Source organism: Siniperca chuatsi, linkage group LG4, assembly GCF_020085105.1.
Source record: "Siniperca chuatsi isolate FFG_IHB_CAS linkage group LG4, ASM2008510v1, whole genome shotgun sequence".
Classification (NCBI taxonomy): Eukaryota; Metazoa; Chordata; class Actinopteri; order Centrarchiformes; family Sinipercidae; genus Siniperca; species Siniperca chuatsi.
In genome coordinates this window covers 7805894-8056136 of record NC_058045.1, presented here as the reverse complement: position 1 = coordinate 8056136, position 250243 = coordinate 7805894, and the positions used below count along the sequence as shown (strand labels likewise).

The 250243-nt window shown below is 39.9% G+C and overlaps 17 protein-coding genes and 1 long non-coding RNA gene across 60 annotated transcripts; 12 read left to right on the top strand and 6 right to left on the bottom strand.

Moving 5' to 3' along the window:
* The first annotated feature begins 289 nt into the window (after nt 1-289).
* On the top strand, nt 290-2909 carry LOC122874971 (galanin receptor 2b). Its single transcript, XM_044193581.1, has 2 exons — nt 290-420; nt 1036-2909. Exon 2 carries the CDS (start codon nt 1058-1060, stop codon nt 1979-1981), a length of 924 nt encoding a protein of 307 aa, XP_044049516.1. The 5' UTR covers nt 290-420; nt 1036-1057; the 3' UTR covers nt 1982-2909.
* A 15744-nt stretch (nt 2910-18653) lies between these two features.
* Nucleotides 18654-24344, top strand: kcna6a (potassium voltage-gated channel, shaker-related, subfamily, member 6 a). The gene is made up of 2 exons (XM_044194180.1): nt 18654-20662; nt 22123-24344. Exon 1 carries the CDS (start codon nt 19195-19197, stop codon nt 20629-20631), a length of 1437 nt encoding a protein of 478 aa, XP_044050115.1. The 5' UTR covers nt 18654-19194; the 3' UTR covers nt 20632-20662; nt 22123-24344.
* Nucleotides 24345-24358: 14 nt separating this feature from the next.
* Nucleotides 24359-31846, top strand: kcna1a (potassium voltage-gated channel, shaker-related subfamily, member 1a). Its single transcript, XM_044194179.1, has 2 exons — nt 24359-24468; nt 25122-31846. The coding sequence occupies exon 2, from the start codon at nt 25359-25361 to the stop codon at nt 26832-26834; it is 1476 nt and encodes a 491-aa protein (XP_044050114.1). The 5' UTR covers nt 24359-24468; nt 25122-25358; the 3' UTR covers nt 26835-31846.
* Nucleotides 31847-43027: 11181 nt separating this feature from the next.
* On the bottom strand, nt 43028-53326 carry cnot4a (CCR4-NOT transcription complex, subunit 4a). The gene is given in 14 exon segments (XM_044193700.1): nt 43028-44999; nt 46231-46464; nt 46733-47233; nt 48109-48177; nt 48180-48363; nt 48468-48525; nt 48671-48877; nt 48983-49107; nt 49261-49386; nt 49588-49689; nt 50099-50185; nt 50427-50624; nt 50983-51165; nt 53075-53326. Coding segments are annotated over 13 exon segments (2394 nt in total). The 5' UTR covers nt 51157-51165; nt 53075-53326; the 3' UTR covers nt 43028-44670.
* A 524-nt stretch (nt 53327-53850) lies between these two features.
* On the bottom strand, nt 53851-61988 carry zgc:136858 (uncharacterized protein LOC678543 homolog). Of its 4 annotated transcripts, XM_044193341.1 has the most exons (19): nt 60847-61981; nt 59832-59935; nt 59625-59739; nt 59346-59520; nt 59077-59188; nt 58548-58654; nt 57968-58094; nt 57745-57865; nt 57565-57650; nt 57247-57380; nt 57109-57168; nt 56953-57016; nt 56764-56858; nt 56532-56660; nt 55263-55377; nt 55031-55168; nt 54690-54859; nt 54524-54606; nt 53851-54353 (listed from the first exon to the last, which is right to left on the bottom strand). In XM_044193341.1, exons 2-19 carry the CDS (start codon nt 59908-59910, stop codon nt 54158-54160), a joined length of 2106 nt encoding a protein of 701 aa, XP_044049276.1. In that variant the 5' UTR covers nt 59911-59935; nt 60847-61981; the 3' UTR covers nt 53851-54157. The 4 variants fall into 4 exon arrangements, with proteins under 4 accessions (XP_044049276.1, XP_044049274.1, XP_044049277.1 ...); XM_044193339.1 differs by having other exon boundaries at nt 57109-57380; nt 60847-61982; XM_044193342.1 differs by lacking the exon at nt 54690-54859 and having other exon boundaries at nt 54212-54353; nt 57109-57380; nt 60847-61987.
* Nucleotides 60326-66627, bottom strand: LOC122874867 (interleukin-17 receptor A). The gene is given in 12 exon segments (XM_044193344.1): nt 60326-62187; nt 62189-62930; nt 63016-63111; nt 63509-63578; nt 63690-63764; nt 63881-64038; nt 64130-64177; nt 64663-64783; nt 64894-65012; nt 65185-65322; nt 65590-65611; nt 65748-66627. Coding segments are annotated over 12 exon segments (1941 nt in total). The 5' UTR covers nt 65922-66627; the 3' UTR covers nt 60326-62009.
* A 1942-nt stretch (nt 66628-68569) lies between these two features.
* On the top strand, nt 68570-72140 carry LOC122874872 (troponin I, cardiac muscle-like). The gene is made up of 9 exons (XM_044193352.1): nt 68570-68718; nt 70112-70140; nt 70243-70246; nt 70380-70421; nt 70527-70658; nt 70739-70828; nt 70936-71106; nt 71192-71282; nt 71794-72140. The coding sequence occupies exons 2-8, from the start codon at nt 70130-70132 to the stop codon at nt 71276-71278; spliced, it is 537 nt and encodes a 178-aa protein (XP_044049287.1). The 5' UTR covers nt 68570-68718; nt 70112-70129; the 3' UTR covers nt 71279-71282; nt 71794-72140.
* Nucleotides 72141-72268: 128 nt separating this feature from the next.
* Nucleotides 72269-76229, top strand: tnni4b.2 (troponin I4b, tandem duplicate 2). Its single transcript, XM_044193351.1, has 8 exons — nt 72269-72494; nt 73311-73334; nt 73461-73464; nt 73579-73620; nt 73747-73878; nt 74338-74427; nt 74721-74894; nt 75086-76229. The coding sequence occupies exons 2-8, from the start codon at nt 73324-73326 to the stop codon at nt 75170-75172; spliced, it is 540 nt and encodes a 179-aa protein (XP_044049286.1). The 5' UTR covers nt 72269-72494; nt 73311-73323; the 3' UTR covers nt 75173-76229.
* Nucleotides 76230-78127: 1898 nt separating this feature from the next.
* Nucleotides 78128-82097, top strand: LOC122874870 (troponin I, slow skeletal muscle-like). 2 transcript variants are annotated; one of them, XM_044193348.1, is made up of 8 exons: nt 78128-78276; nt 79175-79205; nt 79338-79341; nt 79487-79528; nt 79964-80095; nt 80223-80312; nt 81324-81497; nt 81613-82097. In XM_044193348.1, the coding sequence occupies exons 2-8, from the start codon at nt 79195-79197 to the stop codon at nt 81697-81699; spliced, it is 540 nt and encodes a 179-aa protein (XP_044049283.1). In that variant the 5' UTR covers nt 78128-78276; nt 79175-79194; the 3' UTR covers nt 81700-82097. The 2 variants fall into 2 exon arrangements, with proteins under 2 accessions (XP_044049283.1, XP_044049285.1); XM_044193350.1 differs by having other exon boundaries at nt 78135-78297.
* Nucleotides 82098-82546: 449 nt separating this feature from the next.
* On the top strand, nt 82547-86639 carry LOC122874869 (troponin I, slow skeletal muscle-like). The gene is made up of 8 exons (XM_044193347.1): nt 82547-82688; nt 83468-83502; nt 83636-83642; nt 83825-83869; nt 84008-84139; nt 84994-85083; nt 85214-85387; nt 85886-86639. The coding sequence occupies exons 1-8, from the start codon at nt 82599-82601 to the stop codon at nt 85970-85972; spliced, it is 660 nt and encodes a 219-aa protein (XP_044049282.1). The 5' UTR covers nt 82547-82598; the 3' UTR covers nt 85973-86639.
* Nucleotides 85302-87683, bottom strand: LOC122874873. The gene is made up of 2 exons (XR_006377702.1): nt 87546-87683; nt 85302-85364 (listed from the first exon to the last, which is right to left on the bottom strand). It is a non-coding gene; the product is annotated as an uncharacterized LOC122874873 (long non-coding RNA).
* Nucleotides 87664-90998, top strand: bpgm (2,3-bisphosphoglycerate mutase). 2 transcript variants are annotated; one of them, XM_044193345.1, is made up of 3 exons: nt 87664-87799; nt 88323-88945; nt 89369-90998. In XM_044193345.1, exons 2-3 carry the CDS (start codon nt 88345-88347, stop codon nt 89542-89544), a joined length of 777 nt encoding a protein of 258 aa, XP_044049280.1. In that variant the 5' UTR covers nt 87664-87799; nt 88323-88344; the 3' UTR covers nt 89545-90998. The 2 variants fall into 2 exon arrangements, with proteins under 2 accessions (XP_044049280.1, XP_044049281.1); XM_044193346.1 differs by lacking the exon at nt 87664-87799 and adding an exon at nt 87823-88202.
* Nucleotides 90999-91878: 880 nt separating this feature from the next.
* Nucleotides 91879-121041, top strand: LOC122874777 (caldesmon-like). Of its 13 annotated transcripts, none has more exons than XR_006377674.1 (18): nt 91880-92024; nt 103236-103339; nt 106975-107100; nt 108092-108422; nt 108591-109295; nt 109758-109793; nt 109904-109971; nt 111059-111305; nt 111474-111599; nt 112261-112304; nt 112421-112499; nt 113347-113478; nt 113559-113684; nt 114755-114803; nt 115648-115719; nt 115812-115836; nt 117441-117477; nt 119398-121041. XR_006377674.1 is itself a non-coding variant. In XM_044193113.1 (16 exons), the coding sequence occupies exons 2-16, from the start codon at nt 103266-103268 to the stop codon at nt 119412-119414; spliced, it is 2199 nt and encodes a 732-aa protein (XP_044049048.1). In that variant the 5' UTR covers nt 91879-92024; nt 103236-103265; the 3' UTR covers nt 119415-121041. The 13 variants fall into 13 exon arrangements, 4 of the variants coding, with proteins under 4 accessions (XP_044049048.1, XP_044049047.1, XP_044049045.1 ...); XR_006377672.1 differs by having other exon boundaries at nt 114755-114809; nt 119401-121041; XR_006377670.1 differs by having other exon boundaries at nt 114755-114809.
* A 219-nt stretch (nt 121042-121260) lies between these two features.
* tnnt2d (troponin T2d, cardiac) lies at nt 121261-126268 on the top strand. Of its 2 annotated transcripts, XM_044193119.1 has the most exons (13): nt 121261-121407; nt 122472-122526; nt 122696-122706; nt 122782-122799; nt 122908-122929; nt 123015-123072; nt 123190-123306; nt 123386-123463; nt 123574-123684; nt 124624-124736; nt 124861-124951; nt 125170-125207; nt 126080-126268. In XM_044193119.1, exons 2-13 carry the CDS (start codon nt 122489-122491, stop codon nt 126123-126125), a joined length of 741 nt encoding a protein of 246 aa, XP_044049054.1. In that variant the 5' UTR covers nt 121261-121407; nt 122472-122488; the 3' UTR covers nt 126126-126268. The 2 variants fall into 2 exon arrangements, with proteins under 2 accessions (XP_044049054.1, XP_044049055.1); XM_044193120.1 differs by lacking the exon at nt 122782-122799.
* A 106-nt stretch (nt 126269-126374) lies between these two features.
* On the bottom strand, nt 126375-137534 carry dnm1l (dynamin 1-like). 4 transcript variants are annotated; one of them, XM_044193115.1, is made up of 20 exons: nt 137300-137534; nt 135764-135908; nt 135096-135125; nt 134355-134401; nt 133772-133843; nt 133510-133596; nt 133258-133420; nt 132977-133097; nt 132293-132424; nt 131838-132044; nt 131586-131706; nt 131345-131500; nt 131135-131224; nt 130946-131038; nt 130613-130666; nt 129491-129562; nt 128409-128585; nt 127829-127938; nt 127550-127709; nt 126375-127084 (listed from the first exon to the last, which is right to left on the bottom strand). In XM_044193115.1, the coding sequence occupies exons 1-20, from the start codon at nt 137399-137401 to the stop codon at nt 127028-127030; spliced, it is 2196 nt and encodes a 731-aa protein (XP_044049050.1). In that variant the 5' UTR covers nt 137402-137534; the 3' UTR covers nt 126375-127027. The 4 variants fall into 4 exon arrangements, with proteins under 4 accessions (XP_044049050.1, XP_044049051.1, XP_044049052.1 ...); XM_044193116.1 differs by lacking the exon at nt 135096-135125 and having other exon boundaries at nt 137300-137533; XM_044193117.1 differs by lacking the exon at nt 129491-129562 and having other exon boundaries at nt 137300-137532.
* A 615-nt stretch (nt 137535-138149) lies between these two features.
* Nucleotides 138150-141389, bottom strand: dnajb9a (DnaJ heat shock protein family (Hsp40) member B9a). Its single transcript, XM_044193379.1, has 3 exons — nt 141200-141389; nt 140454-140684; nt 138150-140146 (listed from the first exon to the last, which is right to left on the bottom strand). The coding sequence occupies exons 2-3, from the start codon at nt 140668-140670 to the stop codon at nt 139734-139736; spliced, it is 630 nt and encodes a 209-aa protein (XP_044049314.1). The 5' UTR covers nt 140671-140684; nt 141200-141389; the 3' UTR covers nt 138150-139733.
* Nucleotides 141390-141416: 27 nt separating this feature from the next.
* On the top strand, nt 141417-164921 carry LOC122874882 (calcium-independent phospholipase A2-gamma-like). The gene is made up of 10 exons (XM_044193378.1): nt 141417-141496; nt 142388-143701; nt 145049-145198; nt 146367-146518; nt 146846-146940; nt 147951-148122; nt 148865-148922; nt 149287-149481; nt 160033-160228; nt 162781-164921. Exons 2-10 carry the CDS (start codon nt 142451-142453, stop codon nt 163056-163058), a joined length of 2547 nt encoding a protein of 848 aa, XP_044049313.1. The 5' UTR covers nt 141417-141496; nt 142388-142450; the 3' UTR covers nt 163059-164921.
* A 6262-nt stretch (nt 164922-171183) lies between these two features.
* On the top strand, nt 171184-249963 carry LOC122874981 (neuronal cell adhesion molecule-like). 22 transcript variants are annotated; one of them, XM_044193599.1, is made up of 34 exons: nt 171185-171462; nt 178811-178924; nt 206324-206405; nt 223292-223467; nt 225215-225226; nt 225769-225874; nt 226927-227120; nt 227503-227625; nt 228548-228718; nt 229292-229348; nt 230614-230725; nt 230826-231010; nt 231200-231334; nt 231660-231803; nt 231895-232006; nt 232088-232254; nt 233035-233182; nt 233427-233551; nt 233864-233893; nt 234658-234759; nt 235747-235944; nt 236260-236330; nt 236592-236817; nt 236936-237051; nt 237150-237354; nt 238402-238524; nt 238935-239111; nt 240526-240561; nt 241042-241101; nt 241334-241453; nt 242903-243064; nt 243744-243875; nt 244792-244870; nt 247833-249963. In XM_044193599.1, exons 4-34 carry the CDS (start codon nt 223383-223385, stop codon nt 248077-248079), a joined length of 3960 nt encoding a protein of 1319 aa, XP_044049534.1. In that variant the 5' UTR covers nt 171185-171462; nt 178811-178924; nt 206324-206405; nt 223292-223382; the 3' UTR covers nt 248080-249963. The 22 variants fall into 22 exon arrangements, with proteins under 22 accessions (XP_044049548.1, XP_044049534.1, XP_044049537.1 ...); XM_044193602.1 differs by lacking the exon at nt 178811-178924; XM_044193603.1 differs by lacking the exon at nt 225215-225226.
* The last annotated feature ends 280 nt before the right edge of the window (nt 249964-250243 follow it).

The following is a 250243-nucleotide window of genomic DNA, read 5'->3' as shown; positions in this document are numbered from 1 at the left end:
TTCTGTGCTTCACAGAGTCCCAAAAAGACTGATATAGACACACAGACGAGATCAAGCTGTTACTAAAAATGAAAGTAGCAACAAAAAAAAAAAAATAAATATACACAGACATCCTCTCATAATAATAACAAAACAGACATGTATAGTACATCAGTTCTCTCAGCAGCTGGTGTGAGGCTTCTCTTCTCTTTCTCTTTAAACCTAGTCAACCAGAATCAATTCGACCCAAGTGATGTTTGCCTTTCTTCCCTCCACATTCAGCAATCACACTTTGTAATGAGTCCTGAGAGGCTGCCACCTCTCCCTTCTTCAGTCCGGTTTAACAGAATGGACAACACTGAAAGAGAATTCTCAAGTTTACATTATGAGGATAGCTCACTCACAAACATGAGCCTGAAGATACTGCTTTGAGGAACAATGGTGAGTATGTCAAAATGATGGATAATTGTTAAATCTGACACCATTAAAATGCAGTGAATTCTGATAAGATTAACACCTGTTTCAGTTCCGTTGAAATACACAGCAGAATCCTTCAGCCTTATTTTGGTGATATTACATCATATAGGCCTGTGTGGGGAAGTTATATGATATACACAGTATATTTTCTATCACTTTCAGATGCTATTTGACTAACTCAAAACTGCATTTTGACCGAGCTAGAAAAAATTATTTTTTTGTCTTGATGTGAAATTCAACTTCCTCTTTCACAATAACATAAATAGGGCTGCAACTGACAATTATTCTCATTGTCTAATCGATTAATAGATATTTTCTCAGTTAAGCTGTTTGTTTTGTTTACAAAATGTCAGAAAATAGTTAAAAAAATGCCCATTATGTTTTTTCAGAGCCAAACGTGAAGTATTTAAATTTAAATGAACTTGTTTTGTTTAACCAGTGGTCAAAAACAAAAAGATATAAAATTTACTATCATATATGACAGAAAAGCAATTAAAAGATTACAAAAATAGTTGTTGATTAATTTTGTCAATCAACTAATCCTAAACATAAATGATGAAGAAAATTTTTTTTTGTAAGGTGATGTCAAGTCGGTGATAATATGGCTGTTCCCAATACCTATGGGCTGATCTTTGCCTGTACCTGTGGCGTGATCCTGGGCATTGGGCTCTGTGCCAACCTGCTGGTCTTCTCTCTGTTTGCCAAGTACAACACGTTGCGTAGGAACCGCCTCGACATCCTCCTACTCAGCATGACTCTGGCTGACTTCCTCACCCTCCTGCTCATCCCCTTCACCTTGCACTCCGCCATCAGCCACTCCTGGCCTCTGGGCAACACCTCCTGCAAGGTCTACCAGTTCCTGCTGGCCTTCAGCCTGGCGGCCAGCACGTACTCGCTGTGTGCCGTGTCCATGACCCGAGCCATGATCATCACCAACCCGTACCAGCCGCCCACCATGGACCTGGTCATCCTCATGTTTATCCTGGTCTGGGCCCTCAGCTTCTTCATCAGCCTGCCCTTGCGTATGTTTGCCACCAAAGAGAGCATAGGCCCAAACCTTGCAAACTTCACCTTCTGCCTTCCAACCATTCATGAGCACCACTACCAAGTGGTCCTAAGCCAATTTGTACTTTACTACTTTGTTCCAATGCTAGTCATCGCCTTCAACTATGTCCGGCTGGCTGTCTTTCTCCACAAGAGCCCTGTAATGTCGGTGTCCAGTGCCAGGAACACCCGCCGTGCGTCTGTCATGGTGTTCCTGGCTGCTGCTACCTTCTCAGTGTGCTGGCTGCCTGGTTATGTACTGGAGCTGTGTGTGTACCTGGAGCTGTATCACCATGGACAGGCTTGGGAGATGTTTTACTTTATCTGTACTGTGCTGCAGTACCTGCACCCCTGTATCAACCCTGTGCTCTATGTGCTGCTGTCAAAGCGCTACCGCCACAGGAGGGCAGCCTGGCTCTTCAGCTGTAACAGGAACAGAGTGCAGCCACAGGTCATCAGTGTCACCACAGACAGCTTTTAAATCCGCCTCATTTGTTCAAGCATCAAGTAATGAGTTGGTGGCATTCAGGGATTCTTTTTTATGTTTAATGTTTATCAACTACTTTTGTGAACAATAAGATGGATGTTTTTGTGATTACTTTCTATATTTGAGGTATAAATGTACAAATTATTACTTTTTTCTTTTCAGGATTGAGTATAATCGAATTTTCAAAGACATTCACTATTCACAACAAAGCGCATAAGTAATTTTAGTATCTGTATTTAATTATTTTTTAGGGAAACTATGTAAGCCCATTGTATTTATCCCATTACTACCACCTTAATAATGCAGACTATATGAAAAAATATGATGATACGGTGTAGTTTTGTCTTTTTAAAAGTGATTAACAATGAGCTTGTTTCAATTTCAGGGCAGCACACTGATGAAATTAACACTAAAGTCTTATTGCTTTGTTTCTTTTCATTGTTCCAGATGTTTCTGTCCCTTACATTTTCTCTTTTGGCCCACTTTTCTTTTGTCTTACATCCTAGTAAAATGACAATAAGCCTAATGAAGCATTTTGTGTAGCATTTGTATGCATCCTGTATACCAGTTTTGTCACAGGATCATTTCTTCTTCATTACAAACTTTTTTCTTAAGAAATGTTTTTAGTCTTCTGAGACAATTGTAGCTTGATAACTTAATATTTGTTTAATGAGAAAAAAATCATTGTTGTAATGAAATAATTTATGTTGTAATCATTTGTCTTGAATGACAAAAATCACTAATGCAAGAGAATGTTCTTGTTATAGCGAGAAACTGACACCTTTCATTTTTATTTATTTTTTTCACAATAGCAGGAACACAACGTCGTACTTTCCAAATATTTGCATTTATAGTGAGCATAAAAGATAGCGATGCAGGATTAGTTTTAGTGCTGTGTGCAATAAAGGTACATCTTTTCTTTTCCATTTGTACTGTGTTTATATTTACAAAGTATGTGAGGTTCTGGGGTCTTTGTTTCTCGTAGGTACGGTGAGCAGTCAGTTTGTCGCTTCACCAGTGCCACCAAGACAAAATCCTGAACATTTACTCTACAGGACAGGATAGCAGGTCTATCTGACATTGTGCTAATTTACTGTAATAAAGACGTGGGTCTACTGACATGTTCCTACTCCAGAAGAAAGTTGGTTTCCATTTATTTCACTTCTATTTCATGCCAACAATACATTTAAAAACATAGATGTACTATTTAGACACTCCATAGAGTTACAGTGTTACATCATATTTGAAAATCTGAGCACAGTAAGCTCTAAAAAAAACAGACAAATACTCATACGACAAATAAACTTTCACAGGGTGGCTATTATCCAAGCAGCAACAAATCATTCAGTAAGTTTTGCTACCTTGGCAGAGGATGGCCATTAAATATGAGCTATACGATCCACTAGTATTCCACTACATAACTAGTAATGAAAACCCGCGGGGCAAGCTGCAGCGTTTCATCTTCATACAATTTAATTGAGCTATCAAAAGTGACGTTTCAACAACTTATGAGGCCAAAAATCTGACGATGGACAGAATGGCATGATTCTGATCTTTAACCTTGTGACTACAATTCATTCAGTGCAAGTTTTCAGTGCATTATTGCATGTTTATATATTCATATTGTGATTATAATTCTGCCTGGACTGGACGCCATCCGAGAGCAAGATGAATGCATGCAAAGCACAGAGATGGTGAGGGACCAAAATGAATGCAGTAAATGTAATTCAGGAATTGTAGGTGTGGATTTTGTTCAGATATACTTCTCCTAAATACAGTTCTACTGTCTCTGGGCTGTGCTCTTGTAAATACAGGTGTTAGAAAAAAATATAAGTAAAAGAAAGCCCTGACTGCAGTTACAATTTAAACATTTAGTTCAATACCTTTTCTGCTATCACAGGATATTGTGGCTGCACTGGATGTATCCTTGTGACACATAACACCAACCAGTCAGATATTGACGGGGGAGGGGGATAATCACATGCTTATTACACAATCCAACATTAGAAGAAAACTCACAAATGGAAGGCACATTACCAACACTAAGTGTTTTAGGGATGACTACTTCTTTAAAAATTAGCTTAATCCCCCAAGGAGCTGTTGGCTTTCTGCTGGGGGGATCAACAGTAACACCACCAGCTTCTTTCAGTGTGCCATTCTTTGGCACACTTTGATGTGCTCAACAGCAGCACATCAGACAAAAGCACACACCTGCGCTCCCACTTTTTTCTCAGGCAGCTACAGGCCTAAAGTTTGGTGTGGGAGAGGAGTAAGCAGAGGGCCGTGCAGCAGGTGTTGTAGTTACAGAGAAAGCAAAGGGATTGGGGAAGGGAATGACAAGTCTGGCTGAGCTCTGGCGGCCGCTGCAGTAATAAGAGACAACCTGCCCCTCCCTCTGTCAGCTCGCCCCCTGACTTTTGGCCTTCTCTTTAGTGTACAACAAGGGCAGCTGGCCTACAGACCGTCATATGTAGACCATCAGCATGTCGGATATGGTGAAGCAATAGAGAACACGTGCTCAGGCGCTTCAAGTAAAACTACTGAACATACTTCAGAGTGTAGAGAAGAGTACTCTGCAACCTCTGAACAAACCAAGATTACCAATAAACAATAAAAGCAAATATTAGACTGATAACTGCTGTAAATTGCTCGGTGAAATGCACCCTCGCTATATGCTAGGCCAGGCTTTTAACCGGGACCAAGAAGTATGACCACATAACACCTGTTTTAGCCTCTTTACATTGGCTCCCTGTTGGTTTTAGGATTGATTTTAAGATCTTGTTGATTACTTTTAAGGCTCTTCATGGCCTGGCTCCAGACTATATTTTAGACCTTATAATCCCTTATGAACCTTCACGCAGTTTGAGATCTTCGGGCAGGGGTCTCCTGTCACAGAGCGGGACAGAGCTTTTGCTATCAGGGCCCCGAACCTCTGGAACAACTTGCCCGAAGAAATTAGGTTCTCTGAGTCAGAGTCTTCGTTTAAGTCTCGTCTCAAAACACATTTTTATCTGAAAGCATATCCTGATTTTACCTGAACTGGCTGTTTATTTTATTGTTTATTTTATTGCTTTTGAGTATTTTATGTATTTTATTTCTTAATATTTCGTCATTCACTGTGGTATTTTATTTCTCTTGTTGTGAAGCCCTTTTTACTTTGTTTTGATAAATGCTCTATAAAGTTTTATTATTATTATTATTATTATTATTATTATTATTATTATTATTATTATTATTTATATATGTTTCTTTCTTTGTCCAGAAATGACTTCTCATTGTCACTAACCATATTGTTTTTCAGTCACCTCATTTGGACTGCACAATGAATTTAACAAAGGGCAACGGTAGAAATGTGTAGAGATTTGGCCATACCTTCTCCACCGCGGGAGCTATCCCTTAGTATCTCTGCTAAATATTCGGGGCAGGCTATAGAGCAAATCAGGGCTGGATTCTCGCATGATCTTGTGATATCGCGATTCTCATGTGATCTAGCTAATCCAGCAGGACTGCTTACCACGTTCTCAAGTGACGTCAGAGCAATAGTTGGTGGTGGTAATGCACCTCTAAGCCAGTTAGACAACCGCCGCTGAAAAAGAGAGTAACAAGAAAACATGGAGGAGGAGTGAAATTATAAATACAGAGCAGGAGGAGTTGTTTTTGTATGTATGGAAGTTCCAGATAAAAGAAGAAAATAATCAAATGTGATGAAGTACAGTACAGTATGGTTATTTAAAACCATTTCTTAATTGAATTTACAGAACAATTACTGTATTGTGATATATACCGTTACTGTGGTATAAAATGATATATACCGTGATAGAAGATTTTCATATCGCCCAGCCCTACATGTCAATATTTTGCTCAGCTTTAACATGTTCGCTGTTAATGCTCAACATCCTCTGACAATCACTAGCTACCATTAGCACCTGTGCTTATTTTCATTATCTATTAATCTGCCAATTATTTTCTCAATTAGCCAATGAACCGTTTAGTCTATAAAATGTCAGAAAATAATGAAAAATGTTCATCACAATTTCCCAGAGCCCAAGGTAATGTCTTCAAATTGCTTGTGTGTTTGGCTAACTGTCCAAAACCAAAAGACATTCATTTTTACTATCACATACAGTAAGACAAAGAACAGCAGCGAATACTCACAAATGAGAAGCTGTAACCAAGTAATGTTCAGCAGTTGTGCCAGAAAAATTGATAATCAAAATAGTTGACGAGAAATTTTCTGTCTTTCAACTAACCGATTAATTGTTTCAGCTAGAGACCCAATGTGATGAGGCCACCAGGGGTAACAACACCTTCCAGAAACAGCCGCTTGTGGGCAGATCCATGTTGGTCAATCCAAATGAAGTTTTGTGTTTGCTTCAATTGTTGTTGCAGATTTAATGCACATGTAATTTAGATCAATGCAGGAGCTGCTTTTAAATAATATTCTGTGTCAGAAATAAGATAATGCACTTCAATTTTCATTTGTTTTAGAGCTTAAATGATTAGTCATTTAGTCGATTGACAGAACATTGATGGACAACCATTTTTATAATCAATAAATCCTTTGAGTAATTTTTTAAAGCAAAAATCACAAAAAACATACTAGTTGCAGCTTCTCAAGTGGTTTTCTTGGTCTTCTATGACAGTAAATGGAATATCTTTTTAGATTGTTGGTTGGACACAATATGACATTTTATATGTCAGCTTGGAAACTAATTAGTTGCAGCCCTAATTTATTCATAGTAAATCTATGACAGATGACAGGTGTGATTGGTTACAGTGCTGTGATTTTCCACCCCTATCAGATCACAGTTAATTTATTTTGAACTTTGCTCTCTCCACTACCTGTCTTTCCTTCATTGCCTGTGATCCTGTCGTGCTCATCATTTCAAGCATTTCCTGCTTCTCATAGAAAATCAATCAGAGGCAGTGGCTCCGCCAGCTTGATCTGGCCCTACCCTAAGGCTTAAAAAGAGGTTTGTTTTGCCTTAACATTTCTTGAAACTCAACTGATATAACATGGATGTATTAGCTTTGGACAAGCTGATATTTTGGTAATATTTATTCTGTCTAACGCAACTGATAATCAGGTGATATTAAAGCAACTCATTACATCTGAACGCTCTTGCTGCTATTTCCTTTTTGACAGATTCACTGGTAATGAATTTATGTGTAATTTCTGTTTCATTGCATCTTTTATGACAATGAAAATAAAGCAATGCACTTTGCAGAAACTCTGACTTCTGGATCGTCATTCTATCAAATCTTATCTATCTTCTGACTTTCAATTCTGCATTACACTTGCTCTTATTCATGTGGAGGGAATTTCAAGGTGGTGGCAGAGTAATTTTCTATTATCTCTGATGTCCTCTGGTGACAAAGCATCCTCACGTTTGCCTCAAACTATCAGTACAAAATATTCTGTTCTTTGGGCCTGCACATCCTCCGTTTCTCGAGTCAGCATGTTCAGTTTTAATAAGTTGATACTACGTCAGTGTTTGCCAGCAATACCTTTGAGTCAGGAAAACCCAGCAAAGCCCACAATTAAACAATTTCTATAATGGTTAGAGGGCCTATTTCCAGAACATCTACGCTGGAGCTGCTGCCAGAATGTAATTCAATTACCCTGTCACTTAAAACTCCCTGCCCTGGACACTATGCATCTAATACATGAAGCAGCCTTTCCAGACGCATCTAAATGTATTAAGAAGAAAGCCACCACACTTTCTTGTTCATCATTATCACATAAGCAAGAGTGCACAGTTGGTACAGCTTAATCAAGCATTTGCTCCATGTAAAGGGTACATTTTTGAGTTTTAAATACACCTAATGTTGGCTCTAACTTAAAGGTACCACCATGTGTATGTTTGCTGAAAGCTCAACGTTATGCATTTAGGGAAACTACTATATTAATATTGTTCCTCTCCTTCTAATAAATGCATTAAATGCAAAAACTGGGCTTTGGAGCTTTAAATGTGTGCACCTGACTGTTCAAATAGGTACAACTACAACTACGTGTCTGCAAGGTCCTGGTGTACAGCAAGGGGAACAACATTGCAACAACATTGACGCCACACAATATGTTTTTATAGTTTCCTATTCCTATGGTCAGTGAAAACTGTGGAAATTCACTGTAATGCAGTAAAGTTAGCTAAATGTAAAGCTCAATTTAGCAAGCGTCCCATCCAGATGCACATACAGGACACTAAAATGGAAAAGAGCACATTTCTGGAAGAGTCTTGGCCCCTCTGCCATATCGGTTCTGAACACCATGCCCTGCTGACTTCAGAGACACACTTATCTATTTGTCGATTGACTTATATATGAGTGTGTATATTTATGGATGAACATGGATGTGGGTTTGTGGATGTATGTACTGTATGGATGTATCTATGTTCTTGTGTTATGAGCAATGTCTGTCTATGACTCTTAACATAAGGCATAACCATATATACAAAATGAAGCTAATGGAGGTGTATAGGGTGTAAGAAGATTTACTGTACTAATTATTATTTAGACCACTGATTAGCAGCGATGTGACATGGAAATGTTTCATGTTTCTTCATTTTCAGATTTCAAGGGCAACACTTTACTTTAAGTCTCCCCCTTAGTTCATAAGCAGTATATAAAGATTGAATAAATGTTTATTACATACTATAATATAGTTATATGCAGATATAAGTGTTTATTCATGTATTTTGTAACAACTATAACTCAACCTCTGGGCACTAATATGTGGCTGCTGTATAAACAGATAATGAATGATAATATAGTAAAGCAGAGTCATAATAATATAAAATATGACTTAATAGGAGAAGTTATAATTGTTGACAAATACTGGACATTAGATAGATAGATAATTTATTGTCCTCCGTCAGAGGAAATTTGTTTCCACAGCCTGTCCACACATAAGAACAATTAAGGAACATCAATCAATCAAACTAACACAACAACATAGCTGCAAGGAACACAAACAGTCACAAGAACATGAGTCTATTGCAGAGTGAAGCATGAGTTCAGGGGGTGGCTGGAGTCAATGAGGGCTGGGAGGTTGGGAGCAGGGAGACCAATGATTTTAGAGGCATTGTGTGTGATTTTGAGGGGTTTATTCCTGTTGGTGACAGTGAGCATGGTGAAGTAGCATGTGGAACAGTAGAGGAGGATGGGTTCTATGATGCTCCTGTACAGGAGGAGCAGAAGGTGGGGTGTGACTGAGAGTGCCCTGAGTTTCCGGATGGCGGACAGCCTCTGTTGGCAGCGTTTATGGATGTCCGTAGTGTGATGATTAAAGCTGAGTTTGTTGTCAAGGGTGATTCCGAGGTACTTGAAGCTCTCTACCATCTCAACTGGCTCACTGTTGATGGAGATGTTGCAGTGGGGGGTACTGGGTTTATTGCGGGTTTTAATGAGGAGTTCCTTAGTCTTGGTGACATTCAGGAGTAGGTGATTCTCTGTGTACCACTGAGTGAAGTGGGAGATGGAGTGCTGATAGGCCATGCCTGAGTTATTGTCCTTGAGAAGTGCAAATATGGCTGTGTCATCTGAATATTTGAAACAGTGTGTAATGGGGGAGAGGCTGAGACAGTCATTAGTGTAGAGGGTATACAGGAAGGGGCTCAGAACACAGCCTTTGGGGGGCCTCCGGTGTTGGTGATGATTAAAATATACTTGAAAATGTCCTTATATCTGCTTACAACTACATTATAGTGTGTTATGAATAATTTATTAAATATTTATAGTGCTTATAAATGCTAAATAGGGGGACTTAAAAGGTTCAGTGTGTAGGATTTAGTGGCATCTAGAGGTGAAATTGCAGTTTGCAACCATTTGAATACCGCTCGCACCCTTCCCCTTCCAAGTGTGTAGGAAAAACTATGGTGGTCGCGAAAAACGCGAACGGCCCTATCTAGTGTTTGGTTTGTCCGTTCATGGCAGTGCAACATGGCGACCTCTGTGGAAGGGACCCGCTCCTGGGGTCGCCAACCGTCCCATAAAATACAGAAGCGTCCCGTAATTGGAAACTAAAAGACATGTTCCATATTGAACTGTTACGGGACGCACTTTTGTTCCGTATTTTTGAGAATGAATTCAGTGCAAGTTAATAGGAGAGAAATTTTACAGGTTGGACTATTAAGAGCCATTTATATGTGATAGGAAACCCCCTGCTCTCCTGTCTGTCTTGTTATGTTCCACTATCCAAATAGAGAAGCCAGGGGAGGCGCGTACAAACAGGTGTTTGAAGCTCTTTCTCTCTCCCTCGTTGTCCCTTCAGTTCGTCGACGTTAAGCGTTGTTTTGTTGGCAATCATCCATGCCGAATTTACTTTAAGACCCTCTTGATTTCTAAAACCATTAAAATAATCGAGTTCACTACGTGAGTGCCTTTGTACATCAACAGGAAACGAAACTGTAGGATTTATGAATGAAGTTTGGTGAGTACGCCGAAAACACTGCTCTTACCGTTTACAATCATGGCCAATTAATGTCCTCTCTCAACCCACATTGTATCATCATTAGGTCGCCCCCGAAACCCCCCCACCAAAACAAAGCCAAGGATGAAAACATTCCAACAAGTGACTGCCAGACCTCTGCACGGGTTATAAACAATAACAAACCACACATGACAAAATAGGTGACAACTAATAATGTGAAATGAGTGAATTCCAAAATTGTCCAGCACCTTGGCAAGCCCTGTCCATGGTGCTGAGTGTGTATCCCTGAACAGCACTCAATAACAAACTATTATTTAACACAAACAGCTCCATTCAGGCAAACAAGGTATCTTACATTTGACCTAGGCTACTACAGCAACATAACCACATCAGCAATTGCACAGCAGTGGAGGACTGTAACTAAGTACATTTACTCAATAACTGTACTTGTTGTTGTACTTTATTTGAGTATTTCCATTTTATGCTACTTTATACTTCCACTCCACTACATTTCAGAGGGAAATATTGTACTTTTAATTTTACAGATATAGTTACTAGTTGCTTTTTACAGATTCAGATCAATACAAAATTGCACTAATATTCAACAACAATCAACTAATTCATTATGATGTTGACAGAATGTTCAAATTATTGTTATTAAGCTAACTTACACCTCTCTTTTAGTATGTGTCAGCCACTTTTAGCTCGTTGTTTAGGTTCTTCGGTCTGCCAATAAACTCTATAGGTAGCCATTTAAGTTCAGGCAAGCTAAGTGTATGCTACATCCCCAGTACAAATAGACTATAGACTGTTTAAAATAGAAACAAGTGGCTGACTGTTTAATAAAGTCGCCAATCTTGCACGCCAAAGACCCAGATATTCTTCTTATGAGTCGTTGGAAACAAATCCATAACTAAAAAGGTGAGTTAATATTGGACAATATTCATCAGATGGCTAGAAACACAAATCCAGTGGGAAACTCATGTTGCTCTGTATCTGCTGAAGGTTCAAACTAAGTAGGCATTTGTTTGCTAACAGGTTAGCCATAACAAATATAAGCCAGTGCTAATATATCAGAGCTGTGTGTCAAATGTCTGCCTCCTAGTGGTCGCTGAATGAAACCTAAAACTTTGTTCCTTTCTAAAGTAAATAGGTCTTAGGGCTTTATTCCATAGAAATTGCATGGCAATCCTGTAGTATTTTAACAAAACCTAAGACTACAGTAAAAATCAAAATGAGTTAAGCTGCATGAATGAAGTACAATTTATCCAGCATGAAATGCTGAGTAGAGTAAATACATTTTATTTAGTTTGATTAGATTTTTTTTCTTTCTTTTAGGCCTGGAATACACCACCACCACCACTGGTTGAGCTGAACTCTCATTTTATGGTAATATACAGTAATCTGTGCAACTTAACTGATAATACTATTGCATCCATATTGACCTACTTACATATTCCCTTTACATACGGGTGTTTTTCTTTACAAATTACCTTGTTACAACAACATTATACTGTTACTTTCATGTATGTAAGGTCAATGTACAGTGTAGGCTAACAAAATTTTGTGAATTCCTAAGAGACCACATTCTTGACACGCTCCACGAGTTAAGCAATGCGCATAGCTGACAGAAAATAGTTGTGGCTACACACTGTAAGATCAGAGGGCTCTTGCCATGAGCTAATCATTCCATGTGCCATATAGGCAAGTGTTGAAGGAGTGTTGCCTGTTTATTTATAGGAGTCTCTAAAGTTCCACAGCAGAGGGTTGCTTTTTGAGCTGGATTCAATTACAGCTCTGGTGAAAGCTGAACATACTGCATCTATACAGACACAAACATGAGTATAAATTCTTAATATGAATCTATAGGCCTAGTTTATTGTTCTGTATTTACAGTAGTTGAAGCACATGGTGAAGTTCTCTCTATTACAAATGTAACAAACACATTAAGGCTGCATTTCGAATATTCATATAGGCTTCTTATTTATTTTCTTTGAATGCTGACTGAAATGTAGGGAATTTATGGAAGATGACGGTTGCATCAAAATTATGGCTGTAGAAAAGTAATTTATATAACAACTCCGATGGCAACAGCACCTACAATCAGTTCAACTCAGCATGTGCTGAATGAACAGAAATTCATTCAACAGGGAGGGAAATCAGCCCCCATGCTTTGAATTGTCCTTGTTTGTGAGTACGAGGAAGTAGTGAAAGATTTATAAATGAGCAGGCACAAATTAGAGGATTTCAAGGAAGCTATGGATTGAGAAATGTTATCAGACACATGGCAACAACTTGCAGTCCAGATGGTCCGGCCTCGGCCTGACCTAATATCACGGTTCAGCAGTCTGTTTACGTTGTAGAGCTCACTGTAACATGTAAGGACATGGCAGGTGAGGTGCAAAAGAGGAAAATGTTTGAGTTAACGCTGAATAAACCTCAGAGCTTCTGAACAAGTGAGGCCTTGTAAGTGCCAGTGTAAATATGGTTCTTCCTATAAAGAAAATAATCAGAAAAAGGGAAACCTGCACTCACTTCAAATGATTCTTGAAATTATTTGTACAGGCAGAATGTTTTTTGATGATTTGGCTTCAGTCTTCAGCAGCTTGCCAAGAAAAGAAACCAGACAGGTTGTACAGAAGAGCATGGAAATCTATTTCATCTATCTGTAGAGGAGGAGTTACTGTATGTGACAGGAATTGCATAGAAATGTCAGAAGCAATGTTGATACCAGTCAACCCTTCTTAGCTGGTACATGTGTAAAAGTCACCAACATCACCATATTATTTTGGTCTTGATAGGTTTTAGGTTGAGATGGGTTTCTGAAACTGGACAGCTTTCATCCAGCTGGGCCAACCCATTGTTACTGTGACCACTAGTGGAGTTGCATGCAAGGTTTAGCATCATGTTATTAACTGGTGGTTTAAGTGGAAAAATGTACATATTATTGCAGATTGGAGAACTATTTTTGTTTATCTTTTTGACTATAGCTCTGATCAGTGTCAGACCCAAAGCAGCATAAGAGTGGAGGGATTAGGGCAGCAACTAATGATTATTTTATATCATCAATTAACTTTGTCTATATTCATTGTTTAGTCTATAATATTATAAAATGTGAGAAAGTAGTGAAAAATGTCCATCACAATTTCCCAGAGCCCCAAGGTGATGTCTTCAAATGTCTTGTTTTGTCAAATCTATTTCCCAAAAGATATTCAATTTACAATGATATAAAACAGAGAAAAGCAGCAAATCCTCATATTTGAGAAGGTGGAACCAGAGAATGTTTGACATTTTTGCATGATACATGGCGTTAACGACAGAAAATTGTTGCAGATTTAGAGTACCTAATCAACTAATCGAGTAATTGTTTAAGCTCTAGTCTGGATACTGTAGATATATATCGACCCCCATGTATTGTTAAATGTTAAATTGTTAGGATACTCTGGTTGAAGCTCAGCACACTGAGAATGAAGATGGTTTACACACATAAACAGATAGAAGTCAACAGGAACTCAGTCAGCCTGGAGGTGGATGTGCAACCAAATGCCATGGGAGTAGAGAGAGAGAGAGAATAGAATCATAAACATAAAGTTACCAGTAAAAATGCGACCTTTGAAGTCATCCTTGATTAATAACCCATGTGCGGTTCTCCTGTGAACTGATCCCCCTGCAGTTACCCCCGCCTGGATTTTTGACGACACTGTGTACTAAAAAAGGGAAAGGCTCGATCAAGGAGTGAAATGATAATCTGAGGTAGGCGTGGTACGGGACATGCAGAGGTAATTCCAAGGAACCCTGCCCTCCAGATCTGAGGTATCCAATTTCATCTCTCGCTGCATGCCAGGTTACCTATCAGCAAAAACATGAACATCAACTTCAGATGACAGCAGGCTAAAATTGGTGGCTATCAAAACCCAGGAACTGGCAAGGAGCTTGGCTGGGGTGTCCGCTTTCTAGAGTGGAAGCCCTGGGTTCAAACACCTCAGGGTGCGGGGACTGTGTGCTCCACTCACTTGTAGATCGGGTAATGGGGATGGTATAAACACATCTTAGACTTGATTAGGCCAAAACTTTCACACTATTAATTAAATGTAACTGCACACACTCAGCCATATACACTGGCTGATGAGTGAAAACTAAAATGTATGCTGTAATTGATGCAAAGTTCACCTACTGTATAAGGTTAAGATTTATGATAAGATGCATTTATTGTCACTGTATTATTGACTCAGCATGGCCATTGTCACATTCCCATACAGGGACAGCAAAACATAAATATTTAAAAAGAGCAATGCTAACCCAGCGAGTACAGTGTTGGTAATTTGCAAAGCCATGTCAAAAGACATCTAGATGTCTAGTAGAATTAGATATATCGTATCAGTGAATATGTCAGCCGATAAGTAATAGTAGCACGGTACAGAAATTCCACAAAAAATGTTTGAGGTATTTCAGAAAGCGTCACCACCACCACTGTAAGCAGATATCATTATTGGATTTTTTAAACTGTCAAATACAGATATCGGTATCTGTAAATTCAGTACTGCCTGGGCTAAAGTGTCTAGGTTAAAACTGGGCTAAATTTGGTTGAAAAGTTTTTAGATGTCTGGGTTACTTATAACCATTGTTTCGACAGCATTTCAATTACTATATTTCAACATGCATTTAGGACCTGCTTCACATTAAAACCACAGTTAAGGTCTTTTCAGATGGTAAGCGACACTCCGGCTGCTACCCGCTTGGATCTGCGGGGTCTCACTGCGCTCCTCATGTGAGTAGGCAGGCAGACAAGCACTCCACGAGTAAATGTCAGGCGCTCTATGCTTGGTAACCATGGAAATGGCTTCTGTGCACTACTGTATCCCTGCCTGTACAACTGTATTTTCCCGATTGCCCGCCTCCCTACCTGCCCGCTCGCCTCTCATTGAAAATGAATTAACCATGTCAATTGCTCCCTGTCTGAAAAGACCTTTATTCGTAACCAATGTCTAAAAACTTTCATTTATCAACCAAATTTATCCCAGGTTTAACTAGGGGTAAGGAATATTGATAAAAAAAACCTCTATCACAGTATGTGTAAGTGAATATCACAACACTGATGGACTCAGAGGCATGTTTGGAAAAAATGGAGCAAAAGTGCCCTCTTGGATTCCCCAATGTGCAAGAAAACGTGATGAAGTGCCCTCTAGGGTGCTCTTCCAGTGGAGAAAACCCAATGCAGTGCATGCAGCCGGTGCCCTAGTTATCTTTTTCGCCCCTGCCCCTCTGACAGCCTGAGACCGCCACTGTATTACAATATCCATATACAGTTTATATCACGATATACTAGATTTTCCGAAAAGTCATTTGAGAAATTGTTAATGGATAAATTAACCAGACAGGAATGTCTGTTTTTGGCTAATCCAGCAATTAGAATTCCTGACGACTCAAAGCACATTGATGCAAAAATCATGTAACATTCAATATTGTCATAGAGCAGTCTTGCTGAGTGATTTGCAACATATGCACATGCCCACAGAGGAGTTCTAATACACCCAGAGATATTTGTGTGATAGTTACCACAGTATAACAGTATGGAAAAAATCTCTGGGGGTAGACGGATTTATATCGTCTCATGGTACATAGCGTCATATTGTGCAACCCTATTTTTAACCTACAGTAGCTGTATAGAAGCCATTTGACCTGAAAATCTCTAAATCACTGCTTACTGTGAATTTTTCCATCCCAGTCCCAAGTTTTGCTTTTGTAATTTGTTATTTGGAATAATTACTAGTGACCCTTTATTTAAAAAAGTCTGTAGACTTAAAGTAAAGCAGCTTGAATCAGAGGCTTCCCAGAAATAGCTCTACCTTTATAGACCCATTCCAGTGTCTGAGACGCTGTCATCACCAGCCCTACAGAGCATACGTCAGACTGGGTCAAATGCCCCCTATTTCATTTCGAGCAGAGTAGTTGGAACTAGAACGATGTATCCGAAGGAGCTGTTGACTAGCACGGCTGACCTTCTAAAAACTCCTCTTTCAATTTATAACACACTCTCACACACACAAACATGATATGCACATGCATTCATTCACCAATCGCTCTAATAGCGACGCCGGATACACACTTACAGAAATACACACACACTTTGTAAATACTTGGCCTGGGGTTCAGGGGGAGGAAAGCCAAGGGGAGTCACTGACACAAGTTGTTACTGTGATTACCTCACGTGTGTAATGCGTTAGGAAGGAACCTTATTCTGTCTATATTTAGACAAAGACAAGCTTCAGAGGATGAAGCTATTAATCAAAATGCTAATTAACATTGTCTCCTTTTAAAGAAATAGTTATTATGTTTCAGAATATCTGGGCATTTCTAAAACGGTGAATTATTAGAACAATGTTCAAATTATAATTAATTCTAATATTGACTTCATAATTATTAGTTGTGAAGTCAACTCATTTTTCAGTCACAATGAATGTTTTTCATCATGCTATTTTGATAATTAGATTGTTTAATGTATTTATCATACTATCACAAATATTAAATCCTGATGACATAAATGTCAGTCGAGATCAGTGATTTTCTCAATGATTCAAATAAAATTATTATTTTGAAGAATGATGAGAAAGCAGATGTTTTCTTGGTGTGACTGAATCCACAGTATCTTGTTACCATGGGGGTCTCCTGCATTCATAGGTCGAGCCATTAATAACGATGGGAGGTTCCTCGCTGTCAGCATTCATGCACCCTGCAGGCTTTATGGCATGTGTCTCCCAGACTACGTCTCATTACATACAGTCAGTGTTAAGTATGCACATACATGCATATCTATATACATATCAAAATGTATGGATTTTTATAGAAGGCACATCTGCAAGACCCACCACAAACACAACAAGCATGGCAGCAGAGTATACAGTATATCTTATTATACTGTTTTTAAATAATCAAGAGATAATATGAATCATGCGCTCAAATAAGATTTTTGATACCACAAAGATGAGACGAAAATACCACTAATAAATTTTGAAAGATGATCAATAAAGATAACACAGGGAGTTTGTTGTAGATGATAGATCAATGAAGCTTAAATTCTTTGAGGGTTTTTTTTTTGTCTGACCAATGTATAAGAGCCACATGTTCATGCCTCAGCTTGTTTGTTATTGTTTGTTTCCTTGGATATGCTCAAGGCCTGACACCTTGGCTTGACCCAGACAGTCATTTGGTAAATGCTATATGCTAACACATTAGTGTCAGGCAGCTCTGTGTCCTGACATTTGACTCTGACATCCAACCCTTTGTTCAGTAATGGAAAGGCCGAAAAAAAAGGTGCTGCTCTGGGAACCTGTGCTTGTTAAACTGACTGCAAAAAAAAAAAAAACCCTCACTGACTTAAAAATTTGTGATGGCATGTTATACTCGCCAAAGATTGCCCGCATCTACGTAATAATGCAACCCCTTCCAGGTCGGTTTTAGTAACACTGATTAGCACCCCTGTGCTATTATTGTTGAGCTGCTGTGTCTACAACTGCAGTGATTGACATAATACAGCTTTATGAAGGCAATGAAAGTGGGAAAAAAACTGAGCTATAAATAGATCACAATGCTGCAGTGCACATATAACTTCACTCTGTACACCCGGGCCACATCTTTGAAACTTATAGAGTAATATAATTATTAAACTCTACTGTGAAAGAAAGTAGAACTTGAACTTGTGTTTATCCTGACTGCAGAGGATTTGCAGGGTCTGATAAGGAACTAATAAGAGTGGAAGTACTTGCAGCTGTTTTTTTTTACACCTCAGTATCTCAGTGACCCCGAGGCTAGGTCACTTGTCTTCTGGGGGTCCTGGTGTTCCAAGTTGTACAATTGAGCCCTTTAAATGCTATGAACGGTGAATGTTATTTTGGCTGTGGCTTCCTGAAGACGCTATCCTCTCTGGCTACTCAAGTGTCAGTCAAGCCAGCAGTTTCCACTGGCTGGGCCCAGGAGGACCCCTGGTTATACAAGGCTCTGTGCTTCTAAGCATTCAGGTTATTTCGTCTTATTTATTTCAAGGCACATTTAATATGTAGTTGCAGGAAAAGAAAACTCACTATGCTTAACATGCTTGATCTATTTGTCATCTTCGTCTGTACTCCTGGTTTCTAAAACTGTGGGCTGTGACCCAAACAGGCCGGGTCCTGGAGGTTCCCCTTGTGACAAGAATAGCCCCATGATTTCATGAATGAGGGACCTGCAGGGTGAGAGACAACATTTCTCAGTCGACTCTGGATCTGGAAAACTTATTGGACCTTGCTCTGAACAAAACAGGACTAAGGACTTTGTTGAATTTAAAAAACGTCAATTTGAGATTAAAAATGATTACATTTGTAAGGCCACACATTTACTTGGAAATCACTGCACTGCCACAGTGAGTGTGAGAGGGACAGCAGCAGCAGCAGCAGCAACAGCAAGTGTCATCTGGTCTTCCAACTTGGGGGGGGCTTTGGAGTTTAAAATGGTGTGAATATGATAGCCATCGGTATAGCTTATGCAAGTGGAGATCTGTCTGCACCATTGAAAGTTGACAGTTCGGAGGCACTAATCTGACAAAAGGACGGTGTAAATCAACAACAGCACAACGATTTTGGATATCCACAAATAAAACTGTTGGGACTTGGGGAGCAGAAAGGGGACTTTGCCTGAATCTCGGGCGGCTGCATGAGAAAGAGAGTTGGGAGGACGCACAGGCAAAAGGGCAAGAGGAAGGCACCAAGGAGGTGAGTGACGGATTTACCCTCGGAGGGGTAAAAAGATGACCGTGGTGTCCCAGGAGAACCACGACGACACTGTGGTCGTAACTCCTTTGTTGCAAGATGCTGCTGACTTAGAACCAGCGGACCAGGAGTGCAGCGAGAGGGTGGTCATCAACATCTCAGGTCTGCGCTTTGAGACGCAGTTAAAGACCCTCTCTCGCTTCCCGGCTACGCTTTTGGGAGATCCGCGTAAAAGGATGCGTTTCTTTGACCCGCTGAGAAATGAATACTTCTTTGACAGGAACAGACCGAGCTTTGATGCCATCCTCTATTATTACCAATCAGGAGGGCGGCTACGGAGGCCCGTAAGTGTACCTGTGGATATTTTCCTGGAAGAAATAAAGTTTTATGAAATTGAGGAAGAGGCCGTAGACATTTACCGAGACGATGAGGGCTTGGCGAGGGAAGAGGACCGCCCGCTGCCTACTAACGAGTTTCAACGCCAGTTTTGGCTCCTGTTTGAGTATCCAGAGAGTTCAGGACCTGCACGGATAATTGCCATTGTGTCAGTTATGGTTATTTTAATATCCATTATTATATTCTGCTTGGAGACTTTACCCGAGTTTAGAGAAGTCCCCGCAGTGCACGACAATCCCGCCAATGGAAGTGCTCACGGCAAAGCGCCCAGTCCGTTCACAGACCCGTTTTTCATGGTGGAGACACTTTGCATTGTGTGGTTCTCTTTTGAATTCACCATGAGATTTCTGTCCTGTCCCAGTAAAGCAGCTTTCTTTAAAAACATCATGAACCTGATCGATGTTGTGGCCATAGCTCCTTATTTTATCACCCTGGGCCTTGATCTTGCAGAGCATCAGGGCAGCAGTCAGCAGGCTGCGTCTTTGGCCATACTGAGGGTCATCCGTCTGGTCCGTGTTTTCAGGATTTTTAAACTTTCCAGGCACTCCAAGGGTCTCCAGATCCTGGGCCAAACGCTTCACGCAAGCCTCAGGGAGCTGGGACTGCTCATATTCTTCCTGATTATTGGAGTTGTTTTATTCTCCAGTTCTGTTTACTTTGCAGAAGCAGAAGACCCCGATTCTGGATTTTCAAGTATACCTGATGCGTTTTGGTGGGCTGTGGTGACAATGACCACAGTTGGATATGGAGACATGTGTCCCTCCACCATCGGGGGGAAATTCGTTGGATCTTTGTGCGCCATCGCAGGAGTGCTAACCATAGCTTTACCTGTCCCTGTTATAGTGTCAAATTTCAATTATTTCTACCACAGAGAGAACGAGGATGAGGAAAATGTTCAGTACATACACGTGACTTGCGGACAGCAGCAGCAGCCCTCCTTTGGTGAATGTGATTCAAACAAAAGTACCCAGTCGCTCTCCAAAACCGAGTCCTATCAGGGAAGCGACGAGTTGGAAACTTTGACACATCCAAACGTAAACCCACCGGAGACATACACAGGGAAACTGACAGATGTATAAAACGCACCGTTGGAAATCGCTTTTATTTCTGGTGAGTTGTCTTCCAGTTGACATACAATTTAGGCTCCTTCATCTCGGATGCTGCAGTTGTCAAACTGTCAACAGTGGTTCCCAAAATTCATGCTAGAACCCCCACCAAAATAATGATTGGCTTAATTTCGCAGCAACTGAATTCACTACATGACGAGAGAAAATCATTTTCCCACTGCTGCAACCTCTTTTACTTTCTCATATGGGGGCTAAACAAAAATCAACAAATGGGGAACTGTGCACTAAAGATTAAAGCTTCGCATGAAAACATTTGGGAAGCCCTGGGGTACGTAATAAAACGCATGCAATATTTACCCTCAGCAGTAATTCAGCTATTCGATAATAAACTTCTCAATCTATGAAGGGAAATTGCAATAACCAAAGAAAAATACATTTGGAGATGTTTTCTAGTATTTAATTTCTCAGTTAAGGCAAATAAAAAAGAAGCCCTCCTGTGGTGTTTACGCACAGGGAAGTGAGTAGCACGAACCAAACTGGCTTTCTACTGTTGAGAAAAACACGCAGCCTATTTTCAAAGTACCAGCGCTTTGAATAAAGTAGAAGAGGAGCGCTCAGCCGTGCGTCACAGCGCCCATGACGCACCAGGTGACCAGCTCTGCACGGAGGAACGCATGGCAAAAGATCGACATAGACACGTAAACTAAGACATGAATCTCTCAGTCACACTAGAGTTAGTCAGACTGTGGGTTTGTAGAGGCCGCGTGTGTGTGTGTGTGTGTGTGTGTGTGTGTGTGTGTGTGTGTGTGTGTGTGTCTGGCGTACGCCATGCGCTTCAATGTGGAGACTGGTTGTTGTCATGAGTGTCTTGGCGCCCGCTTAGCCCGACGCACGGTGAAACACTATTTTAGATAGATGTAGCCTTCGACGCTGCTCTTATTTCTAATAGTAGCCTAATAGTATCTTGTGTACTGGAAGATTGGCTTAACCGAGGCTCTATCCCTCAGCGTACAAGAGTTTGCACGTTTTTCATAATAACGAGAACAGTATTCCATAATTAAAAGATAAATATCTCGTAATCACAGAATAGTTTTTCATACTTATGAAAATACAAATCTCACGTTTCTGAAAATGCCTAACTATGAGAGATAGGCGAAAACATTTCCGACTTCATTTTTCTTTGGCGCTTGTAAAATGCTTCCACATGAATCTGATCAGAAAGGTCAGAACAAGCGAGCTCTGAGCGCCACTCGGTGGATGATAAACACTCCTGCAGACAACACTTCTGCTCAGGCTCTGCTGTGTGCAAAATGAATACTTTAGCTTGAGTATCTCTGCACTGTTGCAGCTGGCCTTGACTGGTTTAGGCATAAGCCCCTGAGATCTGTGACTCAGTATGCATCCGGATGCTTGTGATGGTTAACTAAACTCACCAGAAGCCTTACTGCTTTCTCTTTCCTCCTCATGTTTACATAGTGAGTTTTGTTTTCTGCTTACTTGCAGGAGGCAGACGATTAAGGGACGCTTGCTTCTCCCTCAGAGTCGCAACAAAATACAAGTGTGGGATTCTCCTCTTCTCCAAAATATTGGATCATTTTCTCACGGATATTCGTGCATTGCCAGTGTTGTAGCCTACAGAGACCTCACGGTGGAAACGCTTGGAAAAGGTTCAGTCTGACTTAATGAACATTGTGTGTATCATCAGTAGAAAAAACAACAACAACATTCTTTTGTGTCGGCTTTATGAATGACCACGCTTTATTTATATAAAAAAGCCTTGTGTATACTGCGTTTTTGTAATTTCCCTTTTCTTATGCAGCTTATTATGCAAAGTTGGAATCGCAACTTACCTCTGTGTTGTTACAAACATTCAGATTGCATTGCAGCTGTAGACAACAACATAGCCCAGCACATTACGATGCAACGTCTGCATGACATGGATTCATTGTGAATTTTAAATGTAATAAAATATTTTATTTTTCTAATTTAAACATGTATGTGAACTTAACTTAATCCTTTTTTTTTAATAAATTAATTATGAATCAGAAAAATATACCCCTCGTTATTTTTCACTCAGTACAATACAGATCGGACTCACAAAAGGCAAAGAGTACGTCATTTGTGTAAACAATATAAAATCCATGCCCATTAATTAGTTCAATACACTTTATCACTTTTGGTGCTGAATGATGGAAAACAAGGCGCAGGACCAGACATTGGGTTGTCTCGCCACAAAACCAATTAACTTAATAAAATGTCATAGTGATGAATGTAGGGGGATTTTTTTGGCTGGAGGCACATTTTAACAAATTAGACAGACGTCTGATGACCTGATTTTGTGTTGAATGTGAGTTTTTAGAAAGTCAGAAGGCACGTTGTTCTGAGTCAGTTCAGCTCTGCTCCTCACCGCGTTTTTAGGCCCCTCACACACATCCACCTACATACAGGCCCCCGTAGTCAGCAATGGACAAATATAGGTTATTATTTGCGTATTTGTTACTTTATTTGATACTTTATCGCAATGACTTGAGTAAGTTCTGGTGTTTGTTTTTGGGATTAGTTCTATGAGGTGAATCGATCATCTGCGCTGTCCGTGGTGCTGAAATGGATCCTCCGTCCTCTGCAGAGCGTTTTGCCAAATTTCCTGCATTTTGTCTCAGATCTGCTTGGCTTGTGGAGTCATATGTAGCGATGAGTGGAGACTGAGAAGACAGTATAACTTAGTCAGTGTCATAAAGTATCAGATATTGGGTGTGAGACGTGCACATCCTGGATGCAAGCTCCCCTTGATGTGATGTCTCATAGCTGCGAGGGCTGCAAACACATTGTGGACGCTTTTATCTTTCTCATTGCTCACTAGTAAAATGATGAAAATTACAACATCAAATTTTGACATGGAGCGTAGGAAACCAACCAACTAACGCCCGTGTAATCGTTAAATCCTGGAGTGACAGTCACAATGAAAAGGTGATTTAATCTCTCACCAATTGATGATAGGCTAGTTTTGTAAATTATAGATTATCACAGGTGTTACACAGTGTGAATTCAGAGGTTTTGTTACCAGCTGCCCTTGTTTGCAGTCTGATTGCGCCAGTGCTGACACACAAGCGCTCTTGTTTTTGTGGTGTATGGAGAACTTCTGGCGGCGTGCTTGAGTAGAGCCGGTCTGCATTGCGTCGAAACCCTCCAACTCCTCCTCCTTCTCCTGCTGCCCTCCCTTCTCCTCTCTTTTCCCTCACCTCCCCGGCACTTGCACGTAAAATGCACAACAAAACTTGCTTGACAATGTGGAGAAAACATTTGGACCTCGCTGCTGCACTTGACTGTCTCTCAACTATCCATTTTGATTTTTTTTTTTATTATTCTGCTCTCCGAGCCGCGCTGAAAGCAGCAGATTCCTGCTGATGCAGTGATGTCTGGAAATGTCAAGGGCTCGCTTATTGCCCCTTACTGTATCTCCCCCCCTGAATTGCAGTGCAAGATGTTCTCCTGCGGTACACTGTAAGCTGTTCACACCACGGTGCAGCCGCGCAAGCAGCTACCGACGCTGCAGCTTTGCCATTCAGTCTTTCTGCTCCTTTTCCATCTCAGGCTTTTCTCATTAGACTCACCTGACTTGTTTTTATCTCTTCTTGCTTCACCGTCTAAAGACATTTGCGCCTATTTGAGGGCGCTTTGTGGCGGACACAGTTGGGATGGCGATGAGCACAGTAAGGCTCTAGCTTTTTTTTTTTTTTTTGGGGGTTAGGTGCAATGTAAAGTTGCCACATGACACCCACTGGTGCCCTGCCGTTGGATGATTTTACTCGAGGAAAAGACGCATTCAAGACCTTTCAGGATCAACCCACGGTAAGCTTCGAAACTGCTGACTTATTCAAAAGATATCGGTTAGATTTTTTGATCGACAGCTACTGTTGATGTAAAGATAATAAACAACTACTGTGTTGTTTTTCTATTTCGCAGATGTGTTTTCACCCCCTCCATAGGCCTGTAGGCTGTATGCATGTAGAGACATAATTTGGTATAATATCAGTATCAATTGTTATGCGTCACATAATAATTCAGGCTGGTTAGAGTAGCATAGGATAGATCACTGCCATGCACCCTTAAAACGCAGAACCACGGTATTTCTATGTTAAACCAAAGTAAACATCTGTACAGAAATAGCATATGAGTGTAACAGAGAAACACCTATAGGAATTTTAAGAGAATGTAGAAAGTACAATGTAGTATAAGAAGATCATAATATACTCACTACTGAGTACAGAGATATTGTAAATGCCTATATTATATAAATGTCAAAGAAATTGCTCCTTGGAGCAATATTTTTTACCTTTACTGCTGGATAACTGCACTAATTGCAGGCTGAGAGTAAAGTAAATAAATAAATAAACTGCAGGAAATGCTGAGCCAGCAAATATCTCGGCTGTTTGATCCCATTATTTCCTCCTCTCCCTCACTCACTCTGTCTCTCTCTCCCCCTCTCTCTCTGTGTGTGACAGAGGCAGCAGTAACAACAGCAGCAGATGCACCGGAGAGCAGCAATGGTCAAGTCAGCGAGAACCGCAGTGGAGCCGCACTGAGGCAAAGCAGCCAACCAGCCCCCGCCGTATCTGGGGATGTCTCCAACAATTTAAGGGGTGTGGGAAGCTGAGGAGTGGAAAATTTCCCCCGAACCTGAATGCCCGCTCAGTCAGACTAGCCGACATCCCAACACAACTCCTCCTCCTCCTCCCAAAATGACCGTGGTAGCAGGAGATAACATGGACGAGACCTCAGCTGTCCCTGGCCACCCTCAGGACACCTACCCGCCAGACCACAATGACCACGAATGCTGCGAGAGGGTGGTCATCAACATAGCCGGTCTCCGGTTTGAGACACAGCTGAAAACTCTCTCCCAGTTTCCAGAAACGTTGCTGGGCAACCCTAAAAAGCGGATGCAGTACTTTGACCCTCTGAGAAACGAGTACTTCTTCGACAGAAACCGCCCCAGCTTCGATGCCATCCTCTACTACTACCAGTCTGGGGGTCGGCTGAGAAGACCAGTGAATGTCCCGTTGGATATGTTCTCAGAAGAAATCAAATTTTATGAGCTGGGAGTGGAGGCGATGGAGAAGTTTCGTGAGGATGAGGGTTTCATCAGGGAGGAAGAGCGTCCTTTACCTGAGAAGGAGTTCCAGCGTCAGATTTGGCTCCTCTTCGAGCACCCAGAAAGCTCAGGCCCTGCGAGAGGGATTGCCATAGTGTCTGTGATGGTAATCCTAATTTCAATAGTCATATTTTGTTTAGAGACTTTACCACAGCTGAAAGAGGACCCAATGGGTCGAAAAGTGAGAGTTGGGAACACTACTATGTATTACAAGCCAAATATCCTCACTGACCCCTTCTTTGTCATTGAGACACTCTGTATAATCTGGTTCTCCTTTGAGTTGATAGTACGTTTTCTGGCGTGCCCAAGCAAACCAGCCTTCTTCAAGAACATGATGAACATGATCGACATAGTGGCTATCATTCCCTACTTTATTACACTTGGCACCGAGCTGGCTGAAGACCCAGAAAAAGAGGGGGTGGGGGAGCAGGCAACATCTCTGGCCATACTCAGGGTGATCCGTCTGGTCAGGGTGTTCAGGATCTTCAAGCTGTCACGACACTCCAAAGGACTGCAGATTTTGGGGCAGACCCTCAAAGCCAGCATGCGAGAGCTCGGATTGCTGATCTTCTTTCTGTTCATTGGAGTCATCTTGTTCTCCAGCGCTGTCTATTTTGCTGAGGCAGATGAGCAAGGATCCTACTTTGGCAGCATCCCGGATGCATTTTGGTGGGCTGTTGTGTCTATGACAACTGTGGGCTATGGGGACATGGTCCCGGTCACTATAGGAGGCAAGATTGTAGGATCTCTGTGCGCCATCGCCGGAGTGTTGACAATTGCGCTCCCAGTGCCTGTCATTGTGTCCAACTTCAACTACTTCTACCACAGGGAGACCGAGGGAGAAGAGCAGGCCCAGCTGCTCAACGTCAGCAATCCCAACATCCCATCTGAAACCAACTCCAGCCGCCGTAGTTCATCCACCGTCAGCAAGTCAGAGTACATGGAGATTGATGGAGACATAAACAATAGCATTGACAACTTTAGGGAGGCTAACCTCAGAACTGGCAATTGCACTATAGCCAACCAAAACTGTGTAAATAAAAGCAAGCTGCTTACAGATGTTTAGACACTAGTTAAGAACTTTGGGATCTCTATGGGACTGTCATATGTGGAGTAGACCATCAGTTAGGAATGCTTGATTTACCTCCCCAAAGCACTCTATGTCAATAGGCCTACAACTATGCTCAGCTATATGGAAAGGAAACAGATAAAACAAAGTTCTTAGAGTATATGACAGGTAGATAGAATAATTAATTCTTCTGATCCTACAAATATATAGGTACATCAAAAAGAAAACATCAATTATTACGCATATACACGGCTCCCTGGAGGACGCAGAGCACACACTGTCTTATCAGATGACGACGTGATAATTAAAATCTTATGCATGGAGTACAGATGACATTTCAGCAAGTTGCACAATGCACCAGAAAAGTCTGCAGAGACATGCAAGCATCTGCAGCCAAGTGGTAAGCGCCAAGAAGTTAGGTGACCCCCGCTGCCCCCTCCTCCTCTCTCCTCTCTCCCTACAAAGGATCTACTATTCAGCAAAGCACCTTATAGGAGGAAGACTGATCTCTCTTGTTTGGATGTAAAGTGATGGTGATCTACATGCTTCACGGACATCCGCAATGCTGCTGTTTTCCAGCAGATGCTGTAATTGTGATATCACCAAGTGATTCAATGCCATGCCCTTTAGATGCAACACAGCACAATGATAAAGTGAGCTTCACACGAGCATGATTAGAGACTTTCCATTTTGATATCGGCATGCATGAGACATATCTCACATAATGGAAAGGATGTTCTTTTGGATACCTGCCTCCATCACCCCGTTCTCATCTGTTTTCATACTGAGTGCACTGGATGAGTTTTTGATTTGAAATGCTAATCATTTAGAAGTATAGAAATTGAATGTTAAATCTTAAGGGAACAGTACATAAATGAGATCATAGCATGAAAAAAGTAACCTGCATTATGGTCTATTGACTAAGGTACTTTTGTATCCTGGTATATTTAATGCATGACATGAGTATACAGCTTGTTGCAGTTCAGGCACTCTGCAGTGCCCTATTGTCAGGGAAACTAAGGAAATCAAATTCTGGATGTTTCTGAATTGCGATCAAATATATCCAAACCCACCTTGAGGATGCAGAGTTTCTAATTAAAAGTAGTCAAAGAAACTGAATAAATATTATCAAAAATGCATATAATCATAATAAGCACCAATTACAGTATTACGTCAATAGTGCAGTGCATGGACCTTCTTTGAACAAGAAAAGTTTCATTAGTCATGCTTCCATTTACACGTCAAATTTGAGTACATATTGGTTTGGAATCCACTAAAAAAAGGATCAATACCAAATTTCACTTCATATTACAGAGAATTATTCTGACATTAGTTGCTAGTGCCTTTATCCCTTTCACCAACAGGACCAGTGAAAGTGCCTCTGTGTACAAGGGGATTTGTGAGGTTGAGCAGAGCGGGTTTACCTACTGTTCTAGTGTTGATACACTGTTGGTTTTGATGTTAATGATGCCAGATGAGCAAGGTTGAAACAGCAGGTGATTGTGGTCAAAAAGAAAAAAGATGATCCATGGCTGTTATGCACAACACAGTTTTCATGCTGTCACGCACTTAATTATGCCCTTAAGCAGCGATGTATTGTACTCTGCATGTTTACCAAGCCAATTCAAAAGGGAATATCCATAGGTTTTAAACAGATTTTATTTATGTCTGTTGTTTTTGTTCGTGCACCATGCATCCTTTCAGGGTCTCTACCTCAGTGAGGTCATTGCAAACTTGCTGCAGAGCTGCAAGCTTCAATGCAGGGCTTCCTATACCATAATGCAAAATGGAACCTTAAGTGTAAACTGCAGTCATGCAACATTGAATGTGATAGTCCCAAAGCATAGCCTTTACACAAACACTTAGGGCAAATAGTGTACCACAATCCTGCTCCTTTTTTTTTCACTTAAAGCTGCGCACAATCAGAACATTCATTTGGAGAGAGTTTTTAAGAGATTGCTTTACTCTCTTACCGGGATGAGATCGACTGTTTTATATGTTAGTTTCTTTGAAACAATGGTATCTAAAGTTACTGTTGTGTCACAGAAACACACCTGAATGTGTTTCAACACACACACACACACGTATAAGACGGTGGAGACGTTTGTTATAGCATTTAACATCCTGCAATCCGTGGGCATTATGATGCACAGCAAGGTGCAGCCCGTCATCATTTTGTTCTGTTGCTTGAACCATTATTTTGCTTGTGAGATTTTTTTTTCTTTTTCACCGGGCTTGCTCATAAGTAGTGCATTGCTTCTCAGCATATTGTTCCAGACTGCCTAACTGCAGATAGATTTGGACAAACTGTAATGACTACTTGAAAATCTCCAGCTACTGTACATCAGTCTACCCTCAGTATTGAGATGATTTCACCCAAATGATAGTAAGATGTTGTACTGTACTGTACGTTCTTTTTTTATTTAGCACTCTCCGGACAAGGTCCTGTAAAAAACAAGCTCCACTGCAGTACTACTTGAATGTCATAGTTATTTCTGTTGGTGCAATGGCTATCCTTTGTGGTGCTAGTACAAGACTACCATTGTTGGCTTGTTCCATCACACGTTATCTGAAGCATCAGCTGAAGCAAGCCTTTGTTAATTGTTCTGGACAAGACCTTTTCTTTCTATAATCCTTACTCCTGTTTTGTTGTTGTTGGCTGGTTGGTTAGTTTAGGGCACTGTTTGTCATTTTATTTGGAACTGATCTTTGTACTGTACTGCTGAAGAGTGTCTGCCTCAGCCGAGGTAAAAATTCAAGAGCCTTGCTAGTGTCAGTAGCTTATCATGAGAGCAAAAAAGATACACATTTGTGTCAGGGATCTTTAATTTGTATAGGGTCTCTCGTGCAGAAGGACACCAATAATACCTAATACCATATTTATTATATTACTATATAGAGAGTGATACAAGGTAATTATAGTGGTCTCATAAATGCAGCTATCGGGAAATTGTCTGAGATTCTCGTACGACTGATGCTTGATGTGTGTAACATGTCCTGCAGGAAACAGCTGACAGTGGGCTGAAGAAAATACAAATGATACCCCTCACTTTAGCAGTGCTGCTGCTACTCTTGCTGTGAGGGCATGTATGGATGGTGCTATGCATTCAGTTACCCAAAAGAAACATGCATTCTTAACAGCAATAGAATAACAGATCGCCTGTTTCTTAGATGCTTTTTGTAAAAATAGAAAAACAAATCTATTTTGAATGTCAGAATAACTGCACAGAGCTGTTTATGTACCAACCTCTCACCCTCTGTTCTGTGATTTTGTAAGGTCAGTGGGGTCAAATGTAGAGGCTGATATTTTATTGCGAGAAACATGTGAAAAATCCAAATATAGGCCTTGTAATGGTGGCAGTCCCCATTAACCACGCAGGTCGGACTGGAGTTGTTTTGCAGTCAGGAACAAAGGCTGCTGAAGGGTTCCCTTGAACCTATAACACAGTCCCAAAGGAACAGCCCATAATGCACTTAGAGAGGATCTATCATCAGTTCACTGGACAGATCAGCGGTGTGAGAGAAAGTCAGAGAAGGTGCCTAAAATGTTTTACATATTCATTTGTTTAGCTTACTGTTAGATGTTATGCTTCTGCAAACAAACACGAGAGACGAGCTCTAAAAATTGACATTAACCTAATTAAACTGTAAGAAAAAACATGAAATATCATGAGAACAAAAAGCAATTTAGCTACAATAAGAAAGTAACCACTATATACTGCAATTACGTATGAAAAACAATTTTAATGTGTGTTTTTAGTTTCCTTTTTTTTGTTGTTGGTGGCACTGTAACATGACTGATTTAGGAAGAACATGCCATATACTGGAATATCAAAGACAATATGTTCCTCTGGCAAGCCATGATAATGAAATTACTGTATTATGATCAATTGCTATACACTAAATGATATGGACAAGAAGTGTACTATTATAAGAAAAACATGGTTTATCTTTTTTGGTTTCAAAAAAAAAAAACAGGATTCATTCAAACACCATGTTCACATTTTTACAATCTCCACTGCTGAACCTACTGCTGTAATGTATCTCTACAGAAACCTACTAATCGCAAAAAACTGCATGGTCGATGGAAGACTGCATGAGTTTTGCCTTTCAAACTGTGGATCAACTATAATACAGTTGCATCATTTAAAAAAAAAAAAAAGAAACCCTTGCTCTCATCTGCACCAAGGCTTCCTGTAAGGCCCTGTTCAGAAGGTGTCGTGAAGCGTGTCCTCTGCTGGATTTCTTAAAAGCACCTTAGCGCTGACCTCATCACTAAGACGACGTTGGGTATCCGAGCCGCACTCATCGTCTGTGTGTGATTTTCAGGTTGTGCTTGCTAGGCTCTGAATGTGAGCAAGGACATTAAGGGCTAGTTTCTCAAACTTTATCTCTGTTCTAGGACTGAAACGCTCTTTCAAGTGACATTTTGCCCATTGTTATCTCAGTCTAGACTGTAGTGATACTGTGTTGTGGGAAACATGCCCATCATGTCTAAGCAGGGCCTGTGCCACACACCCTCCTCTGTACTACATTGGTTTTAAGACATTCTTGTTTGCTAAAGGTCTTGATATTGAACTGCTTTCTGCCTGCTCAGGAGGTACTGAAGGGATCAAATGTTGGGATGTTGTGTACCTCACTCGTCAAAGGTGATTATTGATGAAAAGATCTTGTTTGTGTTAGAAGTGTGATGCTATGAGTTTGTCTTTTTCTGTCAAGAATGCACATTTAATTGCTAGTAGGGAAGTTTTGGAGCAAAGCGCAAAAAGGACTGTTGAACTCTTCCGCTCTTCTTTTCATCCACAAGCAAACCAAACTCTGATTGTGTTATCCAATCCAGCCGTCATTGTCATGTTGTGTTTACCAAGGATTATGCTACAATGTGTTCAGTTTGTCAGATGATGACAAAGGCATGGTCTGTGATCTATGCAAGGGTTATTTGTTTTGTTTTTTTCCTTATATCACTTATGATTTCATCTTACATTAACTTCAATAAATTTTTAAGGATCTGCTGGTGTATGCTCATTTCGGCTCGGGATGGGGGTGCATATCTGCACTATGGACCTGCACAAAAAGCTGTACACTAAGTTGTCACAGCCCTTTCTGCACTGCGCTAACAGGAGAAATATGTTGCAGTGTGTATTGTTTAAGAACTTGAGGTCTCAATCTAAACGTGTCCTACCTCTGTAGTACAGTACCCTCTCACTGAAGCCATTAGCAGTGATTCACAGGGCTAAGGTAATGGTTCCACACTAATCCTCCTGTCCCAGGAGAGGCCCGCTTACTTCTGTCATTCTGTTACACACCTCAGGGGCCTGAAGAGCTCCCCTCCTCTCTCTGCTTCCTCCTGGACACATGCTTAAAACCATCTGAGTGTGACTCTGAGGTGTTATGCATTTGCTTAGTGTGGAATATTAAGGTTATTAGGGCCGCAATTAACGATTTTCATTAATGATCTATAAAATGTCAGAAAATAGTGAAAAATGGCCATCACAATTTCCTAAAGCCCAAGGTGATTTCTTCGAACTGCTTGTTTTGTCCGACCAACAGTGTAAAACCTAGAGATATTCGGTGTACTATCACATAAGACAAAAAAAAGCTGCATATCCTCACATTTGAGGGGCTGGTACAAGGGAATTTTTGGTATATATGCTTGAAAAGTTACTTAAAATATGAATCGATCATCAAAATAGTTGCCAAATAATTTTCTGTCGCTTGACAAATCAATTAATCGACTAATAGTTTCAGCTGTAGAAGTTATCTCTTCAGAGTAGATTTGAACTACTGCGTTAAAGTTGGGCTATGCGATTCTAATCCAATACACGTCTTTTTGTCAAATTCAGCGAATATCTCCTCACTGTCCACTAGCTGTCCGTTCTGCGTGTGTGCTGAAAAAAAAAAACCCGGCCTCAGACCGAGCCACACAGCACTATTCCAGCCATGATTTGTGTGTCAGGTAAGGTTAAATGACTTGCCCACAAACATTCAGCTTACTTTCTAGTTTGCCAACATATGCTGTTGTTGTGACGTTAGCTGTAGCAGCAGGAGAGTTGTGAGTATCGCTGTCTGGAGCTGCTGTGCTGGCTCTGGGAAACGTCTCGTCCTCTCTGGCTGTTAGCTTCGCAGCAGCAACTGTAGCGACAGTTTGCTAACCAACAACCAAGCTAAGCTAACCCACAACCTAGCTAGCTATTACTTGCTGTGTCGTTGTTCGCTCTATATCATGGTATTTGTCATGGTATTTCTCCAGAATCGCATACCCCACCTTTAAGTTTAGGTTTTGCCATCCGTTTACTTAGAACATAACCTTTTTAAGCATACTCTAAAACATCTTGTTGAACATCAGTGTGATTTTGACAACATAAAACCTCATAAAGAAGAGGTCTTTTTTATTAAATATGTCCAGCTGTCGAGGTCAGTAACCCTAAAACAGCAAACAATCAAACACATCCAATCATAGAACAGTCAAAGGACAAATCTAGAGATGAAATTCAAATACGTGGGTGCAATTTTTGAGGTGTGAAGATGATTCATTCCCACTTCTGTCCTCTGATGGCGTGAAGCTGAATATTTGTGGAGAACATTGTACATCACGCTGAATGCTGCAGCTCATCTGTCTCTCTCTCTATCTGTCCATCTGTCTCTCTCTCGGCGTCTCTGTCCCTCTCAGTTTCTCTGTCCGCCGCAGGCTCTCTGTGTCTGCAGCCCTGCTCTATGTTTTTCTGTATGGTGACCTTAACAGAAGTGAGCTTCTTCTTCCTTGTCCTCTGCACTGCCCTCAGGAAATGCAGCACTCCTCACTCTGCAGGCAGCAGCAGTAAGGGTGGGGTGAGCTGGCGCCGGTCCCACTCTTCTTGCACACACATACTCTCTCTCTCTCTCTGTCTGTCTTTATCTCTCTCTCTCCCTCTTTCTCCCTCTCCTGAGTGCTGTGAAGCTCCACTGGAATGTAATAGCACAGAGCATCATACGGAAGAGGAGCTCAGTCACAGTGGAGGATATCACACCTGCTTTTGTTAGTTTTCTCTCTCTGTTGTTGTTACTTATCTTTCACGTACCTATGTGCACACACAAAGGGATTCAAAGATCCAACCAGATAACAGCTTACGTGCTCATGTTTACTTTTTTCCATGTCCTCCACGACCATTTGTAGTGAGCGCCTTTTAAAGCTGGCACTAATCAATATTTTCATATTAGCAATGCAATAAATGATTATGTGTAATGTGAAAGATGTTGCTTGCAGTAACAAACCCACAGAGAATTAACACCTGACTCTGCAGTTCCCCTCATCTCTAAGAAGCATTTTATCATCTTTCAGCTCATTGTTTTGGTTTAAATTTTTACTGTTTTGGTTCAGACCCACTGCTCTCATCAACCCCATGCCCAGCAGTTTTCAGGAAAAGAAAGCTCTGATATAAAACTACTGTACGCTACCTGCCCAGCATCAAACAACAGACACAGTTAGCGACTAGCTGGTGAACACAGTGGATCATTTAGCAGCTAAAGAGCCAGGTATTTCCCTCAGGAGTTGATGGAGACCAAAACAGAGGTAAAAGAGAGTGAATACTGGACTGAAACACGACTATAACTGAATGCTAATGTTGCTCCACAACTGCTGTGAACAGGCAACTGTTTGCTAACACGTTTTCCACAACAACTTAGAAGGTGATAGTATTTCAGTGTTTTGTTTACAGCTTGTTCTGCTGCCCCCAAAAGGCCAAAAAACCCCACAAAAAACTGCTTCGACTTCCAGCGTTATTATATTATATTATATTGCAGTTACATATAAAAAGCTGTGATTTTGTTTCCCTTCAAGAAGCTTTAAGGTTGGAAAAATCATCTTCTCTCACTCTCTCTCATACTATCATAGATACTGTATATTCTGTATATTTACACCTAGTGAAATATTAAAACCTAAGACACACCATACCATGAAAAGGAAATATTCTAAATGTCTTGTGCATCATTTTAGACCCATTTTCCCAAAAGTCAACCTGGCATATTTGGTATCTCTGGAAACTTTAGGATAATTAGAATTTAAAATAACGTTTAACGGTTTGAACAATGTTTGCTTGCAGAGCGTGAGTTTGTACTGACCCACCAGCGGGTCAATGGGGCTTAAAGGCTAAGGTTGCTGATAATCTACATTTTTCTTATTGTCAACAAATTACACGAAAAGACAAAAAAACAAAAATGTGTTAGCCCGTCTCTCAATACTTTATGACTTTTCCATTACGTCTGTGGCACCAAGCCTATTGGTTCCTACCGAAGACGTAAATCTGTAAATGAGTCACAAATATATAGTTTCATTTTTATAAAAGGCTGTATAATGTCCTAAAACAGCTGGACACTGTAGTTTTTAGCAAACTTTACTCAAACAGGAGTTAATTGTGCATTTGTTGCGGACTATTTTCAGGGAAGGATTTGGTGCTCTACAGAGTATTTACAGCAGCAGGATGGTGTATGCAAGACTTAACCACGGTGCCCATGTTTATGGTAATAAAACAACATGTCATCCAGTGCTCACAGATTTGTTTTTTGGACAATAATGGAGGTCTATGGTACAGAGGAATAGGATATATATGCCATTGGCTACACAGGAAATGCTTGTTAGAGGATCACCTCATTGTTGGTTTTAGTCTTTTCATGGCTTTGCTGACAATAAGAAAAATATAGAATATCGCCAGACTCATCCTTTAGAAAGGTGACTTTGCTTGCTTACTGGTGGATGTTTATTAGATGTTTCAGGTCAACACATGCACCCAGGTGTCAGCCTCCACATGCAAATGAGAAACATGTAATTGAAACTGTGGTTTAAGCCACTGTCTTGGTAATCCCTGATCAGCTTGTTGGACTAATTGAGGTGCTGTCGGTCAGTGGTGCAGTAGGCCTCCATCGAGCTTAACCCCCCCCCCTTACGCTCCATCATACAACTGCCTGAACACATCTCTTTGAATGAAAAGTCATCCGTCAGCTTTTAGGAAAATGTGTTCTTATCGAGGAATGAGTGCTTACAGCCATGCCTGCATGCAAATGTACTGTGACTGCATGTGCTCATCCCCTCACTGCCTCTGTCTGTTTCTCTCTGTCTCTCTCTCTCACACACACACACACACACACACACACACACACACAAAGGATGGCTGATTTGCCTGAGTCAGGCCTCTGGCTCACTTGATCTTCCCCAATCGATTTCTTTGAAGACAGACACTCATCCCTAGACAAAAATGCCATGCCATTCCTGTTGATGTCATTCAGAAAGTTTCTCAAGGGCCTTTTCATTGTGGCCCAATCAGCTGTGCCTGCACAGTATCATATGATTACTCTATATCAAATCACAAGTCTGGTGTTGGCTTTATCACTGTGTAAAACCAAGTCACTGAGATGCCTGTGCAGAGTAGTCCACTTCTAACAGCCTGATCTGCAGTAGGTTCTGAATGTTAACAATGTGCAAAATAGCTTTGACAGCATTATTGGATCTCCCATGCTTGAGCTAAAGCCCTTGGGCCTAACACCACCCCACCCCCAGGTCCAAGCCCACCAGCCTCTCTTATCCCCTCCGATCCCCTAGGCCCTCTCTCTCTGGCCCACTTCCTCTTTGCATTACCTCCATCAGGCCGGGCTGCTGACACACTTGTTTAATAATTAAGGGCACGTCCATAATTTCCTCGTCTTTGTGGAAGTCCACAAATGGTCTCTGTGAAACTCAGGCCAGTTAAATGCACCTCTTTACCTCGGGCCACTGACAGCCCTACATCACTGTGGTGATACGGGATGAGATGATACAATCCAGTGATAGCAGGATCAGAAGCAATGAGTTCATCATGAATTGTTCTAGGAATGTTCTAGGAATAATGCATGAGTACATGGACTATAAACAAGCATCAATATGACTGTTTGTCCACTGTCCCTCCATGTGCCCATACAGCTATGCTAGCAGCTCTGTAAGGCTGTACTGTGGCACAGCGGTGCTACATATTAAATCCTAACATCCGTATGCTAACATGCCGATGTTTAGCAGGTATAATGATTACCATGTTCACCATCATAGTTTAGTGTGTTAGCATGCTAACATTTGCGAATTAGCACTAAACACAAAGTAGCTGAGGCTGATGGGAATGTTATTAATCTTGCGAGTATTTGATCATAAAGTATTGGACAATTGAAATTTTGACCTGGTGATGGTGCTAGATTAAAGGTTTAGTAATCACTAAAGTTGTTACAATTCATCCTGAGGGAAACATGATAACTCCACCAAATTTCATGGTAATCCATCCAGTAGTTGTTCAGACACTTCACTCACAAAAATTCAAATGTCAACCAAAATGTCACAGCCATCTATCTAATATATGCTAAAAAAAAGCAAAAATATCTCACCCTAATGGTAGATTTGTTCAGTTAGTTTAAGATGTAAGTACTGACAGTTAATTACTTGTTAATATGGACATTTTCTTTCCAATCCAATCTATCCAGCCGTGGTAGAATATGTTATCATTGCTCCCAGTCTGGATATGTCCTTGTGGTATCAGGCGATGTGGATCTCAGTTTACATGCGCCTCCTGCCAAGTGTGCAGTGTCAGCGTGCTTGTCTGGGGCAGAAAATTCAAAAGTTAACATCAACGAAAACCGGCGCTGTGACCTTCCCGCTTCAATTACATCACCGCACAGCGCTCAAGGAGGCTGGAAAAAACAAACAACCTGAGCATCGTTTGTGCGCGCTAGGACACTGTAATGCTGGGGGGGGGGGTGTTTAGGAGTTGATACCTTCAGAGTTACTGGTGGGGAAAGTAGTTCAAGGAATAGTTTCCTTGCCAAGAGTTATATGAGAGGATTGATACCACTCTCTTGTCTGTGCATTAAATATGAAGCTAGAGTCAGCAACCGTTAGCATAGCTTAACACAAAGACTGGCCTGGCTCTTTCCAAAGAGCTAATTAACAATTGGGCCCATAAAACCACAACTTGCAACTGTTGCACTTTCGGTTTTTGTATGGATTAAAGAAACGATAGACAACCTGTTAATTAGTGAGCCTTAGAGAGGCTGGTAGGCTGATTTTGTTACCTTTGGTCTAAGCCAGGCTAGATGTTTCCCCCTGTTTCCGGTCTTTAAGATAAGCTAAGCTAAGTGGCTGCTGGCTGAAGCTTCATATTTGCCGTACAGATATGAGTGGTATGAATCTTCTTATCTAACTCTCAGCAGGAAAACATATTTCCTAAAATGTCAAACTATTCCTTTAAATATAATAGATTCAGTGACTGGGCCAAGACGCCTCCACTACCATCCCTACACTCATAGCCCAGTCTCATTTATTTAACTCACCTACAGCCTGAACGTCACTCATGTAAGGTCTCTCCTCCAACACAATACTGCACTCTATTGATTTGGCATCACTTGCTAAACTTCGGCATCGCAGTGCTTTTGAAAGATCTTAACCTTATATGACAGATTGTGGCATTTTGATGTTCAGGTTAAATACTGATGACTCTTAAATAACTGTCATGTCTTCTGGAGAAAAAGCCAAACAAGGAAAATAAAACATGCATGGGATGCATGTCTTTTCCCTGAGGTTTACAGGAGGGGACACAGAGACATTGTTGGACATAAACCACTGTCCGTGTTGCACTACATACAGACCCCATGCAGCAGAGCCATTACATGTTGTACAATGATGGAGGAGGATGTCAGTTTTCCTGCCCAGGACACATTAACTGGACTGCTGGTGGAATTTACAGTAAAGGCTTGTGTGGGTTGGTTGAGAGTTGTGCACACTGCAAAAAATATCATTCAGTCTTGTACTGAGTCTCTCTAAATATTATTTTTTGGAAAGCAAGAAAAATGTGCCAATGTGAAATAATTTTATGCATTTCATAATGTTGCCACTTGTCTCAAGAAAATGTAAATGCAAAGCCCTGCAGAGAGGTGGAATTATATTATATATAGTCCTACTGGCTACAACTGACAAAACAAATGCATTACATTATTTTATTATTGATTATTTTCTTGATTAATAGTTTGGTTTATAAAACATTAGAAAACTGAAAAATGTCCATCACACTGTCCCAGAGCTCAAGGGGATGTCTCCAAATGTCTTCAACAGTCCAAAACCCAAAGATATTCAATTTACAAGGATATACAACAGAGAAACCCGACAAATTCTCACACTGTAGAAGCTGAAACCAGAGAATAATTGCAGCTTTTGCTTGAAAAATGACTTAAACAATGACCAAAATAGTTGCAGATTAATTGCAGATTAATTTTCTGTTGACCAATCAATCAATTAATTGACTAATCATAACAGCGCTAGCTTTAATAATGTAATATGGGACTAAGTAACTTGTCAAAATGGTAGTTTTTTTGCAGTGCAGGCAGTTCTACTGGTAAGAGAGCCTGTCAAAGGCTGACAAATGGAGAGAGTGCTTTCTGCTGAGAGCCGTCCCTACAGGTTTCCCATGCAGGCAGCCAGACCAGGGCCAGGAAATTTTATATATATCATCAACCATCATAATGTTGTCATATGAAAACCACATAACCTCAAAATGTAAGTTCAGATTGTCCTCCTCAGTGACACACATGAAGGTTTGAAGTTAAACCACTGGATTGCTGATATGCCTAAAAAACTTTTGGGTAAGATAAAGAAAAACGGCGGTTCAGATTATCAACCCTCTCAGCATGGATGAGTTACTGAACGGCTCTACTGGGCACAGTCGCAGGGGCCCAAGAGGTCAGGGGGCCCCTGGGCCTGAGTGACTGTTAACGTTTCTCGTTGTAAAGTCACAGAGCTCAGTTCGACATTGCATCCCTAATGTCGGTCTGTTAGTAAGTCAGTCGGTCGGTCCAGTCTTTGGAGTCTCTGTAGATTAGATTTAGATTTATATATAGTCCCAGTGGGACGTTTGTTTTCACAGCAACATACAGATCTAGACAGTACATGAGATCTTCATGCATGCATTCATACATCCCAGCTCACAGCAGTGTCAGCGAGGCAAAAGGGACAAAAGTCATGCTGAAGCGAGCTCTTCTCCATTTTAAAGTCCTGAATCTCCGACCAGATGGTAGTATGACAGGCTGCGACATCGCAGCAGAGCATGCGCCGATTGAGCCGGAAAAGCCAGTATTTCTGCAGCTCAGCAATACTGGAGATCAGGTGCAACAGCAGCACCTGAGAGTTCTGGTTCACCTGCAAAATGCCACTGAAAGAGACGCATCGTTTGTAGTTGTTTTGCAACTATTTCAGACAAGGGGTCTTGCTCCTATGTTATTGTACATTGTCTCATAATCCATCCACGGCTCTCAGTACAGACAGCGTACTCTTGACGGCAGCCACTGCAGCTACTGTGCCCTCTCCACATGCCCTCATAGCTGCAGTCCTCAAGGAAAGCTAGATTTCAGCAGTTTAACAGACTGAACCCCCCGCAGAGGACAGCTCTGTGGAAAAGAGAGTGAAAAATCAGGGCTTTTTCTGCTTGTCCTGAACACCTGACCATAGTTAAATTCTGTTTGCAGACATTTATTTGCAGACACTCAGCATACTTAAGTTAGACATTATATATCCCACTGCTGTACAAATCCCAGTTCTGGTGCTTTAAAATTCAAGAATATTTTACTGCTACTATTTGAACCCAGGCAACTAAAAGGTGATTCATCTCTATGAATTACCTCTAACCTCTTTTGCTTCATCATTCATCTTCACTCCCCAGTCCTCCCCTTCCCCTTATGATAATGAGCATGAATATGCAGTTTCAGCAAAGCAAGCAAATCAATAAACTAATCATTCGCTGTAGGCAACACTGTCTGTCACAGAGCACTTAATAATTAAGTCCGGCAAGCTTTTAGACAGATTCTGTGAGTTTTTTTCCCCCACTAGAGCAGAAAAAATGAGTTATTTTCTGTAGCTGTAGATAATAAAGAGATGCTATTTTTGACCGTGTCAGGTATGCATCATCACAAAGATACCTCCATTATGTTTCAGTGCACCATCTGCATGAGCGTGTGTTGGTCCGGGAACACTCTCAGCACAGCTTCCCCCCCCTCTGTGTAGCTGCTGACTCATTGTCACAGCCCCTGAATCTGCTGCCTGCCTGCGTTACTCACACACTCACCTTCCTCTGCTAGTGCCTCCTCAGCACCTGGAGCCTGAAACCAAAAGGGGGCAGCTCTGCTTCATCCACATGTCCAGTTACACCAGGACTAGAGCTGATATTATTAACAATTAACCGATTAGTCCATCGACTAGAAAAATGATCGTCAACCATTTGGAGTCTGTCTATTCATCTGTGAACATGTTTTATTTATTGTAACATTGAACTTTATTTATATATCATCAAGTGCCGCTGTGGCGCTTTCACACCGTCTCATTTATGTCTGTACTCCATAAAAAAATGTTTTTGAAAGAAATTCCTAAAACTGTGAAATATTAATATTTTCACAAATTTACAGGCATTCATAGACTTTCAAAGTAAAAGGCTCAAAAAATGAGTTGGTATAAAATCACTTAACATGTAAATAGACTGATTTATAGTTTTATTTCTTAGTTTTCTGTTGTATTAGTGTGTATAAATACTGAACAAATAATTTTTTTATAATCAAGAACTGTTCTATAATAATATTTTGAGTGACCATCACGAAAGGATTTGTAAATTTTTTTTGGCGCATGTGTCGTTTTTCTTGTATTTTGGGCTCAAATGACAAAATGAGAAGTCAGACTTATGACTGAGTTTGTGCTGGAAAAGGACACCATGCATGTGGAGTAAGGACTGAACCAAAGCTGAACAAAAATGAACGGGGTGTGTAGCTTGGTTGTAGCTTCTCCAATGAGGATTTGCTTCTTTTCTCTTTTTTATTTCATTTGATTATATATCATTGATTTTTGGTTAACACTATTTTAAGCCCCCCTATTAAGCATTTATAATCAGTATATAAACAGTTAATACATGTTTATAACACAGTATAATGTAGTTGTAAGGCCCACAGTTCGTCTTTATTAATGTATTTGTCATCAGTTGTAATTCCTTCTGTGAGCACCTATAAGTGGAGGTTGGTGTATGAACAGATATTAAATTGTCATACACCAACCTCAATAAAGTAAAAACACAGTTTTAATAACATAAAATGGGCCTAATATGTCTTCGTCTGATAAGTTATAATTGTTGGCAAACACTGTACATTGATCAACACTTGTATGTATCTGTTTCTGCTGCTCTCTCCGTGAATAAATGTCCATAAATCTGCTTAGAAATCATAGAAAAACTACGCTCCTTATAACTCCAGAACTTGCCTGAGAATCATCACGTTTTTAAGTTTTCTTCAGTATCAATGTAATCCAGTGATAACTGTCTGTACATCCATGGATACACTGCAAACAGGAACTGCTGATAGATTATTCTGCATACTTTTATTGGTGCCAATTTGGCAAAATGCAAACATATATGGGCTAAAACAACTGTTTACATCCCCCAAAGCCCTTTGATTTGGAAAACCCCTGGACTAAATGATTAATAGAAAAAATAACCTGATCTTATTAAACAATGAAAATAATCTTATATTGCAGCCCTAACTGTGGATTGGTTACTTGGTTTACTCATTTGTCTGTTGTCAGTCCCACACAAACTATATTAACAGAGCAAAACAGTTGCGCCTGATTCAGACATTTAACTGTAGAAATAATGAAGCCCCTGTATGAGTATCGACTGTGCTCCTCCCCGTGTCTGTCTGAAGTCCTACGGGACAAAAAAAAAAGTCTCTGCTGCAGGTATCTACTGCTGCATTGGCCGGGTAGAGTGCAGAGCTGAAGGGCTGCAATATGCTCCCAGCAGTGCAACTACACAGAAAAGACATATGGCACTGAAAAATGTGATAACACCTCAGTCTTATCTGTATCATAGCTGCATTTAAGCAAATAAGCCTAACAAATACTTGTGAACTGTTGAAATTGTTATTCAGTGGGAAAAAAACATGGTGTATCTGAAAACTGTGGTAACATGTGTAACCTTGTGTGTGTGTGTGCTCGACTGAAGTTTAACTGCAGAGCTTCACTGACAGAAAATGATCTGCCCCCTAGTGGAAGCCATTGGAATGACATACCATAAGTGATTTATAGTGGCCTTCCTGAAGAGTACAGTATGGTGGTGAGTACTTTAAAGTTTAAATATTTATAAGTGCACATGTTTGAATCAGCAGACAAACACCAGCTCTGAGTTTTCAGTTTTATTTAAGGTTCATTTTTCCAGACCTGCAAAGGACAGTTCTCTTCCTTTAAGCGCCTTAATTTTGTTTTGTTTTTTTCTCACAACATCATGTTAAAACCCATTGTATGACTCAGTGTTGGTTGCTCCTGGATGAGTTTGTTCATTTTTGTGAATACTGTTAAATAGGGAACAGCAGGAGGAGGAAGGGTGGTGCGGGGGTGTGTGGGGGGGTTGGTAAGAGAGGGGGGAAAGAGAGAGCGAACACGGATCAGAATTAAGACTTCAAAAAGAAAAAAGGCGGTGGTCGGAGAGGTCGATCTCAAATCCTAAAGGCTGAGAGCTCCTTAAATCACTACTACAGTACTTGGTTTTGTCTTACAGCGCCTTCCTTTGTGACACACACTCACATACAGTTGCCGAAGTCACATACAATATTGCATATTTTTCAGCAATCATCGACGCTATACTCCCCTTCCAATCATTTGAGCTCCTTTCTCTCATCTGTCCGTTTTAAGGCCTCGTTTAAGCCCTCGTGGGTTGAAAGGGACCTGTTAACCCTCATTAGTATTTTTGACATTTCCTCATCCATCTAGTCATTGTCCTATCTACTTGGTGGCTGTCCATGTTAGGGCTAGCTACTGTAGGTACCACACAGTGGCACTGTGAGTAAGAGTCTAACCCTAGTGCTCAGGATGTGTGCCACGATCTCCCAAAGCCCTGGCTTCCCGCGGTTAGGCAGTGCTCTATCCTCTGATACAGAGGTTCAGCAAAATTTTCCCTCCAGCAGGACGGGGCCAGTGGGAGCCCTCCACTAAAGGGAATGTGGGCCAAGTGGCCCCTCAAGCAGGCCATCTGTGTCCCTACCTAACAGGGAGCCCATGCATAGCCTGTGCCCTCAACTCCCCGGTGTCATCTGCATTCACTCTCCACAAACCCAATCTCAGCTTCTTCTTTTTTTTTTTTTAAACATTTTTTAAAAAAACACTCAAAAAAAAAAAAAAAGCGAAGTACCAACCCCTTTTTCTCTCTCTCACCTCGCTTTATTCACAACTTAGCTGTAAGGGTTAACCGTTTCACAGTCTCCTGTTAAATTGGGGAGGAAGAGGGTCTTTGGGGCAAAGCTTCAAGAGCAGATTCACAGCTTGCTTCATTCCTCAAAAACTAATCGTGACTTCAACTTTCAAAAACACAAATGTTGTTCATGCTTAATCATTAGTTACTTTAAAAAAAAAAGACCTCACTTCAGCTAATTTGTTTCTTTGCCAGTTTGTGGAGTTAAAACTCGTGTCACCACTGGGCGCTCGATGCTATACCGTTTCTTGTGCTCTCCGTTAACAGTGAGCTACACAATGAATCCCATGTTACGCCCAGAATTAGATGTAAGGAGTGGTGATGGTAGCAGACAGAGGGTACCGATAACTTGTGTACCACAAAAAACAAAAACAAATAGGCCTTCGGAATAGACAAAAAGGAAGGAGGAAGAGAAAAAGAAGAAAGCATGTCTGTTACTTTGTTAATAATTTTTCATACTCTGCAGATTGGTGTGTATTGCATTGGGGGGGAGGGTGGGAGGTGGGGGGAGGGGGTACAGGATGAGTGGGTATAAAGTGGTAGTGGGGGAATGGATGGGTGTCTGCTGCAGTCTGTGTTCAGTGGCGGTCCACAGCAGCACTCTGTAGCAGCTCTGTGGCGGGCTGTCCCGGGGGTCTGAAGGCGGTCTGGAAGCCGGGGGGAGGGGAGTGGAACTGGCTGGCGGGGTTGGCTGTGGGAGGGGGCAGGTAAGGAGCCCAGCCGCCGGCGGCTCTGTGGTGGAGGGGGAGGTGGGCGTCGAGGAGGCCGGTGTGGAGGGGCTGGGGAGTGGGCACCGCTGAGCCGGCCGGGCCGTCCATCTCTGTGAGCGCCTGCAGGGACTTGAGCCAGTGTGGTGGGTTGTCATCCTGGAGACAGTCTAAACTGTTTCCTGCTGAGGCCGGGATGCCTAAAGGGGGGGGGGGGATGACGAAAAATAAGACTCTGTAGTAAATACAAATATTGTGAAAATAATTTTGTTTAGTTTTATTTTGTTTAGACAATCTGGCGTTCTCGAAGTTACTTTGTTTCGACTTGTTCAAAATAATCGTGATTGCCAGAACTCTTTTAAAGCTCATAAATAATGTTAATCAAGCTGAAACGATTAATTGATTAGAAAATTTAACCGGCACCTATTTTTAAATATTCACTGGCTCCAGCTTTTTGTCTCATATCACAGTTAATTTAATATCTTTAGTCTTCCGGACTTTTGGTGGGACAAGACCAGCATACCAATATTTTCTGACATTTTATAGACAAAGCGATTAATCCATTAATTGGCAGATTAATCAATGATGAAACTAATAGTTAGCTGCAGCCCTGGCGGACCTTTAGATTGTGATTAACATTAACTGTTGCTTGAAATGCAGGTGCATTATTTGCAGAAACTGCAAAATGATGTAATGCAGCAGGGAGAAGACAATCACAAATTCTTATTATTCCAAAGGCCTTTTGTATTGTAAGATGTTTCTGGTATTTTGTCCACAAATGGTAAAACACTTCCTCTATCAGCTTCCTAATATCCTCATGAATGAATAACTCAGCAGTTTTGTCATGTAAATGAGGCTAGTATAGTAATAAGAATTATTTTTAATTACTGGGAGTTTTTTATTCTTCTGCCGATAATTGTCCAGAGGGCAAAGTGACATTTTTTGATTATTTGTTTTGTCTGATGAAGTCCAAAACACAAAATTAAATTTAGAGCTGAAAGGATTGATCGATTATTTTAAATAATTGACTAATTATTTAAGTAATTTTTCATAAATGTCAAACATTTTGATGGTTTCAACTTCTCAAATGTGCTGTTCTTCTTGTCTTACATTATAGTGTATTGAATGTCCAACCAATGGACTGGGCTTTGAAGGGTTTTAGGAAATTGTGATGGGAATTTTTCACTATTTTCTTACATTTTTATAGACCAAGTGATTAATCGAGAAAATAAGCAGTAGATTAATCAAAAAAGAAAGTTAGTTAATTAATAACTAGTTCAATAAACGACGGTCTAAAACAGAAGCTGGAACCAGCAAACGTTTGGCATTTTTTTCTTGATAAACGACTTAAACAATTAATCGAATATGAAAATGATTGTTGATTGATTTTTGATCTACACTAATTGCGTTGTCATTTCAGTTACTTTGTACCTGTGATGATAGCAGGGTCCATCCAACTGGCTGTGCCGTCCCAGCTCAAGCTGTGAGAGATGCCTGCTGGCCCTGCCGGCCCACCGATGTGGTTAACACTGTTGGAGGATGAGGAGGATGAAGAGGAAGAGGAGTTTGGAAGGCCCCCGAAGTTGATATTGATGTTGGGCAGGAGAGCTCTCAGGCCGTCCTGCCATTCTTTCACATTTAAACCCTCTATAGAGCCACTGTTTTCTGCAGGAGAGGAGAGGAAAACAGAGGTGTCAGTTTCTCAGGTGTTTTGATCACAGACTAGTGGTCAGCTGCAGAACTGCATCGACCAGTGACTCTTTCCTCTGCATGGTCAATAAAGCTAATCAAAACAAGTATCACAATGCTATGTGGCAGTATACACATGTTGTGATATTAAATAACATCATAATGTAACACATCTGATCTGTTTTAATATGCACTGCTTCCACAGGACACCGAGAGGTGCCACAGTGACCCAGGTGTCTGGTACCTGAGATGGGGATCCCTCCCAGCCCTGTGTTGTGCTGAGGGGGCAGATTCAGGTCCAGGAAATTACTGTGTGAGGCAGCACTGGCTGAGTGGTTCAAGTGTGTGAGGTTATTTCGTGTGGGGACGCCCATCCAGGGGTGTCTGGCGGCTGGCTGCTGCTGACTGGCCTGGCTGTTCTGACTGCCGGGGAAACTGAAGGAGCTGTAGATTGCTCTGTGGTGGTGCTGGGGGAGGCGGGGAAGGCCGCTGGGGAAGTGGTGAGAGGAGTTAGGGTTAGGGTTGGGGGGCAGCAGGCTGGGACCATGGTTGCTCCCCTGGGGGAAGGGCCCCGGGGATAAGGGGCTCTGATCCTGCACTGACAGCTCCTTCTCTATCAGGTCGGCCAAGGCCTTGCGGGTGACGTCGAAAGGGTCGAAGCCCAGATCATCGTCCTGCTGTTTGCTGGACGAGCCGAAGCCAAAGGCCGCCTGCCAGTCTGTGGAAGAGGACACTGGTATTGTGTCTGTGAGGAAAGAAGAGAGACAAGTTACTGACATGCTGTCCTGCCTGTGAGAAATTCTTAGTCAATTAGCCACTTAATCTGACTAACTGATTAGTTGATTGGCTGGTGAAAAAGGGCCCATTGAGATCAGAGAGGCTTAAAACATTATTTTATATAAAAGCATTTGTACATACTTAATATTTTTCTTATGGTTTTACATTTCCATTCTCGCGATTTTAAATTTTCATCTCCTACTCTGAACTTCTTCTGTGTTCGATGATCTCATTGTGGGTTTTTATTTGTATTTACTTAGCTGCTTTTATTGTTTGTCCCCCCCCCGCCCGCCCGTAAAAGACTTTGTAATTTTGTTAAGAAAAGTGCCATACAAATAAAGTGTATTATTATTAGATTACTGATTTAAATGAACACACAAACTGTCTCCAATATTATTATTCTTTATCCCATGAATGCACACGGATCTTTTAAAACCTAGAGCTTAAGAACACGTATTTGCCAACACTACAGACATGACAGAGATGCGTCATTCAGTAATGACTCATTACTTATTGCTCATTTCCCATGAAAAAAGATTTATTGACTAAATTTGACTCGGCCCCTGACAAACAGTTGACTAATCTATTAAGAGGGGGCAGCCCCTTTAAAGCATTTTGCTAGTTTTATTATCCAGGGTGATTTACAATGCCTGTAACAGCAGAAAATGACATGAATGAATGCTGAATGACATCAATATCATGATGTACAATTCTAATGGCCACAGTATTATGAAAACAAATAGTCAGAATAAAGCAGCTGCAGGTCAACACATTGTTTGAAAATTAGACAAAAAGCACAACCAATCAGACACTTAAGACGTCCAAAATGTTTTAATTTTGTACCTGATGTGAAGAGGCTCTGTGGTTCGGGGGTCATGGGCCAGTCAGAACTGCCGCGGGGGGAGCTGGGGAAGGGGGCAGGCCAGCGGGGAGAGGGTTAGGATGTCTGAAGTTACTGTTGTCTGAAAAGAGCGACTGGGACTCAGCTGCCGCACCCTCGAAGGGTGAACGGGCTGTGAGGTCTGACACACTGATGGGCACCACCAGGCTGGGCTTGGTTAAACCAGGGGGGGGAGAGGGGGAGTCACTGGTGGGCCTCTGGAAAAAGGGAGAGGAGAGAAACACTTGTGAGATTGTCATTCTCAGACCTGATTCACCTCGATTTATATGTAACTGAAATAAAAGAGTTGAGGTCTTTCTACCTGTTGTAAAGTCTCGCCATTCGCCATTCCGATTGACTCTGGAGGTTTGTCACTGGGACTGCAGAAAGACACGTGACAAATTTAAATCCATATTGACAAAAAAATGCTTATTGAAAAATTTTAAAACTTTTTTTTTTTTTTTTTTTTTTTTTTTTTTTTAAATAGAGGATACGTTGGTGCTTTTGTTGAGGAGTCTATATTACCTGTTACTGTCACAGTTAGAGGAGAAGGGGGACAGGGCAGTACGCTGACCAGGACCCAGCTCTGTTTCTAGCCCATCTGAAGTAATAACTTCTTGGTCTAGATAGTCTAGCAATGGAGGAGACTTGCGGTCCTCTGAAAGCCCGTTGGCCAGTTTGTTATGACCTGACAGCGTCGGCCACCCTTCTTTACCATTGCTACTGTTGGTTCTGTTACAAAGCAGGAGAAAAATTTAAGCTTAGCACAATGATCAAGTTACGCTGTGGAAGTAATAAGATGAAGAACATAGTAGAAAATAAATAAAAAAAACCAACCTCTGTGCAGAGTTGGATTTACTCTTTGACTTCTCTGTTCCACATGCTGGAGGTTGTAGAAAGCTAGGGTTAATTTTATAGAGGTCTTGGAGGAGTTTCTGCTCATACTCTTGATGTTTCCCCGCCTAAAAACAATTGACACAACAGGAGTCAACACTAATCATTTTATTAATGCATAAAGCATAAACCACGATCAACACACACAGCAAAGAGCAAAAATTTAATTCACATTTCAGAAAGAGAAATAAGTCTCAGTCTCAATCAAACAACTACTTTACCTGCATCTCCTCTTTAGTAAAGCTAGCTGCTTCATCCCCCAGCTCATGTAGATACATACAATCAGGTTTGGGACACTGCATACTTTTAAGGAAGTAACTGCAGTACTTTGTTGTGCCTAAAGAAGCCTGTAACAGAGAAACAGAAAGAAAGCTATTGAACATTGCAGGTTGCAGGTTGCACAAAGATGTTTATGTTTTACAGACAGGAAGAGATATAGAATAAAGTTATCGCATGGCTTTTATGCAATTCAAACTTCTTAAACTTCTAGCCATATATAAGATAAGGATGAATGAGGATGAGCTAAATCATTGTGGTTAACTTCTCACCTTGAGTGTTCTGCCATCAACAACCACATTGTTCACACACTGTATTGCTCTTAAAGCATCTTCAGAACGGATGTAAGTGACATAAGCGCTGGCACTAGGCCCCTGAAAAAACAGAAAATTAAACATACAAAGTAAACATACAAGTCAGACAGATCTGGTGTAGCTGTGTCTTTCTAGGGCTGCAATGAACAATTATTTCTATTATTGACTGCTTACTTATGTTTAATCAGTTCACATTTTCATCCCTCAATAATTATAATTCTATCTATAAAATATTAAATAGATTATTTTTTAAATCTACAACACACACACACACAAATAGTAATACTAACTAAAATAACCAAGCAAATCTGTTTGTATTTGTAAAATTGTAAACACAAGATTTCACATTTTTGCCTGGTAAAAGATAAATAATTCTTCTATTAGAAACATGTATATTGATTAAGTTCCGTTTATGTTTATAAACTTATCAGGTATGAGTACATCCTGTCAGTTTGATCCAACCTCTCACCTGTGAACCGGCGTAAGATGTGCTATTGTTGATGACCACTTTATGGATTTTCCCAAACCTCCCAAAATACTCTGGTCGTTTTAGGACCTGTGGGCACAATGCAAAAAATGTATATATCACTTGAGGCTTCAGAGAGCTTTAAATCTGCATTAAAATAATTTTCACTATATCTGTGTATGCCAGAAAAATCCAAGATAAATCTAGCAGCTAATGCATTTAGTTTGTTACAGCTTTATTCACATCAAGCTAAAATACCAACAGTTCCTGACACTCCAAAGTCACAGGTAGCATAAGTCACTGAGCTTTTTGGTGGTGACGCAATACTCGCCTCTGGGTCGGCGAGTCGCTGCGAGAGTCCCACCACAAACACCAGGTTTCTCTGGACCACTCTGACACTGGCCAGATGCTTGCGGTTTTCTGTCACCTTCTGCTTCTTCTCGTTCTGTTTCTGCTTCTTTTCGTTCTTTATCCTTTGGATCTCCTCCTGTGACAGAGGCTTGTATACAGCAGGGTCCTCTGGGTACGGCTACACAAAAACACACACAATTTAGTTACAAACTGAGGTATCCACCACCAAACACACTTCTTGTTTAATTTATGTAGCTTTGTAAAGGATAGTGGGTAACTGAGGACTTTAGTTGTCAATGTGGTCGTTCAACAGGCATCACTAGCCAAAGTGCTGAGGCTGTAAATTGTAAATGACAATGAACTGATGTTTTAAGTAACAAGGTACTTCAGAAGGGGGATCAAAAGTTTATCTCCCCCCTGTATTAGCATTTGGACACTCAACATCATCATCCGTTTTCCTAAACACATGACAGACGAATCACCCTTCAGGTGTGATGAGTTTCTCTGTTATCGCGTTCATCTCATCACCTCCTCACCTTTCTGCAGGCGGGGCAGAGGCCGTTTTCGTCTGTGCGGATGCGGTGCCAACAGAAGCGGCAGATCTGATAGCCGCAGGTGCAGGGGAAGAAGTTGACGTCATCAATCTCCAGCGGCTCCATGCACAGAGGGCACTCCATGGGGTCGTCCTTCATTTCAGGGCTGTGGGACATCCTATGGCGCTGCAAGGGTGAGTGTTGAAGCTGGTCACAGAGCACAGGGCTAAGAAAACATACAGAGGCTAAGTATAAGCACTCCATCATGACTGATTGAAAATAATATCATCAGAACAACTTCTTTCACCATCTGAACTTGTTGTCCCCACATATACTTAATAGCGGGATGGTGTAGCCTCTCAAACTGACTTTATGACCACCAAGATCACAATATCAGTCTGAGCACACCAAAATGTATTTACATAAATCTCTTTCATGCAGAGTTTTACCCATTCAGCAGCAGAGGAAACATTACTCTAGGTTGCCGGTTTATTAGGTTGACCTAGCTAAACTACTGCAGTCTAATGCAATACATCTTACTTTAACGTCAGATATAATGTTGAGTTTTTGATTAAACTTTTCAGAGAGGTGTTGATTCAACTTTATGGCCCTTCAAGAGGCTGTAGTTTGTGGTGCCGCTGGATTGCATTGTGCTGTACACAGAGACGTTTCCAATGTTTCGTCTACTCCATTTTTACTATTGAGGGTAGTTAAAACATTTCAGAGCTGAAACGATTAGGCGACTGACAGAAATTAATTGTCAAGGAATCGCTTCAGTCATTTTAAAACAAAAGTTTCAAGAATTCACTTTGCCATATTCTTAAATGTGAATATTTGGTGGTTTTCTTAGTCTTCTATGATAGTAAATTGAACGTCGGAGTTATTGGCTGTTGGTCGTATAAAACAAGCAATTTGAAGCCGTCCTCACCTTGGGCTCTGGGAAACTGTGATGGGACCCAAACTACAGCCTCCAAAAATCATCATCAAGTTGAATCAACGCCTCCAGTTTCAACAAAACCGTAACATTATAACCGCCATGATGGTTTGAGTTATTGCAGGACTTTGTATTGGACTGCATTAGATTTAGCTACGTGTACCTAATAAAAAGACAAACGACTGTACATCTTAAAAAACAAGCCAGAAACAGCAGTCATCATGTTAAAGTGCTAATGCGGATGTTTATCTTTCAGGGCTTGACAGTACTAGAAACAACGTCACGATTGACGTTAAAGAGAAATGCAACAAACTGCGTTTATTTACAAATGAAACGTCTGTTGTTAGCAGTTAAACACCAGCCCGGTTTCTACGTGACAACACTGCTGCCAGCAGGCGAACTCAATGACAAACCCAGATTGGGAAAACCCGACAGTGTAAAGTTGAATTAGACGAGAACAGAGAAATGCCAACATTTAGCTAATAAATGTACATGTACAGGAGAATCACAGTTTCGCTGCTTCACTTGCAGACATCAGCTGATCGGTGAAGTCGCGTATGAAACCAGAATACCTAGCTAGTTAGCCAGGCTGGTAACTTTAGCTGCTCTTGTCTTCTGGATCGTACATTATGACAGATGTTATTTGACTAACGTTAGGCTAAGCTAACATTAGCCGCGATTTGGTAAAAGAAGCCGGTCTAACTAATAGCAAGTATCCAGGAGCACTTGCAAGTGTAATCATAAAAACAAAACATACAGAGATGAACATTAACTTGATATTGACCTTAAACGTTTAAAAAGCCGTATTCCATAATGTTACGTTTTCGCCTACATATTAATTGACAGCTTGCTGTATGATAACCGCTAGCATCGGCGTAGCTAACACGCTACATTATCATCGAAATATACGGGGTTTTGGGGCCAAGCTTACGACGCGGCCTACACAAACTAACGCTGAACTGGAGGCAAGTTGTTGGCACTATAAACAACTGACATTGCTCTCACGACAATACGATTACCTGGTCAGTGATCCAATAAGCTTGAGAATACTCTATTGTCAGTCTGTAAAATCTTAACAGACACAACTATCCTATATTTATTAAAGGAGGATGGAAGCTGGCTAGCCTAGCTAGCAACTTGGCTAACGTTAGCGTTACTTACCCTGTCCGTATTTAGCTTAGGATTCCACTACAAGGGAGTCACACCAAATTGGGCGGGGACTGCGAGCCAATATATCTGAAATGTCTAAATTTCCACACACGGTCACATACAATAACCGTAGGTGTGTTGTTCTGTTGTAATTTAAAGGCTATAAAGATGTTTTGCCCCTTTCTTTTCTTGGTATTGTAGAGACAATTTACGCTCTAACCACCATCTTAGCTAGCATTAAAGTAGGGAGGAGGGAATGGGGCAAGTGTTCAATGCCACTGAGTCTGCGCAGATGGACAGATACTTCGTGGGAAATTGAGTTTTTGGCGAGTTTAAACTAGGACAAGAGACACGTTTCCCACAAATATGTAGAATGTGGCATTTAAAACAAAATACCAAAATGTACTGTAATTTCGTACATTTTTTAGGTACCTGTACTTTATGTATTTACATTTTATATTACTTTATATTTCTGCACTGCATTTCAGAGGGAAATACTGTAATTTTTTTACTCCCAATATATTTATTGAGAACTTCGGTTATTAGTTACTTTGTAGATTAGGATTTTACATACAAAACATAGCATCAGTTTATAAGATATGTTGGATTGTTACCAGTTAAACTACACAACAGTATATAAAGTATTTAAAATTAGCTCCACTTTGACCAGCAGTTACAATGCATCAAAAATAATAGTAACAAACACTTATGCTGAGTACTTCCTCCATCACTGCTGTTAAATATGTACCTTTCTTTATTATGAGAAATCAAAACACCAGAGTCCCTTGTTTTAATGTTTCATAATTTATTTACAAGGATTTGCGTGTCTCAAGCAAAGTTTAGGAAAAAGTGGTTCATTTATTGATTTTTTAAAAGATATTAATAATTATAGAACTATATAAAATGTTGTGTTTTTTGTAAAACATGTCATCTTGTGTACATGTACATTCATTTACTCAATCACAATGTTGAATGCTGTTTTCACAAGAATCCAATCACAAATGTTAAGGCCAAAAATGATAAAATACTGAGAAATATATTAGACAAACCATTGCATAATTGACACAATTTAATGTTTCAAAATTGAAAATATTTTTAATCTATCCACATGAAGCTGGGTTTGGGCCAGTACTGACTCTGGACTTTGTTGGGATCCACAGAGTCTAAGGTGAGCGTGGGGGAGATGGGGTGCGGTGACGCCAGGGACAGCCGTGCAGCCAGGAGCCCCATCCGAACACAGCTGTCCGTGTCTCGCCGCTGGAGAATCCCAGCCATTAAGGCACCTGCAAGACTGCAGACAGAGCGGGGATGAGTGTCTTTTGTTTGAATGTTTAGGCATGATTTTGTGAGAGAGGGAGAGGAAGAGGTCATGGGAAATGAAACTGAAACAGAGGAAGTTTTGAAAAGAAATTTTAAAAAAAGAATAGGGAAGAGAAAGTAGGTCTAGTAAATATTTAGCACCTATCTCCTGCTCCTGACACATTCATTGTCTCCTCTGCTGTCACAGTCAGTGCCGGGTAATGGAGACCACAAAGCTGCCTCCTCTGTGAACACAGGTACAGTAAACATCTTCACTTTCACTGTCATAGTATTCATCATCATCATTTTAAACAAAGGTTGCCCTCACCCTCTTCTGCTGCCCTCTTGGCTGCAGGTTGACCGAGCCTGCATCATGCTCTCCGCACACCAACACCCCATCAGCCCCCAGAGTCACCACCAGACAGTGAAGATGCTCCAGAAGGGGGTGTGAGAGAGCCACAGCAACACTCAGCACCTCGTCAAGAGAGCTCGGCAACACTGCCACCCCACAAGACAAAACCACATCCTCAGCTACTGTCACTCAATTTGCATTTTTCTCAAGAACCCTATAACAGCTGTGAGTGGGATGTTAGAGAGCATGAGGGAGTAAAAAGATAGGAATAAGTCCACAGTTGAAGCATTAAATACTCATTAATGAACACAGTTTACCTTCAGGTGTTGGGATACCCAGTGTTTTGTTCATGGTGCACAACTCTGCCAGGTTTGGGGATGAATAGGACAGAGACTTCCAGGCGTCTGAAAGGAAAGGCTTACAAGCCTTTTCTGAATCTGTTGGCTCATACCAAACTGTGACAGACATTGATCGCACTGTATTAAAATCAATGAAAGCTTCTGTTCACGATCATTCATTATCATTTATTGACCATCTCCCCATGCTTACCATTGATGTTGTGTTTAGTGGCAATGGAACAAACGTAGTTGATGGTGGAGACGGGAATGTTTCCATCAAGACACACAAGAGTAGTTGATGAAAGCTGCTTCTCAAACTGTGACACCTTTAAAAAGATATAATAAAGAAAAAACAATTAAGTAAGTAAACTTTATTTCTATAGCACCTTTCAAAACAAGAGGTGCTTCACAGGTGCACATGAAATACAATACCATGAAACACAACAAGAATTTCAGTGAATATATATGTCAAAAATAGAAAAATAAAACTAAATAAAAAACAAACTAACAATTATTCTTACTATTGATTAAATTCTCAATTAATCGTTTCTGGTCTATAAAATGTCAGAAAATTCCCATCTGACTTTCCCAAAGCACAAATTGACATCTTCAAATGTCTTGTTTTGTCAGATCAACAATACACAAACCAAATATATTCAGTTTACTGCCTTTGGAAGACAAAGAGAAGGTGCTACCGGAAAATCTTTGGCACTTTTACTTTTTGTTGGACAGTGTTTGAGCTAAAACACTAAATGATCCCCCTTTGTCTTGAGCCTGGAGCGTGGTTGCCAGACCGTAATCAAGGGAATCTTAAATAATATTTTTAAACGAATAGGGAGCCAATGTAATCCAGTCAGGACTGGAGAGATATGTTACTGGATGTGGAGATAATAGATTTAAAAAGGTTCAGTGTGTGCGCTTTTCTCGGCCTCCATAGTTTCTCCTTAACGCTTGAAAGGGGAGGGTGAGGCATTCAAATGGTCGCAAACTGCAATTTCACCGCTAGATGGCACTAAATCCTACACACTGGGCCTTTAAAGGTTTCAGTTCTGGTTGACTTGTCAACACCTGTGTTTACTGGTGGTAACACGAAGAATGTCTTACAAATACAACATCCCAGAGTTCAATTCAAAGTGACACGATGAACGCATTGCATGACATACAGTATAAACAACACAAATTATTTGCAATGTCCGCATGCACCAGCATGTGGACATTGTCTAATGAATTTCGTCCAGTACCTGCAAGTGTTGTTTCCTGTCCATTCCAGCACGGGAATATTACTATATACAGAGGTAACTTATGAGTGTTACATTTAATGGCTATAGCAAAATAAATGCCAACCATAAATGGTATCAACATTTGGGTTTGTTATGATGAACATTTTGTGGATTATAACTTTAAATAGTGAATATGGTATTGGAACACAAATCCTGGGCTAGCCTTGTTAAAAATGAATAACTTTGTCAGTTTAACTTACATGCTGCTCTGTGATTTGCTGATGAATGTCCATGTCTCCCAATCCAAGACTCAGTTCTCCACTCTCAGTGATAACAGCACAGTAAGTAGCTGTGCTTTGCTCTTCTAGCCTGGCCACACCACTTGTGTTCTTACAGAAATAAGAAAAAAAGTCAAGAACTTCACATTTATATATTTAAGTAAAAGGTATTATAATCATGCGTACTAATAAACAACAGTTGATGTTCACATACCATATGTTTACAATAGTTTAACACTGCATCACTGTGTGAATCAGCTCCAGTAGCTGAGATGAACAGGGGTCTACGGCCTAATCGACTCAGAGAGTCTTGAAGGAAAGCACCAAAGAAGGGAGTGTGAGACATCCAAATTTAAACTGCTGATGAAAACATGCGCATGAACATGATCAGATAAAAACCCACCAGCAATGTTCCGGCCAACACCACCAAATGATTGACAGACACTTCCTGGGTTGGTCTGTCCAAACTGAAGGAGACAAGTTTCCTCAGAAGTCATTATAACCTACCCAATATGGTCTTGAGTATTGTGGATAAATACATGTTATAAATTAAACTTACATGAAGTGTTTTCGTTTTTCCTTTCGCAATAAAATCAACATTTATTCCCCCTATGACAACCTGTAAAAGAACAGCACTGTGGGTACTGTAATGTGCCAATATTATAACATCAAGTCCATCATATATGTTTATACTCACAATATCTGATTCTGAGTCTGATGAGTGTTTTCCATGATGAGTCTTGCCCTTTAACTTTCTCTCATGCATTTGTTTTGACAGTGCACAGGCTATCTGACTGCCAACTTTAGCATTGTTATGAATGAGAGCAATGTCTAAGAACATAAGTTAGGGACATTTTAGTTGTAATATGCTCAAAGATAATCAACAGCTATGAGGCCACTGCACTGTAACATTGTCTGGCCTAAGAGACAACACATTTATCAATATTCTTAGTGCTTTTTTGTTTTTCAAAGAATTTGAATTGATGGAAATTGATAAAAATTTTCAGAAGGATACTGGCCTCAAGGGACTTTCCTTTAGTCAGCTCATTGACCTTTTGAAGAATGAATGGCGTTACATCTCTTCCTGTTATACCTTTAGCACTGAGTAAATCAAAAAGAGAACAGAAAGTGATCATTTTTGTCAGCTGACATCAAAAGTTCACAACAGATTACAAGCCATAGAGACTCTCTGTACCTTGCCTCTGTTACTGCAGCCTGTATGGCTTCCTCTATCTGCTCACCGGCTGCTGCATGCTCCTCTGGGACGGGCACCGCTAACAGGACACCACTTTGGAGACCCAGTGACAGAGTGCTCGCTGAACAACGCAAAAAAACAAAACAGATCCACATTCATAACCTCTGTGTGTGCTGAGGGGCAAGGAAACTATTAATGTTGAGGACATAAAATGCTGATATACCAATGAGTTTTGCAGCCTCCTCAGGGTTGCAGACTTGGTAAGGAGAAGTGAATCCGCTTTGTGGAGAGAAGAAGGCTGGGAAGTTCTTAAACGCTCCATAAGTGGCTACACAGACTCCCTGCGTCTCCTAATAAGATACAAAACAGAAATACTTACCAGTCCTCACCTAGACCCCACAGCTCTGCCCAACATCTGTCTGCTTCTATTTATTATATTGATTGTTTATCATTTTTTGTGCATACATGCTTTTTTTAATAAAAGGAAATCTACATAAGTCTCATACAAACACAAAACAAGAATTTCTGCACCACATCTATCCCACTTTGCACTTATGTCCGATCATCTGTTTTATTGTATGCATGTTCTAACACCTCTATCTATGTTAAATCACATGTTTTGGCTTCACCAATTAAAAATGAAAAAAAAACAAAAACAAAACAGGAAATAACATTTGGTAAACAAACTACAAGCTAATATGATACACAAAAGACTGCTAATACATATTTGGCTGACTAAAGTACACACTCAAATGGGATACACAGTATCAGATACAGTGACAACATTATGTCAATATTCTTACAAGGAACTCGAGGGTGCGACCGATGTCCAGAATAGACTTGACACCAGCAGAGACGACTGCAATGGGAGTCCTGCCGAGCTCAGTCAGATCTGCGCTGATGTCCAGACCTGGAGGAATAACCACTGACTTAATGGTGACTAATGGTAAACATTCACATAACTATTACAGTCTACAAATAAATAAGGAGTTAACATGATACTAACTTATCCTTCTTAACATGCCACCAAGACAAACTTGCTGTGCTGACAGCTTTGGTGTCCTTACAGTACACATGGAGGCTTTCCACCAGGTGGGCTTGCCTTTATACGGCCTCCTCTGGATCATATTTGTGACTCCATAAGCGCCCTCATCTCTGTTCACGGTCTTTGTTATCAAATCCAGACTGACATAAAATAGCTGAAGGACTCCATGTGAAAGGAGGCCAAAACCATCCAGTCAGTGAGTCTGTTTTCACGGTTTGTTAAGAATAATAAGTTAGTATGTGTAAAAGTCAGGTGAGTATTTCCAATCAAGGTGCTAGTCTACTTACTATTCTCTCCGTCTCTGTGAACTCCTCCAATGCCTCCTGTGACAAACACAGGAACGCCAGCTCGATGTGCTGCTATCATGGTGGCTGACACAGTCGTTCCCCCGGAGAGCCGCTGAGAAAATAACATACAAATACGTGACAGCATTCAAAACACCAACATAAATACTGTAACTGACTCAGGTAATCAAAGTGGATGAAACCCTGCCACCAGGTCGGCCTTCATGTGCTTTACACAGAGATTATTTTGAGATTTGTACTTGTGGTCTCACTTTGCTGATGACGTAAGGCAGATCACGGCGGGACACCTTCAGGGAGCTCTTGCTGCGGGCAAGGTGGTCAAGCTCCTCTGCTGACAGACCAATATGGACTTCACCCTCAATCACTCCAACCGTGGCTGGAGTGGCTCCTTCAGCTCTCACAATGGCCTCCACCTCCTTCGCTGTGCTGGATTAACACATTAACGGCACTCATTATCAGTGATTAAAACAACTATTAGCTGCTGGTTTCAGAGTTTATTGACACTGTTTAGCGAAGGTTAAACAATGTACCTCAGGTTGTGTGGATAGGGCATGCCATGTGTGACAATAGTGCTCTCGAGTGCGACTACTGGTTTGTTTTCTGCCAGCGCCTGTGATACAGATGGATGAACTCTGAAGAGGCTGTCTATGAGAAGAGGTCATTGTTCGTAATTATCAGTTTGTTATGAACTGTGTGTACTTTTAAATGTCTGAGATATAGTGAGAGGATGCATTTACCATTTTTGCACAATCTGCTCTGATAGATTGTAATTCCTCTTTTCAGGATGAGTGCAGAGGCTCTCTTCAGCATCCTCATTCTGTTCAGATTTTGAGGGGAAACCCTGAAAACATGAAGAGTTTTTAAATTTTAGAGCGAAAAACTGTGTCAGCTGATGCTTTTCTATCCAATCAACTTGTGCCATTCAAGTTTCTGTCACTGTTGCAGCCTGGTGATCCAGTGTCCAGAGAATCACTGGGTAGCAACTTGTGAGTGACTTTGATAGCCTAAAGAGATTAAGAGAATATGAGAGAGACTGGGCTTTGAGAGAAATGAAAATGTACTTTATAACTAGTTGATTATGGTTAAATGCTTAACCCCTCCTAGACATCTCCTTTCCAACATACATTCAAAAATTATAGTCCAACATTAAATTACAAAAAGAACATCACAATGTCTCAATCAAAGCTTAATTTTCACTGTTCTTCAGAATGAATCACAAACAAGAACGCACTAAAGGGACTATAGGATTGATTTTATTTCTAAATTTACTTCCTCAGACAACATTTCATGATATAACATATTATTCATACATATATTACATTTTATAGTATAGACCAATCTTTAAGAACTGTATAGGTCACACACGATGTGCTTGTCAAAACATTACATTACCTCAGCTTCAGGAGAAATCAAATAGGCTCCCCAGTTGCATCACAACCTGCATGTCATGGTTTTGGGGTTTGTGTTCTGTTATGTCCTGTTTTATTTTGAAATAGTCTCCTTCCCTCAAATGTCTTTTACTGTTGTTTCCTGTCACTGATTGTTTTCACCTGTGTCTTGATCAGTTTCACGTGTCTCGTTGTCGCCCTCACCTAAGCGTATTTAAGTCTGTGTCCGTCCTTTTTCAATTAGTTTTTGCACCTCTGTCAAGTGCCTTGGTTTGTTGTTTCCCTGTACTTTTCCTATTTGTGGAATTTTGGGATATTGCCTGTCCACTGTTGGATTTTCTTTCTTCTGTTTGAGACTGCTTACCTGCTGTGAGCTACTGTTGCCTCCCTTCTCCAGTGTAAGCCTTTCTGTTAATAGTGATCTGCACCAGCTCTGCCTGCGTTTGGGTCTTGTTCCCTGGTATTCCCTGTTTCCCAGCTTGACTAATTATAACACTGCAGTGTTTTCTGTCACTGCAAGGAACAAGTTCAATTCAGCCATTGAGAGGATTTTCTTTGCTCCAGTTAGTTGGGACAAACTCCCACCGCCCCTCCCCACTTTTTGGGGGCCACTTTCAGAAACTGACACCCACATTCCAGAGCTGGGGTCTGTATTATCTTCCCCCTACTTTTATACACTAAAGATTGTCTGAAACGTATTACATTTTCCATAACTTATCTGAGACAAGCATTTTAAGTTTAACACTGTCTTTAATCTCATCAGTGAAACTGAGTGGATCAGAAACACATGAACAAATGAAAAGTACAATTCAAACCATCTGAAAAGCTGACTCAATCTAAAGGAGTTATAAAAACATGCTCTATGCAGTAGGAGGGAGACCATTTACCTGTGGTAGAAATATTGACTATTTATCAAAACGTCCATGCTTTCACATGTTAAAAAGAACATAGCACATTACATCAGCTCATGAAAGAGTGTCCCACAAACAAGGTTTAGTACTTACCTTCTCCCGTGCAACAAAAATGCTAGAAACTTTGCCCAGAGGGCTGAACTTTGACCCAAACACTGTTTACACAGCCCACAAGCATCAACCACAGATCTCTGTGGTCTGAACTACTCTGGAGTAGTAAAAGCAAGTGATATTTAACATTAATGCAACATGCAAAAATACTGCAGAACAGATATGAAGACAAGCAGATACATGGCAAAATACAAAAACTAAACCATTAATGATACCATGAATGTGTATAAAGTGTCCACATATTTCCTTTCTTTTAAATTCACACTGAAATTTGGTAACTGGTTGGCAAGAAGTTACAAATTCATCCAAGTCTTCTACATCCATTGCCCACACACCAGCTAACTGCTCGTGTTTTACGCCATGCTCCAATTTCTGTTTGTATCCTCTGAGTTCACTCAGCAGATTTCTGTTGCTCCTATGATGTCATAACTGATGGACTGCTACGATTTCATCGAACAGTGGATTAGATCTTTCTTTGATGTCTCAAAACACTAACGCGATTATATCAAACTGGCTGCATATTCTCAAAAATAGTGAACTCAACTGAGGTGCACATTTGAAACTCTTCAGTAATGTAAAATCCTGTTCTGTTTTCAGTTAAATCACATTCTTGTGTATTTACATGACTGATGGCTCCGGTTGAGTTGGGTACACAATATGCAATGAGGTTTGTTTTTGCATCAGATCTCAGCTGATGTCTCCTTAACCTCCAACTCTGAGCTTTCCAGTAATTCATCTTCAAACCACAGTGGATGCTCCAGCTGGTACGCATGAAAAGCCTCTATGGCATCCCACAGGGCTCTACCTGAGGGACAGTGGTAGTACTCGTCCTCTGAAAGCCCTTCAATGTGATTCACTCTGCCCGGTTCGTGACGCTCAGTGTTCAGGATTCTGAAAAAGAGCTCTTCAAACTGTTTCATCAGCTTGTATCGTACTGTAATCTTGAAAGGCAAAGGAACATCTTCTTCAGAACAAACATCGTCAAAGTAAGCCACTATATACTTTTCAAATGACGCAGATCGAATGAAATGGGGGACCATGAGGCTGAGGGCTGGACTGAGCATGTCACCTACAGGCGAGCGGGTGTCCTCTCTCAGAAAAACCTGTTTGTCACCACACATGGCTCTCCATTTGGCTTGTACTCCTCGTGAGCACAGGATTAGTATCTTATCTGAAGAGTTTTCTATTTGTTCTCTGTGCCAGTCCAACCACTGGATGCTTCCCAACACTCCCAATCTTGTAGAGTCCAGCAGATCCAGGACCACTTCAGTGCCACATTTGGTCGCCAGGAAGGCACAAAGCTTGAGAACAATGTTTTTGTATAAAGGGTGGTCAAGGGAGTAGATGACGAGGACTTTTTTTCTTTCTTGCACTTGAAAACCTTCTGGTTGCTCTCTGGTGCCAGATGAGGATGTGTTTACAGGATCTGAGAAAAGGGTGACATCCATTGATTGATTATCAATTCAAGCTGCGCTTTCTATTCAATACAGTGTATTTATAAGAAGGCAAACCTTTATGAGATACTCTCCAGAGTAAATAAGCAAGACAACTGCCAATAAGAAACAGCCCCACAGTTGCCTTTATCATCAAAGTCCGTGGTGGATAATCTAAAAAAATAAAAAACAACATGATTAGCTAAATACCTCTACAAATACAAAAAGTGAATTCGAATATTATTATGCCAGTGATTCCCAACCTGGGGGTCAATCTTGATCAATCTGAGGGGATTGTGAGATGATTAATGGGATAGGAAAGAAGAAAATAACCTTCTGCTACATAAATTTGCATTAATTTTTTTGGTATTTTCTCTAATCTTTGCTTTTTTTAACCTCTTTGGGTCTCAAACATTTGTTCAAATCAGACACCTGCAACAAGGGGTCACAAGTGAACACTGCTTTATTTAAAGGGGTCATGAGCCAAAAAGTTTGGGGACCACTGATTTATGCTTTGCACCTTATGGCCATATTGAAAATCTACTGTATGTACAACGAAAATCGTACTTACACGGGCAGTAATCGATTTCTATCTCGGGGCGCAAACAGTCATTCTTGCATCGAATAAAAAATGGCTGAATCTTTAAAACAAGCAGAGTAAGGTGAGCTTTTGATGTTATATCTCTACAAGTAAGATTTATTTATCAACTGTCAGGGATGAAACATTAAATAAACATTTAAATTGAACTTACCATTAATGATATATTACACTGTGAGAGCTGCCACAAACCGAACTCAAATGTCACATTCAGCAGTGTTCTGTTTTCCTATTTGTTCATGAAAATGACAAAGTGAGAAAAGGTATTTTGATGTCATATGTGTACTCGACAGTATTTCACGCTAAACAAGCAGTAAACCATATTATGTCAGTCTCACAAATTACCTTTGAGACATTCTTTGAGTAATGGAAACCATGACTCCAGATGGAGACTTTGTATCTCTCTGAATACTGTGCTGCCTCAAAACCCACAACAATGGATAACTTTCTATGTTCCTTATCCACAGACATATCAGCGGTCATGTGAGGATTCCATAGACTACCTGTAATAACAAAAGTACAATGCCTAGATGGTCCTGGATCTCTTACACTAGTCGATTAAAACTCGTGAGATGTAAAGAATGTAAAATGTACCATTTTCCAGACACATTTGGGCCTGTTGTATTCTCCTGTCATCACATCCTGGTTGTGGCAGTAAATATTACAAGATGATTAGAAATGTTTTAAAGTTTATTTTGTGTTGAATTTACAAGATGAATCAAATCACTCAGTGAATTGTGGTTATGCAACAAATTATCTATTTATTTACATATCCAAAAGGTGACAAAGTGTGATAAATGTGAAAGAATCTTTTTTTGTAAAAGAGCCATTGTCACAATATATATTAAACTGATCCTTTTTTGGGACTGTTTATCGTGGCTATACACACGTTACTACTTCCTGAACAGGCTATACTCAAGATCACAAATCTTTTCATATTGCTTATTTTAATTGTGGTACTGATACCAGACACATGTAGGTATACCTGAACACGACAACATAGAATCATTATAACTTGTAACCTTGTTTGTACAGAAAATTATAACGTGTAATACATGTCTAGCATAGAAAATATCTCCCAGCTTTTTCATGTAGATTTCAGGGATCTGGATCTGGAGGTAACTCACCTGGGATGGTAATTTGCTTTCTAATCCTGTAGTCTCTCCTCTCAGGTTCTGGCAAATTAAAAACTGACACCATATATGTATGCCCAGGCTCTACCACAACTCCATCCAAGGAAAATGTCCACTAATAAAGAAAAGAAAATCGTCAGTGTCTAATCTGCAATGTCTACTGCACGTATATTGTTGGCCACTGTTATAGCAATAGTTAAATAAACAAGTATGTTACAATCTTACCCTGCTATGGTTTGGATTTTGCGTTTGGTTGAGTTTGTAAGAAAACTGCACACACATACTTTGATTTGTACCTTCATCCAGAATATTTATCACGGATCCACGAAGTTTTAATACACCTCCTGTGAATAGAAGAGTGTATATTTTATATGAATGCTTTCTCTCTAATGTCTGATTTCCTATTTACCTTTGATGAAAGACTGGTCGGTTTACAACTTGTATTTGATGCATGTTAAAATGTGAGCTACAATAAACAATATTGTAGTTTTAAAAGCAGATTGTAGCATTACTTACCATCTGCCTTTATGTTCCACGTCACATTCATAACAGAAACAGGCCCATGTTCGTCCATCCAGACTCCCACATCCTCAGCCTCCCACTCTGGGCTGGTAGGAGCAAGTTGTACGACCATGCTTTTCTCTGAGCAGTTATCTGACATTTAGGGAACGGTGTATATATTATAATGTTGTGAGTATATTCAACATATGTGTACTCATGTGTGTGGGCAGATGAATCACCTAAACGTCCAATTAAAATTATATTTTCCTGCATAAATCATTCCACCGCGCTAAGAATAACACCAAATCTCTGCAACATTTGGAATGAAAACAATCAAATGCAAAGATATTGACAAAATATTGCCACCTGCAACATATTGGTTGAACTTTATTCTACTGATTTGATAAATAAGATACTTACTAATTTTACAGTTGTCAAGACCCTGAAAAAACAAAACAAGATAACAGATAAGACAAAGGATAAGAGTGACTTCATGGATCTAGGACTTCAAATTTCCCTCACTTTACTTTTATAAGATTGCTTGTATATTTATTTATTACAATTGATTTAATCCTCACCAGCTGATTGCAGTCCCCACGTTTGTCCACAATCCTAAGAGAAGACGATGCTGCGAGTCCAGCAGCCAAACAAAAACAGAAAAAAGGAACATGGATCATTCCGGTGTAGCTCAATAATACATGTGGAAAAGCTTTAAAAAACATTGAGTAAACAAGAACAATGAACAACTCCATTTGGTTCACTGGTTTGCTTGAACAAGTGAGAAGAATCACTGTGATCTGATCTCAACCAGTGTGCTTTGACTCATGTTTATCAGGCGCTGACATCTGAATACACAGGAAGGATGTTCTCATCAAATGTGGTTTATAGTTTCCATTCTCATATAGAACATTGCATGGGCTGAAATTATTGCTGTCTCAATCTGCAATTTTCTTCAGAATTATGTGAGAAATAGAAGTTAGTTTTTTTCTTATTGCGGTATTAATGTAGACAGTTGATGCCAACAGAAAACCAACATGCCCAAACATCAAACAGTCACTAGGGGGAATCTGTGACCAAATTTACAAATTTCCTGTTTAAACAGTTTAAATTGCATTTTGGTGGCTGGAAACAGGTTAACAGTTAAATATTGTTGAAGAAATTTGTCACATTATAAAAAGAGTTAAGTTATTGAACAAAAAACACAATTTATTTATATGCTTAAACTACTTTTTGGGGGGGCCATTTTGGCTTTATTAGACAGCAAACAGTACAAAGTCGACAGGACTTGAACCTGGGATGTTGTGATTACAAAATCAGTGTCTTAAACCCAGTGATGGAAACTAAGTACATTTATTCAAGTACTTCTGAGGGAAATATTGTACATTTATTTGACAGTTGTAGTTACTAGTTAGTTTGCAGATTTAGATTAGAAATACAAAATATAATTAACACATTTATTATGGTGTATTATTATAGCTTAAGCAACCCGGTATATACATTTGTTAGAATTAGCACCACCTTTACCAGCTGCAACATTAAAGTGACGCTTACACATAATAATCATTATACTACTAATAATAATATTCTGAAAGGGGTCATTCTGCATAATGACTACTTTTACTTTTGGTACCTGAAGTATATTTTGATGCGAATACTTATGTACTTACTTATAACAGAGTATTTCCATACTGTTGTATTGCTACTTTTACTTAAGTAAAAGATCTGAATACTTCTTCCACCACTGCTTAAACCTCTAGAGGCCACCAGGACACCTCTTAAACCACGTTTTAACATCTAGAGGATAAACACATGAAGGCCAGGATTTTGACCACTAAACCTTCGGCTATTCACTGCTTGGTTACCAGGGATTATATTCTATAGGACATAACTGTGGCCGTGGGTATGTGTTAATTCCTGTCGCATTGTCTCAGTGTTACCGTGTCTCCTACTGGACATTGAGCTCAACTGTATCACTTTGCATAACACTAAGACAGACCATCATATGCCACTGAAATCTGACCAGAATAGACTGTAGAGGCTGTATTTGATCCCTCCTCTGTGTGAAAGTGGTGTAATGGCATATTGTGATTCAGAAGCCATGGTGCCACCCCTTGATCCAAATATAAAAATACACTTTTATTTAGTACAGCTACCGTCAGTTGTGATGAGACGTGTTGTGTTCAGGTTCTGGCAAGCAGGATTTAGAATTTATAAGCAGTAGATAAACAACTAATAAATGGTTTATAACACATTGTAACACACTATTATGTAGCTGTAATCAGATGTAAGAACATTTTTTGTGTTTATCTGTGTATTTGTCAACAATTATAACTCCTCCTTTAAAACTCCTCTTATGAAGCATCCATAACTGGTATATAAATGTGTCCATCTGTAATGTTTTTTTTACTAGTTTTCCTTTAATTTATGCTGTATGCTCTTATTTGTACTTTGATGTTGTTTTGTCTGGTTTTTTTCTGTGTTCTTTGTGTTTTTTAAAGTATAACATCAATCTGCCTGTATTAAAGGTAGTCTGGTTTTATTCCAGAGGCCATTAGACTTGTGAACAGCCACAGTAGAAGAAATGGTGAGTTTATCTTGTGTATAGACTGATAAATGCACTTGCACTTTTGACACTTTTTGACATAATGCTCTAATCACACTTTTAGCCATGCTAGTTGTGTGGCTCTAGGGATGAAAATGTTGGTGTGTCTGTCCAGACTGAAATATCTCAACAACTACTGGATGAATTGCCATCTAATTTTGTCCAGACATTCAGTGTCCTCTCAGGATGAATCCTACTGACTTTGGTGATCCTCTGACTTTTCATCTAGCACCATCATCTTGGTAAACTTTTAACTTATCCAATACTTTGGTTTTTGACCAAAAGGACGTTCCCATCAGCCTCAGCTTTACTTTATGTTTAGTGCTAATTAGCAAATGTTAGCATGCTAACACGCTAAACTAAGATAGTGAACTTGGTAAACATTATACCTGCTTAACATCAGCATGTTAGCATGCTGATTTTAGCATTTAGCTCAAAGCACCACCGTGACCAAGTACAGCCTCACATGATAAACATAGCTGTTGACTTCTAGTCATAGAAAATAAAACAACTGTTTTAACAAAAATCTTCAAGTTCAAATTAATAAACTTCAACCTTAAACTGACTTTAAAAGACACCTTTAAAACAACTGGTCTTTGATGTTAGCCTTTGCCAGTACACCCCATGACACACATTTTAAAAGCAAACACACTCAGGGCACCTGTTATCTGCAGAGAGGATAACTCAGCTGTCAGTTAGACGAGTGACGTGTGAAGTGTGCTCTTATGCAATGCAATCACATGAAATAAATGGGTCACGGGTTGAGGGCAAATCAAAAAGGGCTGCATTGTGATGCAGCAATTGTCAGGTGGACAGGGGGTCTATTTTAGCGAGCCATTCACATGAGACTTTGAATCCATAAATCTTTCACTAATAACCATAAAGTGCTTTTTCTTTTCCTGACTCACCACTGTGACTGCCCTCGCTGATTTCTTCTCACCTTCAAGGTAAGACTCATTTCAAATAATCAACCTATGCTATTTATCACAAGAAAATAAAAGTCAATCAGATTTATTATAGACATTAAAGGGGGCTCTTTAACTTGACATTGCAAGATTAAGAGACCTCTTCTCCTGCTGTGACAGCAGCCCGGGTATTTAAGCACAGTACCCGTCTCTACAGCCGTTTGTCTGGGTAAAGTCGAGTCCAACTTTAATGTAGGAAATAGTGAAGACTGCATATCACCATGCCCCTGACACAGCTACTGCGTTTGGTATTTATGTGAGGGAATCCTTGCTATGTCACTACTTTTGTCAAGGTCTTAAAGCAACTTTTTGACGTGGCTCTCAGGGTTTGACTTCTACGACACCTCAAGCTTCTTGATGATCTCTTGATGCTCTAAGTGAAGAAATGTAACCTGAAGCTTAAACTGCCTGCCAAAGTATTTACAGCTGGTAACAGCATGCTTGACCCATCGTTGTGGCTGAAAAGCTGGTGTGATAAGTGATGATGACTTGCTCGTATGAACTGGCAACCTCCTGGGAGGAGGCTGCAGGTTTCCTAAGATTATCTGCTGCTTTGCTTGTTTACCTTGACTTTCACACCCTGTCAGGTTGGCTTAATTTAAATTGGATATATTACTGTGTTGTGTCAGAAGCATTGACATGCTTTCATTCTTCTCTAACACCTACATCTATTTATTAATATATAATACCATGGTTAAATTCATTACAAATAGGAGGTAATGTAGTTGTGAAGCCAAAATTTACAAAGCGGTCAAAGAAAGTGAGACAGACTGGGGAGGAGACGTGATAAAAGAGACAGTGTTGGTTTACAGCTCATTTTCACTTGAGCCATAATCTGGAACTTTATGCTTGGACGATAGATACATGCAATTAACAACCTAGTAAAATAGAAAATGAGCAGTGTTGTGGATCCGAAAGCATTGGGATTTAGCTTTTTTTTTTATTTCTCTCAAAGTCTCCACAGGTTTGCTGTTGTTCTTCTTTTGGCTGCCAAACGTTTCTGCTGCTTGGCTTTTATTGGCACAGCCTACAGCAGCTGCTTGGACACAGCAAAGCATGGTGGCAATGTTGCCAAATATAGCCATGCAACTGGCTCCTCATAAGCCCTTTATAACAATAGGAAGGATTTTCTGGTCCTGGAAGAATACTGAAATGTATCTGAAAGCCCCTGAGGACAATTAGACTAAATAAATCTGAATAAATCTATTTAACTGTTAACTAGTGGGATTAATCAAACATATTAACTGTACTGTAAGACTCATTACAATTATTCATACAAGGTCTAGTCTGTCAAACTATGTGGAGTACATAATGTGTTAAAAATATGTGCAATGCAGTTAAAATGAGTAAAAGAAAACCTGCTTCTGTTCCAAAGGTTCTGTAAGCTGCAGATATGTCTGAGGGGTGAGTATTAGCCTCTAAAGTAACCACAATTCTGCACACTGTGTATTAAATAATAACGATTATATATCTTTTGTCTACTTTTCTTGTCATGTGTTGATGAAGCCCGGTGAGTCAAAATTATTTCTTTTACAATCATTTATGAATGATCAATATTGATTAATTTTATGCTTAAAAGGACATTCAAAAACCTATACTAATGACTCTATTTGATGTATAAAGTATTCTTATCTTTCTCACAGAGAAAGCCAAAATATTCAGCAACACGCAGACTGCATTTGAAGGTAGGTCTTGTATGGCCATATGTGAACAGTATCTAACGGTATGCCACATGATCTAAGACCGCTTTAGTTTTTATTCAGGCTTATTAACGCCTTACTATCTTACAGTCCAAACTTCTGAAGAAGGCAGCTTCTATGCTGGTGGCTGAAAGTGAAGAGAAGAAACACGAGAAGGAAAGAGCTGTGAATGCGTGCTTCCCTCCGCTGAAGCTGTCAGGTTTGTCAGTCCAGGAACTCCAGGTACTGACGCAGCAAATCGTGCCGATTCAGTCATTATTATTCTACATCATGTTGACAGTTTTCTTTTTCTTTCTTTACAGGATCTTTGCAAAGAACTACATCGTAAGATTGATGTTGTAGATGAAGCACGTTATGATATGGAGGTTAAGGTAGACAAAAATGCAAAAGAGGTACTGCAAAACTGAATCAAATAACAATTAATACATTTACTGACCTATCACAATGTTGTAGTTGTGTGGTTTTTGGTTTTTCTTTAACCGTGATGTTTGTTGCACAGATCCAGTCACTGAATCAGAAGATCACTGAGCTCAAGGGGGTAAAGAGGCCAAACTTGAAGAGGGTAAAGAAAACTACAGACGACATGTTGGGTGCATGCACCGACACCACCAAACTCATGAAGGCTGATTTCAAAGTCAACCTTAAGACAGTGAAGAAGGAGGATGAAAAGGTAAAGTTGGTTGCTGAGACAATCGTCCACAAAATAAAAAACTGCATTAAAAAGTAGATTACAATCTATATCTCTATCTTTACAGAGGGAAGAAGTGACTGACTGGCGTAAGAACGTGGAGGCCATGTCTGGTATGGAGGGCAGGAAGAAGTTGTTTAATGCCGGACAATAAGAAGGTGCTTGTTTGAAACAAAGCTATGTTAGCAACACATCTTTATCTTAAAGATCCACTGTGTAGGATTTAGTGGCATTAAGCTGTGAAATTGCAGTTTGTAACCCCTTGAATACTGCTCGCATCACCCTCCCCTTCCAAGCATGTAGGAGAAACTACGGTGGCAGCGAAATGTGTGTAAAACAGCCCTATCTAGAGCCAGTGTTTGGTTTGTCCATTCTGGGCTACTGTAGAAACATGGCGGTTCAACATGGCGGTCTCAGTGGAAGGGGACCCACTCCCTATGTAGATAAAAACGGCTTAATCTAAGGTAATGAAAACACAACGATTGTTATTTGCAGGCGATTATACACTAATGAAAACATACTTAAAAACATTATATTCCATTTCTGCCAATAGCTCCTCCTAAATGTTACACACTGGACCTTTAAACCTTAAGTTTACAATGTTCAAATCCAAATTTTTTTTTTTTTTTTTTTTTTAAAATGACATTTATTTGTTCATCTTTATTTCAGAATCATTGGCCAAATTCTAGAGGGTTTCCATTACAGGATGAAATAAAACTGTTTTTTTAAAGAATGATGTCAACTACAGGCACTTGTGAAAGATATAGAATAAATGCACTTTTTACATTATACTGTATTAAAATAGTTTTAATCTTGCTTTAATGTAAACTTGTATGTAAAAAATAGCATTGTATGCCATGTATGTAATAATATAAACTGTATAGTGTACAATTCCCTTTGCATATTGAAATTGTGCTTAAGAAAAGGCTGTGCAGTATTTATATTATACAGTTGATGGTGCTGTCCCCACTATCTGTAATACATGTGATGCTGATTAAACAACCGTGATGACCTTTTTGCTTGGTTTCTTTGTTTTGATCAGATTTTAATCTATTCAATAATAATCACGATGATGTATTCAATTCACAAACAAAATGGATATTAATCACTGAGGTCAAGGCAGACCTAATGTCCTGTACTCCTACTGTTGAGTGATGGGAGTATAATGTTAAACCGGGTGTTGGAGGATGCCATGTAGAAGTGTAGTGATATACCCTATACTGGCTGTCAGGACAGAGGAGGCTATTTTAGTTGGCCACTCACAGAAGGCAGTAGGAGTCATTAAATTTGACTTGAGTTTTCTTCCTGTCATTTAAAGAAGAGCTGCTGCTGTTTGCCTCAACAGGTTTTCTGCAGTGATTAAAAAAAAGGTATGTTGATTTTTCTGATGACGACAGTGTGGCTTAAGAATATATAAAGACAATTAGACATTTTCAGCTTTTGCATTTATCTGGAATAATTTAAAGAACAGCAGGAGCCTCATTATTAGGCAGATGGAAAAACATAACCATGCAAATTTAATGTAAATGTAAGATTTAATACAGTTTGATCTTTAAGAGACCAACTATTAGATATGACAAGACAAATGTATCTACTTACTTTGTTATAAAATCTATGCATTGAATGTAAAAGGCACATTCACTCAAGTAACTCAAATGGTAATGTGCACTTTATTACAGTAGCAGCAAAGTTACATTTTTAATACATTTTTACAAATGCTACTGGGAAATAGTTTTTATTACAAAGATGATCCACTTACATTTTGTTACATATATTTGTCTTATTTGGCAAAAACTAATTCTGATTTTGATTCTGAACTGGCTGCCTTAAAAATTGATCAAGTCCAATTGAGATTAAAAAAAAAGAATATTATCCAAACAATCTGCAGCGCTCAAGCGTGCAGTGTTGCTAATTTCAAGGCTTAATGTTGGTATGTTACCAGACCGAGGTCAGGATGACTCTAACTTGGCTCAGTCAACAGTAGGTGAATAAACAGTAGTGTACAGTAGTAGAAAAAGATACTGGTTCATGAATCACAAAATAAATAAATATTAGTTCATTTATAAAAGCTGAGTAGCTAGTAAAATACTATGGTACTGCATGTATGTACTGATGCTACTGCAACTAATTCTGTTTCTGAATAATGCATTTTTCTGACTTTGGTGTGAATTATTTCATTTTTACAGACAAAAGCCAACCATGTCTGAGGCGTAAGTTATTATCTTTTTTAAAATTATGTAAATCAGTCTTTGTAAAATCACAGTAATTCTTTATCGTGTTGATTCTAACTCTTGTCTTATTTATTTTCCTTTCCCACATCATAATGTCCACTATAGACAGGTAAGTTATTTTCATAATTAGTGTAGCTAATTAAAAAATATCTTCATTTACATACCATATTGATTTTTGTATAACTGCTACTACATAACATTTCTATCTACTGGTTTATTGTAGAAAAAATCAAAGATCTCTGCTTCTCGCAGACTAGCGCTCAAGGTATTGTCTTCTTTGTTTATACTACAACTGATTCTCCACAAATAAAATTTATTGACATCATAAACAAGCTCACTAAATAAGAGTGATCTGTGCTGCAAAGTTAATCATTCTCACTTTTCAATTTAGACCAAGCTGCTGAAAATGGCAACTGTAATGTTGGAGAAGGAGAAGGAGGATAAGAAGCTGGAGAGAGACGCTACTTTGAGTGAGAAAGTCCCTCCACTTCAGCTGTCTGGTTTGTCCACGCAGGACCTTCAGGTATATGCAGGTCACTGCATGAGCCGCCCATCATACTATAATAAAACAACATCGTTGAAATGCTCCATACGAAAGCATCCCTGTGATGTATATAAATGCCATGCATACAATATGTTAATACGCAGTAGGTGCATTAGAGGACAGATGCCTCGTCCTCTACATTTCATATTTTGGGCATTTAGCTGACACTATTATTTAAAGCAACCTTCAAATCATTAATAATAACTAATTGTACAAGTTATTTCACGTATTAAATATATAAAACAAGTAACCACTAATAGTGAGTGTAACAATCAACACAGTAGTAATAAAAGACACCAGGCTCCCTTGTATAATGTTTCATAAATAAGTGAGAGAAAATTATAACCTTTGAGTTTGAGAAGTGCAACAAGCCAGAGGATTGCAGGGCTCTCGTTACTTTGTTCAATAAATATGATATGATTCTCTTGTTGTCTGCAGGCTCTGTGCAAAGAACTACACCATAAGATCGATGTGGTAGATGAGGAGCGCTATGACATTGAAGCCAAAGTGGCCAAAAACAACAAGGAGGTAAATGTTTATTCATATTCTTTTGATTTACATGTGGATTTAATTGTACCTTTACTTTATGGATGTGTTTATATATTTTTTTTAATGATCATAAATTAATCTTACTGGATGCTTTGCAAAAAGCAGCAGCAGCATTAAAAGAAATTGTACTGTTTAATTGTATCTTATTTATTTTCATTTACCACAAACATTTAAGATTAAAACCTTACTTACTGAAGTTTTAATTCATTTTTGAATTGATTTTCATTGTGATCTGCATACTTTTTACTTACATTTATAATTATTTCCTGCAGATTGAAAATCTGTCTCAGAAGATCTTTGAGCTGAAGGGTAAGATGAAGCGACCTGCTCTCAAGAGGGTGAAGATCTCGGCTGACGCCATGTTGGGAGCTCTGCTGGGCTCTAAGGTCAAAGAGTCTGTGGACTTCAAGGCCAACCTCAAGACTGTGAAGAAAGAGGAGGAGAAGGTAAGTGTGGCAACTACGACAGCAGATTGATTTATTTTTAATTACGCCGGTTTTTAAAGTTTTCAAGATTATGTCAACCTGAGTTGATTAGGATTTAATTATGGCACGATGCTGTGGTATTGCTCATGTTATTTTGGGGTTATTTTGTCAAAGTACAGTATCACTAAGAGTTATTTTCTTTTTATGAACAGAAGGAGGAGGTGACTGACTGGCGTAAGAACGTGGAGGCCATGTCTGGTATGGAGGGCAGGAAGAAGCTGTTTAATGCTGGACAGTAGATTTTATATTTATGGACATTTTAAATATGAATGCTGTTTTACAGTGGACAAGAATAGAGAGGAGAATAAAGTTGTCACTGCTCACAGTGTCACAGTTGTCACACTGGTCGACAGTGTATGTGTGACTGTGTGTCTAGACTTCACATTTGTAATATGCAAAAATATTAAGATTAAAAGGAAGGGAATTATGTATATTTTACATATAAATTAGTTGCACTCTGTCGTCATTTTGTGGTATTTGCACATTTTTAATTTGTCTATACTTTCATAACAGATATAGTTAAATTTGCTGTGTGTCTTGACCTTGAAATGCCTTGAAAAGACTGGTTCATGTTATGATAATAAATACTTCTGATTAACACAGAAAACTGATCCTACACTTTTCTCTTTAAATATCTACTTTATCATCCGAGTTGCTTCTTGATACTAGATTGGGACACAACTTCAGCCAGATGGTAGTAATAGTTCCGTTGTCAACAGCAGCCGCTGAGAACAAAGTTGCTGAATCATCTTTGTAAATCAAAGCAGATGTAACAATCACTGTGAACATCCAAAAATAAGAGAGGTTGCAGGTTATCCTACTGCTGCCCTTTCAGTCTCGACCCAAAAGTATTCTCTCGACAAGACTTCTGATGTGGAAAATCATACAGGACAGCGGTGATAAACACAAAGCATACTGTATTATGGGGGGAGCTCCACTGATTTACACATAAAGCTCAGTTAACTAGTCAAAGTGAGTACTACTTAGCCTCATGAACAGTTACATAATGTCTTCTGAAGCCAAAAGTCTGTGTTACAAACTGGAGGTGTGAAGTTTGAATGATGTAGGAGATTAACAGACAAGGATCTAATGCCGTGTTCACGTCGTATTGTTTGTCAGAGTCAGAGTTGTAATTGTGAGTCGGAGATTTCGGGAATTTCTCCCACTTGGGGAAAAGAACTACAGATGTGTATAAAAAAGTTTTTGGGCAAAATGGCTGCATCACTGGCAGTTACATCTAAATAAAATCCAATATTAACACTAATATTACGGAAGCCCCCTAAAGGTCATGGCAAGAATTTTTTTGAAGACTACTTTTGCATTCCCTTGCAATAAATTTTGCGTTCTCTCGCAATACTTTTCTTCTTCCATTCCTTCTGAGCCGTATGTCTATTTGTAATGGAAGGTAGTGTGGAGATTCTCAAGTTAATGCATTAAGCATTGTTTATGTAAACCTCACCTTATATGGTGTCCATTGCAAATAAGTTGTCAGATAGAACATCAAACTTCAAAACTGAAACTGACAGCATCCTGCAGATTACCGTACTGCTTTCTTCTGGAGAGACCTCTTGATCTGAGAATTTGTTTAATTTTACTTTCACTAATTACATATCCATGCATGCCTATTGAGCAGTAGTACTCTCTTGCGATGTAACACAAGTATTGTGAGGGAACGCAACACATATTGCGAGGGAATGCAAAAGTAGTCTTCAAAAACATTCTCTCTCTTTAGGGGGCTGTGTACTAATACAATCGATTCAGCAAAATAAAAAGAGGCTATACACAGTTTTGTATCCGTTTTCACTTGTTAACGATCTGCTCCAAATACGTAAGACCACAAAAGTGGCTGATTTGGCTGCAGCATAACAAATAGATGGATGCATTATGGGAAATCTAGGATCCAGTGCGCTTGGAGCTTGACCCATATGAGGGACTAACAGTCAGGATATCGCTGCCTCTTCTGGGCCAGTTTTGACCATTCTTTTTTCTAATCCGTCTCTTGTGAGTAACTCAACTTTATGGAAGTGCAATACTAAATTGCTTGAATACTCCTTTAAAGCAAGTACTAGAAGTGATCTAAAAATAGTATTTGACCCAAGGTTTGTACTCTACTATTCTTGTTTCATCGTTCGCTGCCTACCTGTCCTTACGTGAGGGCATGAGTTGCAGCACTTTGAGGAACTGAAAATTTGACTCCATGTTACAACAATGACACAGATAGAACTGTGGCTGGCTCAGTTTACAAACCATCAAGCCCTAACCTGCACCTGTCCTTGTTCCTCTGGTCCCCTAAATAAAGCCTGACTAACTTTTGGCTTTGTTCTTACCTTCAAAGTGGTCCTGTAATGTGTTATCAGGCTACAAAAGTCTGTCATCACACACAAGCAAAGGAATGGTGATGTATATACAGTAAGGTGGATAGAAGATGTGCACTGAACATTATACTACTTCTTCTTCAACTTCCTAAAATGATGTGGTGAAAGTTAGAAAATAGCTCATAGCTCAATAGTTCGAATTGATGCAAGGAGATAAAGCAAATCAGTTTTAAAGCTGCAGCAATGGGTCAGCGCAGACCTTTGAATGTGGCGCAACAATCATTACATCACTGCCATTTTTTTTATTAAATGGAAAAAGTGTTTACATTCTCAAAAACATTAAGATTGTTTCATTAATTTTCAGTTTTTTAATCTCTATTTTCTTCAAATCTGAGGATGAATCTGCAAATTGCCATGAACAAAGCAATGAGAATATTTTCTTAAGACATACAGTTGATGTGGCCACTAGAAATGCAGATATGGGAATGGGTATTAAAAACCTCTTCGGTCTCAGTTGTTGACACTATTGGATGCCTTTGAATGGACATCTTGAGATGGTCCAGATTCACACTTGGATTGTGCTGTTTGTTCTATAAATAAAAGCGCAGAACAAGTGAATGCTGACACTCCAGGTTTGTTTTCTTCCTTCTATTTGTCTCCTTGACAACTTGATCCAAACTCCAACAAGCTGGCCCTGATCAAATGTGAATCTGTGCACTGACCCAGCATAAATGTGGTCACCTCTTTAAATGGTCACTGTCGCTTCCACCAACAGGTGTTGTCAAAACCACACAAGATACCCACATGTTTGAGCCCATAAATGAAGTTTTATTACCCTCTTTCCTGTCTGAATATTGTGGCGATGCTATGTGCAACAGTAAATGTCACTGCTGGTGGACAGACAGGAGTCTATTTTTGTGAGCCATTCACATTTGGCACAGCCACTATAAATCTGATTGATTTTTCTCCATTGACTCTCAGAAAGTCATTTGCTGCCTCCTTCACACACACTTTTCTTCAGTTTTGAGGTAGGACTGTTCAGCTTCAAGGTACAGTGTTGCTAATACTCTGGTACTTCTGGTAACTTCTCAGCATGCTATGAGTTTAAAACAATTACTAACTTAGAATCTGTAAAATCTCTCTAATTTGAGTAGTGTCTTGTTTTTACTTTGATGTTTTATTTGGATATCGTTGTGATTAAGATTAAAGTGAACAATGTAATTTTACATGCCTGTGGATTATCTGGCCATTCACCTTTTTTGTCACCTATGCAGAGACTCTTGTCAGTTATGTTAACACATCCACTGACTCAGCACTTGGAAACTTTGCATATGACACAAGTGCTTTTAAAGTTATTGTGTTTATAGTAATTTTGAAAGATTTATCCTGCATGCATTTGAAACAGCAAACCAAAGCCTGACTATTATTTAATCTAGTTTTAATATGTATTTAAATTTGTAATAACATTTTATTTAATTCTGGTGAATTTTCATTTGAATTCCACATGAATGAGGGGGGAAAATAAAAGTCTATCTATATCTATATAAATCTATATTATTCTTTGATTACACATACTGTAGCTGACAAAGGATGATCACAATAAAGTAAGCAAAATGTGAATTGCGACAGAACTACTTTGCCTTAAATTGCACAAGGGGAACAACAGAGTGAACAATAAATAACTTTGTGCAGCTTTAATGGTCCAATGAATATTTGGAGTGGGTGAAATAATTTGACCAGGGAGGTTAAAGAGATCGTCAATCTTTAGCATACAGTTCAATTGAACAGGCGTTAAAGGTGAAGGAAATTCATGGTGAAGGAAATTCATATTTGCAATTAAATGCATGTTGATTAAAATTTCACAAGATCACAGTTTTCATTTTCTGCAAAGAGACTTTTCATTTTCTTTTACTTTTCCAATTCTAGTGCGGGAATTTAAGACAATCATGGCTGATACGTAAGTATAATCTCTTTTGGTTTATTTTAATGTGTTCATTGACAGCTTCAAAGTATACTGTAAACTAATGTATTGATCTCTTATATAAATATGCTGACATGTATTTTCTCCCTCTTGTTAATGTGCCAACAGACCTGTGAGTATTTATCACACGACATCTTTAATAAGTCCTTTTTTCCAATCCTTCACTTGTCTATTAAGGGCATAAAAATTAGATGCAAATGTCATATAAAGTATATAGAGTATAAACTATAATGAATATTTTTATGTGTAAATTCTAGAAAAAATCACAGATCTCATCCTCTCGAAGACTTGGGTTGAAGGTTAGTTTTTCTTTATTTAAGACATATTTTTTTTGTTTATTTATTATGATGAATTGGATTTTCATATAAGATGCTAGAATGCATTTCACTGTGCTTCTCAAAACAAAAAACAAAAACAAGGATTGTAACCATTAGCTAACAAAGATCAGATCATTAGCTAGCATACAGTACAGCATGAAGTGGTGTGTACAGTATCCTGCAACGTCAGAAATGGTTGTTATGTGTGTTAAGAATTGCATTACACATACAGTTTACATACGTGCTTGGTATTCATATGTATAAATATTTTTAAAGGATGTGTCATACTCATGGTCAAGTTGTATCATATGAAATATTCTGGTATTTATGTGAACATTTGATCTAATTGGTCAAGGGATCCTAATTATATTGGGGGAAAAGGCTTTTTTCATCTGTTTATTTTGATTTTTTCCTTAGATTAGACTGCTGGCAGTCGCTGCTCAGATGCTGCAGGAGGAGACGGAACAGAAGATGAAGGAAAGAGAAGCTACTCTGGCAGAAAGACTTCCTCCTCTAAATATGTCTGGTCTGTCTTTGCAAGAGCTGCAGGTATTTAATTTTGCTATAATCTTTTAAAAATGTTTTTCTCTAACTATTCACAATTCTTTCTATTTGAGTTCTTACTATATTATATTACCACTAGAGGGTGTCTTTTACTTGGTGTTTTATTTTACAGGATCTTTGCAAAGACTTGCACCACAAGATTGATGTTGTAGATGAGGAGTGGTATGATATTGGCCTAAAGGTGTCCAAAAACAAAATGGAGGTGAGCTGTTCAAGAATATACAGGAAGACGAAATGATGCATGTGGAAATGTTTTTAGAGTTACTGCATTCAGTGCTTTTACTATGAAGAGGGTCACAACATCACAGAGCTAAAAATTACCAACACTGCCGCCCAGTGGCAGCACGGAGAATAACAAGACATAACAGACTCGCATAAAGCCTGTTGTTGTTCTATATATACACTCTGTGACTTTGCTATAGCACCAAACAGTGCCCCCAAATATTTTAGAACTCAACACAGTTCATAGTTGTGTTTTACAACAACAACAGTAAACTGGGAGAAAATTGGAAATTTTCGATTTGGTTGTGAACACACAACCTGCTTTATTGAAATACACGGTAGATACGATACAGCAGTAAATTATGTTCTGCTAATCAGTTTGGAGCCAATGAATTATTATTAGGGTTACAACAATAATAAATTGGGCCAAGACTGGCTATAAATCAAATATGGTGTATTGAGCAATCATGAGATTCACTGCCAATAAAACAGATAATACTTCCTAACCACAGATGATTAAACATCTGTAAAAGTAGCAATTGAATTATTTTTTTAAATGTATCTCCACTAATTGTTAAAATATGCTTTTTTTATATAAAGGAGTAGTGTATTTCAGAGTACTGGTTGGCCCAGCCTTAACGAGCTGCTAACTTTAGAGGAATTTGATTACTTTAACACATGTGTACAGTTGTTCCCTCCACAAGTACAGTATACTGTATACAGTTATCCACTACAAAATCTAAACAATTTAGGATTAGTTTGACAAAAAATGTTTTAACTCAAGGTCCACTTACTTGCTTTTTCTGGAGCTTTTAATCACATCTCACTTAATCTGAGTAAACTCCATCTGCTGAGGAAGACTGCAAGATTTGGTTAAAAGCAAAAAAAAAAAAAAAGGACTTAAAGTTAAGATTTTTTTAAATTAAATGACTGTTTCTAAGGTTAAGAGTGAACTTCCACAATCTTTTCTATCACACAATCCCCCGGCCAGATTGACAACATGAATCTGAAGATCACTGAGATTCAGAGTAAGTTCAAGAAACCGACCCTGAAGAGAGTGAAGATCTCAGCTGAAGCCATGCTGAGCGTTCTGCTGGGCTCCAAACATAAGGAGTCCATCGACTTCAAGGCCAACCTCAAAACGGTCAAGAAGGAAGAGGAGAAGGTAAGCCTGGCTTTTGCTTTAGGGTCTCAGAAACCTCCAGGTAACGAGCTATTTTTGGTCAAATGATCAGTTTTATCTTGGCTGTATGTCCCATGTTATGTTATGTTTCCCACAGAAGGAGGAGGTGACTGACTGGCGTAAGAACGTGGAGGCCATGTCTGGTATGGAGGGCAGGAAGAAGCTGTTTAATGCCGGACAATAGATTTTATATTTATGGACATTTTGATGCCTCCAGCAACTAAGGAAACTTTTTACTTTTGTTTAAGAGATCTTCTTCTTCTTAACATTACTTACTTAAAGTGATTTATGAATTGCAGGTAGAACAAACACCCTCAAAACCAGCATAGTCTTGCTCTAATTTTATAAAAATAAAAAGGAAAAGGAACAGGTGTTGTTTATTCAAAGAAGGACTGTGGGCTTCAATTGGCCTTAAAATCATACTGATAATCAATATACATCAGTATTTTTAGAAACAGTTTTGTGTCATTAGCTGCTTTGTGATGCAGTGACTGTTAGCAGCCTTGTGATGGCAGCATAACTCTTTCAAACCATCAGAGGACACTCAGACACTTGTGGACCTACAGAATAGTATGTTGACTGTGGAGAAATATTGTTTGTCCCTGGTAAATTAACAATTGCCAGTGTGTTTATCTGCTGTGATTAATTGCCATCTATTTTGTCAGGCTTTCAGAATGTATTGGCTATTAAAGATATAATGCTAAAAATTAAATAGTATGATGGCAGTGATTGTTAAAGTTATTGCAGTGGGAGTATGTTATCTTCATATTTGGTTTATGTACTTGATACAAACATGAAACCAGCAATGTTCTCTCAATAAAAAGATAACAATCCTGCCATTGTTTTCCTCCACTGTGTGATCTAATGATCAACTTGGATTGTATGTGGGATCAACTTTAATTTCACACACACAATATTGAATTAAAGCTCCTTCAAACATCACCGTCTCCTCGTCTTACACTAAGAAAGCATCACAGGTGGACAGTCCCAATAAGAACTTTCACACCTCATAATTATGCGATGTGAGACGCAGTACAAGAATGGTGAGGACGGACAGAGGGGCTATTTTAGTGAGCCACTCACATGAGCGCTGGAATCTATATATCTACCCTCTTTCTGCCCTTCTCATCTCAGAAAAAGACGCCTGTGAGTATTTGTCACCTTCTGTATAAGGTAAGGAGTTTTATTTTAAAATATTACAGAACATGAAGAGATAAAACACCAGATGGAGGCTTTTTATTACAATACTTTTGCTAAAAATTGAGAAAACTGATGCTACTCCAAATTCATCTGTATTAAAAAACTATGGGTGAATTGTTTCCGCTAAAACAGCATCTATGTTAATGAAAGGTATAATTTCTTACAACTGAATGTTATTTGCTGTTATCAACTGAAAGCCAGCTCATTTTAAAAAGGAATCTCCTTACATGTGAGTCAGGGAGTTTTTTTTGTTCATGTTTGACATCAGCTGGCTTCCCCTGATCTTGTACAGAAGTCCAAGTAGAAGTTATAAATAACACATCACAGTGTGGATTTGATTTATGTGTTCTTCTTCTTTGCAACATATTCCCATTGCTTATATTTTGTAGAGTCATTTCAATGTAATGATCTGAAATTGACAAATCTTTGCTAAAAAATGTATATAAAAAAACAACATGAATCCTGCCCTCTCTGGTCTTGATTGATTACTTGTCAGGTAATTATAACAATTTCTGGCTTGGTTTTAGGGAGTATTTTTTAAGTCATATAGGTTTGACCTTTAGACAATGTCATACATTGATTGTGTCCCCTGCTATGGAACTGCAACCTATGGTAGGATTTCTAAATCATATGTAATGAAAACTGATGGCCAGTTTTGCTTAATTTTGCTTTTTTTTGTTCGCAGTATGTGTATTCTTCTGTAAAAAACTGATCATTTTCTTCTTCCTTTCTTTTTTACTTTGATTTAACAGGGGGAGAAACACAGAACTGTAACCATGTCTGAAGTGTAAGTACCCATGTCTCATTTACTTTCTTCAAACCAAAACTCAAATTTTAGTATATGAAATTCCAAAAATGTAACAAATTGCACCTTTTCTTTCTCTTCTTGAATTATGGACACCGCCTTCCTCACCGGACAGGTCTTTGGTGAGCTGATTCTACTGTTACAGATTCTACTCAGGCTGTAGTCAGCATTGTATATGTTGTCATTTTTTGTGTTTGTTGAATTATAACATGACTAATGTGCAAAACTTGCGGAGAACTGAACACTGTTGTATATTTGAAATGTTTTGCCAGAAATCGGACATGTATACCGTCTTTTTTTCCAGAAACCAAAGCCAAAGATCTCCGCATCTCGCAGACTGTTCTTGAAGGTATATTATGTGTAACTTTTGTGTTAGTCTTGGATAGTAATGCTGTAAAAAAAATCTTGTTCAAGAATTTACATTCTTTAAGTGCTGTAAACCATATTTTGTCTGGTTGACTGAGGTGTCATTTTGTATGTGCACCAGACCAAACTGCTAAAGAAGGCCATGACTATGTTGGAGTATGAAAAGCAAGTCAGAAAAGATGAACGAGAGAGAACCCTCGCTGAGAGAGTCCCAGAGCTCCTACTGTCAGGCCTGTCTTTGCAGGATCTACAGGTACATTTATCATTGAAGCATTTTAATCCACATAAGGAGTTTTGTTTTTGTGGTTTTTGGCTCTAAAGAAAGTCAACATTAAATCACATAACTGCCTAAACACTTTAAAAGTGTCACTTCACCCAAATCACTTTCCCCCACCTCCTAGTGATATCCAGCTGCAAGCAATTCGTTTTGTTTTTATTTGAACAAGTTTTGAGATATCTGTCACTGAGACTTCTGCTTGCCACCCAAATACAATCAAGGTGAATGTAATTTAGTTTGTGGCGCTTTTGCTTTTGTTCTTTGGTCTGTCAAATTGTTAAATCAGAGTTTGGGTTCTCAGTAGGCCACAGTGTTCCTGTGCAGATTAAGCACTAAAAGAGAGCATTTAAATTGATTGCACGTATTCGCAATGTCTGATGTTATATACGTTTGTAGTATTTGTTTTGTTATTTTGGTTAAATGTTAAATGTGAAACAGTGTACATCTTGGGACGCAAGACAAATTTCAGAAAATATTCTGATAATAAAGTGAAATCAAATCAAAGCATTGAAAAATTACATTTGAAAACGTCAACAGTAAAGCCGCTTGCCAAGAACAATGTCTCAGTTAGTCAGAATAATCCACAGACCTCAATGTCATTTTAATAGGGACCATTAGAAAATACTTCCAATGAAAATGATCAAAAGCAAAGTCCTTGGATTAATCTGCAGATGAAACTAATTCTACAGCAAATGTTGCATGTATTTATATTAATATTATGGTATATTTTATAATCAAATCACTGCTCATACAGAAGTTGTCCAGACCAGTTACATTCAAACAAATTTTAAAACTCTAAAGACTAATACACTAAAGGTTTCTGCCCACAGAATCTTTGCAAAGAGCTACACCAGAAAATTGATGTGGTTGATGAAGAGCGGTATGACATTAATTCTAAAGTGATGAAAAATGATAAGGAGGTAAGTAGTATTTGTGAATAACCGTTTGAGTTTTATCCATTTTCACATCCAATTAAGCATCTTACAAAGTTAAGGGATGCATAGTTTTAAGGTAATTTTGAGGGTGGGTTTGTCATTTGTGTTGAAAAAGATACAGGACCTGTCTCAGAAGATCTTTGAGTTGAAGGGCAAGATGAAGAGACCAAACCTGAGGAGGGTGAGGGTGTCTGCTGACGCCATGTTGGGAGCTCTGCTGGGCTCTAAGGTCAAAGAGTCTGTGGACTTCAAGGCCAACCTCAAGACTGTGAAGAAAGAGGAGGAGAAGGTAAGGGCTGCTGGCTTTAACTTCAATGTATTGCAAAATATTATGTGGTGTCCCTTCAATTCATTCATTCAATCACTGAGGATAGTCCACTCTTTATCAGTGCTGCTTTCCTGGGAGTCCTGGGTACATGTATTAAACACAGCAAATGAATGATAAAACAATTAAAAACATATTAAAAAAAACAGTCTGTACTGTTTTGGTAAGGAAGCTTAGAGTTAGCAGTAGCATGAATCCAGGATATTAACACTAATGCTAAAGCTACAAATTTCTTACATATATGGATGTGAAAGATGGCAGGTTAATTAAAGCAGCTTCACATGATGCCTAAAATGAAACCCTGATGTGAAACCTGAACTGCTAAAATGCTTTTAAAGGAACTAGACTGACCTGAGAAGGGTTTCAAGAATGCAGTTGTACAGTATCTGTGAGTCAGTGATGTTTAGTGCAGATGTACAAAATGGCTACAAATACTTGCATTTTAATCTTTTCACCCCACAGAAAGAGGAAGTGACTGACTGGCGTAAGAACGTGGATGCCATGTCTGGTATGGAGGGCAGAAAGAAGCTGTTTAATGCGGGGCAGTAGATTTTGTGGTGAATTTCTTTGTGAAGGTGTTTGCTGCTCTAAAACTGGTGGAACCAGTGGATCATGTGACTGTTAATCACTTTATAACAGTGAAAATGAAGACCAGGTTAACAAGTACGTTCTGGCACAGTTCATGTTTCAAGTGTATGTGTAAATGGCAATTTAACTGTATGATAATTCATATAATACATACAGTTTTTGACATTATATATGAGGTATTACGAAAAACATATGTATTTAATTTATTAGAGCACTGTATTGCTTTTGTAGTTTTTATCATCTATATGAATTAATGAACACGGCACCACTATTGGCTGTTCAGGTCACCTGTAGTAATGTTACTGGCTTACTTTTTGACAATAAACAGGCAAGAATCAGAGAAAATGCAGATGGGCATATTTGTCTGCAATTATGAATCTGAATTTGTCCAATTTATACTTTGCCCATATTGCCTACAAAAGCGTCTTTTGAATTATTGCCTTTGGATGACAACATAAAACATGGAGAACAACATTTCCGTGTATTCTTGTATTTTCAGAGAATAAATGTTCATGGAGTCTCATAAGGATCCTTGAAAATTAAAGTGGCATTAGACATTATGATGAGAAGAGGCAGTGTTATGAATTGTATATCAAACAATAAAATGTAAATGATATTGCTCAGAGAAGAATGGTCCTCTGTGTCATCACTGCTGAATGCTGTTGCTCTCCTTACAGCACTATTTAAGTATTTGTATACTTGTATGAATCACGGTATACATGGTCTGATGGTATATATCGTCATAAATGTGTCTACTGTCAGAGATTTTGCCATACCATTTGTGCCGTGGTAGCTCTCCTTTTAACATCTCATGGTGTATCAGATAATTGTGGGCAAATGTTAGAAATCAAATATAAGGACTGTTTTATAATAATATTGGATATTTTACGATTTTAGCAGCATACATCTGCTCACCCCTATGCTATATGAAATAAAAAATGGTTTAGAGTACAGGAACTCACCTGCCGTTGAGGTCAAAAAGCTATTGCCCACAAGGTAAACTGTTGAACTTTTGGGTTGAGACTTGATTTTTGGTCAAGGGTTGGAGGTGGATTAAATCTCAAGGGAATGAATGTAAATCAATGTCTCACTTTACGTGACAAAGGGAAGTGTGTGTATGTGAAATGATGTAGCAGTTAAATGTGTTGAAGCCAGGTTTAAACAATGAAACCTGACTTAAATGAAACATTCAAAAACTGTTAACTTCCTTAAGTAGCTTTACTGTACATTATGTTGGAGGGAACAACAATGTGGCAGTACCCAAGCTAGTGGTAAAAAGATTAGTTTTGTTCATTAAAACACTAATAGGTTTGATTTAACGTTAGCTTAGTCATATTTACATTCTCCCCAATATTTTTTATTAACACCTGCATCATTTTAGGCGGGAATACGTTACAGGCTTACATAAACTGTCCCTTCCCTCTGCCTCTAAATCTGCTGTCCTTCTCTTACAAACAGCATGCATCCTTTCCAAACTGTAAAACCACAAAGCCGTTTCAACACAACATCAACAGTCAGCTAGCCATAACGTTACCTCTCCAATAGATTCCCAACGGTTACTCCCCTTCTTCTTCCTCCACGGCGAACGTGCCTGGCCGTTACTACAACTCCTAATGTGGGCATAACATTTGACAAAGGCACCGCCCACATGTGATACCCGCCATTCCGATTGGAGGAACGCAATGTCAATCATCAACGTTCACGGGAACACTGCTGTACATGTACATGGCCTGCCAACACTTTCGACTGTACTAGCTACATTTAAGCCGGATTTAAAACCCACACAGGGTAAGACGACATTTTCTCAATATTCTGATCATTTTGGGATGAGGTTGCCACATCCCTGTAGTTCTGTTTTTTATACGTTGGTCCTTTACCTCGGTCTGGGCGGCCATAATATACGCTGTACTAACGGTCATTTACATAGCAACACGTCCATCCATCCTTCCAGGCTTGCTAATAAGCTTTGCAGAAGCATCCAGTGAAATATTTGCATAATAGCAGTTAGCTAACGTTATCAATCATTATTTTTTGTCCAGCCTCTGAATAACGCTAGTTAATAAGGGTGACTGCTGCAGCTGTCTGCCTCTAGCCTGTCTCTTTTTTAAGACAACCTCTACCCTTTTGCTGGCACTGCCTCCAAGAAGTACCTGCGCCTGAACTCAGATCAGATACACAGACTTGTGACCAAGTGAGGCTTTACATTGCAAGCTGGATATGAGTGGTATTCTGTTTGAATGTGTGTAGTATTTTCACTTCTGTATGCACTAACTGCATAACTTATTTGTTAATTTCTGCTGAATGTGTGCAGGTTTCTGCTGCTGGTGCTTCGGATGTCCAAGTACAAACTCTTTCTGCTGAGGCATGGGGAGGGGGCCTGGAACAAAGAGAACCGTTTCTGCAGCTGGGTCGACCAGAAGCTGAGCGAGGATGGGGTGAAGGAGGCTCAGGACTGTGGTAGGCTGCTGAAGGAGCAGGGCTACAAGTTTGACTTAGTATTCACCTCCATACTCAGCCGCTCCATCCAGACAGCATGGCTGGTGCTGGAGGCTATGGGTCAGGAGTGGGTCCCCGTGGTCAAGTCGTGGAGACTGAACGAGCGCCACTATGGTTCCCTGATTGGCCTGAACCGGGCAGAGATGGCTCTACAACATGGAGAGGAAAAGGTGAAGTTGTGGAGAAGGAGCTATGACATCACTCCACCTCCGATTGATGAATCCCACCCTTACTTCCTGGAAATCTACAATGATCGCAGATACACCACTTGTGACGTGCCAAAGGAGAACCTTCCCCGAGCAGAGAGCCTGAAGGAGGTGTTGGACAGGCTGCTGCCATACTGGGACAGCACTGTGGTGCCAGAGATAAGGAAAGGCAGGACTGTGCTCATCTCTGCTCATGGAAACAGCTGCAGGGCTCTGCTGAAACACCTGGAAGGTATGCTACTGAACTGACCCAAGCTATTATAAACAGTGTTCCCTCAACTTTTGTCTTTGTGCGGTGAATGCATTCAGTTGAATTCAGCAACAGTTTCTGGACTACAGGCTGCTGTTTCTAGTCGTTAGAGTCACTGAATTGAGAAAGACATTTCAGTTCCAGAAATGGAAGGTTGAACTTGTGCAAAAAGGCCAGTGAGTTTATGTTACATTTGGCTGTGCCTATGAAGTCCACGCTGACCTTTCATCACACTCATAAGCTTTAGAGGCTCCATGTGCCATGGGGCACTCAGTAACTTAACACATATCGACTGTTACTTAATATTATGCAGCACAAAATATATACATACAGTAGGGAGTTGTGTTATTGTCATCAAGCCTGTCATCAAGTGTGATCTTAATATTACTGTCCTTATTTCGACAGGTATATCGGATGAGGATATTGCCAGCGTGACTTTACCTACAGGAATACCAGTGCTGCTTGAGCTGGATGAAAACCTCAAGCCTGTGAAACCTCGACAGCTCTTGGGAGACCAGGTGAAGATTCAGGCAGCAATTAAAAAGGTGGAGGACCAGGGAAAAGCCAAACCATCAACTTGAATGCACTAAACTGCCTGTAAGACCCTGTAAGACTTAACATAGCTCTGTTCTGGTTGCTTGTGCGCTGCACTTTTATTAGATACAGTTAAAACTCTTGAAAAGAGTCAAATAACTCATTATATAACATCAAAACGATTTAAAGGATAGGTGTGAAGTTGCTGTATGTGTAATAGTAGCCTGACCTGGATACATGTGTGTGTCACAGGTCAGACTGGTACGACTGGTCCGACAGGGGCAGGAGAAAGTACTGTAAATGTTTCAGCACTGTGTTGAGTTGTATTATGTGTAAGCACTTTGGAAGTGTTTGGTTTGTATGTGATGTTTAAGCTAATTGTCCCTACTTATGCCTGTATGGTGACCCTAAAGTGGTTAATTATTTTTACTCATTGACTCTACCTTACAAATCTTGAAATATCCAGAGAGAAGAAATCTCCTTTCTAGAAGATGCTTTTCTGTTACATTGATAAGCTTTAGGAATATTCCCTTGTATTTAAACATGTGCCTTCAGTATTAACACAGTGCTCAGCTACTTTTTAAAAGCTTATTTTAAGTAGAGCATCAAACAGGTCTTGTGGTGATTTTATTTAAGAATTATAGCAAATCTTACCTCATAGAAATTGATAGCCAGGCTGTTCATTCCAAGAACGGGGTAATTGTGAGCCACAGAAATGCTGTAAATATGCAAAACCACTGAAAACCTCTACTGTCCCACGCATATGAGTTACTCATACTTTTAAATAAGTAAGACTGCTGAAGTTGTTTTTCTATGAGGTTTATGCAGTGCATTAACTCTGACACAAAATAGGCTGAGTTTAAAAAGCTGTGGCTAACAAACATGCCTGTTTGGTGTGATAACTGGTTTATACTTTGCACTTCTTAGGGGATATTATGAGGATATTTCTTTGTTAAATGCAACAACTGTGAATGGTAAATATTCATTATTTTGGATAAATATGGGGGAAAAAATAGCGTTGAATTGTAAAATACAAGCACTATTTTGGTTTTCATTTTAAAATCTAAATTATTATCACACATGTGCAATTTCATGTTGCTTATATAATGTTAATAACATGTGAAAAGCCACTCTTGAGTCTGCACATTATGTCTTATAGCAGCACTACCTTAATTGTCATCTTGTGTTTCTACTTCGGTTGCTACTTCATTGTATGTTGTATTGTGTCTCTTATTTGTCGATGTACAGCACTGAGCATCATTTGTGTCTCCTGTTTTCTTAGTTTGTTGTTTCTCTGCCACTGTTATTTTTTACACTGGTTTGTTAGGTCAACAGGGGGAAAGAGATAAGTTAAGAACATGCACTTGTAGATACTAAAGAGTAGAACACAATGATATATTTGTAATTTCATGTCAGATGATTTAATGTCTTCCCTGCTGTTCTCACCCTACCATATGAGAGTGCATGGTGAAATAAAAGGGAATTAAAATGTTCTAAAAGATTTTTTTTTCTGTGTTCTGTGTACATTTAAAGCTTAATTTTTATCAGATAGTTCATTCAGATCATTTTGCAACAGGAAGGCTTGTCAGATGTCACACTGACAAAGTTGTAAATTTTGTGATGGAGCAATAGAAACAAATCAGAAAACAAAACAACAATGCTGTTTGGGAAGTACAGATATGCCTGCAATTTGGATTCTGGTCGCCTTGAGCCCACTGAAAACAATAAGCAACTGAGTCTGTTTGGCTACCACAGATGGATCCAGAGGAGTGGCTCCTCATTTCTCAACCATTTCTGTAATTTGGCCAAACCAGTGGGGCTGAGCCGGGGAGAACCACCCTAACTGGGTGGAAATGCTTTTAAATGGATACGATGATCAACATGATTCTTATTCCCATCTATGTGGCAACAATGATACCATGTATCTTGATAGACATTATACTGTATGGACCACAGTGTTTGCATGTAGCCATCAAGGCAACACATTTTGTATTGCAGAGGTGCATCATACAGGCATATAATTTCAGTCATTTCTTACCAAACCTGCATTCACACCAGCAAGGGAATGAGTGTAGAAGGACCTAAGCTGCGTCATGAATTACTTTGAAAATGATACAAAAAATATATTTTTAGGACATTTTTTTAATCATTCAGAAAACTCTTTATACAGCGATTTTGTGGTGCGAAATCATGTAGAAAAGAAACCAACCTGACACACAAAGTTTATAATTATCTCAGAAAGAGTTTATCCTAATAGAACCGACATTAGATTGATATTACCAAGAGTTAATTAATCTCAGAAATAATTAACAGTGTATAAACTAAAGGAATCAATGGCATTACAATTTAGATACATCCCTAAAGTTAAACTTTGTACATGCACACACACACATCAGCCCTGTGTGAACATCACTGAGCTGCAGCTTGAGCAGGCGGGGCTGTACACTGCATGCTGTAATTATAAAACTCTGGTTGCTCTCCCTCTGCTGATTTCCAGCAAGAACAGTCACTTTGGTGTGTCAGCCTGGTAAGTTGGACGATGATAATGTGTGATGCTATCTTATAATTTAGTTAATGCAGATGAAGAAGGATGTTATTTTTCTGTATTTAGAGTGACTCGTGGAAGAATTTGAGATTTGTAATCAGAGCTGAGCAGATAATTACTGGCACTAATGACTGCTAACGTTGTGCTGGTTTCCATACATCATTTGATGTCATGACAAGGTGTGTGGCTCATTAACAATGACTTAAACTTAACCAGCTGGTTTAGATCAGGAATTGACAGAAATTAGGTTTGTCTGTTATATAGATACCTCACTCCTCTACTCCCATAGGAAAAATATTTTACATCTGATTTAATCTGGATACGCCTGTCTCAAAGTAGACGTATGCTTTTGAAAAGTTGCAAGTTAATTATTCCTATCATGAATCTTACTTTTAGAAATTAATTGGAGAAAAAAAACTAAAGCAGAGAATAAGCAAAACTTATAAATGTTAAAAGGACTGGAGAGGATGTTGAAACGTCTCCCCTCTTTACATATCTACACATCGTCAGGCAGAGTAACAGCCAACAAGATGGCATGAAATTGTTTATTCTCTGAACAAAAGCTATAAATACCAACAACTAAGCAATAATTTCTTTACTGTAGATGTCCCTTAAGGGACATAAAACGTTACTGAGCTTGATTCAATGCAATAAAAGTCAATTAAACGACTATAGTACTATATACTAATTTCAGTGGAGGGTCATCCAGTTAACTCCTCAAGAGAGAAGTTGAAAATATAAAGCTTGTATCCTTTAGTATATTTCTGCAGCGGGATGGAAATTGGAAGGCACTGCATCCAAGTTGCATACATGAAATGGTATGCAATATTAGGAAGACAGGACCTGCGTTGCTCTAACAGGGGAAGACAGAGAAGTGGCAAATTTCTCATTCCCCTTTCATGAAGTAATTGTACGTGTAAGCTGAAACGTGCATTTTGTGTATGCTTCTGCAAATCGATGGCTTCAAACTCCCAAATTCCTCTTTCTTCCCTTTCCTTGAGGCTTTGCACTTGCATCTGCTCTGTCCAACGCAGCAGTGAATACTATAATTTGACTTTAGTTTCTGTTACTCATATATTGAGCAGACGTCTGGCTGTGGAAAAGCTGTTTGCCGTGGTTGACATACCAAGTCGGAATTCTATTCCTTAGATGGTATTGAAGATAAAGGCTACAACCACATGGGGTTGGAGTGTGTGAGTTTATGACCACGGACTCTTCTCTCTGGGGACTGGAAATGTGTTTGGGTTTCGAGAGCATCCTCTCCCCTTCTTGAAATCAGGATCATTTTACGTCATGAGAGTGAAAACAGCTGCGTGTCTACAGTATAGTACAGTATACATGTGAACAAACAGCCTCACAACAACAATACAAAGAAGAGCTCGGAGCTTGGAAGAGCTTGTATTTAATGACATGTTTAGCTGTGGATGACTTATGTTCCCCATAAAAGCTGCATCAAATTAGCTTGATCCAAACACCAATGCCTATACGGTGCCTGTGACAAGAGAGCGTGGGATATCAGCAAAGACTTTTTAAACAGTTTGAGTTCAAAAGTTGTCGTTAAGAGTTTGTGACTCTTGTGGGAGATTCAACTGCTGATGTTTTAGCCTGAGCACAAATGCGTCTTTGTTGCTTAAAAGTGTTCGACAAGGAGGGAGGCTGTCTGCTCTCTAGTAGTACAGGTGGGACGCTAAATAGCAGAGGAAATGGTTTTCCACATGAACAAATGACAGGAGGGGTAGAGGTGAGTGTTAGTGGCTCTGACATTAATGGAGTCATTCATCAGCAATCAGTCTGCCATCAAGTCTACTTAGATGTAAGAAGAAATAAATTTCCTTATGGCAATACCAGAATGATTTAGAAGTAGCATTAATTTGTCCAGCTGTTCCTATGCCGCAGTTTAAAACTTCTAATATTATAAAATCAGCTTCTAACAGCCATAGTCAGGTTCCTTTTATTGACAGCAATGATGCCAGTAAGCTTTCCAGTACTTTCTGCCTCCCAGCAGCATTATGGAAAGATGATTAATAGCAATCACAATGGAAATATGTTATTCTTGGATTGCCACTTTGTATAGCAGCGGGTATTTCCTAGAGTAAACCATGCTCACTGTCCATGGCCTTGCACCTTGCCAAGCTGGGACACTACAACTAACACTGCCTGTGTACTTCCTTAAAAGGAGGCTGAATACACCATCTCAGCTGATGGGATGCAGAACAGGGAGTGCACATAGCTGCATCTATTTCCATTGAGTACTCGGTCGAGGACCCTCATGTGTCACCAGTCATATTTTTATTCCGGTTTCAACGATCACACAGACTCTAAGTTGTTATCATGGACAAAATACAGCAAGCAACAAACAATTTCCACTTTTTAAAGGTACACCTGTCAGCTGATGATGGACTCCTTGTGTCCTTTTGCTTATTAAAACAAAGCTGAGCTGCAGAGCACTGAGTAGAGAGCTGAAAGCCTGAGTGAGTGTCCTGTTGAACCTACAGAGAGATGATAAGATGCTTGCAAATCCCCACTTTACCAGCTGATGGTCATCAGCCACAAAACAACACACACTCCTTTTCAACCAAACTGTACACAAACATTTTAATAAGCAGCAGAAAAGGTCACCACTACAGTATGTTGTGGCTTGTGAACTGTGGAATTTGTATCCTGGTCAGGGACTATTTCATACGAGACCATGTTTGGTCATGTGGAGTAAGCAGCTGCGGCTTCTTGATTGATTGCAAACGCTTCTCTGGCAACTGTTTATTCTATAAGTGTGTTGAAGCACTTTCTTTATCTTTTAACAAGAACCTTGTCTGATTTTAGGCCGTAGAGTAATCTGATGATGTATTTTTTGTATATTAAGCTGATGCTGTTATTCAGTGCAAATTACAATGAGAGCAACAAATGGATCTCTTTTAATTCCTCAATTAGCCTACCATCCTAACAACTAACATGTATAATAATAAGTCAAAGGTTGGAAAGTATTAGATGAAACAAATATTAATGTTACACTCACTATGTTTGTGTAAGTGCACAGCTATGCAGCGAGCTAACCACTTCCAATAAAGGTCAAAGACAGCGGTTGGCCTTTACAGCTTTACTGGAACTTTACTGGAAGCAATTGTAAATTGTATTGTATTGGATAAATTAAATGATAATGATTTTAAATCAGAAAAAGACAAGATACCATAAACAACTGTAAGAACAAAGGTATTGTAAAAATTTATTAGTACAGTAACACTGGATTCACTGGCTAACTGTCAAATTAGTGTCCCTCAAAACAAAAACCAAGTGTAAAAACGACAAAACGGCAATTTTTTGTTTTTAAACATTGGTTTTCTACTGATTAAATAAACGAGATGTGTTTATCAGTGAGTTTTAAAGGTGCTGGTAGGTGGATTTTGTTATCTTTGGACAGAGCCAGGCTAGCTGTTTGCCTTTGTTTCTAGTCTTTGTGCTAAGCTAAGTCGGCTGCTGGCGGAAGCTTAATTTGTGTGCAGAGTAGTGTCAATCTTCTCGTAACAAAGTGAATAAGCTTCTTTCCTAAAATGTTTGTGTGTAAAAGAGGAAAATACATAACAGTTAGCCCAACAGTAAATTGACTAGCTAGCTTAGAAGGTTGTATTAGCAACACAATAGTCTCAGGCAGCTAGTAAAATGGCTAGCTTGGTTAGCAGTAAATTGATTGCAGAAAATATAGTTATGGTTAGTTATGGTAAAAGAGTACCTACAGATAATTCTCCAACAAGGGTATTTAGGAAGTAGATAAACTATGCCTGTCAATATTTGCTTGGTCATAGATCTGACAAAATGGTGGATGTAACATTGTCAGTTAAACTGCAACTGCTATAGAACTGTGTCAGTACAGTTTATTATTTTATTTTCTGGTTTCCTTTTTGTTACACCCACAAATTGTATTGGGATGATTACAAGAGAGGGAAAGAGAGCTGTTTCCTGATTGAAGATGTGAGGTCTACTGTAACTTGCTAAACCAAATGTAAATCATACATCAGAAACAGTCTTTATTAGAACATAATGCTTTCCTCTGCCTCTTTTTGATGTCTGGAGGAGGATAATGCAATTGATGCAATGATGGGGCTTTTAGTGGAAGGCTTTTAACTTTTGTTTTTCATACCAAGCACTAATGTCTTATAAGACTTATTATAACCTTCAGTGAACCACTTGAGGTATTCTCAGGCTAAATCCTAGTTGGCTTCAGAAACAAAGGGCTCAAATGTGGGCTTACTGTGATTTAACTCCTTTTGATGGGCAACACTGACATGTTATACTTCCAAAAGCAAACAGTTTTTTCCTCAGAGCTGGATCCATTAATCACACTTAATAGGTCACCTAGTTAACTTCAATCATTATATTAAACGTACAAGTCATAAATCCATACCAATATTACTCACTGCCTAAGTATGTACTTTACTCACTCTCAAGTTATACAGATCACATCACCCTATTAACACGTCATATATTCACTAGTTTTTCCCTAAATATGCCAGAAACCCGCATGCTTTTAATAGACTCCCTTAAACCTGCTCGAACCATGGGAAGCCTTTTTTTCTCCTTCTAGGTTATAGCTCCTGAACGTTTTCCCAGTCTAATCTCAAAGGTAAAATGACTGCAGATTTAAATAAGAAAAGTTTTGTAGTTAAAATACACACAGACCAAGTAGAATGTCAGGTTTAGAAAATACGTTTCTTTACCAGATGCAGCTGTTGTTGGAATGTAAAAAAATGGTGTTGTCTGTTGTAGTTATCAGTTTTAATATGTGCTATATCTTGCTTCTGCGTGTGAACATTTGAACTATTAAGATAGCAGCATGCCAGCAATTGTGTCCATTGAAGGAACAGTTCAACATTTTGGGAAATAAGTATATTTCATGGTTCGAGCTCCATAGCTAACTCACAGACAGGAGTGTAGTATCTTCTAATCTGACTCTTTGCATAAAAGCGAATAAGTGCATTTCCCAATGACCACTCTATTCCTTTAAAAGCCATATTGTGTCATAGTGTCCTTGTGTATCTGAACCTCCAATTAAAGCTTGCTTTACAGTTAGCTAGCTGTGAAGTGCTGTGAAATAAATGTTGTATTTAGACATTTGACAGAATGCACACAGAAGTATGTTTTGCCTTTTTAGTTGTTGTCCGTGCCTGGCAATGTGATGCAGCCAGAAGAAAGCCAGAATTGTTTCCTTGTCACTGCCCTTCTTCTCTTGTGACAGTTGATTTGTCGTAAACATCTTTATGAATATTCATGAGCAGTATCTGGTGAGTGTTAGAGGCAGCACTCAGCCATTGGTAAACCAGTGACGAGTTGCCAGCTGCATGCGAGCAGAGTGACCATGGAGAGAGAAAGATGTACTGCACCAATTTTTGTTCCATCAGAGTCAGAGCAGGCCACAGAATGGAGAGCTTACCCAGATGATGCAAATCAGTTACAGATGTATGAATTAGAGACTGTCCTGGGCACCCATCATGTAGGAATGATTTGTGAACTTGATTCCACCTCAAGACAGAAAGACTATAACAGCCTATAACAAGCTGTCCACATTTACATGAGGAGATTACATGAATCTCTTGCAGTTTCAGAGTTTGGAGAGTCTGAAAGCACTGATCATATTGACATTTCTGCCTTTCAAATGTCAATATGATCATTGCTTTCATCTAAAGGGTGACTATGTTTTTACATTTATTTCAGCGTTAGAGCAGGAATAATTCACCGCCAACAATACCTCTAATCCATATAAATCATCTGCCTGGTGACTGATGGGACAACTGTTATAGAGGGGGTAGAAATGTATTTGCCTCTAGCTGCCAGAGTGGCGAGTTTTTAAACTTTTAGAAATGCAGAACTTCGCCGGTCCTGTTAGACCCGGGCCAATCTAAACAGGCCTGGATCACGACTCCGACATGTCTGTGAGCTGTTAGCCTGCAAGTCACCTGCAGTCTTTGTCTGCTGCTGTCCCATAGAGTCCATAATGCTCCAGCTCCTGGCTGAGAAACAGACCAGCCTTTGTCATCTCCAGACCTTAACTGGTCTCATAGAAGAACAGCTGTGAGGGAGTGATGGATAACAGTTAGTCTCATGTGTGACTGCGAGAGAGTTTGAGATGTAATGGTTTTATGAGAAACATGGGTGGTGATGAAAATGACAGCTATGACAGCAATGAAATTGTTCATAATGGTCATGATGACAATGCCACAGACAGTGACAAAATGAACTGTTGTGGTCATTATGATTGCATATGCATACGTCTTTATGTGAACATTGGGAGGACACAAGGTGCCCTTAACATGATGGTTGACTGATGTTGGCTCAGTGTTGTACATACTGTACAGAGATCACATAGCTGGAATACCTCCTATAACATCACTGTGAGGGACACTTTGTGTAATGATGAGGGGTGTTGGGGAGGAGGGGTGAGTGCTGTTGTGGACACCTGCATCTGGTGCTAATCCTGCAAATATTGAAACAGAGCGATAACACAAACTGTATGATTTTATGTCTTAATGCTCCGATGGGTGTTTTTGTATTTTGACAAAAACCTATTAGTGTTTAGCGATTCTCAATTCATCCCAAAAAACTGCCCATCCTTTCTGATTTAAACAAGAATAACAGTCCACAGCCATGCTAGCAGCTACTGTATGTAAGGCATAGCAGTGCTTTGAGCTGAATGCTAACTTCAGCATGCATACATGATCACAATGACAACGCTAACATGCTGATGTTAGGCAGGTATATTTACCATGTTGACAATCATAGTTTAATGTGTTAGCATGCTAAAATTTGCTAATCAGCACTTAACACATAGTACAGCTGAGGCTTGATTGAAATATGATTAGTTTGCAGGTATTTGGCCATAAACCAAAGTATTGGACAAATTAACATTTTGACCTGATGGCACTGGATGAAAAGTTACACTGCATCCTGAGGGGGACATGATTGTGTATACCAAATTTTATAGCAATCCATCCAATAGTTGTCCTGACATTTTACTAAAACCAAAAATATTAACCTTATGGTGGCTCTAGAGGAAAAATCTATTAGGATAATATTAGGATTCATGAACCATGAATATCTATACAAAATTTTGTCCCAGTCAATCTAGTAGGATTTGTTGGGTCTCTGTAATTAATATTATAAAGAGTACGGTCTAGACCTGCTCTATAGGAAAAGCGCAATGAGATAACTTCTGTTATGAATTGGCGCTATATAAAAAAAATTGAATTGAATTGAATGGATGTTGAGATATTTCACTGGATAAGTGAAAACTTTGACCTGATGGTGGCGCTTGATATAAAGTCGGGAATGACCAGCATTATAAGGATTTATCCTCTGGGCAACATGAATGTCTGTACCAAATTACAGAGCAATCCATCCAGTAGTTGTTGAGGTAAATCAGTCTGGACCGAAGCAGTGGACCGACCGTCCGACAAGCTCTTACTTCCTGGACTCTACAGATCATTATGTTTTATACATTAGCAACAACCACTTCTCCAAGCCTCTCCAAACTTCTACAAAGTGGGGAAGTGATGTGTAGAAGAGTGTTGTCCTTTTCCAGGAAAGCTCTGAATTGTTTTGTTACCCATGTAGTGGGTGTTTTAGAAAAAGGCCTCTTTTGGCCCATTCTGTAAGCCTTTGTGACTGTATATGGTGTCGGCATTGTAAAAATGAAACTGCTATATCATTCTGTTCCATTATGACCGACTGCTCACTGTTGGTGGGCTCCTCTTCAGATCTGAAGATACAGATACCTAAATAAAGAGATGATACTGAAGTGGGCCTCTTTATGACACTGCATAGTTTTACATAACCTCATATGATCAAGATGGATCACGCTAACTGTGCTAAACTGCTTAGGACATAAATATATTACATGTATGCCAGATCAGAAACTGTGAGATTAGCGAAGCTTAGTTCACCACTACATGGATGTAGCAGCTCCGATGTAAATCAGTTTCTTCATTGCTGAGAGTTATAATGAACCTCATACTTATCAGCGTAGCATTAAAAAAAAGTTTTTGACAATATTTACAGTAGAACATTAGAATTTGTGGCTCCTAATCTTAAATCAAAACTGCATGCAGAGATATAATAGAAGAACAAAAACTGTTTTGTACTCACTAACACTGCTAGAAGAGTGATGGACTGTATTGCAGCAGGCATTGCATCAATCACATGCTGCATCTTTTGTTTTTCACAATCCAAAATTGATATTCTCTCCTAAACTGTAATCTGTAATTTGGGATGATTACACAGGAAATGTAAAAAAAGGAATACTTGAGATTTATTTGCATCAGATTTACTGAGCCAAAATGTCTGGAAACTCTTTGTTGGTTCATTTTCCTTCCTTGAGTGAGACAGAATTGCAAACCTCTCTGAAATCACACTTCAGAGTTCCTCTGTACTTGTAATGCACTGTATCTGTTGGCTGGAGTTACTGGCAGACTTTCGAGCAGACTTAAACAAAGTGATCAAAGGATGGTTGATGGCAGCTGCTTATTGTGCAGCTTGTAAGTGTTCCATGTAAGAAAAAATGTCATTTGATAAATATTTTTATTGGCAGTGGTTTGGAATTGGCACTCAAAGACTAAAGGTGTTAACACGGTGTTACTCAAGAAGATCTGATTAATTCTTCAGCCCAAGAAGTTGATATTGCATTTAAGTCTATACACTCAATTTATTCAAAGATTGTATCTATGAACACTCAAGATTATGCATCTAAGTTTTACAGACGTGGCACAGGATTTTATGGTCTTACGGAATTATTAGCTTTAGGAAAGTATCTCCTACCAGTGCGGGCAAAAATACAGATTTATTATAACCTTAATAGAGGCCTTTGGTTGCAGATTGATTGGTGTAGATGCACATTGAGCTGTAGTTTATATATTTTGGCAGCCTTATACTAGAATTATCTATAATGCAGAATCTTCAATGAATTTTACATGTACACTTCATCATGTCTGATGTCAGAGGGATGTCATGGAGTTTCAGTAGACCTGCACTAAACAAGAGTAAAAGCAGTTAAGGGTTAATGATTATTATGATGAATGAGGGGTGCTTTGCTCAGGGCTGTCATGTCTGTCCTGCCTCTACAAGTGTAGATTGGGCTGCCCGGTGGATATATGCGCCTCCATCTCCATTTAGGAAAGGAGGTTAGATAGTTGTTTATAATTTGTTTGAACAGGTAGTACCTATTGATCAAGGAAACATACATAAAAAGCAAAGAAACACAATTCGAAAACACACTTATACTCACAACCAACAATTAAGTTCAAAATTAAACAGAGAACGTTAAAAATCTTGATTATCAGTTTCCTCTCGTGGCAGATTTTTCAAGGGGGAAAAGGCAGTGAGATAATTTCCCAAGGACTTAATGACTTTCCAAAATGCCAGAGTCATAAGTGTTTGCAAGAGAGAACAAATAATAATCAGTTTAGTTTTTACTCATAAGACATAAGACTTGTGCACAAATTCCTCTGTTGTCTTAAATTCTGCCAGTCAACCAGACTATTTGTAGATTATTATGGACTATTTTGAGTGTCTTTCAGGCTGCATATTGTGCATCATCTCTGCATCTGGCCAATGGTTTTGCTCCCATGCTCCGTATAAAGCATGGTCCCGCTTGGTCCCCGTTAGGGGGTCGCGGGTGACTGGAGCCTATCCCAGTGACTTTGGGCCTTAGGCAGGGTACACCCTGGACAGTGGCCAACTCGTCGCAGGGCTAACACAGACACAGACAAGGACAGACAACCATTCACTCTCACATTCATTCAATACGGGCAATTTAGAGTTATCAATTAACCTACACATGCATGTCTTTGGACGGTGGGAGGAAGCCGGAGAACCCGGAGAGAACCCACGGTAACACGGGGAGGACATGCAGACTCCACCCAGAGAGATTGTGTGATGTTGGTCTGGTCCGGGAATCGATCCTACGAACCCACGATCTCTTTATTGGGAGGCAGGAGCTTTAGCCGCTCTGCCACCGTGCACCCCCCCGTATAAACATTTTAGAATAAAAAACTGATTTCATCTATGTTTCTCACTTTGACGCTCAATGCTAGAGATGCAGCCTAAAAGACACCCAAATCTACAAATAGTCTAGAATTTGAGACAACAGAGGAATCTGTGCATGTGTCTTATTAGAAAAGCCACATCTGATTTTTACTCGTTCTCTCTTACATAATACATCTGTGTTTGGAAAGTTATCTCACTGAATCCGCCATGGATAATGACTGATATAAACTGATGTACAGTATGTGCATGGTAATCTGGACAGTGGTTTTAAGCAAAGACGGTATTGACATTTGGTGGCAAACAAAGTGGCCTATAAGGGAACAGGTTGAAGAGGACCGAGAAAGTTGGAGGAGGAGGTAAGGGTAGTAGGTATCCCTTTAGAGGAGTGAATTAATTTTGAAGAAAGGAATCCTGAATAAATAAATAAAAAACAGACACAAGAGCTAAAGCACATCAGACAGAAAGAGAGAAAGCAGGATGTAACAAGACGAACCAAGGGAAACACTTTGAGAGAGTCTGAAGTCAAAGATCAGGGAGGGGAAAGTGAGACAGAGGGAAAAGAGCAGGAGTCAGGTTGAGGAGGAGGAGGGAGGCTGAGAGAGAAAGAGAGGGGAGCAGAGAGGCAGGCTTTGCCTTTTCTGGTAGTTAAAGTCGCTGAAAGAACAAGCAGGAATTCTTTGTGCTGCAGAAGGGCTGAGATATAAACCAGACAGTAGAAGTTGATATATGAAGAGAGGCGAGCCACTGCTGTTCATGGACTAAACTTCAGCTACTGCTAAGGTATTGTAAACCAAAAGGGTCTGAAGTTTTTCATTTTTTTATCCATGAAGCTGTCTTGGGTGGTCCCCTGTACTTTGATGTGTTACTGAATTGGAGCTCATTTATAAATTGCTTTTTAATTGAATTCAGCATGTTTTCTTTTTCACAGTGAGGGTTTGTCACTTTGTATTAAACCTCACAAAGCTGTGAAATTGATGATGATGAAATGAAATTCATCCTATGAAAAATCTGCCATGTACTGCAGCAATCAGAGGATTTTCCAAGCATGTGTTTCTCCCGTTGATCACGTATGCAATCCAAGATAAACCAACTGATGCGTGACTGACTGACCGACTGACTGTACTGAATTTAACACAGATGATCTCATATCACAATTGCGTCTTTCAGTGAGAAAGTGAGGAGAATCTTTTGGGCATCATGGACGATGACTTTGACCGCCGCATGGAGCTGAGGAGGCAGAGGAGAGAGCAGATGCGCCTCGAGGCTGACAAGTGAGTGAACCCTCTAAGAACATATTAACAAAAGACAAAACAAAACACATACACACACACACACACACAAGCACATATTTATGGACTTGCACACTCAAGCACCAGTTAAATTTAGTAGAAAAAAGTGAATGCATGGTGAAAATTGTACAAATACTATAAAAGGACTTCCCACATCACAACATCTTAAATTGAAGCCTCATTAGTTTCATCAGTCACTGTCTGACTCACAAAACAAACCTGGTACAGTTTCAGCTTCAGTACACCATATTTGATCATCATTGGTTAACATTCCCTCACTTTTACAAACCACATGTGCAGTTGTTGCCAAAGTTATTAGACACCAGCTGCTCACAGGGAAGTCCCATCTATACTGTGCAGTGTGGTTTAATCTAGTTTAAAAGAAAAAGAGTTTTCTGTTTTTAACCCTGTACGGCTATAAGACAAACTTTACCATGGTGCAATGAATCATTTCAGAGCGCATGCAGATGTTTCTCATTCTTCTCTCCTAATGATCCATTAGTCATGCAAAGTCTTGAAGACAGATGCTCAGTGATCAAGGCTTACTGTGAGTATTTGTGAATGTGTCTGTCTTTAGGTTTATGCATTTTTGCATGAGGGAGTTGAGAGTGCCTGTGTGTCTCCACATGGAGCAGCAGCGTAGAACACACAGGACTTTGGATGGTGCTCAGACGATGACGGCTTAATGATCTCCACTGCCTTTTTCGCTCATTTGGGAGTCAGTCGGCTGTGCTGCTGTTTGGATTTGTCTCTCGCTCTCTGTTGTCTCCCTCCCTCTCTCCTTGTGCTCAGATAAATATTACAATACCGTTAAAAGAGTTATTGCTGACATCCACTCTAGTAGTAAAATGTTCACTCATGACTTGCAGGTTTGGCTCTTTAGACTATATCTTACAGTATAACACAATAAGGTGAAAATGATATACAGTGATATAAACTGTAAGGGAATGCAGAACATGGGCAAAAACTCTAACAATATACACAGTAAAACAGTATAAACCAAACAAACTACTACTGATTCAAAACCATGGAGACCTCATGTGATGTCATGACCCCAGGTAAGTGGAAACAATTAGCAAAATTGTTAACACCTGTAGCTGTCAGCTGCTGCTTCATGCTGAGCTACTTAAAATAGGGATCAAACAGTGGGATGATTTTTCATTAAGACTATCAAGACCAACTAAAGAAAAACATTAAATGTGTCTGTTTTTAGACTTCAGAAAAGAGAAAATATACAGTTGAAACCTGTTGATACTGTATGAAAGTCATTTTTGTACCAGCCCTCATTCATGAACTTTTTCTTGTAATTTCTTTTAGTAGAAATAAAATAGATTCTGTGCAGATTTTATCACCTGGACATTTGATACAGCACTATTGGCATTGCATATTATATCTAATATCCTTTATTCACACATTTAATTTAATTTAACTTCACTATACAGTGATGCTGGGTTAAAAGGTTAAGTTCTTATTGTCAACAAATCAACAACAAATTGATCCTTTTAATAAGTATTCTCTGTGTATCCAAATATACCTCTTCCTTTGTACTATAGACTTCCATTGTTGTCCAAAAACTATTAAATCCACATCAATGAGCCACACAGTTGCACCGAGTGACAGAGCGATGTCATGTTCCTTCATTACAATGAACACAGCCACTGTAGTTTGTTTTCATTCAATCCCACATACACCGCCCTGCTGCCGTAAATACTCACTAGAGCACCATATGTGTATCAATCCGCAGCTGAAAATAGTCCCCAACACACAAACTTTTTACTCCTGTTTGAGTAACGTTTGCTAAAATTTTCAGTGCCCAGCTGTTTTAGGAAATCATTTAGACTTTTAGACTTTTAATGAAACTACATATTAATGTAGTTATTTTAAGATTTACATCTTCAGTGGGAATGATTGGGCTTTGGGGCTGACACAGACAGGCTGGGGATGTTGGAAAGTACTGAGAGACGGACTAACACATTGTTGGTTTTGGTGTTTTCATTGGATTTGGTAAAAATATAGAATATCGCCAGTTTTGTCTTTTAAGGGATGAAGGACAAATTTCGCTGTGACCAGATATGGTGAAGATGACAATCAGTCGCAGCTCAACAGATTATTTTCTTCCAGTTCAGAAGTCAGTTGCTGTCATATCAGATGTCCTATCAGAGCTCCAGTGAAAAACAAGGCGTTCCTAACAATTTTCTCACAGTCCTGCAGCCAGCCCTGCCAGCAATGCCAACCCAGCCTCTCAGCTCCTCTCTGCAGCCCGAGGAAATGCTGCAGACGCTGGAATGTTTTGAGTGCCATTTTTATTTCAGCACAAGATAGCCTGCTCTGAATGCTTCAGACCCTGACAGTCTGAGTTAGTCTCTTTCCCTTCATCTCACTCAGTTCTCCATTTAGCCAAGAAGCTCTCATCATATTTCCCTCCATTTGTTATGTTTCATGTCCCTCGGGTTGGTCGTCTAGAAATGTAACTGTAACATTTTAACAGCACTCACACATCAGGCCCCTAGCTTTAAATGGAGTAATATCAAATTGAATTACTTCCTCAATGATTTCTCGGGGCGACCCATGCCATTTAGAGGAACATTTTCCTGAGGATTTGTTGGATGTCCGCCTTGTTTAAGTCTTTGTTTCTGTTTTAAAGACAGAAAGGATTCTTGTGGTTCCCATCACCTCTTCCTCTCACAACATCTGTATATCATTGTGTTTGCGGATTCAGGAAGAGCAGAGGGAAATAATACCCGTACCTTGGAAAGATAAAGCCGGGCATGTGGCTTTACTCAGAGTTGAATGAAGGTCAATGGCAGGATGTGAGTAAGATGGGGAGGATGGAAGGGAAGGACAGGAGGGTAAAGACTTTTTTGTCTAGTATTGGTGATTGTGTCCTCTTCTTTATCTCTTCATCTTCCCTTTTTCTTGCCAGCACTTTCTCTGTCTCTGATTAAATAAGTTGCCATGAGGGTCATTCCTTAGAAAAATGCTCAGTTTCTTCGATGTGACATTTAGATCTCAGATGCATGTAGAATGTGTGTTTCTTATTATTTAAGTCTGTTTTCCCTCTGTTGTGGCATCTCCCATCTCCATCATTGTCTCATGAGGTCAGCTTGAGAAAGTGTGGCTTATATCAGTGGTTCCCCACCTAAGGGGTCATCAGATACTTCCGTTACACAAAATAAAGTATATTTTTGATATTTTCATTTTGTGAAACACAAGATACTTTCAGCTCCTCAGGCCTCTAAAAGTCCTTCAAATTAATTACCTAATCACAACTGTCCACACTAAGGTCATAACCTGAAATGAGGGTCTTATTTACAATAGATATTTACAATATCTTTTAATAGCTTATGTTTACATGCTCAGATACAAACGTGGCTGTAATCATGAATGCAAATACTGGAGAGTTACATTTGCTATTTCATCTTTTATCCATTTTGGTAATTTTTTGCTACTTGAAATGCATTAGTCAATATTAACTACCATTGATTATTATACCCTCAAAAACACAACTAGAAATATGTAACTATAATAAAACTGTTTTGTTTTTTTACAATAGCTGTCTCATTTTGGAGTAAAAATACAAACACATGTACTATCTCTTTTAATGTGTGATATTTCAGTGTGGGTTACACCAACGATGACGATGAGGAGGAAGCTCGGGAGAGGAGGAGACGTGCAAGGGAGGAGAGGAAAAAGACGAAGGACTTAGAGGAGTCTGGAACCACTGATGTGATCGACACTAACAGGTACAATGTAGATGAAGTCTATGGATAGAATGCAGATGAGGAACAAAAAGTGTATCACACTGTGCAGTGCGACAAACCGGGAAAACAAGAGGCAAGAAGGCAAGATTCACAAGATATTTAACAGAGAAACTGAAACCTTCCACCAGTGATTTTGTTCTTTCAGTCAAGAGAGTAGAGCTGCCCTATAAACAGCTGTAGACCAAAGCAGAAAACAGACTTGATGTCATGTGCTGGACAATAGAGAGGTGTTTTTCTGCCAGTGAGCTGGGTGGATTTACAGTATGCTGCTCTCAGTACTTGATTATCCCCAGGTATGTTTCAGGACCGAGAGCCTGTTGACTTTAGGACTTACAGGACTGAAAAATATCCAATATGTTTAAGCATTAAAAGTAAACCATGCCATTTTACAGTAAAACACACCATTGATATTTTAATGGTTAATCTATTGACCATGAAATTGCAGCTTAAGCAGATCTGCTATCAGTTATCTTTGGCTAAATCTCAGACCCCGCCGAAATAAAATAGTCATTAGGTATTGAAACATATACAATACATTAACAGAACATGTAAGAAATATTATTCTATACTCAACAGTAAAGACAGTTAAACAGCTGGGGAAATAAAAACTTTAGTTTTTTAATTAAATGCATTTTGTTCTCGCTCAACTTAGTTAAGAAGTTCTTTCAGAGTGAGACACCTTGGAAAAACATTCTCCACAACAGCACAAGTATGAATTTAAAATGTTGGGTATTGTTAATCACCTACAGCCTCAGATTTTGGAACTGCCTCCAGTGGTTGTGCGGTTCTTTGATCAATCTTTCCTCTGGTTAGCCACAGCAGAAAGATCCATTCAGAAACATTGATGTGGGTTGATCACACTTGATCGGATGAAACATTTAATTGCAATGGGGATTTGGAGATTTGGCTTTGATTAGATTTGAATTTCAGGCTCCGCTGTTCTCATGAAAAAGTGGATTTCATGTGCTTACAGTGTGACGGAGACAGAATCCTCCACCACAACCAGTGTTGGAGGTGCAGATGATGACCAGGTTTTGCTGGAACGCCTGGCCAAGAGGGAGGAGCGCAGGCAGAAGAGAATGAAGGAGGCCATGGAGAGACAGAAGGAGTTTGATCCCACCATGAGCACCACCAACGGCACAGACAGCACACTGGAAGAGGAGTCCTCCATCAGCAGCAGCAGACAGCGACACACAGAGGAAGCGGAGGAGGAGAAGCAGGTGAAACCACCTCAAGAGGAGGTGGCAGACACTGATACGAATTCCTGGAGGAAAGAGGAAGAAGACAAGAAGGAAGATGAGAAGGTAAAGTGAAAGATGTCGTAAGATTTTATATGTAGAGTAAGACTGTTTGGAGTGAGATTATAAAAAGAGAGCACAAGAAATGGGGTATGGTCTCTTATTTTAGATTTCTGCTAACTTTTTTTGTTGGCATACATACATAAATTGACAAAAATGTAACTTATTTTATAGGAGGAGATTGAGGAGATGGCTGCAGCAACAGAAGTAGAGGTTGAGCAGGCCGATTTAGGAAAGAAAGATGCTGAAGAGGAAGCTGTTCCTGATGTTGACAGGGAGGAAGAAGAGAGGAAGAGGAAAGAAGACGAGGAAAGACAGCAAAAAGAAATGGAAGAAAAGCTGAGGATAGAAGAGGAAGAAAGGCAAAAAAGGGAAATGGAGGAAAAGCTCAAGAAAGAGGAAGAAGAAAGGCAGCTAAAGGAGGAGGAGGAGGAAAGGAAGAAGAAGGCAGAGGAGGAAAAACAACAAAAGGAAATGGAGGCGAGGCTGAGAAAAGAGGAAGAAGAAAAACAGAAAAGGGAGATGGAAGAGAGACAGAAGATAGAGGAGGAGGCAAAACGAAAAAAGGAGATGGAGGAAAAGAAGAAGAAAGAAGAGGAGGAAAAACGCCAGAAAGAAATGGAAGAGAAGAAGAAAAAGGAGGAAGAAAAGCAGAAGAAAGAGATGGAAGAGAAGAAGAAGAAAGAAGAGGAGAGACGGAAAAAGGAGATGGAAGAAAAGAAGAAAGAAGAGGAGGCAAAGCAGAAAAAGGAGGCTGAAGAGAAGAAGAAGAAAGAAGAGGAGGAAAAGCGGAAAAAGGAGGCTGAAGAGAAGAAGAAAAAAGAGGAAGAGGACAAGTGCCAAAAGAGAGAGGTGGAAGACAAGAAGAAGAAAGAGGAGGTATTGATGTGATTTATTTGTCTTTTCACCAACAGCCACTTCAAAAACCTGGAAAGCGCAAATGAAAACGCTAGTATTAACTTCCCCATTTGTAAAGTAACAGAATACAGACATTTTAATGTAACACAAACCCTTAGTCCTGTGACACTGGTGGACCACATTTGATTTATCCAGGCTTTGTTCTCACTTTGCAGATATTTGCTGTATGATATGGTTTTGCAGTGTGGTCACAGATTACTGAGCAGTCAGAGTGCCAAATGGATTAAAGAGGTGGTTGTATTGGGGATGTCACATTGTGATGTGTCTTCAGTTTACATCTGCGTTGCATTCACTGCCCAGCCTTTGATTGCAGCAAAGATTGATGGCTTTTTTGTGGGCTTCGACAACATTATGTGTTTCCACTGAGCCTGCTGTTTTTTATTATTTTAATAATTTTCTTCCATTTCTGTCTTCTGTGTAAAGGAGGAGAAGCCGAAGAGATTTGGTTTCAAGGAAAAGGTAAAACAAAATTGATTTCCATTCAGCATACCTAATGCGTTCTTCTCTAATATGGAAGATATGAATTGGAACAGTGTTGTGGTGTCTAACTTTTTTCTTCTTTTTGTAAGAATGAACCATCCAAACAGAACGGAGCTCTCATTGAGAATAGATTTAAGAAAACAGAGAAGACATCGAGGTAAAGTTGGCCAGACCTCTCATGGCAGTATGTTAAAGTTTTGAACATACATCTTTCAAACACTACTCTCTTTTTCATTTTTGTATACATACTTGCCACTATGTAAAGGCATTAGATAATTCAAATGTATTTTTTTTGCCACTCTAGCGGCGTGACTCTGTGGACTGTAATGTTGGTCGGTCCACCACTTTGGTCGAGACTGAAATACATAACAATAAATTATTGGATGGATTGCCATGAAATTGTGTCCAGACATTCATGATCCCCAGAGGATCCCCTGACTTTTCATCTGACGCCATCATTGGGTCAAGATTTTAGTTTGTCCAATATATATTTATTACCAAATACCTATAAAACTAGTGACATTCCCATCAGCCTCAGCTGTACTTTCTGTTTAGTGCTAATTAGCAAATGTTAGCATGCTAACATGCTAAACTAAGATGATGAACATGGTCAACATTATACCTGGCAAGTATTGTGAGCATGTTACAAGGAGGACTCCTTTGTGCCTTTTCTTTTCAGAAGATAGCCTATTTTTTTCCCTTTGAACAGATTTTTAGGGGCATTTCCTAAAGTCTGAAATAATGTATAATTATTAAGTTAATATTATCAAATAAACACTATTTGCAGCACAAAGATTTGGTTTGACTGAAAAAATAAGTGAGAACAGCTAACAGCGGTACTGGTTTAGCGGCCGTGAGTCAAGTTAGTGAGTGAGGTACACACACACAGGGAGAGACGAGACAAGTCTGACAAGCAATTTCACATGGCGTGCTCTTAAATGAGAGAAGTAGAAAGCAAAAACAGAGCGTTTAATCAAGAATGGAAAGACTCTTACATATTTAATCTTCCCATAGGCAGTTCAAAACCAGTATGTCTCATATGTTCCGAGATCTTGCCGATTGTTAAAAGCAGCAATGTGAAGCGCCACTATGAGACAAAGCACAGAGCATCTTTTGAGCAGGTTAACAAAGGGGACGGATTTTGGCCATTTTGCTAACAAGGGGGATGGCATCCCCTCTCGGCCCCCCTCAAATCGCATACTGTGTGTATTGATCATTAGATAATTGTGTGTGTTTGTGAGCAGGGACAATGTTCCCTCCACCAGGGCAGATGACGTGGAGCGGAAGGAGGCCGAGCGTAAGCTGCAGGAGCTGAAGCGCAGACGAAACAATGCAGAAAGCGAGGAGTTTGAGAAGATGAAGCAGAAGCAGCAGGACGCAGAGGCCGAGCTGGAGGAGCTGAAGAGGAAGAGAGAGGAGAGGAGGAAGATCATGGAGGAGGAGGAGAGGCAGAAAAAACAGGAGCTGGAGGACAAGAAAGCCAAAGAACAGGTGAGGGTGGATTTTACATTCAGAAATTAGGTGTAAAGCATAATTTTACTTTGGTTTGATTTGGTTATGTGCCATTTATCATGGATCAGAGAGAAATACTCATCCTAAGAGGAATTAGTTTGTAACCCATGACAAAAGTGTGATAGCAAATTGTGGTGTTTGTAACAGGAGGAGAGGAAGAGGATGAGGGAGGAGATAGAGAAAAGGAGGGCGGAGGCAGCAGAAAAGAAGAAACAGAAGGAGGAAGATTCTACAAAACCTGCCTTTACTATCAGTCCCAAAGGCTCCTCAAAGGTGAGTTTAGGAGCAGAGGTTCAGACATCGTAGACGACAGTAACGACAGATCTGTTTGTATTTGTTGTTTACAGTTGTGAGACATCGCAAAAGAGGCATAGTTATTCTCCTTTTCCCTCTATGGTCAAAATGTTTTGTGGCCTAATGTGGTTGTTTGTTTTGCTGTACCCATTTCAACTTCTGTTGTTAATTCCTCTCATATTACCCATATATTGTGAGTTGACAAGAATAAAAAAAGAAAAAAGAAGCGAGCTGACTTCTGTGCTGTACTCAAATATGGTTGTTGTCGAACAGGACCATGACTGGGTAATTTTCTTGCTGGAGTATTTTTGGAGGAATGTTGAGAAATGTGTGTGTAACTCTGTGCGTACACGGGAGGTATAATTCATTTTGTGTGTGTGTGAGCTGTGTGTATGTGTTTATGTGTGTATGTGTGTATCCTGGCTCCCTGACAGCCAAATTCTCCAGTTCAATCACTCAAGCACCAACCAATATAGTGCTCAAGTACAGAGAGACCTTCCCAGGGATGGACTGGTCTGCCTCTCAGTGAGGTCGTCTTGGAGACAAGAAGGAAGTCAGGACAGCTTGACTGTGTCCGAATTTATCTGTGCTTGTCAATGACAGACTGGTTTATTACCTTAAACTATGCTGCTTTGTACAGATCGGGGAGAAGGCAGGATTCTTGAGCAAATCAGCCCAGAAAAGGTGAGCAATAAAAGGTATTTTACAGTAAAATAAAAACAAAATTAATAAACCAGACACACTTTTTTCACACTATTTGTGAGCCATACCAAAATCCTGTGTGTTGTTCATCCACACAGCACCGCCGCTAGAGTGTCTCACACTCCAATTGTCTCCAAGATCGGCAACAGACTGGACCAGTACACTTCTGCCATCCAGGTGAAACCCGACAACTTTATTCACAATCCTCAGCAGTGGTGGAAGATTGGTACCTTTACTTAAGTAAAAGTACCAATACAACAATGTAAAAATACACGTAAAAGTCCTTCATTCAAAATCCTACTTAAGTAAAAGAACAGAAGCATAATCAGCAAAGAAATGCCCCTGTAACTGACATATTTTGACATATTACATTATTAGACTGCTGATGCATCAGTGTTAGTAGCATTTTACTGTTGTAGCTGGTCAAGTTAGTTTTAACTACTAGTTTTAAGATCAATCTGAGGGGGGATGTGAGATGAGTAACGAGTTTGGAAAGAGGAAAAACTGTTTTGTTACAAACCATTTTTGGACATTGGACTGAATCTTTTCTGTTTTTGTTAGATATTGAATAATTTTACCTCTGTGCCTTGAACACTTATTTAAATGACATCATCTGAGAAGTTTAGAGGGGAAATCTGTTTTTGGTGGAACAGATAACTCATAGACATCTTAAACACGACAAGACGTTGAGTTTCTGTAAGGGGTTGTAAGCCAAAAAGGTTGGAAACGGCTGGTTTAATCTTTAACAGTGCATTTGTATTTTATGAGCTTATTATGTTTTTAATGTAAAATCTTGATCTGTAAAGTAATTAGTAACTATAGCTGTCAAATAAATGTTGTGGAGAAAACATTTCAATATTTGCCTCTGAAATGTAGTGGAATAGAAGTATAAAATAACATGGAAAATGGAAATACCTCAAAATTGTTTGATTACAAGTACTTAGTTACTTTCCAGCACTGATCCTCAGTGGAGCTCTGTTTTTGCCCATGTAAAAGTAATTAAATCCATCCTCTTTTTCCACAGGGAAACAAGGACGTCAAATCCCCCAAGTCTCCACTGGCAGATATTCCTACAGGAGGCACACGCAGCATCAAGAGCATGTGGGAGAAAGGCAACGTTGGCAGCTCCTCTGACAGTCCAGCCCCTGCCAACAAGGTGAGAGAAAGAGAGAAAGAGGGAAGGATAGAGAGATTTACTGATACCTGATTGAGTATTTGAGATGTCTCTTTTCCCAGGACGTGGCTGGTATCAAAGGAGGCGTGGCTGGACGTGTCAACAGTTGGATGGCAAAGCCTGCAGAGGCGGAGAAGACAGCAGCACCTGAACCAGCAGCAGCATCACCAGCTGCAGCAAAGCCAGCAGTAAGGCCTGATAAATCCCTGTCTTGATCTCACACACACACACATACTATTGTAAATTAGACACCAGTGTTACTTCAATAGAGTAATCCCTTGATATTCTGTACACGCTAATGTGCTCATTTGCACATCAACATGCCAGTCTTTTGTTGGCTGCAGCCGTTATATCTGAGCTCCCAGTCTGGACAAAGTTGCTGTCTGGAGTCTAGTGACACCACATGGACAGTTTACTTCACAACATCTGCTACCAAAGGCCAAATAACCCTCCTTTAATATAGGTGTTTAAGCCTAAACCTGTGGGAAATCATTGGATGGAAGAAGAATATTATTATAACCACAAAGCACTGAGCAGCAGTTATGTGCCAGGTGGCTGAATGCCAACGTGCTTCCTTGCACATCCATTTCGACACTCTATACATGTATTTCAAGATTATATTACAGCCCACAAACCAAACAGTACTTTCAAACAGTGATCTCAGTTTTAGTTTTTTGTATTTGACTCACTTTAAGCCAAAACAGTAACAGTATATTTCAATCTCACTGTGAGTCCATATTTCAAATCTCCTTCAGTCAAGGGTAAAAGGTCATCTCCCTTCACATTTGTCACATACAGAGACATTATTATCCTATTTCACAACACCGACAACAACAGCCAACAAGTAAGTGGATCTTGAATGATGAATTTGGTTTGTTTATTATGGCGCCGATAAGTGTGTGTGTGGGGGGGGTCACTTGTAACCGGGTACTTGGTAGACACTGTGTCCTTTTCTTAAAGTAGGACACCAGCTGCTAATCTTACCAGGTCTTCTGGAGACATTACACTATGTCCATATGGAGTAGCCTTGCTGGATGACGTGTGACATTGTTCTAATGGAAATTTATGGGCGAGATATCTTTGGTGTCAAACTTCTTGGCCAGAGGAGCGGTTATAACCTTGCCCTTACTTATACGCCAACATCTCCCCCTGACGGGACGAAGCTGTACAGCAGTTAAATGCATGTCTGTATTCGTATACTGTTGTTTAATTATCTTCTGCCTTTCTTTCCCATTTGCAATTGCACTCCTTTTCTCAGCTTTCCTTACTCAAATTTTCCTGCTGTTCTTTGTCAACTCTTCAAACTGGTAAAGGTACAATTTTAAACCCATTTCACCATAACTACCACTAATAGTCAGAAACATAAAAAATACTAAATAATTGCATAAGGCTAGAGGTGGAAAGTAATGAAGTACATATACTCCAGTACTGTACGATGCATAAAAAACACATGTTAGGCTTATAAAATACAATACTTTGCTTAAGACCTTTTTGGCTTATGACTTCTTACAAAAAAGCAGTGTCTACTTGGGGCTCCTTGTCACGTTTCAGATGTCTATGAGTTGTTGGCCCTTCCACCAAAGAGTGATTTTCTCTGATAATACTTCTGCAGTGGTGGAATGTAACTAAGTACATTTACTTAAGTACTGTATTTAATACAATGTTGAGGTACTTGTACTATACTTATGTATTTTCCATTTTATGCTACTTCAAACTTCTACTTCACTACATTTCAGAGGGAAATATTGTACATTTTACTCCACTGCATTTATTTGAGAGCTTTAGTTACTAGTGACTTTGCAGATTCATATTATTAAAACAAAATATAATCAAAGAATAAGTTCTGATGTATTATTATTATTGATTAAGCTACCCAGTAGTATATAAAGTAGTTAAAATTAGCTCTACTTTTACCTTCTGCAATATTAAAGTGATGCTTACACATTAATGTGTATATATATAATTCTGAAATGGGCCATTCTGCATAATGAGTACTTTTACTTTTGACACTTTAAGTATATTTTGCTGGTGATTTTTGAATGCAGGAGTATTTATACACTGTTGTGTACTTTTGCTTAAGTAAAAGATCAGAGTACTTCTTCCACCACTGCATAAGACTAATAGGGTCATGCTTGGTTTTATTTGTCACAGGATGTGAAACCAGGTGACATCGGTAACAAGCGTGGCATGTGGGAAACAAAGAAGGGCTCTGCGCCTGCCAAGGTAACACACACACCTCTACAGCAAAAGAGGGGGAGATGTTAATGCTTTAAAAGATTTAAAATGACATTGTCCTGTTTGTTTGTTTCATTCAGTCTACCTAATAGACAGGTGGAAGAGGTAATTTGCAGATTAATCACACTCAATGCACGTTCCACAGGCACAGAGTGATTGATCTTTGTGATGTTTATGCTGTTTTTGTGCTGTCTCAACACACATGATTGGGGTCAGTGTTGCCAGATTGGCCAGTTTCCGCCCATTTGGGCTACTTTTTCTTTAATTGGGCAGGTAAAAATTGGTTTGGGTGGGCTGTGATCATTTGGGAAACTTTTTGTACAATTTGGGCGATTTTCTATATTCCAATAAATCTGTTTCTCCATCTCATCTTGTATGATTGAGATTGACAGGGCACTCAGTTCAGTCAGTGCATCTCGACACGCAATGACCAATAACGATGACCAAATGTAGTTTATTACAACCAACGCTCTGATTGTGCTCCTTTTGTCAGTCCAATCTGGCAACGCTGGGGTTGTTTCTTTCTCAGTTCAGTCAATTCAATTCAAATTAACTTACAATCTGTATACATAATTTTTTAATAAGGGACTGTTTGAAAATTGTTAGGGGTGGGGGTGAGAAAAGGGGGAGTTTATGTATTATTGTCTTTTCATTCTTCCCATGTGAGATTTCTTGTAAAAATTTACAGTTACATCAAAAACTTTTTTGTGCGCAACAGGTCATAAAATGCATGTTCGGCCATATGTAGATGATTTTTGTAAATACTGGGGGAGGGGCCAAAGAAAAAATGAACACTGGGGAGGCCCTTGCTTTTTTGTAAAGTGAAACATAAAGTAAACCTCCCTCCCCCACTAATAATTTTCATACAGTCCCTAACTCATTAGTCTGTGTATGATAATTATCTCTTGTTAAAAGTATTTTGAATTAAAAATCTCTCTTTGAGTTGCCTAAACTGAAATGGAATTACTGTTTTTGATGTGATGAAGGAGATGGCTGCCATTGGTGTGGATTTCTGTTTTATCCTTCCTCGTGCCTCTCACACACGTAGTGTAATACACACTATATTATGCATATGCTACCATTAGTTCCCACTCTGGCTTTGAGGACATAAATAGTATTCCTTGGCTCTGATGTGGTTGTTTATTGGGAACATGGATTACTTTCACACATGAATGTGAGCTATATGTTGTTACAGGATGTTTCATTACTTTGAGGATATCATGTTTGAATGCTGTGTATGATCTATTTTCTACAGTTCTTTAAAAAACCCATTTTTTTTCATGTGAGAGTTTCTAATAGATTAAATTCCATATCTGATCTGTGGGAATGTTGTAGAATACTGTACATCCATCTTTAGGGGTATGAGCACATTTCTGTGGCATGTTTTATATAGTATGTTATATATTAATCACATCACTCCACCACTCTCACTCCCACCTCTCTTAGTCTAAGATATGTCCACAGATACAAACAAAGCTTTTTATATGATTTCCTTTATTAGGATCTCCATTAGCTTCAATGAAGCAAAAGCTGTTCATCCTGTGTTCCACATACCCAAACTCAAAATTAATCCCAGAATAAATTGAGGAATTGTTTCAACACTATCAGTTTAGGCAATACTAAATATGTGGTTTACTGTTTTTTTGTTGAATTATTCTTCCCCCTTTCCTTTATTTCTTCGTTTTTCCTTCCTTCCTTTTTGTTTACAGGTGGCAGTTGGAGGCAAGAGCAAGTTTGTCACTAATAGTAAGTTTCTTAAGTGACTGTAAATAGTGGTTAAATGTACAGCAGCTTCATTCAAGTACATTAACTCAAGGGCTGTACTTAAGAACAATTCTGAGGTTCTGTATTTGAGTATTTTCCATTTTATTCTACTTTATACTTCTACTTCATTACATATCAGCAGAAAATATTCAACATTAAAATGCTGCGAACATACATCAATGCACAGTGATAATAATCAAATAATATAGTATATAATGATATAACACTGAAAGGAGCCATTCTGCTGCATAATGAGTACATTTACTTTTGATATTTCAAAAGGAATAGTTTGAAATTTTTGGAAACAGTTATTCACTTTCTTGCCAAAAGTTAGATGAGAAGAACAATACCACTCCCATCTCTGAAGCTAAATATGAAGCTTCCCTCAGCAGCTGATTAGCTTAGCTTAGCATAAAGACTGGAAACGGGGGTAAACAGCTAGCCTGGCTCTGTCCACCTCTAAAGCTCACTAACTGAAACATTCTATTTGCTTGTTTAATTCGTATAAAAAACGAAGTGTAAAAACAACAATTTGGGGTTTTACAAGGAGTTGTGTGCTGGACTAATACTTGGCTGGGGGCAATGACTTCCTGGAGTCTCCAGGTCTAAGCTAACCGATGCAAAGCTAGGCTAACGGGCTACTGGCTCCATCTCTTTGGACAGACATGAGATCGATCTTCTCATTTAACTCTTGGCAAGCGTATTCCCAAAATGTCAAACTATATTACTTTAAGTACATTTTGTTGATGATACTTGTGTACTTTTTTACTGATGTAAATGCAGGACTTTTACTTCTTCTGAAGTATCTTTATGTTGGGGTATTTCTACTTTTCCTTAATTAAAGGACCTGAATACTTCCTCCACCACTGACTGTAAATGTGCACAAACTACACGTTAAATCAGGGTTTATCTTGATCAGTCCTGGTGGAAGCAGAATTTAGATGACATGTGTCTCCTTCCAAAACATTTTCTGGACGAGGGGGGCAGGCCAAGACTGATGTATAGTCCCCTGTGGACTCATAACCACTACAGAATAGCTGCTCACTGTAAATCAAATCTACTGCTGGAGATTTTTGGGCACGGGCTCAGCTCTGTGGCACTGTGGTCTATATTTAAAAAAAACCCTCACCCTGACCTTGTTTCCCAGTATAAAGAACCTTGCAGACTCCTGGGATGGCTGTCGTGTCTTTGCAGTGCACTGTTCACCCGCTGCCACCTGGGCTGTCCAATGCCACGCAGGGTGTCAGCGAGCTGTTAGGCATGCCAGAGTGCAGCTGTTTGATTTTCCCATTACAACTGACTGCTGGGGAGGATTACTAACAGTTTAAGCAGCAAATCGGGCTCTATCACTGGGCTTATTCACTCAGTGCTGATGATAAAAACCTAACATGTATCCCTACAGTCTGTAGGGACAGTCCAAACGCGCATTAATCATGAAAAAAGACTTTTAACATTCGCTGGTGTTAGCATAATGAGGCTGTCTTTCTTCTTCCTGTTCAAAAGTCACATTGCTTGAGCAAAGCATGAACAATGGGAATGGAAAAGTGTTTGTCGAGTGTCAGCTTCGACCCTAAATAGCTATCCTCGTTTGTAACCATCCCCACTTCTTCATCCGAAATAGACCGCTGAGGAATGAAGTAAAGGGCAAACGACAAAGTTATAGCTTTCAATTACACAAACAAGTGTTCTGGCTTTGACTGCAGGGTAAATGTCAGCAATAGTAGAACTGGCTCTGATGTGCAAACACACATGCACATACAGCATATACATAGAGAAGTATGGCTGTAAAAGCACTGATTAACAGCCCTGAGACTAATCTCGTTTAACACCTAATAAACTTTGATAAGTTATGCAGTTTAAATGATGGATGCATTGACTAATGTCTGTCTCTCTCTCTATTAGCAGGTGTGAGACCCTAACCATTGACATCCCCATTTAAATCAAGCCTTACCTGACCAAACACAAGGCTTTGCTACTGTATGTGCATCAATTTCCCTTCAGCGTAACCTGTATTTCATATGAAGTTCACACCAGAGGGAGGAAAAGACGAGGGGCCAGGATGAGTGACATTAAAGGATTCCAGCATCAAAGTCTTCCAGCTGTATCTTTATGAGTAACTTTGGCACTATCTCCAAATCCCCAAATATGTCATACCTAGTAAGGATTTTCAGGACAAAGTACCACATGTTAAATGCTTAATAGATAATGTATTGTGTAGTATCCATCTGTTTAATCAAATCCTTACAAATTTCAGATGGCTGTCTGGATGCTTAAATGTTATATTGCTTTCAAGCCACTCTGACATGTCTGCTCTTCGTGTGATTGTCATATAGCTTGTACCCAATAATAAGCATTTGTGTTTTATTGACATACACACTCACTGCTTTTTGGGATGATAGTCACTATTTTGACTCCATGTGATAAACAAGGCTGTTCAATGTCCATCTCACAGCTCGCATTTTAATTGTTAGAGTATACTGCCACTGAGCTGGATGCTGGCAACTAATGACTTCATTAATGGTAAATAATGAGAGCCAGTTTTGGGTTACTAGCGTTGTGGCTCTAAGGATAACAATATCGGTCTGCTGATCCACCTCTTTGGTCTAGACTGAACTATCTCAACAGCTACTGGATGCATTGCCATGAAATTTGGTACAGGCATTCATGGTCTCCAGATAATGAATCCTAATGACTTTGGTAATCCCCTGACTTTTCATCTAGCTCTACCAGCAGGTGAAATTTTTCACTTATCCAGTGAAACATCTCAAAATCTACAGGATAGATTAACACAAAACTTTGTACACACATTCATGTCCCCCTCAGGATGAATTCAGTGTCCAATACTTTAGTTTATGACCAAATACCTGCAAAAATAACATTCCCATCAGCCTCAGCTGCACTTTGTGTTTAGTGCTAATTAGCAAATGTTAGCTTGCTAACAAACTGAAGATGGTAAACATGGTAAACAGTATACCATTTAAACATCAACATGTTAACATTGTCAGTGTGAGTATGTTAGCATGCCGACGTTAGCATTTAGCTTTGCAGGGCATCCAAGAAATATCAATGACTTATTAGCATTTATAACTGCAGACTTAGAAAATGAGAACCATTAGTTACAGTCTATAAACCCCTTATAAGTTTAAAAATCACATTACTATGTAATATAAGCATCAACAAAGTCTATGAATATATGTAAGCGAGTATCCACTGTAACAACTTTTCTGTGACCAAATCCAAAACTATTTAACAAACAGGTAGCAGTCTTGCTTATCTATCATCAGTTTACATGCCACTAATTTTGCAGTTTATTTGTATTGCAGCAGCGATAAAGGTTTAAAATATAATGGCAACATGCACTCTGTTTTAACAATGCCTGTAATTAACTTTAAATTGTACCCTGGTGTTCCTGTCAGTCAGCAGTGCACATGAGTTGAATCCTGCCCAAATGTGAGTCTTTCAGTATTGTTGTAGTAGATTGCTTTGTTTGAATGTTTGAAATTATTGTTTGTACTTGCTTCAGCAATAAAAACAAAATGTGTTATAGATCTGTTGTCTTGATTTTAGCTATTGGGAGGAAACATTGCTTCATGTCCTTCCTAAATTCTCCTGAAATTATGTAGTGTTGAAACCTGAGTGGCTGGTTAAAGCTTGAATGGATATATGACATTTTGCCAGGGCAGGAATGTACCTGCAGAATGTGCGTTAGCATGTTTGTGTGTGTGTGTGTGTGTGTGTGTGTCTGAGACAGAGCTGTCCAGCTGTCTAACAATAGACTGACCAGCCATAGGGTGCTGCAGTCACATGTGTAAGAAGGGCTGGACTATGTATCCTTGATGCTCAACTTGTTTGTGAACTTCAAGGAGCTGAAGTCTGTCGCTCGTCTCTGAGCTCCGTCTGTCTGGGTCACAGGTAAGGACTCTCTTATGTCAGTACTGCTACTTTAAATTAAAGCCTTGGTTAGTCATAAATCTTGAAATTAATTGTTGTCTAAAAAATATTTCCTGATTCCTGAGTTGGAGATAACTGAGTCATTTTTTAACTGTGTTCACTGCCTGCTAAGATCTTAAAGCCACATTCAACATGTAACATCTTCACATCCCTGTTTCAGTCTTTTCTCACTCCCACTGTTCTCACCAAATGTGACTAACCTGCATCCATAGCTACTCACACAAAGGTTGAGATTACTTGCTTCACACCAGTGGTACTGCTGTTAATGCATAGGTTGGTATTTACAATTACCTACAGTAAACATACCCTGCTCAGATAAAAAAAATAAATATTTGGAGAGTAATAACCTTAGATGGAAAGTAACTAAGTCCAGTTTTTAACTTTTGTGCTACTTTAAGGGGCACATTTCCTTTTTATTTCACCAAAATTACCTGAAAGCTGAAGTGACTTAATTTTCAGACTAACACTAAACGCACCTCCCTCTGATACAAAATAGATTAAATATTTGTTGAGTAATAACCTGAGGTGAAATAAACCAGGTGCGTTTACTTAAACACTGTACTTAAATACAAATTTGAGGCTCTTTACTTGATATTATACTTTTTTATTTCACTTAAATTGCCTTCCAGCTGTAATAACTACCAGTAGCTACCTTTCAGATTATGAGTAATTCAACACTCAAGTACTTTTTACAGCTTGCAACATTAATTAAAGGAGACCTTTCATCATGAGAACTTTTGTTTTTGAATTTAAGCACATTTTGCCACTAACAGGTACTGTAAGATCTTTTTATTCTAAATTAATTGTTTTGAATGCAGGACTTTTACTTATAGCAGAGTATTTTATTGTGATATTGCTGCTATTGCTCAGAAAACTTTTTCCACTAGTGCCACAGTGACCACAGATATTTGGGTCAGTGCATTGTAAACAGCTTGAACTGCTGCCATCTCTTGCTCTGCTATGTTGTTTAATGATCAGATATATTTGCCAGTCTTAAAATAGGCTAATAGGGATCCATTTTGCAGAGCTCATCCATAACAAAATGTCTGACACAGAAGAAGTCGTGGAGGAGGAAGTTCAGTATGTACTCATTTTTATACTTTTTATTTCAATTATTTCAATATCTCCATATTGTGATGAAAAAAATGAATTCATGTCAATATTGTTTTGGATTTTCCAAATTATTATTTTATTTATTTATTTTTGTATTATTTTTATTCTTTTTTTCAACACTGCTGTTCTTCTGAAGGGAGGAAGAAGGTAAGAAAGTTTCTTTTTATATACCCCATTTAATTTCCAAACATTTTACTAATCATTTACGTTCCTGATCATCAGTGCAAGAGGAGGCAACAGGTGAGGAAACGGTCATTTAATGTTTTTCCTTTTTTCTTTTAAATATATACTTCCTACTCGCATGTGAATTTATTCATAGTGGCTTCTATTTTCTTTTCCTTATCCTAGATGAGTCAAAGCCCAAGCCTAAGTAAGTGTCTTAGCTCTCTTTAGTTAACCAGTTAAAAACACCACTTATGGCAGATTAAGCAATAATAAACTGTTCACCTCCACAGGTTTATGACAAATATTACCGCCCCAAAGATCCCTGATGGCGAAAAAGTGGATTTTGATGTGAGTCGACCTTATTAAAAGCCTCCTTCTTGATAGAAACATCAATTTGGTTCAGATTTCACAAACAACAGATACATTCTAATAATGTCTGACCCTGATTTGTTTTTCTGATGGCAGGACATCCACAGGAAGCGTCAGGAGAAGGATCTGTCTGAGCTGCAGTCTCTGATCGAGGCTCACTTCATCCAGAGGAAGAAAGAGGAGGAGGAGCTCATCGCCCTTGTTAACAGAATTGTGAGTGTGTCAGTCAAAGAGGAATCGTGGTGTTTCTGTTTGGTCAAAATCACCATGACCGTCTTTGTCTGTTTTATAGGAGAAACGTCGTGCTGAGAGAGCAGAGCAGCAAAGGGTCCGCACAGAGAGAGAGAAGGAGAGGCAGGCCAGACTTGCGGTACGGTCTCAGTGTACATTTACTCATATCCTCAACACTATGGCACATCATACCAGACAACATGAAGACATCAGTTTCTTCTCTAAATGATCGACCTGTGCTGGATACAGGAGGAAAAAGAGCGGAAGGAGCAGGAGGAGCACCGCAAGAAGCAGGATGAGGACTTCAAGAAGAAGAAGGCCCTCTCAAACATGACACAGCAGTACAGTGCTGGACAAAAGGTCATTCAACTTCTCATGGCTCATAGTATTTCAATGGGAAACATAATGAACAGGGATGGAAAAAGTACTCCAAAATCCATCTTAAGTAGACATGCTGTTGCTTGACTTGATGTAGAAGTACAAAAATAGCTCTTTCTATTAACTTACTTTGTTACGCAGGGTCACCAAACTGTAACCACTGAAGTATGAATGCACGCTGTAAACCAACCCCTCTCCAATTCAGGGATGTCCCTAAAAGTGGTGACTATCTTTCAGATTGGCTTTAAAAAGGAAAACAGGGTCAAACGTAAATGTAATAGTCTCCCTGAATGTCCCATATCAGCATCACTGTAAGCTACTTTGACAATCTTGCCTTTCCGAAAGTATTTGAATACAAAACATCATTTGAAATGTGCACAGGTGAAAATACAATTACTGATGTTAGAATATACTTGAACAAGACTAAGAGTCTACAGCTACACTAGCTGCTCTGTGAGGCTGTGCTTAAACACAGTGGTGTTTTCTAAAGCACTTAACACAAAGTAAAGCTGAGGCGGGTAATACATGTCATTAGTTGTACAGGTCATAAACCAAAGTATTGGAACTGATGATGGTGCTAGATGAAAGGTCAGGGAAGTTTTTACAGATCTCCAAAGTCAGTAGGATTTATCCTCTTGCGGCCATGAATGTCTGTACCAAGATTCATCTAAATCCATCCAGTAGTTCTCAAGATATTTCAGTCTGGACCAGACTGAAGTGGTGCCGCCAGCGTGGCAAGAAAAAGGCTAAATGTGTAAGCAAAAGTTACTCTGTTGTGCTAACTAGAGTAGTCATAATATTTTCCATTTCTTTTAGTCAGTTTATCAGTCAGTTGTAGACAAGGATGAATTCAAAGAACAGTATGTACCTGATTGTTTCAGTCACACTGATTTATGTATCTTGTTTATTTGACCAACACAGGGTGAGAGCAGAAGAGGAGGCAAGAAACAAACTGAGAGGGAGAAAAAGAAGAAGATCCTGGCTGATCGCAGGAAGGCTCTCAATGTTGATCATCTGAATGAGGAGAAACTTAAGTATGACAAAGCTGTGCAGGGTTTCATGTCTATTTGAACATTGTCTCAAAGATTGCACTCTGAATATATACTTTTGGCATTGGTAGATATGCTCTTATTATGACCTCTGATTGTCTGTGTTTAGGGAGAAGGCCAATGAGCTGTGGCAGTGGCTGATGGGGCTGGAGGCTGAGAAGTTTGATCTCAGTGAGAAACTCAAAAGACAGAAGTATGATGTAAGTCATCCAACACACAGCTGCAAGTTCTACAATGATGTAATTTGTCTCAAGTAAAATCTTGAGACAAACGACATCAGTTTATACTGAAAGGCCAAGGGTAAAGGATATGTTGGGTACACAGAGCATCCGCACAGCAACACAGTAACCTCTGCTGGACATGTCAGGTATCCTGTCTGTGTTCTTTAAAATGCTTAGCAAGGTTTGTGTCCTTTCAGATTAACCAGCTTCTCGCCCGAGTCCAGGACCACCAGAGGTAAGTACACAAACCCCTGAGTCGATTTACAATGGATTATGATTAAGACTAGCTGCTGGTCTTGTCTCTGTTTTGATTACCTAAATACCCTTTCACACTTTCCTATCGTTATAGACATGGATGGATCAGAGATCACAGAGTACTATAACTTGAGTACATTCTTTGAATGTTAAAACACAGATGCTCAAACTGCAGATTAGCTACAACCCTCTGTGCCTCTCTGAGGCCAATCATTCTCCACCAATCTCAATCATTGCATTATGAATGTCCTCTGTCATTGTTCAAATGTCCTTACAAGTTTGCATTTACGTTGCTTCTGGCATGCTAATTTAAAGGAGGGCTCTGTAACATGGCTGCAGCACAAATTGTGACACAGAATAAACTGCCCCGCAGAAGTTGTGTAATTATTGAGGACTGCATACTTAAATATCTGAGCATGAACACAACTCTTTCAAAACTTTAAAGGAACGTTTTTTTTCAGTGTCATTAGGGATACAGATCCTGTACTGTATTCTTACAAAAAAGGAAAATGTATTTTGTCAGAAAAGCGGTTGGAAGTCTGAGACTATGAGAATATGCTGCAATCTCCAGAAAATTATGTTGGGTACCATCATAATGCCAAAACAAGCCTCACGTTTGCAGTAAAGATCTTCACACGTGGGAACAATCCAGATTTGATTATTTCTGCATGATCTTGTCTTGAGGGTTTAAAACATGCCCTGTGGTTTGGGGTGGGGTTTCTGTTTTTACCATCAATTATGTGTGAACCAAAATACACTGTTCACTGTTTTGTTGATTGATTTGCTGAGTGCTGCAATCGAATGGCCTCCACTTATGCTAAAGTCTGCTGTTCTTTTCCTGCACCCTTTCAGCGCCAAAGGTCGTGGCAAGGGCAAGATGGGTGGCCGGCTGAGGTAAAGGAGCAGCCAGACAGGGAAGAGGCAGACCGTGACACCAGTGATTGGCCCACGTTTCTATTATATGTGTTTTCATTGATCTGTTGTGTTGGGTTACAAGTCAGTTATCATGATATCAAAACAATAAATAACTCATTACATCCATCCTGCTGACTCTCTGCAAACCATACAGATTGTCTGTTTCTGTGTAATGAAGTCCAACATACAGTACTATAACACATTTATACAAAAACTCAAGCAGCCAGAATGATTCAATAACAGCTGATTGAATGTATTGAAACCCCTAAACTTCTGTAAGAGATCTTGTTGAATAAGGACATGTAAAGAAAAAGACAAATATGGGTCTGACAGTTCCATGTCTACATAAAAATAATGCTGTTATAAACAGGAAACAGAAGAGTGTGTAAAAATGGTGGGGTATTTTCCCACTAAAACATCTAAATGTAATGCATTTCTTTGGAACAATTAGCAGTAGACACATTATTTTGTCAACATCTAATAAAATAATTGACATGATAAAGAGAGCATCTACATGTTGTAGCTTAGGTTTGTTATTTCTTTAATTCAAATCTACATTAAGAGCAGACATTCCTCAGCAAGGCTCCACATAGTGGTGATGAATAACTTTATCTATATATTGTTTTAATTACAATATATTAAGAACAATATAATAATCTAGGTACAGGAGCGTGTGTGATGCTGAAGGTATGTGCTGCCTTTCATTAATTCCAAGTCCTTACTGTACATTAAAACTATGTTTCTATATACGCATATCCACAGCAGTGCATTTTCAAGTTGATAGTCTCTGCAGTTTGAGGTGCTGGGAGACTCAGCAGGGGTTTGATGGTCCATGAGGAATGAGGGTCCATGTGGGATGAAGAGCCTGCTGAAGAGAGGCCACCCTCACCACAGGTGGGTTTCTCTGATCTCTGCAATCACCTGGCTGGCTTTCTGCAACGCCTGGACACAGAAATGGAAAATGGAGGAAACTAAATTCTGTTAAAACCCTGTCATGTTCATACCCTAGGCACACTCTTTTTGGGTACATATTGGGGTACATTGTTTCTATATAAACTAGTACTTATACAATGAATGTACAGTATTTGACATCTTCCTGTTACTGAGTTGCAGCTCCTCTAAACTGTCTTTAAACCTTAAAATCCATCTACATCTCAATTTCTTGTAACTTTAATAAGGGAAATCAATAAGGGAAGATGGCTCTTCTGGATCCGGATTTACTTCTTCTGTAAAATTTATTTTTAAAAAAAGAAAAGAAGTAAATATTGGTTTTAAAATGCCCGATGAAGGTCCATGACCAAAACGGTGCATATCTAATAAAGTAAAGTACGTGTTTTATTGAGCAGTGTATGATTGACAGTGGATCTTATTTTTACAGTCCATAGTGACACTTGATGAATTTGTTACCTTGAGCATGTCAGCCGCCTCGTTGCGTCTCTGAGCCATGTCCTCGGACTCTGTCAGCAGGTCGTTCAGCAGGGCAGTTTTGTATAACTGACCCACCAGCTCACTCTGCAGGCAGTCCTTCACATGGTTCACCAGGAAGTGCATCACTGCCTTCGGTACACTGAGGCCAAACAACAACAGAGGGGAAGACGGAGGAAAGAGGAAAGAAGAGGACAGTAAAGGGACATAAGTGACCGATCATGTCAAAACCTCAAAAAGAGTAGAGTAGAGTAAGTGTACCTGTCCTGGATGTTTTTCCGAACGATAAGAAAGTATGACTTGATGAGTCTCTCGATGACCTCACAGTCCCTCTGCTCCCGAGCAGACAACTTCCTGGATACTGGAACAGGCTGGCAATGAAAAGGCATCAAATGTGCTTGTTAATGAACATCTTCATGATCTAAGGTGCAACCTGGAAAATGCATACACAAACAACGCTAAAAGCAAGAATAAAACTGTTCTGTGTAATGGCACACTCACAGTATGTTTACAGCGTAAGTGAGAAGGCTGTTTTTACACTTTGGGGTGTTAGCCTACTAGAAGATGTGAGGGGTACCCCAGCAACTTTCCCTGAAGACTCTCATGTGTTCTCCATATAATATGACCTAATATTGCTGTAGTGAAATAATTACACAGTTATTATTATTATAATTAATTATTACAGTTATGAGGCAACCAAATGAGACTGTTCACTGCAATACAGAAAGCGCACATGCTTGAAATTTTTGTTTTGCAGCTGTTACAAAATCACCTGACTAACATAATGGGCCAGGGACAATCTCCCAAACCTATTCATTGTGTCTATAAATGCAGTACCCACCACATCTAGTAGGTTGACAGCGTGGCCCTTGTGTGGGCTTGAAAGCAGGGGGGGTTGGGGCACGGCCCTGTCTCCAGCTGCACCATCCTCTCCCCTCTTCAACATGCCCCTCCAGGTCCCCGTCCCGCTGTCTGTCTGGTCGCTGACAGAGCCGCTCTGAGAGCCACCGGCTGCTGCCTGCAGGGAGGAGAGAGACCGGGAGTGAGGATGTGTTTGGTATCCTGCTCAAGAATAAATGCTCAGGCAGGAAATGCTCAGAAGTCAGGAAAAGAGGTTAATAAAACTTTACAAAAAACATTGTAAAGAGATTTAAAAAAATATATATTAATTTCCAAAATGCATTAAAAAAGCATGCCACAGGCCTTCTTTGACTTCACTCCAAAGTTCATCAAGAACATGCAAGGAGTCTGGAGGAAAATACTGACAAGCAGTATGCACAAGTTATACCACCAAAGTTTAGGGTTGGGGGACATGATAAAGAAAGAGATTTCTAAACCGGAGAGTTTCAATGAAGGTGGCCACTCTTTTAATATTTCTGGTTGTATTAGGCCATTGTGGGCAATGTAAAAAAAACTAAAACACCGTGCACCGCCTTATGGTTATTTTGGACTTATAGGATTTGATAGAATCCTGAATGTGATTGGTATTGATATTTTATTCACAGGATTCGCCAAAAACAGACATTCCCATCTGGTTATTTTTTTATACAAGGTGTTTCATCACAATGTACTGTATATAGCGGTTATAAAATCACATTTACCATGATAGAAGATCTTGTCCTTATCACCCACCCCTGGCTAATAGTTTTTCTTCCTTTTTAAATAAAATGGTACATGCCATTTAAGTCTGGAGTTAGAGCAACCAGCATGCAGAAAAAAATGGTTAGATGTACAATACAGAGTGAAAGCCAAAGGTCAAATCAGTTACGTTATGAGGGGTAAAAACTGCGCCTTCAACCCACTGCATTTGCAGGACACTGAAGGCAAAACCACTAGCTGCAACAGGGGTTTTAGAGTAATACAGTAAGGGCTTGGGGTGGGCAGAGGTCAGATGTGGGCAGGCAGTGACTGAACGAGACACACCTTGGCGACCTCGCCCTCAGGGGCAGGAGGCTCAGTGGGGGAGAGAGACTGCCCACCGAGGCCTTTAAGGGACTAGAGAAAGACAACATCAGGAAGAAAAGAGTGGACAGAAAACTGACAGGAGGTACAGGCAGAAGTAGGGTTGGGCAACATGGCGGTATAAACGTTTCCACCTGTAGGGATTTGGCAATACCTTTCCACCGCGGGAGCTATCCATGATGGAGCTAGCCCTAAGCAGTGTTTCCCCTACCATTGCCTTGGGGGGGCGGCCCACCCCCCCTGAAAGAAAGAAACAAAATATTGTATTTATGTTATTTACCTAATTTATGTGCACTTGTTTCATTTCAGCTCAGTGTGAGTGTCTTTACTGTGTTTTGCCGTCATTTACAGTCACACCAGTTTCTCTCCTCTTCTCTGCTTTCACCGAGGGCAAGGCTAGCACACACACAGAGCACAGCAGAGGAGAGACAGGTGAAGTGGACGTTAAGTTACTGGAGTTGACGACAACTCATTACGTTACGCTGAAATTCAACCGTGGTGTTCTGTAGGGAGATGCGGTGACTTAAACCAACAGTGAGTAAGAAAAAGTATAAATAATATGTAATTTGTTAAGCTATGAGTCTGCTAGCCGCTAGGCTAATTTATGCAGTGTAAAATGCCATAGGCTTAAGCTAATAATGGTGAATAGCCAAAAATAATTGTTTTGTCTATGAACCTTGACAGTTATATCCCACCCCCACGGCCCATCCGGCCCCACAACGCAGTCAACCTAGCGGAAACACTACTACTAGTGTCTCTACTATATATTCGGGGCAGGCTATGTAGCAAATCAGGGCTGGATTCTCGCGTGATCTATTACTGTATCGTGATATATACCGTTACCGTGATATAAAATTACATATATCATGATAGAAGATTTTGGCCATATCGCCCACCCCTAGGCAGAAATGTGCATGAGCTTTACATAACATGGAGAATAACGGTGTTAGATTTAATAAAAAATAATTTTGAAGTTAGTTCTTCAGTGAAAGTGGACCGACTTCATATGTGCAAGAGTGGTTGAGAATATGTTAAACCCTGTTAGAAGAAAAGAGTAGTGAATCTAAGGGATACTGACTGTACCTTGTCTCTGGGGACAGCAGAGGGGAGGTCTCTCATTCTGTTGCGTCTCTGCTCCTATAAAACGAAGTTTGACAAATGCAACTCCGTCAAATTGAGGAAGAGGAAATGAACAAACTGTTTTCCATGTTTTAAATAATACTGTTTCATTAGTTGTTTTGTTTCTTGACTCGTTTGTGCTTTGCTAGCGCTGAATTGTACAATGATATGATCGATGCTCAGAAAGTACATATTCGCACAGTTAACATTAACATTATCAGCCTGGGATTCTGGTTAACGATCACAAAATGCTGCATTTAATGAATGCATTCTGTAAAGTCAGCTTTCATCTCTTACTTCTATGTTATTGTTCATGAGGCCACAGGCATCAGCAAAGTCGGGGTGCTTGGTGTTGATATAGGCCAGCTCTATAGCAACCAGGTTGTGAACCTGAAAAGAAATTCAGAAAGTTTATTAATCAGACTAGGGTACGAATAAGCTTCCCATAAAAATGCTTAGTGGTATTTAGGATGAGCAGGTCCTGACCATTTCATTGGTGACGGGGAGTCTTTTTCTGAGTAATGAGGTGACCACTTCCACTATGGCATCATGGAGCTTTGGAAACCTCAGCAACTCCTGCAGAGGTAAACAATAATCATTATTAGTATTAGGCACTGCACTTTTGTGTATTTGCTGCATACTGTACCTCTGTGTGGTTTTTAATGGTATATGTGTATGTGTAAGTGTGTTTCTCACCTGTGTGCTGTAGTTGCTGCAGTGCTGGATAATCCTCTGCATCTCCTCATGAACCAGCTCCACGCAGCGCAGACTGGGCTCCTCCAGACGCTTGACTTGCCGCTTTACCAGCAACTCAAACGAAACTTCAGGCACAAATAAAGCAGGCCTTGGGCCCTGTGAATTATAATCAAACTGTAAGTCTACAAAATGTGTCATTTAAAAACAGAGATTACAACTTGAAGAGGTAGCAGAAACCCACTGTTGCATTTCTGATTGCTGTGAGCACATCGATGGTTGTCAGACCACCAAGAGGATCAACTGACTCCAATGTCCGACCAAACGTCTCATGAAATATATAACAGATTCTTGCTCCACCACATCTGAATATAAGAGGAAACCAAACTACATTAAACATACAGGCAGAATTTGGTTTAAGATGAGAACAAGTTGATGCTAGCACCCCTTAGTGGTGTAAGAAGGTACATGCAGTTCAGAGAGTTGTGTAACTCACAGTTCAGTTGTCTCAATGTACTTGGCTGTGCCCTCTATGGTGTGGCAGTACTCTGCAGCAAACTTGGTGATGAGCTGCAGCAACGTGGAGCTCTTGTCATCAACGGGTTCACCATAACTGTTGAGTAAAGACTGGTACTGCGCTGCCAGCACGTTGATCCTTGTCTTCAGCTCAGGAAGACAGTCTCTGATGTGGTGCATGAGTAACCTATGATAAGATTAAAGAAAACAGTTTACACTTTGATTGGAAAACAAAGAGGGAGACTTGTTATAGACTACAACAGTACGTTAACATAGAAGATTAAGAGGACACTGTAATTTGTTCCACTTTGTCAGAGAGGGAGTAAAAACTCAAATGTACCAGGTCAATAAGTGACTCAAACATTTCATTTGTTAAATTAAAAAACAGTAAATACTAAATATTTTAAAATTGAAAGTAATACATGAATTCCATACCTGTTCAATGTTCTGGCCAGATATTTGGTTCCATTTCTGTTTGCAAGGGAGGGGTACTTCTTCTGTAGGAAGGCATATTCATCACGGATGGCATCTGCCACCAACTTCTTCTGATTGATATCCAACTGACTCCTAAGAAAATGCACAAAGAAATACTGAGTTGGTCTCAAACATGGCTCTTAGGGTCCCTTGTATGACCACCACCACCCACCTTGTGACCATTTTTCAACATGTGCATGTGGTGTAGAATTTTTAATGTTAAGAATAAATTGAAATTCCAGAGAACAGAAAATATAGCTAGCAAAATAGTCTCAGATGCAACCAAGTGAGAAATATGAATTAAATATAAAGAGTGAAGCTTTTCCAGATTAAAAGCACCCTCTGCACTTTGAGCTTTTACCTTCAGGGAGGTGCTATAGACACACAGTAAGTGACAAATATGTGTACAGCGAATCTTTCTTACCAAATGCAATTAGCATAGTGAATGCTTTGCCTACTTTGATCTAGCCCTGCTCCCATTTTTTTTCATTTTACTTTACTTTTTATTTCTACTGTATTTATGTATTTCAAATCATGTTGTTTGTTGATACTGTGTCCCTGCCATTTGTCCTTGTTTGTTTGGTCCTTCCTTCCTTCCTAGCTAACAAACTAACTAACTAATCTGGCACAAAACTGTAGCGTTACCTGTTAACTACTCCAATAATGCCCAGTTTGACAGGAATGACCCTGCCCATCAATACATCCATGGCATCTGTACCAGCATCCATCAGATCCAGCTTGGTCACCACTGCTAGCGTCCTCCTGCCTGAAGACAAAGACATACACACCTGGCTGAAAAAAAATAACAACTAACGTAGGAAATGCAAAGAGTGCGTGACTAAGAAAATCAAAGTAAGGGCATATATTGATGACACATTAAAAGTAAAAAACAGAAGTGAAGAAAAATAAACAAAAAAGCCATTTACCATCAGGGTCAACCTCACGGGCCACTTTAAGGGCCTCTGAGGTTGCCATGTCTGTATTGGCAGCAGTCACAGCCAGGATGATGGAGTTGGGATTGGAGATGTACTTGTAGATCAATTCTCTGATCTGGATCTCTATGTCTTTGGGCTGGTCTCCCACCGGTAACTGTTTTAACAAAGACACACGTTGACTTCAAACCATGAATTCATCACACAGGTTTGGACACAGGGAAGCAAAAGGGAAACATATCTCACCTTTGTAATGCCAGGAAGGTCAACCAGTGTGAGGTTCACAACATGTGGTGAGAAGACTTTCAGGTGAATGGGTTCATCACTAATACCCTAGAAAAAAAATTTAAAAATTCTTTGATTACTCTTACAGGCTGATGTAGCTTCAGAGGTCGACTCAAAATCCCAGGCTGATGCTGACAATTAAAGATGATCCAGCTTCTCCATGGATATCATTTCTTGTTTGGCAAGTTTTGACGTTCCCTCTTAATGTCCGTAATTAGCATACCTTATTATTGCCAGAAATTCTTTCAGTTTCTGCTTCAATTTCTTGCCTGATCTCCTCGAAGTCTGTGTAGATCTGAAAGAACAATTTAACCATGAAAGGTAAGGCCTCCAATAACATAGTCAACGTGATTTCTACGGTGCATTTTTGATAATCAAACAACACAGATGACAAAATAAAATAGCACATGACAGGGAGATATTTACAAAAACATTTCCTGAGAAGTGCCTGTAATGAGGCTATAAGCAGGGGCTTCTTTGTTCAAACATGAACTATGTGGAGCTCAAGAAACACAATTCAACCTTGGAGGACATTTACCCTACAAAGATATGAATATTTTTAGGCACTGAGAGGGTGTGTGCCTGATCTCATTACAGATTACAAATGATGTTGTTGAGAACATGCATATAACACAAAATGTCCTCCTGTAGCTAATCCATAAATGTAAATTAATCAATACAGGCAGGATACAGAACAAGGCTATTTCATGATCAGATCAAATGTTTCTATATACAGTACAGCAGTGGTAGGAGAGTATTATTTTCTGACAGACAAGACTGTGAGGACAAGAGTGTGACAACTCCACCTTGTTTTTGGTGTGTAGGAATTTGCCCCATTCCTCTCCGTCAATGCCTGCAGAAATACAAAGTTGAGGAAAGATGTTTCAGTTACTGATTTGACAGATGTGGCCTTAAGATCAGTGTTACTATTATTACTATCGTTATCTTAAATGTCTCATGGGAGGTTTTCTCTGTTGGCAAAGATGGGATGGAAAAACTCCTCAGAGCAAAGATCCACAGCTGAAGAGTTTAAAAAAAAAAACAAGAAAAAAACAAAGTGGAACAACTGTTTTTTTCACACAACAGTCATGGAAGCAAATAAAGGCCTAAAGCAAAAAAAGCATGTGCATTATGGGAAGCAGAGACTTCATTAAAAAAACAAAGTAATCATTTCATCTGCAATAATCAACATTGCGACAAAAACAAGTAAAAAACATTACAAAGGTGGAGTCTGTTAGTCAACTTAGAGGAAGCTGGTATTTGATAGATGTCCTTTGAGGAAGTTGGAACTAATGACTTTTAAAATGTAATACTAAGCATAGAATGATTAAACAAGAACCTGCTTATTTTCTTTGTCTAACTTCAACTGACAGAGACCAGCCTAAATAGAGGGGAGGGCTTGAGCTGAAGAAAGTGAAGCTACATGGTTTGGCAGCTTTGGAAAAGCTACACAAATACAAGGCAGGATGGGGAAGAATGGGCAAAAGGGAAGGGGGATGTTATGTAATATACAAATACAATAAGGCAAAGAACAAGGAAAAGGAGACCTCTGTAAAGGCGTCCATTTTTCTTGGATTCTGTGGTTAAGGAGAGATGACAGGAGACAAAAGGGTTAGCCTGGCTATCGGCAGCTCCTGCATGACACTCTGCAGCAATGCAGAGTCACTCTGAGGCCATTGCTAGAGGACAGCAATTTATCATCGCAGGATCTTGGCACATTTTAGTCGCCTGTTCTTTTCACTGAGAAGTGGATAGTATCAGTGCTGATTCTGAGTCAAACTGCTATTCCTTTCACAATATAAAAACATTTCATAGTTGAATGCCAAACTAGGTCATTTAGAAACTGTGTCACATTTATAAAGTTTGTCTACCAGAGAGAACTGACAAGTTATTGTTCAACTGTAAAATGTTCCGCTGAGTTTGTATCTCAGTATTTATTTATCACAATTTAAAAAATAAAATAAATAAATATAAGGGATCGATATCAAGATTGTTCGTTTATGTTTTAAAACATTACAATCTGCCGAAATATCATTTTCAGATTGTTTTAAACTCCCAAATATCAAAATCAGTACCTGCCTCAAAAATCCAGTACCAGTCAGGCTATAACACATTCCCAGTATATTGTGTATGTAAAAATAATGAATATCAAATAATTTAGTTTGTAGGAGAAGATTAATTTGTAACAACTCCACAGAGGTGACAGTGATGTTACCATTCTCTTCACTGGTTTTCCTGCGGTCCTCTGGATCGATGTGTACTAGCTGTAGGATAAGGGGCCGCCGTGTGACGATGCCAGTCCCACGTGGCAGGATGTCCCTGCCAACCAGGTTCTCTAAAACAGAACTCTTCCCACTGCTCTGTAGACAATAACAACAACAACAACAACAACATCATCATCATTAACAAAACCATAAGTTGTGAGACTGAAGTACAAATGACTCATTGACCAGAGAAAACAGTCCTGCAGATCGTTCTGGGCCCCCAAAAAGTACTTTCAGATGGCCCAGGAACTATTGAGGCGAAGTTGGCAGTGCTGAACGTCACTCACTGGTCAAACACAAACCTTGTGGCTGCTTCCACTGACATGTGTGGTAGAGTAACCCCTAATGAGATCTGGTGAACTGAAATACCTCACTTAGCTCACTTGGCTAGCAGATTCCTCTTTAATGGACTGGTACTGATTTCCCCAGTAGGCGATGAGGGCTAAAAATGTAATCAGTTACTTCCTCTGTAGCAGTAAACCTGATGTTGTTTTGGCTGGATAGAGGTAGACCTATTTATAGACCTGTCAGGGATAACCAGTTAATAATACTTGGCATCAGATCTCAGATACAGCTGTCCTTAACTGATGGACTTTGCAGATCTGGGCCTTTGTGGAGCTCTGGCATGGACAAACATAACAAATCAGACATTTAAAACATCCTCTGGCTTGCTTCGTCTCACTGTAACACTCTCGCCTGCCAAAAGGGCTGAGACAACTGCATCCTATTAGCTGACCAGTGAAAGTAAATGTGTTACACAAAACCTGCCACATTAAACCAATTAGGCGTTAGGTGGACAGGGTGAAACTGTATGAGAAGAGAGGTGTTGATTCAACTTTATGGTCAGTAGTAGTTTGTGGTGCTGCTGAATTGTACTGTTATACTGAGAGGTGTTTGTTATATTTTGTTCACCCCATTTACATTAACGAGGATAGACTACATATCACTAAAAATATAATAAAACCTCTCTAAAACAGTTGCAACAAAAATGGTAACCTTTTAATAAACTGGCAACTGAGTGTAGGTTCTACTGTGTGTGTGAATGGAGAATATTTTTAAGACACAACATAGCAAATCATATTTTCCATATAGACCGATGCTTGGCAGTGGGAATGGTATGAGGAGTGTATATGTTTAGCGTTTTAAATCTAATCATGTTAAAGAAAAACAGAAATTGTTTATTTATTATTTTCAGGATAGTGATCTGAAGGCTATGTGTATAAGTGCTTGTTCCCTAACTGTCAGCCAAAACACTGAGTTTATAAGTGAGATCACATGTAGCTAATGCGAACTAACTAAATTAGTTAGCTTACATTTGCGTAAAAATGAGAAGCTTCCGTAAAGCCAGTCAGCAGAGCTTTGTCTATTATTTACACCTGTATGAAACTGAAAGAAAAATTAAGGCTCAGATATCAGAAGTAGCCAAAACAATAAATTGGCGCAGGCTAACTAGCTTGCTAGCCTTTAAGCAAAGTGACGTTTCTCACCTGAGTTCCCACAACAACTATCTGCGGCAGCTGAATTATGTCTGCGCCGACCGTGTTGAATGCATCTTGCAGTTTGTTTATGACAGGTATGAGGGCCTCCATGAGCTGCGATACTAATCCCGACCTGTCAAATAGGCAACTTTCTTTACACTGCCTCACACGGTTACAAAGTCATTCAATGTCCCTCAGCTAAAGCTACTGGCGTATCTTTGGATCTGCCAACAACTGCGCACACACTTGCTCAGAGCTGAATCATGGGAGTTTGAGTTCAGTAGAGAACCGTTCAACAGCGCTGTGGTCAGGGTTTGACTTTTGCTGAACTACATTTCCTACAGTTGACATCGCACTCGTGTTGTACCAATGAAAAGAAAGATAATTATTTTCCTCTAAGCAACAGTAACTAAGATGCGTACCAAAATATTTATGTGTAATAGCCATGAATACATTTATGATGAAACCAGTAAGAACCTGACCTGTTATTTTATAGGCAGGGACTTAGCTTCTGGAAAGTTACCTAGCTAACTGACACATTTCTGGTAGACAAATGTTTGTTTCAACAAATTTATTGGAACTTTACAGTATATAGTTACAGTACAGAACAGTTAGCCATAAGTTTAACAAACATCTTTGGGAAACTTCTAGTAAGCTGTGGTCTTTCTATGATTTTCACTCACAAGTAACTCTGGCATCACCAAGCAGTTTTGTTACAAGCAAAACAATATACAACAATGCTGCAAAATGTTCATTAAAGATGGAATATGTCAGATTTTGCTTCTCTTATTCAAAATGTGAATGGACACAACATTCTCACTCTTACACAACATAAAAAAATAAGTAAACATAAGGAAGCTCTGTTTGGTCTCTGCGTTTTATTTCTTCAAACACATTTTTTAATTATACAAAATTGAAAGTGCCATTGAATATTTACAACACTACCAATATAGGAAATAAATATTGCTCACTACAGTGTAAAAGGAGCATGTCACTGTAACTAGTTTAAAGGTATGAGGTAACAGATGATATGTTAGGAAAACAGTTTGTACTGGGGGTTTCAACAACTAGTCAACACTGTTGTGAGTAGCCATCACCAGATTCAGAGAATGTGCTGAACATTGATGCTTGTATGTACTTATACATACAGTATTTCTTCAGCATTGTAGTACTGTAGTGCAGTATTCTTACACTTAATGTTGATTTTTTTTTAAAAGCAGTATATTACACTTCTCTCCATTAAAAAAAAAAAAATACAACTCTTGTGACTAGTAAAATTACTAGTCATGAAACCTTGAGTACATACTGTAGTCAGCTTGCAGTTCAGTTGGTCCTCTGCAAGATAGTTTACACATAGAACATCCTTTGTAGTTTGTCTTACATGCCAGTCATAAGTTTTTAAATACCTATATTTGAGGATTTTTGGTTAAATTTCAAGCATTATAATTGTCAATTCAGATTTAATACTCTACATCTAAAAATATGAGTAAATTTGGGTTTCAGAAATTTGAAATGGTTGTGACTTTTTCGTATTAAAGATGGTCTCAGTCCAGATATCTAAATAGCAAAATACCACAAACAGTCCAAGAAAAACAGAACATTACAGGCTTCACACTTAACTGTATTAATTGAAAAGCTATGACATCTGTGTTCAGCCCAGCCCTGTAGATCTAGGCTACTTTCACTAAAATCTGAGTCACAATCATTTCTCTATTTACTTATACCTCTTTCCTACTTTACAGATATATACAATTACTTTATAATTGCACAGATGGAGATTTAACCACAAATGTTAAAATATATGATGTTCAAAAAATGTGACTGGCAGTGTAGAATACACAAATATTTCAACAAGATGTAGTACAAACACCAGCTACATGTGGAGGGTCACTGATTTTTGTTGACAATGCTCCCCATTTGACAGCCATAAGCAAAACTCCACTGACTGCTATTGTTTCTACTTGTTTTGAGCGTGTTTTGAGACCCACAATGGCAAGACCTATACAAAAGAAACTAAAAACTGTACAAAAGAACAAGGTGGACGTAGTGAACTAGTGATGAACTGACACATGGATATTCCTGTGCCAGTTTCGGTATGATTGTTTTATTTTTCCAAACAGTAAAGTTAGCAAATTCCACTATCAAACAAGGTGCTTAAAAATACTGACAAAATACTCCCTGTCATCTTACTTCAACAATAGGTGAAAAACTACTACAATCATGTACAAGTCCATGAGCACACACAGGAACATAGCTTATTTGAATTTAGACCTAAGTAGCTAAGTAAACTGAGTGTTCACGTTGTCATTCTGTGCCTGAATGTCAGATCTTCGTGTCACTGTTCACAGCATTTGAACCAAGTGGCTTTCTGTTACCTAATCAATACAACAATATTGTATCCCCTTAAGGCAGTTTTAAGTCAGAGGTCATTTTACATTGCATCTTAAGATGCAGTACAGTCTGTGTATGTGGTTACCATGTTTCCTCTGCGCTGTGTCACTGTCCTACAGTGTTGTTTTGATGCACCATGAAACCTGTTTTCAGTCTGTTTGGTGTGTCTGTCAAAGGTAAACCTTCTCTCTATGTCATCAAACATGTCATCAAAGATACCTGCTCCAAAACCTCCTTGAAAGTGTCTCTTATGTCTGGAGTGTTCATCAAAGTGTCTTCGGTGACGGGCATGCCTGTTCTGGCTGTAGATGTCAAAATCCTTGAAAATGTCATCAAAGTTGAAGCTGAAAGGTTGGCGGGCACTCTGTCTATGTCTGCCTTGCGTTTCCCCAGTGAAGTATGCAGAGGTGTCACCAAACTGGTCATATTCTCTTCTTCTGAGTTCATCTGATAAAGTTTCATAAGCTGCATAAAGAAAGACAAGATTCAGGAGAAGGCTCGAGAAGATTAGTACATATCTCATCAACATTTTTAAATAGGCATGGTTATAGTGACAAAGGCCTACCTAAGGTGATGACAAGTGATATATATGGTAAAGTGCAAGCTTAAACATGTACATTCAACTTTGGCCACATCCTCCAGAGTCCCTATATTGAAACAGACAGTGCTGGACAAAATGTTACATTAGAAATAAGAATATTACTCCAGTATGTCAGGAAACAATGCGTTTTTACACACCAAAACAATCCCAAAAAGAAAGAATCAACTGTACCTTCAGCAATTTCCCTGAATCTCACTTCAGCGTCCGGGCTCTTGTTCTTATCTGGGTGATATTTCATTGCAAGCTTGTGGAAAGCCTTTTTTATCTGTCGCTCAGTAGCATCTTTAGGCACTCCCAGTATATCGTAGTAGTCCTTCCTGGCAAGTATCAGCTCTGTTACAACGAGGACGCACACTGCAAACGTTACAGCAGACTGTGCAGTCGCCATGGCTCTGATGTCCCCTGCATTTAAGAGAGAAAATGATCGTTTGGTAAAGAGTAAAAGTGTGTTGCATGCAATAAAGCAAAGGAGTGTTAATTTGTGTTAACACATCTGGAAAACAAGGCACCTTAATTAATAGCTATCTTATAATACAGTATTATAGAAAATATCTTAGCTAGATGGCATTGCCATATTAACTACAGTTAACTGACTAACATTACAGTTCAGAGATTGTGGCCGACTTGCTTTCATTTGTGTTCTTCCTCTACGTTAGCTTGAACTGATGAATTAACACCGAACAACACAATAACATTTACCTTATATTTTAATAATTTCGGCAACAGAAATTCTACTCCCCAGAAAGATAGATTAACGCTGGATTAGATCTTATGTAGGTTAAGTTATTTCTAACGTTAAACGTTATATTTGACCGTTATGCCATCATAGACATCAACCGTCACTCCTAACGTTAGCTGACGCTGGCTAACAGAAGGCAGTGCCCATGTATTCCCCTTTCTTTTAAACCCACACTTACCTTTTTGGGGGACACGACTGCTGCCTCGTTGGTGTATTGCAGTTCTGCCTATTAACTATTTACCCAACGCTAAACATGTCAGTGTTAACTTTTTACTTTAGGTTGTGAGTGTTATCGAGAAGCAACATCATTTCTATGTCTTCTTCGATCCTTTTACTGCATCAGGTTCACTTAGACATTATAAGTTAGCGCATTTCTGCCCTCTGTCGGTGAATGCAGTTAATATTCCCTCCTCAACCGTCCGAGAGTGACCCTGATGTTGTTGTGAGTGTTAGCAGCTACAGCATTTACAACTATGTAAGTTAGCTGTGTTTTTGGTAAATATAAAGTGTTACTATTAATATTACACTATACATACTGTGATCTTAGTTTCGAGGCGTATTTTAAACTGTTTTTAGTTTTGTGATTATGACATTTGGGTAAGGAGTAATCGTCACATTTCAAAGAGTCTGCGTAGCGCTCCATTATATTATGCCTATATCCCGTGTAGAACGTAGAAGGGTGGAGAACCGGTTTTTAATATTGGGCGCTGACGCCGCCTACCCAGGAGATATTCGGCGTACACCGGTTATTATTAAAAGTTTGTCCTCTGCTAGTTAACGGTGAGAGAACTTCTTCAACCAATCAACATATTCCATTTAAGGGACACGTGATAAACAGCCAATTGCAGAGCACATAGAGCGTCACGTGACAATTGTTTTTCTTTTGACAGACGTATACACGTCATTCTGGAAATCAAGCGTCAGGTCGAATGACCGTATGTATTGCTATAGGTTGTTGTACTTGTTTTGACGATAACGAAGTATGGCGACTTAATGAGAATATTAAAGGATTCATGGCTTTCGTGATACGACGACATACAAAGACTGGTATGGTTTATTATGTTTTGTGTGGCATTACTGTGTCGCGAGTTAGCTAGCTACGGTACTGTGTTAGCGGTCCTAACAGCTAACAGTTAGTTGTTGATGTTGAAATATGTTATTGTGTGTTAACAGTTAGAAGTTAGATATTTTGTTGTCCTCTCAGTTAGGATAATTTACCAAAGAGGTTATACTTGTGAAGAAAACTGAACAATGCTCAGAAGTCAGATTTAGTAGCAGTGTTGGTATTTTTATTTACATGTCATCTTCATCATTTTTTGTTTTCTTTCTTTCATGTATACATCACTTTTTTGTCTTTCATCACCAGGTTGATGAAAAAGGAGAGAACTAATATTGCTTTGGATGGTACAAACTCTTGTGACCTGAAAGAATGAGTCATAGATGGGCTTCAAATACCTGGGTGAAAGTAAGCAGAGCATTTCATTTGTGGCAAGCACATGCTCGCAAGTCAGCAGCATCACTTCCCTCGTCTGGTACCTCTCACTGCAGGGTTCATGTACAACAACCTTATTGCTACAAGGTTGGCTATCTCAGCTGGAGGCACATCCACCACCTGAGGATCACTGGGCGTAAGGGATGGCTCTTTAAAGCTAACCAGGTTAGACAAAGACTTGGACTCCACACCAGCACCCTGTATTTGAACACTTCAGCCTCACGGTGGTCTGCTGGTCTGAGCCAACAGATGTCGCGGGTCAAGAACACACTGGACACAGTTTCTAAAGCTGTGAGTGGGACACATACAGAACTTCTCTCCAAAATCGGCAGACTCAAGCCTTATGCTTTAAAGGCTGGGAAAAAGGCTGAGGCCAGTGTTGAGACAACGCGAAAAGCCGAGGAGAGTGCAGTCACGCCTACTCCTGCTCCCATTAATGCTGCTCCCCCTTCTACATCTACTGCACCTAAACCCATATGTAACTCATCTTCTGCAAGTCCTTCTATTCCTACTTCTGCTGCTACATTTGATGCAAGTGCCACTACCTCCACTCATCGTCACAATTCTACCCAAGCGACTGTCACTGCCACAATTCTGACTGTGCGTGAACTTAAGGAGAAAAGGCTGAGAAGTGTTGTTCCCGCTGTCCAAGCCACTGTTGCCAGGAAGCAAGAGGAGCTTAAACCTACACAGAGTGATAGTGAGTGCAAGAGCACAACCTCCAAACAAACCACAGCACTTTTCCATCCTAGCACCTTTACAGTCAGCCTGGATGAGACTTACAACTACCTGGCCCATCACATTAACTCATACTTTGGCAGCAGTGCAAAGACTCAGGACAAGAAAGTGGACAATGTTCACTATTCCTCTGCTTCCTCTCAGGATCAACAAACTAGTGACCTCATGTCGTTGTCTGATAAAACAGACTCTGCTGTTCCAGTTATCCCACCTTCCTCTAAGAAAGGTTTAGGACACTACCTGTCCTACTCAGCTCCCACTGTACAAGCCTTTGTGGGAAGCTACATTGCTCCCCTGGTCCCCAAGTTTAGGACAGTAGAGTCCAAAAGTGCGACAGTGGAGGAGAAGAAATCTGAGGCTACACCAGTTAAACAGGTTGAGGCTACAATAAGTAAGGAGCAGAAGGCTGCAGAGGAGAAAGCCAAGAAACTTCTGCTTCAAAGAGAGAAGGTAGGTCTACAAAAAAAACGGTTTCATTGGTAAACTTGACCTAATGTTGGGATAATAAAATCACAATAAGCATATATTTGTATTATTCTACTGTATGTATGGGGAACCTAAACCATTCTCTTGCTAAAGGCCTTACTTCAGTCTAGGTTTTTGTCAGTGCTGATCATGCCTATATCTTGTTATTGTTTTTTATTGATCTTAGCATAATTCCATACTGCATTATGTGAACATTTTGTCCTTGTAGTTCAGACACAGATTCTAACTATACGGAATATGATCTGTGTCTATAGTGTGCCTCGTATATTATAGCAGGGTGCCTGCCGCCCACATGGTGACCAGAGAGTTCTTGCTACTCTATATGTCTAATGGTAGTGTAGTGTGCTGACGTGCTGCCTGAGTTCTTGGAATCTATTTTCAAAAATAACCCCCTTGTGGAGTTAGAGGGCCACAGGAGGTATGCGCTTTATAGGCCAAGCCAGGCTTTTAAGTTGTGTAGATACAAACACATCTGACATTCAGTTTATGGCAGGGCTGGATTGACTGGCTGGAAACAGTAACTAATAATATGTTTTGTTTGAGTTAGCAGATAGCAAAGAAACACTGCATGACTTATGTCCTTTGGCTGATGATATACAGTAGATTGATGCGATATACAGGTGGATTATGATCCAGTTCTGTTGTTACATTTAATCCAAGGACCAGACAAGAAATCTGTACCATCAAGGTAACAAACTCTAGTTAAAGGTATATTGTCTGTTGACAGTATTTTGGAATGATAACAGTTGGGCAGACTGGGCTGAGTGGTTATTAATCTGTTCATGATTTAACCACCCTCCACAGTTAATTGGATTTTATGGGCTGGTTCACATTTAGGCTCAATTTCAGGACCTTTATTAATAAGTTATTATAACTCAATTTACTTTTAGATGATGGATAAATGAACGTGTTGATTATAGCAAAAAACTGCTACTATAGCTGCAATAGCTGTTGTACAAAAATATTATATACAGAAATACAGCATTTCAAAATATTTGATTGGATTGTTCCACCTTTGAGTGGTGTTTAAAAGTTACATTTTGGGGTCTGGCCCATGGAAGTGAAACAAGTTTTGTTGGTCATCAACTTAATGTCAGTCCTATGTGTGTGTGTGTATGTATGTATGTGTATATATATATATATATATATATATATATATATATATATATATATATATATATATATATATATATATATATACTGTGTGTGTGTATATGTATATATATATATACTGTGTGTGTATATGTATATAGACATCCCAGCTAATGTTTAATAGCTGGACCTAACTGGTTGCACATTTTTGACTCCTAGATCATTGCTAGGGTGAGTGTGGACAATCGAACTCGGGCTCTGGTACAGGGTCTCCACAGGGCATCGGATGTAAAGGTCTACATCAACAGGGTGGAGGACTTCAGCTACCATCTCCTGGAGTTTCCAGAGACTAGTGGTGTTGCCGTCAAGGTGAGGAATCTGAACAGGCTAGCATTTTTTTCCCCTCCTTTTCCCCAGAATGCAAGCATATTGAGGCATTGGTAGGAAAGTGTCTGATGCTGCTTAGCATCAACTCTTATGTTTGGCACTAGCTCATGGTGTCAAGACACCATGAGCGTGCTGTGTTTACAGCAGCATGTTTTTATGCATACATAATCGTGTTATATCTGGCATGAATTGTTAAACAGCTGTAGCATGTAAATAATGTGGATAATGGCCTTCTGCTTTTCTTTAGAAATTTTCCCATGCCAATGTCAGAGACCGGCAACTACATGCAGACTGCATACTGCAGCATTTATTTGCCTCAGCCTTGTCTGTGATGGTGTCAGGAGCTTATTCAGTGCTAACCTATTTCAAACCAAGGCCACTTTTACTAGTGTGAGTAAGGTTAATCCTCTATGAAAAATCAAGAACAGTGTTTAACTCAACATATCGTTTTTGATAGCTTTGCAAATGGCAACGGAAATAAAGGAGACTTTGGTCTCAATGCAGTTGTGCTGTGTGAGGAAAAAATGTCCTCTGACTCCTTACAAACATTTATACCAATTCTATTATTAAATTTACATCATGACAGTTTCATGTCACCTCGCTACTACCTTGGTAGTAGCTTTAAGGTATCATATTTTATATACAACCAAGGTTTTATAGGTGTGGTCAGCCTTAAAACACCTTAATTCTTTTCAGTGAGGTTTTGATGTGCATTAATTTTCCACTGCGAATGATCCCACCTTGTTCTATGACTTGCAATATGGTAAAACTTTCAGCTAGTTTGAGTGAGACAGTGGGATCGACCTCTTGTTCAGGAAGCATTGATTGTTTGTGCCCTTGTTTGAGTAACTGCATGCTGAAAGAAAACAGCAGAATAGGAGCGATGCAATATGACTGGTTGTGAGAACAAATACAGGGATAGAGGGTAAATACAGCAGGATGTCAGATGTATTATTTTTAACTAGTTGAATGCTGCAGTTGCTCTAGTTTGTGCTTGAGACCTTGTCCTCACAATTTTGAGCCCTACCTCCTGTTTGTCACATGATGCAAGTAAATTTGCCCGGCCAATTCTTGTCTGACTCCATCATGGTGGACTGACCGTATTTTTGATTTCCACTTCTGACTGCCATAGTATGTTTGTGTTCCTTAGGAGAAGGTTATCCCTTGCCTACTGCGTCTGAAACAAGCCAATGACCCAGGCCTGAGGGCAGCAGTTAGAGAAGCCCTCGCTCTGGTGGGCTACCATGCACCTGTTAAAGGTCGGGGCATACGGATCCTGTCCATAGATGGAGGAGGGTTAAGGTACAAATTCAGCTGTTTTTCTTTTCTTTATTGTAAGATATGAGTCACTAATGCTAAGTCTTTTCAAATTGGAACTAAATAGCATTTACTGCAGCCAAGGCCATGTTTTAAAAAGCATTTCACTGCTTCTATTAGTAGTTTCACTCTGTCAAGTAAATGTATTCTTGAGAAACATTCATTTAAATGGATACGGATTTATTTCATATTTGTCTTTGTTATTCTAGCTGAAAATCAGTCAGCACTCTTTGTGGCCAATTTGTGTGCTGTGGTTGTCATCTTATTAATTTATGGCTCTGTGTATTTCTACTTCTGACTTTGTACTTTCAGGGGACTTCTTTCACTTCAGACGTTACACAAGCTGGAAGCCCTGACCGGCAAACCCATTTACAAACTGTTTGATTATATTTGTGGTGTCAGCACAGGTGCGTTGTCCTCCAGCCCTACTTCTGCATGTGTATGTATGTGTCTGGATTATCAGAGCAGAGTGCAACATTGCAGGCTGGACTGGCAGCATTGATCACACACTGACCAATTTGTTGCTCTGCTGTTGTTCTGACCTCAATTTCACCACCAACACCACTCTAATGTCAATCCTGCTGCTTGGTACTCAAGTTCGGCCAGGGTAAATCACTTTCAAATTATTCAAAATCTTAAATAAATTATGAAATTATTGTTTTCATAAAATTATATAGCTTCATTTGTTTTCAAGAATTGTCAGTAGGTGGATTCATACTTTCCCCTGTATGCAAAATCACCACAAGGGGGTGCTGTGAACCATCCTTAAACTGTCTTCTCTATCTGCCACTATGTTGGTTTCCTTTCACGGCAGATTGAAAAACTGCATTTATTTGCAGAACACACTGGCCTTTAATCACTACCAGAAGTTTCTGTTTGTCCCCAGTTCCTATCAGTTCTCTCAGTCTTAATCGCCACCAGTTGGAGGTACTTCATTTTCACATTTAGTGAATGCTGTCAAAGCATAATGTAATCCGCCTGCTAGATCAAATGATGTTCACACATTTAAAACCCATCTGGTCCACATCTGGCCAGTTTGATCACCCACATTATTCAGGTACACCCATCTCTGCCCTCATTGCACTGTTGTGGCTTGGAAATCCTTTCCGGGATCCTTAATCATGGAGAGAAAGTAGTTGAGAAGTATTTGCCTATAATGTAATAGCCATGTTAATCCCATGCACTTCCTATGAATGGATCATCCAAGGGTAATGTTACTTTTAACAGATAATCCTTCAGGCAGTTGGCCTCGCGTCAACACCACGCCTTGAGAGTAACAGAACAATGAGCTGTACATAATCTTTTTGCTTGTTTATTACCAAGATTACCTTGTTGCATTCACAAAGGAGTGAGTGAAGGTCTTATACTTCCTGTTTACAAAAATATGCTTTGTTTGTGTGTGCGTTTTTTTCCTCAGGTGCTATCTTAGGGTTCATGCTAGGTGTGTTCCAAATCCCGCTGAACGAGTGCGATGATCTTTACCGGAAGTTGGGTTCAGACGTCTTCAAGCAGAACGTCATTGTTGGCACCGTGAAGATGGGCTGGAGCCATGCTTACTATGACAGCGAAGCCTGGGAGAACATCCTTAGGTCAGTTCCTTTGTCATAGATGACAGAGTGGTGATTGTGCTTAGTTAATTTGGAGCCATGGTAAAATGCCATGAAAGTGGTGAGATGGTTCAAAAGCCTTTTATTTTTCTGTGCTTTCTTTAATTCTTTCCTTTTTGAATTCTTGTAATTTTCACTACATTATGAAAGTAAACATGCAGTGATTTGGAAGTACCTAACCTAACTACAATTAGGAAGTCCATTAAAGTAAACATCATGCCTGCTCTTTATTTTTGTCCATGTTATGTTAACATTGTGTGATAATGCATTTTAAACTGCAGACTTATTTGAAAAAGTCTGTACTGCATTGCCATACAGCAATAATGTGTCTTGGATAACCATAGAAGCAGATGTTTACTGTGATGGATGATGTAAGTTTCACACGATATGGAAAGTTAATTATTTTAGCATATGGAAATATTAGGAAAATATTTGGAAACATTGAAAAAACATATTAAAGAATAAAAAACACGACTGCATGCTTAAATATGGTCAGCAGTTATATAAAGTATATATATAGACTGTTGTAAATGGCCTAAAAACCTTTAGAACAGTAGAATGGTCCTTTGAAAATAATTATGCTGATCACAAAATGATTTAAAGTTCCATTAGCTGATATGCAGGAGGATTTTGTGAAGCTTGCAGAAAGAAATCTGTAACAATTCATACTACTATCCAAAATTCACTAAGCCAGAAAATAACCATCCAGTCTTCCCTTCCACAGAGAGAAAATGGGCTCTCACCTCCTGGTGGAGACTTCAAGAAACCCAGATTGCCCCAAGGTGAGCTTTAGAAGATGGTCTGACTCATTCTTCCCTCTTGTTCTGGTCTGGCACTGACTAGTGAACCTTCGCCTCACTTTGTTTACTGGGATATTACAAAGAAAGCTCCTTTCTCTAGCTCTGTCCTGCATACCTCTGCATTGCAAGTGGAAGGAAAATATGCTCTAAAGCCATATAAGACAGTGTGGATAAAGATTTTTCTAGGATTTCATATGTCAGCAGACTCCTCTGAGGCTCACAGAACAGAGATGATATTAAACTGATCTGTCAGGATGTCAGTCTAGATATTATGCCTGCATTTTGGATGCAGTTTGGCTGTAAAATGCTGTATGTCATTGTTGTATGTCATTTTCTTTACCTGTAGGTGGCAGCGGTGAGCACCATTGTGAACCGGGGCACTCCTCTGAAGGCCTATGTGTTCAGGAACTACAACCTGCTGCCCGGGGTGCGTTCTCACTACCTGGGAGGCTGCCAGCACCAGCTGTGGCAGGCTATCCGTGCTACGTCAGCAGCCCCTGGGTATTTTCAGGAGTTCACCTTGGGAAATGATCTCCACCAGGTCAGTCCCACTCACAACAGTAACAGGGTAGTGGAAAGGGTGGCACTGGTCATGATGAACTTGATGATTAAATCATACAAGTTATCTCTGAAATATCTCCTGTCACTGTTGGTTACAGAGGAGGGAAAGTGATAGGACTCGTGGGTTTACATTTAACATTTTCTTTTATCGAGGATGATTGTCATGAGCACAGCTGTTACATAAGCTTTAATTCCTAGATAACCACCATTACAGATAAAGAGAACATGTGTCAGAGTTGCAGAACATAATAAATATTGAATGTTCTCGTAGGCTTTTTTCTTTGGCAGCCTTCAGAAGTGATGGGTAATGGGTCATCTGCACTATTGCCAGTCAAACCATTTTATGTATCACCTAGCTTAATTTTTCCCAAATTTTTAATTCCTTGGGTCAAGAGGAGTCAAAATGTAGCTGGGTCAGTTTCTGCAAAGTTCTTTGTTTCATGTTGTTTGCAATTTTCAAAAACACACTTCCACTTAAGTTGATCAAATCTACTCCATATGCAAAATCGGTGTCTGTGGGAGGTCCTTCTTATGATTATTTAACACAATTTTTGATACTCTACGCCGTGACACACAAGTGGATTTGATTTTGTGCAGACGCAAAATGAAAACGTGAGCCGTATCTCTGCATTGCTTTTTCGTGATCATGTTAAAAATGACTCAGTAAATAGTCATGTCTCTGAAGTACCTGTGTGCGCATATTTACAAGTCTTCCTGGGCTACCCTCAAGCCAAAGGTGAGGTCACTTTTTGACCCGTAACTTTTGAACTGTCTCACCTGTCACCAAACATTTTCTCCAGAGAATTAATTTAGAGACTATCTTAAAGCTACAGTAGGTAATGTATTTCAGAAGCATTTTTTGTTACATTTGTTGAAATTCTCTTCACATCCCGACAGCAATCAATAAATCAAATGTTCTGGGGGGAAAAAGAAAAAAAAATCCAGTATCTGTGGCTGTCGCAGGCCTGTAAAAAGCCCATCCAGTCATTTCATTTGGCCTGAATGAAATGATTGGCTGGCTTTCCTGCCTGTCTACTAGGGATGCACTGATATATTGGCCGAACATCGGTATCGCCTTCCTGACTGCTATCGCCCTATCGACAAATAGGATGACATTCACCAATGGCAGTGGTCGATGTTTATCTGTTGTGTTGTATCAGTTTTGTGCTGGCTAAATTTTGTGTTGGTTATTTGTATTTGTTGTATAGCAGACTAAAAAGGCTTTTGAAGCAGTTTTTTTTTTTTTTAAAGAATCTTTTTCATGTGAAAGAAGGTTATATTAAAGGTTGTTTCATAAATGTGTTTGATTGAATTGATAATCATTCAGAGACACACTATAATTATTTCTATTCTATAAAATGTTTAAACTCCAAACAGTTTGGCTATGTTGCATGAAAAGAATGCACAAACAAGTCCTCAGTGTACACAGCTTGAAGACCTTTGCTTGCCCAGTGAAGTTAGTGTTCATTGTTCCTGTGAAGGCTTATTTTGTACTCATGCTCTCTTTTTCACACCCTGCTTCACATTCACACCATTTATTTACACACCTAGTGACAATTTAACTGCAGTCCTCTGCCACTGTAATACAGGGCTTGTTTTTAGGGTGCTGGATTTAAATGCCCTTTACAGTCAGTGTTGACGGTGGAGAGATTGAAGGATTTCGAGAAGCCTAATGAGAAAAATCCTCTACACAGCAAGCGAGAGGGAGGAACTCCATTTCTGTCCTGTCAGTGTATATTTCCAGTCATTTACATTTTGACAGGAGAGTGATGGGTAGATTTGCTGTGAGACACACTTAAATCCATCTCCACTAAACAGGTATGCATTAGCCATCAGTAACACAACAAACCGCCAGTCCACTCTACCATTTTACTGATCAATATGTACGGCTTCTCTGTTTGCCTTTACCTTTTCAGTAAGGGCTTAGTCAGTAGAGAGCACAGAAGAAATAAGAAACCATATGAGTAGAGACGGTGTAGTCCCTCATTCGTCCAGGAGTGTTCCATCGTAGAAAAGGTTTCAGTCGTATTCAATCTGTCCAACGTTTACCACAGTGTATTAGCATCTTGGTCAAGCCAATCATATGCTAATCAGGTACTTAACAGTGATGAGGGAGGTGCAAACAATAGGCCTGATTACTGATTACTGGGCCATCATGGAAACAAAATTAGGTCAGTTTCAGGTGAAACTAGGCAGGGTAAACAGCAGAAACTCGGGAAGACTCCTTCCTGAGGGCAGGGCTTAAGTAACACAGAGTAGCTTAAATTTCTGAGTTCCCGTTCCATTTTTTCACAATTGAGAATGACTTCCGGATGGGAGCCGAAATGTCTTGATTCTGAAAACAGTGTTCAGATGACTACGACTGAAACCTTTTCTACCATATGAGTAGAGGCATAGTAGAATCTTAGAAAACAAGTAAGTGTGAATTTTATTTTGTTCAAAACAGAAGTTACAAAGTGTTTTAGAAAGAGAGGTAAGGGAGACTTGGATGCAAGTCATTATGGTCCACTTCTGTTTGAGTATTCAGTTGGTGTAGCCTGTGTTTGAACTGTCACATCCAGATCAACATCTTCCTTGAATTGACATTCAAACACAGATGTGATGTAAAGACTGACGAACTCAACATAGACACAGCACACGTGAATGAGCATGTATTTGCATCAAAGGCAATATCCCGTGTCGGTATGCTCCAACACTCTTAATTGGAAGCTGTGTTAGCTGTGTAGGTGAATGGGGAAGTTCAGGGGGAGAGAATGAAACAGACTGGTTGATGAAAACCCACCTGTGGTTGGAGATTTCCCCAGCTTGCCGTCTAGCAAGTCTCTGAGATGCATAAATTAGCCCAATGCAGCGCTTCCTTCATCACACACAACTGTTTGACTGCTACATCTGCCTCGTTAGAATGAAAAGACAGACAATCTAATTATGGAACTACTATTCCAAACTCTGTTACAGCCACCAGCTGGAAACCTTATACTGTGAGAGGATGAGACACCATCGGTAGTTTAATACATTTAACACATTTGACATGAAGTCAGTTACATTTATATTTTATTTTCATTTCTGTCAAAAGAAACTTCCAAATGCCAGAAAAAGAGGCCTTCAGTGCTGATTTAGTAACAAGTTCTGCTCATGTTTTTCTCAGGCTAATAAATCTTTAGAGAATATTTTAAGGAGGTGTTTTACCTGACTGGCAATTCCTGTGTGATTTTCAGCTTTTGCTCATTTTCTCATTTCTATCCTTTTAATGTTTGAAACATTTTTTACCTGTGTTCACCATGACTGAAGATATTCTACTAGCATTCGTTTTGCTGTGCTTTGCTTTTCGAAAGGACATAGAGTTTTGAACATCAGAACATTAATATTAGGCTATAAACTTCTACATATTTAAAAATGTTCAGTTTGCTGTTTCATATTAATGCATACGTTCGAATTACCACAAGAGTTGAAAGGAGGTAGGAGAGGGCCCCTATTGTGCTTCCTAAAACAAAATAAAATTTCTCTGTGTTTAAGTTAGGAGTCATTACAAAGTCTTTAACTTCCACAACGTTTGCTTCTGCCAGCTGTAGCTGAAAAAAAATTAAACATCTTGATTTCATACTTTATGATCTTATTTAGGGAAAAACAATTCACAACCTTATCACAGCCATACTATATAAATCTAGAGATATAAAAGGAATGAAAGAATTTACTAAAAACTGTCAAATTGAATTTAATCAAAGCTTACAGAAGCATCCATTGTGTCTTTACTAGCAAATCCAGTTTGTGAGATATTTCAATTATATAGAGATGCTGGTATCAAAATAATAAGTTTGACTTGTTTCAGTTTTCAGTGATAAAGTAAATAATAATAATTTGCTAAAACTAATTTAAACCAGGATGAAAATACTAAAGATGTCATTTTTAATGAGTTTTTAAACATGATTGGACCGTGTAATCTAGGATCAAAGAACAGCATTTATAATATGTAAATAATAACATACATTTTTAGCACACTTTCAGCCACTTTACTTTCTGGCCAGCTTCAAAATGCCACCCAGCCTGATGGCTTTATTTACTGGCTGCTTGAACCACTGAAACCAGTCATGAGCATAACATGCTGTCTGTGTGATGTCAGGATTCCCTAGAGAGAGAGTCATCTCGCTCTTTTCCACAAACGCCCACAGAGTTTTCCACTTAATTCAAGCCCCAAACAATCACCCTTTTGTACTGTGAGCGCAGGAGAGTTGCCACGCCATGTGCTGAACGAATGCCGGAATCCTCAAGCAGCGTTTCAAGAAAGTTGTGATTGTTCGTTGATGTTTCTGTGATTCTGCAGACTGGAATGGAAATCTGACAGAGCCAGATTCCGACTGGTAACGCAGGGGGAAATTGTAACTTGGAGCAAGACCTTTGAAGCAGAGCAGCCATGGTTTTATCAAAGCCTCACACTTGCTACCATAGCCATGGAGAGGATGCCTTAGTGAGGGGGAACAAGGGGAAAAGAGCGAAAAAATAGAGGAGATGAAGGAAGGGAGGTTCCACATTAAAGCTCTCAGTTATCTCTGCACTAAAGAACACAGAAGTAGAAGACTTCAGACGTTTCACAATGGATGCCAGGGCATGCGTGGAATGGTGAGGAGGGCCCAATTTTTTTCCGCCTAGTTGCCATGGTGTCTCCTGAGGCGATGGGGAGGAATGGGAGCATGTTTTGTGCCCACCTCTGCCAGCATTTGATGGGAGGCATGGGATCAGTAGGCCACTACCCCCAGTGCCCCAACATGGCACAACGCTCAACAGAAAGACTTCACACAGTCTAAAATGGAGTAGGTCTCATCAGCACTCCCATACTTTTTGTCGCTAATGAATGACAGAGGGAATGAGTCATAAATGAATCTTGAAAGTCATTAAATGTGGCAGCATTGACTAAAGAACTCAGGCAGTTTGATTCTGTGTGAGAAAAGAGGATAAAGAGGCATAGGGTCTCACATATTTAAGTGGCATTCTAAAAGTGTAGTTAAAGAAATCATAACCTTTTGGATCACCTTTTTCTCTTCTCTTTTTCTCCTTGTAAAGGCCACTGGTGGTGAAGTTATTGGTCATAAAGTACATGCTCAGCACCGCAGTGCTTTTCAGATGAGGCAGAGAGGAGCAGAGGTGGTGGATTCAGGGAGGCGACAGAGAGTATAAATCTGAGCCTATAGCCACTTCCTCTCCCCACTTGTTAAGCCTTGAGAGCTCGGCCTGGAGGCTGTTGGAGGATGGAGCTCAGACTTGTGAGCGCTGCTGCAGACAGCTTCCTGCTCCCAGACAGACTCAGCATCTTTGTCCCTTGAGTATAAACGCACACACATAGATTCTCTCATTGTCACTTTACCTCTGTTTCCTCCACTGACTTATCTGTTTTATAAATGTGTTTTCACTCATGCACAAACACTTGATTGCACTGGCACACTTGTTTGGGGATTAGGCAAGTCCACTGATTATGTTGACTGACTGCTGTGTGAAAGCCTTCCCGAATCTTCCTCTGTCTCTAACCCCCTTGCCTTCTTACAGTGCACCGCACTTAGCAGGCTTCTCTCTGCAGTGGGTCCAGATGAGATTTCTTGAAATATATCACAGCTTTAAGCCTTGCATTACAATGTATTGATATGCAAGTGTGTGTTCAGGCACCTCTCCAGTGTACAGCAGCGAAATTAGCTTTAAATTGCCCACTAGGTGACTTGTTATGATGGACAGAAAAATTATGCTTTCTAATATGAAGTTGTCAAATACTTACATAAGGGAATATAGACTGCGTAAATATGAGCAAGGGGATTCTGCACCTATTTACATCACTGCACGAATCATCACAGTTAAATCTGAATGGCTACAGCCGGCAGGCATGATTAATTGTTTCAATAATGGGTGTACATGTGTGGTCATGTATTCACTGAATGTGTGGGAAAAGGTAACTGTCAACAGTAAATCTCAATTTCTTTGCTTGCCTGGGGCAAAGTTGGCACTCACACAGATGGGTCCCTCCTCTATTGACAGCCTGGGAAGATGATTTGAACCTCAATGTGACCTTTGGGGCCTGTAAAGCAAAAAGGCAAAGAGGAGAACTGGTCAGCGTAAACACGTAATATGGCATGAAGACCTCTGACTTGACCTAGACGCCACTTAAGAGTGGCACTCACCACACTAACACCGTTGTCATTCTCATCCTCACTGATGGACAATGGTGGCCTTTATGTGGATTGGATGCCATTTGGGCAATTCATTTTACTCAATAAGCAGATTTATTTTTCTGATTGCATAGAGAGTGACTGAGAAAGCTTGCTTTTATGTGCAAACAGCGTGGATTGATTTTGAAGATTTAGAAGTATTGAGAGGGGTTTTTTTTTATAGCAGCCTAATTATCTACTTTATCGATTGAATGACCATCTCTGGGAAAACAGTCTGGTTATTGTGACAAGCACAATCAGATGTCCATGGCTTATGTAATGCTTCCCCAATTAATCAGTTGAGAGAAAGGAGCCTCATTGGCAGAGCCTCATAATAAATCATGACAGAGCTCAGTGCCCCTCAGTCCGGCCCTGTAAAAGAAGCCAAAGACAAAATTGTAATGACTGCAGCTGCTCATTGGGACTGTGATGTGAATGCTACACCACATGTATGTCGAAGGCTCACCTCATTAAGATTTAAGCAAGCGCTCTGTTCCTTTCTTTGTTGTGGCCGCACATAATGACCTTCGCACAAGATAGCATTGAAGCTTACCCACGGGCTAGAGAGGCAGAGAGAGATACAGAGGCACACAGGCTGAATGAACAGGATGAAGTTTGCTGTCCCAGCTAATGGGAGCTGACATACACTGGGGCGTGAAATGACTTTTACTGATCCTGATGATAGTACCTCTTTCCTATTCAAATCAGCTCTCCCCCTCTAAGACAGCCTAAACTGGCACAATGAAGATAAGCTCCCAAAAGTTAATGACAGCAGAGATATTTCAAATAGCAGTACAAGAGACCTATAAATCAGTGCATGTCTTAATTTTGTTTATTTATCACGGCTCATATCATCTCAGTAGTTTTATTTCAGAATTCGCTGTAAGAACGGTTTCTTTTTAAAGTCATATTTTGGTTTAATTGGCCATCTGAAGAAGTGAAACATGTTCCCATAGGTGTAGGAGCCCTAATTAGTTGAAAACTTGCTTTATTCGAGCTGCAGGAAAATGAGGAGCTGATTTGTGAATCAGCTATTAGACCCTGAAGGGCAAGGAAGAGGCCAGATGAGCTGTGATTCTCTGGAGTATCAACAAACAGGCTCTACCAGAATCAAGGAACATTGTCAAAGGAAAACAATTTCAAAATTCAGTTTCCGTTCAGACTCTGAAGTTAAACTTCCGTCAGATGGTCTCGGCTGACAGGGGTGTACCCTCTGAGGACATTCATGCATTGACACATGGCACGTTTTTTCACAGTGAGATTGAGTCATTGTAAGCCTGAGCAGCATTGAAGCTCTTAATCCCCATAAATGGAAGTGACCTTTGTCTTGCGTCATGCTGCGTGTTTGACAGACAGCTTGAGTTTGCCCATTTTGTATGCAAAGCTCATTTGCAGTTTGTCCTAAGTAGATCATTGTTTCAAACTTAACTCTCCATCCAAATATGCCCTGTCCTCAAGAAATCTGTGTGTGAGAATGTGGCAGTGGTCCAAGTATGGATATCTCACTGAAAAGTGGCTTTAAAGAGCCCCGGCTTTACCACTGCAGCTTCAGCATCTGCAAAACTGTTCTCAGTGTAGGTTGAGCTTGCTACCATCTTCCTCAAGGAAGCGCGTTTGTCCATGGCAGCTGTGGAAAGAGATGACGGATGCAAATTATCTTTTAAATTATTGATCCTTTGAAAAGTTCTGAGCGCCACACACAAAGTAACCCTACAAGTTTTCCAGTGGCACCACACAGCTTCTTCACTGACAAAAAAACAGACTTTCCTTAAAGGCCTCAACTATGTTCACCAGCTTTGAATTGCCCAAGCAGGTGCACTGAAATGGAGACAAGTTATGGCATTCAACTCCCAGCTCACAAGAGCATTGTGCAGTTGGCTTCTAATGTTACATGTCTTGGCTCTGTGTGCAAGGCCGGCCACTGTGCTTGTGAAACTTGCCCCCAGCTATCAGCACAAAGAACCCATGACTGGACCCAGACAGTTGCCATAATTGCCACTGAGAACAGAAAATGGAGCTTCTCACAGTGGTGTGAGTGATAAGAAAACTGCTTAGTTGTTTTGTTTCCAGCTGGGTTCGTCTGGTGCTCTTTACAGCGCTCTAAGTCTCCATTAGGAACAACTCCAATACAGGCATTTTCTCCCTTTTCTGTGATCCATTTCTTGGTCTGCCAGACACCTACTGGTGCATAATGACGTGCTTTGGACAAACGGCTGCCTCAGCAGTTCTTCCATGCTTCGTGGCAGAGTGAAACCCTTTTTGTGTGACTTCCATCTCAGCCAGTGAGATTGGTGCTCTCTGAGGCTCTCTGAGGCTTTTTCACAGGACATTCTCTTAATAACTAACTATAAGGTTTTAAATGATTCATACAGTATATTATCATAACAGATTACTTCTTTTAAATCATAGAAAGTTCCTCTATCAGACAGTGTGACTCAGGGGGACTGGAGGCATTTTTTCCACCACTTTGGTCCAGACTAAAATATCATCTATTTTGTACAGAAATGTATGGTCCCCAGAGGATGAATCCTAATCATTTTGTTGATCCTCTGACTTTTCCTGTAGCGCCATCATGAGGTTGACATTTGGAACTGTTTTTTTGTGAAATGTCTCAAAAACTATTGAATGGATTGTCAATAAATTTGGTACAGACATTCATGGTACCCAAAGGATGACTCCTAATGACAGGCAGGTTATGAACAGGTCAAAGTTTTCACTTATTTAGTGCCATATCTAAACATCTACTAAAGAGTTTGGTACAAAATTTGGTACAGACATTCCTGTTCCCCTCTGGATGAATTGTAATGCCTTTTTTGATCCCTTAACTTTTTATCTGGTACCATCATAAGGTCAAAATTATAATGTGTCCAATAAAGGGCTGCAACTAACTTTTCATTATTGATTATTCTGTCAGTTATTTCCTTGATTAAACGATTTGTTGTTTGTCTATAAAATGTCAGAAAGACTAAGGAAACCAGCAAATGTACACATTTGAGAAGCTGGAACCAGGGAATTCGATAGTCTTTCTGAAAAAATGACTCAAAACAATCAAAACAAAAAATGAATTATCGAAATAGTCACTGATTAATTTTCTGTTAATCGAGTAATCGTTGCAGCTCTAGTCCAATACTTTGGTTTATGACCAACATCCTGCAAAACTAGGGACATTTCTATCAGCCCCAACTGTACTTGTCGGTGTAAGATGGTGAACATGGTAAACATTATACCAGCTAAACATAAGCATGTTAGCATGCTAACTGTAGCATTTAGTCAAGTCAATCTTAACAGAGCTGCAAGTGCGTCTGTAGACTCTTACTCTTGTTTGACTAATATCTTGCTGAATTAGTTCTCTTTAGTGGCTTGCTTTGCTGAAGTTTTCATAGAGAACTACTATATTAAAAGCCACAACAAGTCATTCACAAAGCATCTGCTATCATGGGAGCTATTACTTGATACAGTTCCCCCAGTCTAACTACAATAGCCAACTCCCTTTGCAATTCTGTTTTCCTGGTCTTTGGATTGATGATACAATTTCTCAGTCCACATCCCTGGATGATTAGCAGTCCTTGCCTTGGTAGGCAGCTCTCGTATTCCCCATCACACTGTGTGCTCCCACAGATTTGTACTGAATTGTCGTTAGGCTGCGACACTGCTGAAGTGTGCTGAAAACAGGGATGTTCCCTCCCCTCTGCTCCCCAAGGTTCAATGTTTTTGAATCCATGACATATGCTATCAGAAACGCGTACCAACATTATTATATGCATTGACTCTAAGTAGGCGTGAGCTTTCGATCAAACATGCACATACACAGTCACATAAACAAGCACTCTCCCCCCTAGTGTGTCCCTAGACACTTGGCTGCCCTGCAGCTCCCACCCCCCAACCTGGCCTCTTTAATGAGGACTGGCCCCTGTGCGTTTGATCCTGCTGCCAGCCCGCAGCCCCGCGGCCCCTCATCCTCATGCCTATTCAACAATCCCCACAGTCTATCCAGTTACTCCTCCACTGCCTTGGGTGGACTATGGATCCAAAGCAAAAGCACTCCTGGGTGGTTGTTTGATATCAAAGCCAGTCAGACTGAAACTGTGAGGGAAGAGGGGGAAAAAAAACAACAATTTAGCTCTATGCTTTGTAGACTTAGAAACAGCTCTGGAACTACACATTGATCTGTTCTTTTTGTTTCCTCAGATGTTCTTCAAAAATTTCATCTATTGACTGTTAAAATCCACTTAAGGTTTTGAGGTTTCAAATGCCAATTAATTGTGGTCTGTGGTCTTGGCATAAAAAAACATTCACAGTCTGTAAATGGAGTCTCTAACATGGCACTTCTTTTGTTCTGAGCACAGGATGGAGGTCTGCTGATTAACAACCCCACAGCACTGGCTATCCATGAGTGTAAGTGTTTGTGGCCTAACACGCCCTTGGAGTGTGTGGTCTCACTCGGTACGGGCCGCTTTGAAACTCCTGGCAAGAACAGCGCCACCTACACAAGCCTAAAAACCAAACTCACCAATGTCATCAGCAGCGCCACGGACACTGAGGGTAAGTGACAGTCACTGCAAAATGTTAAAGGTGCATTATGCAATTTAGAGTTGAGTTTTCAAGGTTCTCATTTCACAAATTTGTCAGTCTGTAAATGTACACGTTATTCAACCTTTATCTTATTTTATTTTATTGTATCTTGGTTGATTCTTTATCATTCGCCTTCCAATCTTACATAATGTCTTCTGTTTCTAAAGTCTGAGAAAATGACCTTGAAGATATCCTCAGGACTGTCTCGGACTGGGGTTGAAGACTACAAATTTATAATAGAAAGCCTGTGTTACAAACTGGAGTTGTGGACCAAATTCTATTAGTTGCATTATGGGAAGTGTAAGATCCGTCCATTTTTGGAGCTTGACCCATACTAGAGACTAAAAGTCAGGATATCTCAGCCCCTACATCTTTAATTTTTGAGAAAACAGTCCTAAAAATTATGACATCACATGCCAAATACAGACAAGCTGCATCAACAGAGAAACACTGGTCAAAAGGTGAAACCTAATCTAATGTCGCTTACCATCTATTTTGGCATTGTTTGCAATGTTGATTTAGTTACCTTTTATGTTATTTTGTCTGCACTTAAAGACTAAAGTAACACACACTTAAATCAGAATGTACAAAGACTTGGATGAATTATCCCCTTTGTTTCTGTGTCATTTCTGAGGAAAGGAATTAGGTTTTGATGTCACCAGTGTAGAAGATACTGCCCTGCAAGTTGACTTTGTTCTGGATACGTCCCATTGTGGTCCTCTGTAGTGGCAACCTCTTCCATCTCCTTATCACCTCTGGACATGGGCACCTCTGCTGTGCCTAAATTTGGCTCTGTCCCCTCCCTGTTGTTGCTGCTGTGGTGCAGTGTGTGACCTAGATGCTTCTCTGCTGCACTTGTTCCTCCTGTATTTGGGATTAAGCTCTCCCCAGCTCTCCAATGGGCTTTGTTATTTAGAAACAGGAGATTAGCAAGAGTGTTTGTCACAGATTTTCTCTTTTTCAAAAGCTTCCCTGCTCTCTCAGTGTTTACGAGCTTCCTACTTTGTCTTAGGTGCATCAGTAGAGCTGGGTTTGTTGTTGTGGACAGATAAGGCTGATCTAATGGTGTTTTAGATGTAAACAAAGCTCACGATGAAACTGGCTTGTACTCACTCACAAACTCACTCAGTCATGTTTAGCTGATGCAAGTTTACCTCTTATGAAGTTGCTCTATAGCGTTTCCAGTATGGAATCCAGTCACATCTCTGTTGAGAACCTGTGAGATGGCTGTGCACTCACAATCTCTCATAAAATCTCTGTGACTGTGTTTCACAACTTTTGGTCAGTTCGGTTATCCACAAATTTAGTTTTGTGTGATTTATGGTACAAAAATGCTTCACCTGTAACCTATTTGTTTACATGCTAGGACGCTAAGACTGTAGCCTGCATAATAAATACTGGCCTGTAGTCGAAGCTCATGGTAGTCAACTTGGTGAACCCATGGATGTACTGTAAACCACAGCGCAGGCTTTTGGCACAGATTCATACGTGCTGCAAACTCAGTTATGAATATGCCGCGGTCTGAACGTACAATATTTTCCCGTGAAGTACTAATTCTGGAGTCTTAATATGATTTTATTTTTGGTACCTGGCAATGCTGTGTAAAGAGAAAAGCACTGGGAAGATGGCTTACCTGACCACTATGTAAACTGTTTTTTTACAAGCTAGCTAGTAAAGATCCAATGCTCAAATCTGTGATGTAATGATTTTGTACAGCTGCACACAATGAATGAGAAACTGTTTGATTCTTTTTTTCTTTATAACATCCCACTGTTGGTGGTAATCTTTTCTTTTCTCTTCATCAGAGTTTTTAACAGTTGTCACCAAACTTGTTACGCTGATAAGTCTGGCGCTGCACACTGGTAGCTGATAGGAGCAGGAACAAACTGTCTGCCATTGACCCTAGTAAATGTTGGAAAAAGAGTGAATTATAATAGGATAGAAGAATATTTTATCTCTACAATTATCCGCATATTACCTATTCAACAAGCAAGCTTGTCTCATCTCAGGAAGTTTGTAGTTGAACTTATCTTACTTTTACTCTTCAGTGTATAACTTTTCAAAATGCAATTATATCATACAGTACGTTGACTGGTTATAAAAATCCAAGAAATAAAGGTCAATAAAACTCTGCAAATAGTCTTTAGATTAATTACTCCTTGTAGAGTTTTGCTCTACAGCCTCAAAGGCAGCTAGAATCCACGTCTGGCCTCCTGCACTGCTGAACCACTGTGGGAACACAGACAGAAACAACCGCTGTCACCTTTTTAGATGCTTCAGGCATATTTACCCTGTGATTGCTACCCCTGCCTGCTTACTCTGTAACACATGTAATGCTGCCACAGCGCTGACAGACAAGTTTGGACTTTGCACGCCCTTCTCCCTCTTAACACAATATTTGAGTGTTTGTACAATATTGGTACTATTAGGAAGTTAATTGTGTGTTTATTATTTTGGTCTGTATGTAAAATGTCATGTTTGTTTTTTGTGCGGCCTCACTCTCACCTCTTTCCTCCCTCCAGAGGTTCACGCCATGCTAGACGCCTTCCTCCCTCCCAACACTTATTTCCGCTTCAACCCCTACATGAGCGAAGATATCTCCATGGACGAGAACCGGCACGAGAAGCTCAACTTTCTGCAGGCTGAGGGCATCCGTTATCTGGAGAGGAACGAGGAGAAGCTGAAGAAGGTCACGCGCATCCTCACCCGAGAGAAAAGCTCCGTCCAGAGGATGGCTGAGTGGGCCAGGCTCAGGGCTGACATGTATAACGGTCTGTCCTTTTACTCCTCTAAGCTCTAGATGCAACACAAGCCACCTTTACCTCACATGGAAACTTCTAAATTGCCTAGAATATGTCATCTTACCATGATTAGTGTGTCATAGTTGTTGACTTCTTGACCTGTCCGCTGAAGAACATTGTGCAAGTGCACAAGCAGGTAATGTATCCAACATGCCAAACACTACGTCTTCGTCCTCGCTCATACTGTACTTGACACTTGCATCTGGTTGCCAATGTGGTTGGCAGCACTGAACTTACCATTCTGTTCCATTCAAAGAAGATGTGTCAAATGATGTGGATTTGGGAACTCCCTAAATAGGGATTCACTGTCAGCTTTGCTAGCAAATGCGTCTTGTATACTTAAAGGAATAGTTCAACATTTTGGGAAATACGCTTATTCGCTTTCTTGCCGAAAGTCAGAAGAGAAGATCGATACCACGCATATGTCTGTACAGTCGATATGAAGCTGCCGACAGCAGTAGGTAGCAGTAGCTTAGCATAAAGACTGGAAATGGGGAAACAGCTAGCCTGGCTCTACTCAAAGGTAACAAAATCTCCCTACCTAGCTGTTTCCCATTTCCAGACTTTATGCCAAGCTAAGATAACCGGCTGCTGGCTTTGGCTACATTTTTACTGTACAGATCTTCTGTCTCTCCTCTAACATTTGGCAAGAAAGCAAATAAGCATATTTCCTAAAATGTCAAACTATTCCTTTAAAAAGCTATAAAGGTTTATGGTAGCCAGTAACAGTTTTTCCAGATTGTTTTACCAATTGAGCACCTTTTAACCACTTGCTTTTCTTTTAAAGATTTGTTATGACAACTAGTTTACCCTCATAAACCTGTTTGTACTTTCAAAGAAAGACGTGTAGATGGTATACATGTGTTATTGAAATACATTATTTGTTAAGCTAAGCTGCCAGCCTGTTACACTGTAAAACAGTAATGTAAAGAAATTACAGGAAAAAAAATCCTTCTTATTTTCTTATTTAAGGTTCTAATCAAGGTCAATTTGAGCACCTAATGCAAGTGACATTTGTAATGTTGTAATGACTAAAATTTGCACATTAAACAATGCAGCTACTGGTCAACTGTGTAATTGTATACTGATTATAGTGACATTGGTACATGAGGGCTCACCTCAAGCATTACTGTGTTGCATATGTTGTATGTAAATGCATGTTATATTTAAGATTTTACACACAAAGACAAGTCAATATCTAGAAAAAAATTGTAAAGAAGTGCAAGTTGCAAAGATTTACTCCAATATTTCATTCTAAAATTATATAATGATTAAATATCAAGAGTAGATATGATGATTCTGATAGAAGTATCCAAATGGAGCCTCACTGTCATAAGGATGTAACGTTTATGTATTATTTTAGCCTCAGAGTATTTGAAGTTCACTTGTTTCAAACGCTTTTATCATTGTGTGCTTGATTGTTTGGTTTTATGGCTTCCCCACAGGCTATGCACATTTTCTGCAGTGTGCCCTCTTTCCCTTTGATGCCTCTTCAAAAGCCTCTTTCACCCTTTCTACCTTGAAGTGCTGTGTTTCGGTCTGCTGTACTGTAATGTTTGTAAAAAATCATGCTGGTTTTAGCTGAAAGGACTGGTTTAAAACAGATAGCTGCGTATTGATTTGTTATGGCTGAAAATGATCTTAATGACATGTACTGCTAAAAAATGCACTTGACATTCATTTCCATGCCTAACCTGGTCAAGTACTGTATAACTGATACAACAATGTGTCAGTCACTCCCAGAGGACCTGAGGTAAAATGGTCACAGATATTACCCCGATTATAATATAATTCCACTGTTCTCCCGTTGGTCCTGTGTAAAGACTGTTTGAGAGTGTATGTAATTAAAACCCATCACTGAACCTCGCTGCTTCTTGCCTCCTAATTATATGAATATTAGGTGATTGTGATCTGAGGAAAGCTGCTGTGGATCATCTCAGGAAGATGGGAACATGCGGATATTAAGTTGGTAACTTGTACTCACAACTGCTTAATTATTCCAACAGAGATCTGGACTGATATGCACCCTCACCTTCTTGGTTCAATTTCCAAGGTGCTTTGCTTGATTAGCAGCAAATTCTAATTTATAAAATTACGACTGCTGGCACATCTAGGACTGCCAGTGGTTATTTTCCTTCTAACTCAAACGTTTGTTGGTTTGTAGAAGTGTGTAAGGGCTGTATTTTTCAGGGCAAGGTAATTGGAAGGCCCTTCTGTGAGCTGCCTGTCATTAAAGAGAGGAAGGTGAGATGAGATGTGCAAGGCTGTGCTCAGGCACCTGGGTAAAAGCCCCGGCCGTTGATGGATCGCATTTCCCTCCAGCATAAACACCGTGCACTGACACAGCTCTCCACCAACTGCTTACACGCATGAAAACACAGCGATGGCCACAGAAGGCAGAGGACACAACAAACCGTGCACATATATTGTTTTATCTGGAATTTAACAGCTTTACAGAGCAAATAAAAGAAACAAATGGACATCGACTGAATATAGAATAAAAAAAGTATCCTCTATTTTTAGAACCATAATAGAACAAATGAAATGACTGAGGAGATCTATATAAAGTGCCATCTCTGGCTTTGCAGGTTAAATTGTGGACATTGGACAAGAAGAAAATTTCACACTGTGTTTTCCACATGTGTGATCATAATCTGAACCCTGTTATCTTAAAATGTCAGTTTGATTTTTCACTCAGTAAAAAAAAAAATTACATCTTAATAGATCCTGAGCTGGCTCATTCAGACAGCCAGGAATACTAGATAACTGAGAATAACACTATCATTGCCTGAGAAAAAGCCTTGATCTCCTCTTACACTGTTTTACCAAGGTACAGTACTTTGAAAACTATAATATGGTCAACACTCTGTTCTGCAGTAAGCCAGGATGATCCATTCAGTATCAGTGCTGCTTTCTGGGGAGTCCTGGGAAAGTATGTATATGTTAAAAACAAACAATTAAAATACATCTGTCTGTTGCAGAGCAGTCTGCTGATCGAGTGTACTGGTGTCCAGATTTCATTTTCCATTTGAAAGCCTCTAGACTAGTTTGCTCCTGTGTAGACCCGTCCAGCTGATTCCAGTTAGTCGCACAATAATACTGAAGGCTGCTCTTGAACGCAGCACTCCTGGCTACAGGGATTTCCAGGAGACACGGGTCCCACTTCTTTGCTGCTAACCTTGACGTCTATTAGGAGTTGGTGGTAAAGCCCACCAAAACAGTTCTGTCAGTTCTGACGCACGGATGTAAAGATCACTGTCAATACAGATACTTTAATTCTATCCATACCAGCCGTTTGCAGAAGTTTGTAAATCTTTATGTAATCCTTCAGAGTTGCTCTTCTGATCACTCCATGCATCTGGTCTAAACCTGACGTGTTGGCAGCCAGGCTGTAACACAGCAATCTAAATGAGTAAGGAGAAGGTATTGCAAGTAGTGATAAGGACTTTGCTGTTTACGAATGCCTTTGCTCTGCTAATTGCACCAAAACCACCTACTAACTTTTTGATGACTTTAGTCTTATGCAGCTGCCAAAGTATAGGCAAGTATTTAGTGTCGCAACTGAAATATAAAAAAGAAGACCTGCATGTAGGTATGAACCCCATCACAAATTATCAAGGAGCTTCCAGTCCATCTAAGTTTTTGAGAGAGCGCAAAGAGCAAAGATTAGAGAGATGTTTAGAGACACTTTATCAACTCTAAATCACAAGCCAGGTCTTCTCACATCCACTGTGGTTTAGAGTTAAAACTGCAAACTGTCACTGAACACTAAGCACAGTATCCACCTTCTTTGCTTTTCTTTACTCAGCCACTGAAGCTGATTACTTTAACTTTCAACGTTGGCCCTTAAAACTGGCTGTAAATGTTTTTTTTGTGATTATTTGGTCCAATAGTTTCTTTCAGAGCAAATTCCTATTCTGACAGAAATGAGGAATGGTTAAACCCTAAGATGTGGTCATTAAAAACAACTGCTCTGAGTGAATGGCATCATATAAACACAGTTATGGTAACAGTAGCCAAACTTGTACTTGTCAACAGACAAAAAACTCAACCAATTTGACAGTGATACAGCATATTCTTCGATGATGAGAGATGAGACTGCGCAAAAGGCTTTATTTTGTGATACATGCATTGCTAATTGATTAAAAATGACTTATGAATATTGTGAAAAATAACCAAAAGCAGCTGTTAATGTATTACTGTTGTTGAAAATGTAAAATGGGGAAAAATATCTAAGAAATGCACAAAACTATTAAAAAAACTAACTTTGCCTTCACATGAATAATGGTTACACAATATATTACCAACTGAAACACAGGTGTTCACGTCTGGTCACTGCGCTGTATTTAGTGGATTCATGTCATGATTTTGCCCCCTGTGTGTTAACACAGTTAGGCAGCCAGTAAAGGCTGCTCCCACTCAATATAGAAAAGTCATAATGTAATTACAGAGCAGACTGAGAGAGGAAATGCATTCTCCCCTGATGTAAACAGATCTGACTCATGAACTTGTCCCCCAGCAGTAATTTGATTTCTTTTGCACCTTTGGTCAAACCTGAATATAAATACGTCCCTCCAGTCCATGTCAGGAACAAATCCCGAGGAGGTTTTGACAGGTACTGTGTTCTCCCATCTTTGTTGTTACGTAACAGCTGTTTATGCTTGTGGTGGCTGCTACTAAATTACACGTTGCTGCAAATCAACCCAGCTCATTAGAACTTAATTAGTTTTGGAGCGAGCAGCAGATATTGAGATAAGATATGAAGAGTTGAATCGCAAAATATGATTGCCACTTTTGAAAAACAGTGACAGAAAAACAAGTGATAGAAAAACAAATCCAGACAGATTGAATGGATGATAAATAATGTGACTTACAAAGTCATAAACTTTTACATTACAGATACACAGCATTGTACATACAAAGTTCTTTTTGTTACCAATAATAAAATTAACATATCATGGCTGCGATAATGTTTTAGTCTGCTGTGTTTTGATGTAAGTTCTAATCATGAGCCTGCTGAACTGTCTTGAATCTGTGTTAGTTAATCATCACCTCTGCTGGGAGCCAGGTCATTTCATGGTCAGCTTGCTGGTGCTGCATCTGTTATGGAGTTTGTTCTGAAAAGAATCAAACAAAATAACACTGAATCAGTGAAGAAAACAGGTCAAGTGATGACTCTGTCTCTCCTGCACAATAGCCATGCCATGTGTGAAGTTTTGCATCTCAGTGAGCAGAATACTTCAAGGGTCCACTGCAGTAATAGGCACGATAATTGGAGTTACCAGTGAGGCATAGATGATGTCTCCTCTGGTGGGTTTTTGCACTTCAACACAAAGACCTGACGAGATTCACTTTGCAACTTTGCAAGTGCCTTACGTGGTCTCCATGGTGCTGTATCCTTGAATTTATGAAAATCCCTCAGAGCATTTTACAGATAATATGCATGGGGGAAATTAAGAGAATATTTTAATGAGATTCAAGACGTATGCAGACATATCTGGAGGCGGTCTGAAATGAGAAGCGACAATTACAATACTTCCCAGTGTGGCACTATCAGCAGATGTAGGTAAGAATCCCCTGGTCCTCTCCAGTTGATGATGAGGGAAACTGGTGCTTTTGACTCTGGTTGGATTAAATCCAGCAAATGACCTTGGCTGCATGTCAACCTCTGTCTCAGTTTTCAGTCATGTTGTAATATATACTGTTAAGCAACGCAGACATGTCTCATAGTCCAGGTGATATTTGCCAAAATTGAGGTGATATGGTTACTTTTTCATAAAAGTCTGAAACTTGGTACATTTCTACAGTTTGGGGCCCTGAACATTGTCAGAAATGGAGCCATTGCAAAAACGCCTCATGGCAGCCATGGCGGCCATTTTACTTTCCACCATAACCGAATTATGTATTTTGCATCATATCTCCTGAACCAAACATGATAACACAGAAAAGGTGGTGTCTACCCTTATGTTTTCATGTTTTGATGAATAGTTAATGGTGAATTCAGTGATGTGAGAAGGAAATCACAGTCTCTGAAAACCTATTTATAGACTTTATAATATCATGTCTGTTGCATGCACGTTGTGTAGAGTTTTAAAGGCTTAATCCTTTTGTTCGTGAACCCTGACAATACAGTGACTGTAAAGAGTATTAACAGAAGAAAATTCAATATGACCATAGCAACTTAGCCTAAAAAGAATGTGTCAAACTCAAAGATTTGCTCTACTTTAAAAAAAAAAGATTTCAGAAACAAGTTTGTTTGATTGCTTTGTTGTTATTGTATTCTTCACACATTGACACATTGACTGTGCATTTTAAGGAGGCTTTTTTGCATTTTCAGTGCCCCTGACAGCCTTTCTTGCAGCCACAATTTAAGAGTTCAAGGATGGACTGGCTTGCCTGTAGAATGGTCTCCAATCGCTTGGGTCCATCCAACCCCAGTCTGTTGGAGATGGCATATTTGGTGCCACCTCAAGTGCTTGTCTCCAACAGTGACCTTCTTGGTACACTGCTGTTTTGAGGTGCTGCACCTATGCATCCTTAGTTGGGGGGATATGCTCCATTCCTCTTCCTTTCTTTGTGAATAACTCAAGACGAGCTTGATCGATGTTGAGTTGGCTGCTGGTGCAATCGTAGAGGAGAATTGTGAAGCGCTCTGTAATGGAAATGACCACCTCTGGAATGCCTTTTGGAGCCTTTGACAGAGCCATGAAGGCCTCTGTTGCCATGTCATCGGCATTCCAGGTATCCCATACTGTCCTGGTTGCAAATGCAGATACTGTGTCACAGCCAGTGAAGGCATGGAACACAGGAAGGGCCATGAATTTGTCAGGACCCAGAGATTTGGCAATCATGGGCAGGTATGTATCTGAGTTTATGATTTATGATGTTTATATGATGTTGTATATGGTATTATTGTAATCCTTGATCATCAAAACATAAGGGTAGACACCACCTTTTCTGTGTTATCATGTTTGGTTCAGGAGATATGATGCAAAATGCATCATTCGGTTATGGTGGAAAGTAAAATGGCCACCATGGCTGCCATGAGGCGTTTTTGCAATGGCTCCATTTCTGACAATGTTCAGGGCCCCAAACTGTAGAAATGTACCAAGTTTCAGACTTTTACGAAAAAATTAACATCATTTTCACGTATCACCTGGACTATTAGGAAATACTTCACAAATAAATAAAGAAGACGTAAAGAGAGTGTGTGTGTGTGTGTGTGTGTGTGTGTGTGTTTCTTTAGACTTCTTATGATGAACTGCAGTTTGGTTCATTTCCAAATGATTATATATCTATAAACCCATTTTCATCTTGCTTCAAATTGGTGCCACAACCTAATTTTAGCTAATCTCAGTCAACCAGCCTCTGGATGGCAACTCAAACCAAACCTTGTCTTCTTGCCAAACCAGGCTCATCCTAGTAATAACTGTGTCCCTTTCTCTCAGTGTTTGATTCTGTGGCTGCAGATGGCTAGCAGTGCTGAGCCTGAGATAATGCATGTGTGTAACATGGACTGAGAGAGCAGAGCATGGCTGGCTGGCTGGCAGCAGATTGAACTGAGAGGAAATGTCGCTTTTAAAGTCACATGACCTCATCCAGCAGGGTCTTGGCTGATCCCGCAGGCTACTGTGTGATTATTAGTGCAATCCTGTTCTCAGGGCAAAATGCAAATGCATCTAAGCAATGAAGGTCCAGAACAGCTGGAATGAAGTTCACTGTCATAATGGACTAATAATCTGTGGATTTGATGTTTTATTTGAGTTTTGTTTTCATTTCCTCTTTTTCTCTCTGCGGGCCTGAAAATGTACAAGATTATTAAGCCTTTAAGGCTTGGAATTATTTCAGTGTTAAACATTTTTTCTGCTTGTAGCATTTTCATTATGCTTAAATCTCACAGTAATAATACGGCAGCTAAATTAAAAAAGCCGCTCCCTGCTGTTAAATAACAGAAAACATTGCTGAGCATTAAAAGACAACTTTTGGCTTGTTTTATCCTAAAACTCGTCCAGCTGTTGTCCATCTGTGGTTTGGAGCCTGTAGGGGGCTAAAGTACTATTAGAGTGTCTATTTGGATAACAATTTGCTAGAATGGTTCAGTGCCTTGAGGCCACCATACATCGGCAGCGGCGCTGCAGTGCGCGCAATGGGCGTGCGCACACCCCGGAGTGATGTTGCGCGCCCCCGCCTGCCTGTGTGTGTGTGTGTGTGTGTGTGTGTGTGTGTCGTTGAACTGGTGGGAGAGGAGGGGACCAGTGACTGAGGCAGAGGAGACAAGTGCAAGAGGCTCGGCGCTGAACGGGACTCCACGTAAATAAACACAGCAGACGGCATCGCTCTGTCGCAGGGGACTACAGATACAGAACAGGCTTCGTGTTTCGCACCGCCGAGGGAGGAGATAAGGTGAGCCAAATGATACCATTCATAATAAACACGTGTCGTGTAGCTTACACTGTCAGGAGTTTGTGGAGAGAGAAGCAGCACACTGAGTTGGATGCTCTAAAGCTGCCAATGAGAGCGATGTCCAATTTACAGCTTTTTCCTCAGGAACGCAAAGACACGAGGGTTGTTTTTCAAAGCTAAATCTCTAAAAAAAATAATAATTAAAAAAAAAACACACCGCACTTTTTAAGACACATTTACGTGTTCGCTTGTAGCTTTTGGTCATCAGAGAGAGAGAGCAGCTGCTATTTGTCAAATCAAGGCTTGACACATAGTGTGCTGCTTAAAAGATGCTGAGAGAAATCATTGTCACTTGTCCTCCAATCTGAACCTTTGATGTGATCTGTCCTTTGCTATATGATGCTCACATTACAGCTGTATGTAAAGACAGACAGGTAGATCAGCTGTATTTGACAGTTGTTTTTTTGTCCTGTGTTGATGAAATAGCTGTCCTCTTACACAAAATCCCTCATGTCCTAAGCTGATTCGCTCCCCACATGTTTAATTCCCTTCATATTCATATCACAACTCTGCCTTGTTTTGACTGACCATTCATTTTGTTTAGTCTAGTTTCCCTTTATCAGATTCAATCTAATTACGTTAGCCCCCTGAGATTCACCAATTACTTCCCATGCCATTTATTATACAAGCCAAACAATTCCTTCACTGAAAAAAACCCCACATTCCCACCCAAATCCTCTGCTTACTCCCCCCTTCATCCCCTCCCTCTGTCTCCTCTTGGTCAAAGCCTCAGTCAAGGGGGAACTCACCATCATGCAACAACACGCCCCCCCCCATCATCCTCCGCTCATCCCCAGACACTCTCACTCATACACACACCCAAACACACATGTCTCAGCCACACACTTTTGTGCCTGCTTGGATAGCCAAATTAATACAATGCTAATGACCCTTGCTTTATTGTCTGAAGCTCTTGTTCTTACTTTTCTCTGAAAGGGCTGACACACTTTCTAGTAATGTTTATTCACTCCAGGCAGACTATTGTTAATCTGTTTAAGAAGATAACAATGTCCCCTCTATCCCTGCCTTATGTCTACTTTGCATTAATTCAGAAACAGGCGGCAAAATGTGCGATACCACTTTACGTGTGCATGTCCCTCGACTGTTTGTTTGCCTTTCGGTGGTCTCTTCAGTCCTATCATCACCATGGTAAGTCAGGATGTTGCTTGAGCCCAGAGAGCCACTACTCTACTGCTACTGAAGCTCTGCTGACAGGACATTTCAGGCTCATTTGACCAATGTGGAGAAATCGGGACAAGATAGTGGCCTACATTGTGCTGCATCTTTACTTTCACCCTCAGTGCAAACGGCACTAGGCGGAGAGATTTGCATAACTAAGGGATTATCATGACACACGTTGGCCAGAGTTATTGTGAGAGCACCAGTCAGTCACACTGCTGACCTAAAACCAGTGGCGGGCAGCTCAGCCGCGGGGGCTATGGGAAAAGCTTGGGTGTTGGAGGGAAAATGCCACTAATTTCACTCTGTGGGCCGGAGAAACATGCAGACTATTCTGCGAGAAGTGATAAACGCTCCTTCTGTAAGCGGCCGTCTGTGGCGTTGTGAACTCCGCCAACCGCAGGACGGGACAAAGTGTCTCAAAGATAGAAAGAGTTGTTCTGTGTCACTTGTGGTAATGACGATGACATCATTCTTTAGAGGAACTGATCTGAACCTGAAAGGCTTTCACTTGGTGATTCATTTCGCCAAGGATGCACTTCATTTATGTAGTAGAAATGTCAGTTTCATGTATTCAGTGATGGAAACTGCAGTTGAAGTCAGAGTAGGAGACATTTAAAGTCAGTAGACAGTAGTACACTAGACATTTAAAAGAAAAAACTCTTTCTTGTATGGCATTGAAAGACCCAACATTTTAAAGGTTACTTCTGGTTAACTTGGCTCTCACTTTTGTACCGTCAATTTTGACCGTCATTTCTATGACTTATGATTTGTTTATATTCACTAAACTGATCGCTGAGATGTAGGAAAAAAATGACATTGCTACAATGAAGTCTAGCAGGGCAAGAAATGAGAAATCAAACTAGAGCTGAAATTATATTTTAAACAATTGATTTGTAATTTTTCGATCAAAAATGCCAACAATTCTCTGGTTCCAGCTCCTCAATTGTGGCGATTTGATGCTTTTCTTTGTCATGTATAAACTGAATATATTTAGGTTTTGGAGTGATGATCGAATAAATCAAGCAAGCTCAAGGTGAATACACCTCGAGTTGTGGAAATTTTAACAGGCATTTTTCACTATTGTCTGACATTTCATAGACAAAAACATTAATCGATTAATTGAGAAAGTAGTCAACAGATTAATCAATAATGGAAACATTATCATTAGTTTCAGCCCTTGATCAGACAATCAGACAGTTTGTAAATAAGATGATCTAAATTACTTTATTTGGTTGTGAAACTGCAAGTGAGTGCACCTGAAATGTTGGTAATAATCCCTCATTGCACAGGAAAACTGTGTGCATGTACAACTTCAATAAGTAGGTCAAAGTTGAACCAGTGTGTTGGTCAGTGAACTGTGATGGATGTTTACAACGGACAATTTGAGTAATAAGTTTACAGTCCGCCTTTGTTTTTTTCTTCCAAATACAGTGGTGTGAAAAAGTTTTTGCCCCCTTCCTGATTTCTTACTTTTTTGCATGATTGTCACAGTTAAATGTTTCAGATCATCAAACAAATTTAAATATTAGTTAAAGATAACACAAGTAAACACAAAATGCAGTTTTTAAATGAAGGTTGTTATTATTAAGGGAAAACAAAATCCAAACCTACATGGCCCTGTGTGAAATAGTGATTGAACCCCTGTTAAAACATAACTTAACTGTGGTTTATCACACCGGAGTTAAATTTCTCTAGCCACACCCAGGCCTGATTACTGCCACACCTGTTCTCAATCAAGAAATCACTTAAATAGGACCTGCCTGACAAAGTGAAGTAGACCAAAAGATCTTTAAAAGATAGACATCATGCTGAGATCCAAAGAAATTCAGGAACAAATGAGAAAGAAAGTAATTGAGATCTATCAGTCTGGAAAAGGTTATAAAGCCATTTCTAAAGCTTTGGGACTCCAGCGAACCACAGTGAGAGCCATTATCCACAAATGGCAAAAACATGGAACAGTGGTGAACCTTCCCAGGAGTGGCCGGCCGACCAAAATTACCCCAAGAGCGCAGCGACGACTCACAAAAGACCCCACAACAACATCCAAAGAACTGCAGGCCTCACTTGCCTCAGTTAAGGTCAGTGTTCATGACTCCACCATAAGAAAGAGACTGGGCAAAAATGGCCTGCATGGAAGAGTTCCAAGACGAAAACCACTGCTGAGCAAAAAGAACATTAAGGCTCGTCTCATTTTTGCCAGAAAACATCTTGATGATCCCCAAGACTTTTGGGAAAATACTCTGTGGACTGACGAGACAAAAGTTGAACTTTTCAGAAGGTGTGTGTCCCATTACATCTGGCGTAAAAGTAACATCGCATTTCAGAAAAAGAACATCATACCAACAGTAAAATATGGTGGTGGTAGTGTGATGGTCTGGGGCTGTTTTGCTGCTTCAGGACCTGGAAGACACGCTGTGATAAATGGAAACATGAATTCTGCTGTATACCAAAACCTCCTGAAGGAGAATGTCCGGCCATCTGTTCGTGACCTCAAGCTGAAGCGAACTTTGGTTCTGCAGCAGGACAATGATCCAAAATACACCAGCAAGTCCACCTCTGAATGGCTGAAGAACAAAATGAAGACTTTGGAGTGGCCTAGTCAAAGTCCTGACCTGAATCCTATTGAGATGCTGTGGCATGACCTTAAAAAGGCAGTTCATGCTCGAAAACCCTCCAATGTGGCTGAATTACAACAATTCTGCAAAGATGAGTGGGCCAAAATTTACAACCTGTATGGTCGTGTGACTACTTGTGTTTCTGCCCCGTCTGACTTTTTTTTACGGATGTTACCATGTTCTCAGTACAGTTCTCAGTTCTCAGGTTATCGCTAGCAATTATGACCAAAACTTATGTCCAAGTTTATGAAAACCGTAATTGTCCTTTAATAAAGTGCTGCAATATTTTCTTTTTCATTGAGTGTGGCACGGGCACAGTTAAATAATGCACCATCATAGGTCATTCCAGCTGATTGACTGAATGAGTGAGTGTGTTCTGGAGACACGTGTAGTTGCCCTGAGTGGCCATTGTGAATAGAAATGCTGTGCTGCTCAGCTGCGATGAAGCTAAATCTCTGGGGACTTGATGGAGGCCCATGCCTATCTATTAGTGTCACTGTGGTCTGAGTGTTTCTTCCCAGTGGGCCAGTCACACACAGCAGCACAGCACACTGACATCGCCTGGACCTCCTTGTCACTAGCATGTTCATCTCATTTTGGGACTGATGAGCGCCTTATTAGAGGACCACAGAGGGAATGCCCCCCCACTTCACGGCTGCCTGAACACTTGCCTTAGTTGTAATTTGGACAAATGTATGCAGGGGCAGATGAATACATGCAAAGAAGGACATACATGTTCATTACACACACACGTTTCACTTTCTCTCTCCCTCTCTGTGAGTGGGGCCTGTATGGTTGCAAGCTGGTGGGTGCAATTTGAGTTTCACACTCAGTTAGGCAGCAGCTCTAATGGGGATTGACACGTTCCTGCTAATCCACTCTACACAGCTGCAACTGTTGATGTTTACATACCAGACCTGAATTATATTTTCAGGAGTGGATGGTGACAGATGAATAAGACAAATGGATATTTATGTGTTGCTCATAGCTAGACTCAAGTAGACTCAGCTAGGTTTTCTGAGTATTAGATAAAAAGATGTGCAGTTACTTTGCTATTTTCTGTTTTATCTCATGCAACAACACAGCTTCAATGATTTCTGCTGAGTTATTGCTTAAAGATTAGCGGAATAATCAGTAGTTGATCAATAGAAATTTTTATCAACAAAAGTTGATAATTAAATAATTTATATTATTGTTGACTTTCTTGCCGTTTTTGACTGTTGGTCGAACAAAACAAGCGATCTGAAGACGTCACTTTGGGTTCTGGGAACTTTTTCTGACATTTTATAAACTGACTGATTCATCAAAAAATAACAAATAATCTTATTATAAATTGCAGCCCTATGTTGAAATTATTTGGTATCTTAAATCACATTGTACACCAAGTAGAGCTGAAATTATTTGTTGATTAGTGTTTGAAAATTTATCGGCAACATTAATTACATTAACATTTACTATTTTTTAAAGCAAAAATGGTAAAGATTGTCTGGTTCTAGCACAGTGACGGAATCATTACACCAGAGCTTTACACCATGACAGTCATCAAGCCCAGTCACTCAAGGTCACCCAGGGAACGCTATTATCATCCATGTCAGGTTATTACATCCCTTAGTGAGAACAAAGCATTTAGAGATGCTCTTTTCTGTCCAAACTGCCAGGGAGTGACAGCAATAGAGCCCCCTTTTGAAGTAGGAGGTTGGGATAATGGAACGTAATGTTGTGGGTTTTATGTTCCCTCTCTCCCCCCAGTAGAGTGCCTGACAGGTTAACTAGCTCCATGCACCTCTAGATCTGACTCCCAGTCAGCCTTGATTTTAGGGACTTGATATGAACAAATGAAGATGAGATTTGAGATGTGCGCTAGCTCAGAGTATGTTTTCTGAATTCTCATAAGATGATCTGCTGTCTTGCCACCCAGTAGTAGAAGTGGAGGGAGGGAAAGGAGAAGTGGGAGTATTTTGAAGCTTTCAGGGTTGCAGGAGGGAGGAGGGGTGGATCATGTACCTCAGTCGACGCTGAGAAGGGGCAGGGGGAACAAAGGGGGTCTGTTTTCTCTGTCTGTACTGGTGGGACGGCTGTTCTCGACTTTTTCTTGCAGTATAGGGGGGTGATGCAGGGTTATGCCTGAGGAGATCCACAATAGATACTTGGGTGTTGGAGCCTCTGTTTGAACACACAGTTGTTCCTGCTGAAGTAGACTGGAGAGGCTGTCCTTGCCACTGACAGCCTTGGGCCTGTTGAAGCTCTGGCCAACTTTGGATGGGCAGCAGATGTTGGAGAGGTAGTTTGTGGCCCAGTGGCAGGACATAACAAGGACCACTGCTTCCCTTTCCTGTCCTGAAAACAACAGGAGGTGGGCATTGCTCCATTGCCAGGGTGTAGGCTCGCCAACATTCAGAAAATTCACGAAGAGTGTGCACTTGAATGCTTTCTAGTCTGTTCTCAAGCCTCCATCTTCGTCCTATTTGCATAGAGCTGAAGAAAAACTCACACACATCCCACTCTCTGTTGGCACAGCGATGCAGCCCACTTGTGTTGTCTAATAGCTCAGCAAATACATCGCCACAGCTCTTATTCTGCCTATAACATTGGAGATTGAAAGAGTGGGCTCTGCCAAGAAATCCACCACAAGCCTCCGCACTCTTATCAGCCTGTTGTTGAACGTTACATCCTGGAAACTTATAGAAGTGGGGGTCTGCAGAGATAAGCAAAGCAAACGCATAGATTATCTTTATCATCCCAGCACATGATGCAACAGCGATTGAATCAACAGGAAAGAAGGGGACACTTAGCTGTCAGCTCATGAATAAAGTTGACATGGAAACACAAAGTGGCTTTGCCATGGTTGAGAAGGCTCACTGACCTCGAAGGTCTTATTTAGGCCAGACCTTCTTATGCCCTTACCCTCTGCTCCACCCTCTACCCCCTCCCACACCCGGCCGAGGGTAAGACACCATGTTAGCAGCTCAGCAGCCACCACTGAAGGGCCCTTAATCCAAGTGGGATGACAGCTTGGCTCTAGATGCGGTTTCTGTGGCGCTGAGACCAATGGGCTTTTCTTTTCCTCTTTTTCATCCCTTAAACCCCCCAAACACAGCCACAGGAATCCTGGGAAAAGAAATTTCTCCCGGCAGAGACAAAGGAATGGGATGGTAAACAAATCCAAATGTAGATCTGAGATTCCTCCATTCAGCAGAAGATAAATGTGCATGTCCTTTGAGATATCAAAAGCACAAAATACAATGCTGACTTTGTTTTTTTTGTTTTTTATTGTCCTGGTGCCACGTGTTGTGTAAAAAACATAATCTATACCCAGATAATCTTTGTCCAGGCTTGAGATGAATGATTAGGGAAGATTGAGGTCAGAAAACCATCCAGAGATCACATGTGGAGAGAGGTCCAAACACGTAAATAGTTACCATTGATACAACAATGAGCATCAGACATGTTCGCCAGTAGACTGAGTGACTCTACCAATTCTCCTTTTCCAGGCTGATCACGCTGCCATCCTGATGTGTAGTTAACACTGGGAACAATCAATTCATCATTTCAAGCCATTCATCAAGTAAAAATGTCGAACATTTGTTGGTTCCAGCTTCTCAAATGTGAGTATTTGCTGGTTTTCTCAGTATTATATAATTAAAAATTGAATGTATTTGGCTTTTTGACTGTCGGTCAGACAAAAGATCATCAATCATCTTGGGCTCTGGACATTTAAAAAAAAAAACAAAATTCTGAAATTTTATAGACTAAACAAATTGGAAAAATTATCAACAGATTAATCGTTTGGGGAAATAATCATTACGTGTAACCCTAGAAATCTTGAACTAGGAGATAATATATTGTTGATCTGAATTAGTGCGACGAAAAGATGTTAATCAAATGGACCTACAGTAAAAATAACAGATATGTGTTTATACTGTATACTGTATGTGTGCCATGTTGAATATGCCTTATTTCCCCTATAATTAAACAAAACAGAGATCACCAAACAGATTTGAGCATTTTTCAGGATTCGCTTTGTATGAAGGACTTAATTTTTCAACCACCATGAGAAGAAAATTGCCTGTAAATTTGATTTGTTAACAAAAACCCAAGCACATCCAACATGGAGTTGTCTGTGCTCAGGCCCTGTGCCAGAGCAATTTAGGATCAAATGCAAGTAATGTAATAGCAATCAGTATAATCTCCTTGCGGTCAGTCCTTTGCTGGTTTCTCAGCACTGGGCGTCTTTAGGAGCTGGAAGAATGTAATTGTCACTAAGATAATTCCTTGCTGTGGGCTAGCTGGGCCTAGCTGTGAGGAGGGGAGGAGGGTCAAATGGCAACTTCATTTATCAGGATCTCCTCTGAGGCTGGCTGGCCTGATAACCAAATCAAATGTCTAGTGTGGCTAAGAGCTGTCTGGGCCAACACTGGGCTTTTTCAGCTCTGTGTTTGTGTGTCTGTCTATGTGGAAATATCAATGAGTCTTTGACAGTGTGCCATGGTTTACAGCCAAAGCCCTATGGTGTTAGGAGCCTGATGCAAAGTCTCTTAAAGAATAAATGACACTAATACTCTTTAAGTTTATGGACATTTTCAGCAGCAGAAATTGTCTTTTTCATATTTGATCACACAATTACAGCATTGTATGATTTGGATCTTGGTGATGAATGGCATTCCTTATATTGGTTTTAGTTGGTATTGTTCTGGCAGAGGTTGAAAAGATCCTGGTCTGAAGCAGACCTAATGCTCGGGTCTTCAAGGTTGGCTGGTTTTGGGCCTCTCAGGGCTCATGGCACAATGACCACATCTCTGTATGAGTAGAGCTGTGGTGGACATGTTACTCAAAGGGGTTACTGCGTGACAGAGAGCACGCCTCCACAGATCCTGTGAGAGAAAAATAGGACACTTTCACTCATTGGTCATTTGTGATGTGTCACTGAGGTGGAATTCATATAGCTCCTGTATTTGAAGTCAGTATTTTCTGATTGTAGTTGACATTTCGGGGTATGCAGAAGGCTCAGCTCAGAGTCAAGAGGCACTCTTTAGATGTTCACCACTGCTTTCATGAAATGTGATTGGTGTGGAATAATAGATGAAATTGTATATGTACTGAGGGCTGCAGTGTGCTGCTGTACCCACTCCTAGGTAATATGCATTTTGTCAGCTATCTGAGCTAAACGTAAGTGCACATCTGAGGCTTTTACATAATTGTTAAAACCACTATCTCAGTAAAAATCTCAATTCCTCTTGATTGGATGGTTAAAATTGTAGTTTCATTTCCAAAGCCTGCCTTTGAGATCATGATATGCACGGTGCTTATGGAATTATTAAAACCTGTTTTATAATCTCAGCTTGTAGCCATGTGATTTAAATAAAGGAGCAGATTATGCACTGATCTCTGCCAATGTCTGTTTCTGTCTCTCTCTGTTCCTCTGATTATTTCCTTTCCTTCCTTCCTTCTATATCACTCTCAGAGTATATTTCATATCTATTTCATATCTATATTTGCTAACCTGGCACCAGCTATTTGTAAATCTATCACACAGTCTTTAAAGGTTCAGTGTGTAATATTTAGGAGGAGCTATTGGCAGAAATGGAATTTAATATTTATAAGTATGTTTTCAATAGTGTATAATCACCTGAAAATAAGAATCGTTGTGTTTTCATTACCTTAGAATTATAGGGTCCCCTTCCACGGAGGTTGCCATGTTGCACCCCCATGTTTCTACAGTAGCCCAGAACGGACCAACCAAACACTGGCTCTAGATAGGGACGTTTGCGTTTTTTGAGTTTTGCGGAAATGTCTCAGCTTTGGTAATGTTTACATAATGTAAACATGAAGACAATTTAGCATGACAAGCTGTAGCATATCTTCCAAAAAAAAGCAGTTTTAGGGGTGCAAACAATATATTAAACTTAACTGCCAAGTCTGCCAATAAATTATTTTAAGTATGACATTGTTTTATTTATATGTCCATACATATGGTTTCTCAGTTAGCCTGGTAGTCATGCTCTTCAGAATGAGTGGGAAATCTGATTATGCTAACCTAGCTGATGTTATTGTCATTTTAATTTGAGGTATACTGTGTTTTTTCTGCGAAATGTAATTATTAATTATTATTAATTAATTTAAAGTGCATTTTGATCAAGTGTCAGGTCATATGTGTCGACCATGTCCTATAACATTTTTTACTTTTTAAATGGATAATGTATTAGCAAACAAATGTTAGCTTTGTCAGTTGGTTCAGTTTGCTATCAGTTACACCTGGCAGTTTCAGGGTGTAAATATGTAGTAACAACTAGTTTCTATGTAAGAACTAGATTGTGAGGTGCAACCCGTTTTGATTTAGTAATGCTTAAATCTCCACTTAGTAAACACGTTACTACGCTACATTTTAACTTCCAGACAGTTAGTACAACGGTCTCCATGAACAGGCCACAATGAAAAGAAGCGTGACCATATTTTCCTTCCCACTTCTCTCTTTCCTTTGGGTTTGAGAAAGGGACATTTAACCATAAGGGAATTTGAGACAAAATGCTCTCTGATTGGTTACCCCAAAAATGTCCCTATTGCATACAATTATCTGGGTCTAAAGCCTAAGGCAAACTAGTGGCATTCATTATATCCATGCATATTTTATGAATTTATAGATTTCCCTTTTTCCAACATTGCCTTTAAACGTAGGTGTTGTTCACTAATATAGTGTCTAATCAGACCAGAATAGGGGAACTACACGGAGGTCGGACTGATTGGATTGTCCACGGTCATCGGCAGTGAAAAAAAAATCTAATTAAGCCTTAGGAGTCCCAAGTCAAACTCCCCAGGATTACCCTGGCCCTGCACCCAAAACCCAACCCTGGGAGAGAGTGATAACTAGACTCCCATAATCTGAAGCTAGGGCTGACGGGGGGATCCTTGCAAACTGAATCTACCAACCCAACTGCAGGGATGGCTGACATCACCACAGTTCAGTAGTATGTCAGTCATGTCATCCTGGAAGCAGTGAAACATATTAGGTAAATTAAGTTCAAATCAAACATCACAGTTTGAGATTGGCCAAAATGGAGTCTGTGTTAATGTTTAACACCACAGCAGGAAATAGTGCTACAGTAATGTCAGTGTGTTTTGGGGAGATAATGATAGGAAAACTGATTTCATGCAGAGTTTCATCCATATTGCTCACAATCCCCCACACTTTGAAGTCAAATTAGAAGTGTGTCTGTATGGGTGGAAACGACAGACAGATTAGAGAACAGAAACATGCTTTGAAAGCGCATTTAAACCCCCCCTCCCCCCTTAAATCTGCCCTTTGAGACAAAATAAAACCCTGCAAAGTATCTTTCCTTTTGTCCCAACTTTAGGATGTGGGTTGGATGTACGCTGTGAATTTTAGGGATTGCTTTTCACTCACTCTTTTGCTTTAGTGTCCATTGAGTGAAAGTACATGTTTACTGTGGTCATTGAAAGAGTCATTTTGTGAGGAGAATATGTCACAGCAGGAGACCACTATTGATCAGGTGCTTGCCTAAAGGAAGTAGGGATGAAGGGAGGAAGAGGTGAGGAGGGTGAGGGGTCAGGATGGGGTGAGAGACAGGCAAGAGCCAGTGACCAGGACATGCTCTCCCTCTCACCAGGATGCAGCAAAGTCTGAAATATGGCTCTTTTCTTGAGATCCTGGAAACAATGCACCTGCTGGAGGCCTGAGGATACGTCCTCTGCCCATGTGTCTCCAAGGTGTCACTGACCTGTACCCATGTGAATAAGGGTTCTAGTGTTATCATTATATGAGTAACTTTACTTGGACAATAGCTTATTTTCTGTAACAACCACTAAAGTTAAAAAGTTGTTTGCCATCTCTTCTTGCCTTCTCACAGGATTCGATTGTTTGTGAGTTGTTTTTCCCCAGTCTAGCATCAAAACACAACCAGAGTGAAAGCTGAATATGCTCTTTTGGCCTCAAAACAAAAGCCCTCAAATTTATTTCACTCGCTCTGTTTATTTAAGTTGTGATTCAGCTGAAATGGGACTTTGGATATGAATTTCGAGTGGAAGCAGAGCGTTGGCAGCAGTGGCAGGGCCGCGTCCTTGACAGCCCTGTTGAATGAATTCCTTCCAAATGGCTGGTTTAAAGAATGAAAAGAGGAGTCTTGAATAAAACCTAGTGCTGATCTAATGCACCACTATGACGGAGGTCCATTTTTACCCATAATGTGTTGTGAAACCATCCTTTTTTATCCCTGTGACTCATATTGTGTGGAATTGAAGCATAATGGAGTAGGTGGCTACGGAGGAACCACCCAGGACAGCTCGTCATAGCACTTCAGTTTGATTGACATAGCACTTGTTTTTTCACATCAAACATGGTAAAATGGTATAAAAGTGGCTCTTTTACATAACATTGGACAATTGCATGCCTAACCTCCTTCATTCACCACTGGGCCTCTGTGAATTCAAACTGGAGCAACCTCAGCATATCTGTGTTTTGTAATGCTAAAATTAGCAGAATCTGAGGCATGTGCTTGATATGGTAATAGGGCAGGGAAATTGTGTTTGAGTGTTAATTTTCCATTTTACCATGGATATTTATTAAATTAGACTAAAAATGTGTTGGTTTTGGTTTGACATTTAACATGGGGAATATGAATGGGACATATGGGCGGTATTCGTAATTTTAGAATATATTGTGATAAACTAAATTTTCTGTGAAATCAATTGAGAAACGTGAGCTTAAAGGTTCATTCTTGACCTTGAAAATAGCAATATGACAAAAAAATCTTAACACAAGGTCCACTTACTTGCTTTTTTGGAGCTTACAGCCACATCTCGTGGCCTTCATCAGCAGCTGGAGTTTGCTCACTTTCATGGAGATGTTTTAGTTGTTATCCCTTGGTTCTGTTTTTATATGCTTGGCTTCCTGTCGGTGTTTGTCAGATTGTCCCTTGTCCTTTTCATACTCATGTCTTGATTGTTTTACCTATGTCCTCTGTCATGTGATGTGAGCATATGTTGATTGTCAGCTTAAAATGTTTTTATTTTGTAATAATTTCTTGCGTTGTACATTTCTTGCTTTGCATTTCACTTGCCTTACTTTATTCAGCTTTTGTTATTGTCTGTTTAGCTGCTTAATGTTTCATCTGCTTTCTCCTGTTATGATTTACATATTGCTTGCTTTATTGTTATTCAAACATTTGGCTATGGGACATCAGTTGAAAATTAGCCTTTTGGCTAACACTGGCACATTTACAGTTTTGTTAATCACCGTAAATGTAAACTGACAGGCACAATGGCGTGCACTGTCCCTGCAATTAAATACTGTAAGTAAATAAATTAAAAATCACTTTGATGCAAAAATTAGGGATGTCCCCATATGGGAAATGTTTTGTGTGTGTAAGGCTTTATTCCATCTTTGTCTTGTTCTCTCATTGTATTATTGAACTGATCAGATGATTGTAAGTGGGACAGTCAGACTTATATGTGAATCAGTATGATTAGCCTAACCATTCTGACCATAAATATGGAAGTGTGAGGATTAAATATAACACAAGATAACATCTCATTAATCCCCACTGGTTAATTTAAATAGCTTCTGTCATGGTACCATGCAGTTTCTCATCTGTTTCCTTCACATCATCTCCTACTCAGAACTAAGCTTTTTTAGAGACAACAAAAACAAACAAAAAAACAAATGCAGCAAAACATCCCACAGAATAGTGCATTGTGCTGGATGAATTATGATAGTGTTGGTAGATGTGCCATAAATGAACACTTTTGTGACACTGAGACGTTTTCCCACATAGACTCACACAGTCGCAGCTCTCAGCTGTGCCGAGTGCAGCTTTAAATGTTTAATGGAGAGTCAAGGGATGAGGGGCATCTTCTGTCTCTCTGTTTCTGTCTACATAGTGTCTCGTTCCACCTGGCCAAGCTCCAGTGCTCACTGCAGCATTCTGACCCACTATGCTGCTGCATTGAGACCGGATACAAAGCCTCATTGGAGACTTTTTAGCTCCACTGAAGTTATGCGGTATATTGACTAGTTTGTGCAGCACAGGCTTCTGTTCTCAAACTTGGCCAGACTCTAAAGTTCCTCTGTCACTTGATTCTTGTGCACCTGTATTTCATTTTCTGGCCTGGCCTCCTTCTTCACAACCTCAGTGTCAGAGTAGAATGTAGGTTGTTTGACCACCACCCACCAGCCTGTGTCACGGTCAAACCCTCAGCATTCGGGCGAAGCCCTGGCTGTCCTTCAATGGCTCTTTCACTGCCGCTTGGTGACAATGCATTTTTTCCATGCCATAAAGCAGATGCTGTTTTATAGCAGCACAATACCGGGCCCATCTGAAACTGTTTACCATGTGAAAGGCACACCGGGATCAGGATGCCTACCACTGTGTGGGGCTTTTTGACTTGCCACTCTATAATGAGTACACACTGGAAGGAAAAGGAGCAGGCAGCTTTAACTGGCATTGTGATCACTGCATAGAGAGAGGAAATGCAGTATAAAGTGCTGATCCAGGCTATTCTTCCATGGCTGGGACTTTTTATACTTACTAGAATACAGAGATTACTGTGACATCAAATGAGCTTGTCAGCAGTTACCCCCACAACAGATAAAACTTGCAGGGAAGCGTGCAGTTTAAGTGTTTGTCCACCTGAAAAAAGATTATCCTCCAAATGATTTAATGCTTTAAAAATTATTTTAGTGGATTTCTCATGCCAGCAATCCCTGACCTGAGTTCTGCTGCAGCTTGATACAGCTGTGGCAGGTGTCCTCTGGATGAGGACACTGATCTTTTCAGACCTTTCACTGAGAGTCAACAAATCAAGAACTAAGAAGTGAAGTGAAAACAGCTTGACTACAGAGGCTTAACCGGAACAGAAAAGCCCTGCAGTTAAATGATTAGCTTCCTTTGTGTGACTAGTACCTGTCTTTTCTTCTCTTGCTGTTTTGTTGTTGGTGAGTTGAAGAGGCTCCCCTTGTTCCGAGTTGTCTGCCCCCAGGGCTTGTTGTATGATGTAGTCCCCCACCCCACCCCTTTATAAAAAAACAACTAAAACAGTGTTGAACCAGCGCTGCTGTTGGAGTTACTGGTAGTCTGTCAGCAAGGCTCTTAGTCACTAATTGAGTACTCAAGCAGAGAGGTACCTTGAAAGGCCAGAGGTACCCGACCAGACAGGCTGGTTGGTCAGTCACCCTTCACAATCAGACTCTTCCCCACCCCAGACGTGATTTCAGGCCCTCGAAGGAACTGCTGGAGACAGGCAGCACTCAGACCTCCTCCTGAAGCTAAGGTCCCTTTGGCCCCCCAGCACCACTCAGAGGGCTTATCCTCCCTGACAAGAGTTCTCAGAGGTCTCCAGTCCTCAGCTGGTCATCAGTCATATCAAGGACACACATCTATCATGTCAAGAGCCTGGAGAAATAAAAGCAGCACCACACAAATACATGCCCAGACGGGGACACGTTTAAGTACATTAACCCAACTCTAGTCCCACTTCAGAAGAAGGATGTCACTATGGGAAATAAGGAAGTAACTGTGGGTGTATAAACCAATTGTATAATTTGATTTCTGCTTGTGTAGCGGGTTGATAGCACTGCAGTTGGATGAATGTGCAGCTGAACTCACTGAGAAAATAGTGCTGCTGGCTCCAGTTAAAAAATGTTTGAGCAGAGCTTTGCATCAGTTTTTTTCAGTAAATACAATTTGTGTTTGTGTTTTAGCTAAAGTTGCAACAGGACAGCAATGTCAGTCTGTCTGTCGGTTGGTTGGTTTGTTGGTCCACCACTTTGGTCCAGACTGAAATAAAGGTCATAAGGCCATAAAGGTTTGTACAGACATTCACGGTCCCCAGAGGATGAATGCTTCAGACTTTGGTGATCTTCTGACATTTCATCTAGCTCCATCGTGAGGTTGACATTTGTGGTTTTTAGTGAAATGTCTTGACAACTATTGGATAAATTGCTGTGACATTTGGTACAAATATTAATGTTCCCCACAGGATTAATTGTAATAACTTATAGCTTAACATTTCTTTTAGTCCATTGTCAGGTCAAAATTTCAATTTGTCCATTACTTTGTTTATGACCAGATACCTGCAAAACTAATGACATTCCCATCAGACTGGGCTGTACGTTTTGCTAATTAGCCAGTATTAGCATGGTAACACACTAAACTAAGATGTTGAACATGAGAAACATTATACCTGCTAAACATTAGCATGTTAGAATGCTGACGTTAGCATTTAGCTCAAAACACCACTTTGCATAGCCTCACAGAGCCACTAGCACGTCTGTAGACTCTTATGTTCTGTTGCACAAAACATGCTGCGCAGTCATGTACATTATTTTCCATTGGCTTTCTGCTAAGAAGAATTGGTGGAATATACCTAAGTTTTTAACTTGTGATTCTTTGCCTTTATGCGGTATTTAAATGTTTTTAGAACAGAAAGAGGACAATTTGTGTCGAGCACTCTGTTGCAGTACATCCCATTCCATTCTGGAATTCATGTGCTACACAGCATCTTTGAGAACAGTTTCTTGCACACCAATTTGCTATTTTTCTCTCCAATCTGTCCATAAAAGACATCTGGTGTGGATAAGTAAGATGGAAAACACTTTTAAGCGCGTTGTCAATACATTCAGCTCACAATGAATCCCCTCCAGCCAATTTTTGAATTAAAAAAGGTGATAGATTCACCCAAAAAACCATTCCATCACTTTTTTTATTATGCTGATGTCTATGCTGTCATCTAAGTTATTTCAGCAGTGAGCATCTGTCCCATTTTGTTATATCATTTCCCTGAAGAGTACAAGGTGTCTTGTCACAACTGCAGTAATGTTAGTTTTGCTTATCAAGAATGAGGCAGTGGAAGATGGTGTGAAATCCCTCTAGGTTGTGAATAACTGAGCATGTAGCACAGATACCAGAGAAATCATATCACTAAGAAAACTCAGGCCCAAATGCCTGTAAATGACAAGGCTGTTGTCTCCAGCAAATCAAGTGAAGGCTTTGTCTTGCAGCTTCTTATCGTTGGAGCCAATTTCTCTGACATCGTGCATTCAGGCAGAGCTTGTCTGTCAGCTTCATTTTGTCACAAATTTATTCATTTAAGCAGTGGCAGCCACACTCAAAGACAATGGCGCACAAGCACTGTGTTGAATTAACCTCAATAATTATGCAGATTTAGGGAAAGAAAAGCCCAATTGTTACACACTCCTCAAAATTCCTGCCCCCTCCTGTGCTTGACATCCAAGTGAATAAATTACTAAACTCAAGAAAATATTCAAACTTCCCTCTTCAGGATCCTCTTGGAATAACGATGCACTACATTATTTGTGTAAGAATATTTAGATTGTACCGTCCAAGGTCAACCGTTCTTGTTTATGTTTGCATTACTGATCATTTTCACATAGTCCTCAGCCTAATGGAAGCATGTATCCACAGTGAGTGCATTATCCTATGCCAGCAGTGCAGGGGATCCATTTTCTCAAAACATTTGAAAGGAATCCACTTTAAGCATTTCCAATAAAGACCTGGTTCATAGTGCTAATGGGTCCTTTGATCAATACATGAGCGTTTCCACTGTAAATACCAAAGTTGGTTGAACACATTTAAAGGAGCGCATTAGAATCCATTAAGTGTTCACTTAAATCCAGGGGCCATTTGAGCTGCAATAGGATGTTTATGGATGTTGTATTTTGAGCTTGTATCATATCACTCTGATTTATTCTCACCGTGGAATATCATTCAGTTAAAACAATGCCCTATAGTCCTATAGTTAGTTTTATTTCTGAGAAAATAAATTACAACGTCTTAAATACATCTACTTCATTTCAGGTAACACATGTTTATGTTTAAAAATGTCAAGTCAGTTATGCGCCAAAGACAACAAGGAGAAATGCCACAATTTTTCATTTTTATCCTTATATCCTCAACTCCAAACTGGCTAACTTAAAGATGCCTTGTGGAGTAAACAAACAGAAGTTATATTTACATTCTGTGTTTCTTACCAAAACACATTGTGTGTATCCTTTAGCTCTAACAAATGTGTTGAATGCATTTCCTTTTACCTTTTTCCCTACATCAATTCTACATTGTTTACATCCATGTTTAGCTAACAGTCTTCTTCCTCCTTGCCTTTGTTGGCGCATTGCTTCTCGCCATTGCACATTACCACCAACTGTAGCGCAGCGAAATAGCATAAAACCAATGGCTATATGTGAATGTGCAGGTTTTATAAACAAGATGGGGACCCACTTATAAAAGCATTGCTCCACTGCACTACTAGTGGTCAAAAAAACTCTACAGAAAACCTTTGTGCATTGTCTGCGTTTAAAAAAATCTATTTTTGTTTTTATTTTAGCAAACGATTAACTGCATGGTTCCCAATAAAAATAACAATAGAAAACAAAATGAAACTCATTTTCCATATCGTTGAGATGGCACCATCCACACTGACATATTCAGTTTCGGCATTGAGCGGTAAAATACCAGATCTCAGCTAGGCACATAAAGATCTTTGCTTCTTAGATAACTTATATACAGCATAATAATCTGTACCGTATTTATATTTTAACATCGTAAATGTACGCAGCTTTGGTTCGCTCCATATGTCATTGGCCCACGGTTATTTACTCTCAGTAAACACAGTTTCTCTTAACATACAAATGTTGACATTTTCATAATTAAAAATACTAAACTAAACCTATAGATGTTAAACAAAGTGCTCACTTCTTTTGACCATCACCCACTGATTTGTTTACCCTGAATAAATATTCTTCTTGTCAGCCTACTTTCTTTCATATCACGTAGTTGATTCAGTAACTGAGCTACACATATCTTCCAGTGAACCTCACACGGTTCCCATACCATATACTAATTTAAATTGAGTATCTTTGTGTGCTGGACTATTAGCTGAACAAAAAAAAGAATTTGAAAACATTGAGAGCTTTGTCCCTGAGAAACGGTCATCTGTTGATAAAATAATTGTTAGTATTCCTAGTACTCAAAGAGAAACATATCAAAACTCAGCTTAAATACAGGACAGATGCTTCAGTAACGACACCTGGCCACATCTAACACACAGCTGAGATATAATAAGGTATTGGCTGACTGTGGGAAAACAACAGACTAAAACAACAATAACAGAAACGTATTTGCATCCTGCACTCAGCTGCTACAAACAATGGCAGCTGAAATTCTGCCTAATGTACAACACGGTAGAGGAGATGAAAGCCTCTCTCCAGCAGTGTGCCTGGTACTCAACCTGTCTCAGATGAAATGTAATGATGGATCTCGCGAATAGGAAGCCCAGGGATGTTTTTTTTTTTCTGGCGTTTCTAAGAATAGGACAGATTGATTCCAAAAAAGTCTCCTCGTTGTCTGTGTTTACATAGCTCATAATTGGTTTAATAACTGAGGTAATCTGTGCTGTAATGATCAGGATCAGGCACTGGGGCATGTGGTAACCTCTAACCATATAGTTATTCCCTGCTTCTCTCAGTATCAATCTCTTTCTGCAGTTTGTGACCACTGCCTCCTTGAAATGCTATCAGTTAGTCAAAGACAACCTGTGTCGAGTATGTGTGTCTATCTGTGTGTGTTTGGGGATGTATTTATGGCTGAATTATTGATGCAGTGTAAATCCAATCTGTCTCATGGCAGGTGCGACGTGTGCTGTTTGCTGTATGTGTGTTTGTGTGCTTTTGTACGTGTGTGAGACATTGTCTTGGAGAAGGAAGGAGCAGTGCTGTAATTAAAAGGCAGCACAGTCTACAGCCCTGCCCACACAGATTCAGCTGTAGGCATACAGGCTAAAGGCTCGGTGTAATTTGCATACACACATGACCACCAGAGTGTTCTCACACACGTATACTGGCATATACTACAGAGAAAACTGAGTATCTTCCCTCCACACTCTTCCCTCCCTTCTCCTTCCTTCAGTCTCAGTTGAGCAGTACAGTTTGTTTTTCTTTTTTCTCTCCCACTGCCTCCCTCCTTCTCTCACCCTCTGTCTCTCTTGCTCTTTGTACTCTTTTCTCTCTCTCTCATAAACTTCACAATGTGCCACACTCGAGTTGCAGCAGTCTGTTATTGTGCAGCATGCAGACAAGCTGCTCGGAGCCGACCAGTGATATCATCCCATTGTCCCTGTGCTGTCACCTGCACCAGAGAGCTTGGAGTCCGGGAAGAGAGGGGAGGGAAAGAGAGGTGGAAGGAGAAGGGAGTAGGAGAAAAGATGCAGAGATTGAGGGAGGGAGAGGAGTCTTGAGAGGGATGGGGGACTGTGTGGTCTTCCTCCACTGGGCCATCTCGAAACACCAACCTTTGCAAAGACACTCGTCTTTTGGGGCAAACAGCAGAAAAGGACAAGCAGTAATTATTTACGTAATCCATGCACAAATTCTCAGATAGTGGTCAGGGACAGGCCGACATGTTGAATTTACCTTATGAACCATTATACAGGTAATTTTGCCGTCCCCTCAGTGTTTTTTACCCAGCCTTTATTTGTTTGCCTCGGCCATTCACACGGCTGTTATTTGAGAATCTACAGTACACACACACTAATGCACACTCACACAGGGGATTCATGTTTCAGTGATGTACTCATATGCCAAACAGACACACAACCTCACACTTCCGGACATACAAACGCAAACATTTGCGGATTCATGTTCCAGGAATGTATAAACTCTTCTCCCATCCCACAAGCACTCACATATTGTTCAGTCCACATACACACACACATAGCAGCTAACTAGCCGACACCTTCACTGGCCTTCACTTCTGCTCCTCTCATTTTCTCCTACCTTTGGCATACCTTCTTTCTCTCCTATATTTCATGTCTCTCTGTCACCCTCCTGTCCTGCATTTTATCTCAGCACCTACAGCAACATAATGTGTGTGTATGCATCAGTCTGCTGTAGACAGGCTGATTAAACAACCCCTTCAGCGCTGTCTCCTTCACCACTGGCTCAGCACACCTCAACATAATGACACGTCACTGACACTGCCACCCTCTCCCAGCTGTCTGTGGCTTGTTTCACTTCTATCAAAGTTATTTTTTATAAGAATACCTGTCAACAGTATGTGTATTGAAGGAGTGAGCAGAAGTTGTTTGGTTTTTTTTTGCTGTTGACTCATTGAGCACAATATGGATTTCACATCAGAGCAGGAGTAGGAGGCGAAAGATCAGATTGTCAGTTTTTGGACTCACTAGAAAGCCTAAAATTTTGTCTCAGTGCTAAACATGAAGCATTTGCTGTGATGCAGGTGTTTCTCCTGGCTTTTGCTTTGCCATCTGTTTTTATCTTAGAACAGGAATGTAGTTGTGTGTTTGAGGTAAAGCTTTTATTCAGCCTGTAAAAAGCAATCTTTAATACCTTTCTCTGCTCATTCAGTACACTGCAGGTTGGTATACTGGTGCAATCCCAAGGCCAGAGGCTGCATATTCAAAAATATGATAGATATACATGCACATTGGTCTACATGCCTATTGATAGTCATTTCTTCTTTGTTTTTCTTTTTTACCTATTGATAGGTTCTTAGATGCTTAGTTTCCAGACTATTGTCGGTTGGTGCACCACTTTGGTCCAGACTGAAATATTTCAACAACTCTTAGCTGGATTGTCATTGGTCATTCATGGTTCCCAGAGAATGAATCCTACTAATTTTGGAGATCCCCTGACTTTTTCTCTAGTGCCAACATGAGGTTGACACTGGTTTTAAGTGAAATGTCTTGAAAACTATTGGATGCATTGGCATAAAATTTGTTACACGCATTCGTGTTGCCCTCAGAATGAATCGTAATCCCTTTGGTGAGCCCTTAACTTTTCATCTATCTAGCGCCATCATCAGGTCTAAATTTCTGTTTGTCTAATACTTCATTTTATCATTAAATACCTGCAAAATCCATGACATTCCCATTAGCCTCAGCTGTACTTTGTGTTTAGTGAAAATTAGAAAATGTTAACATGCTAAACTAAGATAGTGAACATTGTACCTGCTAATCATCAACATGCTAGCATTATGATTGTGAGCATGTTAGCATGCTGACGTCAGCATTTAGCTCAAAACATAGCTGTGCTGAAGTGCCTACAGAGCTGCTAGTATGGCTCTAGACTCTTAGTCTTGTTTTGCTCTGAATACCTGACAGCACTACTATGTCACTTCTGTTAGACTGTTTATGTGGATTCTGTACGTGTTTGTATGGTCTTGGGAGGCTCGGTTTGTGCTGAGGAGACAGGTGGTGTGAGAGCTGGATACACAGCGTGGGTGAGGATGAAGAAGAGGAGAAGAAGGAGGGAAGAAGAGGAATCTCATTCCCCTCCTGCTGCCACAAACATGCACTTCAAAGATGGCTTCTGTAGACACCAGGCTCCCTCAGCTGTTGTTGTGGTTTACTGATGAAACTAATGAAAATGAATGTAAATCAGGAATGACGGTCGAGCAGTAAACTCACACTTTTCTGTAGCTGCTCGTAAAGTAACGGGTTAATGCTTTAGTACAGCCATAACAGAAACTGCCGTCCATTCATCCGTCCATGGCTGGTATCTAATGCGTTAGTGGGGCAGGTTGTTTGTGCTTATGGCTGCAGTATTGCCAACAGTAATGAACAGCCTGGATGACGTGCCCCGTGCAGCATCGATCGCACACTCTCACACAGACGGCGGATGGAAATTGGTCCTGGTGGGGAGGCAAAGGAGGTGCACACATGCTTGCACCTTCTGTGGACACATATGGATGCAGGGATCAGCACACATGTACATACTGAGAGAGCGTGGGGGGGCAGTGTGTGTTTATTTACTCCTGCGGATGCTCACTGCTCACTGGACCGAGGATGATCTTCTTATTGGTGACAGTATGGAGCATATAGAGGAGGAGGCCTGCACGGTGGGCCTTTCTCTCTCTTTGCTGCAAAACACTCTTGCATGTCTTCCACCTCCCCTCATGTCCTCAGCTGGAGCTCTTTGCAGTTGGAGGCAAGCCCCATATACACGCTGTATCAGACCAGGCTGTAGTGCTTCCTCTGCTGCTTCATTAACACATGAATGGTTGCCATATTGCCATATACTGTATGGCAGTTGTTGGCAAGTCACTCAAAGTCATTGGCTCGTACATGGTGGGCTAACAATAGCCAAGGGAGGAGGGATTCCTGTTTCATTTAGTTACAAAGCAGTAATGGTGGTGCATATTCTTAAAGTGAAATTTTATTATAACTTGGGCCTTATTTTTGCAGTTATGGCCATTATTTTTATCATTTTACTCATCAAGTTAATTGTTGAAATCTGGGAACACAACATTGCTACACCAAAGTCTGATGATCAGGCAGGTTGTAAAGAAGCCAACAGTTTAGCCAGATTATCTAAATCACTTTATAGTTAAAACTCAAAATGAGCACACTGGAAATATCCGTAATAATCCTTCAGGTGTGCTATGCAACATAAACAAGAAGGCAACAGACAATACCAACAAACCTAAAGAGACCTCTGGGAACAGCGCAGTCAAACCAAAGCAGATAACAAGTACGTTCTTCTTCTTGACAAGTGTATTAGCTTTTTAGTTCTTCTGAGATACAAAGCTTAAGATGCCCATCGAGGGGATTGCCAAGCCTTAAAGGAAAACTGTGGTTCAATACAACTTGGGTTTTGTTTTTGTAACTCTGGCTATTAGTTTCTATCGGCTATGATAACACTGTATTCACCAAAGTAATTACTGAGATCTGGGAACTCAGCAACACTGCTACAAATAGATTCAACGGGGCAACAAACACGAACATTCAGATGATCATACAAGTTGTAAACAAATCCCCAGGTTAGCCAAACTTATTTGGAAGAGAAAACAAAGGGGAACAGTAAAATGATTACCCAAACTGTTCATTTTTCAACATCCATCACAGTTTACACATCAATTTTCTGGTTTAGCTTTGCCTCTTAACTACTCTATTTACCGTAGTTGTGTGTGAAACTGCAATGAGGGATTATCAGCAACATTAAGAGTGCACTAACTTTGGGTTTGTTGCACCGCTGGACCTATTTTAATCGATTTCGCCACGCCAACATTGGTGAGTATAATGCCATCATAACTGATAGAAAGAGGCGACTCAGAAGAACAGTTGAGGCTGTCACGGTTGTACAGGAGAGTGGCAACGAAGGAACAGAACCCAAACGCAGACAGAGGAGGCAGCAGGAGCACTTTAGTGATTTATTGATGAAATAGCTTACAGGTAGGTACAGGGAGGCAGACAGGTAACGGGGGTGGGTATTATAAGGCAGATGGTATTGAGATTAGGGACCTCATCTTCCTTCATAGCTACCTAGCTATATCCCTGAAAAAGAGCGTGTGGATGAGATCGACGCACCTGCACAAGGTGTTGGAAGTGCACGGAGAGAAATAAAAACTCTTAAATTGACATATGTCTTTGATCAGTGTGAAAGTTAACTGTTCCTAGCAACAGCTACTACAGCTTATGCGTCAACTGAAAATGACATCGGTGGGACCGACACGTCACTTCCTACTGGTTGGTTAGTGCAAAACAAAATAAAATTACCCCTCTGCCAACAAGAAATCGGCTGTCATGAACACAATGTCAGGCTAAATGAATAAAGTGAAACAAAATGGCTACGAACCAATACCGTAGCTCTAGTTACAAAAATAAAACCACAGTTGTAATAAACTATTGTTTTCCTTCAATGGTAAATGGACTGTTCTTATATAGCACCTTTCTAGTCTTTCTGACTACTCAAAGTGCTTCAGCTACATATCTCATTCACCCCATTCACACACATTCATACACTGATGGCAGAACTGCTCATCAAAGTAACTAATCATTCACACACATTCACACTCATTCAACTGTAAAGTACTCAGTGTTACTCAGTCGTGCATGTTAAATTTACTATATTCAGCAGATTATTAATCCAAAGCGATTGCACAACAATCAGGAGTAATCCAGGATTTTAAGATTCTTTTCTCAGCAGCTCAAGGTTTGGGTTATAACTTTACCATATGCACTTTGTTTTCTCTTACAAATAAGTTTAGCTAACCTGAGGGTTCGTTTAAAAACCTGTATGATCATCCGACTTGTTTCGTGCCCTGTCCGACTTCTTCTTTGCAATGTTGCTGCATTACCAGATCTCAGCAATTATCTTGGTGAGTACAGGGTTATTATTAATGGTAGGAATGATTGCCAAAACTACAAAAAATAAGACTGAAATTTAAGTAAAACAGAATTATCCCTTAATAATGTACATCACAGAAACATGTTTGATGCTGTAAAAAGAAAATAGAGGGCTGCTCTGGCTTCTGTTAAGTTGAACTATTGTGTGTTTCGATTTGTGTCAGTAAGGGTCTTTCAGTTAAAAAGAAATACGATACACGACACTACAGGTCCTTAACCTCAGGGACGGTCTGCTGCCTGTGTGTGGTAAATCTCTCCTATTCTACACTTTCTTTGTTTTTTTTTACTGTGCTCTCCCTGCCTCTCTCTCTCCCTCTGTCCTTTTCTTTTTCTCTCCATCATCCTCTCTGTTGTCTGTGAGCATGTTAACACTCCAGCCCTGTCAGTGAGCCTCATGGCACCATGGAAACCAGTCACACCATTCTTCACCAGTGTGTCTTTGTGCATGTGTGTTTGTAGCAGAGACTGCCTGTGTGTGTGTGTGTGTGTGTGTGTGTTGTTGGGCGGGATTGGGGTCTTGTTTAGTTTAAAAAAGCTGAGGAGAGGTCACAGCTGTCCCTATGGGCCTCTTGCTGTAATTCATGTAAATTCCCTTAAGACCCTGGCCGCTTTGTTTTCCTCATTGTCCCCCGAGCTGTTTCTGATGCCTGTATCATCAATGCCGCTTGATGCAAAATTAACTTTTTTATTCTTTTAATGTGAAAGAATGTGTGAAAGCTTCACCTAGCTCCTTTGATAGCTACCAAATACCTTGAGTTATCATGATAGTCTTGCTATGCGATACCTCTGACACCAGACTCCTCACTGTTATCATGTTGTAATGAGTTCAGCCAGAGTTAACAAGGCTAAAATTGATACAGACATGGACAAACTGAAGTGATTGCCAGAGGACAGTGCTGTTCTGTCTTATCAGGGTTATTGTCATGGTTTATTACTTGATAGAGAACCACATTTAAACAATTACTGATTTGACGTGACCAGAAAACGTGCCTGGAGTACTCAAAAAACAATTGTTGAAAATTACTTATAGGAATGTTTTAGGAGCAAACTTAAGAAGTTTAAATCTCCTATACTTGTCTTTTCATTCTTACTCTGACGGCAATGAAGTATTTCACAAGTGTCCGTGCCCCCCCCGCAACCTGCCTCCATATCCTTGTGAACCCAGCCCCTTAGTCTCTCCCTGAGCCAATCATATTTCACTCCCATTCACATTTATGAATAGGAAACTCGAAAGGCGTCCTCACCACGAACACCCACTGCTTGACAAATGCACACACACACAAACACACACGCATGCAGATAGCATGCAGCTCTAGTTAGGAGGGCTTGGTCTAGACCGCAGCATGAACTTTGTTCTGTTAAAAGTTGCCATTGAAATATGCATTTGCCATTGAAATATTGTTATTCTATTGGTGTCGTAACAAAGAGCAGGGAGGGTCGCCGGTCCTGTCTCAGTGTGAGGCTGAAGGAGCAATGGGCCGGCGGGGATTGCCCAGTGTCTTTGCTCAACAGAGTCAGTGTGCAGAAATAATGCCCATTAGACTTGGTCAATCACGCCCCTCGCTCAATGAAATATGGCCCTTTCACTCATTTCATACGATAATCCATACACCTTGCCGCTATCCATCATCTCTCTGAAAGATGTCTGCCACTATGAATGCTTTTATTTATGATACGTTTTTTAAATTAATGGCTTCTCATGCAGTCACGTTAGATGCTGAGGAAGCTTAACGTGCTGAGCTATGTTTACACAGAAAATGACTGAAGCTGTTCATTAGTGAATTAAAGTAGAATTCTAGCCAGCGCAGAGGTTACAGGTCTCTTGACCGCCAACGAAGCTCTGACAGTCTGTAGGCTGATGGTTTCATCATGGTAAGTGGGTGGAAATTATATACTCGCAGTAGCATGCAACAGTGACCACGTTGTGAAGCCATTGAACATGTCCCACTGGTGCAGACAGAATTCATATGCCTTTGCAGGATTATTAAGAGGCTATTCCCAAACCTGCAAGGAACACTAAACCAGCGGAAACAATTGAGCAGTGGTTGAATAAGTACTCAGATATTTTCCTTTAAGGTGTCCTGTGGAGTTTTCTTGTAAACAAATGAAAGTGATGTTTACATTCAATGTCACGCACCAAAATGCATTGTGTGTATCTTTGAGCTTATAAAACATAGAAACATAGAAAAACAGCGCTGCTAGAGGTAAAAAAAACTCCACTGGGTAAAAGTTCCAATACAACAATGCAAAAATACTTGGTTGCAAGTAACAGTCCTGCATTCATAATCCTTCTTAAGTAAAACTACGGAAGTATTATCAGCAGTGGTGGAGAAAGAATTCAGATACTTTGTACCTGCATTGAAAATTTTACTTAAGTATATTCAAGAAAATGTACTTTACTACTGACTACTGTCACAATTACCCAGAGCGCAAAGTGACACCTTCACAATGCTTGTTTTGTCCAACTAATAGTACAAAATTCTAAATTATTAAAAACAGAATTAAATAATTAAAATTATTAAAAAGAAAAGCAGCAAATCCTCACATTTGTGAAGCTGGAACCATGAAATGTTTCTGCATAAAATTATTAATTATTATCAAAATAGTTGCCAACTAATTTTCTGTCAGTTGGCTAATTGATTAATCGACTAATCATTTCAGCTGTACTTGTATATACTGTTGGGTAGTTTAGTTTAATTGTAGTGGAGTAAAAAGTACAATATTTACCTCTGAGATGTAGTGGACTAGAAGTAGAAAGTGGCATGAAAAGAAAAGACTCAAGTAAAGTACAAGTACCTCAAATTTGTACAGTACTTGAGCAAATGTACTTAGTTGCATTCCACCACTGATTATCACAAAAATGCACTAGTACTGGTTCTGCAGTAAAATGTCTGTGACTCATCACTGCTGCTTACACTGTATCAACGTACACTCAAGTAAAGTACTCAGAATTGTACTTAAGTACAGTACTTGAGTAAATGTACTTACATTCCACCACTGCAATTGAGAGGGAAAAAAGTGTGGACAAAAAAGTTTTTTGGATACTGGACTCTAAATCTTTGTTCAGTTTGATGGACAATGTGCTTTGAGGCTGATTATGTTACATTTTCTGTGCTTTTGTAGTGAGAGGCGCATTATTTAGGGCCGGGCCCAGAGAATAGTGACTCTTTCAAAGGGATAGCTCCTACCATTGTTGCCCTCTGCAACCATAGCTAACGGACGTCAAAAGACCTTTTTCACATCTATTCTTTTAAAAATGGGTTGCAATAATACCGGTGAGGAGTCGGCAATAAATAAGCTTCCCTTCCCCGAGTCAACTAGATTAGATTGCATGGGGACATCTGTTGAGTGTAGGTGAGCACTTTCTCTGGGTTCTCACTTTATGGGAAAGGAAGTCCATAGGATGTGCCTTGAGGCTTTTTCCTTTTATTTGCGTAGCTTTGCTGGTTTTACTCCACCTCCACCCTCTATTGAACATCTAGAAAGCTGCATTGACTCAATCAGACACAATCAGTGCAGCTGACAGTTATTTTAGTGACACTGGGTGCCATTTAATTTAACATGCAATTATAGTGTCAATTTTGCTTTTATGCTCTGCCAAATTCATATCGCAGGATGTTATGCTCTGTCATCTCTCCTCCTCCCGCTGACAGTTGCATCTGATACAAAACAAATAACTTGTTGAATATTTAATGCTCTTGTACAAATGTGTTTTAAAAAGCCACCCGGTAACTTTGTGCATTCTGGTAGCTGGTCATGTGATATCAGGAAATGTTTAACCTCTATTGTCCAGAGACAAAAGGTTGTTTTAATCCCACTGTGAGAAGGGAGGGAGGGTCAGGGGAGGGATGGGAGGGGCTGTGGGTGTGTTAGAAGGGTGGGGCGTGATTTTGTGAGAGAATCAGCTCGTCTCTCTTTACTGTCACTCAGTCACAGCAGACACATCGAGGAATACACAGCCGCTGGGATTATGACAACTGAACTATGCTCTCCCAACACGGATGCACACACTGAGGGGACTTACTCTTATTGACACATACAGAGATAAAGGTGATCTATTCTCTCTTTTGTTAACTGGTATTTTATGCCATATAGTCACCTGCAAGTACAGCTTGTGATGCTCTTGACGATCTGCAGGTGAGTCCAAGTCCAAACTCTTGGAAGATTCTACTGCTGAAACAATTAATCGATTAATCGATCAATTAATCTCAAACATTCTGATAATCAAGTAATTGTTGAAGTTATTTATCAAGGAAAAATACTAAATATTGAATGGTGCAAGTATCTCAAACGTGAGGATTTGTTGCTCTTCTTTCTTTTATATCATTGTGAATTAAATATTTTTGGGTTTTGGACTGTTGGGACATACAAAACAAGATGTTACCTTGAGCTTTCGGAACTTGTGCTGGCCATTTTTCACTGTTGATCATAGACTTAACGATAAATCAATTGGATCTGAAACAATTAGTCTTTTACTGGAAAGTTGATTAATCGTTTCAGTCATTTTTCAAACAAAAATACCAAACATTCCCTAGTTTAAGCTTCTCAGTTGTGAAGCTTTTCTGTTTTTCTTTGCCTTATATGATAGTCAGTTGAATATCTTTGGGTTATAGACTGTTGGTTGGACAAAACAAGACATTTGAAGATGTTAGCTACAGACATTTGTCACTATGTTTTGACATTCTATACACCAAACAATGAATCTATTAATCGAGAAAATAATAATATAATAGTCAGTTGCAGCCCTAGATGATTCCCTACTGTCAATTAAAACAACAAATCCAGTTGGTTTTGTCTTCTAAATGAAGCCAGTGACATATTGACAGGTGAGGATGTTTCTTGCAGTGTGGTAAAATTTCCTGAGCAGACTTTTTCTGCTGTGAGAGAGCTTGTTTCCTCTGACAATCAGCTCTGTTATTAACATTTTCATGGATAGTTTGCACTTTTCCAGCACTTGCATATCAACACATCATCTTTATTCTGTTGAATCTCAGCTTGTCTTCAGTGTAATGGCATAAGAGCACATCTCTGTCTCTGTAAGACGTGTCCCCAAATATAAATTTATGCTAGGGGAAGAGTGTTATCCGGCTCTAATTATTTCTCCCCTCTTTGGCTGTAATGATGCCTCACTGGGAGAGCGGTATCGTCTACAGCCACATTCTGCCTCTCATCAGGCAAGAGTCTAAAATTAAACCTACAGGCCGCTGAGCCACCTTCCCCTGTCAGAGGACACACACACACACACACACACACACACACACACACACACACACATCAAAACAGCACAGCCTGGAGGAGAAAACCAACAGACTCTCATTAGAGAAATGTGGGACATTTTGCTACTTGGCATTATCTGCAATGAGCTTGTTCAACCTGTGGACATCTCACTTTACTGTACACTCATGCACCTGTGTCATGTTGTCATTGACATGACAAATGGAAACACACTTTAGAGTCTTTAGAGGCAATTTTTTTTCGAATTTATAAAAACAAATGTTTAAGACTCAGTTAGATCACTGCTTTGGTGATTGTGTTATAAGTTAAATTTGTGTTTCCTTACGGCCGAAATACTTGGGGAACGGACACAAGGCGCCACATAGGCAGTGCGGAGTGGGGTTTTGTACGCGCTACACAGAGCGTGTGGTTGCGTGCCAGTTTTCTGAGTGCATATTGAGTTTTGCCAAGTGATAATGCAGTTGGTTATTCAGGGTTTGGAAGTGTAGGCTCTATTAACTGGTACTGAATTCATTCACTGGATCATTTTAACTACAGGTTCATGGATACACATTTGATTTGATTTATTTATTTTAATGTGAAATGTAAAAACACCCACAGGGTTGCACTGCTGCGTCGCATTGTCTCTGGTACAAGGAGGTATTTATACTCTTTTGTTTTTTTGTCTTTTGTTAGTCTTTAAGGCAGCATTACAGTTGTAGTAGTAGTAGTAATACAGTAGTTGAATGAAATGAAGAGCAGTAATTCATCTATGTGTTAATTCAGCATATCCACATTTTTAAATACTAAATATTATATATAAGTATTTTTATTGATGTAATTCATAAAAAAAATAGCTAACGTGCATCTTTTTTCTTGACCACTTGGGGGCAGCACAAAAAGCAGTAACCACAACACTGATATATTATCACCTTTTAAAGTTGATATGGTTAATGTGTTAGAAAACAGTTGCTTATTTAGACATCCAGCAGACACGGAACAACATTAACATTCATTTATCTATTTTATTTTAAGTTTCTCTGTACATATATCTTGTCTTTGTGCTGCTATAACACCCAAATTTCCATCTTATTTGGATGTTTCTGGCCACCTAATGAATGTAGGTCCAATATTCACTCTCTGTTTTGATATTTACCAACTCCTCAGGTAAATATCTCTTTAGCCGCTAAATGTTTCATTATGTTCACCAGCTAGCCGCTAACTTTGTCTGTCTGTTGTGGTGGGCAGGTAGTGTACAGTGGGTTTATCAGAGCTTTTTTGCTGAAAACAGCTGCTTGCTGCTGGAAACGACTCTGATGTGAGCCGTGAGACTGAACCAAAACAGGAAAGTCGTGTTCTATAAAAAACAAAATAGTCAGGCATATTAATTCTCTGGGGATTCACCACTACGAGCGAACACTTTCACGTTGCACATAGTCATTTGATCCATTGTTAATATAAAAATATGGATAAGAGCAGCATTAAGTTTCAGGATGATTAAAACACACATTTCCTTTATGTATTTGCTGTTACCTGTAGTCATTGTCTCCTTGTTGTAAAATGTTGTTGTGTTATCTATATCTATATGAAAGATTCAGCTGTCTGTCAGTACTCCTGACACGAGAGCGCTCCCTGAGGTATTGAGGGCACTGTGCGGCTCTCGCTGTGAGGTGTTTTGTAGTCCTGCTCGCTGCCCACTGTCGGCATCCGATCTCAGGCTATTTTCAGTCTTGGTTCTCCGTCCCTCTTCTTATCACCATGGCAGCCGAGCTGGACTGAGCCCAGCTCGACTGTGGTGTCTAAGGGCAGAGGTGGGGTGGCGGGATGGCTGGCTCGATGTCATAGGGGGAGGCCGCTTTTGATGGGATCAGCCTTCAGCTCATTCAAACCGGATGTGGAAAGGTCATTTTGTTGTTGTGGTTTATTCATAGATCTGAGCTGTAATCAGCTATTTCACTGCTATCTAGCAAATGCACAGTGAAGAAGAAATTATGAGCTTCGTCTTCTAAGGTCGTACTGTAAGAGCTGAACAAGATGATAGCTGAACTGTAGTTCTGTGGAATGGTATGGTGTCAGCACAGGTGTCAGCAATAATACAATGTGATGCTGTGAGTGAATAGCATGTATGTCAGTGGTTTTTAAAATCTGGGTCAGGATCCTTTCAAATTCAGAGCTGTTGGAAGACCAGATTTTCTGGTGTAATATTCTGTAAGTAATATGTTATTGACTACGCTATGGTGCTATGGTTCTCTAAATCCTTGAATCTCACAAAAGGAAGTAAATAATGCAGGTTTTGGGAGAGTAGCGTGAAAAACAACTCAAATGTTTTTAGACAAGCTTACAGTGTGCAGACGAATGCTGCAGAATCGAATCTTGTGTGGCGAGACAAAATAGGAAAATCTTAAGAGAAAACAAAAACTGTTATTTGTGTGAAATAGAATTAATGTAAACCTATAGTTCACAATTGTATCTATGTAGTGGCGCAGAAAGCAGCGTTTGTATTTAACCGAGTGGAAACGGCGGCGTCTCTCAATGGGGCTTCCACATTCTTATTTGGAGGAACAGACTGAAGTCGATAAGCCTTTGCTAGAAGTAAATTGGATTGGCTACTTCAATCATTTTGCCCATCGATTCCAGGAGGTGTGTCTGTGTTCACTGTGACAGTTTGACAAAAAGGAGTGGAGAGGAGGAGATAAAAAAAAAGGACAGGATAGGTTGAGACAGGACATCTGAGCCTTTTCTGGCCTGTGACGCCATGTTAAGATCCCACAGCTGTCAAGTCATGACATGTCATATCATATCATGATGTGAAACATATTTTTGTACTTTTTTTAAATGGCTTATGGAGAGATTTTTCTCAAAACTATATTTTTTATTGAAAATATGTCAAGACACATCTATATATCATCTCCCACGACTGTCTGGATGGGGGCTCCTGACCTTGAGGCTTAAAAACTCTGAGATAGCAGAAGAGAGGAGCTGAACGGAGAGGACTGGGTGGAAAAGAAAACGAACACATGACAGTATAAGGGGGAAGGCAGGAGAGGAGGAAAGGTGATGTGAGGAGAGGAGGTGATTAGAGGGGAGGAGAGAAAGGAAAAGGACAGGATAGATCAGAACAGGACATCATAGTCTCTTCTGGCCTGTGACTCCATGTTTAGGTTCTCATAATAACAGCAGGGAGCTACCACTTTATGATGTTAAACTTACCTTTTGCTTGGAAGAACATAAGTTATGGAGAAAGTATGATTTATCTAAAACATATTCATTTTTACTGAAGATATTTTAAGAGAAACATCAGTATATCAGTCTTCGAAGTCTCCCCCGGATTGTTCACATATTCTCTCTCCAAGATAGAATAAGGTAGGAGGGGGTTGAATTGGGTAGGAAAGCAAAAGCGGACAGAAAAGAGAAGCGAGGTAATGTGAGGTGATGATTAGAGAAGAGGAGACAAAGGAAATGGGTTAGGACAAGGTATCTCAGACTCCCATGTTTAGATCCCAAACTCTCATCATCACACCGAGGTTGTCAAAATGTAAAGTTGTCATGTGGGACCTTTTTGTTTTTAAGAACATGGGTTATGAAGAGATTGTGATTTATCTCTAAAAGAATTGTATAGATAATATGTAATTTGTAAATATATAAAGACAAACATCTGTATATCAGTCGGTTTGCATATTATGCGACTCCACATGGGCTCCAGACCTTAAGGATCAAAATCTCTTGAGATAGAAGAAGGGAGGGGATGAGATGAGAAAGAGGGAAGAAAAGGGGATTGGTTATGGTGAGTTAGAAAGCAGGAGCTAGCACAGGAGGAGTGAGGAGAGAAAAGGAAAATAAAGACAGTATTGAACAGAAGAAAAGACAGAAGAGGAGACAGAAGTGAGAGGGACGAGGACAAGAGCAGACGACAGGAATGAGGACGACAGTAGATGATAGGAGGAGGAGGAGAGGAAGGGAAAGGAGAAGTATAGAAAAGAAGGACAGAAGAGAAGAATAGATCAGGGAGCTGAGGCAAGACCAGAGGAGAGACGAGGGGAGGAGATGCGTCTCTCCTCCAGCTCTCAGTAACAGGCTTTTGTGTCTATCAGTTTGGATTACACACTCCTGCCTCTGAAAATCCATGTTCACACTTTGGTTTACACATCTTGGATGTTTGCTCTTTTCACCAGCAAAACGTGTCACAGTTGGGAGTGTTTTAAGTACATTTCCAAAGAGTCAACACACTCACGGACGATTATGCATTAAAAAAAATCACTCCCTTCACAACACCAAGTGTTTGATGTGAAGGAGTGATGTCATGTAGGAACATCCTGGTGTGTAATCTGTGGTGTGACTGTAACAGAGCAGGAGACTTCCAATATAAAAAGGATTTTAGCTGGTTATAATAAAACCAAACATTGAGCAGTAGGCCCACTGTCAAGTCAAATTGAAGTACTGGATGTCAGAAAATATGCATACTGTGGTTGTGCAAAACTTCCTCCCCAGAAACCTTATTAAGAAAGATGGGATTTTCCTTTCTGGTTGGTTTAAAGTCCTGGTTATTTCCATGAAGGCAGAGCAGAGAAATCTAAATTATGAGCACTAAAGTTGTTTATTCTCTTCCACTTTTGTTTAACCAGATTGAAGAAAACCACAGAAGAAGAAGAAGAAGCAGACAAGTAGCCAGGGAGGAGGAGGAGAGAGGGGATTCGGTTTTCTCTGGTAAGTTGGAAACATTTCTGTCAGACTTTGAATCCACTTTCCCTTTTTTTTCTCATCACATCGTCTCCACCAACATCATCATTTTCCAAAACAGCGTGAACTTCCGGCCTTTCAGAATCAAACGTTCTTGTTCTTCTTAAAGGCATTTCCCCTCCCATAGGATGTGAACACACATCCTCTGTTTGCCATGCCTGGCAAATGTCCCCAGTCCAAATATCTTCATCTGTGATACTGCCAGAGTGTGAATGTATTAATATTAACACTCTCTGTAGAGCTCCTAAGTCCCTAAACGACTACCCGGCCTTTCCAGCGCTAAGACTCTTTCTGTCTCTGTTACTCCTTTATTCTAGCTGTAAGGCAAAGGTCAGCGCTCGCTTGACTGGCATTTGTGTGTTTTTGTGTCGGCATCCATTTTGGCAGCGAGGTTTGGCAGGGAATTAAAAAAACAACAACACTTTGTTTCTAGTGTCCAACTGTGTGTTTGATACATATGGTTGTCAAGGTAACACACCCTCTCATCCTCGCCCACTGCTGTGACAGTGGGCGTCAATACTTAGAAATCACAAAATAGCACTTAGAGCCTAAATTGTGCGTAGTGCCTCTCTCTTATTGACACATAATGTGTCGTAATGGAGCGCACAGAGGCCGAAAAGTTCCCTAATGGCAGTTGCACAATTAAGAGCTAAAGGAGCTCCCTTAAGCACAAGGTCTCAGTGTGCATTAGAGCCCAGAGAATTGACTCTCAGCTCACACAGGGTTTTTGAAAATGACCCTCAGTAACCTTTGGCTCATCCCCTCATTCGGCGGTGCTGAAAGTGTGTCTGTGATTCAGCGGGGAGTTGATATAATGCTCTGTGATTGGAGGTGACACGGTGTGATGTGTGTCCAACACCCAGCGGAGTGTGAAGGAAGGATCCCACCTCGGTCTTGCAGCACGCCGAGCCGGGTGGTGAGGCAGCATGTACAGCTGAGTGGAGAGTTAAGGGACTCTGACGGCTCGGAGCTCATTCGCCTCTGCTGCTGGTGCTACGCTTGTTTTATTTTTGCCGATGGGGTGGGGGCTCTCTGTCTCTCAGGTTATCCATTTTATGTGCTTATTTCAGTCTTTTGCTTTGCCTCAGTCTGGTTGTCTCTGAATCTCATTCATTCTTTCCGTTTCTCTCTTGTCATCTCGCTGTGACAGTCGGTTGTTGTTGTGGAGGTGTGCTGCAGGCCAGAGAGGCTGAGTCCACAGTTTTCATTGGCCGAGTCATAGAGGGCCACACTTAGGAGCTGCAGACTGAATTTGCCGTTTGAAACACGGTGAGGCGTGAAGCGTCCATTGTGAACAGCAGCATTCAGGTCCCATGCCCTTCAATAGAAGGCCGCAGAGGTTTCTGTTTACCTCCATAGTGCTGTCTTTCGCCGGTTTCTCTCACGTGACCGTCAGGGAGTGTAGTATTATTGTTAACTCCACATGAGTATGGCTTTTGACTGTAAATCTTTCAGACAGAATTACATAATCCAGTCTTTTTATATTCAGTGCAGTCAGAAAGTATTTGTGAATTGATGCGTTTTCCATTTGACTCTTGAAATGAAAATGTGACTAGGAGGTTAAAGTGCTGACTCTCAGTTTTAAGGGTATTTGATTGTGTTCGCACCCCTATTGGGTACATGTTGCACATTGGATGAACAGCAGGATGCTTAACCCTTTTTAGACCCCCAATTTGAGCAGAGTGCTGCAGGACAACAATCCTCAACTTACAGAAAAGGCAACCAAGGAGTTTTATGGCCAAACTCTTGTTTGTCCAAATCAGTCACCTGACCTCAGGCCAACTCATCATGTGTTTCACTTGCTGAAGACCAGACTGAAGGCAAAAGCCCCTGCAGATGGCTGCAGTACAGGCTTGGCAGAGCAGCACCAGGGAAGATGCAACCATCTACTGATGTCTATGGGTCGAATCCAGTCATTTTCTGCAAAGGATTTGCAACCAAATATTAAATAATAGATATTTTAAAGAAAAAGAATCCATTATATGGCCTAGATAACCATGAGGCTGACCATGAACCACAAGTCCGTCCGTCTTTGTTTGTTGCAATTCATTTCCCTTTTCTCTCCACCTCATTTCCTGTCTCTAATAAAGTACAATAAAAATGCCCCCAAAATACTACTAAAAGTACTTTAAATCCAGTTTATTACAACTTGAGTCATATTTTTGTAGTTTTTGCCATCATTTGTATCAATAATGATAACATTGTGCTCACCAAAGCAATTGCTGAGATTAGGGATCGCGCCAACATTGCTACAGAGAAGGTCAGTGTTTACAATGGACAGTTTGGGCATTCATTTTAATGTTTGGCCTTTGTTTTCTCTCAAATAAGTTTCGCTAACCACCTAGGGGTTTATTAGAATTTTCCCTTTAATTTGTCCAATTATGTTTTGTCCCCCAAAATGGGGAGGCTACATATAAAAATGATTGTAACTCCTACACAGTCCATGTGATGTGGATGGAAACACAAATCCAATATGCTGGAGTACAGAACCAAACAAATGTGCCTCTGTCTTAATACTTTCTGACTGCACTGTACAGAATAAACTACTTCAGTTTTGTAGTTAGCATTGCATATCTGAGTTGCCAAATTAAAACACTGGACTGGACTGTGAGCCACTGACTTTCTCACAAATAACCTCCTTTCCATAAATGCCAGTTTAGATATCTACTTTAAGTGAAACAATAGCTTTCTCACATGTGGTTAGAAAGCAGTGATATTACGCAGTTCTGAGATCAGACAAGCTGCAGATGAGTGGAGGGATTCATACACGCACAGAGGGCCCCTGGGCTGCTCCCAGCACACGTCATTTCAGATGAACGCGTCGAGATATTTCTTAGGTGTCTCTTTGATACAAGCTTGACTATTCTCTGATGGTTCTCTGTGTCAACACTCCTGTCTGCGCATGTTGTGTTTAAGAGCTACGGTGTGTGAGAAAGAGGCCGTGCATGGATGTGACTGAGTGGATTGTGTGTGTGTTTTTCAGTGTCTCTGTGGCTGTATGAGAAGCAGAGACAAGTGTCAGAAAGAAAGACATGAATAAACAAATAGATGAATAGATGGATACAAAGACAGTCGGGGGGGAGAAGGAGGCCGAGTGATGTGAAAGAGGTTGGTGAGGCCCCTCCTGAGGGGCTTCTGCTCTCCTTCTCCATCTTCCAGGGTTGTGGAGAAAGTCGGCTTCATGCACAGCTGACTCACAAACTGCTCAGCAGACAGCCTGGAGAGTCTGAGGAGACACTGTTCTATATCTGGCTCTGCATCTCCATCTTTATTTTTCTTTTCCCAGCTCCTTTCACCTGCACAGCCTTGCTCTAGGCCTCGTTCTACCTTCACTACTCGTCCTCTCTGTGCAATTAACTGGTCCGGCCTCGAGGATTTTCCTTATTCGCACTGCTGAATGCATGTTTATACATTCCTCTATATTTGTGTGTCTATTGTCCATTGTGACAAGTTAATTATCTGTCCAAGGAATAATTCCAGCACATAACTCCCTACTAAACCGTTTTTACATTTTGGTGTTTATTTGGATTAAACAGATATAAAATAGCATAAAGACTGGAAGCAGTGGGAAACAGCTAGCCTGGCTCCGTCCGAAGATAACCTCTAAAGCTCACTAATTAACATGTTATAACTTGTGTGTTTAAAAAAGTTGTGGTTTATCAGAAAGATATATGCTGGCGATATTTCTTGGACAGAGTCAGGCTAGCTATTTCCCCCTGCTACCAGTCTTTATGCTAAGCTAAGCTAATCGTCTCTTGGCTCCATATTTAGCGTACAGACATAATAGTGATATTAACTTTTTCATTCAACTCTCAGCAGGAATGCCAATAAGTGTATTTCCCCCAAATGTCGAACTATTCCTTTAATGGAGTTATCCACTTCTTGTTTCCAAGATCCAAGATTCTCACTTGAGCGAAAGAAAAACAGATGTTCAGACAGAATACTTTCCTGAGAGGACAGATGTTTATTTGAAAAAGAAGAGCATTTAGTCTTTATTTAGACAGACAGACAGGAGTAGAGGAAATAGAGAACAGGTTATAGTGGCCCTACATATTGCTCCAAATCCTGACCAGTTAACTGCCTTAATGTTCTTTTTTTTAGCACACTAATTGTGTACCATATTTTCTATCTCAAAGTACAGAATTATTGACTGCATGATTAAAGCACATTCTGTTTCATCTTTTTTACTTGGTATGCCTCTGAATACTTCTTCACACTGTTGATGAATGCCAGAGGTCTGTTAAGTCTGATTCCGAGTATCGACATGGCTTCAGGACAGAGAAGATTGTCCTCATACCGTCATAAGCTGGTGGGATCTATCTGTTTGGAACAGCCTCTAAGAAACCAAATGAATTATGTGGCTGTTAGACGTGGGTCCTGGTCCAAGGCCAAGTCTATCTGCTCATCAATATAAACAGCCTGCTCTCCGATTGTTGTGGTGGAATACAAATGGCAGAATTTAGATGTAACCCCTTGCTCACCTGCATCTCAGCCAATTCTAATGAGAAATCTCTCTCTGTACCTGCAGAGAAAGAGAGAGCGAGAGAGTAAAGGAATGATAATAAATATGAAATGTGAGAGCACTCTGAAATAGCAAGCTATATGCAGACTTGTGTCTGTGGATTTCTACTGCTTGGTAAATTACATCAAGCCTCTATCTACCAATATATATATTTTTCTGTTTTTAGATTTCATTTCCGCACTGTTGGATGTTGAATTATTTTGTTAAATTGACAAAATAAGTTTATGCATCATGATTGCAGTTGGTGTTCCATTACATTTTAAGGAATCTGAATCCAGTATAATATCCACTTCTTGAATCTAAATCTTTTCAACTTCCATATTGAACATCCTTACCACATATGTCAGTGTCAGTACTGAAAAATGTACAAAACAATACCCAGCCTAGCTCAAAAATGATTGTAACAAAGTGCATACCTGCATTTGAAACACACTGTTCAATGTTTATGCTTCATGTAGGTGACCATGAAATGCATTTAGTCATTCTTCATGTGTAGACAGCGGAGGGTGAGGTGGTTCCAGTAGAGATACTGTACAATTATCTGTTATGGCAGTAATTCATTCTTCTGTCATGTTTGACCCTGGGGGTAGAAACACACTGAAACACCCCTGGTGTCCTTCCCCGGAGGCGAGTCGCACACACCTTGTCCAGCCGTGCTGCTTGACCTCCCAGCGCCAATCTTTTGCTATACCTGCACTGAGCGATAGATGCAGTCAGAAAATCTCCACTAAAGCCTCACCCAGCCATTACCCAACACTCAGCAGACACTTCTCTTGCATTAGCGACCAGTCTCATGCCGTCAAACAGAGATAGGACAGAGGCTGTTAGCGGAAGCCAGACGGGCTGTTAGCGTTAAATAGGAGCAATGTTTCCTCCGGAATCCCCATTTGACAAATGAGGGCTGATGGAGCAGTTCTTGTCGGGGGCATTATTTCTGATGGGGCCAGATGATCTGTAAGGATGGAGCACTGTTTGTCTGAGCTGCGACGCCCTCTGGGCTAAACACCAAACCCACTCGAAACACACTCAAACACTCCAGATGATGGATGTAATAGGGAAAATCTCTAAGCTTTAAAAACACCAGGAAACTTTTAAGCTTTTTTTCAACTTTGAGTCTCCTGAGTTTTCACGTCACGTCTTCACTAAACTTGCAAAGAGTTTCACAGCACATAAAGGGACTTCCTTTATGAGAAAGTCAAGTCCTTCATTAGTATCATTAATACTCATTAGCCAACATTTCAGTCATCCACACCCATGAGACAGATAGAAACATGTTCACACTAAGCCTTGGTGAAGCGCCAACAGTCACCATCAGTCAGTCACCACCAGGGACTTTGGTTGTATTCTTTAATCTTCAAAATTCTCAATTTCACAAAAAAACAGTGCTTCACATAAAATGGGGTCACCCAATTACTTGCTAACAAATAGTTCCATTTGCTTAAGGGAGATGTATCTCTCTCCCAGTTATTTCATTTCTGGTAAAATATCACAAGTCTCTCAGCCTCAGAACTTAATTAGATCACATTCCATCAAAAGTCTTTGAATGGGGAAGATTTAAAATGAAAATTCACAGCTCCACTCTTCACTTCAGATACAGTCAGAAGAGTTTACTCAGGGCTATCTTTGATGAATTGTTCACTTCCCCTGAGTTGTTTGCTGAGTTTAGCATATGAAAACCTGACTCGTGAAATAGAGTGGCCATAGCTCAAGCCAGTGTAATCAAAGCTCATTCAGACTTGGCTGAAAGAGTTTGGGAAAAAAGTTTGGAAAAAAAGTGTGGATCAGTGCAGCTGGCACACACATTCATTTCACATTAAGCAACATTTCTGCTTGTGTTGTGGTGTATTTTGTTGAATCATGTGTCTTATGTGGATTCTATTCTGTATGATTCAGTTTTCATACACTAACTGGTTGGAGAAATGGCGTGTGTCTAGTTTAACAGCAACTACTGTGTCACTGCTTCTGCATGAATAGAGTGACTATACAAGTGATGGAAATATCTCAAATATTAAACCAAAACCAAAAGTGTCACTTCAAGTTGATTCATCGATCAGGGCATCGATAGACTATTAATCGCCAATGATTTTGATAATACCTGTAGATTAATTGTTTTAAGTCATTGATCAAGCAAAAGAAATATCAAACCTTTGTTGGTACACTTGAAAACCAAAACTATGCTGAAAGGTCTTACAATTTTTGTCAAGGAAATAAAACTAAGTGATGGCATGTGTCCAGTTTGACAGCAACTGCTCTCACTGCTGCTGTATGTTCAGCGTGAATATACAAATGATGGAATTATCTTAAATACTAAAACCAAAACCAAAAATGTCACATCAAAGTAGTGCTGAAATGATAAGTCAATCAGTTGATCTTAAGAATACTAATAAAGAATAATCGCTAACATTTTGGCTAATTTATTGATCATTTTGTCCAGCTTCTCAAATGTAAAGATTTGTTGCTCTGTTTCTCTGTTATACATGTGTTAATTTGTCAGCGAAAACTATGATAAAAAATACTTGTTGGCAACCACTACGAAAACAAGACTAAATTTAAATAAAAATGAATCTAAAAAACAAAAGTGTGACAATTTTTGTCAACAAATAAAAACTAAACAATGATGTGATTGAAAGATGGACAAATGGAAATAAGAATTAATTACTGTTTTGATGCAGTCTGCATGCATCAGCAAAATCCCACAGTTATGCTCCCAATTGGTAAAACAGTATCCTCTGCTGCCCCAAAATATCTCTTCTTTAGAAGTTTCTCTGCTTGACCTGTTCCACTAATATGCAGGATCTTACATTATAACTTTCATTGAGCCTTGATGAGAAAAACAAAAATCTATTTTTCAGAACTTGTTTATCATTTTGGAAGGGTTAACTCCTGATCCTGGTCTTTCGTTTTAAAAAGGCCATGATTTGATTTTCTCACACTTTGAAAGGACTATTGTTTGTGTCCTCTATGTCTGAAATTGGATGGTGAGTCCTTCTAGAGAGCAGCGGAGGGGAAATGATTTGTATTCACCTGCCGTATCTGAATAGAGCTGAGGAGGTGCTTGGGGGGGGGGGCTACATAGTGCTTCCTTTATGTGATAATGGATTGCTCTGACATTCACACACATTGTGGTGTGGTGTGTCTATCAGTTAATACTCTCTAACTCGTGGGATGAATGGCACATTTTTAACAGATGCCATTAAAGAACTGTCTTGCAGTGACACAACAGGTGACAGATTTATGTATTGCATGTCTCTTCTACCTCAAACCCTCAGGTTGCTGAATACGCTGCACTAACGCATGCAACATATGTGTCTTGCCATCATTTAGTCCTGCAAATTAATTCCTTTTCTCATTTTCTTTCTTTCCATTTCTTTTTTTACATAACTGCACTCTCTTTTATTGGCCCGGCTGGGCAACTGGATTCTTCTGTCAGCCGCACAAAAGAGACAAAGTAGAACCAGGGACGGGCAATAATGAGCAACTCCTCTTACAGTGTTACATATGGACCGGCCGCAGTGTGGGGAAGCCTTCTGGAGACAATAGAGGGTTTTGAGAGGTCTGGAGCCCTCTAAAACCCCTCTTTGATTGAGTTTCCTGGCACTGGGCTTCAGTGTTGTGGCTGATTGTGGAGTGGGAGCTGTGGGTTCAGGGAGGGGGTGAGGACCCTCCTCTGCGCTGACCTTTCACAGACACAGGTGGGGTGAAGTGGAAGGGGCTGACGGAGGAGGAGGAGGAGGAGGAGGAGGAGGAGGAGGAGGAGGAGGGGAGTGACAGGGGAGGCCTATTGTGGCGCTCTGTGAATGTAGAGGTGGCACTCAATAACACTAGACCTCGCTGTCTCTGTCCACCTGCCGGGGATTTTCTCACCGCTACTTTATCACTTGCAAATTACATGTTCTGGCAACAGATTACTCCAGCGCACAGTCAGTCTTTGTTATCTGATGTTGTCGGTAGGTTTTGCTAGACAACCGCTAGCACAATTTGCTCTTTTTTAGCCATGCTAGCTGCATGGCTGTGGGGATGGCAATGTCGGCCTGTCATCGTCATTCAGTCGGTCCCCCACTTTGGTCCAGACTGAAATATCTCAACAAATATTGGATGGATTGCCATGAAATTTTGTACAGACATTCATGGTCCCCAGAGGACGAATCCTACTGACTTTGGTGATCCCCTGACCTTTCCTCTAGTGCATTTTAGATGTCTTTTTTAAAGACACTGCATGATTAAAAGGCATTTTTCTTTCATCTCTGTTACTTGAAATGCCTCTGAATGCCTTTTCACACTGTGGATGAATTCCAGCATGCTGTTTAGTCTGATTATGAGCACCGACATGGCCTCAGGACAGAAAAGATTGTCCTCAATAAGACTAGACCTCACTGCCTCTGTCCACCTGCTACTTTCTCACTGGCAAATTACATGTTCTGGTAACACGCAGTGGTAACAGATTGTTCCAGCGCACAGTCAGCGTTCACGCTTTGTTATCTGATGTTGTCGGCAGATTTTGCTAGACTGAATGGTACTATACAAAGCACAGACAGCTCTAAATGACCCATCGCTGCCTGTACTGTATCAGCACAATTCAAATTCCACCAGAAGAGTGTTTTTATTATACAGTAGTGCTTTTCCAGAAAGGCCTGGTTGTATTAACTGACTCTGTGCAATCATATATATACACTGTTTCTCTGTGTTACCCTGGCTGACATTGCCCACAGGAGTTCATCTGCTGCAAAACATCATGGCTGCCAGTTTTTGTGTGTTTGAGGTGAACACATCCTCCACTGCCTGTGACTCTTTTTCTTGCACCCTTAAGCTTAAAGTAAACTCCACATATTGGCCCCATCTTGAGAGACCCTTTACATGTGGTGAAAGCCATCCGGTGTGGACACGGTGGCAAACTGAGATTCTAATCATACCTCTTTTGTTGAGCTTAGAGGAGGCTGAGATGTTTTTTAGGGCAGAGCAGATGTCAAGCGTACAGTTTCTCTCCAAGGTTACTTATGAGATGACAAATGGGTCTGGGCCTCTTTGTCTCTTTTTTCCCCTTTATGTCTGTGTTTGATGAAGGGGTTGACATCTTTTTGTCAGCACGGAGATCTGAGAACACGAGGGGATTGCCATGGATACAGAGTGCCCTTTAGGAGTGCATTTTTGAGTGGCTCTGCTCTGCCGAAAAGTGTATAGAGTGTCCCTATATTTGGCCATAAAACATTTTCCTGCATTTGCTGAACAATTAGGCTTATGGATTATATCTATAATGACAGTATTTGTCTCTGATTCCACGTATTCATGGATGTTTATCGTAATCCTAATGCTGTCTCGAAGTAGTTGTTTGTCTTACCACAGCAGATTGGTTTTGTTGATTACTTTCTCAAAGCTGTTATGTTTCTGTAGCTACAGTGTGTCTTGTGACGTTGTATGCCGAGGATTTTGAGAGTCCTTTTAGCTATTCAGGAAGCCAGTCGGAGTGCATTCCTCCCACTCTCCTGCATTTGCTCATGATAATGAACCTCTGCTCAGCATATGAATGGCCTCGCCCATAACACACTTGTGTGGTAGGCCAAGCATGCTCAAGCTCCATCTTTAATGTCTGACCTCCTACACTAATCCATAAACTCTGTGAACACACACAAACAAGGAGGATGCTTATGCAAATGAGTGTAAGCGAGTATAAATTCACATACACATATACATGCTTGACAATATTGAAACATCCTCTTTTAAGAAGTAATTACAGTGTGGGGATTAGCTATCAAATAAAGGTCAAGTTCAGATCCACAGTTGCTCATTCAGCCTTGTGCTGCTTCCCCTCCTGATCTCATTTTAATGAATGCTTTTTAAAAGTGCCTCCACTTTCTTAATTCTCCAGTAATGAGCTACTGTACAAGTTAGGTGTCAGATGAGTGTACAAATGCACTTTGGGGACTTAACTTTTGCCACCTTGCAGCCATTACAACTGTATTAACCACTGATTTACAGCTTTTGCTACATTGTGAGGCAGTGAAAAGATTGAAAGACCTCCAATTTGCCACCAGCAATTATCCTAAGGAGAAAGAGAGGGACTCATACACCCATCCAATCATGATGAAGCTCTCAGTGGGAGTGCTGGTATAATGTGAGGAGTGGACGTGACTCACCAACTATATGTCATATTTAGCTGGTCTGCAATGATAAGATGAAAGCAAAACGCCTTTCGGTTCCATTCAGGTTGAACAGGCAGGGATTTCCTCCTTAACTCAGCCATCCCATCTAGTGGTGCTGCTTTCATCTGCATGCTAAAGAGGACCCCCCTCTCAGAAGTGCCGGTGCCGGCAGTGATTAGCATTTGGGCAGAGGGGACAGAGAGCGAATCCCGGAGTGTTTTTGGCATGTACAGGGAGGAAGCTTAGTGAATGCCAATGTGCGGTGCTCTGTGAAAGGAGGAGGACCAAACAAATTGCCGGACATGTTGCATTAGTAGCAGATGCCCATTAGCATTAAGAGTTTTGGTAGATTGATAACTGGGGGACATATATTGAAAACAGTGCAACACATCCTTAAAGGGCTACTCCAGAGACTTAATATTACGCTTCCATCAAATTGGAGACTTCACTGAGAATGGTCAAAATCAATGCAGCAGAAGCTGAAATATCCTGACTTTTATTTCCTAGTATGGGTTAAGCTTGAAAAACACCAGAGCCTACAATTCCTATAATGCAACCCAATTTTTTCATTAGACCCCCCCTCCACCTGGTATATATCCAAACTCCACACTGCCGGTTTGTACCACATGCTTTCTGTTAAAAAATTGTAGTTTCCAAGCCTGATCAGATGTCCATGTATCAAAACCACTTTAGTTTTAGCTTGCAGTATTCATCCAGTGAGAGGACATAAACAACATATTTACAGTTGAGCAGATAAATTAAAGATTCTCACTTTATTGTCTGGCATTGTACAGTGCAAATGAAAGGGCTGTGGCGTGTTTTTGAGCTGCAGGGCCTCCCTGAACAACAGGACCCCAATTCGTATGTTAACTACACCAATTATTTGCATACGGTCCCCCAATTATAAAAGCTAATGAGAAGATTATGGGAAACGCATGCTGAAGCCGGCCCTGCAGAATTTCCATTGTGATCCTGTAGCTGCAGATAAAAGGCCTGTGAGAGGTTTTAGTCAAAGCCACTGAACATTCAACCTCACACATCATGGCTGTAATTCATATCACTGCTAATGCCTGTCCACTACAATAGCTGTGAATCCACAGCTCATGGAAGCACAGCAATTAAAGACAGCTGCTAAATGTAACAAATTTAATTTATTTTGAATTTGTTTAAAAGGACTTACAGAGGACTCTTTAGCAGAGTGATAACTTTATATTCAAAATTCCATATGATTTTGAATTTCCAAACTTTGGTAACCAAATGAAGGACTGTCTCACTATCTTCTAGAGCAAGGCCTTTCAAGCAACCTCCCGCTCCCCCATAGATGTTTAATGGCACAGAGAAATGGGCAAGCAGCCCTGGGCGTGAATACCATGCAGTAACATCCTGAACTGGAGCGGGAGCACCCGGCACCCTCAGAAAAATAAACTCTTCCAACCGTATCCGTTTTCTCATCACCACCTTCCTGAGTGCGGAGCCATTCTCATCATTATACCCCCGCATTCAGCCGTCTGTAAGGGATCCCTGCTGCTCCATTAAGGCCATACCAAGGCCCACAAACTCCTGATTGCATGAGCCATCAATAGCACTGATTATAGGAGTTAATTAGGGTGCTTGGCATGAGAGAAAGGCTTGTCTTTCATCATAGATGTTAAAACTGTACAGTACTGATGCAACAGCAGTGACTGTCAGTGTTGTAGTATTGCATCACTATTGTTTGGCACAGACAATGGCAATATCTTCACTAGTGGTTAGCATAAAGCATATGGAGTAGTATTATCTGTTGCTGTAAGGGAACTTCAACTGGGCTTTTTTTCCCTGCCAACTCCTATTCAGTTACATCGTGGTGTGTTTTACTTCTCAGTGCTTGTGCCCCTGTCAGCTCCATCTGTGTGCTCAGACATGTCCTGACCCTCACGTTCTGCAGCCAGTGTGCATAATTGTTTTTATGTGCGTCGCTGTATGTGCTACATCTCTGACATGTGCACAAAACCAATTAGTTTCAGGGTGGTGAAGTAGCTGGCCATGGGAAAATGATAATGGAGTAATTGAAGAGGCTGGCTGAATGAGAGGCAGCTCAATGCAGCTTTTACACAAGTGCTGAGTGTTTTCTCCATGGAAAAAAATTAACAGGGAGAAAAGCCAGACCTGAGTGAAGGTTGCCTTATGTAGTTGTAGACAGTAATTAACATTACAGCGTTTCACTTTGCTGACATTAATTTTTATGGAAGAATCACTAGTTAGGTTGTGTAGTTTGCATTTAAAGGTCCTTAACAGTGGTTTTGCATGCTTTGGTTCATTTAATACAATCAATATACGTATATAAATAATCCGATTTGCCTTACATCTCAGCTAACCATTTTGCAATCCATGCTGTTGTGTTTCAGGTTTGAATGTGTTTTTTCCAACCTTTCTAGGCAGCCTCTGACTTGCACTCATTTCTGAACCATAAGGAAATCAATTTGCAGACTCTTAAAACTTGCTGAACTTGTGTAATCCATCACAGTGAACATCAAGCCAGCATTAATGTTTGTCTAAGTTACATTACTGTTGCATACTAATGCAGTTTTAAGCACAGATTGGTGTGATTAGATGTTTAATGGATTACATAAGTCAAGCAAGTTGTAAAGAGACTTTCACATCTAATGGAAATCAATGGCTTCCTGAAATGTTCAGGAAATTCCACAAAATATCGAACTCATTTCAAAAGTCTCTCAAAGTGACGAACCCACAGGGAATTATCACCTGACTTTATGTTCCCTTTAGCTCTATGGAGCATTTTAGCGTCTTTCAGCGTGTTGTTTTGATTTTACGGCCCACAACATTTGTTTTGAATCACTCTCACCGTTCTCACGGCGTTGTTTTTAGCCACAGCTGGCAGTTGTTTTCCGCAAAGAAGCTCTAAAAATTCACTGTACACTACCTGCTCAGCACCCAAAGGCAGACAGACACAGTTAGCGACTTGCTGGTGAATCGGAGCATTTAGCAGCTACTGAGCCAGATATTTCCATTGGGAGTTGGTGGAGAGCAAAACAGAGCTTAAAGGAGAGTGAATATTGGACTTTCATTCATCAGGTGGCCAGAAACACGACTCTAAATGAATGCTAATGTTGCTCTGTATCTGTTGGGTGTGTAAATAAGCAACTGTTTGCTAACATGTTCGCCCATATCAACTTAAAAGGTGATGATATATTAGTGTGGTTGATACCACTACCCCCAAGTGGCCAAAAAAAAATCCTATTAACTATTGTATTGAGATTTCTAGGTGAGACAGTAGCTCAGTTTATCATCCTCTTGGCCTCATCTATTTTGAAAAATAGCTAAAAATCCTTGCTGGAATTGTCCTTACCAACCTGCCTTGTTTCTTTCTAAGAGACCATTTCCTGTTCGATTTTATCAGCCATCTGACAGCTTTTGGCACAGCACTCCAAACAGTACTGTTTTTTTTATCTCGGCCTCAGCAGTATGCGCTGAAGTGAGCTTTATTGACTTTGGCTTTTCCAGTTCTGTCAGCACAAGATGCATAGAAAGGTTCAGCAATTGTGATGGATGTTTTCTGATTGCAAAGAATTGTATATTCCAATGAGCAATGGGCTTTGAACTGTAGTTTCTTCTTTTAAGATGCAGGGCTACTCTAGCTTAAGCTCAAAATATACTCATTATGCAAGTTTTTGCCTCATGCCACATCAGTAAAGTGAAGGTTTTAGAATTTGGAACATGAATACTCCACTTCTTAATTTGAATAGGGTAAAGTCTGGATATTTTTAATCATTTTTATGCTCACTCAGGCAGGATTTCAGTAGTTTCAGGCTCTGGTGGTTGGTTCCTTGTCTTAAGAGCCCCACTTGAGTTTCCACTGTTGTCCTACTGTGAGAGGGATGTGAGGGGTTGGTCCTGTGTCACTGCAGCTCACAGGGATAATTATAGCACACATACACATAAATGAATACAGGCACACAAATACAATATGCACATAAAGACACACATGCTGACCGGCTTGAGCTGAGCTGTTACAGCTCATTAAATTGGGAAATTAATCCTGGATGAAGCCCTGGTGCCTTTCCAGATAAGAATCTCTAGGCTTTTGGGGATTCACCATAAAATTTATAATTAACACATTTATTCTCTTGCTGTCATTTTTTTCACTTCACCTGTGACTGTGCACTGCCAAGTTCAGTCTGTATTTTATGTTTGTTTGTTTTTTAAATTATAGTGATAATTTTTAACTTTTTACATTAACAAAATTGAATTGGCACTGAGAACGTATTACAATGCAATACCTTACTAATCACCATGAATGGATTTTGCATAAATGACATCTGATCGTAAATTTCACACATAGCAAGTTGAAAATAAACACTGATGACGAGTCTGTTGCAGGTTTTCTGCTCAGTATGGGTTCAGCACCCCTGCCTCCAGCCTGCAAATGAGCTTGATGAAATTACCCCCCCTGGATCTTTTTATGTCAAATCCCAAGCCAGACCTGCCTGATGGTGTTCACAGCAGCGTGATTGGCTGCCCTAGGCGAATAATACAGGCCTTTCCTGGAGAGGTGTAGTGGAAGCTGGGGGCAGCAGACGTTAGTCTTGGTCTCTTCCCATGCTACCAGACACTGGCTCTGGGGCCGGGACTGAATCATGACTGTAGGGCAGCACTAACAAGTACATCAGTTCCCCAAGGAGGACCAGGCCAGGGTCTGACTGCCTGGCTGACTAGCCTCTGGTCCCAGACATAGCTTCCATCACCTCATCTGCAGCCCTGACCCGGCCCACACCCAAAGGCAGGAGAGCAGTACATGTATGCAGCTCCCCCTTTAATGGGCTCGATTTGATTCTTTCATACAGTAACCGGCATTAATATCCCAAATTTGATAGTGTGCTTTTGTGATAACGCAGCAAATTAGTCTGCCTGAGCTCTAAATTAAGCTGTGACATTTTAATACTGTGCCAGCGGATGCCTTGGGTAAGACAGGCAGGAGAGCAAAGATAAAAACAGGTCAGGCTGCAGTTGTTAAAAGGCAGAAAACGACTCCTCCGAAGTTCTGTTTCCTCATTCTTTTTATTCATCATTTGCACGCTGCACTCACATTTATATGAAAGTAATGAATTATACTGATAATTTCTTTGTAACGGGCTGAATTATGCAAATATTAATTAAATTGAGCAAAGTCACTTTGACTCAGTAGTTATTATTATTCTCTGAAGCTTGGGTCATACTGGGTTTGATGACCCTGACGGTGATTATTTCAGCATTTTGCTATCATTTCTTTTTAGCTGTCTCAAAAGATAATTGATTCTGGTTGGAGGAAAGTGTGATATGGCAACAACAAGCTGCCTGGCAACAAGAGAAAGATTTCAAACCTGGAATGTTCAATACAGTACATACATTTCTGTTTAGCTTTCCAGTCTATTCACAGTCCATCCACCATCTAACGCTAGTGTTGTGATGGAGGCATAATTAGGTTATATTGTGTAACAAAAGAAAATCCTCACTTAATTAACAGTTAATCAGTGGCCAATTAGCCTTTCACCAGTTTGTTCAAAACTGTAAACAAGCCACCTCAATTGAACCTAAACACCCTGTTGAACTTGAACCATCTGTTCCTATTGAATGGTGTCTACTATGATGTCAGAGATCTAAGATCACGATGTTTCCCACAACAACAATCTCATGAAAGAATGATGGCTCAGTGTCTGAAATCTGACCTCATTGCAGATCAGTTTGCTGCTGGCTCAGTCAGTCAGTCAGTCAGTCAATCAAACTGATAAAGCTGAGAGCGAAATGGAAAGTAAAATGAGTGTCCCCTTGTCTTGTCCCTTGGCATGTCATCTGCTGGCTGATGTGATCGATATGGCAGAGAAGCCTAATGGCACCGTGGCAACGGCGGTGATTAGCCGAGCAAAATGAGCCCTTGTGGGCCGCATCAGTCCGTATTGGAGTGCACTAGATCAAAAAGATAGCTTCCAGCAAACTGCACTGCATGGCAACTAACATCGATCTGTGGCCAGAGCTTTATGTGTTTGTCTCTGTCCCACTCTCTCTTTCTCTCTCTCTCACCAGCTGATGAACACAAAATAGACCAAACTCTATTATGATTTATAGCCACACTAACTGGATGTGCTATTCAACCCAGTAATCTCTGTTCCTGCTTCTATCCTCTTATCTATGACACTCTTTTTGTCTTTCTCTCCCTGTAGTTGTGAATGTGCACGTGTCCTCAGACAGTGTGACTGAGCAGAGAGGCGGGGCGTCGCTGTATTTCAGGACAGACCTTTGTGTCGCACACCGATGATGGAGAGGAGGAGAATGGACGCAGCACTGCTGGTGCTATTCTTGGGACACTTCGCCACCGCGTTGGAGGTCCCACTAGACCGTAAGGCAACAAATCACGCACCACACAACACCTTCATATCCACGAGAGTGTAAATGGACTAATGTCAGGTCTCAGTTTTGTCTGAGACTGAAACAATTAGTCAATTAATCGATTACTCGATCAACAGAAAGTTTTCTGGCAAGTCATTTATCAAGCAAAAGTGCCATTTGTGGGTTGCAGCTTCTCAAATGTGAACATTTGCTGCTTTTCTTTGTCATAGATGACAAAGTAAACTGAATATGTTTAGGATTTGGACTGCTTTTGGGACAAAACAAGTCATTTGAATATGTCCTGCAACTTTGGGCTCTGAGAAATCATAACAGGCACATTTCACTATTTTCTGACATTTTATAGAAAGAGCGATTAAAGGATTAGTTCGATATTTTGGGAAATAAGCTTATTCACTTTCTTGCCGAGAGTTTAATGAGAAGGTTGAGACCACTCTATGTTACATTACTACATACGTTACTGTGGCCAGCCAAGAAATTGTCCTGCACATAACTGTGTGTAAAACCACAACTTTTTGCTTTTACTCGTCAGTTTTTATTTGGATTAAACAAACATAGATATAAGATCTTTAGAGGTGCTGGTAGGCAGATCTTTGTACCTACAGACAGAGCCAGGCTAGCTGTTTCCCCTGTTTCCAGTCATTCTGCTAAGCTAAGCTAACCAGCTGTTTGCAGTAGCTTCATATTTACCATATGAACAGGAAGGTGGTATCGAGCCTCTCATTTAGCTCTTTATAAGAAAGTGAATAAGTGTATTTCCCAAAATGTTGAACTATTTCTTTAATCAATTAATAGAGAAAATAATCAGATTAATTGGTAATGAAAATAATTGTTAGTGGCAATCATGTTTTTATCAAAATGAGACGCCTCAACATTCGGTTTTTCGTTTGATTTCCCCTTCAGTAGTTTTATGGTAGAAAAAAATCATCTTATTCTACACTGTTTGACAGTATCATATTTAGGCATCTAACAGTTATTTTTTTAAATTATTGATTCTTCTGCTGAATATTTTTCAATTAATCATTTATTTGTCTAGAAAAAAGGAAGAAAATCGTGGAAAAATGCCCATTATCATTTCTCAGAGCCAGAGGTGACATTTCCAAAAAAAAATTGAATCCAACCAGTCTAAAAGTTGTTTAGTTTACTAGTATATATATATATATATATATATATATATATATATATATATATATATATATATATATATATATATATATATATATAAAGCACCAAATCCTTGCATTTAAAAAGCAGGAACTAGCGACTGTTTCGTATTTTTGCTTGAAAACTGACTGAAACAATTATATGATTATCAAATTAGTTGCAGAGAGTTCAGCTCTAATCACATTTATTCTAACCATCCATATATAGTATCTACCTAGGGCCAGATTTTATTTTCTTAACAGCTGATATTTTATTTTTTGGAGGAAAGTCTATATGTTATTGCCTTGGTTTTGTAAAGCCAACCACATTGGACCCAGTGTTCCTCATTTTGACTGATGGGGAAAAGGAACGAGTTTGAGCCTGGTGTCACTGTGGAAGTAGATCTTCTGCATATTGTTTGGTTTGAGCTGTTGACGACAGGAGGCTAGCATTTTTCAACTGGGAACTGGCTTTTGCTTAAATCATGTTTGAAGCAGAAATAATGCACGAAGATATTTTTCACCACTAATGTCTGGTTCTCTTTACTGTCACAATTTTTCTTTCTTGTTTGCTGATTCTTGGGAAAAACACTAAAGTTCTGGAAGGATGTAAGTTTCAAACTAGTATGAATTCACTGCAGAGGTTGTGCTAGCAGTTTTTTGTTGTGCATTAAAAGTTATATTGAATATTTTTTATTATATTTTCTCTGCTTTATGTTGATCCTGGGTGTGATTTGGAGTGGACTTTAGTATATTGCATGCATTGATCTCTTTGTTTCTTTGTTTGCTGTTTTTGTTCTGCGTGTTGCTGCAGTGGTAGAGCATTTTCCATAGAGCGATATTGCAAACAGCGTGAGTTCTTATATCATTTGTTTTGTCATAGTCCATTAGTTATCTCCCCAGCACTGACAGCATCGGCTCATTACAATAAAGTGAAATGTACCTGAGCGTTCTGCATGCCTTTTTGCTGTTACACATGTTATGAGAGCTTTTTGTGTCTGCCAGCAAACAGCCGTCTGGTTTGATTCAGTGTGGTAAGTCTGCATGTGATTGGTAATGACTGCTTGTGTGGTCAATACAGCAACAGAAAAAGGCTTGGTTATGCACTAAAGGTCATGATTGAATATCACCCTCTTTCTGATCGCATTTAGTGCCGCAGCCGCCGACCATAACTCACCAATCCCCCAAGGATTACATCATCGACCCACGAGAGAACATTATAATCCACTGCGAGGCGAAGGGGAAGCCTCATCCCAGGTAGGAATCTGTGAAGTGTGATTTTTGCATACATAATGCTGTTACTAGGAAATGTATTCCAGGTGTGGATTCAACCACCACCTGTCAAATTTTCTCTTAAAAGCCTCAGCTGGCACCAACACTGCATGCACACACACGTTTTTACTTATATACTCATGAGGACCCTAATTGACAGTATACATTTCTTAGCCCTTAACCTTCACTTTACCCTAACATAACCTTAACCCTAAAACCAAGTCTTACGTAACTCTCAAACACCCTTTTGAAGAAGTGAAGACTGGCAAGTACAAAAGAGCTTGCACTCCCAAATCTTTTAAAGCCCCTGAAAACTTGAATTTACATCTTAAGAATTTCTCTATAACATTAAATATTCATGACTAAATAAGCAACAATCAAAATTAACATAAAGGAAAAAATAACATCCTTATTATTTGTTAGCTGAGTCAAAAACTCAGCTAATCTGCTTCATCAGGATTGTGTGGGATCATTTGATTGGCATTGATTCAAATGTTGCTAAACTCTTGATTGATGCACAGAAATATGTGACATCACCTTTCTGCAACTTAACCCCGCCCACTTCAAAACAGAGAGAACGGCAGTGAGAAAAACGCAGATACAGAAATTTCTCATGTTAAATAACCAAAACTGTTTGTTGTTCATGTTGGACCCTGTTACTCATCGTAAGAAGCTGATTGAGAAATAGGTTTTCAGGGCCTCTAATTCTATTTGTTCTTTCTTTCTTTTATTTTGTTTTTTGAGTGAGGATTGGCCAGAATGTTTTCACTTTGCAAAAATGTTCTCATTATCTATTTTTTTTTTAAAAAAAGGTTCTCACAAGGATGGCAGAGCACACACATAAATGTTAAGCTATTTCTCAGTGCTATCCTAACCAGTTAACAGTTAACACCTTTTCTCATTACCTCCTTAAGCCTAGCCCTGTATTGCAATACAGTGTGGTGGCTGTACACTTCACCAGATTATAATAACACAATTTGTCATCAGTGGATATCAGCCACACTGTTATGACACTGGTCTGTTTTTCCCCTCCTCAGTTTCTCCTGGACGAGAAATGGGACTCACTTTGACATCGACCAGGACCCCAATGTGAGCATGAGGCCCCACTCTGGGACCCTGGTGGTGGACATCAGCAGAGCGAAGGTCGAACATTATGAGTGCGTCTACCAGTGCACAGCAAGGAACAAACATGGAACCGCTGTTTCCAACAACATAGTCGTACAACAGTCCAGTAAGCGCAGTGCAGTCTATCATTTCTGTCATTTCATTTCTCTTTTCTTCCATTTTCTGAATGTCATGAATATCTCACATCATTCTTTTTTCCTTTTCAAACAATTAAGTAGCATTTTCAATCTTAAGAGCATTCCTGAAAGGTAAAGGTTGCATGTTGAAAGCAGCATGTTTTACTTTGCAGGATGTAACAGTAGACAAGCAAATATCCCTTTGTATTTCTCCTTTTGCTTATTGTTATTCAGTTTGGCATCATCCCTCTCATTTTGCCTCATTGCCTCATGTCATCATGTCAGCGACAGTCCATTAGCAACCCATATTTTATGTCAAATTACGAGACTCCTCATCCACTGATGTGTGTTTCCTTCTCCAAACCAATCCAGGGTCCCCCTTGTGGTCAAAGGAGAAGATCAAGCCAATCGTCGTTCAGGAGGGCGTGTCCTTGGTGCTACCATGTCGACCCCCCGCTGGCCTACCTCCTCCCATCATATTCTGGATGGACAATTGTGAGCACTTCAGTCATAGAAGATAATGTTTTAGCTGCATACATGAACACATTATAACACACTGTTGATGACACTGTTGCTTATGTGTCCTTGTGGCAAATGTATGTGTCCAATTATCTGTGACCATCACTTGTCCTGTTTGTGGCAGAGAACTAGGGGTTTATGGGAAATGTGGTCTTAATGTTGAGAAATACAAGCACTATGCCACTGCAATTAATTAGAGACTACTGACAGTCTCATCCTTGGTCCTGTATATTTAATGTAATTACACTGAGTATCACACTTAATTAGTTAATTATTACTTGATTCATTAAATGTGTTGATTTCCAAGGGTCAGTTCATCCAAATTACAAAAAAAGGATATTCTCTCTGACCTCTAGTAGTATATAGCTGTGCAGATAATTTTGGTTTAGTTGACAAAACAATCTCACCACAAGGTCCACTCAGTCACTGTTCTGGAGCTTTTGATCATATCACACAATCTTCTTCGGTGCACGGAGTTTCCCAGTTGTGATGAAAATGCAGATTTTCAAATTTCCATTTTTTATGAGCACTTTAAAGACTTCTCGTCCATGTTGTCTTCAAAGTTGAGATTGAAAGTTCATTCTTGACCTTGGAAACAACAGTTGACAAAACAATTTCACCACAAGGTCTATTTAGTAACCATGGCGGAGCTTTCAGTTGTATCGTATCTACTTTTCCATCAGAACTATGTTCAATGACCGTTTGATACAATCGAAAGCTAATGAATGGACCTTGTGGTGAGGTCAAGAATAAACTAATATTGAAGACCATACAGATTTTTGCAATTTGAATTAACTTACTCTTTGAAGAAGGCAGCACATACAGTAGCACCTTTAACTACAGTAGCATGTATTCACTGCTGTATGCTTCAAAATATTTAATTTGCTGTACATTTCAGACTTCCAGAGGCTGCCTCAGAGCAGCAGGGTGTCCCAGTCCCTGAACGGAGACCTTTACTTCTCTAATGTTCTCCGAGAGGATTCTAGGAACGACTACATCTGCTACGCCCGCTTCCCATACACACAAACCATCCAGCAGAAACAACCCATCACCGTCAAGGTCCTCAGCAGTAAGTCTGACTGTGCGTGTGTGTGTATGTGTGTGTGTGTGTGTGTGTGTGTGAGGAGAAGAAACCAAGAAAGTCAAATGCACTGAAGGTGTAATGAGCGAGCATGATTGAGACATCTAGAGTGTGAGTTTGTGTGTAATGTGTCGCATTATTCATTTACATTAGTATGTGCTAGCATGACTGCGTAGGAGGAAAACAGCATTTCTTATCTCTGATCCCATCCTCAGAGACGCCAGTGGTCATCATCCCACTGAAAAGACATATTGTCAGAGCTCTCATGGCTCTCTGCACTATCTGCCAGGCAGGCGTTCGTTTTATTACTTCTGTGAGACGTTCTGTATACGCACTCTCCACCAACAACAAAGACTACACTCATTCAGTCTAGCATTTTGCAGTTGACATGACGACAGGCTGTTCCCACAAGATTCCTATTACGATTATTCCTCATCTCTGACTTTTGAGTCATTTAAAGTTTTTATGTGGCATGTTAGTCTCAAGTAGTGTTTTTTTTTATTTTCCATGTGCCTGATGATTTCAACTTGTGGCGTGTTTGATTTTTCTGTTGTGTTACAGTGGATGCAATCAATGACACTATGGCAGCTTTTTACAATGACACTGATTTATTTAGTGGTGAGTTTTGGCACCCCCTAGTGTCGTCCCCCCCTCCCCCCAACCTAGACCTCCAAACTCTAGCTTTTACCCACTAACACTAACCCTTCAACCCTACAACCCAAGGCTTTTACAATCTCCCTGATTTATTTAGGGGGGAGATCTGGCACCCCCTAGTGTTTACCCCCAAACATAGAGCATCAAACTGTGACTGTTACCCACTAACACTAACCCCTAAATCCAAGAATCCAAGTTAAATCTCTTTTCGTCTGTCACTCCTGCTCTATCTAATCAAAACCCTTTTGATAACTATTTACTTCCTCCTATGAACTGCTTAAACTAGCACTGTTCGATGATTCCAATATCGATTGAGCTGATTGTATAACTTGGACATGTAACAGCATCTGTACAGTCTTGAGCCTTGAAAACAAAACTACATTTTAATTAAAAAAAAAAAAGTAATTAGGTAATAATTTAAACATATTAAAAATGTAATCTGATTTGTGATAAACAACAAATTTGATCCAAACACAATTCCTTAAAGTATTAATCTGTTAAAATTATCCTTTTTGTTTGCCTTTCCTCTGTCAAACAGCCAGCTGCAATCTTCATTTTCAAAATCACTCTTTCCCTGCTGCCCTGCCTAATTTTAGAGCGCACCTACTTGTTAATCTCTCTGTCGCCAATCATTTTCATCTCACTTCATTTCTCATTGCTCAGAAGATCTTTGATTTGTCTCTTTGCCTGAACAATACCACACATTGGCTAACCTGAAACATGCAAGCAGTTTGATTATCAAATTGCTCACATGCCAGGGTGTTAGGTTATCATCATTACCATCATCATAAAAATTTAGTCAGATTTATTTATTATTAGTTTAGCAGATTACCTCTTTACCAGTTCAATAGCAGAAAGCAGATCTTCATGTCTCTAATTCTCAATTCTATATTAGCCTTATTTTAGGCTTTATTATAACCCCAGAGGGCAATTAAGTACCAATAAACACCCACAGAAAGCAGTGCAATAAAACACAACATGGCTATAAAATTTACATCTAACCATAAAATATGAGAATTGTGGTCTGTAATGAAGTGGCTTAGTGCCGTGCATTGCAGACCCATAGAAGACTTGTAGAAGAGAGGTTTCATTATACCACAGTGAAGAAAGGACTGAGTTTGAAGGGCCTAGTTCAGGTCTGGATCTTCACTCTGTTATGGACTTATGCAGGAGAGATGGTAATAGTTTTCTTTGTTACTTTGTGCGCGTGTGTGTATGTGTAACTATAGAAGAACCCGCGGATGAGAGGAGGCCAAACTTCCTCATCCCATCTGGCCCCTCCAGCTCCAAGATAGTGTTGAGAGGACAGGTGCTGGAGATGGAGTGCATTGCCGAAGGCCTGTAAGTGAAAAAATCTGCCATTACTTCAGTCCTTAAAGCCTCAAGTGCCCACCTGCTTGAGTGTCATCATCACTCTTTGTCTCTCCCCCTTTGAATCCAGGCCCACCCCTGAAATCTCCTGGACCAAAGTGAGTGGAGATCTCCCAGCGAAGCGCACATCTTTCCTGCACTACCAGAAGACCCTACGTATTGTGAACGTGTCCGAATCAGACGCAGGAGATTACCGCTGCACCGCCAAAAATCGACTCGGCTCGGTGCACCACACCATCCACGTCATGGTCAAAGGTCTGTCTGTGATGAAACGCACAGGATCCCATCAGGCCATTCGCTCACCATGTGGCGACATAGTCACTCCTTATTTCTGTCTCTCCATTCTCCTTCCATCTCATAACTGATTCATGCACAGATGCCAACAGGGCAGTGTGTTCAGTGATTAATTCTCCAGCCTTCTGCTGCGTTCTGTTCTATTTTCAGCTGCTCCATATTGGATCAGTGGCGCTCCCAGGAACCTTGTTCTAGCTCCAGGAGAGAACGGTGTGCTGACCTGCAGGGCCAGTGGCACACCCAAGCCCTCCATTACCTGGGCTATGAATGGCATCCCTATAGAGAGTGAGTGCAATACCTCACAGTGAGGAATATAAAGATGTTTTTCTTCAAAAACCTTTTTTCTATTCCACAAAATAAGCTCCCCCCCAGTTTTCAATAATTGCTGCTACACATTTTGGTTGCCACTCAAAAAGTATTAAGGTTTCATACCCAGCCTTACATGTGGGATGCATAAATGATAGCCAAAATCGAAAGTTATCTATTTGGCAACCAAGACCCCAAAAAGCTCCCATTAGCATGTGTGTCCCTACAGAAAGCTTCTCTACAAGATTCATCCAGAATTCAAACAGCCAGAGTTACATCTGTAACCCCTGTAATCCATTAACAGATTCCCCCAAGGATCTAAGCAGAAAGGTGGAGGATGATACCATCATCTTCACTGATGTGCAGACTGGATCCAGTGCCGTCTACCAGTGTAATGTCTCCAATGACTACGGTTACCTCCTGTCCAACGCCTTCGTCAATGTGCTCTGTAAGTTCATTTGTATTAGAATGCTGTTTTCCTGTTATATTGATTTCTGGAGTGTAATAACATGGCATTAATTGCTGCTGCCTCGCTGCAGCGGAGCCGCCCAGAGTGCTGACACCAGCCAACAAAGTCTACCAGATCATCAAAAATCACCAGGCCCTGTTAGACTGCGCTTCCTTTGGGTCACCTATCCCTAAAATTACATGGTGAGTTAATGAACTTTTAACAGACGAAGGTGTTGTATTATGTTTCTTCAAAAACTCAAAGCGGCTGCCTCTCTGTCTCAGGTTCAAAGACAGTCGGTCCAGCACTCTGGATGGAGACCCTTACATCCTTCATGACAATGGGACTTTAGAGATTCACGTAGCTCAAGCCCACAATAGTGGTAAATACACCTGTGTGGCCAGGAACACACTCGGCATCTATGAGAATCACGTCTACCTGGAGGTCAAAGGTGAGAGTGTTTCTGCCCTGACGATCTTATTATTATAAGCCAGGGAGAGCATACAACTAGCTAATAACTCACACAGTGCTATTACAGTGTGATGTTTGATAAAGCTTGTACAATTTTGGTATTTAAAATAAAAATATCAAACATTTACGGTGTCTATGTTACCCAAAAGGTCCACAGTTAGACTCCTTCTTAGGCTGACATATCTGCTGACACGTTTTGACACGAAGCTTTGATCAGAGCACATATGACAGCAGTGAGGTCTCTTTTTAAAGGACACATCCTGCTAACAGCAGTCGAGAAAAAGAAATTGCAACTGTACACCTGCACAAAGATCCACAAAAAAGTCAATGAAAATAAGCTAAGAAAGAACTAAGAAAGAAAAATTTAAATAGATCATAAATAGTTTTTAAAAAAGTTAAAATAACATGGAACAAAAATAAAAACGTATTACTGGTTACGGCTTCTCAAATAAATTGCTTTTCTCCTTTTGTTCGTTTAAAATCGAATACTGGGATGTTTGAATGTTAGTCACAAAATAAGCAATTTTCTGACATGTAACTTTTTAACTTTAACATTTTATCAACTAAATGATCAATTGACCAAAAAAGATTTTTTGTTAATGAAAATAATACTTGCAGCCCTATTATTAAACTTTGAAGTCAAGCCCTATTCCAGACATGGTTTATAGAAAATTTGTTCACACTGGTGAGACTTATTGTTTTGATTCTTTAATTTCAATACATTTAAACTAAACCTAACCTTCTTCTCCTCTCCCATCAGAGCCCACTCGAATCCTGAAGCAGCCGGAGTACAAAGTGGTCCTGAGGGGCAGGTCTGTGGTGTTTGAGTGTAAGGTGAAACACGACCCCTCACTCATCCCCACCATGACCTGGCTCAAAGATGAAGGAGAGCTGCCTGATGATGAGAGGTCAGAGTTTTCTGGGGACGTCTCACTTCTTAGACAGTTAACCCTGCTTTGCTGTACATTAGTTGTAATGGCTCTATAATTAGCAATCTTATCTTTAATTAAATCGTACTGTTACGTATATTGGTGTATGTTTGTTTCTGTTTCTTTACTAATGTGGCTTTCAAGGCCTGGCTTGGATGCTCATTCTTAGCTTTACTGGGGGGGAAAAGTTAAATAACTCTCTGTATGAATGCTTTGTTTACAGATTAATTGTAGACTCTGACAGCCTTACCATCACCGATGTGACAGAGAACGATGCTGGGATGTACACCTGCATCATGAACACCACTCTGGACCACGATTCAGCCAGCGCTCAGCTCACTGTTGTCGGTATGTTCAGCTTTGCAGAAGCTCTATTTCACTGACTCATAAAACAAACTCACAAATTATTAAAGTGCAACCTCTCTCTATCTCAGGGCAAGTGAATCTGTCCAGTAACTCACACAACAGATTGCCTTTCAGCCCTTCAAGGTTAATTGCCTGAGAGTTTACTTAGGAGGGTCGGAGCGGATTTAGTCAGCTATCGTGTCAGCAGCATGAATATTTGATTGTTGCCTTCTTAGCGAACCAGATAATCTTTGTTTTCTTATGCCTGACTGAACACTAAACTCCCTATTTCACTCCTGCCCTCCTACCTGGCAGCGGCCACGCCAACACCAGCTGTTGTCTACGGTAAACCTGCAGCACACGTGGGCACCCAGAAGTGCTCTGCTGACATGGGCTTGTGTTGTTTGTTGGATGTTTTTGTAAAGTGAAGCATGTTGTGGCCTGAAGATTTGTTTTTGACAATCAGAGCATTTTCAAATTTTTCTTTTCATTTTGCCAGCATTTATTTGTTTGGTCTTTGGTGTTTTTTAATGAGCTTTTCTTTTAAATAAATAGTATGTTTTTCCATTTTTGCAAAACGCCATAAAGTTTGAATGCATTAAACCACTGATGCAAATGTTAAACATTTAGGCAAAGGGGAAGCAATTTCCACTCACACTTGAATGCAAAGATAATTTATAAAGCAGACATCTCCCCAAAGCACCACTTGGGATCTTTTCAAATGCACCATTTCCTATCACTCATTTATTCCAAGCATGCGTTCTACTTTATCATAACAATTCCAAAACACGAGCTTCAATTTAGCCTCTCCATTGATCCCGAGACTGTATTTTATGCAGAGTGATTATGGATGATGCTCAGTTGAGCATCAGTCGTTTCATATGCATGATGCAGTGTCTGCATGTGTATCATAGGGCAACTAACATCGTCAAATGGAAAATGGAAAGAAACAGAGGAGTAACTGAAAGGTGTGCTTGGTTAAACCAGCATAATGTATGTAACCACATATCCTCTCTTGTTTTTGCTTCATCTTCTCGTGGCATGAACCCTTCATATTCTGTAACTGTAACTGTGTATTGATGCTGCTGCCTGTGCTGTATCTCTGCCAGAGCGACCCGACCCCCCAACTGACCTAGAGCTGACGGACCAGAAGAAGAGGAGTGTTCAGCTCACTTGGATCCCTGGGGATGAACATAACAGTCCTATTCAGAGTATGTCTTAAGTGTGTGTGCAGTTGAGTCTTCTCAAGTGTCTTCTAATGGAAAGCCTACATTAAAAACTTGAGGCGTGTCGTTTGAAAGAAGTGGGCATTTAGAAGGCAGGAATGAAAGATGCTTTTAAGTTGCATTATGGGAATTGAAGGATCCAGCGTTTTTGGAGCTTTACCCATACTAGGGACTAAAAGTTGCAATATCTCTATTGCTTCGATTTTGACATTTTTTCAGACAGATTAAGGAATCTGTCTGAGTATCTGTTAATAGCTAGTTTCACCTGAAACTGACCTAATAGTTTCCAAGATGGCCCAGTAATCAGTAATCAGGCCTATTGTTTTCTGGCTGCATCTACTTCATCACTGTTAAGTACCTGATTAGCATGTGATTGGCGTGACCAAGGTTATGTAAGTGCAAAACTAAATCACTGGAGTGGCCCTTTAATTAATTAAGCTTTTGGCATTTAGCTGACTCCCAAGCAAGTTGGGATACGTGAACAAAATTAGAATGCTCTACAAAACTTGAGTCTTCATAATCAGTCAATCAACCAAAACAGAGGCTGAACAGAGGCTGTAAAAAGTTTGTAGTTTCTTCAATGACCAATGACAGCAGCTGAGGTCAGCTTGAAATCATTGGTTACAATGGTGTCCAGTTGTGACAAGTTTTAACAGCATGAAAAAATACCAAAACGTCCATAGAAATGTTTCTCACAACACTACTGCAGCATAATCTAATTCTCCACTGTCATCTCACTCTCATCATTTCATGAAAAATGGCTAAATCCGCCATTTCCTTGAAGCCTCAAAGCACTGCCAGAAGTAGCATATTTAGACATATTTTAGCAAAACCTTTTGCCTTTTGAGTTACAGGATCCAAAAAAAAAACCTTGAGGGAATTCATTCCATTTATGCAAATATACTGCCAGGCAGTGTATAAAATGTTCTGTTATGTACAATACTTTTTGAACTTTTTGTCTATTTTACACAGAATTTCTGATTCAGTATGAAGACTCACTGCACCACCGAGGTCACTGGCACAATCTTACCGAAGTCCCTGGAACCAAGACGACAGCTCACCTCAAACTGTCACCCTACGTCCACTACACCTTCAGAGTTTTAGCCCGAAATGCTGTGGATTTCAGCCGCCCCAGCTTCCCCTCCAGAGTGTTCAAGACAGAACCTGCAGGTACAGACTTCGCTGCCTCAGCCCTTTTTATTGTGGAGTTTCTGATTGAAGTTTAATTCTGTTAATTAATTCTTTGTGTATTCATGTTTTAATAAAGCATAAATAATCAACAAATCATCTGATATTTTCTATATAATACAAATGATTCTATCTTGGAAATCATAATGTAAGCAAACATTAAAGTAAGATAGTTTATGCATCAGCTTTTGTTTAATGCCTCATTTCAGAAGCAAAACAGCATGTTGATCTGAGCCTCAGTGAAAGGTTTTCCTTGGGATGATGTTTCATTCTGTCTTTATTATTATATTTCTTTAGCTCCAGACGAGAACCCAACAGGAGTACAGGGATTTGGAACAGAACATGATAATCTTGTAATCTCGTGGAAGGTAATAAAATTGTATGAGGCTATCTCTTTTAATCCTGAAGCATTTACTGTTGTCCAGGGAGTACCGTGAAACATAAAAGTGCCCTTGTACTGTGAAGCACGATTTTGTTATTGCCCAGTCTTATGAGTTTTCTTTTGTTCTTACTTTTTTCTCTTTATTATCATCCACCAAATCCATGTGCATTACAGCGTACATTCAGTCTTTTTCTGAAAAGGTGAAGTAATGAAAATTAAGTTACATTTAAAACTTTCTCCTCTGCAGCCGCTGTCAGGCCTCCAGTCAAATGGTCCTGGGCTTCACTATAGAGTCATGTGGAGGCAGAAGGACTTGGACAGTGATTGGACCACAGTGACTGTAGCTAACAACTCCAAGTTTGTTGTGTCTGGAACGCCCACATTTGTTCCATATGAGCTAAAAGTTCAGGCTGTGAACGACCACGGAGCCGGACCCGAGCCTGCTATTGCCCACGGCCACTCAGGAGAGGACTGTGAGTTAGACCGACTCTTTAGACCCTTAGAAAATGTACTATGTTCAAGTCTGGGGTGATGCATTTGGCTGTGTAACCTATAACATTTACTCAGTATCTTTCCTTTTGTATTGTTCAGTGCCAGTAGCAGCTCCAGAAAATGTGAACGTCGAAGTGCTGAACAGCACTCTTGTAGAGGTACGATGGGATCCTGTGCCCTCTAAATTAATACGGGGACATCTCAAAGGATTTAAGGTACAGTACAAAAGACCACATGCAGTGTAACATGTTCACCAATCCCACCAAACATAATACACCCTCAACACTTACTGTATACTAACTGTGTCTTGTAGGTGTACTACTGGAGAGAGTACAGCCTCCACAAACACAACCCTCATCATGTGGAGAAGCAGATCCTGACCTTCAGTGGGAACCACAGCCACGGCATGCTGCCTGGTCTGCACCCCTTCAGTCTCTACTCATACAATGTCAGGGTTTACAACGGCAAGGGAGAGGGCCCCCCCAGCCCCACCAAGCAGTTTGAGACACCTGAAGGAGGTAGGAGAAGGAATACTCTTTCTTTCTTTTTTTTCCCTGTTGTATTATATCACAACTGAGATCAAAACTTAATTTGGATTGTCTAGTGTTAACACTTATTATCTATCTTAACTATCTATCTGGATGTACCATTACAAGCTAGTCTTGCTAGCAAACAACAACAGCATTGTTACTCCTAACCCTAACCCTAAATTTGAGTATTAAAGGACTGTGATACAAATGTAAACAAAAAGGGAGCTCTTCTACCAAAAATAAAATACAAGACTGTGTTGTAACTAAGTAAAACTGCTTATTGGAACAGACCACTGGCCTAGATGTCATATTATGAATGGTTGACAAATAGAAAATGCTGATTTTTCATCTATACGTAAAACCTGTCAGTGATGTATGTGGATATACTTTAAAATCATACGGTCAGAAAGCTGACCATTTAGCACTGTCTCACTTGTAAAAATTTTACTCAAAGTTTGATAAGAAAAACTCTAGGATTAGGTTTAAATAATAGCTGAAGTTATGATAAACACTGGACAAGTACATTCAGTTTTAAACTCCAGCTGTTGGTCAGTTATTAATACATCAAAGGTACCCTTCAGAAATGTTTGAAGACATATAAAAATACTCTGCTAGCATTGATCATTTGTGTCTGATATGATTTTTCTACACATAAAATTCAATAACCTAGTTAATAATTCTTAAATGCACATCTTGGAGGTTTCAAGTATTCACATCACACTTGGGTAAGTTGCTTATTGGACCACAACTGGCGTACACGCCTTAAATTTAGATTTAAGTTGAGCGCCTTCCCTCCTTCAGCAGATGAATGTAAAAACGGTGTCTAGTGTCAAACTATGCACATACATCATTCTGCACAATGAAGGTCCAACATCCAAATGAATTAAGAATAAGCAAAACACATTTTTGAGTGGAGAACCCTTGACTCAGACACTGTCTCTCTTTAATCATTCCTTTAAAATATTATTATTATCTAACCCTCTTTAGCTTTACTTTGACGAACTCATGTAACGTTTCATGACGTGTTTTCCGCAGTGCCTGGGGCTCCTGCTTCTCTGCTAGTCACCAACCTCAACCTGGACTCCCTAACCCTTGAATGGAGTCCTCCTCAAGTCCGTAATGGACACATCACCGGCTACACCCTCAAATATCGGCCAGGTGAGGCTTTTTTTCTATAAGACAACAACTGAGCTTTACCTAGTGAATGTCACCTTCCTTCATGTAGTTTGTAGTTTTGTATGTCCTCCTTTTTCATGTCTTGTACTGTCATCTTGTTCAGACTCAGATAGAAAGGATTAAAGGTTTAAAGTAATCTAAGAGCATTTAAAACAAGTAATTTTGCTTAAATTATGACACAAATTAACAAATCAACTTTTGTCACTCCCGCCTTCTATTCCTGAACCCTACACCTCTTTGCTCCAAATGCTTTCATTTCCACCTTTCTCATCATTGACACTCCAACCCCTTCTACGACCCCCCTCCTCCTCATACCTCTATTCAACTGACTTCCCGACTTCCACCCCCATCCCCATCCCATTATTCTTGTCACCCATCCTCCACCCCTGTAGTCAATAACTCCAATGAGCTGGGCCCAGTGAAGGAGCTGGCCGTGCCCGCCAATGAGACCACAGTCATTTTGTCCAACCTCAAGTACAGCACACGCTACAAGTTTTATTTGAATGCGAAAACAGTCAGGGGAGCAGGCCCAGCCATTTCTCAGGAAGCTGTCACCATCATGGACGAAGGTAAGTCAGCAAATGCAGACAACTAAAAGTAAATAGTGTTCATGTGTCCTCAACTGGTGAATATTTAAACTGATTAATATGAATTATTTCTATAACTCAGGTAAGAGGAGCCAAACATGCCATTAATCTACAGATCATATGTACAGTATGAAGTCATGCAAAATTAAAACCCATCACACAGCTCTTCAGTACACCATACTGTACATACTGTAATATCACCAAACGTTTTGACTACCGGTATGTTGCCTTCCTTAGGGTGGTTGATGGGTTAAGATGAAAGATTGTATTTTGAAATATTTTGAAAAGTTGGTTTTAATATTGTATGTTTTGTTTTTATGGCTAATTATATTTCTCTTCTACATTTTTGTATCCACTAGGAATAAATACAGCATTTTGTAGTTGTTGATGGAAATGTTGTTTTGTGATCTTTGTGATCTATAAGTGATCTACAGTACATTGATGGCCTGTATAAGGAAATCAGAATTAACCTCCGACACCATCCTGATGAAGGCAAGATAGCCAAAAACATTTCAAGAATAAAGCATGTGTGTCCATTTTTGATGGACTCGCATTTAAGCTCACGCTGGTTGCACTTCGCTGTGTGTGCCTTCTCAAAGTTGAAAAACTTTCCTCCAAACACTGAAATGTTGTTTATTGTGAAGCATGGTGTTCCGTTTTTGTGTGTTTAGTAACAGAAACGATTAGTCGATTTATCTATTAATTGACAGAAAATCAATCGACAGCGATTTAGAATTTTTTTTAAATGCAAAAATGGCATGACATTTGCTGGTTCCAGTTTCTCAAATGTAAAGATTTGCTGCTTTTATCTGTTTAATATTATTGTAAATTGAATATTTTGCGGTTTTGGACCGCTGGTCAACAAAACAAGCAATTTGAAGATGTCACCTTGAATTGTGGGAAATTATGATTTTACATTTTTCACTATTTTCTGACATTTCACAGACTAAATGATTAATCAATTTACTGAAAAAATGCTCAAAACATTAATAGATAATGAAAATAATTGTTAGCTACAGCCCCAATGATAAGTCAGAACATTGTCATGCGTTTTGTGTATGTGAGATGTTCCATGTCAGTCTACCGTGTCTACATTATTACAGTATAATGCACACTATTCCATAGCATTATCTTTTACTTTTAGCATTTTACATATCATGATGTACATAAGCTCTTCATCCAAGTCCATGTTTAGTGGAACATGAGTGTGATCCAGTTGCATTGTTACACAAGGTGACCCATGCTGTTATAAAACCTCAGACCGATCATCTCTTCCACAGCATGACCACATGAATGTCTTACTGTCACTGTAACATATAGTGACAGAGATAGGGGGGTGTCATCCCATAGTGACCCCTGTCCTGTTGTTTCTCTGTGTCCCATTTTTCTCTACAAGCTCTAATATCACAGCTTGACGTAGATGTGGGCACAGGTACCGGTGGTATCTAGACTGATGCATGTTTTACACATACAGCCACTAGCTTCAAAACCCACCGGAAGCATGCAGTCCTCATCTTTAAGCAATTTCCCCGCATCTCTGTTTAATTCTGCGGCCCACCAGAATGCTCCGCTGAGTTCAAAGCTGGGGAAAGTTCAAAGCCACATAGATAAAGATGCTATGTGACATGAGCCTTTTTAATGTCATGTGATAAAACTAGATGAGTCTTTTCAAAGCGCTCGGCTGCTTATTTATTTATTTTAATTATGCCTTTGGCGACTTTGACCCCTTCTCACTTCTTCCGCTGTGGCTGCTGGTGATGCATTGCGCTGCATGACGAGACTTTGCTTGGCATGCCAATGAACTGTGTGCAGTGTGTATAATGACTTCAGTGTCTGTGGTGTCTCTTCCTGTGGAAAGTGTTTGCGTCTCTGTGTGTGGTGCGGTCTTCACCCCTCTCCATGTTGTTTACAGGAAACACCCAAACCTCTCATCCCATTGCACGGTCTTCTCCACGCCGTCCGCCCCACAAGGGTACAGATACTGTTGTGACCTTAGTACACTACATGTCTGATTTGTTATAAGATCAGCTTTGTGTATTTGAAATTGCTATTGCTTAAAATTATGAGGGTCTAGATTCAGTGATGCTAAGAGCTTTTAATGGAACTATAATTAAATTAAATCAAAGCAATGTATTGCCAGTTATTGGATTGTCCTTTGACCAACAGACCAATCTTGATGGTTATCTTTTCTCTTGTGTGCTCAGCGCAACCTGTGAGTCCTTTTGGGAACGTTAGCTCCTCGGTTGGAGAGGACGGGGCCCTGATCAGTTGGGAGTACTGGGGCCCGGACAAAAACGTTTATGTAGAATACATAGTAGAAAACAGTAAGCAAAACAACACACCTTTATTTCTGTCAGTTCCACCCATAGGTGGCAAGAGACTCCTACTTCATTATTGGCTTGTGCAGGTGAATAGAAATATTGGCAGTCACATTGATGCTGGCTCCTGCCAACGTGGACCCAGATGTGATAAACAAGGCTGTGATTGAATTGCTAATTGCCTAGTCCTGTTATTGACTGGAGTTGCGTGCATTTTCCGTGACAATCTCGCTGGAATTTATGTATACAAACATCATAAAAAGCAGCACAAACATTCTTGTTATGCCAATTGATTTTGACTGAAGTGCTCTCCATTATTTTTATCCACCTGCAGCGACGATGAAAAACAGTGTTGTTGTAGTATGGCTCTCTCACACCTACTGTTTAATGGATTCAATTAGGGAATATCATAATCATACATAGATCCCAGTAGTTTAGAAAATGTTGTTATCAAAAACGTAATCATGTGATCATCAGTCAAACACATTTCATATTTAGCTCATCACCACATGTATAATTCATCAGCGCACTGCAACTTAAGAAAACACATGCAAATAGACTAAACAAAAGCAAATGAAGAAAAGATCTTCACCAATTTGACAACACATGCGCAGCATTTAGAAAACAAGCCATGCTAGCAGTCATAAACCAAAATATTAGAAAAATTTAAATTTTGACCTGATGGTGGTGCTAGAAGAAAAGTCAGTAGGATTCATCATCTTATATATATATATCTTATGGTGTGATTCATCATATATATATATATATAACATTTCATGGCAATCCATCCAATAGATATAGAGATATTTCAGTCTGGGACTGGACCCAGTGCTAGACCGACCGACCAACAGACATTGCCATCGCTGAGCCATGCCACTAGCATGACTAAAAATGCTGCAAAGTGAGAAAACACAACTAAAGACAGAAACACTGCAAGCCTCACAGAACACAACAGAAATGAGTTACAAAACAAGTTTGCAATAAATATATGGGGCGTGTGTTCATCACTTTTTATCGTCCCCTCGAAACTTCTGTTTGTTTTGTAACTCATTTTCGTTGTGTCCTGTGCAACTTGCAGCATTTCTGTATGTGGTTGTGTGTCTGTATTTAGTTGGGTTTTCTCATATTGCCGCTTTTTTTCCCCTTAATGCTGCACATATGCTGTCAATTTGGTGAAATTCTTCTCGTCATTTTCTTTCCCTAATTTGCAGCGCACTGAGCTTTCAGGGCCACCCTAATAATTAATTCATAGACTAAATAGTTTTTTTTAGAACTCCATAATTCCATGAATCGACAGCATTGCCTGCAGTGTAATCCCATGTCAGTAGATGGTTTTTTCAAGTAATTAGTTCCCATGATGTCATGATCCCCATGACCTATTTGAAGTTGTGTTCGCTCCCTCAAACGTGCCTCTCTTCACAAACGTCCCTCTCTTCATGAACGTCCCTCCTGCAGGTGAAGGTGAAGAGGAGTGGCAGAAAGAGCTTGTGAACGGCTCTCAGAATGTTATGCTGAAGGGCTTAAAGGGGGGCCTCTCCTATAGGGTGCGTTTGGTGGCCAAAGGTCACCACGACCAGCCGCTCCACCGCTCTGAGGAGCTATTGGTCACGGTCCCAGGTGAGGCAGTTCCTGGGCGGTCGCCTCCACCATGGTCTGGCCTGGCCTGGCCTTGCACTGTGTCGTGTGTGGAATGTGTAGTAGTTTGTGCCGTTGTGTAATTATAATCCAGTCAAGCATGGGTTTGACAGATGTGTTGTGGTCACTCTGTATGCCAGGCATGTACTGTAGTGATAGCAAGACAGTGTGCATGATTGTGTGGTTGAATTTCAGTCAGTCCTGTAGATTTGGTCATTAGAAAAAGTGGATATCATTCTCATATAGAAGTTTAATATATGTTTAGTGGTATAATATCCAACCTAATATCATCCACCGTAAACCTGCGTGGTCAGTATGTGTATTTGTGTGTGTCTGTGTGTATCTATGACTGTGTGTGCACTTGTGAGAGAAAGATTGATTTCCTACATTGTGTACTAATGTGGTTTCAACAATCTGTTCACATTAGCTGAATCTAGGAGATTTCTAACTCGTCTAACGTGAAAGTCTTTTTCGGTAACAATAAGCAATCGTGATCCACTCATGAAATCTCTAACAAGTAGATACTAAGAGAATGACTTATTACACTTGTTACATGTTTGTTTAAGCACATAATTATGGATAATTGTTTCTAGTTTCCCTTCCCACTGGGAAAAGATCATCCAGTCATAAAAGTTAAGTCTTCCTCTCCTCCTCTGGCCAGCTGTGGCGAGCAGACAGGTGGACATCGCCACTCAGGGATGGTTCATTGGCCTCATGTGTGCCATCGCGCTGCTTATCCTGATCCTCCTCATTATCTGCTTCATCCAGAGGAATAAGGGAGGGAAATACCCTGGTGAGTAGCAGCACATACACCACCATGGACACACTCATACATTCATACATAAACCCACACTTTAATGCTTTATTTGCCAACGTTCAATTATGTTTAATATGATTTTAAGATCAGATTTTAACATGGTTTAGGAATATTGGTTTGTTTTTGCATTGAAAGCAAATTAATCAGACAAAGATTGAAGGCCGCTTTCTACAGCAGTGTGGCTGCCACAATGAAATATTTGCTCAGTTTCTTGAGAGAGAGAGAAACTTTTCTCGGAATATCAGAATTATAGATCTGCAAATATCTTGCTAGATTCTTTTTACACTATAACATATTTTCATGTTATACAAGAAACGTTTCTTGTTATAACATCACTTTATCTCATTATATTATGAACCGTTCTGTTATTACACAAAATCAATATATCTTGTTTAAACAAAAATGTTTTTCAATAAGACAACTTGCTGACTTATCTAATTAAAACAATAAACTTCTATTTCTCTTTAAAACAGCAGAAGTTTCTTCTATCTATTCTACGAGAGAAGATTTCAATGAGATGTTTTTTAAATAACGGGAACGTTTCGTGATATAACAAGATAAAGTTATACGTCATGATAACAAGAAAGGTTTCTTGTTAAAACAGAATAATTTGGTATGTAGTTATAACAAAAAAAAATCATAATAATATGAAAATGACCTTAAAATAAAAAACTGAGCAACAGTTTTTTTTTCTCATGGTGGCGGCAATACGCTGCCGTAGCTTTTAGTCACATTCAGAGTGAATAATGAGCAACTATGAACATGAGGGCAATAAAAACAACTTTACACACTATTCCATACAATATGCAATATTACACATACACCCTTGCTATTGTCTCTTACTCTACTTTATCAGCTGGTTCGTCTAAATTGCTTCCTCTTGTCTCACAAGTCAAAGAGAAGGAGGACGCACACACAGACCCAGAGTTCCAGCCCATGAAAGACGATGACTGTACTTTTGGGGAATACAGGTGAGAGAAAGTGCTCCGGCCTCTGGACCCCCCAGAGCCCATTTAACCCATCAACCCCTGCCCCGTCCCTGCTTTCTGCCCAGATCTGCTCTCTCTGGCTGGGCTGGAGCTCTGCACTCCCTTCCTCTTTTCAACCCTTACAGCTGACCAATAACTGACCCAGGATCACCGATAACAGAAATTCAAAACAAGAAGAAGAAGTCCCCCTCATCTGAACTTCTACCACCATGAAGCACAATATTCTTTTTTTCTGGGTTCTGGGACGCCCTATATGCTACTTGTGTTGGACTCTATTGTGTGTGTGCTTGATATGACATTGTAGTGTCATTTGAGAAGCAGGATTCTTCAGGTTCAAGGGATTTAGGGGTTTGGGTGTTTTAAAACTTTAAATAAGATTGTCAGGAAAAAAAAATAAGCTAGATTAATTTGCAACACCTCCTAAACCGACCCTACACATCGAATCCCATTACAACTAATAAGCTACTCATATACATCCTGTGTACAGTATATATAGTATTAACACTTTGCCTAGTATATTGCTACTTACATACACACACCCTGATTGGATTGAAAACCAGTGAAATTATCATTCCTGCTATCTTACATCATATCCAGCTATGCTTGTTAGCATCCTCTTTCTGGGCTGCTTCTCCAATCGCACGCAGAATAAAGAAAAATTAAGCACTTTACTTCTGTATAGCTAGCATTTTTGAATTGTTTTTTATAAGTCGATTTATAAGATGGTCTTGCTTTTATATTTATATTCCTTTTTGTATTATGTATACATAAATCGGTTCTATGGATTTTATGCTGTGATAAATACATATCGATGTATATATATATATAATATGTGACATGCATGGTGTGAAGATCTCATATATTGCTCCAGGCAATAATGTGATAAATGGAATTATTGTTCATAAATAGATATACAGTATATAGATGCATATGGATCTTATATGAAATTATCAGCATGTTTGAGGGAAGCAATCATCACTGAGTGTACAAGATCTGGTTAATGCTGTTTATAACAGGCCAGTAGTCATTCTTTAATAGTAATAATTCTTAAAGGATAAGGCTGCTGATATTCTACATTTTTATTACTGTCAAAATCTTTAAATAGAGCAAAACCACTGACTTCTTCAGCTTGTTTATGGCTCTCTGCTTTAAGCCCATATTCCTACTAAACACAGGTCACAAATATATACTTTCATTTTTGAAAAAAGGCTAAACAATTTCCTAAAACAGCTGAGCACTGTTTTAGCAAAAGTTAGTCAAACAGGAGTAAATTTTGTATTTATTTGGGACTATTTTCAGCAGACTTCTCACACTTGTGAGTATTTATGGCAGCAGGATGGTGTTTGTGGGATTGACTGAAAATAAACTACAGTGCCCATGTTGCCCAGTGCAACGATGTGGCTCATTGATTTGTTTTTAATAGTTTCTGGACAATAATGGAGTACTATGGCACAGAGGAATAATCTTTGACAGGCTTTGGATGCGTAATCAATACTTGTTAGTACGATTAATTCATTGTTTTGGTCTTTTCATCGGATTTGACAACAAGAAAAATGCAGAATATCACCAGACTTATCCTTTAAAACTTGTGTAGTTTGTGTAAAATCAGACACCTATTTACATTGCAAGGGAATCTCTCCGGTGGACATCGACTAAAGAACGCAGTAGACAATAAATCACAAGGCAAAGTGTACAAATATTATAGTGCCTTTGTGAGAGTATACTTTATATCCATGCTGTTTCATTAAGCTCAGCTGGAACCTTATAGTATGTCAATAAAGGCATAACTTAACTCAACTCAGCTGTTGTTGTTTGACTGCAGGAGAGCATACTGTAAGTTCAGACTACACATGCCCATGGCATACAGTATGTGCCTGTTAAAGTGCCACAATCTCTCAAGTGTGTGCATAGTGCATTCATCCCTAGGAGTGACTGTTGTGTTGTGTGGGATCTCAGCTGGATCTCCTCATCTGATCGCAGGGGTGTAGGTCTCAGGAAAGGTAAGGGTGGTGGTGTGTGTGTGTGGGGGGGGCGGATTGAAGGTCATTGTTCTGTAAATCTAGCATGTGAGGAGGGTCAGTGTATAGTCGAGTCACCGTGGAGAAAAATGCTTGCTGTATAGGCATCCCAGGTTTTTTCACGGCTGTCATCAAGCCTTCATTATGTACAGTGCATAGTCTTTTTAAGTCATTCATCCATGGTTTTACTGTGCTACTTTTATCCCTGAAAATGCTTTTGCATAGTGATTAATATCTATTCTATTTAAATTTCAAAACATTTCAGCATTATGATGGCTTTGTGATCTTATTGATGTTCAACTCATGTATGTGGAATGTCTTCGGCTATCTAAAATCCAAAGAAAACTTTCTTTGCAGATTTTTCATGCATTTTGCCAACTTGTGATTATTATCATGCTTGCTTTGGGGGATGTTTGGCTGAAACCTTGCTTTCCAAGTTTTATTCACATCATTGCCTTGGATTTTCTGTTTTTCATCACAACCTCTGTCTGGGAGGGAAATGATTTTGTCAAACAACACATTTACCACTTCATATTTGGTTTCAGGGGGAATTTGAACAGGGTATGATTGCTTGAGCTTTATTCCCCTGTTGCCTGATGGAAACCAACTAATCATTCATAGCTACCGTTTTTTAGACATGGAGCAAGCCAAATTCAAATTTGCTTCTTGTGCAGTGGGCAGGAATGCTCACTGTTGCATATTAATGAAAGCTGCTGACTTTACACTTTTAAAAAGTAAAGACTTAAAGAAAAGAGCCAACTTATTTTCAATCTGGAAACCATTACCAATCAAACTTACATTGCACATTGTGGTAAAAGTGACTATCTGCAGTTCAGTGCTCCATCTAAAAAAGTGATCACTAATCTCCTTGTTGCATCTGTCACATCATCTCACCTGTAACACCTGCATGTTATTTTCTCCTTCAGTGACAATGAGGACCATAAACCATTAAAAGGGAGCCGCACGCCGTCTAATGGGACAGTTAAGAGAGACGACAGTGACGACAGTTTAGTTGACTACGGGGAAGGAGGAGACGGACAGTTCAACGAGGATGGCTCGTTTATCGGCCAGTATAGTGGAAAGATTTCCAGCAGGGACACTGCTGAGGGCCACGAGAGCTCGGAGGCCCCATCCCCTATTAATGCCATGAACTCCTTGAACTCATTTGTGTAGCCAATCGGTCCTCACAGAACAGTATGAGGTGCTGCTTAATCCCCACATCTCTCTTAGAGGGCTGTTCCAACACCGCATGGCTTTATGATCACATCCCCATTCCCAGTGCCACACATGAAACACAGACAACTCAACAAAGACATTTATGTTTTCACTTGGAAATCTTTATAGAGATGCCTGGAAATCTGTGGCTCATAATATCTTAAGCAGCATTTAGGGAGGAAGTAGACATTTGATTTTAACAGTGCATGAAATACCTGATATGACCTAAATCCATATATTAATTAACACTTTGATATTAACAAGTGTTGAATTCTTACCACAAATCTCTTATGGACTATGCAGTGCTCGTCTGAACTATATTTGTTTTTGCTCTTGGTTATTATATTATCTACTATGTTCAAATAGTAATCAGTGTCTACAGTAAATTACTATTACTCCATTTATTTTTCCCAACACAGAAGGTTGTACAGAAATCTGTATGTAATAGTGTAATTCCACCATGTATTTACAGGGCACAAGGCAGATCATGTACAGTGTATATATATAAAGTGAACTATCTGTAAACAGAATTTTGGGAGCAGCGCACACAGCATGCTTGAGATTGCTGCATTGATACATCCTCATCTGTCACCACTCTGTTGAATAATCCAACTGCACCTATGAAGGAGGAAGCTGAAACACTGCATGGCATGTCATATGACCTCATAACCTTTGCCATGCATGTAACCTCCTCTTATTGAGCTTGATCTGAAGGCCAGTGGGAAATGCTGAGGGTATGACAGCTTGCCTCAGTCCCTGCAGTGCTCCTTCAGCAGGTAGTGCCTTTTCTTCAAAACAATGATTCAATTCAAAAGTCTCTTTCCAGAGTTCAGTGACTGGAACAGAGACAGTAGTAGGACTGCAGAAGTCACATTCAAGGATGAATAAGATAAGCTTAAGAAGAGGACTCTGCGGAGGGAGGAATATTTAATATACTCTTGTCATCTTTTTTTTTTAACGACACCTCCCATTGCCTTGAGACACAGGACTGGCTTTGATTCCTCCAAGAAGCTAAACGCACCCACATTGGAGCAGACTAAGACATCATTAAAACCATGTCTGGTGCATTTTCAAAGTCTGCAGTCATTATGTACTGTACCTGATTGTATTTCTGCAGTGTATGAATGTATGGATATCTGTGAGTGAGCATGTGTGTGTGTGCGCGGCTACAGTACATTATTCAATTCCTATTAGGCAACATTTGTTTACTTGTACTAACTAAACCTGAGGTCCTTTGGATGGGATCAAAATTTCTTTTCTCTTAACTTGCATCAAGTTTTTTTTTTTTTTAAAGACGTGTAGAATATTTGTTGAATTTGTAAATACGTTAATTGATTGTACAGGGACAAGCAGCTTATAAGGCAGCCTGAGAGGCAATATTGTGCATGATATGGGTTAACATGTTGATAGGACTGTATTAAATATAGAGTACTTGTAGAGAATATATATATATATATTCTTTTTTTCTTGCTGTGCACAGTGTACATTGTACTGTAACTAACTGGACAGAAAATTGCATATAAATTTGAATTCTGATTGTTTTCTGATTTGCTTGTCAGTGAGTTACATAACTTTGGTATTGTACAACATGTAGGATATAGCAACAATATTATTTGATGCACAGAATTATATAATTCTGATTTGTATTGGTTCTGCGCAGTCCCAATATACTGCCAAAATGATGCATTTTTCTGACAGTATTGCAAATGATTTTGTATTTAAGAAACAGATTTGTACTAACATATACTTTCTTTGTCTGTATTTAAGTTTCTCCTTTTAGTGCAAGTATGAAATTCAAGCTACTGGAAATATATTCAATGAATAAAAAATTATCTGCTTTAATTTCCATTTTCAGACTCTTCACTCAAAATGTCATTGCCCTCTCTCAAAATGAGTGATGTTCTGAATGGCACTAGATTCAATGAGTCATAAAAACCCTGTTATTCAGTCTGTGCATGCTTAGTGCTACATAATGTAACCAAAAAATGATTCATTACGTAACAAAAATTATACCACATAATAAAGCTTAAGTGCCATTTTTGTATTCTACACTCTGGCCAATTCTACAACCACAGAAATGAATAAAAATTGGCACCTTTACAGCAACAAGAAATACTGTGTA

Coding starts and splice junctions, on each gene's coding strand:
- LOC122874971 (XM_044193581.1), top strand. CDS start 1,058: ATGGCTGTTCCCAATACCTATGGGCTGATCTTTGCCTGTACCTGTGGC.
- kcna6a (XM_044194180.1), top strand. CDS start 19,195: ATGACCGTGGTGTCCCAGGAGAACCACGACGACACTGTGGTCGTAACT.
- kcna1a (XM_044194179.1), top strand. CDS start 25,359: ATGACCGTGGTAGCAGGAGATAACATGGACGAGACCTCAGCTGTCCCT.
- zgc:136858 (XM_044193339.1), bottom strand. CDS start 59,910: ATGAGGATGCTGAAGAGAGCCTCTGCACTCATCCTGAAAAGAGGAATT. Junction 58,095..58,547: donor GTCGCACCCTCGAGTTCCTT/GTAAGAATATTG, acceptor GTATCTTATTAG/GAGACGCAGGGAGTCTGTGT. Junction 57,651..57,744: donor GCTGCAGTAACAGAGGCAAG/GTACAGAGAGTC, acceptor TGATTTACTCAG/TGCTAAAGGTATAACAGGAA.
- LOC122874872 (XM_044193352.1), top strand. Junction 70,422..70,526: donor CACGCAGACTGCATTTGAAG/GTAGGTCTTGTA, acceptor ACTATCTTACAG/TCCAAACTTCTGAAGAAGGC. Junction 70,659..70,738: donor TGTCAGTCCAGGAACTCCAG/GTACTGACGCAG, acceptor CTTTCTTTACAG/GATCTTTGCAAAGAACTACA.
- tnni4b.2 (XM_044193351.1), top strand. Junction 74,428..74,720: donor TGGCCAAAAACAACAAGGAG/GTAAATGTTTAT, acceptor TATTTCCTGCAG/ATTGAAAATCTGTCTCAGAA. Junction 74,895..75,085: donor TGAAGAAAGAGGAGGAGAAG/GTAAGTGTGGCA, acceptor TTTTATGAACAG/AAGGAGGAGGTGACTGACTG.
- LOC122874870 (XM_044193348.1), top strand. Junction 79,529..79,963: donor CTCGAAGACTTGGGTTGAAG/GTTAGTTTTTCT, acceptor TTTTTTCCTTAG/ATTAGACTGCTGGCAGTCGC. Junction 81,498..81,612: donor TCAAGAAGGAAGAGGAGAAG/GTAAGCCTGGCT, acceptor TGTTTCCCACAG/AAGGAGGAGGTGACTGACTG.
- LOC122874869 (XM_044193347.1), top strand. CDS start 82,599: ATGAGCGCTGGAATCTATATATCTACCCTCTTTCTGCCCTTCTCATCT. Junction 84,140..84,993: donor TGTCTTTGCAGGATCTACAG/GTACATTTATCA, acceptor TTCTGCCCACAG/AATCTTTGCAAAGAGCTACA. Junction 85,388..85,885: donor TGAAGAAAGAGGAGGAGAAG/GTAAGGGCTGCT, acceptor TTCACCCCACAG/AAAGAGGAAGTGACTGACTG.
- bpgm (XM_044193345.1), top strand. CDS start 88,345: ATGTCCAAGTACAAACTCTTTCTGCTGAGGCATGGGGAGGGGGCCTGG. Junction 88,946..89,368: donor TCTGCTGAAACACCTGGAAG/GTATGCTACTGA, acceptor TTATTTCGACAG/GTATATCGGATGAGGATATT.
- LOC122874777 (XM_044193110.1), top strand. CDS start 103,266: ATGGACGATGACTTTGACCGCCGCATGGAGCTGAGGAGGCAGAGGAGA. Junction 109,794..109,903: donor GATTTGGTTTCAAGGAAAAG/GTAAAACAAAAT, acceptor TCTTTTTGTAAG/AATGAACCATCCAAACAGAA. Junction 115,720..117,440: donor AGGGCTCTGCGCCTGCCAAG/GTAACACACACA, acceptor TTTTGTTTACAG/GTGGCAGTTGGAGGCAAGAG.
- tnnt2d (XM_044193119.1), top strand. CDS start 122,489: ATGTCTGACACAGAAGAAGTCGTGGAGGAGGAAGTTCA. Junction 122,930..123,014: donor GAGTCAAAGCCCAAGCCTAA/GTAAGTGTCTTA, acceptor TCACCTCCACAG/GTTTATGACAAATATTACCG. Junction 124,952..125,169: donor TCAAAAGACAGAAGTATGAT/GTAAGTCATCCA, acceptor GTGTCCTTTCAG/ATTAACCAGCTTCTCGCCCG.
- dnm1l (XM_044193115.1), bottom strand. CDS start 137,401: ATGGAGGCCCTCATACCTGTCATAAACAAACTGCAAGATGCATTCAAC. Junction 131,707..131,837: donor TACATTGAGACAACTGAACT/GTGAGTTACACA, acceptor TCTTATATTCAG/ATGTGGTGGAGCAAGAATCT. Junction 127,085..127,549: donor AGGCGGCTGACATGCTCAAG/GTAACAAATTCA, acceptor TTCTGTGTCCAG/GCGTTGCAGAAAGCCAGCCA.
- dnajb9a (XM_044193379.1), bottom strand. CDS start 140,670: ATGGCGACTGCACAGTCTGCTGTAACGTTTGCAGTGTGCGTCCTCGTT. Junction 140,147..140,453: donor ATTCAGGGAAATTGCTGAAG/GTACAGTTGATT, acceptor TTCTTTATGCAG/CTTATGAAACTTTATCAGAT.
- LOC122874882 (XM_044193378.1), top strand. CDS start 142,451: ATGAGTCATAGATGGGCTTCAAATACCTGGGTGAAAGTAAGCAGAGCA. Junction 146,941..147,950: donor TATTTGTGGTGTCAGCACAG/GTGCGTTGTCCT, acceptor TTTTTTCCTCAG/GTGCTATCTTAGGGTTCATG. Junction 148,923..149,286: donor GAAACCCAGATTGCCCCAAG/GTGAGCTTTAGA, acceptor CTTTACCTGTAG/GTGGCAGCGGTGAGCACCAT.
- LOC122874981 (XM_044193602.1), top strand. CDS start 223,383: ATGATGGAGAGGAGGAGAATGGACGCAGCACTGCTGGTGCTATTCTTG. Junction 233,894..234,657: donor AACACCAGCTGTTGTCTACG/GTAAACCTGCAG, acceptor TATCTCTGCCAG/AGCGACCCGACCCCCCAACT. Junction 236,331..236,591: donor ATCTTGTAATCTCGTGGAAG/GTAATAAAATTG, acceptor TCTCCTCTGCAG/CCGCTGTCAGGCCTCCAGTC.